Consider the following 288,358-nt stretch of genomic DNA (forward strand, 5'->3'; position numbering starts at 1 on the left):
CCAAGTCCCGCTGTAGCCCAGTTTGGGCTGATTTGTTATCAGAGGAGTTATGAATAGAGGTGAACATTGTGGAATTGTTGGTGAACAGCTTCACTCTTGACCTTATGATGGTGGGAAGGTCATCATTGTAGCAGCTGAAGAAGGTTCCATAGTGGTAATTTTATACATGTATAGAGGAAGTGAGAGACCTTGGAGTGCATGTGCACAGGTCCCTGAAGGTGGCATTGCAGGTAGATAAGGTTGTGAAGAAGGCATACGGAATGCTCTCCGTTATTAGTCGAGGTATAGAATACAAAAGCAGGGATGTAATGATGGAACTGTATAAAATGCTGGTAAGGCCACAGCTGGAGTATTGTGTGCAGTTTTGGTCACCACATTACAGGAAGGACGTAATTGCTCTGGAGAGAGTGCAAAGAAGACTTACAAGAATGTTGCCAGGGCTTGAAAATTGCAACTACGAGGAGAGATTGGATAGGCTGGGGTTGTTTTCCTTGGAGCAGAGGAGGCTGACGGGAGACTTGATTGAGGTGTACAAAATTATGAGGGGCCCAGATAGAGTAGACAGGAAGTACCTGTTTCCCATAGCAGAGAGTTCAAGAACTAGAGGACATAGGTTTAAGTTGATTGGCGGAAGGATTAGAGGGGACATGAGGAAAAACTTTTTTACCCAGAGGGTGGTGGGTGTATGGAATTCGCTGCCTGAATTGGTGGTAGAGGCAGGGACCCTCAACTCTTTTAAAAAGTACCTGGACCTGCACCTAAAGTGCTGTAAGCTACAGGGCTATGGACCGGGTGCTGGAAGGTGGGATTAGAATGGGCACCTGGTTGTTCTTCGGGCCGGCGCGGACACGATGGGCTGAATGGCCCCCTTCTGTGCTGTATCTTTGCTATGGTTCTATGGTATGGTACTGGACTAGCAATCCAGAGGTCTGAGTTCAAATACCACCATGATAAATGGTGAGATTAAATTCAATAAATGTGGTAATTTGTGGGCTGGCACCAAAAGAAAAAGATGACCATGAAATTTGCCATTTTGTTGCAAAAACCCAACTGATTCATTAATGTTCTTCAAAGAAGAGAGACAGTAAGCTTACCTTGCCTGGCCGATACATGACTACAGTCCCACACTATCTGGCTGACTCTCAATGCCTTCTGAAATGGTGTTCAAGCCACTCAGTTGCAAACGATTGTTACGAAGTTCAGTAACAATTGTTATGTCATTTTATAAAATAAAGCAATGTAAATGACAATTTTACAATATAAAGATATATATTGATAAGGAGACTGAAAACAGTACCTAGAAATTTGTTGAGGCCAGTTTTCAAGCGCCAACTGTGAACGATCCCTGCACCCAAAGACAGGGGCCCGAGGGTCACGAGTTTTTGACATGCCTTTTCTGATTGGTTGGTGGAGCTCTGTCACATCTTGAACCTCATTGGTTGACAGTCAGGTTGGTGAAGACGTCAAACACAATGTTCACTATAGCTGCAAAACGTTTGCTTAGATTATTGGTATACTTATAATGGGAATATGTATTTATAACATCAGACCACATGGAAATTGTTCACTTACCAGCTTCCTCAGCAGCCTCAGTAGAGGAGCTACAGGCATTATTGCACCACAGGTTGAATATCTGCACAATTATTTCCTCTGCTCTTGTCCACAATTTTCTTGGTGGCCTTTCACATCCAAAACGTATACTTTTGATTTTCTGTTGTGCTCAGATTTGCCCTTTGCAGTCTTTTAAGGCCTAGAATCATAGAAACATAGAAACATAGAAAATAGGAGCAAGAGTAGGCCATTCGGCCCTTCGGGCCTGCTCCGCCATCCAAAATTATCATGGCTGATCGTCTAACCCAGTACCCTATTCCCGCTTTTTCCCCCTATCCCTTGATCCCTTTAGCATTAAGAAATATATCTATCTCCTTCTTGAATATATTTAATGACTTGGCCTCCACTGCCTTCTGTGGTAGAGAATTCCACAGGTTCACCACCCTCTGAGTGAAGAAATTTCTCCTCATCTCGGTTCTAAATGGCATACTCCGTATCCTAAGACTGTGACCCTTGGTTATGGGTTCCCCATCAATCGGGAACACCTTCCCTGCATCTAGTCTGTCTAGTCCTGTTAGAATTTTATATGTTTTGATGAGATCACCTCTCATTCTTCTAAACTCCAGTGAATATAGGCCTAGTCAACCCAATCTCTCCTCATACGTCAGCCTGCCATCCCAGGAATCGGTCTGGTAAACTTTCGTTGTACTCCCTCCATGGCAAGGACATCCTTCTTCAGATAAGGAGACCAAAACTGCACACAATACTCCAGATGTGGTCTCACCAAGGCCCTGTATAACTGCAGTAAGACATCCCTGTTCCTGTACTCAAATCCTCTTGTAATGAACGCCAACATACCATTCGCCTTCCTAACTGCTTGCTGCACCTGAATGCTCGCTTTCAGCGATTGGTGTACAAGGACACCCAGGTCTCGTTGCACCTCCCCTTTTCCCAATCTATCACCATGCAGATAATAATCTGTCTTTCTGTTTTTACAATCAAAGTGGATAACCTCACATTTATCCACGTTATACTGCATCTGCCATGTTCTTGCCCACTCACCCAACTTGTCTAAATCACATTGGAGCCTCTTTGCATCCTCCTCACAGCTCACATTCGACCCCAGCTTTGTGTCATCTGCAAACTTGGAAATGTTACATTCCGTTCCCTCATCCAAATCATTGATATATATTGTGAATAGCTGGGGCCCAAGCACTGATCCCTGCGGTACCCCACTAGTCACTGCCGGCCACCCGGAAAAAGACTCGTTTATTCCTACTCTCTGTTTCTTGTCTGTCAACCAATCCTCAATCCATGCCAGTATATTCCCCCCAATCCCATGTGCTTTAATTTTGCACACTAACCTCTTGTGTGGGATCTTATCAAAGCCTTCTGAAAATCCAAGTACACCACATCCACTGGTTCTCCCCTATCTATTCTACTAGTTACATCCTCAAACAACTCCAGTAGATTTGTTAAGCATGATTTCCCTTTCATAAACCCATGCTGACTTTGTCCATTCCCATTAATGCCTTCCAAGTGTTCTGTTATCACATCCTTTATAATAGACTCTAGCATTTTCCCCACTAATTATGTTAGGCTAACTGGTCTGTAATTCCCTGTTTTTTCTCTCCCTCCTTTTTTAAATAGTGGGGTTACATTTGCCACCCTCCAATCTGTAGGAACTGTTCCAGAGTCTATAGAATTTTGGAAGATGACCACCAATGGTCATCACCACTATTTCCAGGGCAACTTCCTTTAGGACTCTGGGATGTAGATTATCAGGCCCTGGGGATTTGTCAGCCTTTAGCCCCATTAATTTCCCGAGCACTATTTTTTTACTAATACTGATTTCCTTCAGTTCCTCCCTCACACTAGACCCTTGGTTCCCTAACATTTCCGAGAGGTTATTTGTATCCTCCTTTGTGAAGACAGAACCAAAGTATGTGTTTAATTGTTCTGCCATTTCTTTGTTCCCCATTATAATTTCCCCCATTTCTAACTGTAAGAGACCTACATTTGTCTTCACTAATCTTTTTCTCTTGACATATTTATAGAAGCTTTTACAGTCAGTTCTTATGTTCCCTACTAGTTTACTCTCATACTCTATTTTTCCCCTCTTAATCAATCTCTTTGTTCTCCTTTGCTGAATTCTAAACTGTTCCCAATACTCAGGCTTGCCGCTTTTTCTGGCAACTTTATATGTCTCCTCTTTGGATCTAATACTAATTTCTTTTGTAAGCCACGGTTGAGCCACCTTTCCTGTTTTATTTTTGCGCCAGACAGGAATGAATAATTGTTGTAATTCCTGCACACGTTCTTTAAATATTAGCCACTGCCTATCCACCATCATCCCTTTTAGTAAAGTTCCCCAATCTATCCTAGCCATCTCACACCTCATACTTTCGTAATTTCCTTTATTTAGATTCAGGACCCTAGTTTCGGATTCAACTACTTCACTATCCATCTTAATGAGGAATTCTATCATGTTATGGTCGCACTTCCCTAAGGGACACCGCACAACAAGATTGTTAATTTAATCCTTTCTCATTGCACAATACCCAGTCTAGGATCGCATGTTCTCTAGTTGGTTCCTCAACATATTGGTCTAGAAATCCATCATGTACACACTCCAGAAATTCCTCCCCCCCAGTATTATTGCTAATTTGGTTTGACCAATCTATATGTAAATTAAAGTCATCCATGATTATAGTTGTACCCTTCTTGCATGTGTCTCTAATTTCCTGTTTAATGCCCTCCCCTATATCTCCACTACTGATTGGGGGCCTATTGACAACCCCCACAAACGTTTTCTGCCCCTTGGTGTTTCTTAGCTCCACCCATACAGATTCCACATTGTGATTTTCCGAGCCAATATCCTTCCTCACTGTTGCATTGATTTCCTCCTTTACTAACAACTCTACCCCACCTCCTTTCCCTTTTTGCCTCTCCTTCCTAAATATTGAATACCCTTGGATGTTCAGTTCCCATCCTTGGTCACCCTGCAGCCATGTCTTCGTAATCGCAACTATATCGTACCAGATAATATCTATCTGCGCTGTTAATTCATCTACCTTATTGCGAATGCTCCGCGCGTTAAGACACGATGCCTTTAGACTTGTCTTTTTAAGATTGCTAGTTATCTTAGTATTATTTTGCACTATGGCCCTATTTGTTTTTTGCCCTTGTTTTCTCTGCCTTCCACTATTGCTTCTTCCCTTTCTGTCTTTTCCTTGTTTCCCCCTCCTCTGTCTCCCTGCTCAGGTTCCCATCCCCCTGCCATTCTCTTGTGACAATTGTGAGCATTTTGTGGACTTTGTACCCTCTTCTATTAATGATGGCCCTTGCATGGTATCTGGCATGGATAGATTAGACTTGTTAGCTGGAAAAGATTACTTTCTTTCTCTATATTTGATGACAAGTGCATAAAGTTCCATCTTGTTGTAATTTCTTGCCCACTATTTTCTGCATTTATTGGCAACAGCATGAAAATATCATGCCATTTGTGTAGGTCAGTAGGCTTATTTGGGGAATTTACGCAATGTCAATTAAGACTGATAGTTTGACATAATTGTGTCCCAAGAGCATGAATACAATCAGAGGTATAAAATTTCAGCTTTCTTCAGTTATGTAGGTTCTGATGATCCCTTGATTATAAAAAATGTTGCCTTGTTCTAAGCAATGTAAATTCACCTCGTTCGGTAAATAAAATGTTGAAGCATTCCTAGTTCTAATTAACTACTGTCTGTCTAGTTCAAAGCGAGAATTTTGATGTGGCTACTCCAACCTCACCTTTTCCTTTGCATCTATGTAAATAAATGCTCTTTCTTTCTTTCTCTCTTCCTTCCTTTCTTTCTTTCTTTCTTTCTTTCTTTCTATTCACAAGCCTTACAGTATCACCTCCAAAGAGTCTGATCCTTCATTATCCCAAAAGACGAGTTTTAAATCTTCTATTTTTATCTAAATGACATAACTTTGGCAGCAGATTGTTCATTTTCCTTCTTGAAAACTCTTTAATCTTGTCCATGAATCTGAATCTTCTTGTAATGAATGTGATTGATGTGATAATTGATTCTGCTTATGAGTGGGAAGCTACTCTAATGATCACTGGGAGCCTAAGAAACAAACATTTCTAGTACAAGTATCATGAAAAGATTTTCTTGAGGATATGTAAAGGCCCAGCTCAACAATAAGGACCTTATATAAGAACACCCTGGTATCATCTGCCTTCTTTGTTACCTGTGCCTGTCTAACAAGGGGTTGAAGACCAGTATGAAATCTCCACCCAGAAGAAATCATGGAGCTCTCCATTAGCCTTCATAATCATTAGGCTAGATCCATGTTAGGATTTGGCATGCTTGGATCTACATTGAAAGGTCCATAACATTAAGTAATGAGAATAAAAACAAAGAAGAAATACCTCAATACTATCCAGTGATGAGAAAAAAATATTTTCCCCTCATCCTTTCCTTAGAAAGTTATTTAAAACCTATTTTTTTCTTACCAACGACCACTGCCAAATTATAATTGTCTAAATTCATCAGATTTACTCTTCTCTCTGCTCTGTTTTTCAAGTATTTATTCTCAAAGGGGCAACTAGTCCCTAATGAATGAAAACTCCACTGAGAAATACACTTGATAGTATTCTCTCAGGATGAAAAAATACAGTTGCTGGAAGTACCAAGCCTCCTCTCTTACCTTCCACCACAAGAAGAGTGGCAAAAAAAAAATCCTGATCTCACTAGCACTCAATTCGGAAAGCCTGCCTTCCAGCTATACTCGAGACTTGGACACAACAGCTAACGTTATACTCTGTATAAATCACACTTTCGTTGGCTTAAATCAATGCAACATTATCAGAAACCACAAACCTGAAGATGCAATTGCTGTCACTTTTGGAAATATGAATTGAGGAGGGAAGTCTCTTAATATAGATGCTTTAATGAAACCTTAGAAATTCCTTCAGTAATGATTCAATCAGGGTATTCCGTTATATTCAGTGCGGTTTTGAACAAACTGGGGTAGTCCTCTCCATTTTCTCTCATATCCACTTTCTATGTGGATATGAGAGAATGCCTGATTGCAAATGCCTGATTGCAAAGCATCTTGACTTAGTTATATTGAGCACTGCATTTCTGCAGCTCGGCTGAGATATATTCAGGAAAAAATAATCATACGGTTATTAGCCAACTGAAGTTCTTTATTTCAAATATTCTCCATTATCTGCACTTTTTGTTTACCAGAATCAGAATATCTTAAATGTTATTGCCCGCAGCAACTACCCTGGCTTTGTAATTTTAACATTTGACGTGCCCTGTTCATTGTGTGCTTAGGTACCTCTGGGGTCCCCAGCAGTTTAGGTAAAAGCTTCTGAAAGAATGAGGTGGTGTTCCTCCTCTCTTACTTTTTTTGTCAAGCCAGTCAAACAGGGTTTGCAAAATCTTTCAGTGTAGTTTCCAGAGGATTATCTCTGCGTGGACTCCCTCTTCTTCAGCTCTGCAATTCTGCCCATTAGTTTCTATGTGAACATCCCCATGTCTTCATTTGCTTCATCCGCTGTCTAAGTTACGCAAGATTTGATAGCAATACAACAGTCCAGTTTAGAGCAAAGGCTGTTAACAGATGATAAGGCTCTGTGGCCATAGAATGCTTGCTCTGTTTTGCTTCCCCAGTTCTCGTGTATTTTGCCCTTAAACATCAGCAAACGTTTAAAAAAAGCAATATTCCAAAAGCATATTTTGTGATTCAAATGGTTAACTTTGTTAAACACTATCAGGACTCTCACAGTCTGCATCCATCGTCCTACAGTGCATCATGTGATCTCCTATTAGAGCGGTTTTAATGTAATGTTTGTTATTCTTCTACCTGACAAACATTAGGAAAGACCATTTGACTAATGGTAAGGAAATCACCGTTATTTATGTGCAAATCGCACAGCAACTTCAGGCGAGGGCAGATTCACGGTTAAATGCCGAAATCCAAAAGGTGCTGTCCAAGATGTGCCGTTCCGCTGTTAACTTTGCGAGAACGGTATCTCACTGTCTGCCTCACCATTGAAATACACTGAACGGTGTGCAGTTCCTAATTTGCATGGTAGCTACGGACTAAATTCGACACAGAAAGTTAGGGCTTGTCCATTTTAGTCTAAATATCCTTTTAACGACGTGATGTGTTAATTACTGCCGAACAACCTCTCTGGCACTGAAAATGAACAATTACAAGTGTGGAGTCTCATTCCTTTGGGTTTTAATTGTTGTTGGAGATTTTTAAAATTAAGTTTTCTTTTACTTTTTCTTTCTAGCTCTTTTCCCTCTCTCTTTTAATCCAATCTTTCTTTCCCTCTCTCTATTTCTCTTTCTGTACCTGATTTGACATGGAAATCACCCATTCTAATTTACACTTCCTTCTCAGTCCTTGTGCTGGTGATTTCACATCCCTCAATCTGATTGGCTAAGGAGATACACAGTTGCTTGCCCTGTTCACACAGATCCCGGATGCCCTGTAGGGGGCTCCGCGTCGTTTCCATCTCCCACTTCCAGCAACTTGTGGGGCAAAATATCAGGGAGATTAGAAGGGCAAGGGCAAGCCTAACTAACAGCGGGCACCGTTCGTTGACCGGTTACAGCAATTTCTGGGCCATAAGTGCTAGACCGTGTCATAAGTTAAAGAAAGAACTTTAAATCACCAATTACACAGACATGCATTTATATAGTACCTTTCACAACCTCAAGATGTCCCAAAATGCTTTTCACCCAATGAAGTACTTTTGAAGTGTAGTCACTGTTGTAATGTAGGGAAACGCAGCAGCCAATTTACGCACAGCAAGATCCCACAAACAGCAATAAGACAATCTGTTTTAGTGATAAATATTGGCCAGGTCACCAGGAGAATGCCACCGCTCTTCAGATAGTACTATGAGATACTTTACATCCACCTGAGAGGGCAGATAGGGCCTTGGTTTAATATCTCATTTGAAAGATAGTACCTCCCAGAGTGCAGCATTCCTTCATCAGAGTATCAGCCTAGATTTTGTGTTTCTCAACTGGGATTTGAACCCATAACCCTCTGACTGAGAGGCAAAAGTGCTACCACTGAGCCACAGCTGATATACATACAATACAGTCTGGTCTCTGCATTATAACTAGCTCTTGATTAGTTCTATACCCTTTCATGCAAAAATAACACTATAGGCCACATAAACAGCCAGTATGTGTACACGATGTGGTTCACAACACTCTAGTTAAAAGTATCCGTGTTCTGTGGTAGGTTTGGCTCAGTTCCCAAGTCTTCCAACGTGGTTGAAAGAATCCTGACACAGATAAAATACAGGTATCAAAAATTATTTAAATATTTATTTATTAATTCTGAAGTATCTTTTTCCAAAGGGACATTTCTTTCAGTTTCATAAATTGAAAATCATCCAAGCAGAGTTCTTTCAACACTTCTGTTGTTTTAGATGTTTTGTCAATAAAACACTGGTTAATTAATTTTATATTAACAAAAAGGGATACGGCATTTCCAGCTAAAAGAAATGTTTTTGAGGCCAAAAACACCATTAAGTGGCAACATACAAGAGCAAATAGTAGAATGCTTATGAGGAGACCTCAAAAATACTTGTGACAAAGTCATGAGTGAGTTTTAAGGGTCTTTTTCATGGTGAAAACATTGGATACAGTTTGCTCTTGTTGTCCTGTGAGATACATGTCTCAGCAAACACAGTTCAAAGTGTATATTTTAGGATTAAAAATGTTTTTTTTTTCACAAACTATTAAGTAAACAAGGGAATTTAGATATTTTTCAGATGTTATGTGGCATGTCTTTCCATTGACCAGAGGGGTCTCTTGATTCTCAGTGTCTCACTGCCCTGGAGGAAAAACTGCACCGAAACAAAATGTGGTATTTAAAATATACATGTTTATATTACTTGTGATTAGGATCATCTTTTTTAAAACCCAATCTTTTACTCTTAGTGATGTCCTGCATTGTGGGCCTTGGCCTTTCACCTAAGTTTCTCAGTAAGGCAAAAAAAAAGCTTATTTTATTTCAAATGGAATTTGATTAAATCAAAAGAGAAGTATACATGGTTGTGTTTCTATTTTAATGTTAAGAAGTGTAAATGCAAAGATTTAAGTTTGTGTGCTTCTGATTTACACTTTTTCTTTTTTGGCCCTCTTTCTCCAATCCATCAAATCCAATCTCTGATACAGAGAATTTTTGACTGAAGTCCATAAGACCATAAGACCATAAGAGATAGGAGCAGGAGTAGGAGTAGGCCATTCGGCCCCTCGAGCCTGCTCCACCATTTAATGAGATCATGGTTGATCTGATTTTTACCTCAACTCTACTTTCCCGCCCTTTCCCCGTATCCTTTGACTCCCTTAAAGGGAGAGTCAGAGACCCAGAGAGATTTATAGAGTGACCCAGGGAGAGAGTGGGAGAGACCTAGAGACAGAGACCCAGGCAGGGTAAGAAAGAAAGAGAGAGAGAGAGAGAGTGTCCCAGTGAGATAGAGACCTAGACAGAGAGCAAGACACAGAGAGAGAGAAAGAGATGCAGAGAGAGAGAGAGAGACGGAGAGAAAGAGAGACAGAGACAGAGACAGAGACAGAGAGAGAGTCCCAGAGGGAGGGAGAAAGAGTTAGTCCCAGAGAGAGAGGGAGAGTGAGACACCTAGACCTAGAGAGACACAGAGAGAGAGAGCGAGACTGAGAGACTTAGAGATAGAGAGAGACAGAGAGAGAGAGAGAGATAGAGACCCAGAGAGAGAGGGAGAGACCGAGAGAAAGAGGGAGAACCAGAGAGAGAAGGAGAGAGAGAGACAGAGAGATAGAGCGACCCAGAGAGAGAAGGGGAGAGACCCAGCGATAGAGAGGCCCAGAGAGAAAGAGAGAAAGAACCAGAGAGAGAGAGAGAGAAAGAGAAGGAGAAGGAGACCCAGAGGGTGAGACAGAACCAGGGAGAGAGAGACATAGAGATGGAGGGACCCAGGGAGAGAATGAGAGAGAGACCCGGAGAGAGAGAAACCCAGACAGAGATAGGGAGAGACCCAGAGAAAGGGAGACACCCAGAGAGACCCAGGGAGAGAGACCCAGACGGAGAGAGTGAGAGACCCAGAGGGAGAGAGAGAGAGAGAGAGACCCAGAGAGTGAGAGTGACCCAGAGAGAGAGAGAGACCGAGACATTCAGAGAGAGACCCAGAGAGAGAGAGAGAGGGACGGAGACCCAGAGAATGAAAGAGACAGAGAGAGACATCCAGAGAAAGAGAGAGAGAGAGAGAGAGAGCCCCAGAGTGAGAGACCCAGACTGAAAGAGAGAGAACCAGAGAGAGAGAGACCGACCCAGAGAGAGAGAGAGAGATACCAAGAAAGAGAGAGATACCCAGAAAGGGAGAGAGAGGAGCAGATAGAGAGGGAGAGAGAGTCACAGAGAGAGAAAAAGAGAGAATCACAGAGAGAGAGAGAGAGAGAGACCCAGAGAGAGAATCCCAGAGAAACCCAGAGAGAAGCCCAGAGAGAGACAGAGAGAGAGAGACCCAGAGAGAGAGAGAGAGAATCCCAGAGAGAGAGAGAGAGAACTAGAGAGAGAGAAGGAGATAGAGAGTGAGACCCAGATAGAGAGAGAGAGAGAGAAGGAGAGAGAGACTGAGACCCAGATAGAGAGAGAGAGAGAGAGAGTAAGAGAGCGAGACCTAGCTGGAGAGATAGAGAGAGAGAGAGAGAGAGAGAGCGAGATCCAGAGAGAGAATTATTGCAAATTGTGACCAGCACTTAAAATAAAAGAGTAAGAAAAAGAATGGGATTATTTTTCTTAAAATACGTACAACTTTACGTCCAGACATTGCCTGTTTCTTTCAAAACTAAGACAAATGTAAGACTCCATTTGGCAGTCTAGTCTGTGAAGAATCTCAGCTAACTTAAACACCAAGGGCTCGAATTTAGCAGGCCTGCGGGTTCCCAGCGGGTGGTCCTCCGGGAGCGTGGTCAACACGCTCGGCGAAATTAGTGGGTTGGCCACGCGATCGTAGCAGGCAACACACTAATAGGAATCAATTACCTGCTCCTCCGGGGTCCACGGCGCTGGCCTGCGCGTCGGTCGGGCTGCGCATGCGCGGTACGATCTGTCAGCTGGAGACTCTCTAGTTAAAGGGGCAGTCCTCCACTGACAGATGCTGCAACCAATGGAACAAATTGCAGCATGGAGCAGCCCAGGGGGAAGGCTGCTCCCAGTTTAATGATGCCTCACCCCAGGTATCATCAGATGGGGTGAGGAGGAGGGGGAGGACACAGATCTTCCCCCCGGCGGGCGGGAGGAAGCGGTCTGCCTCTGCCACCAAGAAGGCCTGGCTCGAGGTGGCAGAGGGGGTCACCTGCGCCACCAACATATCGCCCACCTGCATACAGTGCAGGAGGCGCTGCAATGACCGCAGTAGGTCAGCCGCAGTGAGAACACGAAGTCTTTCCCCTACACTCCGTCTGCCACAACACTGCCCCCACCCCACATCTCCTTCGGCACCGCCAACACTATTCTGTCACATCACCCTTCATACCCACTCACACCCCATCCTCATCTTACCTCCACCTACTCACCTCGCCAGTACTCACCCTGCCACTAACACGCAACCCAATCCTCATACAATCTCATTGCTCCATCCCATACTCACCCTCTCGTGCATCTCCCTCACGGCCAGCCTCACTCAACCTGCCACCACCTGTGCTGCAGCCACAGGGCATGCATCACATATGTGCAGTAGGCAGCGTAAGGCAAACGTCTCGTCAGCATGAAGGGGGTGCACAAGGGTGTCTGAGGGTTTGTCATGGGTGTTACCCATATTGAATTTCAGAGCAACAAACAGCATACATTATATTGACACCACCACTGCCATGTCTCCGCGAATCCTGTCCGTTATGTCCAATAATGCCCGCTCCTGGGTATCACTATGAGGACCCACCACTGATGCCACCCATCGTGTTACTGCAGAGTAGGTGCATGTGTATTTGCAGGGCTCGTCCGCGCAGACGACTGAGAGACATCGGCGGTGTAGCCGGCTGCACCCTGGAAGGATGCGGAGGAGAAGGTGTGGAGGGCAGTGGTGACTTTGACAGCGACAGGTAAGCAGTTGGTGCTGGGGCCAGCCAGGAGCAGCTCGGCATGAAAGAGGCTGCAGATCTCCACGACTACATGTCGAGCGAATCTGCGCCTCCCTGTGCATTGCTGCTCGGAGAGGTCCGGGGAGCTGCGCCTCGGTCTGTGGACCCTGTGGCGAGGGTAGTGCCCTCTGCGACGCGTCTCTCTCTGCGGTAGCCCTCCCTCCTGCTGTGCAGGTGGGCGTGCAACAACACCGTGTTGGGGGGATCCACGTCTCTGCGGCGGACGGCGTGGACTGCGAGGCTGCTGGTGCTGGTCATGCTCTTCGTCCTCCGAGGGTCTCCACACACCACCCAACTGGCAGGTGTTGGTCTGAGGGGTTGTGCAGGGTAGGTGTGTGGTTCCTCGGACTGGGGCTGCGGTTTCGTGTCGGTCTGTCCTCTGGCTTGGCGGGGGGTGGTGGAGGGCAGGGGTTGCCCTATGTGACGCGGTGGCCTCCTGCGTGGGTGAGGGCTCTCCCCCGTGGAGCGCACCTTGGCAGCTGCCACAGGCTGCTGGCTGCAACACGCCTGGTTGGAGGGAGACTGTTTCCCCCAGTGTGGGAAACTCACTGCCTTGAACCGAAAATCCCACACTTCCTCTTTTGACAGCTGCTTCAGCTCATTAACTGACCACAACAAGCAAGGTAAGTACTCTCAAGTGGAACCCCGCTGGCTTTAATTGCCTGCGGGATTCCCACCAGCGGGGCTTGCGCGCGCAGCCCCGCACGTCAGCGTGGTACCCGGAAGTGGCCGGGATTTCGTCGCGATCCGGTCACGTGACCGGATATCGGGATTTTCGGGGCCACCCCGCTGGGAACCCGCCGGAAACACGATCCTAAAATCGAGCCCCAACAAACATTTCTAATTGTTCTAAATGCGAATCACCAGCATTAGCAGAATCAATTTCCCTTTATTATGGGGGGCATTAGAAAGAAGGAAAGATTTACATAGCACCTTTCTTGATCTCAGGACATCCCAAAGTACTTTACAGCCAATGAAGTACTTTTGAGCTTAGGTCTATTGGAGTGGGACTTGAACCCACAACCTTCTGACTCTGAGGTGGAAGTACTACCATTGAACAAAGGCTGACATCTAAGAAAGGGTGACTACAACAGTCCCTAGAACAGTGTCTCTTTACAATGAAAGTTAAGCCTGGTGCAATTAATAAGTGATTCTGAACATAACGAGAATGAAATTGAGTTAGGTGAGAATGAGAAGCTAATAAGTATAGGCCCAACAGAACAGAAAGACCCGATTCTACCTTGCCAGAATCGTGTTAGGATAAAGAGACTTTCTGCATGCCTGAAGGATTATGTGGTAAACAAAACGATTAAGAAATGGGACTATATAGTATAATGTATCTGATATATGATATTTTGACTCGAATATAGTTCACATCACGTGTGTCAGTACAGTCTTCGTATATTCTCATCATAGAGCTCAGCAGTGGGATTGACTGCAGTAATGTGCACTAGAGTTAAAATCATACTATTCTTATTGTTTATTGTTGCAATTTATTCTTCAAGTTTGTGTTTTAAGAAGATGTATATATGAGTCTGCTGCCTATTTTGTTAACAATCTCAAAGTCAGTTGCGATCCATCGAATACTAGACAGCAGTTACATTTTGTCAACTTTAGACATTTAACTCTTGAAAGAAAGAAGGGATGTAGTTCCTTTGGTAATTCCATATGTATTAAGCAGAGGGAACTGGTAATGTTAGCTTTTGTTTGGTAAGTTCCTGGCTGAAAATAAGTGGACTGCAAGTTGGAACATGTACTGGTAAAATAAAGACAGAGACACTGACCTTGTAAAAGGAATTGGTTTCTATTCAATTTTGTTCAAAATTCAGTTCCACGCATATATGGGAATGAATTAATATACTAAGTATGCCCTTTTCACCCACAACCAACACTAACATTGCAGACTAAATATCTCATCAGCAGTACGATGCATCATTAATAAATGTGATTATGTTTAAATTTGCATTGATTTCTTTGAATTGATAACTAAACTGTTGCTTTTCCCTAAAAGCAGCTATATATAGTTTTGTGGGAAATCAGCCTGCAAGAGCCAATATAGTCTGCAATTGTGACAGGAGTCTCTACACACATTTCTTTCACAGATAGGCCATCAACCACGTGTCAACTGTTATAACTGGGCTCTTTTACTTTGCATTCTACCATGAAGTATAGTTTATTTCTATAATTCTATTAGGTACAAATAATCACGGCTTCAAACTTTGTTTGCATCACATAGCAATTGCATTATTATACAATTCTAATTACAATTTCCTGTTAATCTAGATCTGCACCTCCTCAGAAGATGCATAATTGGGGTGTATGGGCGCAGTCAGTGAATCCTATTACACGGGAAATGTCAGCAATCAATGCCTTTCTTTTCTATTGTTACCATGGGAACATTGGGAAGCATATCAATGACATGAAAAATAATTGGTGGTGGGCTAATTGACTGGCTGCTCTGGTAAGAGGCTGAAAAGTGAAGATGACATAAAACTCAGCAGAGCCATGACATTCATGACACAGAATTCGTCCCCATGACATCCTGTAGAATGCTGTAGTTAGTGTGAACTCAAAATCTTTTACCTAACACATTAGGTCATTTATGTACCATTCACTTATTAAATCTGAAGTTTCAAAAGCAGTAATTATACGACCAATAAGTAAAATGTTTGTAAATCTTAAGATTGCATTTCATACCTAAAATTTTGAAACTGTCAATACAATCAGCTTTAGCACCCATTTCGTACTCCATCTTATCAATTGCTCCACTAAAGAGTTAAGTAAAATTAAACAGAGACTTTAGAACTATTTTTCTATGAATAGAATTTCAGCTTCTATTGATGTAATTTGCATGGATGCAAAATGTATTCACATAACAAGAAAACAGAACGTTGCATTCACATCTCAGAATGACGCAGGATGAAAATTGCCTCGAGGCACAGAGTTTAGCTTAATAGTTTGTAAAATGAAAAGGAAGGAACTTTGCAAGAGCAAAGGTTAAAAGGACATGGATGCCTTATTAGGGAGTTTTCAGGCACGTACAGTTGCAGGAACAGGCAAGTACAGACTTCTCCAAAAACACTATCTTTTACAACGTTTCGATCTTACATTAGTTTTAACCCTTCAACCATTGCAGGCGGGTTCAGTCATCTGGATGTCATCAATCTGAGACGGCTGCCACTGAGTATAATTGTAGGCAGAGCCTCTTCCTAGTCTGATGCATAAAGATATTTTATAGATTGACCTTATCATGTCTACCTTCCAAGCCTGGACTTCCAATTGGCTGAAAGCCCGGCCTATCATGCTAGTTCTCTACCAAATGAAACTCCAGTTCTCCCAGGATTAATAAAATTAAGCTTAAAAATAATAAATCTGTTTCAGTGGATGTAATTGATGGTGCCAGTGTGGGGAAGATTGCAACACCAGACTTTAATTTTTATTAACAAGGTAAAGTGCAAAACATTGACAACCTAACCTATGTAGAGAAAAGGACTGCTACAAAATCGTTATAATCTGAATCCTAGTACAGTTACAATTGCAAATTTGAATAGTTGGTGCAACATGCATTTAACAAGCTGAGCTATTAGACTGAAGCAGTTAGTTTAGATATTAACAGAGTGCAGAGCCATCTAACTGATCAGTCACCTGTGACTGCATACATATGTAGCATTAGCCATTGTGGAGCAGTGGGGAGCAGTAAGTCCGTTAGTTCGAAATATGGCCTATGACTTCTCCACATCTATTCAAGGAAACAGAGGGGCATAATAATGTATTCAGAGGAAGAAGAAGGAATATTGAGACCAGGACTTTCAATGGCTCGGTGGGTGAATGTAATGCATGATGTGTGACTCAGCCACACAGACCCAGAAGATCCTAGGTCCTATCCCTGGTGTGTGATAAGCTAACCAATCTCAGCAAGGGCACTAGTGGAGGTGTGACATTTGATCTCATTGTCCCCAAACTAGGGAATAAGTCTGTCAGCATTGTTGCTCCTGATCGCTATTCAGGAGCCCTAACTGGCAAGGCATATGTTCACAGTGAGGGAAGACAAGATCTGACTTGCCTGTGATCCCCCTACAATCATATAGACTACTGTCTAGGCTCACACACGCAATCACCAATTGCATAAAATACTGGAGAGTTGTTAGCATCTATGGACCCAGGCGAAGAAACACAAGTGGAGACAACTGAGGAGGAAAAATAGGCTAAAATTCTTAAATGCGAAAAAGATTGAATCATATTGAGAATGGCATGAGTTAATATTAAAACATTTCAATGAATAACAAGAGTTTGCACAGTTTAAGATTTTACCTCAATCTCATTTACATCCTGCTGGGTTATAGAAATTGAAAATGATGGAAACAGATATGAACAGAAGATGTAATTTCATGTAGTGACTATCATGCCAATGTGCTATATGACTGTTCCATTCTGGGGGGAGGTGGAAGACAGGCTATCATTATGGCATTTGTCACTGAATCCTAAAAATGCTGCCCTTAATAATATTAGTATAGCAATGGAATAAACAAAGAATGCACAGTGACAATTTTACTGAATATATTCTTTCATGCAATGAGTGCCACAGTATACTCAATATTAATATTTGCATGAGTACCTTGATTCATGCAACTGAAGTGTAAGAAATATATTTAAACTCAAAGACCAGCTATCCAAATTCAAGCATTACAACATGGGCATGGTAAATTAGTTCAGTGAATGTAGTGGTGATAATACCTTCTCTCTCTAATACATAGAGAATACTTTTAACTCATTACCCAAATCAGGGAAAATAAGCCTGGATGCAAAAATGAAGAAAAATAACTTTTAATTTAAAGAAATCTACTATAAAAAAGCAAATAAAGGCTATTAATGTCCTTATGTGGTACAAAAAAACTTGGTTGGGAATATAAAAGGAGCCAGTAACCTTCCTGTTAGAAAGTTTATTCTTTCTGGAGACCTTCATCATTCAAAGATGTTTCTGTGACAGATTGCTGTATAAGTCATTGAATTATCTCCTTGTTTACAAACCTTTATAAAATGAGAAATGGACAACGAATATTATATATGATGATGCTGATTTCAGTATCTTGGTGTAAGTGAGTTCTAAATGCTTAAGAACTGGTACAAATCTTGCCTGAAAGGTAATATGGCAATAGCAATCAATATTCAGGGGACAACCATTTGAATAATTGTTCACAGCTGCTGGCTTGGAAGTGTGCAGGGAGCATACTAGTTATGGGAGGGGAAAATTATAGAGGGAATTTTAACTCCTGGGCAGAAAGCTGGCAGGACACATGGGTGCTGCACTGGGAGGCCTGGCCCATTTTAACGACAGGGCCCCACTAATCGGTCAGCTGCCCTCCCGAAAAGGGAGTCCAGAAAAAGCTCACCAGCTTTGGGCCTGCAAAGATTGGACGACCCAGAAGTCACCAGGTCAGGTAAGTCGTGGGGTCAGTTAAGTCTATGTACCCCGAGAACTTCATATACATGCAGAAGGGTCAAACTCTCAGTTTTTGAGTCGTTATGCATTTTATATAGGTCCTGACTTACAGAGAGGAAGGGGGTGGAAAAAGTTGATTGGTAACTTTGGATTCCTCAAATCTCTCCTCACTGGCCTCCGCATTCCCATTCTTCACAAACTTCAGCTTAATGCAGAATACCTGTGGTCCGAGTCCTTTCCTGCGCACAAAGACCCACACACCTATCGCTCCGTCCTTGTCAACCTCCACCGGCTCCCTGTGTCCGAGTGAATCAACATCAAGATTCTTGTCCTCATTTTCAAATCTCTCCAAGGCCTATATTTGCAATGTTCTCCAGTTGGATGTCCCAGCTTTTACCCTATACCGTTTATTCACCTGCCCTTCCGTCCAACTATTGGAGGCCACTCTTTCAGTTATGGCCTAGGCTCTGCAGCTTCCTCCCACCAGTTTTCTAGTAGAGCTAGGCAGATGGACCTGGAAATGTACTTGGGGATGGGGTCTGTTTCATTCCCATGTCCCAGCCCTTTCTGGAAGGCAGGCCAAGTGGTATAAAATGCGCCCAGCCATGTTTGGGCGGGCACATGCAAATCCGATTACAATGAGGGAAACATGGCTTCCCATCATTTGCCCTGATTGAATGCTGGGCATCAATGCCACCTGTTAGGCATTGGCATCCAGAGTTCATGGGCTGACAGAGGGGGCCTCAGTTTTTCTTTCCCTCAGAGGGGCTTGTGCATTTACTCTCAGAATATGGCTCTGCACAGGCCTCAGGAGCAGCATTAAACATATTGCACAAACAATTGGACAACTTGTCTAAGCTGCCTTCTTCCCCCTTACTGCAGCCGCAGCCAGTTTCCAGTCTTAATTTGGTGCGACTCCCTGGCAGATGCCGGGGCGCCTGCCTCCAACAAGGAAATGATCTTACTGCTGGAAAGTTGGCCAAGGTCAGGGGGGGAGCATCTTCTGCCTCGCTGGTGAGGTGGCCCAATCAGAAAGCGTATGTCCCTGCCCTCCGGACTTCTCTGAGAAAACCGTTTGGTTTTTGCTACCTCTTGAAGGTTCCTTCAAAAACCTTTTGGCCCTGAAGTTCTGCAGAGGTTCTTCCAGTCGGGTCTCCGCCATTTGTTTGAGGGGCTCCGCTGGTCTTCCATCAGAGCTGCAGAGACGAGGAGACTCCCCACATAATTTCAGGGCCCCTTTCCCTTCAACTGTACATTTGGTCTTCCCACTTAGTTTCTCCTTTCCTGCTCAGTGTCTGCCTCTCCCCTCGGAAAGTAGCCTCAGATGTGAAAGTGTTACATGAATGTCAACTGTTGCAAAATAATGCTAACGATGAAGAAAAATGAACTCTACAGCAAATAGGACATGATGCTGAAATAAATGCCAATGGCTGTGGGGAAAAAAAGAATATATTCAGGCCCCTGGTAGTCTATGGAAATTTAAATGCTGCCTTTGGGATTAAGATTCTACATTCTGCTTCACAAGGAAACATGGCAGCAATGCAAATCCCTAAATCCTACGACAAACAATGAGCTTTAGACACCAAAGTTTCAGGATTTGAAGGAAACCGTTCTATGTGTGACTGCTGTGACTGTGTTGACGCTACATTTGTCATTCATTTTGGTGAAGTGAATGCCTTAGAGCCATGTCATGGCTTTATCTAGAAATCTGTATTGAAGAGTATAAATTCCCACGATGTTCTCGTTTAATCTAACGCGATTCTTACCTCTAGCGTTCCATTGCCCAATGATGTATGTTTGAACTGAAGACAGACTCCAGTGATGTTTTGTTATAATGTATTCTAAAAGCCAGTGTGACAGAATAGATCACAATGTAATGTACAGTAAAAGCTGTTTAAGAGGGCATGCATATAAAAAGGTCACCTGTCTGTAAGTGGCACTGTGCCCTAGTCTCAAGTGACATTATTATAAATGAAGTACAAAATTACTTAAAAGAACGATCTATCTGCCCAGTCTTTTCAGTTTCTGTATAAACAGATTTTGTTTTCTCTCTGATTCAGAGATTGCTGCTGTGAAACACTTATCTCATAATCTGTTTCAAAGGCAGCACCACTTCCACATAAATAAATGCGCTTGCTTATGTGGAATCGAGTGGACTGGTCTGCTCGGGAACGTCACAATTAATAGTCATCAAGCAATAAAGAAATTCAAGCCTGCCATATTTCAGCCAGAAACTTCAATCCTTACAAGAGATGTTGCTGTGTTTTGTTCAGAGGCAGATACACATCCATCAATGTGCTCACCAGCTGCATTAACCTTTCAGAAACAAGTGGGCCAATTACTTCATCGCTGCATTTCTCTGAACCACCCTACATTAATATTACAGATAAAATATGAATCAGATTGAGAGGAGAATAGTGGAAGTTGCAAATGTAGCAGAGAACTGAACTTCAACTGGCCAATATTGATCCCTCAACCAACACCCACAACAAATTATCTAGTCATTATCACATTGCTGTTTGTGGGACCTTGCTGAGTGCAAATTGGCTGCCACATTTCCTACATTACAACAGTGACTACACTTCAAATGCAATTCTTTCTTTCCTTCCTTCCTTTCTTTCTTTCTTTCTTTCTTTCCAGAAAAAGACACAGTAAAAACTATCATGTAGGGACTCATGAGCATTCAAGGTGGTTGTTTATATTCTGACTTTAGAATATGGCAATGGAGTATTTGTGCCAGTTTATACTTGGCTAGATGCCACCTGTCTTTGAGTTGACATCAGTTTGATGTTAGTTTTTCAGATAGACCCCATTTAAGAATAGATTATTTATTTGTAACTTCTGCTGAGGCACTATTCCATTGGTATTAAGTGCCCTCCTGTATTTTGTTTAAGTAGCTATTCTTCACGTATAAGCCTGCGCTCTGAATGCTAGTAGGATTTTTTTTTACATGGGGGGAGGCATCACAGCTGATTCCAATCCTGTTCTTTCCCCAACGTCTGCAAATGCAAACTTTCCAACAGGGGCTCATTATTATAGTGATCAGGATCAGAACCCATGCTGGTGTTGTGCCCCCTAAGCCTGGGGACCCTCCCCATTGCCGTGTCAGGTGGAATCAGTTAACTTAGTACAAACTGGAAAATTGCTGGCTTTATCTGAGCATTTGAGAAAATAGATCTTTTATAGTGGCAAACAGATGTCAAATTTTAGGCAGATTGGGGGTTAAATTTGATAACCCCTGAATCCGGGCGCGGGGTGCACGTGATTAACTCGCACGTGAGATTCGTGCTGCCTGCTCATTTACCTGATTCCAGTACGAGCAGCCAGGCTGTGTTGTTCAGTGGCTTCTCACCAGCAGGGGGGCCCGATAGCGCATGAATGGCTAGCACCTCTTAAAGGCAGTCTGCACCTCTTATGTGCAAAAAATAAATTATGGGTCTGCACAGAGTCGGAACGGAGATCAAACATCTCAAGTGTAAAACACAGATGGAGGTCCTGTCCCTATGTTTACAAACTGATGAGTTATGTTAAATCATTGAATAAAGGTTGTGCACCACTAAATCCCACATCCTCTAATCTCCATGTCAGACCTCACCAATCTGCCGATCTGATTTTGTACCAGGACTGCAAGAGAGCATGCACTAAGGTTCTCTGATAATGCACTAGAGACCTTGGTGCAAGAGGTGGACAGAAGGAGGGACATCCTATATCCGCAAGAGGTCCTCCAGATATATGCTCAAGAGGCAGTGGGAGGCAGTAGGGGACGAAGTCAATGCCAGGTGCATAGCACCACGAACATGGATGCAATGCAGGAAGAAGCTTTGATATGAGTGGTCAAGGTGAGTGAGGTCAACTGTCAAGTGGCATCTCCTACCTACTGCACCACTAGTCGCATTCACGGCTCCATGCACTACACCCCCATCACCCACCTACCAATAAACTCTTTCAATCAATAATCAACTCTTCCAATCAGATGCTTCCTCTCATCCTCACACATTGCCACTGTTGCAAGCCGCACACCCACAACTGACAGGTCACACACACTGGCAGCTATTCAACCATTATAGGTACATCACCCAAACATCCTGCAGGACACTCACCGACACACGTCCCGCTTTCTTGCAGGAGAAGGTGACGCATAATAGGAGGCAGCAAGTGGCACTGGCATTTAGCCCCTCGAACCTGTTCCGCCATTCAATGAGACCATGGTAGATCTGTGGCCTTAGCCCCATATCCCTTATTACCCTTGGTTAACAAAAATCTATCAATCTCAGACTTTAAAACTCACAATTTAGCTAGCATCAACTGCCATTTGCAGAAGAGCGTTCCATACTTCTACCACCCTTTGTATGTAGAAGCGTTTTCTAACTTCACTCCTGCAAGTCCTGGCTCTAAATCTTAGGCTATGTCCCTGCGTCTTAGTATTCAAGTATAGGACACCTCCAAAAACAGGTACAAATGTATCAGCAACCAGATGCAATAATCCATTAAGTAACTTGTAAATCCTGCATGGTCCCTTTAAATAGCACTGATGGGGGCTCCTCCAGGCCACCTACGACATGTTCAGCTGTTCGTGGTTAAGACAGTGCATTGGCTGGAGCGTTGAGTGCCAAAATGGTACCTATTCCTTTAAATCAGTGTTGCACACTGATCTAATGCATATCCTCCTTGCTTTAGATGATACCAGCATTCGTTATCTGCGCGAGCGCAAACGCCTTTACCAAGATGGCGTCCGGCGCATGTCACACTAGAAGCGTGCGCAGGCATTCCGGACGCCATTTTGGGACCATAGGAGGCCGTGTAGCACCTAAAAAATGGATGCTATGCAGCCCAATTTATAACCCATTCAGTTTCCATTCCCCATTATAAACAGAATATAAAATTCCCTTAAATTTATCTCACTATCTTTTGCTCTCTTTCTCAATCTCCCTCCACATATTTGTGTTCCCATGGCTACCTAACTCTACAGCTAGGTGTGTTTATTTCTGTCTTGGTATGTTTGTCTCTCTCACTAATCTCCCTTTCTGCTGTATTTCTCTCTTTTTGTTTGTCTCTTCCTCAATCTTGTTTTATCTCATTCTATCACTTTTTGTCTTTGACTCTATATTTATCTTCATCTCCCTCTCCTTCTCTCTCTTTCTCTCTCTCTGACTCTTGTATGTGGTCTCCAAAGATATCAACTTTGGGCAAATTCTAGGTGTGAATTTACAGTGGTGGGTCATTTGCACACCTGAAATATAAACATTGTTAAAATGCGACAACTTGCGCCCCTCACGTGGATTGCGGGAGACAACCAGTCCATACTTTCATCTTAGTGGGGAGCCTTGCAAAAAAAGGTAATCTTTGGTAACCTGCTGTACACCTTAGCAGAGGGGTCAGTGACCAGGGGGCATAGATTTAAAGTAATTGATAGAAGGATTAGAGGGGAGCTGAGGAGAATTTTTTTCACCCAGAGGGTGGTGGAGGTCTGGAATTCACTACCTGAAAGGGTGGTAGAGGCAGGAACCCTCATCGCATTTAAAAAGTACTTGGACATGCACTTGATGTGCCATAACCTACAAGGCTACAGACCAAAAGCTGGAAAGTGGGATTAGGCTGGATAGCTCTTTTTTGGCCGGCAGAGACACGATGGGCCGAATGGCCTCCTTCTGTGCTGTAAATTTCTGTGATTCTATAATGTATTTTGCATGCAGCTAAATTCATGATACGTGTTCTCAGTCATTGAAACTCCCTGCTGGGAGTGCAAATTTATATAATTATCTTTCTTGTCTACACTTCCCATCTTCAACACGTCAAGATAGGGAATGGTACATTTCCCGAAGTCAGGTCCATCAGGAATGAGCATGACTTGCGTTCTGGGCATTTTCCATTCTGCTGATGAAAATTTATTGAAAATCTTTGAGGACTTAACCCCTCCAATATCATCAAACTCGGAACTGAATGACCATACGCCAGGATCTTAAAGCACTTGGCTGTGTTATCTTAATAAAACAGGTTGTTTCTGAGGGTAATTTTTCTCATTTGCCAAAATGATCCCATGTCTCTGAACAGGCATGGAGTATATTACCTAAAATAACATTCCTTCTTTAAATGCGACTTTGTATATCATGAACAGATTATGAATACATACATTAATGGATGTACTGGTACTCCGTTCATGTTATAAAAGGACCACTAAGACTGCTTAATCATTGGAACATAGGAATATAGGATCAGTGGTAAGCCATTCAGTCCCTCGAGCCTGCTCTGCCATTCAATTAGATCAGCGCTGATCCGTGCCTAAACTCCATTTACCCACCTTAGCTCCATAACCCTTGATACCCTTACTTAACTTGTCCCCTCGTTCTTGATTTCAGCACCAGAGGAAATAGTTTCTCTGTATCCACCCTATCGAATCCTTTTGACATTTTAAACGCCTCGATCAGATCACCCCTCAATCTTCTATGCTCAAGGGAATACAAGCCAAGTTTATGCAATGAATATTAGTTAAACAGACACGGTGGTCCTTTTTTTCATAAATAAAGTGTGTTCTCAGTAAGGCCCACAGTGCGCTTCTCCTGACAACCTCAATTGTTGCAGTGGTGTTCTTCCTCTGCCCAACATGTTGGGGCAGATGTTCAAATTGCCACCCAGGTGTAAAGCTGGCGTGCGGATCAGCCACTCGTCACAGAAACCGCACAATTTTCAGTTCCGCTGAACGGGCGAGCGATCCACAACTTTAGGTTTACGACCGGACGGCAAATTGAAAATCTAGCCTCTTCTGTTAATCACCAGATCGAGTAACTCTACTAAGAGATTTTGAAAGTGTGCAGCTTGAAAGAACGTGGCCCCATGAAAAGCATATCAGGTTCCCTGCAGAGACCAGAGAGCCACTGTCATCTGTGTTAGCGCGGAATCTCCACTACACCATTGGGAACATGCGCGCCTATTTGGTGAGGTAGCGGATGATCTAAGGACCTTATATTAGTCAATATAATAGTCAATAGTGCCTCTGTTAGTTGACTCTGTCTAAGATATAACTTGATATGAGTTCTTGAGCACAAAAAAGAAATCCGTGGTCCAATTTACACAGTCATTGAGATGACATTTACTTGCATAAATGGGGTTTCAGCCGAAGTTACGATGGTGCAGCGGGGAAGCCCCATGGAAATTCACCTCCATTGTGTTTGGATAAATTGCTTATTGGTAAATATCATTCGTTAATTTCATGCGATCCCATAATGGGTAAAGGTACTAGGACTGGAATTCTGTTGGCTGGGCAGGTTGGAGGGCGGGCAGATGGCCTGTCGAGGAGTGGGAGGGGGTGTGGAATTCAAGGCAGAACCCAGATCCGTCAGGTTTCTTTGGCCTGTTTAAATTCCAGCCCAAATTCTGGTTGGGAGGGAGCGGGCTTGTCTCCCGTCCATCCCCTACATCTTCGAGACATGTCTGGGGGCATTTTCAGGCTACCTTAGGAATTCCGTTCATTACTCCCTCGTTAGGCTCCAATGGAACTCTCACTAGTTGGGAGCTGCCATGAATTCTGTTGAGGGCTCAGAAAAGGCCCCAGGACTGCATTACAGCAAGGGGATCGATTACCATCTCATTCTATCCATCTAATCCCTGCAAAGAAAGAACAATGTAAATAAGTTTGATTTTTCGGGGGCCTCTTCCTCCCCCATCAGAGTGGCAGTGTGCAGCTCTAATTTTCCAGACTGCAGTCGGGCGGGCACCTCTGATGCACCTGTACAGGTGCTAGCTGCCAGTTCCCCGCCGTGATAATAATGACCCTGTACCTGCGGAGCAGGACCCCTGGAATTTTAGGCCTTTTGCATTAACTAGGCCACGCGAGCCAGAAGGTCTTAGGGTTTGATCATCCGGTCTGTGCTAAATTAAATCAGTTATCTAATATTGCTGGCCTCAGTGTCCCTGGGCAAAGGAGAAGATTAATCGGCTAATGCTCCTGCTTCCAATCGCTATCCAGTGACCCTCCCGGAAAGTTCCATGTGTTAACCTAGAATGAGAGCTGGATGAGGCTCAGCTATGATCAAATAGTCCATCCATGGTCAAATAGCTGCTGACACTCACGGTAAATAGATAAAAAAGGTGCATATGAAAAATAGCAAAACAATTAAAATAAGATAATGGGGATGAAATTCCTCTTAACACACAGGCAGTGTGTTAAATTAGAGCTAAAATTCTTGCCCTTTTTTATTTCAAGAGGCTAATCATTATAAAGAAACAAATTACAAATCCAAATTGGAAAACATCAAACATTTAACAGTTAAGATAAACATTTTTCTTTTTAATTTTTCAAAAGAGTAAAGAACAGATTTTTGATCACTGAACAGAAAGTTCTGCCAAAGTTCTCCCTGATTCCCAAATATGGTTGAGCAAAACTCTACAATACCTTCATTTTTACAGGTTTTTGTTGCCAAGCAACACAGAAACTCTCATATTTCATGGGTGGTTTAACCATCTCAGTCTGTACTAATCCTTATAGCATTTCATTCATTCCTAACCAGGTATTTATCCAGCTTTTTTTCCAGTTATCCTATACCAACAAACTACCTCTGCGTGCTCGGCAGTTCTGGGCTGAGTTTGGAATGAAGTTGGAGGCTGTTTTGCAATGAATGTTCTGTACAGTAGTCAAAGATTAATAAGCTTTGATGACTGCATCACCCTTATTCTGATACTGTTCTCACTAATGCAACATTAGGAATGGCAAGCCCAGTTCCCATTCACCTCCCTCCCTCCCTCTCTTTCTTATTCTAATGCTGGAAAGACCCAAATAACAAAATTCAGAAGGGAAATGTATTGAATTAAAGACAGATTCCAGTGAGATCATCTAACACTTAGTTAATATTATAGTTAAGTAACAAGATGTGAGATCCTACATTTATCTTTGATCCATTTAATAAATGTATAATGGACATATGTGGAACATACATCCAGCATGAACAATTATGCTTTGCCAGTTAGTTCCTTCAGCCAAGAGCTGGATCAATATATGGTTAGGAATAGGAATTAAAGTTCCGGCAATATACACAGAGATGGTACTCCATGTTCGAGAACTTTGTACAAAAGAAAATGCCAAAGCTTACCTCAGTCTTAACATGTCTCCACTGTATTATAACAGGACTGAAGTTTGGGAAATGATAGTCCTGATTAATGAGTAGAACTAGGAATCAAAGTGCAACACAATTGTCATAAAGCTTTATTTTCTATTTCAGTAAGGGTGGCTCCTTCATATTATCCACAGAAAAGGATCCACCTATTTCTAAAACGTGCTCTATCTACAACATCTATAAATTAAAGTCATGACATGTAGTGGCATGGTATATCATATCATATATGGTGTCTTCTGTTCTGCATGGAATTCCTTTTCTTTACTTCTTTAAATCCTCTTCTGTGAAGTTGTTAGGTTTTCCTCCTTTGTGTGCATGCCACAGATTCATGCCTGTACTCAGTATTATCCCAGTTAGAGGCAGAGTGCAATATCTGCACGTTTATCTTTTAAACGAGTAATTAACCATTATGTTTACTTATCAGTCTAATGCTCATGCATAATATCCCTATCTCCATCGGTAAATGATGTGGCTTTAACCCAATAACAACTTTCAGCTCAACACGGAGAATATCTCACCAGTACAGCGCCAAATATGAGAACAACTCCATCATTGCCCAGTTCTACCCAACTGAAACCAGCAATTATTCTTGTTAGGCTGAATACTTCTTATGTAGTCAATTCTTGTTGAGTGAATGATTGGCTATCTACAATGCTTATTAGGAATTCACAGCAAAACGTGTGAATTGCAGGAATTAATCGTCTGCAAAGTTTACACATGAACGGTTATCCGCCCTTTACTGAATCTGCTCTGCAGCATAATGGGGCAGAGTCGACATCAGGAGAACGAGGTTAAATTACAGAACCACTTCCGTCAGCCTACGCTTTCATCCCAAGGAGCCAGCCTACAGCAGTTCTTGTCTAGGGGGTTTTGTACAGGATAAAATGTTTTCAAAGATGCTCTCTGTTGAGTGGGGTAAGTTGGCAGGAATTGCGTTACTATTGACAATACAGTGCTTTGCCAGCAATCTAATGGTCCGGAATTTGCTCTGAGCGGCGAACGAACGGCAGCCACTGCTTATTAGATTTAAACTTGCCCGTAAATGATCCATGGGTTTTAGTGCGAGAACTTCCTCTAATGGTGAGCTGCAAAAAGTGCAGTGTCCTCTCCCGGGCATCTGTGAGCTGTGTGAACAGGAAAAGGATCTCTCTGTCCCCTCAACCAATCAGACTGAAGCATCCTTGACAAGCCGCATAGGGTCAGAATTAGGAAGTGCAAGCTACAGCAGTTAATTCAATGTAAAATCAGTTAGAGAAAGCAAAATAAAGAGAGGGTAAGAAATATTGAATTAGAAGACAGATAAAAGAGACAGAAAAAAAAGTTTAAAAAAATCTTTTTTTAAATCTCCAACAATTAAAATCGGAAGGAATGAGACTACATTTTTAAAAGCTAATTTTCAGTGCCAGAGGTGTTGTTTAGCAGTCATTAAGACTTACCACACCATTAAAAGTTAGTTTAGACCTAAAAAACCCAGCGTATCTTCTCATGTGTAGATTAGATTGTTTCCAGCTGGGCAGTGCAGCAACTTTGCACTGGTCCATTCATTTCACCGGCGAGATCTCCTTCCCGCGCAACTTTCAAACGAGCAGGGAATCTCATAGAGCAACTTCCGGATTTGAGTTTGATTGCGCATGCCCGCTCGCCAGAAGTTGCTCTTTCATTTGCCCTTAAATAATAGTGAGCACTGTTTGGCTCACCTTTATTTCTGGAGCAAATTCCGGGCCATTGTCATTGCGCTTTTCAGCAGAATAAAATAAATTAGTTGTGCTACCAAGGTCGGAGACCAATTAGATCCCATCCAGATTTTATTCAGTACTTGGCAGAGGTAGAAAGGGGTGTAAGGTATTTTAAAAAGGGAACAAAATATATTGTGGCCACCTAATTTATGTTTTGCTTTAAATTATTTTGGCAGTTGCAGAGAAGCATACAGTTTCATATTTCTGAAAGATTTCCTTTTCTGACTCAGACAAGTTATTTTTTTAAGGGTTCTATGAAGATCGAAACTACATGAAAAAAATAAAGGGATCATCAGTCTTTCAGTTCCCCAATAATATCACATCAGTACCCAAACTCCTTAAATAGTCTCCCCTTGTTATAAATAACCTCACTCCAGCAAAGAATTGCCTTTCTAAACCCATTAAAATCGAAGGAGAATAAACATTTTATATCAGAAGCAGATTAAACAAGGAATAAATTAGGAGTGTTTAATATTCTTTGACACAATAACCTATCTAAACGCTATTGGTTTCACCTATACTAACATAAAAAGCTACAGCATTAAGACCTATACACGGCTGAACTGAGCTACACCATTAAGGAAACAACAATATTATTAAATATACAGTGGTGCAAGTTGCACATTAAGTTATTTACAGTTTGGCACCTTGAGATACATATGAAACAAAGCAACAGAACCCTTTAAAGCTGGTGCACGGCTTCCTAAAAAGTCAAATAAAAAAATTAAAAGTGTATGCAATCTGAGTATATGCCTGCAAATAAATCACACAACATGAAACATCATTTTAATACCTCAGTTCAACGATTAATGTTTTTTTTTCCTGAAGTGCGAAAAATATTAAAATGTTCTACTAGAATATCAAAGTATATGATTTTTTTCATATATATATGTAGAAAGAATTTTTCAAAGCACAAAATGACTCTGGTGAACCCCTAACATCTATGTGGTCATGGAATGTAGCTCAGTTGGACATTGTTTTGATATAAAGGCAGTGATTTCTTGTAAAATTTTGGTCCGCTCTTGATTCATTGGACTGGAACCATTGTAAACATACCAATCTTTGAAAAAATGTGTGATCTTGTTTCCGTTGCATATCCATAAAAACTACCACTCCTTAAAAATACGAAACAACTGGATACTTGCATTCTTCTCCTAGACCCTTTCTTCCCCTTCCCTCCCCCTCAAAGCCCTGCCCTCCAACATGGTACACTGGGTTAATTTACCTCAGTCTGCCATAACTGGCATGGGTAAGTTAACAGGGGAATAATATCAGCCAAGGGTAGACACTGGAAGAACATGTCCCAAAAGACAACGCAGTACGATACGGCCTTATTTCATGTCCTCATAGCTTTGCATTCTATTGCTGGCCCAACAGAATGCAAACATTCAGCCTTCCTTCAATCTGGGTTAGTCACTCAGTGAGAAACAGTCAGCAAACAACAAAGACAACTTAGCATAACTTGGTCACGAGCAGTTCAGGCAAAGACAGGCCTTCTGGTTGGGACGTTGCCTACTGCTGATGGATATCTTCGTGTCGTATAATTTTGTACGTAATCCAGTAAAAGATGTTAAAAATGAGGAATGCTAGAGGGAAGGCAGCTCGGGATAGCATGTCAATCCTTTTTGCTCTGTCGACGAATTTCTTTCTGATAACCTCTGCATCCTTGGGCTGCGGTGGCGGAGGATTTGGAGCGACTGTTTTGACAGCTGTGCCATCCTTGACTTGAAGGCAATGACCCATCCCATAGCCACTGAAGTTAAAGCGACTCTCCCGAACCAATTCTTCATCCTGTGAGAGAAAAGGGGTGATAAAGCAGGGCAGCCGAGAATACCGCAGAGGCAAATCTGACAAAACCTGATTTAGATATATTCACATTATTTGTACCCTGGGGAAGTTATCTAAGCAAATCATCTAATTGTATTTTTCTCTTTTATTGCTGAGAGTATTTCATCTCATGCTTGAAGTTGCTTTGAGAAACTGAAGCTTCATGTTACATCCTGGGATCAACATTTTTATATCTCGAAGCTATTTCCCTTCTGTAAAAGAATCTGTCTTCTTACTGGAGATTGGGATGTGAGTAATTGTGTTAACAGCTTAGAACACTGCAAACTGTTATCGGTACTGAAGCCAGCATCCAACATGGTGGCAAACTGTAGGCTCCCATAATCTTTTCAATAAGGTTCTGAACAGACTGAACATTTTGCTCAGATGCTCTGATGGATAATTGGATAAATGCATCATTTGGTTTGCTACTGTGCAAAGTTGGGCCCAGGTTCAACACCAGGTCTGTGCTGATTTAGCTGATCTTAGCTGGGGCTTCATGACAAGTGGTACAATTAATTGGCCTCAATATTACTGTGGGATAGAAGACTATAGAAGTTGCTGAATTCCTTATGCAATCTACTAGTTTTCTGTTTTCTCAAATGAGATCTCAACAGCAAATGATTGTTTCCAAGATTGAAAATCCTCATGTAAACAACTAAATTGCTTAGATAAATCACAAACAAAATGGTGGACTGAACTCCTGATCATTATTCAGCGATAGCAGCTGCAAAGTGTGAATGTGTGGACATCAGGTGCGGACAGGATCAAGTCTAGTTGCAATGTCCCCAATGTTGAATAGCCTCCTAACATTTGGTCCTTGAATCATGCAGACAGAATGGCCATTTTGGATGAGATGGTGAAGGACTGCACTCATGGAAGCTTACCACACCATCTGTGAGCACCGTTGGGAGAAAGAGAATTTCTTTGAATTCACTGTTTGAACACCTGAAAAATATCAGAATCGGAAAGATTGATTCTATCCCAGCCAATTATTTGAGCTAAGCAGTTTGATTCTTTACATGAGGATTTTCTGTCTTGGAAAGAATAATTTCCTGATGACAACTCACTTGAGAAATCAGGAAGCTAATGAATGTAAAAGGAATTCAGCAACTTTCATAGCATTCGATAATGCATTCACGATTCAGTTTAGATTGTACATTAGCTAATACTGCTTGTTCCTCTTGCATTTCCATATTTATTCTATTTTTCCATCATGGTTTAACAAATTAACTTAGTGATAAGGAATGGGATGGAGAAGCGGGTCCTCAAAAGCCACATGAATTCATTGACACTTAGGCTAATTGTGGTTTTTGAGATGACCATTAGATTAAATCTGAGTCAACTGTTCGATTTAAAAAACAAAGAAACAACCAGTTTGAATGAATTTCAAGACTCCAACACAGTTTGAGCAGGGACCAACAATCTTGAGATTGTTTGAGGTTCCAGTTATGAAATGAATGTAAAATAAATTGAATTCAAATCAATTAAAAATAATAAATATTGTTTACGTTAAAATAAATCAAAATTTCAAACAGCAAAGTAACTTTCAGTGAAAGTTATTACATTTGGGGTTGAACATATTTATGACCAGTAACTCAGTTTGTGTTTTCCCCATGATATCAATACTGTATTGAAATGACTGCCCAAGGGTATTACCTTTGGGCAATTACCACTAATCTCCTTAAACATTTCACCCTTGCATCATCTGCACTGCAGGGTATTCCAATTATTTGAGCAAACAGTCAGATCCAAACAACGCTAGAACCAGTAAGCTTCTGTTGGTCGACATCTTGCAAATCAGGCCACTATTCAAATTTTATAATGAGCCAGTAATTGTTTTTCTTCCAGAGAGGAGATACTTGGTATACATAATAGGCTTGTAAATTGGTTTGTTCGCTAATAAAGAACTCATAAAATCCTTACAGTGCACTGAAGGTGGGAAATGTACTGTAACCGATCTGTTGAGAATTATAAGATAGGCTCCAATTTGAATCCACAGCTCAATAACAGCAGGTGTTGCAGTGGGAGAAATTCTTGCCATCTGGAGACTGCAATTCCAAACAAGTCATTTCGCTACCATTGATTTGCTCATGCTACTCGGAGTATGTTAGAAGCAGTGGTGCAAATATAACAATGCCTTATTGATTCACACAGCTCGAGACTGGAGCTGTTCAAGGCATTTGGGGGATAATGCTCTGGCTTTCAAAAAATATATATGTTCTTTCCACAGAAAAAAAATGTACTGGATAAGAAAAATTCAACCACCTTTCCAGTTGGCTCTGTTAGTAGCAATCTCAGGGCACAGGAGATTATAATAGATACAACCACCACCTGCAGAAATAAGTTGCTCCCTTAAAGCTGAACTGAATTCCATATCTGACACTAATCTCTGTACACTCAAATCCTGCTCAGTTTAGATCATTTCAGATTGTTCTTTTATCAAGTTGTAGAGCGAATAGGCAGAGGACCACAGAGCGTTGTTGTCCAACAGGCACTGGTCTCAAACCTGATTTATGCTGCTGGCCGGATGGTCATGCACAGAACTCTGCCCATCTGTGTCTGAGTGCTGGTTACATTGTAATATTAACAAACAGACGACTGATCGATTGACTTTCTGCTTACATTATAAGACATTGAGTTTCTAAAAGTTCCCTCACGGTCCATGTGGGAAGTTTTTTTGAGGTTAATTTCGCATCAGCTGCAGTTATTCTATGGGGGGGGGGGCGTGGGTGTGTGTGTTTGTGAAGTTGAAGCAGAGTAGGGGTAGTTACAGAGAAACTATTTCCTCCAGAGAAGGGATCAAGAACAAGGGGACATAATCTTAAAATGAGAGTGAGGTCATTCAGGAATTAAATCAGGAAGCAGTTTCTCAGACAAAGGGTAGTAGAAAGCTAGAATTCTTCCTCCCCCCCAAAAAAAATAAAGGCTGTGGATGCAGGGACAATTGTAGCTTTCAAGACTGTCATCAATAGATTTTTGTTAGGTAAGGGCATCAAGGGATATGGAATGAAGGCAGGTAAATGGGGTTGAGGTACAGATAAGCCATGATCTAAATGAATGGCCGAGCAGGCTCGAGGAGCTGAATGACCTACTCCTGTACCTAATGTTTCTGAAGTGAAACCGCCTCCTAGAAGCAGCCTCACAGCACTTGTCTAACCGCAATGTAAGTGATGTCAGACCTGAACTACATTGCATAGTATGGGAAGATTTTCCAATGAGTTCTCAAGACGATCCCACCAAATTCCTGCCAGTGTTATTTTAAAATATTTGAAATAAAGGGGTTCATACCTGCTATAAAATAATGCCTTGCGCACTCAACAACAACTTGCATTTCTATAGCGCCTTTAATGTAGCAAAACGACCTGAGGCGCTTCACAGGAGCGTTATCAGACAAAATTTGACACCCAGCCGCATAAGGAGATAATCGGACAAGTGACCAAAAGCTTGGTCAAAGAGGTAGGTTTTAAGGAGCGTCTTAAAATTCATACCAAATGATCACCCATCAGAGGATTTCCCCTAGTTTGCCCCAAGGCAAAACCAAAATTGTTTTGTGAAGCAGCAAACTACATAGTATAACAACATCTTGCCTGTATTCAGCACCTTTAATGTAGGAAAACATCCCAAGGAGCTTAATCAGAAAAAACACTGACACAGAACCAAAGGAGGAAATATTTGGGGGGGGGGGCGTGGTGATGATTAAAAGAGGTAGGTTTTAAGGAGGGTCTTAAAGGAGGAGAGAAATGTGAAGAGGTTTAGGGAGGGATTTCCAGAGCTTAGGGCCTACAAGGCTGAAAGCATGGCCGCCAATGCTTGAGCAAAGAAAATCGGGGATGCGCAGGAGGCCAGAATTGGAGGAGCGCAGAGATCTTGGAGGGTTGTAGGGTTGGAGGAGTTTATAGAGATAGGGAGAGGCGAGACCATGGAGGGATTTGAGCACAAGGATGAGAATTTTAAAATGGAGGCGTTGTTGGACCAGGAGCCATAGTAGGTCAGTGAGCACAGGGATGATGGGTGAACGGGGCTTGGTGCAAGTCAGCACCAAGGGCAGCAGACTTTTGGATGAGTTCAAATTTATGGAGGGTGGAAGATGGGAGGCCAGCCAGGAGAGTATTGGCATGGTTAAGTCTGGAGGCAACAAAAGCATGGATGAGGGTTTCAGCAGCAGATGATCTGCGGCAGGGGCGGAGACGGGCGATGTTATGGTGGTGGAAGTAGGCAGTCTTTGTGATGGAGAAAATATGGGGTCGGAAGCTCAGCTCAGGACCAAATAGGACACCAAGGTTGCAAACAGTCAGGTTCAACCTGAGACAGTGGTCGGGGAGAGGGATGGAATCATTGGCGAGGGAACGGAATTTGTGGCAGGGGCCAAAGACAATGGCTTTGGTCTTCTTTATGTTTAGTTGAAGGAAATTGTGGCCCATCCAGGACTGACCGTCGGACAAGCAGTCTGACAACACAGGGGCAGTGGAGAGGTCAAGAAAGGTGGAGGTGAGGTAGAGCTGGGTGTTGTCAGCATACACGTGGAACCTGGCGTTATGTCTTCGGATGACGTTGCTGAAGGGCAGCATATAAATGAGGAATAGGAGGGCATCAAAGATAGATGCCTGTGGGATTCCAGGGGTAACGATGAAGGTGTGGGAAGAGAAGCCAATGAAGGAGATTCTCTGGTTACGACTAAATAGGTAAAAGTATAACTGAAATATCAGTCGCTCCTCACATGTGTATCACCACTTGTGTCCTATCATTGACACACAGATGACTACTGCAGTGAGCTTGTAGCTGCTGCTTGTAGTTACAGTGACAAATTTTTAAAATACTCTAGCTGATGATCAACTGAAGAGCAAATGCAATCCCTGACAGTCAAAGACGCAGGCAAACACCTTACGATCTAATTGAGAGGGGGAGCATATTATCCGTGGCACTGTAATTAGGGGAGTGTAATCCCTACTGGTCAAATGGGAGGGAAGGATGCATCTTTGCATCTCTTGCTGCCTAGGGAGGCCCATGTGCTTGGCTTTTAGGATCACTTTTGTACATTAGGGGCAATTTTAACCCCTAAGAATGGGTGGTTTGTTCCAGGTGGGAAGGTAAAAATTCTAAAAAATGTAAAATCCGTCTCCAACCCACCCACTTCCGGTTTTAATGGAGGCGGGTCGAGGGGCGGGCGACCAACCTGCTCTCAGGGGGTGGGTCATTCAGTGAAATCTTTTAAGGAGGCTGTGGGCCTCCATTTCAATTGCTTTTTTATTTTTAACTCCTGGGGACCAGGATTCCTGGGCCTTCTGATTCTCGTAAGAGGAGACGACAAGGGCTGGATCAGCAGGTAAGTGACTTTATTGCACTGCTTGTGGGTCAGGAGGAGCAGGAGTGTTTCCTCCAGGAGTATTACCTGCCGCAATCCAACACACGCGATCAGTCAACACCCCCCCATGTCCGAGCCCCCTCGCTGTCTCCGAGCCCCCCCCGGTGTGTGACCCCCCCTGATGTCCGACCCCCCCCCCCCCGCCCCCAGATGTCCGCCCCCACCCCAAAGATGTCCGGCTCCCATCCCCCAAAGACCCACCCCCCTCCTCGATGTCCGGCCCCAAGTCCCAATCTCAGACTTATCTACTGGCATCATTCCCCTGCTGCTTTCCCATCCGACAGACAAGCAGCCTGTCAATCTGACTGGCTGTCGTGCAGGAAGCCTGCCGAAAAAATTTAAAAGATGTCCTTACGTTAAAATTGTAAGGACGTCTGAGAAACCCATACTTCCGGGTTTCTCATCTGGAAATGCTCCTGCCCCCCACTCTCCACAGCTCAGTGTGAAAATCCAGGCCATTGTCTTCAGGAATACCCACATTTTTGAAGCCATGCTGATAAATGTTTAACCCTAACACTAACCTTTCCCTGTGTTAGGGCATATTATATTAATAGAGACACTATCTGGTAATGTTAATCCTTTAATATGTACCCTATCAAAATGGATCAACCAATGTAAATCCCACAGTGTAAAGGGGGTGGGTTTCACAGGATTGGGAGCCAAGCGTGTTGGAGAATTGCTAAAAATGATTGTGTAAGTTAAACACAAGGCCCCCGATTTTAACAACCCCCACCTGGCGGAAACCAGGCAGTTAAAATAACGGGTGCCAGTTACCATTACTGATCCCACATCCATCCTGGTGTGTCCCCATAGTAACCTGTTCTTTTCAGCAGGCGAGCAGGACACTGCAGGAAGGAAGCGGGGTCCTGTTTTAAACATGCAGATCAGGTCCCAAGGAGTGATCAGGGCCGATCTGCGATATCAACCTGAGGACTGAGCGAGCGAGCGAGGGAGGGGGATGTGTTGGCGCCCCCCCCCCCCCCCAAGGCAAAACCTACCAGGAGACCGGATCCTGGACCAGAAGAGGCCCAGTAGGTAAGTTGAAAATTTATTTTTCAGGTTTTTTTCTGGGTCAGGAGGGGCAGGAGTGCTCCTTTGGGCCACACAAGGAAGTGTTGGGCCTCCCTTGATCAGGGCGAGCCCTCTCCCCCCAATCATGGCAACGCCTCCCTTTCCACCCCATCACTGCCCGGAGCCATACCCCCTCCCCCATCACTGCCCGGAGCCTCTCCCCCCCCATCACTGCCCAGAGGCATACCCCCTCCCCCATCACTGCCCAGAGCCATACCCCCTCCCCCATCACTGCCCGGAGCCATACCCCTCCCCCATCACTGCCCAGAGGCATACCCCCTCCCCCATCACTGCCCAGAGCCTCTACCCCCCATCACTGCCCAGAGCCATACCCCCTTCCCCATCACTGCCTGGAGCCATACCCCTCCCCCATCACTGCCCAGAGCCATACCCCTCCCCCATCACTGCCCAGAGCCATACCCCCTCCCCCATCACTGCCCGGAGCCTCTCCCCCCCATCACTGCCCAGAGCCATACCCCCTTCCCCATCACTGCCTGGAGCCATACCCCTCCCCCATCACTGCCCAGAGCCATACCCCCTCCCCCATCACTGCCCGGAGCCATACCCCCTCCCCCATCACTGCCCGGAGCCATACCCCTCCCCCATCACTGCCCAGAGCCATACCCCCTCCCCCATCACTGCCCGGAGCCTCTCCCCACCCATCACTGCCCAGAGCCATACCCCCTCCCCCATCACTGCCCAGAGCCATACCCCCTCCCCCATCACTGCCCGGAGCCTCTCCCCCCCACCACTGCCCAGAGCCATACCCCCTCCCCCATCACTGCCCAGAGCCATACCCCCTCCCCCATCACTGCCCAGAGCCATACCCCCTCCCCCATCACTGCCCAGAGCCATACCCCCTCCCCCATCACTGCCCGGAGCCATACCCCTCCCCCATCACTGCCCGGAGCCTCTCCCCCCCATCACTGCCCAGAGCCATACCCCCTCCCCCATCACTGCCCGGAGCCTCTCCCCCCCATCACTGCCCAGAGCCATACCCTCTCCCCCATCACTGCCCAGAGCCATACCCCCTCCCCCATCACTGCCCAGAGCCATACCCCCTCCCCCATCACTGCCCGGAACCTTACCCCCCCCACCCAATCACTGCCCGGAGCCTCTACCGCACCCCCCCCACCGCCACGATCACTGCCCGGAACCTCTCCCACATCCCCCCCTCCACCCAATCCGATCGCTGCCCGGAACGTCTCCCACATCCCCCCCCCAACACAATCCGATCACTGCCCGGAACCTCTCCCACATCCCCCCCCCAACACAATCCAATCACTGCCCAGAACCTCTCCCACATCCCCCCCCCAATCCGATCACTGCCCGGAACCTCTCCCACATCCCCCCCCCCCAATCCGATCACTGCCCGGAACCTCTCCCACATCCCCCCCCCCCCCAATCCGATCACTGCCCGGAACCTCTCCCACATCCCCCTCCCCCCAATCCGATCACTGCCCGGAACCTCTCCCACATCCCCCCCCCCAATCCGATCACTGCCCGGAACCTCTCCCACATCCCCCCCCCCAATCCGATCACTGCCCGGAACCTCTCCCACATCCCCCCCCCAATCCGATCACTGCCCGGAACCTCTCCCACATCCCCCTCCCCCCAATCCGATCACTGCCCGGAACCTCTCCCACATCCCCCTCCCCCCAATCCGATCACTACCCGGAACCTCTCCCACATCCCCCCCCCCCAATCCGATCACTGCCCGGAACCTCTCCCACATCCCCCCCCCCCCCAATCCGATCACTGCCCGGAACCTCTCCCACATCCCCCCCCCCAATCCGATCACTGCCCGGAACCTCTCCCACATCCCCCCCCCAATCCGATCACTGCCCGGAACCTCTCCCACATCCCCCCCCCCCCAATCCAATCACTGCCCGGAACCTCTCCCACATCCCCCCCCAACACAATCCGATCACTGCCCGGAACCTCTCCCACATCCCCCCCCCAATCCGATCACTGCCCGGAACCTCTCCCACATCCCCCCCCCCCCAATCCGATCACTGCCCGGAACCTCTCCCACATCCCCCCCCCAATCCGATCACTGCCCGGAACCTGTCCCACATCCCCCCCCGCCCAATCCAATCACTGCCCGGAACCTCTCCCACATCCCCCCCCCAATCCAATCACTGCCCGGAACCTCTCCCACATCCCCCCCCCCCCAATCCGATCACTGCCCGGAACCTCTCCCACATCCCCCCCCCCAATCCGATCACTGCCCGGAACCTCTCCCACATTCCCCCCCCCCAATCCGATCACTGCCCGGAACCTCTCCCACATCCCCCCCCCCCCAATCCAATCACTGCCCAGAACCTCTCCCACATCCCCCCCCCAACACAATCCAATCACTGCCCAGAACCTCTCCCACATCCCCCTCCCCCCAATCCGATCACTGCCCGGAACCTCTCCCACATCCCCCCCCCCCAATCCGATCACTGCCCGGAACCTCTCCCACATCCCCCCCCCCCAATCCGATCACTGCCCGGAACCTCTCCCACATCCCCCTCCCCCCAATCCGATCACTGCCCGGAACCTCTCCCACATCCCCCCCCCCCAATCCGATCACTGCCCGGAACCTCTCCCACATCCCCCCCCCCGAATCCGATCACTGCCCGGAACCTCTCCCACATCCCCCCCCCAATCCGATCACTGCCCGGAACCTCTCCCACATCCCCCCCCCAATCCGATCACTGCCCGGAACCTCTCCCACATCCCCCTCCCCCCAATCCGATCACTGCCCGGAACCTCTCCCACATCGCCCCCCCCCCAATCCGATCACTGCCCGGAACCTCTCCCACATCCCCCCCCCCCCCAATCCGATCACTGCCCGGAACCTCTCCCACATCCCCCCCCCAATCCGATCACTGCCCGGAACCTCTCCCACATCCCCCCCCCCCCCAATCCAATCACTGCCCGGAACCTCTCCCACATCCCCCTCCCCCCAATCCGATCACTGCCCGGAACCTCTCCCACATCCCCCTCCCCCCAATCCGATCACTACCCGGAACCTCTCCCACATCCCCCCCCCAATCCGATCACTGCCCGGAACCTCTCCCACATCCCCCCCCCCCCCAATCCAATCACTGCCCGGAACCTCTCCCACATCCCCCCCCCCCCAATCCAATCACTGCCCGGAACCTCTCCCACATCCCCCCCCAACACAATCCGATCACTGCCCGGAACCTCTCCCACATCCCCCCCCCAATCCGATCACTGCCCGGAACCTCTCCCACATCCCCCCCCCAATCCGATCACTGCCCGGAACCTCTCCCACATCCCCCCCCCCCCCAATCCGATCACTGCCCGGAACCTCTCCCACATCCCCCCCCCCCCAATCCGATCACTGCCCGGAACCTCTCCCACATCCCCCCCCCCCCCAATCCAATCACTGCCCGGAACCTCTCCCACATCCCCCCCCAACACAATCCGATCACTGCCCGGAACCTCTCCCACATCCCCCCCCCAATCCGATCACTGCCCGGAACCTCTCCCACATCCCCCCCCCCCCAATCCGATCACTGCCCGGAACCTCTCCCACATCCCCCCCCCCCCAATCCGATCACTGCCCGGAACCTCTCCCACATCCCCCCCCCAATCCGATCACTGCCCGGAACCTCTCCCACATTCCCCCCCCCCAATCCGATCACTGCCCGGAACCTCTCCCACATTCCCCCCCAATCCGATCACTGCCCGGAACCTCTCCCACATCCCCCCCCCCCCAATCCGATCACTGCCCAGAGCCTCTCCCTACCCCAACCCCTCGATCACTGTGAGACCACCCCACCCTGGCCCCAATCGCAGTTCCGTTCACAACCCTCCCCCCCACCCACCCCGGTCATTTATTTTATTGCTCTTTGTGGGACCTTGCTTTGCGCAAAATGGCTGCCGCGTTTCCTACATTACAACAGTGACTACACTTGAAAAGTACTTCATTGGCTGTAAAGTGCTTTGAGTTACGAAAGGCGCTACATAAATGCAAGTCTTTCTTTTCTCTTTATATGATTGCCTGCATCAATGCAGCTATTCACACGAGTGCTTGGAGATTTTCAATTTCCAGTTTACTGCTCATCGATTATAAATAAGAGGAATAACCGAAGCATTCCAGCTCCCAGTCCTATAACGGTATTGATTATCATCCCATGACCGCTAACTAGGTGAGAGCCTGAAGTTGCTTTGCAGTTCCTCCATTCTCTGATTACAATCGGTTCACTTGGAAAGAGTCACAAGGCTGGAACACAATCAATCACCATGAACCGGGAAAGATTTATTCTCACCAAACCCCCAAAAACCCCCGTGAGACCTGATTTCCGGCCTATAAGAATCTACCACTGCAGGAGATCGGGCAGCCGGAACGTAAAGTCATAAATCACGAGCAGGACGACTGCATAAGTTATGTTCCGTTACTGTTACATGGGATTCCAGGATTTTCCTGGCGTTTGGAGATTACATTCCCTGCTCCCGTCCATTTATTATTTCCCCCCCACTGGCTTACGGTTATTGTATAAGTCAAAGTCCATTTTTATCAATATGAGATTACAAGATTTTACAGGTGCTTGAGGAACAGCACCTCATCTTTCGTTTAGGCGCTTTACAACCATCCGGACTCAACACTGATTTCAATAACTTCAGATCATAACCACTGCTTCCATTTTTTTTTGGACTGCAGCTGCTGGTAATAGTTCTGCTGTTGCCATTTACAGCTCCTCTAGACCGATCTTTTGTTTCTTAACTTGTCCCATTACCACCCTCATTGCCTTTGCACCATCATCCCTCGTGCCCTCTAATCTTTCAGACCTTCCCTTTTGTTCTTTCCTCCCTTCCATCCCCTCCTTTCCCTGGCTCTGTACTTGCTTAAAAACTTTAACTCTTTAACATCTTACAGTTCTGACAAAAGGTCTTCGACCTGAAACGTTGGGCCCGATATTACCAGGGCGGCGGGTTCGCTGGGAGGGCGGGGGGGGGGGGCGATTGGGCGCGTGGGTAACGCACCCGGTGAAATCAGTCTGCCCTGCGCGCAATCGCAGGCTGATTGGATCCACTTACCTCTTGTTCCGGGTTCCCCACTGCTGAGCTGTGCGTCGGGCGGACTGCGCATGCGCAGCAAGGTCTGTCAGCTGGAGGAGCTCTATTTAAAGGGGCAGTCCTCCACTGACAGATGCTGCAACAAATAGGAAAAATTACAGCATGGAGCAGCCCAGGGGGAAGGCTGCTCCCAGGTTTAATGATGCCTCACTCCAGGTATCATTAGATGGGGTGAGGAGGAGGGGGAGGACAGAGATCTTCCCCCCGGCAGGCGGGAGGAAGTGGCCTGCCTCTGCCACCAAGAAGGCCTGGCTCGAGGTGGCAGAGGAGGTCACCTGCACCACCAACATATCGCGCACCTGCATACAGTGCAGGAGGCGCTGCAATGACCTCAGTAGGTCAGCCAAAGTGAGTACACTTACTCATTCCCCTACACTCTGTCTGCCACATCACCGCCCCCACCCCACATCTCTTTCTGCACTGCCAACACTACTCTGTCACATCAGCCCTCACACCCACTCAAACCTCATCCTCATCTTACCTGCACTTACTCACCTCGCCAGTACTCATCCCGCCACTACCACTCAACCCAATCCTCATACAATCTCATGGCTCTATCTCATACTCACCCTCTCGTGCATCTCTTTCACGGCCAGCCTCACTCAACCTGCCACTATCTGTGCTGCAGCCACAGGGCATGCATCACATATGTGCAGTAGGCAGCGTAAGGCAAATGTGTCGTGAGCATGAAGGGGATGCACAAGGGTGTTTGAGGGTTTGTCATGGTTTTTGCTTATATTTAATTTCTGATCAACTCACATCACATATTATATTGGCACCACTACTGTCACGTCTTTGTGAATCTTGTCTGGTTTGTGCAATAATGCACTTTCCTGAGGATCACAATGAAGACCCACAACTGATGCCACCCATTGTGTCACTGCAGAGTGGGTGTAGGTGTATTTGCAGGGCTCTTTTGTGCAGACGACTGAGAGACGTTGGCGATGTCCCCGGTGGCACCCTGGAAGGATGCGGAGGAGAAGTTATTGAGGGCAGTGGTGACTTTGACAGTGACAGGTAAGAAGATGGTGCTTGGGCCAGCTGGGAGCAGCTCGGCATGAAGGAGGCTGCAGATGTCCACGACTACATGTCGAGTGACTCTGAGCCTCCGTGTGCACTGCTGCTCAGAGAGGTCCAGGAAGCTGAGCCTCGGTCTGTTGACCCTGTGGCGAGGGTAGTGCCCTCTGCGACGCATCTCTCTCTGCCATTGCCCTCCCTCCTGTTGTGCAAGTGGATGTGTCACAGCACTGTGTTGTGGAGCTCCACGTGTCAGAGGTGGACGGCGTGGCTGGCGAGGCTGGTGATTCTGTTTGCCCTCCGAGGAGATCATGACTGCAGCTACGGCGGCCCCCATCCGGAAGATGTACATCTGAGGGGGTCCACAAGGTAGGTACATGTGTCTGGACACCGGGGCAAGTGTGCAAGTTCGTGAATTTTGTTGTTAGGAGGAGGGTGGTGGAGGCCAAACTTTGTCCAAAGTGACAGAGTGGCCTCCTGCAATGAGTGAGGGTCTCCTCCCCCCACCTGTCAAATGGACCTTTGCAGCTGCCACAGGCTGATGGTTGCAACACGTCCATTTGAACTGGGAGTGTTTCCCCCAGTACGGGAAACAGTCCCAGTTGTTTGTAAAATCCCAACCCTCCTAAAATATCTCGTTAATCAGGTCTGTAAACGACCTGAAATACCAAAATAAATACCTTAAGTGGCACCCCGCTGGTGTTAATTGCCTGCGGGAGTCCCACATGCGGGGGCTGCGCGCGCATGTCGGCGCGTCTGTGGGAAACCCGAAAGCGGGCGGGTTGGAGCCGGGCTCCCGACCCACCCCGGGAATCCCCGATTTTCGGAACCCCCCGCCAGGAACGCACCCGATAGCGGGTGCTAAAATAGAGCCCGTTAACTCTGTTTCCTTCTCCACAGTCGCTGCCTCACTTGCTGAGCTTTTCCAGCATTTTCTGTTTCTATTTGCATTTCACAATTCATTTTATAGGTTTTCATCGGTTGATATATTCATCTTCATGATTTAAATGATAAAAGTCCCTAATGGGCCATCATACTGTTCCCTCAATTGCCAGCCTCACAGATATTTTAGAAGAATGCTTAAAAACATCAGTAGCCATTTTCATGCAGGCCTGTGATTTGAAGGAAGACAAAAACAATTCTGAAAACCTTGAGATGTGACCAACTGCTGATAAATTGCCTATAGAATCGCAGAAATAAAATGCTGCACCTTTTATTCCCTGAAAACTTCACAATTCCAAAAACTACTTGAAATAGGAGGGTTATGACTCAAATCACACGTGAGAAAATGAGAGGATAGAACTGCAGTCATGGGAAATTGCAGAGAGCAAACAAAAATACAGAGACAATAGAAAAACTGAGGCCTGCGAAGACAGGCTTCACTTTGAACTGATGTTACACCTGCTTATTTATAATTATTTTTATTGCTTATAAAACATGTAAGGGGCTAAATTGGGCCGGTAGTGCCCATTGTGTAGGTGCTACGTGGACTCCTAAGGACTCCTATACATGAAGCCTAAAAACTAGAGCCAGGACTTGCAGGAGTGAAGTAAACCCTTTCACACGCAAAGGGTGGTAGAAGTTTGGAACGCTGTTCCGCAAACGACAGTCGATGCCATCTCAATTGTTAATTTTAAATCTGAGATTGATAAGTTTTTGTTAACCAAGGATATTAAGGGATATGGGGTTAAGGCGGGTATATGGAGTTAGGTCACAGATCAACCATGATCTCACTGAATGGCGGAACAGGCTGGAGGGGCTAAATAGCCTACTCCTGTTCCTATTTTCCTATGTTCCTATAATAAAGTTTCAATACTCTACAGGGAGCGGGCAGGCCAGCTGACAGGCAACAGCAAGGGCACTGGCAGATTGGCAGGGGTGAGACAGGAATGCTGTCATCCTGAGAGAGGACAGCAGGTTCATGTTCCATGGAATCATTGCCACTTGCTCCTGTTATGCGCCACCTTCTCCTGCAAGAAAGCGGGACATGTGTCAGTGTGTGTCCTGCGAGATGTTTGGGTGATATGGCTGTCATGATTGAATAGCTGCCAGTGTGTGTGACCTGTGAGTTGTGGGTGTGGGGCTTGCAACAGTGGTAATGGGTGAGATGAAACATCTGATTTAAAGAGTTGAGTACTGATTGAAAGAGTTTGTTGGTATGTGGGTGATGGGGGGGGGTGTAGTGCTTGGAGCAGTGGATGCGGTTAGTAATGCAATTGGTAGGAGATGCCACTTGACAGTTTAGTAGTGCGCAACCTTTATTCAATGTTTTAAAATAACTCAACAATTTGTAAACATAGGGAGGGGCCCTGCATCTGTGTTTTACGATGTCTGATCTCCATTCAGACTCCGTGCGGACCCCTATCTTATATTTTGCAAATATCAGAGTCCCGCAAACGTTGAGCAGCCCAGTTGTTGCCCGTTAAAAATTCCAGAGGTCTCATCATCACCGTGCTGCACCATATTGCAGCACAGATTCACTTCACAATTGACGTGCACCAATTCTGCAGCCACAAGGCACCTTCCCTTTAAGAAGTGCAGACTGCCTTTAAGTGGTGCGAGCCACTCGCGATATCTGGGCCCCCTGCTGGTGAGCAGCCACTCAAAAGCGCAGGTAGGGCTGGCTGGACGCAGCAATCAGGTAAATCACCAGGCAGCACGAATGTTACGTGCTGCCTGCATCTCAACGGTGATTAACCCGTGCCCATAAAATCTCTAACAGGATTTGAACCTGTGACTGTGCACAGCAAGCTTTTCATGACCACTTTACAGATCCGCTGCTGAGGCCAGTTCTAGCATCAGTTCCAGTGCTGTAATAGAAATGAGGGAATTTAGCTTTTTTGAAAGTGCTGAGATTCACGAAAGGCAATACTGTTCCCAATAGTGAATATATATATATATATATATATATATATAGACATAATATATATATATTTTAAGAATGCGATTCACCAAAATAGGTGGCACCTTAAAAGCAAAATGATACACTCCAAAATGATATAGCAGCAGCTTAGGAGGCTAGTAAATTGCATTCCCTTCATGTGCTTGTTTGAAACTGTATGGAGCTTTATCACTATTCCCACAGCGGTACAAAGAGCCAGTTCAAAGGGTGCTCCTCACTCAGTGCTGCGCAGGTGATAAGCATTGCCGATATAACAGGAGTATTAATAATTACAAAGTGAAGATTAACTCGGGAATTAGAATTCCCTCTTCTTCAGTTGCTCAGAGCTATTAATTACATTAACTAAGCAAATAAATCTTAAGGTAAGCCAAATTTAGATTTTAAAATGGTTCAATTTGAGGAGCAATGATTTTTCCTGAAGAATCTAGGGCAGAAAGGCACACATCCTTACTGAATGGACTCCAAAATGACAGGCCATTGATGGGGAGGAGTATGAGGTCAAACATATTTCTGTATTTATATATATTCATGGCATGTATATAGATATATAATTTTAAGCAGCAGAATCATACAATTGGCCTTATCTGTGATTGATACGATGGGAGCAGAGAGACCACGTGAGATAGCAACGTCAAGGGGGTGGCCGTGAATGTAGGTAGGGGAGTTTATATGGAGGGAGAGGTTAAGGGAGGATAGGAGGGCAGTGAACTCAGAGGAGAGAGAGGATGATGAGCTGAGATGGAGGTTGAAATCACTGAGGATGAGAAGTCAGTCGGTGCAGAGGCTGAGGGAGGAAAGCAGTGAAGATATCTCGGTGAGAAACTAGGCGTGGTACTTGGATGGGCGGTGGAGAACGAGGATTTTAAAGGAGATGAGAAGGTGAGATGCTTAAAGGAGGAGAAGGTGCCAGAGGAATAGGGGGACAGACCAAAATGTGATTTGGAGATAAGGGCCACACCACCACTGCAGCGGTCTGGGCAGGGCAAGTGGTGGAAGATATAGCCAGGCGGGGAGGCTTCATTAAGGGGGAAGGTATCATCACCCATCAGCCAGGTTTCCATCAAGGCCATGATGTCGATGCAATTATCCACAATCATCTCATGGATGGCAAGGGCCTTGTTCACAAGTGAACGGACATTCTGGAGGGAGATGCGGAGAGGGCAGTGATAGCTGATCTGCTGGCAGAGTCCACAGAGTCAGCACTGAGAGGGGTGAGTGGGACGGGATGGAGATTGGCAAGATTAGCCCCCAGAGGGCGCGCTGGGCGGGAAAGTTGGTGAGAGAGTAGGATGGGGCAGTTGGGGTTGCTGCTTGTAAGGAGGCAGCGACGACTGCCTTCAGAGGATGCCAAGAGAGGCACAGAGGGAAGCTGTAGGCTTGTCTAAAAGGGAATCAAGCCTGGGACGGTGGCAGGAGAGTAGGAAGGTCGAGGAGTGCTGAAGGGTTGAGGTAGAGATTTTTGGGGGACAGAGTGCCCGAGAGGGGAGAATTGATAGGAGGCATGGTGACAGGAAAGAAGGGCCTAGGAGGGGTAAAGAGAAAAGAAGAAAAAAGATGAAAAAAGGGTAAATAGAAGCGATGGGCTCGGGTCCGGAGCAGCAGTCAAAATGCACACGAATGGACACAGGGAAAGTCAAGTTACAGAGGCGTGGTTAGAGAGCAAGATTGGGATAGATATGTCCTGGTAATAAACAGGGAATAGAGAGGAGACAATAGGAGAGAGTCCAAGGTTAAAGTCAGTGGTCCCGTGGTGGGATAAAGTTGACGTGAATAGGGTGGAGTGAGCTTGGAGCATCAATGAACTGATGTCCAGGTGACAAGTGTGAAGGGCGAGTGAGTCCAGAAGCTATTTGAAGGGTAGAGTATCGGAGGATGCACTACTGGAGGTATTTCTGTGGGAATAAAGAGCCACTGTTTTTCTGCCCATCGATCGTGGGGCAGAAAAACAGTGGCGAAATTAGAGGTCACTATAAGATCCAGAAGCGGTGGAGAAACGGACTACAGCCCAGCAGAGTGAATTTTGGCCAGGAACCAGACTGTAGCAAAATAAAGCTGAAAAACCAGTCGGACAGTCGTAAGCTCAGCAGGTAACAGCAGTGGTGGGGGATGGGCTGTAGGCTAGACAAAGTTGCCTTAAAACTTAAGCAATTGAATAGCAGATTAGAGTCACAGCAGCTGAGACGTACAGTGTAGTCCAATGGAGTAGTGAAGTCTTGATGGCAGAGAAGTCGAGGAATTTGAAGGCCAAATTTGAGCAAAGATCCAGTGCTCACTGATGAAAACAGAGAGCAGGCATGGTCGGGAGTTGGGCAGTGGGCCCAGGTAACTTTAAATTTGTAGTTAAGGCTAAAATGTACCCACTGTTTGAGCCAGGGGAACTTAAACAGTGGAAGAGAGGAGATTGGGGGAGAAAGGCCAAAGGATGGCAACGGACGGCCAAGGATAGAGTTCACAGCAAGAGCTTCCAAGGGAGCAGCCAACCCAGAGCCATCTTGGAATGCAACACCGCTCTCTAAGGCCATCTCTGATCACTTCCTTGTATCCCTCTCCACCCACATCCCCTTCCCCCTCCCAACCCCATTTCCTTCTGTGTCTGCCCCTGGAAAAAACTCTCCCCCAAGTCACTTACACCTGCACTTTCAAATTCCCAACTGTCTAGCCTTTGGCCCTCCATTCACCATGACATTTCTGCAGCTACCGATCTGCTCAATCACACCCTCACCTCCACCTTGATGCCCTTGTCCCAATTAAAACCATCACTCGCTCTCACCCTGGTCATTCCTCCTGGCATGGCCCTCATCTCCGCTCCCTTAAGTCCAAGAGACGCAGACTTTAACTTTTATGGCAGACAACTGGTTTAGCCATTCATTGCCAGATCTGGCTGGACCACATAAAGGACTATCAGGTCTTGCTCTCCTCCTGCCAAGTATTCCAGGATCATCCTGGAATGCAAAGATAACCCCCGGTTACTCTTCTCCACTACAAACCAACTTCTTAAACCCCTCTCCCCTGCCCCCTACGCCCTCACCTTCAACGAAAAGTGCAAGGAGCTCATGGGCTTCTTTATCACTAAGATTGAGACCATCCGTTCAGCTGCCTCTGCTGTTTCCCTCTCTTCCCCAGCCCACCAAGCCAAACTTCACCTAAGGTTCCCCCTGCCCTAGCCCTGTACTCGCATCTTTTCTAATTTCTCTCCTATCTCCACTCATGCCCTCTTCAAGCTCATCTTGACCATGAGACCCACCTCCTGCTCCTTTGACCCTATTCCCAATAAACTGCGGACCACCCAACTTCCCTTCCTAGCCCCCATGTTAGCTGATATTGTTGACGGTTCCCTCTGCTCAGGTATTGTCCCCCTCCCCTTCAAATCTGCCATCATCACACCCCTCCTCAAAAAACACATCCTAGACCCCTCTGCCCTTGCAAACTACCACCGCATCTCCAACCTCCCTTTCCTCTCCAAAATCCTTGAATGTGTTGTCGCCTCCCAAATCCATGCCCATCTTTCCATGTTTGAATCCCTCCAATCAGGTTTCCACACCTGCCATAGTACTGAAACGGCCCTTATCAAAATCACAAATGACATCCTATGTGACTGTGACGATAGTAAACTATCCTTCCACATCCTTCTCGACCTGTCTGCAGCCTTTGACACAGTTGACCACACCATCCTTCTCTAACACCTCTCCTCCGTCATTCAGCTGGGTGGGACTGCGCTCGCCTGGTTCCATTCTTATCTATCCAGTCGTAATCAGAGAATCACCTGCAATGGCTTCTCTTCCCACTCCCGCACCTTTACCTCTGGAGTCCCCCAAGGATCTATCCTTGGCCCCCTCTTATTTCTCATTTACATGCTGCCCCTACACCATCCGAAAACATGATGTCAGATTCCACATGTACACTGACGACACCCAACTCTACCTCAACACCACCTCCCTCGGCCCCTCCACTGTCTCTCATTTATCACATTGCTTGTCTGACATCCAGTACTGGACGAGCAAAAATTTCCTCCAACTAAATATTGGGAAGACCGAAGCCATTGTCTTTGGTCCCCACCGCAAACTCCGTTCTCTAGCCATCGACTCCATCCCTCTCTCTGGCCACTGTCTGAGGCTGAACCAGACCATTCGCAACCTTGGCGTCCTATTTGACCCTGAGATGAGTTTCCGACCTCATACCCGAACCATCACCAAGACCGCCTACTTCCACCTTCGTAACATCGCGTGTCTCTGCCCTTGCCTCAGCTCATCTGCTGCTGAAACCCTCATCCATGCCTTTGTTACCTCCAGATTGGACTATTCCAATGGTCTCCTGGCTGGCCTCCCATCTTCCACCCTCCATAAACTTGAGCACATCCAAAACTCTGCTGCCCGTATCTTAACTCGCACCAAGTTCCATCACCCATGTGCTCGTTGACCTACATTGGCTCCTGGTCCGGGAACACCTTGATTTTAAAATTCTCATCCTTGTTTTCAATTCCCTCCATGCCTCGCCCCTCCCTATCTCTACAACCTCTTCCAGCCCTCCAACCCTCTGAGATTTCAGCACTCCTCCAATTCTTGCCTCTTGTGCATCCCCCATTTTAATCATTGACGGCCGTGCCTTCAGCTGCCTAGGCCCTAAGCTCTGGAATTCCCTCCCTAAACCTCTCTGCCTCTCTCTCCTCCTTTAAGTCGCTCCTTAAAACCTACCTCTTTGACCAAGCTTTTGGTCACCTGTCCTAATACCTCCTTTTGTGGCTCAGTGTCAAATTTTGTCTGATTACGCTCCTGTGAAGTGCCTTGAGACGTTTTACTACATTAAAGGCGCTATATAAATGCAAGTTGTTGTTGTTGTTTACTTATAGTTATTTGTATCACAAATGGTGTTTTGGATTAACTTCTGATAAAAGAATACATATTACTGTATTAGGAAAGCAGGTTATCAAATGTGAACCTTTAACAGTGAAATCTTGTTTGTACAACAAAATTTCACCATATCGGGAGTCATCTAATAGACCTGGTTCCAGGGACTGTTGCAGTAAAGAGTCAACTCAACTTGAAATTCTTATTTTTAATTTATACCATTCCACTTTTCCAAGGCTGAATCAGAGTGTTTGCCAGTTGCTGGATCGGAGGGGAGTGGAGCCATGGCCCAAGAAAATAGAGTCAATGTTTACCGTCGCCAAACAGAAAACAGCAGAGGAGCTTATATTTCTTGGGCTTCACCTGCACACGGAATTCCTCTTGCTTTTGTAGTTCCGGATGAAAAGGACATCGCTGTCCTGCTAAATCTTTATGTCATTTTACTGGGTCTGTACAGCACAAGTAGATACTAATGGAATTGAAGGAATCATGACAGAGGCATCCGAAGACAGACACTGAATCAATCTTTTGTTAACAAATCATTGCAAATGGCAAAAGCAAGTGAATATCAATTTCTGTTGAATGCTGTTGAAGGGAGAGGCAACCCTGCAGGTAAGTAGCATCACCGATGAATAGTTTTCCACAGAGCACCTCGCTGCCCTTTATTCATTCCCTTTAAACTTGGTTTTTAACTAAATATCTTCCTTAGATGCATTTCCTCATAGAGCCCTGCACACATCCAGTTGCCACAGCACTGAATGGAGTGGCCACAGTGGAGTGACATCAGGCGAGCAGATCCTCATGTCTACTCCACAGTATTGGTATCCATAGTTCCTGGTGCCAGTGGGCCAGCGCACTCTGCATTCCACCATTGCAACGCACCAGGTGCTGATCTTTCAGTGCACTGTCAGTGCTGAAGATTTTCTCCTTGTGGCCAGTTCAAAACCAAACAGGCAGCAGGACAGGGATGAGAGGCAGCTTGCTTTCCTTATAGAGTTGAAGTGGGTGGATAACATCATAGTCAATCTTCCTTGACAGAATTATTGATTTAGTCTAATCAGTATGGTAGGTAATGCATCATTTGTCCGCCCACAGTGAAATCTATCTTCATCTAAAAGCAGCTAGTTGCTTGGCTTCTAAATGGGGAATTATGCCCACTCCAACACCTCATTTCTGATATATTGCATGCAAGACAAAGTGCATTTTTCTATTTCTGTCACTAGACTAGAGCCCCACTTGGACGTCCAGTTATTGAGTAGCCATGGGTTAGACCATTTGAATAATGCATCTGTATTGACTTTGAGATTATTCCGACCTCAGGAAATTACAAAAAACCCACAGCACGTGAGTCTACGTCAACATTATGCAATGTGGTCTGAGCTTGAACAGGGATCTCACACGAGGCCCAGGCCATTTTACAGCACGGTCCTCATTTAAATAATGCAGGATAGTCTCCCTCCTGAAACCGGCAGGACTGACGTCAGGATTGGCGGGTCGGGGGCCTTAGGACGCCGGAGACCCAAGGGATTGGTCCTCAGCATAAAGTTAGCGCTGAGCAGCCGATGCCAACGAGGAGGGGGAGAGGCAAGGCCGGGGCTAGGGAGGAGCAAGGACTACTTGTGGGGCCTAGCTGGGGGGAGCACTCCTGCTTCTCCAGGCTCACTAGGATTTCACACAAAAGTAATTTTTCTAAACTTACCTTGGCCTCTTCTGGCCAGTCGGTGCCTCCTGCCTCCTGACAGGTTTCTCCGGCAGGTTTGACACCAGATGGGCCTGCCCCCGATTACACCGCAGCACCAATGATGTCATCGGGCCACGACTTTTAATTGAAATTCGGCCCTTGCTTGTTTCCAGCAGGAGTTTCGACCCACTTCAAAGTCAGTGAAGTTACAATGTCGCAGGCAGGTAAGGTGTGGGGGTGCAGCCTCAGGCTGGTAAGTGGACTAGGCCTGATCTTAACCCCTCCTGCACACCATTCTCGTTGGACGAGGGGGGTTAAAATCGAGGCCGCTAATGGTTTAATAGTGGTATATGGGTCTGACCTGTGACAGTCTAGCAGTTGTATATGTGTCTGACCCCTGAGAGTCCAGTAGTGGAATATGGGTCTGACCCCTGTCAGTCTAGTAGTTGTATATGGGTCTGACCCCTGATAATCTAGTAGTTGTATATGGGTCTGACCCCTGTCAGTCTAGTAGTTGTATATGGGTCTGACCCCTGATAATCTAGTAGTTGTATATGGGTCTGACCCCTGATAATCTAGTAGTTGTATATTGGTCTGACCCATGACAGTCTGGTAATGGTATATGGGTCCGACCCCTGGCAGTCTAGTAGTTGTATATGGGTCTGACCCCTGACGGTCTGGTAGTTGTATATGGGTCTGACCCCTGACGGTCTGGTAGTTGTATATGGGTCTGACCCCTGACAGTCTAGTAGTTGTATATGGGTCTGACCCCTGACGGTCTGGTAGTTGTATATGGGTCTGACCCCTGACAATCTAGTCGTTGTATATGGGTCTGACCCCTGACAGTCTAGAAATTTTGTCACAATATGTCTTTGTCTTAAGCTTAAACTTTGTAAAGGGCAAAATTTAAAAAATATGAATAATTGTCATTGTCATTGAGAACGTGTAACCTAAAACACTGTCCTTTCTGGGATGAAGCTAGACACATCATTAAATTTATCATGTTGACAATTTCCAACACCAGTTGATATGAAAATACATGGGTTTCAATTTGAGTTCTGAATTTGGCCTTTGGATCCTGGGCCATCCAATGTTCAGACTACATTGACTTGAAAACACTTGGTGCCAGGGCTTCCATTAATGGTGTAACTGTAATGGGGTATGTTGTCTTGATAAAGAATCTTGCAGCTTAACTAACGGTGCAATTACAATACTTTGTCACTGATTATGTTTCCCCATACAAAGAAAAGCCGTTTTGATTGGAATTAGCCTTTAGTCTCAGCTCCATTATTTCTTTTAATTGTTATCAAGAATATAAGACATGCACACCAAAAATTCTGTAGGCAATTATTAACCAATTGTCGAGAACTATCAAAGATACCAGCCGACAAACGAGTGGGACAATTTTTACTGTGGAAGGTTTTTTAGCCCATATTACAGCTCAACGCCTGGAATTTCCGTGAGGATTCTCCCAATCGCCTAACGTAACTTTAGCGGAAGATTGATGGAATCCCCCGGAGAAACGGCATAGAGGGGAACACCTATGGAAATTCTACCTCCACATCTTCATAGACAAGCTTTATTTCAAGAGCATACCTTTGAAACTATTCAAAGACATTTGTAAGCAGGACAGCAGGCGTGCACATCCACCGCCACCTTTTACCCTGTTCACACTGTGAGCACCGTATGACTGCATTCAATTTGGGTCATGATGAGATGAACTGAAGGCAATACCTTACTGTTAACACTGAAGGCAGCCCCGGAATCAGTTGGTGCAATCAGAGAGATCACATTTATCTGCTGTTATCGGTGTTATGCGCTGACTGCCTTCCTTAATTAAATCCAGTCAGAATCGCATCAGGCTGGTTGTACCCACCTAATGAAAATCTCCAGCCCAGTGCTCATATTTAAACTAAGTGAAAGATACCGGAGGTTTTCTTCAACGTGCAACTGGAGTCAGTAACTGTTGACTGTACTGAAATTCCTCAAACCTTTTACCTGTAAATTTTAAACAAAAGTGCACACTTGCAACTATAATATCAATGAGACTCAAACCAGCTACACAGGAATTCCTGGTTGAAAGTGCAACAATCTTGTCAATAATGACCCTTGAAGTCTCCCTTGGGAGAACAAAACTTTTCATTTCCAATTCGATGATAAAATCATTAATAGCTTCTGACTGCAGCTAGTAATATTACAATTTCTCCTCCTTATTAGGGAAACAATTACTTTAACTGACTCCCTGGGGAGAATAATATTTGCCCTCCCTCACTTGACAGCAGGATTGATTGCTTTAACTGGCTAACCAGTTCAAAAGTGAGTTAACACACTCTCTCTCTACCTTAACCAAAAACACACTGACAGGAGTTAATAGGAAGAGATAAACGAGTCCCTGAAGAGTAAGCTAGATTACTTTCATATTTATTGCGACCAGAGAACAAATCTGAAGCTAATTAAAGCTTATCTGAATAAATTAGAACGAAGAAACCATGAAAAGAAGCTTTCTAACTGAGCGTAAAAAGCAATAGAAAATTTCATGAGGAGGATGTGGAAGAATCTGGAACTATGTTGCTGTCGCTCTTTCGAGACAAGTGGGGATGATTTTTTCTGGTCATTATGTGTAGCGATGTTGTAAACAAATGCTTCAAGATTTCCTCGTTGCTATTTTTAGTGAAATCATAAATGGGCTCAAAAGAAATACAGACCTGCTATGCATAGCAACAGGAGGAAATCTTCCTGCTACGCATAGCAACAGGAGGAAATCTTCCTGCTACGCATAGCAACAGGAGGAAATCTTCCTGCTACACATAGCAACAGGAGGAAATCATCCTGCTACACATAGCAACAGGAGGAAATCTTCCTGCTACACATAGCAACAGGAGGAAATCATCTCCACTGGCATGAAAATCTGGGTTAATTTGGCTTCAGGTTCTGCTTTGGATGGTCTGAAATTTAAGTGTTATAAAACCTAAAGCTAATTTTGATAATTTAATAGACTGTTCAGGAAGCCCAATACAAAATATCAAGTTAAAATTATGAGGCAATATCATCTATTTCAAGGATCAGAAGCAACAAGTAGCATCATTTTAACCTCCACACATGGGATCCATTATATTTGCAAGGGTGGACCATTACTACAAGTGATTTGCTTTCCCCACCTCAACTAGAATACCAGCAACTGACCAGCAACTATAGTGATGCCATATTCCACCACCTCCTGCTGTGCTATCATAAATCAGTAGACACACCAATGGTGCAATGCCACCCAATAATCCAACTCATAAAATCAGGAGCTTGTCAATGGCCTCTCCCTTTTGGTCTTGTGGCCTTTTCCTGATATAACAAAAAATAATTGTGTTTCTCGCTAAAGTGAGCATGAAGTGGAGCATTTTGAGCCAACTAGGCTCGTCTGTTTGCTCTGATCCACTTCATTATATGCTTCTGATTTATACACATGTGCAACCAAGCTCCAGTCTCAACACTCTTTCTCAGGTGGCTCATTTTCGGCCGGCGCAGACACGATGGGCCGAATGGCCACCTTCTTTGCCGTAAATTTTCTATGATTCCATGATTTCTATGATTCTGCCAGTTTTTTCTCCTCTCCTGAGGGCACTGACTCCTCACTGGGGTTTGATCTCACAGGTTCCTGCCCTGTAGCTTGCCCCAAGTGAACATTCTTTATGTGTGAGCCTAGGCAGTGAGGGTTACTAGGCTGTCCGATCTCAGGGGGTGTTACAGCCAAACCTGCTCCTGTCTTTCTCAACATCCACACACACAGTTCTAGCATGGCTTGCGATAGCAATCAAGAACAGGAAAGCTGGCTGATTTCATCTCCCCAATCCTGTAGAAAATGTGCTTCCTAGTATACACGTTTGAAACTTTAACAAAAAAAATCAACTAAAACGGTTTAATCTAAAACCAGGGGTGAGGGACTTCAGTTATGTGGAGAGAATGGAGAAGCTGGAATTGTTCTCCTTAGAGCAGAGAAGGTTAAGGGGAGGTTTGATAGAGGTGTTCAAAATTATGAGGGGTTTAAAATTAGCAATTGATGCTAGCTCAATTGCTAATTTTAAATCTGAGATAGATAGCTTTTTGCCAACCAAAGGTATTAAGAGATATGGGCCAAAGGCAGGTATATTGAGTTAGATCACAGATCAGCCATGATCTTATCAAATAGCGGAGCAGGCTCGAGGGGCTGAATGGCCTACTCCTGTTCCTATGTTCCTGTTTTGATAGAGTAAATAAGGAGAAATCCTTTCCACTGGCAGGAGGGTCGGTAATCAGAGGTCACAGATTTAAAGTAATTGGCAAAAGAACCAGAGGGAAAATGAGGAGAATTTTTTTTATGCAGCGAGTTGTAATGATCTGGAATGCACTGCCTGAAAGGGTGGTGGAAGCAGATTCAATAATAACTTTCAAAAGGGAATTGGATAAATATTTGAAGTGGAAAAATTTACAGGGCTACAGGGAAAGAGCAGGGGAGTGGGACTAACTGGCTAGCTCTTTCAAAGAGGACAGGCACAGGCACGATGGGCCAAACGGTCTCCTTCTATGCTGTATCATTCTGTGATTCTAATTTACAGCGCTGGAGAAATAAGGGGGTGGGATCGATTCTGATGAGGGGAGGGGGCTTAAGAGCGGTGAACAGGGCATCCGCTCTGCCCATCCCATGACGCTTGCCAGGGTCCAGAACCATTTTCACGGTTGGGCCTCATTAGAATAAAATCGGCGAGCTGCCAGCAGCAAACAAGAGAGGGGGGAAATCTGGCAGCCCATACGTGGAGCCGAGCCCAGCAGATGACCCTTAAAGGGTCAGTGACAAGCCAATTTTTGGGAAGGTGGCGGCAGGTCCGGCAGCGGTCAGGAGGATTTTTGTGGGGGGTGCAGGAAGAACATTCATGCCCCCTCCAAAAATCCACCCCTCCCCTGAATTCTGGCCTGTTCTGAGCAGCCTTCAGCGATCCATTTAATGGATCTGGTTTGGCTACTTACCACACGGTGTAAGTGGGCAGAACTATCGCAGCGTGGGAGCCATACTTTTTAACTTTAAACTTGTCTCTGGTCCTATGTGTATCATGCGATCCCAATCTGCATACAGTAACGAGGCCAACCTGTTTCTCCCTTGCTCTTGCTGTATGCCTCGCACATATTTTCTCTGTATCTCCCACTCACTAATTATTATTGGTGTTCATCACTCCACCATTGGCGGCAGGGCTTTTAGCTACCTAAGCCCTAAGCTCCGGAATTCCCTCCCTAATCCTCTCCGCTACTCCATCTTCCTTTAAGACGCTCTTAAAATCTACCTCTTTGACCAAGCCTTTGGCCACGTGTCCTAATGGCTCCGATTTTCAAAGGAATTTGCAGGTGCGTTGGGGGCGGGGCGGGGGGGGGGGGATGGTGGGGGCTGCGAAAATCAGGGAAATCCCGAGCGGGTGAGGAAGCCGGCTCCAACCTGCCGACTTCCGGGTTCCCCACTGACGCGTCTATGTGCGGGCGGGCCTCACGAATGAGGAAGTCCCGCCTGGTAGTTAAAGAAACAAATGTACCTCATTGAGGTACTTAAGGTACTTTATTTCTGACACAGTAGATAGTTAAAACGATTTTAAACTTACCTGGGCGGCTTTCCCACGGCTTCCGATTCACGCCTGGTGAAGGGCTGGATCAGGCAAAAATAAACTAAATAAATTAAATAAAAAACCATTGCACAACGTTAAAAAAAAACTATCTTTCCACCCTGCTCCGATGTCCGATGTCTCCCTCTCCAATCTCCCCCTCCCCCCTCTCTGATGTTCCCCTCTTCCCTCGGTCTTCCACTCTCCCCCCCGATCTTCCCCTCTCCCTCCCCCGGATCTTCAGCGCCCTCCACTCTCTGTTCCAACGCTGGATGACGTCTCTCTCTCTTTCTCTCCCCCCCAACCCCGGCGTTGCAGCTCCTATCGGCAGCCAGCCTGTCATTCAGGCTGGCTGCCGGGTGTGAAACCCGGTAACAACTTTAATCATCATCAATTAGATCGCGATCGTGTCGGAAAAGGTAAGTTATTTTTTATTCGGGTTTGCCACGCGCACCTTCGCCCCCCCCCTCCCCCTTTATCTTTTTATGCATCAAAATGTCAGCCACCTTGTAACAGGTTATAGATTGGATAGGGATAGGCCAGGGCGGGAGGAGGCAAGTAGGCTTAATCCAGGAGCTGCTGCTGCTGCATGTGAAGGTGAAGCAGAAATTTAGGGCCAGGCCTGAGCTGGCATAGTGGGCGAGGGGAGTGGGGGGGGCGATGAGGGGGATAGTGGCCACTGGCTGACGTGATAGAGTGTCAGCTAAGGCTTAGTCTGGGATGGAGTGGGAGACTAGAGACTGGGGCTTGGAGGAAGTGGAAGGCCAAGGGCTGAGGAAGAAGGTAACTTTCCTCTGGCAGAGAAGAGCAGGGGAGGTGCTTGCGAACTCTATGCCCGTCAAGGCAAAGGACGACACTATTTCTCAGAGTTTATTCAGGTTAGGAAACAGTATAATTTTTACACTTTTAGGGGAGGAACAAGAAGATTAGCTAATAACAGAGTGGATGGAATTGAAGGCTTTCTTAAACTGGAGGGCTGCTTTTATGAACACGGGCTCTCGGCAGGGAGTCTCAAATGCTGTGAACACATAGCGGGAAATCACAGGCAAGGACCCCGAGGAAAAAAAATGGGCAAAGAAATCGATAAACAATTGGGGTCTTTTAGAACCCTGCTGGGTAGGTAAAGGAAGATGACATCATCTTGTATGATGGTTAAATGGGTTTGTATGAATATTATTAGTATTGCAACAATCAGCTACTTCAACCAACTCAATATTAACTGGGAAAATGGGTATGTGGTGACAGAATCTGAACTAGTAAATGCAGTGCAAGCCATTTATTAGAGGTAAATAGGAACTCACATCTAGAAAAGCTTCTTGCAAGCTATCAGGATAACGTCTTCAATTTAGACATAATGGAACCTCTGGGGTTGAGTGGCCATAATATGACTAAATTTGAAACAAATTCAACACCACCAAGAAGTACATAAAAGCAAAGTCAGTAGAATGAAGGATGAACTAAAATAAATTAATTGGGGTTAACTTGTGATGGAAAGATCACGATAATGGAAATAATGGGAAGTGTTAAATATGCAATGAGAAATAAAATGGAGATAGGGAAAAAAACATACTATACAGAGAAAAGATGGGATGAAGAATTTTGCAATGACTTCAAACCATGTAAAAATGGGGTAAAAAAGTTATTCGGAGTGTAAGAAAAAAGACACTAGAGAAGAATATAGCAAAGAGTATTAAGCATATTAAGACTTTTTCATGATCATAATTGTAAGAGTGCTTAGGGAGAAAGTTAATCTTTAAAAGATAAATATAGTGAATTAATTGAAGATGAAGAGAAAATAGTTGAATTACTAATGATTATTTTCTAGACGTGTTCATCAACGAAGAAAATATGTTCACTATCCAATTACCGCGGTACAACTAATATCGTACATTAAATGCAAAATACAGCGGATGCTGGAAATCTGAAATAAAAACAGAAAATGCTGGAGAAGCTCAGCAAGTGAGGCAGCATCTGTGGAGAAAGAAAGAGAGTTAACGTTTCAGGACCAGTTCTGACGAAAGGTCAACCTGAAACGTTAACTCTGTTTCTTTCTCCACAGATGCTGCCCGACTTGCTGAGCTTTTCCAGCATTTTCTGTTTTTAATATCATACATTACATTGAAACTAGTGAAGAGGAGATACGTGATATGTTAAAAAGACAGAAAATCCCTTGGGCCAGTTGGATACATCCTAGGAATGTGAAGGATTGCTTTAGCAAAGAGCTGGCACAGACATGGTGGGCAAAATGGCCTCTTCCTGTCCTGTAACCTGAAGCAAATTAATGTTTATTGCTGAGAAAGGCAAAATATTGCATATTGGAAGAAAGAATGAACAACATAGGTGTACAATGGAGGGAACACGAAGGGTTTCAAAGGGATGCAAGAATGATAATAGACTCATTACTTTCAATGTCAAGGCATCGTGGAGAAACAGTTAAAGTGCCAAAAGAACATTGGGGTATATAGCCAGAAAAGTGGATTGTAAATTTACGGAGGTACTGATGAGGCTTTAGAATGCACTGGTCAGACCTTGCTTGGAATTCTGGGGTAGAATTTGCACAAGGGGCTTTGCAATCTCCCTCCACTCTAATGGCCTTTCAGAACAAGACTATAAAAGGCCAACTTGACACTCAACTTTGGTAGAAAGCTGTCAGAAACTATGGAGAAACATTATAAATATCTAGATATGCAACTTGATCTTTGCCCTCTTTTGCTTCTTCGCTATCTCTCTTCACTCAGCTTTGCTGACTCTCTCTCTTCCTTTGTCTCCCTCATTCTAGGTGCACAGGTAGTAAAACTGTAAAGTAATTATACAAACTGTAAGAATATAGGGGGGAAAAAATGCGATAAGGGTCTGTTTTGGGCGGTGGTAGCTCGCTACCACCCCGCACCCGACGGGCCCTACGCAGGCAGGACGCAAGTTTGGACCCACCAGAGCACTTACCAACAATCAGCCTTCCTTTTCAGGCCTTGCACGTGGAATTAATGCAATTCGCACTTTCCATCACCAGAGGGAGCTCAATCTCTTAAAGGGAGGATGTTTCTTCGAAATCTCTTGAAGGTAGCTGGTACCTGTTACTTGCTGAAAATAACGATGCTACTGTCTACTGCCTGCACATCGCATACGTAAAACACAGATGCAAGTCCCATCCCTATGTTTACACACTGATGAGTTATGTTAAAACATTGAATAAAGGTTGCGCACTACTAAATCCCACATCCTCCAATCTGCCGATCTGAGTTGGTACCAGGCCTGCGAATGCAAGCACCAAGGGTCTCTGCTGATGCACTAGAGACCTTGGGTGCAAGAGGTGGATAGAAGGAGGGACATCCTATATCCGCAGGGGTGGGGGGGGCAAGAGGCCCTCCACACATACACTCAAAAGACAGTGGGAGGCAGTGGGGGATGAAGTCAATGCCAGGCACATGGCATTATGAACATGGATGCAGTGCAGAAAGAAGTTCAATGCTTTGACGAGTGGTCAAGGTGAGTGAGGTCAACTGTCAAGAGGTGCCCCTACCAACTGCACCATGCACTAACCCCCCCCATCCCCCACATACCAATAAACTCTTTCCATCAGTACTCAACTCTTCCAATCAGATGCTTCCTCTCACCCTTACACATTACCACTGTTTCAAGCCACACACCCGCAACTCACAGGCCACACACACTGGCAGCTATTCAACCATGACAGGCACATCACCCAGACACACGTCCCACTTTCTTGCAGGAGAAGGTGGCGCATATCAAGAGCAGCAAGTGGCCGAGGCATTTAGCCCCACGAGCCTGTTCCAGCATTCAATGAGATCATAGAGGACCTGTGACCTCACTCCGTATACCCGTCTTAGCCCCATATCCCTTAATACCCTTGGTTCACAGAAATCTATCAACCTCAGATTTAACATTCACAATTGAGCTAGCATCAACTGCCGTCTGCAGAAGAGATTTCCAACCATCTCCCACCCTTTGCGTATAGAAGCATTTCCTAACTTCACTCCTGCATGTCCCAGCTCTAATTTTTAGGCTATGTCCCTGCGTCCTTGTATTCAAGTCTAGGAGACCTCCAAAAACAGTTACAAATGTCTCGGCAGCCAGAAGCAATAATTCAGCCACTAACCTGTGAATCCTACATGGTCCCTTTAAATAGCGCCGGTGGGGGGTCCTCCAGGCACTCTAAGACACGTTCAGATGGTCGTGGTTAAGACTGTGCATTAAGTTGAGCGTTAAGTCCCAAAATAGTGTCTATCACTTTAAATCAGCGTTGCACAGTGATTGAAGCCATTTTCTCCCTACTTTACATGATTCCAGCGTTCGTTATCTGCGCCTGCGCTAACTCCTATACCAAGATGGCATCTAGTGCACATCACGCTGGAAACGTGCATGCGCATCCAAGACGCCATCTTTGATGTCAGAGAGGCCGTGTAGCACCGAAACAATGGGCGCTACACGGCCCAATTTAGCGCCCATATTGTTTGAAATGTTTGCCTATAATGTGGTTGAACAATTCGATTTTGGTTAATGTACTGAATAAGCTCTGCTCTGCTCTGTCTGCCAAATAGAGTCATCACGCTGTGTTGTGTTATTTTTGCTTTGCTATAATAAATATCTTTCCTTTTACAATACCATGTCCAACCCTCCATACCAAGATAAGAAATATGATTAAGCGGGTCCGGGTGTGTTCTGAGAGGGAGGAACTCAAGGTTTCTTAGCCCCAGTAGACATAAATGTATTTCAAATTAATCTGGAGAGTCTTCCACGTCTCCATTTTAATGGCCTTTCAGAACAAGACTATAAAATAATGGCCCAATTTGACACCCAAGTTAGGTAACTTCTGCCTGTACAACTTGTATGCATTGGGAATGGGGCTGAGATGGAATTAATTTCACTTGTATCCATTAAGAAGTATTATATATTGTTAGGTCATTTCTAACTAAGAAAATGGGCTCAATTTTAAAAGCAAAGTCCGGGTGCGTTGGGGGCAGGGAGGGCAAAGAAAATTGGAGAAATCCAGAGCGGGCAGGATTCCCGGCTCCAACCCACTGAACAACGCACATGGCCCTACATCATCTGGGTGCACACACTGTTCCTGAACCAGGAAGTCCCGCCGGCAATTAAAGCCAGCGGAACGATATTTAAACAAGCAAATGTACCCTTACGGTAGTCTATTTTTGGCATATTGGCCACTTAAAAAGATTTTGACCTTACCTCGGTGGCATTCCCAGGGCTTCCGATTCACGCCTGGTGGCGTGAAGGGTTGGATTAGTGAAAAATAAACTAAATAAATTAAATATAATTATATTTCCCATTGTATAAAAAATAAACATACCTTACAAACAATGTCACCTGCACCCCCCCATCCCCCCGATATCCAATGTCTCTCCCCCCCCTCTGGTGCCCGATGTCTCTCTCCTCCCCACCGACGATATCCAATATCTACTCCCCCACTCCGATCTTTGTCTACTCCCCCAATCCCTCTCTCGCAACGGCCGATGAGGGCTCTCTCTCTCTCTCTCTCTTTCTCCCCCACCCCTCCTCGGATGTGCAGCTCCTGTCGGCAGCCGACCTCTAAATCAGGCTGGCTGCCGGGCTCAAAACCCGGATGAGGATTTAATTGTCCTCAATAGGGTTGCAATCGCAACCCTTCTACCTCCCTTCCAGGCTTGCCGCCCACAAATCACCCCCCCTGCTGCCACCCTGCCGCCCTTTTAAAATTGAGCCCACGTCTCTGTGGATACCACAAAGCAGAGCTACAGCTCCAAACAAATCCTTCCACACCAGTAATTCTGCACAGAGTACAATCTAACATTGTATTTCAATGCACTCCAACCATCTTCCGCACATTGCCTCAGACTATTTTTGAAGCACAGTTTTCAAAAGTCATTAATAACTATAATGCAAAATGTTTTGAAGCAACAAAAATGTCACATTTGAAAATCTGGGACCAATTACATGATTTTTGATGGCAATAAATTGCTTTGAACCACATACGGGGGCATAAATTCATCACATGCTGTTCGTCAAAAAAAACATAGTAGTTATTTTGGAAGTCATTTTCACAGCAGCACTGGGATGCGGAACTCAGACACTTTGGGAAGGAGGTGATTACTGCACACTTTGGACTGCTGTATTTTTTTAAAATGCACTTAAGGAGCATGATCTGTGAGCTACATTGCAGTGGTATGCCACCAATAGGATGAAAGGTAGTTAAAGGCACTTGAGCCATTTTTCTTCACAATTCGAGATTTTTTTTTCAACAAAAGAATCATCAGGGGAAATGACCAATGGACGTAGTTGTGTTGCATAGTCATTCCTCCTGTATAATTAAAAAGAGTCAAGATGTATAGATGGGGAAATTGGATCTCGTCGTGCCCAGTTTCCAGGCAGAAAACGGGCGCAAAAAGGACCAATTTCGCAGGGCTATAGGCCATGCTCCCATGGCTGCCTGAAAGACGTATGACCCCCATATTGGGTCATATGATTTTTCAGGTGTCCCTGCTGCCTAAAACAGGCACTGGGCCCTATGCATATGTTAATATCCTTTTTGCTTAAAGGGAGTTTGAGGTGTAGAGTTGTCATGTCATCTCCATCCAGTGCTCCCTTTGAACGTAGCTCCCTGCTGGGATCACTAGCTCACTGAATTTACCCTATCCTCATAGCCTTCTAATTGGGGGGTTTACCACTTGAGTTTGTGAAACATTCAGCTAGTGACACCTTTCAAAACAAAGATAACAATCAATCATAAGAAAAAAACTCAAAATAAATGGAACCAAAAATGAAGAAACAGCATACAGTACATGGGAAAACAAATTTCACAGACTCACAGAATGTTCTGTGGGTTATATTAATAAGGTGCAAAAGTACAATACAGATATAATCTTAATATTTTAAGTTTGGATTTTTAAATAGTTATAGTGAAAATGCATAGGTCTATTTGAGGTAAGAAAGAAAGAGAAAAAATTTGGACTTATTTAGGAAGAAATTCTACAATTCAGCACTCCCTGCGCAGAACTTCGTGTGGTTGATGCACATTACAGGAATCAAGGTGTAGGGCTCAGCATGCCCAATTCATGATCCACACAATTCACTACCCATTTCCACATAAGATTCGGAACCAGGAATGTTAAATCATAACAGTTACCACCTAATGCCTTATCACGTGTCTCAAAAATGTCCCAGAAGTGTGTTACATACAATGAGTTACCTTGAAATGCAGTGACTGTTATGTAGGTTAAAGGCAGAAGAGCAATATCTTTTGACTATGGTATATTTATTCTAAAGATGAAATGCTCATGCGGGAATGTCCGTCCCATTTTACACTGCTCTTCCTTTACCTTATTTTGTCTTCTCTGTCTTCTTCTCAGGCGCAAAAACTCTTTGTGCTGGCGTGATACGAAGTTTACAGCAGCATACTCCAACAAGGCAGAAAACACGAAGAGGAGACACACTGCCATCCAAATATCGATAGCTTTGACATATGAAACCTAGACGAAACATAATAATAGCAATTGGTAATATCATTAATTAAGTTGACAATTTTTTTAACTTAATCTACCAATCCCAATTCTAGACATTGTCATCACTACTAGACATCCTGTTCAAATGAGGCAATTTGTTATGTGTTTTGAAATGAAAAGGGAGAGCAGCCAGCAATTGATGTCATTAATTATTTACTATTAGTTTTGGTCTGTGTGGGAATTGAGCCACACATAGAATCATTGCAAGGTTTCTCAGATCACTGAAAATCGGTACATCCAGTAGTTGGAGCTGAAAATGGTCCTAACAAGAGATAGTGATAGGCAGGGCTTTCAATGCTGGGGTAAAATGGGGCCTAAATTCATCAGCGCCCAAAACCCGCCATGATCATTGATGCGCCAAAACGGCGAGGTCTGTGAACCATCCTAAATTTGTCCTCAGCCCTCATCATCATAATTGCGACGAGTGCGGGTGCCAATCGCAGGCCAGCAGTGGCCGCAGTATTAATGTAGAGGCAGAGAGATCATTCCTGCTCCTCTTAGCTCCACATTAAGGTAAGTTAAAATGACATAGCTGTGCCTTTTTCCACGGTCTCCAGTGGTTTCTTTAAGGGTCACTGGTTAAGCTGCTGCATAGCCTGAAAAAGTAGTCTACGGTAACGGGTCTGGAAATGGCACAGGAGCCTCATTTCAAGCATCCAGCATGGCCACTTAAAAAAAGGCCCTTCTCAATTTAGCAGTGGCCCGGGCACATGCCCAAATCAGGATCGGGCTTTCCCACTGCTAAATCTGTCACCGTTGCACTCGTTCTACACTTATAAAATGGGCACAGCGATGTTGAAAACAAATGTATCAGCAGGGTGTTCAAATAATCTCAATTTTCAACAGACATAAATCATTCCAAATTTAAATTCTTTTGATAAAGACTAGAAGATTGTGTGCATGTGAATCAGGTAAATGGCTGAATTCCCATAAGGGATCATTCCGTGATCCGGCCGGAGTGGAATCACTCCTGATATGCACTCCTGGCGTGCATAGCTCTGCACCAGGAGCACTAAAGGTAAAACCATACCACAATATTTTCACCATTAGCATTATATAATTGGACTTTTTCTTTCCACGTTAAAAATATTCAGTACCATTAATACATGTATATCTCCTGCTTGATTAATACATATTTTTTTGTGGTGTTTGATTAACCTGGATATTTAAAGAAAACCCAAAGTATTTATTGGTTTTGTAGTTACAGAGGAAATGAAATATAGCAGCTGATGGATATGTTGGGGAGTTGCCATATTACAGTTCCATAGATTATATATCGGATAACACAATTCAATCTGTTTACCAATGTCTGAGATATGTTATTGTCTGTTGTATATTCTAGAGTGAGTGGTATTCATTATAATCCACAGTAATATAGCTTTCTGTACCTGTGGCATTTTGTTTTCTTTTGCCAATGGCAGACAGTAATGAATGGCTGTCTTTTCCTAGTGTACTGTGTGATTAGTCAGAAACGGTATTGCACTGTACACATTCATTAGTAGCTGAAATTCTTGAGACTAAGGCATTCTGCATTAAAAATGAAATCCTAAGAGAGACTTTTCAAGGCTGGGTCTGCTAAGTACAATTCACAGTTTTAGCCTGGCATAGGGGTCAGAGGTCAACAGTTGGATTCCTGTGAATTAGTAAAATTTACCATTACAAATTGCCTTAATGAGAGGCCAAAGAATGATCGATCCTTAAGCATTACAAATATGTAATTCTACATATATTCAAAGCTTTCAGTTTTACAGAACCTCATATGATTAATATAATGAGAAGGAGGTGTGCACAGCAAGATACAGAAGAATTAAGTGCAAATGGCTCAAAGGGGGTTTGACCAACACTAGTAATCTGATTATATTGTGTGATTTGTGCTCCAATAACGTTTGGAACATCCTGAAGTATTTGCATACATGCCAGCAAAACTGAGCTATGGTAACCAGCTATTTCATATATATACTCCAGCAGAGGGAGAAAATATAAAGAAGGAAGAGATTCAATAAGAACTTAAGAAATGGAGGAAAGATAGAAGCAGAGATTGGCCTGAAGTGCTGAGTGGACAGTAGTTGCTGGTCATTCCAAACAAGAGGACGATATTTGAGGTAAAGGTCTAAAAATGTAACATTAGCCTTACAGCAAGCAGAGCAGATAAAATACTGAATTTTACCCAAGACCTCGGAGGGTTTTCGTCTTCACCAGCAGGGCAGTAATCTAGTGGAGTAGATTGCCCACTCTAAATAGAACCCGCCTAACTTTTAGTCCATTGATTTCAGGCAGCGAAGACGGAAATCTACTGCCAGGTGTTTTTTCAACTTTCAAAAACTGAGCCGCAAAACATCAGAAACAAAAAATATATTGCCTAACTCTGTGTTCTGCATCCAAAATTGAACTCCCAAAAGTTTAATTCTCGTAAATGAAACTCTTTGTGTCATTTTTCTGTTGTGTAAAAATATACAGCTTGTATCACCAACAATTGCAATCCATAGGCCCTGAATGTTTTGAAATCCAGTTTATTTCTGACTCCTCCTCCCAAGAAATGAGCATGAATGCCCTCTGACAGACATTCTGCTTAGGTGACAAGGATGCATTACAAATTTTATGCAAAGTCCCAATTGAATGTAATTCACTTGATAAATTAAGAACATAAGAAATAGGAGCAGGTGTCGGCCAAACGACCCCTCGAGCCTGCTCCACCATTCAATAAGATCATGGCTGATCTTCAACCTCAACTCTACTTTCCCGCCCAATCCCCATATCCCTTGATTCCCTTAGAGCCCAAAAATCTATCGATCTAATTCTTGAAAATACTCAACGACTGAGCATCCACAGCCCTCTGGGCACACTGAGTGAAGAAATTCCTCCTCATTTCAGTCCTAAATATCTGACTCCTTATCCTGAGACTATGCCCCCAGTTCTAAACTCTCTAGCTAGGGGAAACAGCCTCTCAGCATCTACCCTGTCAAGCCCTCTCAGGATCTTATATGTTTCAATGAGATCATCTCTCATTCTTCTAAACTCCAGAGAGTAGAGGCCCATTTTACTCAATCTCTATTCATAGGACAACCCTCTCATCCCAGGAATTAATCTAGTGAACCTTTGTTGCACTGCCTCTAAGACAAGTATATCCTTCCTTAGGTAAAGAGAGCAAACTGTGCACAGTACTCTAGGTGCGGTCTCATCAAAATGCTGTATAATTGCAGCAAGACTTCCTTACTCTTGTACTCCAACCCTCTTGCAGTGAAGGCCAACATACCATTTACCTTCCTAATTGCTTGCTGTACCTACATGTTAACTTTCTGTTTTTCATGTACAAAGACACCCAAATCCCTCTGAACACCAAAATTTAATAGTTTCTCACCATTTAAAAAATATTCTGTATCTCTATTCTTCCTACCAAAGTGAATAACCTCACATCTGCATCTGCCACCTTCTTGCCCACTCACCTAGCTTTGTATCATCAGCAAACTTGGTTACAATACACTCAGTCCCTTCATCTAAGTCATTAATATATATTGTAAACAGCTGAGGTCCAAGCACCGATCCTCGCGGCACCCCACTAGTTACAGCCTTCCAACCTGAGAATGACCCATTTATTCCTACTCTCTGTTTTCTGTCCGTTAACCAATCTTCTATCCATGCTAATATATTGCCCCCAATCCCTTGAGCCGTAATCTTGTGTAAAAGCCTCTTGTGTGGCACCTTATCGAATGCCTTTTGAAAATCCAAATATAATACATCCACTGGTTCTCCTTTATCTACCTTGCTGGTTACATCCTCAAAAATTCCGGTAGATTTGTCAAACACAATTTCCCTTTCATAAAACTATGTTGACTCTGCCTAATAATATTATGATTTCTTAAGTGTCCCGTTACCATGTCCTCAATAATAGATTCTAGCATTATCCCGACAACTGATGTCAGGCTAACTGGCCTGTAGTTCCCTGTTTTCTCTCTCCCTCCTTTCTTGAATAGCAGGGTTACATTTGCTACCTTCCAATCCATGGGGACCATTCTAGAATCTAGGGAATTTTGGAAGATCAAAACCAATGCATCCACTATCTCTGCAGCCCCCTCTTTTAAAACCCTAGGATGTAGGCCATCTGGTCCAAGGGATTTGTCGGCTTTTAGTCCCATTAATTTCTCCAGTACTTTTTCTTTACTAATATTAATTACTTTAAGTTCCTCACTCTCATTAGATCCTTGGTTCCCCACCAATTCTGGCATGTTTTTTGTGTCTTCTACTGTGAAGACAGATACAAAATATTTGTTTAATGTCTCTGCCATTTCCTTATTCCTTATTATAATTTCTCCTGTCTCAGCCTCTAAGGGACCCACATTTATTTTCGCTACTCTCTTCCTTTTTACATACTTGTAGAAGCTCTTACATTCTGCTTTTATATTTCTTGCTAATTTACTCTCATATTCTATTTTCTCCCTCTTTAGCAATTTTTTGGTCATCCTTTGCTGGTTTCTAAAACTCTCCCAATCCTCAGGCTCACTACTCTTCTTGGCAACATTATAAGCCCCTTCTTTTAATCTAATACTATCCTTAACTTCTTTAATAAATATAGTATAAATCAAATCACAGTCATGAAGCACAGTGTCATTATTTTGGGTTTTTTATGGTAGATATGTTATTAGGTTCAGCATCACTCCTGTAAGTGGACTTCACGTACCCTATGATCTGGAGTCCACTTGTTTCTGTCCAATACCTAGATGAATGATATCATGATACTGGAATTGTAACAGTGAACCCTTACTCTATATGCCAGATACTAGAAGGTATGATGTGTTTCCACATGAATTCTCCTCTCGTTACAGAAAGGTGGACTGAATAAGCACTCTACCAAATTGAGACAAAGGCTTAGAACTAAAAGTGGTTAATTTACATAAGTTATATGAATGAAAGATTCACAGGTTTCACAGTGAGATATGTTTACCCTACTTTGCTCGATATGTAAAACAACAAGGATGCAATTCACTTTCTCTAGCCATTAACTTACTTACTATAAGCTCAAATAAACCTAGTTCCATTTCTTTGAGATTTCTCTTAGGTCCATGATGAAGTCCCTGCCCACTGACTTCTCAATCACAAAGGCTCCAGCTCCTTCTTCAAAGTACTCAGAAAAAACTATCAATCAAAATCACTACCCCTGGGTTGAGGGCCTACCCTTTGATGTGAGACCAGGAGATTGCCAGGAATCTGCCCGGCTATGCACCGGCTATGCAAATTGAACAGGAAGACAACTCAACCAACCAGACATCACAAAGGTACTCTAGCAGATCAGTGGAGCCATCCCTAACCAGGTTATGAGATGTTTGGATGATTAGCTGGTAATACTACAATCTTAAATCTGAAACTCTCTCCTCCAAAAAGCTGTTGAGGCTGGGGGTCAATTGATAATTTCAAAACTGAGATTGATAGATTTTTGTTAGGCAAGGATATTAAGGGTTACGGAACCAAGGTAGGTAGATGGAGTTAAGATACAGATCAGCCATGATCTAACTGAAAGGCAGAACAGGCTCGAGGGGCTGAATGGCCTACTCCTGTTCCTATGTTCCTAAGTTCCGACTACAAATCACTATGCGCCTAAACAAACTTATATCTCGTGCAAAATCTAATATACAAACAGACTGTTTCAGGTTGATGGCTTCATATTAAAAAGAATACTTTGTGGAGCCTTGGGAGTTAGTCGCTTACACACTGAATCTGAGATTACAAGAATACGTGTTAAAAAATCCAACAGAAGCAATAATTCTTTATTTTTTCTACAATTATCAACAAGGTGGAAGGAAATAGCAGTGGTGGAAGAGTTTGTCTATACATCGTCTCCTTTGCTATTATTAATAATGAACCCTTACACTATGCAACAACATGTATTTAGCACAATAAAGGCCATGATTAGCATAGTAAATCTTAATTAAAAAGAATATCACAGTAATTGGTCCATCTATAAAGGAATCAAGCTGCCAGCTAAATGTGTCTTCCCAGTATTAATGAAAGGCACTGCTCTGATGTGCAAGCCAGCACAGTCCCTCCACGTCTTATTAATTTAGGCAGTTCTGACACTGTGAGCAGATAGCTAGTACCAAAAAATCACTTTATATTGGCACAAGAGAGCTCCACTCCCAAAGCCTTGGGAATAGCTTGTAGCTTCAGAGATCAAGTAAAATAAGTGGGGGAGTAGAAAATTTAAAAAGTTTAATAGCTCTAGGAAATTTGTTAAAGTGCAGAATAGACAGAAGTAATTTTAAAGAAAGAGCAGGTAAAAGAACTGAAATTTAAAGGGGAGCTGGGGAGAGGAACTAAGGTCAAAGGGAACACCTGTGAGAATTGGATGACAAAGGAGCCATCTGAAACAAGCCATAATAAAAAAATCCTGAGAGTTGCAAAAATTACAAGGGGGCACCACATAGAAGCCCCTGAGATTTTGTCCACTCACTTACTCATCAATCTCTCTTTGTAATTTTATGCTCCCATCTACACTACTTACTATGCCACCAATCTTTGTGTCATTGGCGAACTTGGATATATGGCTCTATATTGTGTCATCTAAGTCATTCATAAATATAGTGAATAGTTGAGGGCCCAGCACAGATCCTTGTCGGACGTCGCTAGTCACTTCCTTCCAATTCGAGTACATACCTATTTTCCGTACTCTCTGTCTTCTACCGCCTAACCAATTTCCTAACCAGGTCAATAATTTGCCTTCAATTCCATGAGCTTTAATTTTAGCTAACAGTCTCTTACGTGGAACCTTATCAAATGCCTTCTGGAAGTCCATATAAACTACTTCCATAGACATTCCCCTGTCTACTACTTTACTTACTTCCTCAAAAAATTCAATTAAGTTCGTTAGACATGTCCCACCCTATACAAATCCATGTTGGCTCTCTCTAATCAGCTCAAATTTCTCTAAGTGCTCAGTCACACTGTCTTTAATTATAGATTCCAATAACTTCCCCACAACAGATGTTAGACTGACAGGTCTATAATTTCCTGGTTATTCTCTCTTACCTTTCTTAAATAATGGAGTTACATTTGCAATTTTCCAATTTAAAGGGACAAGAAAGGGGAAAGCTGAGAGAAGTGTAACTAAGATAGAGGCAACGTGGCATTTTAGTGCCAGGCACTGTCCAGCAGTGCAGAAGAAGAGGCAGTTAAGAAACTAGAGAGAACAGCCTGGACAAAGATGCAGTTTGCAGGTCACATAGAGATTGTCATGGTAGGGGATTATGACATCAATGTAAATGAAAATCGGGCGGAGTGTAAAACAAGGAGACGGATTCGCTATCGTCTATTTTCCGCCAGGCGGTAAAGATGAAAATTCACCCCGATGACTTCAATATAAATTAAATGGAAATCTTAAAAAGGCTAAGAGGGCTGAAAATAAATGATGGTATTTATTCCAAGAGAGACTAAGGAGGAAATTTGTGAGGCACTGACAATCATTATGAAGGATTCAATAGACACTGGGAAAGTGCCAATAGATTGGAAACAAGCTAACATGGTGCCCATATTCAAAAAGGATTAAAAAAACAATGCATTTGTCTTATTTCCATTCCATGTAAACTAATGGAGTAAACTTGAGGATTATCTCTACAATAATATCAACATAGATTCAAAAGGGGGAGATCCTGCCTGGCCAATCTCCTCGACCTCTTTGAGGAAGAGACAACCCTTTTGGACTGTGGAAAGCCCCATGACACATTGCGCCTAGACTTCTAAGAGGCTTTTGACAACAGTTCCACAGGAATGGCTATTAGTTAAGCATAAAGCTGGCAAGATTCAAGGTAAACCTTGCGAATGGATAAGACATTGGTGAAGGGCAGAAAACAATGAGTACTCATTATAGGAGTTATGTTGGATTGAGGGGAAGTGCTGAGTGGGTTAGACCAGGGCTTGCTGTTGGGACCACAATTGTTTCTAATTTGCATAAATGAACTTAATTCAGAAGTTCAATGCAAAGTGGTCAAATTTGCAGATGTTACCAAACTAGAAGGGGTGGTGGAATCAGCAGGGCAGCTTAGCGATCACGAATAAGTTGGACAAAACATATAAGTCGTCAGATGAATGGCATTTAAAATTTAATGCAAACAATTGTAAAGTACTACACATAGGAAGGAAAAATAAGCAGCACACACTTCATGTTGAAATAGCTCAGGATGAAACAAAGAGAGCTAAAATGTTGAACCACATAGCCAAAACAGTATAAGTCAGAGAACGTTGTGATTAAACTTTAAAATGGTCTGGCAGAAGGAAATTATATAAGTGCTAGAGGCAGTGCAGAGATTTGAGTTATGAGGAAAGACTGGAGAAACTTGGGCTTTGCAGCCTTGAAAGGATACATCTGAGAGGTGATCTGTTAGAGATATTTAATGTAGTTAAGGGAATGAAAAAAAGTAAACCTGGAACTTTACTTTAAATTAAATTGCGAGACTAGGACAAGGGGTCGCAGATTCAAACTAGTAAAAGATACATTTAGGGCTCATATCAGGAAACTCGGCTTCACACAAAGAGTGATCAATGTGTGGAATAAATTTCCTCACAGAATAGTGGAGGCAAAAATCCCTGGAATCATTTAATAAAGAATTAAATTGCACAATGGAGTGACTTCAGGATCTTTCCGAATGAATGAAGATGGGCTGAATGGCCTTCATCATCCATAACTATCTTATGTCATATTTTATGTCATATCATGGGATGTGGGCGTCGCTGGCAAGGCCGGCATTTATTGCCCATCCCTAATTTATGAAAAGTATTGTAAGGAGGCGATGTCACACATATATATATTGCATCATGCTGGACCTTCAATGTATACTATTTATACAAGTGATAATCCTGAGAAATTAGTCTTTTCATTGTAGTAAAGACATTTTTGTCAACTGTAACTTTTTAACTTACATTTTAGTGTGAATGCTCAATTCCACAGAGATGGATCAGTGCCAAACACTGTCCCATGTTAGGACTGATGCTATGGTGCCTTGCTGAGATTCTTTCTGCCTCTGTGAAATGTGATATCACGTTAGTCACAGAGCCATTTCCATTGTTTACAAGGGGCCAGATTTTGCTTTGAAAATAACGATGAGCCTAACCGCGCTCATCGTTATTTCTATGCAAATGGTACAGCAACTTCCGGCGACCACTCACGCACAGTTAAACACGGAAACCAGAAACGCTGAAGTTGCTGCACCAGATGCCCTGCTCCTCTGCAAGCTTTGCGGGAAGGAGATTTCACTGGCTGACTCACCGTTCAAGTGAATGGAACGGTGTGAAGTTCCTGCACTGACCTGATGGATTTAAAGTAATCTCTTCAAAAAAAGGTACGTCAAGTTTTTAAAGTCCAAGCACCCTTTTAACGGTGTGGTGAGTCTTAATTACTGCCAAACAACCACTGGCACTGAAAATGAACTTTTACAAGTGTGGAGTCTCATTCCTTAATATTTTAATTGGACAATTTTTAAAAAACTCTTCATAAGAAGTGTTCATTTTATTTTTTTGACTTTTTCTTTCTATCTCTTTTATCACTGTCATTAATTCATTCTTTCTTTCCCTCGCTTTGTTTCTCTTTCTGCACCTGATTTGACGTTGAATTCACTATTCTAACTTACACTTCCTGGTTCTGACTCTGCGTGGCTTATTAACAAGCTTCAATCTGATTAGTTAAGGGGACATACAGTTGCTTGCCCCGTTCACACAGGTCCCAGATGCCCGGGAAAGGGGGCCGTGCTGGATTGAGGGACCCATGAGAGGACCTGCAGTGCAAAAGCCCATGAAAAGTCTATGAGCAAGTGTAAGTCTAACAAACGGCAAAATCCGGCCACTTGTACCCATATCATCAGCTAGTCACTATGGATAGCCTTCTGATTGTATTCTGCCCAATACAGTGCTCTTTACAATGCAAAAAATATGCTTTATGGTATATTAGTAAGATTAGATTCTTCATAAAAATCTGGAAAGAACATTAAAATGCTGGGAGCAAATGTAGCTGCAGAATTCATTTAATGTAATGAAAAAATATGATGGTTCCAACATTTTAATTGCCTATCTCCTCGAATGACTTGATTATGTTCAATAATTCTATCATTTAAAGCAACTCATTATGTCATTTCTCAATAACCCAAGATGGCCGGGGAACTGGAAATCAGCTGCAATGTTTTCCATAATACTTCTTTTGAAGAGTTTAAATGAAATACTCAGGGGAACATTCAGCAATATGAATTTCTCTGAGTGTTCACTCAGTTATTTCACAGTTCCTAAGTCAAAACTTAAATTACCCGGAGACTGGTAGTACAATGAGGCAGTACACTGCCCTTTCAGCTCTGGGACCTGTGTTCAAATCTAGCCAAAATTTATGGAATGAAAATCTTCATTTTCTGTATGCAATGCACTTAGAAATTATAACCCAGTATCTTGTAGCCCGGTCTGCACTAGCATTAAGTTGGCAATCACATTTAGAAAGATCGTAAAATGGCTGATCTGAGACTAGTGCAGTAGTGGATATCGTTCTGAGGTTATTACTAAGATATTTTTGCTGGGAGAGTGTAGTGGGGGCTTGATGCTGACATTGTGTGACAAAACTGAAAAACTGTTCCACTTCCAACACTGACATTATTTATATGGACTTCCAGAAGGCATTTGATAAAATCCCTCATAAGAGACTGTTAGCTAAAGTTGAAGCTCATGGAATTGATGGCAAATTATTGACCTGGTTAGGAAATTGGCTGAGCAGCAGGAGATGGAGAGTAGGGATAATAGGCAGGTACTCAAACTGGCAGGATGTGACTAGTGGCGTCCCACAGGGATCTGTGTTGGGGCCTCAACTATTCACTGTATTTATTAACGACTTAGATGATGGGATAGAGAGTCACATATCTAAGTTGGCCGATGACACAAAGATAGGTAGCATTGTAAGCAGTGTAGATGGAAGCAAAAAATTACAGCGAGATATTAATAGATTAAGTGAATGGGCAAAACTGTGGCAAATGGATTTCAATGTAGGCAAGTGAGGTCACCTCCTTTGGACCTAAAAAGGATAGATCTGAGTACTTTCTGAATGGTGAAAAGCTCAAAACAGTGGAGGTCCAAAGAGACTAATGGGTCTATGTACGTAGATCATTAAAATGTCATGGACAGGTACAAAAAATAATCAAAAAGCCTAATGGAATGCTGACCTTTATATCTAGAGAACTAGAATACAATGGGGTAGAAGTTATGCTACAGCTACACAAAGCCCTGGTTAGACCACACCTGGAGTACTGTGTTCAGTTCTGGGCACTGCAACTTAGGAAGGATATATTTTCCTTGGAGAGAGTGCAGCTTAGATTTACTAGAATGATACCTGGACTCCAAGGGTTAAATTACGAGGAGAGATTACACAAACTAAGGAATTTAGAAGATTAAGGGGCGCTTTGATTGAAGTTTTCAAGATATTAAGGAGAACTGATAGGGTAGATATAGAGAAACCATTTCCGCTGGCTGGGGAGTCTAGGACTAGGGGACACAGTCTAAAAATTAGAGCCAGGACTTTCAGGAGTGAAGTTAGGAAACACTTCTACACACAAAGGGTGGTAGAGGTTTGGAACTCTCGATCCCAAACGGCAGTTAATGCTAGCTCAATTGTTAATTTTAAATCTGAGATTGGTAGATTTTTGTTAACCAAAGATATTAAGGGATATGGGGCTAAAGCGGGTAAATGGATTTAGATCCCAAACAGCCATGATCTCCTTGAATGGCGGAACAGGCTCGAGGGGCTAAATGGCCTACTCCTGTTCCTCTGGTTTCTATGACATCCTTCATCTTGATGAATATGAGAAAAATCTCAAAAAAGTTAGCTCCATACGTTTATTCAGTTATTTAATCTAACTCCAGTTGACCCATGCATCTGCGTATTTGTGGCCATCAACAACCTATATCCAGTGATTCTCCAGCTTCTAAACTATGTACTGACTGCAAATACAATTTATTATGAGGGTATATAGTCCTCACAACAGCAATCTTCTACACTCTTCATGAAAGCACCTCTGAACACTTCCATATCATCTCACATCACTTTTGGGTGCTTTGAAATGAATATGAGCAGCATTTGGTGATATGATGGAACAGTTGCTGGAAAATGAAAAAGAAATCACTTAATGTAGATTGGTTTCAATTACATTTTTGATCTTGGGTACCACCAGAAATTAAGGCAGTGTTCATAAAAATGGATTTTGTTGAGTCTTCCCTGGAGTATTCATTAACAGTCCGATCTTTATCTGTAGATATCTGCATGAAAATTATATTGTCCAAACTCTTGAAAACACCAAATAATTCTGTACGCCTACAATTGAAATGTGTTGCTACTGGTAACAATATAGACTGATTGAAGCTGTTACAGCAATTGCTCAGCTACTTATCCTTCCCAGGAATATGACATGATCTCTATGAATTATTAAAAATTGCTTTGCATTTGACTGTTTGAAGCTGCTCAGTTTTTATCTTACAGCAAAAACAGCCCTGTGAAGAGGAGGACGAATGGACTTAATGCGATCATATCAACAGAATAGACATTCGTATGTTTCCGAAGTGTACAGAAGGTGATTGTGGAGATTTTATGGTTTGGCCCCATTCTATTTAAAGTTCAAATAGCAAAAGGGTTGCTATCAGGAGCCAAGTTTTCCACAAGACTGCTATATTATTGATAAGAGAGACAAAAGTGAAGTGTTTGGAGAGATCAGAATCTGTTGCCTAGTAACCTGCTACAGACCTGAACAGCCCATGGAAATATGCGTCAGAATGCCTCATAAAGTTTTTTTTAGATAATCTGGTAAGGCTAGCCACAGAAGAATGGGAGGAGGTGATCGAGACAGTAGCGTTTTACTCAGTTACTAGAAATGGGTTTAAGTTCTCCCACTGATATCCTCGTAACTGGAGACATCTTGAAAGCTAAGTGATAAGCTTATTGATCACCTAATTTGCAACCACTCTGAAATCTCTTCTGCCCCAGTTAGTCTCCAGTTTACACTGAACTGCTGCCATTTGTTGAATATTTCAGAATTGCTCTTGAAAATAAAGACGATAGAATTATCACTGTTTATGACAGGTTAAAAAAAAACATTGCATTCTGTGCTGAGCATCTTTAGAAGAGCAGAACAGTGGATTCTGTATAAACAGTGACAACCTCTCTCACCTACCCATGTTGAGCTGAGTTTAACCAGAAACTCTTATTTGTGAGGAATGCCAGCAAGATAATACTTTACCCCAATGTTTACAGCTAAGGGTATGTATGGGCTGATAACTTTCATACTCATCAGGATTCTTGTTATTTGAGAAAAAGAAAAAGAAAGAAAGCAGCAAGCAGTAGTGGGAGTGTGAATGGCTTTTTTTTTCAAATTCGTGACAGGAAAACCAACCATTGTGAGAGTGGGATGGGACTGTCTCCTGTTGCTTGCTTGTAATGAAGCTCCAGGTAGTTAAATGCCATTTATCCACAGCTTCACTCCACATCACAAGAAAGAACAGATGTAGCAGTTTATTCTAAATGTGTAATGTTCAATTGTAAAACCGTTTGAGTCAAGTGCTTTATTGCGAGTGATCCCAGGAAATGCTTGTACAACCTTCATTTGTCTCACTGACCTTTTCTTTACTTTTCCCAACTTTTCTCCCCTCGTCTCCTGAAGATGCTGGCTGATTCTTCCCCCTCCCCACTCCATGGTAAATCGGGCTTCCCACAAGCACCTGATTTCACCTTGGCTGAACCCAGCCGGATTTATGGGTTCAGCTATATTCAGTATATTGGATGAGCAACAGGAAGAAGTACCATCTGGGAATCAGTACTCGCTCCATATTAGAGTGAGGGAAGATGTGCACTTCTTTAAGAGTGAAACATGCACTTCTTTCGGATGAGACATTAAACCGAGACCCTGTCTGCCCTCTCAGGTGGGCGTAAAAGATCCCATGACATTATTTCGAAGAAGAGCAGGGGAGTTCTCCCTGATGTCCTGGCCATATTTACCCCTCAACCAACACCACAAAAACAGATTATCTGGTCATTATCACATTGCTGTTTGTGAGAGCTTGCTGTGTGCACATTGGCTGCTATGTTTCCTACATTACAACAGTGACCACACTTCAAAAAAAAATTCATTGATTGCAAAGCGCTTTGGGATGTCCTGAGGTCGTGAAAGGTGCTATTATAAATGCGAGTCTTTCTTTCTTTAGTGCAAATTTCAGGCATTTCTTTTTTGTCTTACTGGCTGCTGCTTCAAACAATAACTAAACGGCCTCTAACCCAGCAGTGTAGGCTCACTGCACCAAACAATAAAAGCAAAATACTTACCAGATATACGTGGAAGTTATCGACTGCCCCTTTACAGATCCTCCAGTCTGAAGGGGCAGCCCCACAATTGGTTCAAGCTGGAGCTTTCCATCCATTCCATATATGTCCCAGGAAATGCCTGTCAAGTGCAAACTGGTATGGAGAGCCAGTGTAATGGGTCTTCACTCCTGCTTCCTCTCCCTAATGCCCTGTTGTACACAGAGCATTCGAAAGAGCAACAATGGAGGGAATTCCTGAACTCAGGGCCTAGGCAACTGAAGGCACGGTCACCAATGGTGGTGCGATGAAAATTGGGGATGCACAAGAGGCCAGAATTGAAGAAGCGTAAAGATCTTGGAGGGTTGTAGGGCTGGAGGAGGTTACAGAGATAGGGAGGGACGAGACCATGGAGGGATTTGAAAACAAAGCTGACAATTTTAAAATTGAGGCATTGATGGACCAGGAGCCAATGTAGGACAGGGAGCACAGGGGTGATGGGTGAACGGGACTTGGTACGAGTTAGCATATGGGTAGCAGAGTTTTAGATGAGCTCAAGTTTACAGGTGCAAGGTGGGAGGCTGGCCAGGAGAGTCTAGAGGCATGGATGAGGGAATCAGCAGCAGATGAGCTGAGGCTGAGGCAGAGTCAGGTGATGTTATGGCCCAATTCAATCCTTTCCTCAACTAATGGCCACACATTTTCACTTTCCATCAGGGTAATTAAATGGAAATCAGGAGTGGGAACCTTTCCCTAATTTTCCTCCTCCCTTTCCCAGAGCCTCTGACGTTTACTACAGTGCTCCCACCGCCTCCTGACTGACATTGGCCAACTTAGCGTAGATTAGAAATCAAATCTAGGACCTTTCTGTACTGTATGGGGATAATTTTCAGAGATACTATCCTTCAGATAAGACATTAAATTGAGGCTCCATCTGCCTGTTCCTGTGATTCACTTTGGTAACATCCCATTGCAGAATTGGAAGAACAGCAGAGAATTCTCCCAGTATCCTGGCCAACATTCTTCCCTTAACTAATACCACCAAGAATGGATTTGCTGACCATTCATCCAATTGCTATTTGTGTGAACTTGGCCCTCATAAATTGGCTGCTTCATGTTCCTGCATAACAAGAACATAATTTATTGTACGTGAAGTGCTTTGGCATGTTTCTGACAGATGTGATAAGGCACTAGTATAAATGCAAGTCTTTCTTTATTTTCTTACCTTTTCCACTTTGCAGCATTGACTTTTAATGGGGATGAAAGTTTTATTGCCAATATAATACTGCTCTATATGTAATATTAGAAGTCTTGCATCTAGTGCATACTTCCTGTGTGTGAGTTTTGAGTCACGCTTTTTATGTCAACATTTTATATTGAAACTACCTATAAATATTTATAATGGAATTTCATGAGTAACATTTATAATGACAATTTGTATATAAACTGTTGCCTGTCACAAAGTAGTTGCTGGCTCCAGCTACTAGGTGACATTGTGGTACGAGTCTCTCCAAGTCTCTCAACTGTGCCTCCTAATTCTGACCGCCATTTTGTTTTCATCCCATTTTGCCTTCTCTTCAGGTCGAGCTTTATTTTTATCTTATTACCTATTTCTTTTAAGTTTTAAAAACTGATGTACTAATTTTAATCTTTTTAAACCTCTTCTCCCCCATCTTTCTACGACCATCGCTGCCCCACCATCTCCAAAACCTCTGCTTCCCATTCCAACCTGCTTACATCCCAGGCCTCTCGTGTTATTTATTCCCTGTTGGGTGGCTGCATGTCAACTTCAGCCTATGGCCCTGACCCCACTCCTCAGTGGCTGGCTGAAAAAAAATAGTAACACTTCAGGCCTGCGGCCGATCTCTGCTGGTTGGATCCCCCTAAAAATATTTGGACATCAGGCCTGTGGCTCTGTCCTGATGGCTGGCTGAAAATAAAAGAAACCTTTGGCCTGCAGCCCTGCTCCCCACTGGCTAACTGGCCCCTAAATAAGATAAAATTTCAGGCCAGTGACCCTGTTCCCACTCCCTGCTGGCTAAGGTAAAATAATAATGTCTTTGGGTCTTCAGTCCAGATCCCTGCTGGCTGCGCAATGCCTGGGGGAAGAAAATTAAATTTGGGGCCTACATCCCCAATCTCCACTCTGTATTGCCTCAAAAATGTAAAACTTAAGGCCTGTGGCCACAATTGCCTCTCACTGCTGATTCTCAGAATTTAAAAGAAAAAATCATAGGGTAAATTTTAACAGCGAGCCGGGAAGGGAGAGGGGGGGAAGATTTCCAGCCTTCGCGCCCGGCAGCCAGCCTGATTGACAAGCTGGCTGGCTGTGAGGCAGGAAGGGTTGCTGCAGCACGCTGCAGCCGGGAATCAGAAGGAGGGTGGGAGGGATCATGGGCTGGGGAGAAGATCGGGGGTCAAGGAAGAAATTGGGGGGCAGAGGAACAGATCGGGGGGGGTCAAGGAAGAAATGGTGGGGGGGGCGGAGGAATATATCGGGGGGGGGCAGAGGAACAGATCGGGGGGGCAGAGGAACAGATCGGGGGGGGGCAGAGGAACAGATCGGGGGAGGCAGAGGAACAGATCGGGGGGGCAGAGGAACAGATCGGGGGGGGGCAGAGGAACAGATCGGGGGAGGCAGAGGAACAGATCGGGGGGGCAGAGGAACAGATCGGGGGGGGGCAGAGGAACAGATCGGGGGGGGCAGAGGAACAGATCGGGGGGGGGCAGAGGAACAGATCGGGGGGGGGCAGAGGAACAGATCGGGGGGGGGCAGAGGAATAGATCAGGGGGGGCAGAGGAACAGATCGGGGGGGGCAGAGGAACAGATCGGGGGGGGCAGAGGAACAGATCGGGGTGGCAGAGGAACAGATCGGGGGGGCAGAGGAACAGATCGGGGGGGGCAGAGGAACAGATCGGGGGGAGCAGAGGAATAGATCGGGGGGGCAGAGGAATAGATCGGGGGGGGCAGAGGAATAGATCGGGGGGGGCAGAGGAATAGATCGGGGGGGGGCAGAGGAACAGATCGGGGGGGCAGAGGAACAGATCGGGGGGGGGCAGAGGAACAGATCGGGGGGGCAGAGGAACAGATCGGGGGGGGGCAGAGGAACAGATCGGGGGGGCAGAGGAACAGATCGGGGGGGCAGAGGAACAGATCGGGGGGGCAGAGGAACAGATCGGGGGGGCAGAGGAATAGATCGGGGGGGGGCAGAGGAATAGATCGGGGGGGCAGAGGAACAGATCGGGGGGGGGGCAGAGGAATAGATCGGGGGGGGGCAGAGGAATAGATCGGGGGGGGGCAGAGGAACAGATCGGGGGGGGGCAGAGGAATAGATCAGGGGGGGCAGAGGAATAGATCGGGGGGGGGCAGAGGAACAGATCGGGGGGGGGCAGAGGAATAGATCGGAGGTCGCTGGAGGTGGGCTGAAGAGTTGGAGGTAAGTGGGGGTCCACCATGGGGGGGACGATTCCACCATCGGGGGGTGGTGGTGGGTAGTCAGCCGATCGTGGTGGTCGTGTCGGCCAAGTGAGCCTGGAGTTGGGCCTGGATGAAGCATTCCTGCTCCTCCGGGCCCACCAGCAGTGCAATAACGGCTCTCACCTCCTGGATCTGGACCGTCCTGCCTGCTTTCACCTGACATGAATAGGAAGCGATGGGAAACCCGAACAGGTAAGATTAAAGTTGTTTTATTGTTACAATACACTAAATATTAAGTACCTCAAGTATCTCAATGAGGTATGTTGCCCTTTTAAGTATCAGCCCACCGGATTTAAGTGGGGGCGGGACTTCTTGGAGTCTGCTGTCCACACGCAGACAAATCTGCCTGGGTTAAACCCAGAAGTAGGCATGTTGGAGCCGGGACGCTCTGAAAACGGAGGACTTTTACTCCCCACCTGCCCCCAACCCACCCGTTCTTGGGGGTTAAAATTTACCCCATTGTCTTTGGACCCAACTAAGCCCACTGCCTGGCACTCGTTCCCTGTTCCCTCTGAATTTTGATTTAATATTCAGCCCTGGTCCCCACCATTTGGCCTGATGCCCTGGTACCAGCTGTCCCAGCTCTATTGGAGCTTGCCTTGGCTTGCACACCTCATACAGCTCTGCAGTATAACCCTTAAAGATAAAACTATGGTTCCACTCTCAGATGTGCTGCCAACAGTAAAAAAAGCCCCACAATTTTAAAACTTTGTTCCCATTCCCTGCTCCTCGCACCTCAGTAATGTGGCTCCCTTAATTGTAAAAACTGTTCCAAACTGTTTAAAAATAAAATTCTGGCCTTGCTCCCCACTCTTGCTGGCTCTGCAATACAGCCTCATTAATTATATAAAGAAACACTATTATCCGGCTCCAAGTTGTTTAAAAATAAATCTGTGGCCCTCTTCCCAGCTGCTTTTCCTGCCAGAAGAAAATTGGCACAATAACCCTACTGTTCTAAAACAGTACATCCTCTGACTCATGATGAGCAACATCACGGGAGGTCCACTAGTGTCCTATACAGTGAATGGAATAGAATCAGCACTGTGGGACTTAGAAAGGGCCCTGAACTAATAGCAGTCTTGTCACTTTCAATGTCTAGACAGTGTGGTGAAACAATTAAAAATGCAAATCGAATGTTGGAATATGTAGTCAGAACAGTACAGTATAAGCATACAGAATTATGCTAAGCCTTTACAATGCACTTGTCCATAACAGCAACAATTCACATTTAAATAGTGCCTTTAACATAGTAAACTGTCCCAAGGTGCTTCACAGGAGCATATTCAGAGTGCTGTGTTTAATACTAGTTACCATGCTAAAAAAGGACATAGACTGGGTAATTCCATTATCCCTCACTTTTGATGGGGACCCATGTTCACAGGGAGGATAAGTCAGAGATCAGGCTATCACACTCTACTCCCTGTGAGCATGCCCTGCACTGGGAGCACAGGATCTCAGAACTACAAGTTCTGGAAAAGGAACACAAGTGATCACAAGTGTGAAGGGGACATGAGGAAGGATGAGAGAATGTTTTTTTTTGTATAATCACAGTTGGAAAGAGTATTTTATCGCTGGCTGAAAATCCAGGGGTAGAAATCCGTCTTCAGTGGTAGCGCAAAGCGGGCAGCGTCCCATGGGCCGCCGGGTATACGTCCCACCTCATATTCAGATCCACTGAAGTCAATGGACCCCAGATGGTGTCTCAGGGGCCACCTGGTATATGCTCCCCCTCATATTCAGATCCACTGACTCAATGGACCAGCTCATGCCCCACCACCAGGTTTGTGCTATTGCCCAAGGCGAATTTCTACTCTGGTGTCTTTTACTAGATAAGCAGAAAACGTTCAGGGTCATTCAATAGTGAATTTTTGAATTCCGATCAATCATTGTAAAACTTGTCAGGGTAGGAAAGTGTTAGTGAAGCATGATAAGATGTAATAACCCGCTCGATAGAGTCATATGATATTCAACTGACAGCATCTGGGGAAACATGAAACCAGTCAATAATGAGAATACGATGAATGAAATTGCTGCGTCACAAAAGCAGTCCCTTGTCCCAAGGCTGTAGAATTCTCCAGTATGAGACAGGCCCTTTTTACTGTACAATCCCAGCAATCTTTGCTATAGTTTGCTTCCTGGAGAGCCTAGATCTATCAAGATGCTAATTGAAGCTCCAATTGAAAATCTCCTTCCAGACGTCTGGCATCCAGTGAGGCGAATCAATAAGGGAAAATATTTTACCACATATCAAGAAATACTTGGTGCTTCAGCCAATTCATGCACAATGGCCAGAATCATCTCGTCAATCACCTATCCATATAAATAGTAGGACTGACTATTAATGAAGCTAAAACTGAAAGCAAAATCTGATCAAAGGAAAAACAAACCTTCCATTTTGACAACCAATTTCAATTAATTTAATTTCTATAATCTTCCACAGAGGGTGGGAGAGGGCAAAACCATAGGCTTGCCCCAGTTTAAGGACCAGTACTATCCTCTTGTTATGCTGTCGAACTGATCTATGACGGTGTTTAGTCTCCACATGAGCCCCCTCCCACCCCTCTTCATCTTTTACCCTATCACCATAACCTTCTATTCCTTTCTCCCTCATGTGTTTATCTAGCATTCCCTTAAATGCATCTATGCTATTTGCTTCAACTACTCCATGTGGCAGCGAGTTCCACATTCTAACCACTCTCCGGGTAAAGAAGTTTCTCCTGAATTCCCTGTTGGATTTATTATATTTATGGCCCCTAGTATTGGTCTCCCCCACAAGTGGAAACATTTCCTCTATGTCTACCCTGTCAAACCCTCTTATAATCTTAAAGACCTCCATCAGGTCACCCCTCAGTCTTCTCAGGTAGCAAACCTACAACTGCAGGCTAATACACATTCTTCCTTCGATGAATTTGTTACACACTCAGGCATTCTATCAACAGGAAGCTTACCAGGCCCCACAACATCAAGGCAGGGGGCTTATCTTGCAGATTGCTTCTTCCCATTGAGCTTCCATAGGCACAGCTGAGGAGCAGCAGCTCACAGAGCTTGAGGCTATAGGGCTATCCACCTCGCAGCCTGTCACTCACATCATCTGCAGCGAGCATCAGCCCAGGAGTTATCCACTCTGGTGTAGAGGTAGAATTAGAGCAGGCAGCTCTAAGGGAAACTCAAAGTACGAATAAGGAAGAACAAAAGCAGGGGAGCAGGAGCAGTTGGATGAAGGGGCAGCTCCAAACCACCCTCAGATGCTGAGGTCCTGGGCTGGTGCAAACTAAAGAATGTTGTTTTCTGAGCACCGTCAATTTGTGCGTCATTTGATACTGTGTAAAGCACACTGCAAAGTGTGATGGCTAATATGTCCACTGCCCATATTTGTACAATATTCTTTATCTGCTTCATGGAACTAACTGTAGTCCACCCTAGAGTGCACAACACCTCGAGGGGCAACTACAGCTGAGCTTCCCTTAATGGAGTTTCTAAGCACAGTTGTTAGTTTTGTCAGGAAGGGGATTCTCCTGCTCCTCCCGGCCCTTACTTACCTTGGAGGGTCTCCACTTCTCGCCCGACAGCTTCTGCTCAGCAGAGCATCCAGTGTGGGCGCTTCGCCCAGTAGGCCGCAAAAATAGCTTTGGGATCCTATCCACGTAATCGGACCTCGATTAGCATAAATTCACGAGGCTCCAACCTGAGTTGGGCAGGTGCCTCAGCCACCTGGCTTAGGGATAGTCGTGGGATGGAAAAAGAGCAGTAAGTGGACTGCCGTACAGAGTTAAAATCCCCCCTAAAATCAGCTAAGTTTCAGATCAAACCAATACAGTACAGTAAGTGTAAACTTAAAGCACATTTCTCTTTATAAAATCATCTGTCAGTGTCATTGCTGAGAATTTGACTTTGTACACAAAATTCAATAGAGTAAGACAAAATGCACGCTTTCAAAAATAAGATTGCATGTGCTTTCCATTTTTTTTTGCTGAATTTAAAGATTATTTTCACATTCTTACCTTTTAATAGTTTGCAACAGCCCCTTTCAAAAGCAGTATTTAACGGAGTAGATATTCCGGGGTGCCAATTTTTGGGCGCGCAGAGGGGACGCAGGGTGCCATGCCTGTGACTGAATGGTGAGGGCTGAGGCACCACTGATAATGGGCCTCGAGCCTCATTAACACCAAGCCGGTGTGACGTGAACAGCCAGCCGGCAAAGAGTCAATGAAGATCGGGCCACTTCTAGCGTCGCAACGGCCCTCAAATAAGTGAGGACCAGGGGTCGGGAGATTAGAGGCCGGTGAGGGGGATCGGAGGCCAGGGGGTCGAGTGATAGGAGGCCAGGGGGTAGGGGGAGGATCGGAGGCCGGGGATCAGGGGGAGCAGCGGCCCACATTCTCTAAATGTGGGATCGGGAGGTGTACTCCTGCTCCTCCCGGTTCCACATTCAGGTAAGTAAATTTCAAAAACTTACCTTTTTGGTAGCAGGCAGTCCCACGGTCTGGTTTTACTGAGTGCCGACTACCTCAGAGCGAACCAATCTTGCAGTGGGGTCTCAAACAGGCGTTAGGTCCCTTATTTGCATTTGCCTGCTTTAGGCGCTGATGATGCACGACAATTTTTTCCTTTCCCAATATGGCGGGCAGCGCACTTGCAGCCAGAAATGTGCACGTGTTTTCTGCCCGCCATACTGGGGGATTAGTAGGCCGGTTAACGATCATAAAATGGGTGCTTTAATGGAGGTTTACACTTATAAAGGGTTTTGATAGAGTGGATAAGAACAAGATTATTTTCTCAGGGGAATCAGTGACCAGGGGCCATCAATTTAAAATTGTCAACAAGAAAATGAGGAGAGTGGGTGGGCCAACTTTCTTTATGTAGCGGGTTGGTAAAGCACGGAATGCTTTTTCACAGGGAATAGTTGAAGGCAGAGAACATTGAATCTTTTAAGGGAAAATTAAATGAATATTTGAAGCAGAGCATGAAGCTAAGGCTAAGGGGAGTCAGCAGGATAGTGGCATCAATTTTGAATTGCTCAAGCTAAAAGCTGGCACAGACATAATGTGCTAATGGACTTCTGTGCTGTAAATGTCTATGGTTCCATGGTTATCTAAGGAATTCCTGGCAAGTGAAAGGCCCTGGGATAAAGTGTAAAAATGAGCACACCGCAGGAAACAAGGGGGTAGAAATTGGTGTGTGCTGCGCCCGTTTTTCATGTGTATACCAGGCGCGGCCTACTGCTGAAATCGTCAGGCCCAATTTTTAGGAATCCAGGGCAGCCACCTAAAACAAGCGATAGGCCACTTGCGTGTGTTAATTGGGGGCCTAATGCCTGTTGCGAAATTTGATTCCCGCTCAGGATTTTTCAGCACCCCGGTAACTAACTAAAGGGAAGTTCTTTTTAACAATTTTTATTAAAAACAACTTTCCTGTGGAGCCAGGAAGAGCAGGAGTTCTCCCCTGACTTGACGTTCATTGCAATCGCTCCTACCATAGCCCGCTCCTCCCGGGACTTACCATTGAACAGCTGCTGGCGAGGCAAACAGCTTGACATTTGTGACCAGCAATGAGCGAGCTGCCTGTGGGGGTGCAACAGGCGCTAACAGCTTGTGCATCAATTGCTATTGAGGCCTGAGGCCCAATTTCAGGCTGGCTTCAGGCCCTCTTGATTCAGGCGCAAGCTGCCTCCACAGCGCCGAGTCTCAGGCCCAAACGGAATCCAACCCCGAGGGACAGTGTGCAATGACAGTCATTCTAATGGGAAAACTGTGATCAGCAGAAAACCCACAAAATAGTCCTGGGATTCAGCTGTTCATTCACAGTATGGTTGCTTTAACTGTCACAATCTTGGCATCCTATTTGACCCTGAGATGAGCTTATATCCGCTCCATCACCAAGTTCACATACTCCCACCTCCGTTAAATCGCACATCTCCATCCTGCCTCAGCTCATCTGCTCCTGAAACCCCACATCCATGCCTTTGTTACCTTTAGACTTGCCTAAATACTCTCCTGGCCGGCCTCCCTTTTCCACCCTCCATGAACTTGAGCTCATCCAAAACTCTGCTGTCCGTATCCTAACCCGCACCAAGTCCCGTTCACCCATCACTCCTGTGCTCGCTGACCTTCCATTATCTCGCGGTCCGGGAACACCTCGATTTTAAAATTCTCATCCTTGTTTTCAAATCCCTTCATGGCCTCTCCCCTTCCTATCTCTGTAACCTCCTCTAGCCCTACAACCATCCGAGATCTCTGCACTTCTCCAATTCTTGCCTCTTGCGTATCTCCGATTTTAATCACTCCACCATTGGCGGCTGTGACTTCAGCTGCCTAGGCCCTCCTAAGCTCTGGAATTCCCCCCCTAAACCTCTCTGCCTCTCTACCTCTCCTCCTTTAAGACACTCCTTAAAACCTACCTCTTTGACCAAGCTTTTGGTCACCTGTCCTAATACCTCTGTACCTCCGTACCTCACGGACTGCAGCAGTTCAAGAAGGCGGCTCACCACCACCTTCTCAAGGGCAATTATGGATGGGCAATAAATGCTGGCCTTGCCAGTGATGCCTACATCCCATGAACAAATAATAAAAAAAAACCTAAATGTACGGTAGCATAGTGTTTATGTTACTGGGCTAGTAATCCAGAGACATGAGTTCAAATCACTGCCATAGCAGCTGGGGAATTCAAATTTAGTTAATTAAATAAAATCTGGAATAAAAAGCTAGTACCAATAATGGTGACCCTGTCCTTTAGGGAAGGCAACCTGCCATCTTTACCCGGTCTGGCCTATATTTGACTGCAAACACACAGCAATGTGATTGATTCTTAACTGCCCTCTGAAATTGCCTTGTAAGCCACTCAGCTGTACAGTCCTGCTACAAAAAGACATAATAAGAATAAAACTGGATGGACCACTAGGCACTGGACACGACAAAAGGCAACCAAGCCCAGTCGACCCTGCAAAGACCATCTCACTAACATCTGGGGACTGAGTACCAAAATTAGGAGAGCTGTACCACAGACTAGTCAAGCAACAGCCTGACATAGCCATACTCACAGAATCATACCTTTCAGCCAAAGTCCCAGACTCTTCCATCACCATCCCTGGGTATAGCCCTGTCCCACAGGCAGGACAGACCCACCAGAGGTGGCGGTACAGTGATATACAGTCAGAAGGGAGAGGCCCTGAGAGTCCTCAACATTGACTCCAGACCCCATGAAGTCTTATGGCATCAGCTCAAACATGGGCAAGGAAACCTCCTGCTGTTTACCACCTACCGCCCTCCCTCAGCTGATGAATCAGTACTCCTCCACGTTGAGCACCAATTGGAGGAAGCACTGAGGGTAGCAAGGGCACAGAATGTGGTCAAACTCTGGCTTGGGGGACTTCAATGTCCATCACCAAGAGTGGCTCGATTGCACCACTATTGACAGAGCTGGCCGAGTCCTGAAGGACATAGCTGCCAGATTGGGCCTGCGGCAGGTGGTGAGCGAACTAACATGAGAGAAAAACTTACTTAACCTCGTCCTCATCAATCTACTTGTCGCAGATGCATCTATCCATGACAGTATTGGTAGGAGTGACCACTGCACAGGCCTTGTGGAGATGAAGTCCCATCGTCACACTGAGAACACCATCCATTGTGTTGTGTGGCACTTTCACCGTACTAAATGGGATAGATTCAGAACAGATCTAGCAGCTCAAAACTGGGCATCCATGAGGTGCTGTGGGCCATCAGAGGCAGCATAACTGTATTCCACCACAATCTGTAACCTCATGGTCCGGCATATCCCTCACTCTACCATTACCATCAAGCCAGGGGATCAACCCTGGTTCAATGGGGAGTGTAGAAGAGCATGCCAGGAGCAGCACCAGGCGTAACTAAAAATGAAGTCCCAACCTGGTGAAGCTACAACTCAGGACTACATGCAAGTTAAATGGTGGAAACAGCATGCTATAGACAGAAGAAAGCAATCCCACAACCAACGGATCAGATCAAAGCTCTGCAGTCCTGCCACATCCAGTCATAAATGGTGGTGGACAATTAAACAACTAATGGGAGGAGGGGGCTCCATGAACATCCCCATCCTCAATGATAGCAGAGCCCAACACGTGAGTGCAAAAGACGAGGCTGAAGCGTTTGCAACCATCTTCAGCCAGAAGTGCCGAGTGGATGATCCATCTCGGCCTCCTCCCAATATCCTCACCATCACAGAAGCTAGTCTTCAGCCAATTCGATTTACTCCATGTGATTTCAAGAAACAGCTGAGTGCACTGGACACAGCAAAGGATATGGGCCCCGACAACATCCCGGCTTTAGTGCTGAAGACTTGTGATCTAGGACTAGCCGCACCTGTAGCCAAGCTGTTTCAGTACAGTTACAAACAGCACTGGCATCTACCCGACAATGTGGAAAATTGCCCAGGTATGTCCTGTCCACAAAAAGCAGGACAAATCCAATCCGGCCAATTACCACCCCATCAGTCTACTCTCAATCATCAGCAAAGTGATGGAAGGTGTTGTCGACAGTGCTATCAAGCGATACTTACTCACCAATAACCTGCTCACCGATGCTCAGTTTGGGTTCTGCCAAGACCACTCGGCTCCAGACCTCATTACAGCCTTGGTCCAAACATGGACAAAAGAGCTGAATTCCAGAGGTGAGGTGAGAGTGACTGCCCTTGACATCAAGGCAGCATTTGACTGAATGTAAAATCAAGGAGTCCTAGTAAAATTGAAGTCAATGGGAATCAGGGGGAAAACTCTCCAGTGGCTGGAATCATACCTAGCACAAAGGAAGATGGTAGTGGTTGTTGGAGGCCAATCATCTCAGCCCCAGGGCATTGCTGCAGGAGTTCCTCAGGGCAGTGTCCTAGGCCCAACCATCTTCAGCTCTTTCATCAATGACCTTCCCTCCACCATAAGGACAGAAATGGGGATGTTCGCTGATGATTGCACAGTGTTCAGTTCCATTCGCAAACCCTCAGATAATGAAGCAGTCCGTGCCCGCATGCAGCAAGACCTGGACAACATCCAGGCTTGGGCTGATAAGTGGCAAGTAACATTCACACCAAACAAGTGCCAGGCAATGACCATCTCCAACAAGAGACAGTCTAAACATCTCACCTTGACATTTAACAGCATTACCATTGCTGAATCCCCCACTACCAACATCCTGGGGGTCACCATTGACCAGAAACTTAACTAGACCAGCCATATAAATACTGTGGCTACAAGAGCAGGTCAGAGGCTGGGTATTCTGCAGCGAGTGACTCATCTCCTGACTCCCCAAAGCCTTTCCAACATCTACAAGGCACAAGTCAGGAGTGTGATGGAATACTCTCCACTTGCCTGGATGAGTGCAGCTCCAACAACACTCAAGAAACTCGACACCATCCAGGACAAAGCAGCCCGCTTGATTGGCATCCCATCCACCACCTTAAAAATTCACTCCCTCCACCACCAGCACACCATGGCGACAGTGTACCATCTACAAGATGCACTGCAGCAACTCGCTAAGGCTTCTTTTACAGCACCTCCCAAAGTCGCAACCTCTCCCACCTAGAAGGACAAAGGCATTAGGTGCAAGGAAACACCACCACCTGCACGTTCCCCTCCAAGTCACACACCATCCTGACTTGGAAATATATCGTCGTTCCTTCATCGTCACTGGGTCAAAATCCTGGAACTCCCTTCCTAACAACACTGTGGGAGTACCTTCACCGCACGGACTGCAGCGGTTCAAGAAGGCGGCTCACCACCACCTTCTCAAGGGCAATTAGGGATGGGCAATAAATGCTGGCCTTGCCAGTGATGCCCACATCCCGTGAATGAATAAAAAAAAAACTTGGCTTGGTGTCAAATTTTGTTTGATAACACTCCTGTGAATCGCCTTGGGACGTTTTAGTACATTAAAGGAGTTATATAAATGAAAGTTGTTCTTGTTGAGTGTGATCTACATGATTCGTGGGCAGAAAACTGAGTTGGGCCTTTGACCTCCTCTCTGCACCAGGAGTGCTAATTCATAAAATCTACTAATACATACAAATCATTTTGAGAAGGCTATTGAAAGTATAATGTCAACATTTGCAAATGATACCAAGTTGGTTAGGAAAATAGGATGTTCATAAGAATGAGTAGATGGATCATAAATGGCATTTACTGCTAAGAAATTAAAAATAAAATATATTATTACTAGAAATAAACGTGATTAAAAAATGTTGGGCTCATTTTTTATAAGTTGAGTCAGGAAAAAGATCCAGTTGTAAGATTTGACAAAATACAAAGTGATGTACAGCAGCAGTTGCAAAGGCAAATAGAACATTGAAATGGATAATCAGATCATTAGAATGGAAAACGTCAATAGTTACACTGATGTATAAAGCAATAGTGAGACTGCCATTGTTGTCTTTGTGGCCACCAAATCGAGGACAAGATGTAGGCTGGGATTCTCCGTTTTTGTGGAATCCCAGTGCATCTTTGACAGGATGGGTCTTCTCCCCACTGTAAGGATGTGCTCCCAACCCGTCTCCCCTTGAGAATCCATCATGGGGCAGGGGAAGGGAGGAGTGGAGATTGGCTGTGATAGGCCTCAGAGTCTGCCATGGCATAGCACCCTCTGTGCTGCCTTTTAAAGTGGGAAAAAGAACTCAACATTTTGAAAAATGGTGATTAAGCTTTGTGATCAATTGCCTTAGTTTATTGGCCAATTCAATTTTAGAGGGGGTTCCTGTTCCGCCCATAACAACACTGAACACCAGAGATGAACAGGTATTTCTTGTCTGGTGTTGCTATGATGCAAACGATGGAAAATAGGTTGGATGCTGTATTTCTGTATTTCCAAGCATTAGAATGTGCCCACCCTTGTATGGTCAGACATATTGTACATATCATGCCACTCCTGTTGGGAAATTCTGAATGTGGTGGGGGAGAGTGGGGACCAGGTCCTGCTGGGATGTGGTGGGTGGGATGGAGGATTTGGAGCGATGTAACAAGTATGATGCCTGGCCTTACATCTCTGAACTAGAAAAAGAAGGCATATGAATCTAAATATATTTTTAACGGGAAAAGAACAGTAATGGTGGACAGGATCCAAACTTTTTAAAGAAAGAAAGGCATTGATAAGGTAGATACAAAGACTTTATGATAAGCTAGAGAAGTTACAAGGTAAACTTAATACAAGTAATAACATCTTCACGCTTAGGGTTATTGACTTGTGGAATAAAATGTCATCTAGTGCAATAAACAGCAATTCATTTAATGCAGTTCGAGGGGAATGGGATCAATTTCTGATTTAAGAAAGATAAGGGATTGGGGTTTAAAGTAAGTACAAAATGGTCAAATTAAGTCCCCAAACAGGATATAGACTATAGAACAGGTATGGTGAACTAAATGACCTTTCCATTTCCTACCTTTTCTTATTATCATAAAATCAAACTCCCAGTATTTCTTTTTATGAACAGAGGGAAGACCTTAGATGAGGGATTATGTTGCTACTGAGCTGGATGGTAAGAGCAAGGACATCTGTCAAGAGAATATAGAATGGGTAGAAGAAACATGAGCCCATTTTCCTAAAAGGATTTGAAAGAGAACTAGATTCAGCAATGAGGGCCAGGTTGATAACAAGCATCACAGACAAGGAAGTTTGTCAACCTGCAGTAACAAAGGGGTCAGATTTATCCTGTTGATAATTTTAATGAATCATTTGGTAGGAGTACAAATCAGGAATGCTGGGTAGATCATGTGAGATTAATGGCTGCAATCATACTGGAAGGTTTAAATGAACAAGAACTTGTGACATGTTTCATTTTTGCAAATGTAAGTAGTATTAATTATTAAAAGCCTTTTATTAATTGATATGATCTATACAGTTAATCAGACTGTACTGATTAGTATGGTTATAGCATATTAGACAGTTCAGTTTGGGGCAAAAGAGTCTGCTCCAATTATGTGTGGAAAAAACAGAAGTAAACAGATTTGTAATTTTCACTCTATATTATCACAAATCTTAAAGAGTTTGCACCTTTGTTAGGGAGAGGAAACTCACCAAATGAGATTGGATTAAGTCATTACATGGAGAAAATGGATGAGTACGGATACATGTCCAAAATGCAAGTTCACCTGAATTTTTGGTTGAATTCAATTAAGCTGAGTTGTTGTAAGCTCAACACAGAACTGAATTCATTCCCATCTGTGGGTTTTGACCTATTTTACTATTTTTGTTGTGCCAGCCTACAGTCAAATCTGGGACCTTGGGTCAAACATTCAGATGTGTGTGTATTTTTAAAAAATTTATTCTTGGGGTGTGGGCGTCACTGGGAAGTCCGGCATTTATTGCCCATCCCTAGCTGCTCTGAGAAGGTGGTGGTGGGCCTTCTCCTTGAACTGCTGCAGTCCTTGTAGTGAAGGTGCTCCCACAATGTTGCTGGGTAGGAAATTCTAGGAGTCTGACCCAGCGACGATGAAGGAATGGCGATCTATGTCTAAGTTAGGATGGTGTTTGATTTTGAGGGGTACCTGGAGGTGATGGTGTTCCCATGCACCTGGTGCCCTTGTCTGTTTAGAGGGTGGAAGTCATGGGTTTGGGAGGTGCTGCCAAAGAAGCCTTTATGAGTGCTCCAGTGCATCCCATACGTAATACAGACTGCAGCTGCAGTACACCGTTGGTGGAGAGGGTGGATGTTTAGGGTAGTGGATGAGATGTTTTTTCCTGATTGGTGTCGAGCTTCTTGAATGTTGTTGCAGCTGCACCCATCCAGGTAAGTGGAGAGTTTTCCCTGATCCCCATTGACTCCAGTTTTACTAGGGCTCCTTGGTGCCACTCTAGGTTGAAGGCTACCTTGATATCAAGGACTGTCACTCTCACTTCACCTGAGGAATTCAGCTCTTGTGTCTATGTTTGAACCAAGGCTGTAATGAGATCTGGAGCCAAATGGTCCTGGCAGAATCAAAACTGAGCATCATTGAGTAGATTATTGGTGAGTAAATGCCATTTGATAGCTGACGACTCCTTCCTTCATTTGCTGATGATTGAGAGCAGACTGATAGGATGCTAATTGGCCGGGTTGGATCCGTCCTGCTTTTTGTGGATAAGATATAATTGGCCAATTTTCCACATTGTTGGGTAGATGCCAGTGTTGTAGCTGTACTGTAGCAACTTGGCTATTGGTTCAGCTAGTTCTAGAGCACAGGTCTTCAGCACTATGGCCGGGATGTTGTCAGGACCTGTACCCTTTGTTGTGTCCAGTGCATTCAGCCTTTTCTTGATGTCACGTGGAGTGAATCAAATTGGCTGAAGACTGGCATCTGTGATGGTGGGGCCCTCAGGAGGAGGTTGAGATGGATCATCCACTCGGCACTTCTGGCTGAAGATGGTTACAAACACTTCAGCTTTGTCTTTTGCACTCATGTGCTGGGCTCCACCATTGTTGAGGATGGGGATGCTCTTGGAGTCTCCTCCTCCAGTTAGTTGCTTAATTGTCCACCACCATTCACGATGTGGCAGGGTTGCAGAGCTTTAACCTGATCCATTGGTTGTGAGATCGTTTCGCTCTCACTGCTTTCACTGTTTAGTCCTGTGTTGTAGTTTCACGAGGTTGCCACCAGTATCAAGCACACCCAAGTCTCACATAGTACAGTCAGAATGCAGAGTAAAGCCATGTGCCAATAACTGTCTAAAACTTCCTCCATGTAATACATCTTTGAGCAAGCTTCTGGTTACCTGTCCTAATATCTCTTTATGTGGCTTGGTGTCAAATCTTTGTCTGATTATGCTTTTGTGAAGCGTCTTGGCATGTTTTATTACATTAAAGATGCTATATAAATGCAAGTTGTTGTTGCATGGTGGAAATTTTGGCCAAATGTGCCCCAACCCAAGCCCAAAAGAACACCTATTTAGCCACACTGTCAGGCCAATGAAGGAAACAGAAGTTAAGCTTTTCCCCATAGGAAAAGAGGGAAGAATCATCAGATGAAACACCCAAGCACCTCTTATTCAAGTGAATCAAGTTGGCTAAAGTGTGGCATCATGAGAGGCCTGAGAGAAAGCTGCTTGCCACAGTCTCAGCAAGTGGAATGCTATGACTGTGGGATGGGAGGGGGTGGATGGAAAAATATATCTACATAATGCTTACTTTTTCTGGGTACACTAAATGGTATCTGTCATTCAGTACTATAACTATCAAACAGGAAATAATGAGCAGATATTCTTCATGAATAGAAAATTTGGTGGTGAACTTAATGTTAAAATCAATAGTTTCATAATGGAGCCAAAAATAATGTCATCTGGAATCCATTTGTTCAGGATTCAGCCTCGTACCCTGCAGTGTGACACGGGTCTTTAAGTAGGTAATCCGCAACATGCAGGACCTTCATCAGTGCTGTACAATTGAAACATATGCCTTGAGCAAGGTTTCAAACCTTACTGTAGCTCCATTTACTACAATTAGTAAAACAATACTGTCTCAATACTGTGAAAAAAGCAACATTAGCATTGTCAGCTCATTATAATTCTAGGATCTGCAAATGAGTTCTGTAGCATGTTAACTGTTTCAAGATTGTTTATCTGATTTTCGTTAAGAAAAGATTCCTGAGCTGTGTTTGATTAATGCGTTTAATATTTATTGAATATTGTTACCATGGGAGAGCTGAATCATTGCTTCACTGAGAACAATAATAACTGCAGGAATACAATTTTTAAAAGATTTTTAAAATTACATTTCTCCTGTTGGCTGTAATGTATGTCTCACATGTGTAATAATCCTATTTTATGGATGTAATTACTTTGAGTACAATGTAAGCACAATTACATGTCCATGCTTAATCCATTGATAATGATATATCGGTGTGGGCTGAATTGGTTTGAATCCAAACTGGGCTCATTCGGTAGAAACAATTTTAAGGTCTGAATCTTCGTCAGGACCTTAAAAACAATGGAACTACTTATATATCTAAGTCTTCCCTTCTTCCTACAATCTGCGCACTTTTAAACCCCAAGTTTGGTGCCACCTAGCCACTAATTCTTGATTTAGCTCTCATCTTCTCCTCAACCTTGATGATGTCCTGCAGTATGGTCCTTGGTTTAGGTATCTCAATTTTTTTTAAATGGAAAACGTAATTCTTTAGTTGTTATTAGGGAGGTAAGTATGAACTGGCTGAACATGGATTAATGGACTGAGTCAAGAGAAGGTGATTAAATGCTCCTTTTCTATTGTTGCTAAAACTTGATAAAATTCCTGATTATGGAGGTGAGTTTGTTGTTGCTGGAAGCTCTTAAATATTCACAAGCACTAAGCATGCAGAAGATCCTATATGACCTTCCTCTCTAAAATGAAATCTGTTATCATAATTTAACAATATCTTATCCAACCAGTCAATTTCAATTAATAAAATATCTAATCCACACAACCAACACTAATTAATAAAATATCTAATCCAAACAACCAACACCAATTAATAAAATATCTAATCCAAACAACCAACACTAATTAATAAAATATCTAATCCAAACAACCAACACCAATTAATAAAATATCTAATCCAAACAACCAACACCAATTAATAAAATATCTAATCCAAACAACCAACACCAATTAATAAAATATCTAATCCAAACAACAAAATTCAATTCACACCATATCTGATCTAAATAGTAAATTGCAAGGAAAAGAACCTATGATACAACATCCAACAGTGTAACATGTACCAATTCATGTGCCTGTCATTGCCATTACAGAAAAATTCTGAAGCTGCATCAAAGTTAAATATTTAGGTAGAAAATGTTGCTAGTTAATCAAGTGTACAGACCACAGCACACCAATTAATAACAACCCAGCACATGTTCATTATCACAGACACACCAAAAACTATTTCTGAAGATTACATTCTGTATAAATTATTTTACATTATACTCAGGTACAGCATGAGTCATACAATGAGCTAATAGATTATTGTAAATTGATTAACAGTAACAGACATCAGAATTCTTTTTCCAAGAACAATCGTGATCCAGACCTAAAATTTACTGACAAATTAGTAACATGTTAATGAGAATTCAACAGTCTACGATTGCCTGGCAATGTCTCACCTTAGGAAGTGAAGCTCGAGAGCCAGAACTCTGTGTAGTCATTGTCAGCACTGTTGTGATGCCTAGAGCTACTCTCGCTGGAGCAGCATCCATGTTAATCCAGAACGATACCCAGGACAGAATGACAATCAGCAGACTCGGAATGTACATCTGGATTAAATAATAACCCATCTGTCTTTCCAAATGGAACTTCACTTCAATGCAGGTAAACTTCCCTGTTAAAGGAAAAAATGGCATTAATAAGGTAGACTTGGTACACTTCATTAAAGCTGTGGTACATTTGTAGCAACATCCTATACTGTCCTTGGTATCCCAGCTTATTCATGTTTCATTGATAATTGTATTGTCAAGTGTATTTAGTAAGTTAGTATTGCCTCAGTGGATATTTGGATATCAAGCTCAAGTGCAGACAGTGGAAATGGCAAATATTCTTTTATTAGTAGTAGTCCAACTGAGGATGAAAAGTAAAGTAAGTCATTGTAATCTCAACCCAGTCCTTTATTGAGAAAAATCCACAACACAAATTGCTCATGACTCATCACTGAATATCATCAATAGATATTTGAGCAAATCCAAGATTAGTTGGCTAGTTATCTCTGACACACACTGGAGAGCAGCATTGTGTTGCAACCCAAAATAACTACATAGATACACTTTTCCATTCAGCATATAGGATACAGTGATAATAGTAGTTATGTTACTGGACTAGTAATCCAGAGAGTGTGAGTTCAAATCCCACCATGGCAGTTTGAGAATTTGAATTCAGATCAAAAAATCTGGAATTGAAAAGCTGGTATCATTAAAGTGACCATGAAGCTGTCATATGTTTCACTAGGTCCTACTCTTAATTAAAGTGACCACCATAGTTACAATGGTTACCTATAATTTACTGTCAGTACCACAGGCCCAGGCTGACCACTTCCTGCTGTGTTAATATTGATGTCCTGAGTACCATGGCAGAATTATTAAAAGACGCTGACCCCACCATGACCCTATGACCTCTAGTTGGGCCAGGGGCATAGGTCACTGGTGCATTATGGTTTCCACTGTACGCACTTATGGTGTCAGAGCGGGATCCAGGAATTTCAGGGTCTCAACAACAAAAGATATTTTAAAAATCAGTTACAGTGAATTAAGATTAACATTCATAAACGCACTTATGGGTTTCACCAGTTTTTTTGGAACATCACAATATTTCTCAACCTCTATTATGTTCAGAACTGTTGGAATATTTTATAGACTATGGAGCTTCCCTGGTGGTGAGCATGGATCAGGAATTTGGGTGCGCATCATATAAAGCGATCCTCTGCTGCTGCCTCACTGTCATTTTACAGTTATGTTGATATTGTCCCAACATTAATATTCACTTTATTCTGACAAGCTGCCTCGCTAACATTTCCTACACCCACATAAACATCGACAAAAGAGCTGAATTCCAGAGGTGAGGTGAGAGTGACTGCCCTTGACATCAACACAGCATTTGACCAAGTGTGGCAACAAGGAGCCTTGGAAAAATTGAAGTCAATGGGAATCGGGGGGAAAACTCTCCAGTGGTTGGAGTCATACCTAGTACAAAGGAAGATGGTAGTGGTTGTTGAAGGCCAATCATCTCAGCCCCGGGACATCGCTGCAGGAGTTCCTCAGGGCAGTGTCCTAGGCCCAACCATCTTCAGCTGCTTCATCCATGATCTTCCCTCCAACATAAGGTGAGAAGTGGGGATGTTCGCTGATGATTGCACAGTGTTCAGTTCCATTCGCAAACCCTCAGATAATGAAGCAGTCCGTGCCCGCATGCAGTAAGACCTGGACAACAGCCAGGCTTGGGCTGATAAGTGGCAAGTAACATTCGTGCCAAACAAGTGCCAGGCAATGACCATCTCCAACAAGAGAGAGTCTAACCACCTTGACATTCAATGGCATTACCATCGCCAAATTCCCTACCATCAACATCCTGGGAGTCACCATTGACCAAAAACTTAACTGGACCAACCACATAAATACTGTGGCTACAAGAGCAGTTCAGATGCTGGGTATTCAGCAGCGAGTGATTCACCTTCTGGCTCCCCAAAGCTTTTCCACCATCTACAAGGCACAAGTTAGGAGTGCGATGGAATACTCTCCACTTGCCTGAATGAATGCAGCACCAACAACACTCAAGAAGCTTGACACCATCCAGGTCATAGCAGCCCGCTTGACTGGCACCCCATCCACCACCCTAAACATTCACTCCCTCCACCACCGCCGCACTGTGGCTGCAGTGTGCACCATCCACAGGATGCACTGCAGCAACTTGCCAAGGCTTCTTCGATAGCATTTCCCAAACTCACGACCTCTACTGCCTAGAAAGACAAGGGCAACAGGCACATGGGAACATCACCGTCTGCACGTTCCCCTCCAAGTCACACACCATCTTGACTTGGAAATATATTGCTGTTCCTTCATCATCGCTGAGTCAAAATCCTGGAACTCCCTTCCTAACAACACTGTGGGAGAACCTTCACCACACGGACTGCAGCGGTTTAAGAAGGCGGCTCACCACCACCTTCTCAAGGGCAATTAGGGATGGGCAATAAATGCTTGCCTTGCTAGCAACGCCCACATCCCATGAATGAATAAAAAATAAATAAAATGGGCAAGATACCAATCCATTGACAAGGTCTGCTTAAGTTGGATTCTTATTCGATGTAACTCGATGATGATGTAAAGCTAGCTTTCAGTTCTGAACAGCCTGGCGCTCTTTTCTCTGGAAAGGAGAAGGCGGAGGGGGTGACCTAATAGCGGTCTTGAAAATTATGAACGGGTTTGATAAGGCAGACGTAGAGAAGATGTTTCCATTTGTGGGGGAGTCCAAAACTAAAGAATTCAGAAGAAACTTTTTTACCCAGAGAGTGGTTAGAACGTGGAACTCGATACCACATGGAGTAGTTAAAGCAAATAGCATAGATACAGTTAAGGGGAAGCTAGACTAGTACATGCGGCAGAAAGGAACAGAAAGAAATGCTGATAGGGCTAGATAAAGCAGGGTGGCAGAAGGCTCGTGTGGAGCGTCCATAGTGTCCATAGAACAGTTGGACCTGTTTCTGTGTTGTAAATTTTATGTAATTCTCAAAGTTAATCCCAAACTTGCACTTTTTTTGCTGGAAGCATGAATATATAATTTCACTTTTCTCCCTGCATTTGTTTCGATTGCTGTGGGAAGGTGCCATTTTTGCCAAACGTTCCTGCAGCGTTGGTAATTCCTGCTACAAGGGAACTTGCAACAAATTAACTGCTGAGGATGGGAATTCTTTTGAGATTCCTTTTTAGATTTACCTAGGTGCTTTTTCTGATACCAGAAAATCTCTTGTTCATTTGCTTCGAGATACAGTAGACCTGGGAGACAGCCTACTCTCTGAGCCGCCTCAGCTTCGACAGGATGGTGGCCTTCCAATCCAGGATGGGCTACCCTCGTTTGCTGCACCTCCTGCAACAGGATGTCCAAGGGGGTCTCTCTTGTCACAGTGGGTGGGCGAAGTGTCTCCCGTGATTTGGAGGCCCGGCCTCATTTGCATTTGCTGTGTGAGCTGCAGGGCACCAAACAGGCATCCTGTCGCAACTCGCCAGATGAAACCGAGCCGGAGCTGCCACCATAGGATAAGTCCAATTGCTAAAAAAACAATTAACAAAGTCTTAAGAACATAAGAAATAGGAGAAGGAATAGGCCATATGGCCCCTTGAGCCTGCTCTGCCATTCAATAAGATCATGGCTGAACTTCTACCTCATCTCCACCTGCCCGGCCGATCCCCATATCCCTTGATTCCCTTAGTGTCCAAAAATCCATCAATCTCAATCTTGAATATATTCAATGACTGAGCATCCACAGCCCCCTGGGGTAGAGAATTCCAAAGATTCAAACTCTCTGAGTGAAGAAATCTTTCCTCATCTCAGTCCTAAATGGTCGACGACTTATCTTGAGACTATGACCTCTATTTCTAAACTTTCCAGCAAGGGGAAACATCCTCTCAGCATCTTCCCTGTCAAACCCTCTAAGAATTTTAAAGGTTTCAATCATCCCAGGTACATTACTGAAAGCTTAAGTAGATACTCTTGAAGGTACGGGGGGTTGGGACTTAACCATGCGAGTGACCAAAAATATGAGAGTCAAAATAATCTAGAATAAGAAGAATGGAAAAGACTCAAAAACTTATCTTCCCTCTTTAAAGGTGACTGGTGGCACTTGAAGAGTTTCTGCCTCATTGGATTTCCTGTCTTCCAGTTAATTGAACTGGTGGCTGGGCTCCTTTTGTGCAAGTTTTTCATGCAGTGGGAGCCTATTGAATTTAGAAGAATGCACTAGTCTCACAAAATGTGATGAGGCCAATCCTCTCAGATAGTGGAGATGCAGTGAGTTATCACGTGAGGTCTTGATTAGAATCCAGCTCATACTGCTAGCTATGGGGCCCAATGCGAAATGAATTTCAGTTGTCCTAACAAAGTTCCCACTGGGCCAGGATCTCCAGCAGATAATTGGCCATTGACAGTAAATTGTGAATCACACTTAGGGAGGCCATAAGGATGGTGTATTTCTAAAGTTCCTTACAAAACCATCATTGGCCAGAGTAGAGAGATCTTTACTTTTCATCGAGATGTACTGAGGATACTTGACATTGACATTGGGAGGTGAAAATTACAATTAATGGGTTAATGCCTCTATTAAAGTAGCAGAGAAATTTTGAAAGGAACACTGGAAGCATTTCTACAATAATATCACTGACAGTAATTTCCACCTTTAAGTGGCAAAAAGCAGAAATATGTTCCATTTCTAGCAAACACATTCTTCACTTGATAAGCATGAAAGAAATGAAAACTTTTTTATTGGAATACAGTATTTTGGTTCAGGTAATGATATTGGAGGAATTGTCTTGGAAGAGTTGCTGTGTCAAACAGCATAACGGAGTAGTTCTGACACCAGTACATATGGCCATTAACCCTGGGAGCCTGGGTAACCATGTCATTTCGACAGGCTATGCTAACCGACTTCCCTCGTAGTGCCAAGTAGAGTAATTTTTCCAAGCCAATTCCTCTGATGATGATATTCACTAGAGTAGAGGTGCACTGAACTAATGTCACAGTATCAGTTCTGTCAGACTCAATGAGCGACGACAAATGGAGAGGACTCCTGGTGCAGCACTGAGCATTCTTCTCAAGCTTGGTTGAGCTTTGTTCTCCAGGCGTTTTAGGAGCAGCTCACTTGCTCTACATAAAGAAAAGTGCTTAAAGCGATGTGAAAGGAATTTCATTCACACCTGAGTAAACAGCTGGAAGGTGGAGTCACTCCAATTTTGATCCAGTATCCTGCAGCTTGACTGAGGACACCCAAGGTACCACTGTGATGCAGTAATTGTTTCTGATGCAGGCAGTTGAAAGGCATTATAACAACTATTTGTATTTATATAGCACCTTTAAAGTAGGAAAACATCCCAAGACACTTCACAGGAGTTTAATCAGATAGAAATTGACATCAAGCCAAAGAGGGAGTTATTAGTTCGAATGACCAAAAACTCGGTCAAAGAGGTAGCTTTAAGGAGCGTCTAAAAGGAGAGAGATGGAGAAACTGAGAGGTTTAGGTAGGGAATTCCAGAGTGTAGGACCTAGATAGCTGAAGGCATGGCCGCCAATGGTGGGGCGAAGGAAGTGGGGAATGCACAAAAGGCCACAGTTGGAGGAACGCAGAGTTCTTGGAGAGTTATAGGGCTGGGTGAGGTTATAGGGACAGGGAGGGGTGAGGCCACGAAGGGATTTGAACAGGAGGATGAGAATTTTAAAATCAAGGTGTTGGTGAATCGGGAGCCAATGTGGGTCAGTGAGCACAGGGATGAACAGGATTTGGTGCATGTAAGGATATGGGCAGCAGAGTTTTGGATAAGTTCAGGGTGGAAGGTGGGTGGCCGGCCAAAAGAGCATTTGAATAGTCGAGTCCGGAGACAACAAAAGCATGGATGATGGTTTCAGCAGCAGATGAGCTGAGGCAGTGGGGAAGACGGGCAATGTTACAGAGGTGGAAATAATCGGTCTTTGTGACAGAGAGAATATACAGGCCAGTATTTGGTAGGCAAATTATAAAAGAAAAGGGAAACTACTGAATAGAATTTTTTTTAAAAATCAGGGTTACATTTTTATAAATTTTACAGGAATCATTACAAAATGCCAAGTGAAAACACGTTACTAGGGGATTTTTGTCGTATGTTTCCTAGCAACACCCTTGATAATAGTACAATGCAATATGTTTTAGTAACACAATATAATAAGCTGTAGTAAAACCAATTGTGTATCTGAATACAGAACAAGTCAAAAATCAATTCTCAACTACTGTGTACTACTGCAGATGGTTAATCATTCAGGTGTATGACCAATTGTTTTGATTTTTGTTTTGATTGCACGATCCATTCTGCAGGCAGGTAAATTATCAATCACAACCGCAGAACACAATTGTAATGTTTACATGTGTCCCAGAGAATAGGCTGGCAGACTCACAGAAGTTTTTGTAACCTGGATAGCCAACTCGTTTAATTTGCAATTAAGCTGCAAATACATAACACTGAAACTGTTCAGAACGTTAGACTTGAAATTCCCGTTGATGCATTATTCGATGGTTAACAGAGGGTTGCTGAAAGTTTTTGGGGTTTTTTCAAAGCCTGCTTGTTAACCCTTGATTTGCAGCAGGAGTAAATTGCCCACTATAATGGCCATACAGTAGGCTGAGCAATGGAGCAGCACTAATAGCGAGGTCTGAGAGCTGTTAATTGTACTAAAAATGCATTGAATTCCCTGCGTAAGAGCACTCAGTAACATCACTGTACATTGCCGGCATTCACGTCACCGCTAAACGGATATGATGGCCAGAAGCAGTAATCCAGGAAGTCTAGGAGAGAAAAGAACGACTTTATGGAACAGGTAGAAAGCTTCCCTAGCAGCACTTAGTGCAATGGGATCCAATTTCAGACAGAGGGATTACTGTTTCCATAACCTAGAGACACGAGGAAGAAGATGGCTGACCTCCAGAAAGCAGTTCAGGTCAACATAAAGTACTGTTTGCAATGTCTGGTACCTGCCACCGGTAGCCATGCCACAACATGTAACCTCAAAAACCTGTGAATCATTTTCTGCTGAACCAGGTTAACCAGAAATAAAAGGTTAGCCAGTACAGTAATGCTATGAGAGAAAAAAGGTAATGAATGCTTATTCTGAATGGCATCCAAGTACAAGGACTCAACGGGACAAATGTACAAGGATTACAGCTACTATAAGTACTTGTCCTCCTGAGTAATAAGTGCAAGTGCTTCACAGGATATATATATAAATATTACAAGTATAAGTACTCCATAGGACACAAAATACAAGTAGTAGTATCCACAGGACAAATTTGCAAGAGTGCCTCTCAGTCTGCAAGGTACAGGTACAAGTACTTCACTGGATGCAAGATACAAATACTACCACTTGGTAGGACACATACACAAGTACAAGTACTCCACAGGACAAATAAACAAGTACTCCAAGTAGAATAATTCAACATAACAAATATTGAAGTATTACAAGTACAAGTACTCCAAAAGGCACAAGGTTCAAGTATTATAAGTACAAGTACTCTATGTGGCACAAGGTACAAGTATTATAAGTACAATACTCTATGTGGCACAAGGTACAAGTATTATAAGTACAAGTACTCTATGTGGCACAAGGTACAAGTATTATAAGTACAATACTCTATGAGGCACAAGGTACAAGTATTATAAGTACAAGTACTCTACTAGGCACAAGGTACAAGTATTATAACTACAAGTACTCTGTGTGGCACAAGGTACAAGTATTATAAGTACAGGTACTCTATGAGGCACAAGGTACAAGTATTATAAATACAAGTTCTCGATGAGGCACAAGGTACAAGTATTATAAATACAGGTACTCTATGAGGCACAAGGTACAAGTATTATAAATACAGGTACTCTATGAGGCACAAGGTACAAGTATTATAAATACAAGTTCTCTATGAGGCACAAGGTACAAGTATTATAAATACAGGTACTCTATGAGGCACAAGGTACAAGTATTATAAATACAGGTCCTCTATGAGGCACAAAGTTCAAGTATTATAAATACAAGTTCTCTATGAGGCACAAGGTAGAAGTGCTCCACAGGAAGCAAAGTACAGAATTGCATGTACAAGTACTTCACCCAACAAATGGATAGGCACTGCAAGTAAAAATACTCGAGAGAGCATAAAGTATACATACTAAAAGTGCAAGTACTCTGCAGGATGCAAAGTACAAATACTTATACCTAGCTTAAGGCATCTGAGCTATGAGCATAAGTTGAAGAGCTGGGATTATTTACTCTGGAGAAAAGAAAATTTGTGGGAGTTATTATCCAAGTATTCAAGATCCTTAAGGAAACAGATAAATTGAACACCGATAATATGTTCAAGATTGTGACAAACTCTAGAAGCAAGGGACATGGCTCAAGCTTAGAATCTGGGAGGTGCTCAGGCAGTTTTACATTTAACTGCTTTACACAGAGGTGCTGAACGTACGTGATGGACGACCCAGGGACACAGCAGAGGCTGAGAATGCGGACGAAAGAACTTGTATTTCTATAGTGCCTTTCACGACCTCAGGACGTCCCAAAGCGCTTTACAGCCAATTAAGTACTTTTGAAGTATAGTCATTGTTGTAATGTAGGAAACGCGTAGGCCAATTTCTGCACAGCAAAAGCCCACAAACAGCAATAAGGTAATGACCAGATATTCTATTTAATGATGCTGGTTGAGGGCTAAATATTGGCTAGGACACCGGGGAGAATTTCGGGCTAAAAGTGCATTGACCACCATGTTGGTTAAGGACAAAACAAGAGGCGTTCTTTGCTCATGCCTGAAGCAGGTGTTAGGCCTTTTGCACATGCAAATAAGGGGCCTAATGCCTGCTTGAGGACCCTGCTCCAACACTTGTTTGTCCTGAGGCAGCCAGCGTCTTCACAGGCTGCACTCAGGGAAACCAGCCCTATGGAATACTTGCAACATAGGAAAGTAAATTACCTGAAAATGGAGCCCTGCTCTTCCTGACCCCACATTAAAGGTCCTGATCGCTGCTCCTGACCCCTACCCCCCATTGCCGCCGCCACCGACCCCTGATGCGACCGCCCCTCCTGGCCCCAACCCGATTGTGAACTCCAGACCCCCGACCCCCGATCGCGGACTCCAGGCCCCCAACCCCGAACACTCTTCCCCCCGATCACCCTTACCCTCCGACCCCGACCCCCGATCACAGACTCCAGGCCCCCTACCCCCGATCACAGACTCCAGGCCCCCTACCCCCGATCACAGACTCCAGGTCCCCGATGGCCCTCTCCCCCCGTCCCCCACCCCACCCCCCCCCCGGCCCCGACTCCCAATCTCCCTTCTCCTCCTGACCCCAAAAAATAAATCTCATGCCTTTAGCACTCACAATTCCTTTCAGGAAGTTTTAAATCCACCGATGCTGCAAATTATGCTTTTGTGTATTTTAGATATTATCTCTTGCAATAAAAACGATGGAATATCGGGTATACCTGCAGTTTGTGATATACCACGCCCGCATCCCACTGCATTTTCAGTCTAAATCCTCGTTTTCACATTGAACAAGGCCTATATTAGGGTTGTTTTTGGACTGTCAACTTTTTGAAGGCTGATTCGGCTTTTTTAAAGCTCTCAATCAATTTTTGTCCTTTTTTTTAAGGTTATTCATAACCCACTCTCCCCTTTTGTGATAATTGGAAAATAAAACTTCACGCTGTCACTGCAGGAGTAGTTCTACACAAAATGACTGCTCGCCTCTAACCAGCAATTTTAAAACATGAAAGACTCCAGTCAAGGTACAGCAAATTCTTTCATAACATTTAGGTGCATGTAGTATTCATATATTGTTGTGATAGATCTGACAATGTATGGGCGAGCAAACTTGAAGAATCAGCTAGCAGGCTAACTGAAGGGCAAATATAAATGCTTTGAATAATGGAAACAGTAGAAGCTATGAAGTGCGCCTGATTTTGAATGATATTGTTAACTTACACAATATTCAACAGGTTTTTGATACAAGCCAATAAAATGTGCTGCTCACATAATTATTTTTCATAGCCAGAAAAGAGTAGGTGCATTTATGACATGTCCACTAGTGCCATTTTCTGGCTATGAAAAGTCATAAAATACAAGTCCTGATTGTATAGTAATGACATTGAGCATACCAGTTTGTTCCTGACTTAGTATAGAAAATAGATGTCAGATTCAGCTAAATTTGCACATAAATCTGACGTGTAATTTTTTTTTCACGCAATCACTCCATTTGTACTGTGCCAGTTAGCAGGATAAAAAGTGTCACTATTGAGGCTGGCAGCCCATCCTCTTGCAGCCTGTGGAGCACATATAGCAGAAAAGGTTTCCACTTGAAACGTCTCCCATGCATAGGTCCATACACAGGTCCTCCTAGTTAGCAGGAGGAAAACTACCGTGGGCCCGGACTCAGCAAATCTGTCAATTTGTCCGGGTCTCAGACCAAGAGCTGAAGTGGATTCGGACCAATTTGGTGGTTGGGAGTTCAGATGATTTACTGAACTAAACAGGTGACAGATTTTTACATACAATTGACATTTTTATATACTGAGCACAGTATTAGATATAGGTTTAAACATTTTTAATTCACCATGAAGGCTGCATTGGAAAATAAGATTTATACCCTGCTATAGCTGACTTCACCGGACAATGATCTAAGTGAATACACACACACATGTACATAGGTAGCACGTGCACATCAAAAACAACATTCTTATGGTGCATTGGTAATGTGGAACTCATTCCACTGCAATAAGATGAAGTTGCTAATTTTCGACATTCATCCTTGTTTATGTTGCACCAGCAGCAATGTTGTGCAATTGTAACTTTAAAGTGCAGGAGCCATCTTGACCGTGTACATTCTCAGAAGATGCACTGTTTGTGACCAGGCATTTGGCTATGGATCTTTCCTGCTGTTGGGAAAAGGTCCATACAGGCCATCGGTGTGAAACCTGTTTAACATAACCTGGGTAGAAAAAATGGCGGGCACCAGCATCCAGTACTGTTGGAGGCACCTGTTCACATTTGCCTCTGGCACTGCTTTGCTTTCAGAGGCTCCTTGGAGACTCACCTCCTTCTGGAGGCATCTGTGCTGCCTTGTATTTATTACAATTCTGCCTCCAAAGACAGGCCTATCTCCAGATATAGCACTATAATATAAGGACCACCTTAGCTACTTTCAATAAGCAATGTTTTATAGAATGTTATTGCATACCTCATTGCTAGCTAAACTTACTGTTCAGCAACATTAATAAAAAAGAAAGAACTTGCATTGATGTAGCGCCTTATCACATTCTTAGGGCGTTCCATAACACTTTACAACCAATGGATTATTTTTGAAGTGTAGTCACTGTTGTTATGTACTCAAATGTGCCAGCCAATTTGGACATTGCAGGGTCCCATGAATAGCAAGTGAATGAATGACCTGGTTACCAGAATTACCAGATCATTAGAGGTATAATTACCCTGCATCCATTAACAAACAGACTGATCTACAGCTGAACGGGAAAATAGTTATAAACTGAGGGGCAGGCTGAACATTGTGCTGTCCAGTTTGGGAGATATGGGGCTGGATTTTACACAGAATGGCGGTGTTCCAGTGGGATGGGCTATCCCCCTATGCCTCTGACACCACCACAGCTCAGACCCATTTTCCTGAGTCAGGGTTCAGTACCCATGCACAGGGGGATCCCGACAGGATTTCCGCCACCAAAAGGAAGCCCGTCAGTCTAACTGAGGAAACTCCAGTGGTGCTGCAGCATCACAAGAGGCGGTGAGGCACCTTAAAAGAGCAGAGCAGCCCCAAAGATGGCACCAGCTGTAGCTGGACAGACTTTAGTAGAGACTGAGGCCTACGCAGTTAAGTGTTTAGGGGGTCAGATTGGAGGGAGAGGAGCCTCTACTAGGCCCTCCTTACCCATTGCTGCACTTTAGGGGCATTACCTCCATTACCCCAGACAGATAGTCCTGGGGAGCAGCAGTAACAAGACCTGACAGGAGAAAAATTCCCAGAGGGCTGTGGATGCTGAGTCATTGAATATATTCAACGCTGAGATGGATCGATTTCTGGACTCTAGGGGAATCAAGGGGTATAGCAATCAGGCAGGAAAGTTGAGTTGAGGTCGAAGATCAGCCACGATCTGATTGAATGATGCAGCAAGCTCGAGGGACTGTATGGCCTTCTCCTGCTCCTATTTCTTATGTTCTTATGTTCTTATGAAATGGGACGGGAGATAAGACTTCGCCCCCCCACCCCACCCCACCCCACCCCAGCTATATACATGCAGCAGGCAGTGAAGGAGCAGCCAGCAGTGTCCCCACGGGGTTGGAGGGGAGGAAATGCAAGGTCAGGATGGGGAAGGTGGCAGTAGGCCTCACCCCCTCACTTTCCTGCCATTTGGGGTGAGATAGCACAGGGAAATTCAGCCCACGGAGTGATAACTAGCAGCACAACAATAAACGAATAGTTTAACCACAACTGTTGAAGGAAAAGGAGGTAGATTTTATGATTCATTGCTCTCATGCGACAAAAGTACGTATCAGGAATTCATACATGGAGGTCATGATTTTCTGCCCATTCATTTTAATGGATGGGAAATTGTGCAGTGCATGCATCTAAGCCCAAATATCTGATACTTAGTCGCATCATGTGCTAAGAATGTTAATTCACAAAATCCACTCCAGTGTACCTAGTTTTAATGGGGGCTGCTCAATTGTACAACAGGAAATATTGAAATCCCCCGGTCATCATGAGCAACAGCATTATGAATGCATGATGAAGAGTTCCTCCGTTTGATATTTCCAGCAATATCATTCTAAAAGAATGGATTTTTAATTTCGCTGTAATTACCAAACAGAAGAGACCTTCGCGGTAGTGTTATTTATGATTTCATTAGACATGCCGACTAGATTAATTCTTATCCTCACATGGTGAGTTCCCTTCAAATGATTCTACTGTTCCAATGATGATTGAGACCTACCTGTATTATAATGTTTTGTGCAATATCCTAGCTCCTTCTCGTCTTTTAGAAGAAACTGTGGAAGGGTCAGCCCATCAGCAACCTGTACCGCTGCTTTTTCCAACCATTCAAATATCAGGTCATTCATTGTGTATCCAACTGCAGGCCAGTAACAAAAGGTACCAATGAACTCAAAGAGATTTGTTTAAATCAACAAAATACATTATTAACCAGATGGACGAGGCATGTTAAAAAATGTCATGCGAAGCAATGGAATGAAGACTGGCTTATTGAATCTTTACCTTCGATGTCCAATGATGATATGTTTTCATGGATCTGGAGCATGGAAGATGTTCAGGATGTTGGGGATGGTCAAGGATACAGTGGAAATGGTCGGAGACAGGAGTAGGCCAAATATGCCAGTAGTCTAATGGAGATGAAGAGAAGCAGACTGTATCGACATTGAATTGAAATGTGGTATTAATAGTGAAGTAATGGACAATCCCAGACTATTCCCTCTGCTTGGAGGTTGTTTGTATGATGTAGAATTAAGGTGGCTGAACATTAAAGAGCACATTTATTTGGCTGTGAAGTTTTGGTCATTTGTTGCTGACAGATATGTAAAAACAATCACTACAAGGATTGGATGAAGCAGTAATGTCTTGGAGCTCATGTACCAGCAGATTTACAGTTTTCAAACTAAATATGAAAACAAAATATAGTAGCTGGCTTTGGTGCATAACACATGACTTATGAAATGGAATGGGATAGATGCCACTACACGATTAGCAAAATTTATGAATGTGTTTATTATTCAATGTTGTTATTAGACATGGTTCAACAGAGGCTGAAATGAGTCTTGTGTACATGCACATCTAATCAAGTTACTTACAGCTCTCTAACTGCATTGCACATGTTTGTACATCCATTGGAAAATTTTTCAAGTCCATTGGGCAGGATAACGTTAGTGTCAGCCTGAGAAAAATAGGCAACATATTAGGGAATATTTTTCAATACAGGAGACTGGATAGTAGACCTGGAATTATCATGTATCTTGACTTTGAATGGTGGGTCCAGAAATATCAAATATTAAAACCAGACACCAAAAAGTTAATTTTGCAAGGTTTCTCTATCAGTGTGGACTTAAGAAATGTGACCGCTTATCAAAGATAAACCTATAACATCATAGGCCCGATTTGCTGATTCATTCTTGCCACTAGCGAGACCCCATGCTGGCAGTGGAGCCCTGTCCCTTATGGTGTGGAGGCATTAATCATTAAGGTTTTCAATTAATTTTCATCATCACCGATATTCAGCAATAAGACCATGATCTTAATCCATATCTGGTTTTGTGACAATCCTATTGATACCACTGTTCTTTCATCTCCGTGAGCTGGATCCAAATTCTAGTCCAGGTAGATGGGGTATGGGGTGGGGGAAGGGAGAGAAATAGCCTTTGTCTGCTGGCTGTTCTGGGTCCTAGGTGGAACGCATTTGATTTAATTTCAACCCAGTCCTTTAAGGAGACGAGATCATGGTACAGAATTACTTATTATTTAAAGAAGAACTTTGTTGGTCTCTGGGGAAGGAAAGGCTGAGCATCATTTTCACTGTGATGACAGCACACACAGGCAAATAACACTTTTGTGACTCATTAACACATTTCAGTGCAATTTCCATTAGATTTGCTAAACATGGAAAATCAGTTTGCCACACACAGTTATTTTTTTATGAAGACAGTGCTCTTTTAATGCTAGTGGCTATTGATTGATAGAAGTGATAGGGTGGTCACTATGAGAAAAGACAATGTTATGCCAGTGATGATGGCAATAGGGTCAATTTTAACTGTCGGTGGAGAACGGGCAGGCAGCAAGCCGAGCGCGCCAACCTGTTCTTGCCGGCAGGAGACCCAAGCCATTTGGAAGCCTGAGCCTCTTTGTCATTCCACTGGTGAGCTGCACACTCCGAATGGGCATCCCGCTAACGCAATAATGACCAGTTCAGACGCCAGCAGGTGGGGCGGGATCAGGGGGGAGTGAACACGAAGATGGGCAAGCCTGAGCTGGGAGTGATCTGCGGTATTCTTGTGGAGCTGGGAGGAGCAGGAGTGTTCCTCCTGGTTCTACAAAAATATAACACACAGAAAAAAAATTCTGGGCCATTCTTGGAATGCCATCAGTGGTCCCTTTAAGGATGGCTGCTTTGGCCACTCACCACCCAGTAAAACTGGGAAGAGCGTGCATGGCGCATGCTCCGCCCATATGTACCAACAAATTTGCATAAGGGTCCTATGTACGTCACAGGAAACCAATTTGCATATTTCAATGAGCCTCCAGCCTAATTCAGGCAGATGCCTGGCCCATCCTTAGAAGACCCTGGGAAAAATGTCGTTGGCGGGATGGGAACAGGAACGGAGTAGTAAGTGCAGCACTCCGATTTTAGGGCTGCCACCGCTCCATTGCTGCCTGGTGGACTGAGTTAAATTTGGCCCTAATGTTCTTTTGGAGGCCAGGGTTAAAGGGACATTATTGGGGCAGTGTGAGAAAGCTCCTAACTACTAAGTTCTGTTTAATTGCTGGGAAGGAGGAGAAAGTGTAAGTCCTTGGGGCTTAAATTAAGAGGATAAATATCCCTGAAATTTGAAAAAAATATATATCGGAAGACTCCCAGCATCTGAAAATAGAAAATGTGATCATTTTTCCCATTGCAGATCCATAATCCAGAACACTTCTAACAAAGGCTCTACACTCAAAATACTATCCCATTCTTTTGGAAGCTGATGGATCCCTATTGCATATATCCAGCATTTTCTGTTTTTATTTGGGATATATTGATGTCCCATTCCTCAGCATTGTTATCTTTATCACAATAAGTAGAAAATTCACTTAAATTTTTTTTACAGTTTAAACATTTTCATTAACATTTAGTGGAATTTACTAGGAAACATAACAAACTGGAAACAAAACAAAGAAAAGGCATGTTCAAAGGTGGTAATTATTCAATGAAAACATTGGCTCTTTTTCTGGTATTTACTGTCACACTCTTGTTATACTGTATTGTAGCCTAAAAAGACTCAAACAAAACCTTGTCATTTTCTGCTTTTAAGGAAGCAGATGTTGGCCCTACAGCCTTATGTTGTTCCCAGCGTTAAGTATTTTGTATTGATATTCATTAAAAGCAAAGCACAATAAGTAGAGCTTATCCAAAATTCTGCTGCCCGTATCCCAACTCGCACCAAGTCCCATTCACCCATTCCTCGCTGACCTACACTGGTTCCCGGTCTGGCAACGCCTCGATTTTAAAATTCTCACCCTCACGTTCAAATCTCTCCATGGCCTCGCCCCTCTATATCTCTGCAACTTTCTCCAGCCCTACATTCCTCGTCCTCCAACTCTGCGCTCCTCCAACTCTGGACTCTTGTCCACTTCCTTCATTCCACCATTGGCAGCCGTGCCTTCAGCTGTCTAGGCCCTAAACCTCTCCACCTCTCTCTCTCTCTCCTCCTTTAAGATCCTCCTTAAAAACCTACCTTTTTGAACAAGTTTTTGGTCACCTGTCCTAATGTCTACTTCTTTGGCTCGGTGTCAATTTTTGTCTGATTACGCTCCTGTGAAGCACCTTGATTTTACTACAGCCTTTGTGAAATACAAATAAAAAAGTTACTGCGTGAAAGATCTTTAATTAAGAAAATCATTTCTAGCATTTTTTTTACTTTCTTCCTCCTCTCCGCTGCAGTGACTCATGTCCCAATAAAAGTCAACAGGTGCCAGGAGCTCTTCGGCACTTCAGCCGTGCCTCACATATGAAATTAGAGTGAGGATCAGTCAGCTATGTGGTCACGAAGGGCATTGCCCAATTCTGTCTTCATCTGACAGAGCTAATTTGCCACAGATCAGGAAAAGAATCTGGGACCCTCCTGACCTGCATAGGTCAGCACTGTAGCATGCAATATATTTACCCACTAAGCCTTTGGGGGAAGCTGTATGAAAAGCAATCCAAAAGATATTTAAGTGTAAAATAAGCACGACATAGGCTATATTGAATGTATTCAGATCCAGTATTTATTTAAAAATCAGTCATAAACCAATTCCTTGTAACTGTTTCTTCATATTAATCTGTCAACGCATATAACAAATCTAAAATTGCACTATTAGAGGAGAATTATCAACTGGTTTGCTATACTATCAGTACTAGTTTGAGGCCAGTACCTGTTTGGAGAGATATGGAGCTCTTAGATCCAAATTATATTGCTGGCTCTCTTACCAACAAAATGATGTTTTGTGCATCCAAATATCTGTTAAATATTAATGTTAACAGTTGGCTCTGCTAACATTAAAACGATTCAAAATTCAAGTCTAAAGTTGTTCCCGGAGGTCTCCTTGTACAATTTGTTTAAGTTCAATTTGGGCAACTGCACACCCCAGGTCTAACACAAATTTTACATTGATGTGAATTGAAATCCCTTCACACGGACAAACAATGTGTAGCATAACAGACCCACAATGCAAACTGCGGCTGTAGATACAGTGAATGAACTAATAATGCACACCTTCCGGACATATATATCTCTGGCCTGACAATAGCATTATATAAGAGAGTTCACAAAGGCAGTAATATATTTCATAAACACAACATAAGAGCAGGATTGCTTTTTGCTCCGGTGGTTCTCAGTGAGATGAGAAGCTGAGCAATGTTGGACTGAATACCAATGAATGCAAAAACAACACAGAATGTCTTCGAACCTCAGTTACACCTTATGCAACAGAATCCAATCACTAAGTAATCTCTATAAATGGAAAGTATCTAATGACAAGTGCTGATTAGTAGATAAACATGAGTAACCTAGATACTGACATGCTTTATGATGGAGTGCAGGTATGTCACTGGGAAATGTTATGTTTGGGATTTGGGGCTAGGTTTGTTTTATGGTCACTGGTTTTGAAATAAAAAGCATGCCTATAAAGAGCAGATGTGTATTCTGGCAATACTCCAAAATGTAGTGAGATATTTATTACTAGGCAGATGCCTCCATTATATATTAACCAAGTAACAACAATGCGAGTTGTCAATGTCACCCAGATAAGACTTTAATTCATTATAAATGGTTGCAGCCTTCAATTTTAGAGATGATTTGACAAACACAGATCTGAATGTAATGACCACAAGAGAAAATGGTCACTAATGCAAGGTTTTTTAAGAGACTTGTTAATGTCACCGTCATTAATTTAAGGTAAATGGTAGTAAAATGGAGGCGACCAAACGGTTTTATGAAAATAATGACCTTTCTATATTCCGGGACTCATTTACCACTGTGACATTTAGCAACTTGACAGTGGTAGGACTCTAACAAAAAAGTAACATTCAAAGACATCATGGCTTCTACGCAGCTACTCTCTGGATGCATCATTTTGTGATAATTTGGAACAAAAGAAACAGATTTAACAAAATATACTGATGCTGGCGGAAATACGATTTTGGAGCCAGGAATAATGAGATAATCCACTGTTAGGATAATTATGCCATTAATGATGCTACAACAGTAAGGCAATAATGAATGCAAGGATATGCATTAATTAGTCATTAGTGTTCTCCTAGAAGTTTACTATTGATGTTCTGTGACTCACAACATCCAGGTTATGCTTCGGAAGACTTATGGAGGTTGATGAGGTGAGATTAGGTTGCCCATCAGTACACATCCTTTGAACCAATTCTCCTGCAGGGGTTTTTCCACTGCGTTGCATGATCCTATAGCTCTTACTCCTATGAATTATTCAGTAAAGTACAAATGAGTGAAGAGAGTGGTGGGAAGACATTCTCGGGATGCTTTTTGTCTCACTGCTGCCCTCCTTTTAGGTGTAAACAAAGTGGTAATGGGACAAACGTCTTAGTAAAACATCTCTGACATACTGCTGGAGATCCGCCCATTTGGATTTTTGAGGCGGGCCTCGATTAAAGCGGCCAGCACTCCCACCTGAAACAAGCTGGTGCCTGATAAATGTATGTGAATCAGGGTCAGATTACATTCTCAGTATCCTGACACCATTTTTGTCTCTACCCACTTTGCTATTGTCACTTCCTCAACCTGCCCACAAATCATGGGTGGTACAATTCGGGAGATGGAAGCTGCTGGAGATGGCCATTTCCAGCAGCATCTTGAGGGACCCTCAGCTACTCTCAGGTAAAACATTAAAAAGTTTTGGGAGACATTTTGCTTCTATTGCATGGTGATTTTTGGTTACTTAGACAGTTTCATAGCGTCTGTAGTGCCTGTAGCCATTCTGAACTCTTAAGAGGCTTCTGCCAACACACTTTTTTCATCATAGGGGTCCTTTTAGCAATTCCATTCTGGCAAGAGTCGGAAGAGGAGAAAGAGGAGCATCAGACGGAAGGAGCACATGGGGCTGCAGCAACAGGGAGAGCAAATACAAGGAAGCATGTTTGCAGGAATCCTTACCCTCCCAACAGTGTGTATAGGCTTAGGACAACATACCTGTACTTTTATGAGGAGCAGTGTGTAAGGAAGCTGCAACAAGACTTGCAGAGAAATACCACAGCTAGCACAGCACTGTCTGTTGCAGTCAAGGCCACTGCATCCTTCAACTTCTTTGCCTCCGGCTCTATCCAGGATGCCACAGGGGATATCAGTAATGTTAGTCGGCCTGCAGTTTATGCTTGCAGTGATGCCAGGTTTGCTAAAGAAAATGCTTTCTTCATGTTTTCCTAAGACATCTGGAAACAGCAGGATAGAAGTCTGAGGTTTGCTCAGATTGCAGGGTTCCCCCATGTCCAAATCCTCTTTGACTGCAGCCGCATCACCCAACAGGCTCCATCAAATGAACCCACTGCCTTCATAAAGTACAAGGGCTTCAACTCCATTAATGTGCAACTGGTGTGTGATCACCAGCAACTCATCATGCAGACCTCTGTGCCTGCTTTCCTGGTAGCTGCCATGATGTTTTTATATTGTGCCAATCCTTCATCCTCCCAACCCTTGCTACTATACAGCAAATAAGAGGATGGCTGCTTGGATACAAGGGCTAGCCCTTGACACTTGGCTCACGACTCCTCTCAGAAAGCCACACTCAGCGGCTGAACTGTGGTACAATCAGATCCACGATTCAACTAGAGTCCTCATCGAACAGATCATTGGAGTTCTTGAGCAATGATTCCCCTACCTGGACAGATCTGGTGTCTTCCTGCAATACTGCCCACAAAGATTGTTCCATGTGGTAATACGTATGCTGCACAATTTGGCACTGCAATGGGGACAACACATTCAGACACAATTGGACGAGCATGATGAGTGAGAGGACACTGATGATAGAAGATGGCAAGGAAACTGGAGAGGTCCAACACCTACCTGTAGCCAAAGCTCTTCAACAGCAGCTCAATGAAGAGCACTTCAGCTGAACAATCCCTGCTCTCCTAGATTAACAGTCATGTCCAACATTTCTCCCAGTCCTTCCACGCTCAGATAAACTGTATCCAACTAAAGGTCAGCATTATTATTCATGTCAGCTAATATGTTCCCTTCCCATTGCAAGACTGCCCCCAATATCAGGCTGTGACTTAACTCTCCCACTGATCTGCGGGACAGCAGGCTGCAGGAGATCTGTGGCCAATTGAAGCCCCTATCCATTCAGCCTCCCATCTTGTCCAAGGTGAAGGAGCTAGTGGGGCCCAGAGCCTGCTTGGCCCCAGTATGAGAGATGCTATTACCGGTACCAGAGGCTGGGCCCAGCTGCAGCATGCACTGAGGTGACCACACCCTCCGTGGATAACAGAAGAGTGTTGATGCCTTGCAGCAGAACCTCACACAAGCTGATAGTGAACTCCTTCACACTCTGACATGCTGCAGCATCTCCCTGACAGGAGCAATTGGTGGTGCACAGAAAGCAGCCTCCTTTCAAAGGCTAGGGCCCTGAAATCTGCATCTGTCAGCAGAGCTAGTGCGTGAGCTTGCCCTCCGGTGAGCTGTTTCCAGGGCTGTCATTTCCACCTCCACTTGCTCCTGCTCACTTATACTCAATGAATCATCCAGTGCAGACCCATCTAACTCACTTGTCGGAAATTTCCTCAAGAGCTTCTACTGCTCTGCTGTCATAACTTTGGCGGAAATTCAATGGAAACCCGTTTACATGCTAAAATGGGGGAACCCTCCACCAAAGTTACAACAGCAGCGTCGGAAAAACTCTGAGGAAATTCCTGACAACTATATAAGGCATGCGGTGTTGCTGATTTCTGTGCCGTGCTAGGAAGAAGAGTGAGTGACAGTGCTTCTTCAGGAGTGTTCTCCACCTCAGCATTTGCTGCAGCAAATGCAAGATGTCTAATGGACCAAGAAAGAAGGGACAGAGACAAGGGTTAACATATAGCAGCAGGAGCGGCAGCTCCACCAGGTTAACATGTTGAGTGTGTGACTGAGAAAGTTAAGTACAAAGAGAGCAGGAAGGTAAGATGCCCATGCACCCTGCTATTCCTGGCCTCCAGCCTTACCATCGCCAATGCCGTGTGCCCTTTCTCTGCCAATTATGTTGATGGCGGCCTCCTCCATTGGTGTGTGCACGTGCACCAAGGCAAGACTGTTCTTGCACTCTCCCTTCTGTCGTATGCGAGCTTCTCCTGCAAGAAGACTGGAAGTGGGTTAGTGTGTGCCCTGTTGGAGGGTTTTCATGATGTGTGAGGCAGCTTAGCTGAGTCGCAGCCCGATATTAGCGGCAATCTTGCAATGGGAAGGGAACATGTCAGTTGACATGAATAACAATGTTGGCCTTTGCTTAAATGCAGTTTATTTGAGGGTGCATATCTTAAGAGGAAGAAGCAGCAAGTGTGAGAAGGGAGAAGTAGTTGTGAGGGCAATAGCAGATCTTGAGTATGCAAGTGGAAGCAGAAGAAGGTGCAGTGCAATGTCCCATTGCAATTGGAGGAGAACCATGAGAAGCAGGGGAGGGAAGGATTGCTAATGTTGGGGCTAAAGCGAGGCAATGCAGGGCTAAGCAGAGACTAAGAGAGAGATGAGAATTACCTTGGCCGTCCTGGTGAGGTCATCAAATTGCTTCCTTCACAATTGCTTGGCCCTGGTACAATGCTAGTGGCACAGATGTGCTTTGCCACCTCTTTATATTGTTGTTGGCAGGATTGTTTGGCCGCCCAGTGCCCATCAAGAGGGAACGAGGGAACCATCAGAAAATCTGGGGGCCCTGAACGAAGTCATTTTACCAGCAGATTCATAAAATCAGTTGCCACTAAGCAGAATTTGAAAGTGCACTTCCCCTTTAAGAGATGCAGGCCTCCCTTAAGTAATGGCAGTCTGGTCGATTTCCAGCCCTCCCAATCAGTGAGCTACCTATAGGAAGTGCAATTAACAGTGACAGCTCGCAGATTGAAATCAGGCCCGACCACGAGAATGTATTGGGGCTCCTGCCAACATCATCAGGTGGGTGGCATGGCTCCCCACCCACTGCCCACCCAATTTCCACTCCACACTAAATTTGACCTCTCTGTGCTGCTGTGAAAATGGGAAAAATGTTAACTAAACAACGTGGGAGAAGATTTCCTCTACGCACCAGGCACTGCAAAATTATAAAACCATTTTTTTTAATCCCTATTAGATTCAGCCATTTAAAATCTAAGCTTGATTTTATCTAATTACTACTTCCTGATTTACCTCGTTGTCTCTTTCACTCCCTTCGACCTTCTGTTCTACACCTTGCGCCAAACCACTTCACATGAATAAAGACAAGACTGTTTTCTCAATGACCTCACTAGTAGGACTAATTTCTAAATAACTTTATTTTTGTGGTAATGTAAAAAAAATCCTAGTGACATACAATGGGCAAAAATTATACACAAAACAAAAAACTCGTACTTCACAATAAAAAAATGCAAACTTTTTCAAGATCATTACAAAATTATGGACAATTTAATTTGTTTGATCATCTGTTCAATGATAAACAGCTTTCCTTATTAGGATAAGCACTTTGATCTATAGCTTTAGCACTTAGTCTATGTGACACCATTCATTACCAAACAGACTCAAAACAAGTGTTAGCACTTAAATTTATCGGGGGAGACTTTCGGGTTGGGCATTAAGCAGGTGCACCCAGCACAGAAGTCGGGAGGCCTGAATCACTTTCACGTTCAAGCCTTGATAACATTTCGCCAGCAAGCTGCGGACACGCCAAATGCAGTCGCCCTAATGCTTCTCTCCAGTTTCCTGTGGCAGAAGGTCAGCCAGCTACCCTACGCAGCTGGCCAGCAGGAAAGACTTCTTGTGTTAGGGGAGACAATGCCCGGGGGACAGGCGAGAATGTGTTGGCAGCAGGCTGGAAGATTTTTATTCAGTCCAAAGGAGGCACTCCTGCTTCTCCTGGTCCCACAAAAATCTTTAAAAACCCCCCAAAGAAACATACCTTTTTGGAGAGTCCTCCAGCAGACCCTCTAAGGACTGCCAATTAGGCCCCTCAATAGCTGCAGAAATATGACTGGCACCCACCATGCATGCTTCGCCCATTTTTCCTTGAAAGTTGGAACTGGGGTCCTACCCAGACGCAAGACCCCTAATTTGCATATCTAACCAGCCACCCATCTGTTATGGGTGGGAGTGTTTGGCACCCATTTAAAGGCTTGAAAGTCGATTTAGACTGACAAATGGGTGCAAAGGTCCCCACCAGACTTTCAACTACCAACCGGCCATTTTTCAGAGAAGCCAGCAGTTGAAAGTCTCTCCCACTGTCCCATTTTTTTGTATAATTAAGAACAATGAAGCAGTTTATGAAGCTGGCACCATCTGAGACAACCTCGGTCAAAGGACTTCATCCAGTGCTACAACCTACAACCATATAAAAGGAAATAAGATAAGCTGTTATGGGAAAACAAATCTTACCTTATACTGTACAAAACATTTCCATTTTTAAAAATACGAAGCAGTTTGTTGTCCGTTGTCACTTCATGAAAGTTGGCGCCCTTTTCATTAGCAAAGAACAAATCAGGCTTCCAGATGGAATCCAACATGGAAGGGTCCAAATCTAAGGAATCGTCTGGGTATTCACTGTAGGCTAATCGTGGATCATTCCACTTTTGGCGCAGGAATATATTCACTCTGTAGTCCTAAACAAATATGAAATTATTTTATAAAGTTTGTTCATTGAACAGGTTTGTGTTTCCATTTACAGATAAATTATATGGGAATCCAAGTTTAATTAAAGATATAAGCACAGAATAACCTAGGTCCCACAACAATGGAATCAGTAATGATCCTTATTATACGCCCTCTTTCTTTTTCCCACTTTTCTTTTCAATTCCTTTTCATTTTTGGTACAAAACCATACTAAGAACTTCTGGATACACACTTGAGATAGTTTAGCTCTATAGTGCATTATTTTAGCTAAAATAAGAAAAAGAACATATTCTGCATTCTAGAACCAATTAAAACACTAAACAAAATTTGATTTGTTTAATCAGTTTGAGGTTTCTTTTCAATTCAGAACAAGGGCATCATGCACGGTGATGATTTAGTCGCAGTGTGCAATGCATAGGGTGTAGCTGAATGCAAACTGTGTAATAAGAATGTAAAGCTATACCAGGATTTAGGGTCCTCTCACTCACCAATTAAGTTTTTAATGTTTCATTGATGATCTACTAATGTAGCTAAGCTGCATGTGTTTGTCAAATGAGAAATAGAGACTCCACCATAACACACAAGCTTATATTGAATGCCAAGTGTGCGGAGGGGATCTTGTTCAAACAATGCTCCTCCTCTTCAAACATAATTGAATTAATTCCAGGGCAACCCCATCTTCACCATTTACCAGCTGTAATGAGCTCTATTTTAGATCAGGGCCCTGGTTACCATGGTCCTCTTGGATGTTTAATAGCATTGCTAACATACCAAGTACCTGTATTCCTGCAGCAGTATAAGCATCATGCATGCGATTCACTGTTTTAATGCATTGCAATGTATAGCCATTTCTATTAAAAGTCACAACTGTATTGACATTAACATTTCAGGAGTTGATTCACAAACGTGACGAACAAAATCTCCAGTCACATTTATACAGTGTAGTACTGTACACTTCTGTTTCCAAATAGATTATCTACAGCTCTTGATAAATTAGGTTCTTATGTTACATTAGTTCATAAACTAACAATAAGATAAGGTGGCTGATAAGATTTGCCTACATAATAATAGTCACTGCAATTCAAAAAGGATTCATTGTATAGACATTTTGAGACATTTCGATATGAACATACAATATAAATGGAAGTGTTCTTTAAGAATTATTGTTAATATATGGAGATTAATTAAATGATAATTATAAAACATAACATACTTGTAGGTTCGTGCCAGTGCTGTGAACCTCAAGACAATAGCTTATTTATAGTGGTTTTATTTTTATTTGATAGCACTTTTCCAATGTACTTGGCTCCAGCAGTGGCAAGCCGCCATATCACTTAACTACTCTGAGACTACAGTGCCAACAAATGGAAGACCTTTGGGTAAGCAGTATCCCACATGAATTTTGTTGGACAGTGCCAAATGCGTTCTGCATATTTAATCACAATCCAAGCAAGTGGGTGATATGACTCAGATAAACATCTTGTGGATGGGTGGTTATAGAACAAATGTCATCTTTTGATAACAGACATCATAACCTGCTCGCCATTTAATCTCAGGAGTTCTGCTAAACATTGTCAACTGAAGGTCTATTTTTGTATAAACTATTGCTCCCTACTCCATCCATTTAACACTTAGGGTGCAATGATTACAAATAGGTTAAGACAATAACCAGTAAAGTTTAGTGAAACTATGAATATAGATTTTTAAAATGTTTTTGCTGTATTTTCAAGCATTCACTTTCACATATATATTTCATAAATCCATTGTACATTTTGATTGCACGGTGCTTGAGGGAGGAGTACATTGATACACTAAGGCTTCTTGGCTTGATTCGGTTTGCATTAGACTGATTCAGGTTTAAGGATTGAAGAAATTTGTTTGTTCTTGGTCCCTGTTGGGTCAGGGAACACCTTGAACCCTTTAAAAAATCCTAAGCAAATACAGAGTTTTAATATTTTCCCTGCTGTATAATTATCATTATTGACCAAATAGGACTTCTTATTCCATTGTTCTAATATTCATGTATACTGTATGCAAAATACTGTTCCCTGTTGTATTCTACACTGCCTAAATCCTAATAAAACCTAAACTAATATAATGAAATGGTAATATCATGCACATTTGGAGATGCTTTACTGTTTTTATGTTTTTAATTAGATTTGATTAGGTTGGATTATTCAAGATATGATCATTTTAAGGTTGATTAAATAGTTGGTTTTAGTCACATCTACAATCATATTGTATAATTCCCCCTACACCACCAAAGAACACACACATTGTCTGCATGATGATATGCGCATAACGATATAACTAATGGGGAGGAAGCAAATCGGTTACAGTACAAAACTTTGACCAAGTCATTAGTTCTTCATAAAATCAGACAACTTCTTGCTTTTATAATTTCTTTATCCCCTCCAATTTTATTCCCACTCCCCTCTCTACTCAAAGGTGACAACTCACATTAAGATATGGATTCATGGGCAGTGTTGGGCCCTCTGGTACCATTTATCACACCACAGTGCAGAAAACAAGTAAGTCAAATGTTTAAAACTTTATCTAAACAAAGAAAATTGGATGCTGCAGCGGGTTGGACACAGGTCTTTCATCTTCTTATTACATAACCACCTTATTACATAAGACCCCTAAGTATTATCACAAATGGCTGTTTTTTAACAGGGCCAAATAGCTTTGAACCCAACTACATTAAATCCAACCCAGTCTGATAGCTTCCACTGACCAAAAGGTTACTATATCAAATGCATTTGTGTTGTCTCAATGCATGCGCTCACAGCTTAAAACGACCGCTGATTTAACACTAAATTGGCTCTCTCAATCAAGAGACCACAGGATAACTGATGTGGTAAATGAATAAAAGTCATAGTGGTGCTCTTCTGAAGTAGGGGTTGAGGCACTCGTTAAACACAGTAGTTGCAGACCTGACCTGGGAGTGCTTAAAGTGGATAGTGGGTGCCCAAAATGAACACACAAAAAAAAGGAATTAAAAATGAACTTCTTTAAACAAAAAAGGTATAGAACATTTAAAGTAAGTTAAATTAGATAGAAGAAAGTAAAGTTAAAATAATAAAAAAGAGAGAAAATGGAGAAGATAAGAGCGGAGGAAAAGCAGACCACAGGGCAGGCGAAGCATTTTTTAATTTAAATTGTTTTGTAAGTTTTTTTTGTATAGGGTTAATATATTACAATAATAATGATATTGTTGACACTTAAGTTGCTTCACTACCATAATATCAACCCTACACGTTAAGCCTCAAATTTCTCAGGAACTGCCAGCAGTCTTGGGGTTAATAATTGCACTGATGCTAATTGCAACCTTTGGATAAGGAGAAACAACATTGCCAGGGTGAAAAAGTGCAATGCTGCAATCGGAGTTTTTTTCCAGAATATGACAGCCCATTGAAGTATGTGTATATCTATTTCCATACGTGTGTAAAACAAGAATGATTGTACATTTTTCGGCATCCATGATCAAGTAGCAGTGTGCATAATTTATGCTCCGCTGTTGTGTTTGGGAGTTTATCTGCGCACTGAGCTTTTTTGTTGAATTTCAGGTTTTTTCTTCCCCCGAGTCTTTAACATATATTATGTTTCTGGATCATTCTGTTCAGTAACATCTTCCTCTATCAGCTGCAACTAAGTTCAAATTCCAAGATTGTAAAAGTCCCCATTTGTATTCCAGTAAGCCCCTGAGAGTCTGAATTGATCCCTTGATTGGCAATCAAAGCAGCTTGACCTGTCTTACCAGGTGTTTGTTCAAGGTATTACTCTCCGGTATTAGTCTGATTCAGGATTAGGCACGTTTAGTACTGCATGTCCCATCTGCCTTGTGTATGCTGTTAATGGACTGCTTGTACAGGCACATATGTGGCATAAGCAAATTTTACAGAGAGATCTAATTTCAAATAAGACGCCTTACACAAAAACAATAAAACACCTTCAGCTGGCACTCAAAGGATTAGCAACTCTCACGTATAAAAGAATAAATAGATATTATTACCAACTTTGAATTTGTTTATGGTTTTCATAAATTTGAACTGATTTGTGCAACTCCATTGTTATGTTCTCTGTAAATCAGGCAATTTGCTATTTTATGCAGGCAGGCATATTATATGAATATATTATTCTGCTAAAGTGGAACTATGTCCCTTTCAGACCACAAAGTCTAATTGTTGTTCTATAAACACAGGCTGAGGTCACTCAGAGTTTTATAGTTGTGTGATGAGGGAACTTTGCATGTTGTAATGTGCTTGTCCGTTGCGGGTTACGGCTACATTTGTACCAAAATGTGATGTCAGGAGTGTGACATCTGGACATGCAGACATGCTGTCTTTAATATATTACACTATTATGTACAATACTTTACGACTTGTTGGACAGGGAGATTAAATCAATGATTTAAACTAACCCTTCATTTGGTGGGTTGTGGGCTGAGTGGTGCATAACTATCCTTTTACTTCTGGGACCTGGGTTTGAATCCACCCCAGACTGATGTGACAAGAATCACTCCCCTCAACTGACCAGAAGGGATTACTTGAAATGTGTTCAGACAGTCTCATCCGAATATCCAGTGGGCATCAGACTACAATGTGAAATCCTCACAATTCAGCATTAATTGGATACTAAACCGAGAAACTCTCTCAGATAAGCCATAATGAAAGCTGAAGCACAAGGTGAAAAAGTGTTCACAGCAATAAACTTCTGAGATTGAGACTAAGTGTACTAACGGGGGAAAGTAGAGTTGGCTTAATTCTGCATTCTGGTGTTCTTATATCTGACCAGGGAGTGCTTGATGCTGACACTGGTGTGGAAAATGGAAAATGTTCCCTTCTTCAGTATTCAGTTACCCTTAGAAAATCCAGCAAGTGCACTGCACTTAGGGAGCCAGCAGCACTAACTCAGCATGAAACCAAGAAAGGTTGAAATTAAAATAAAAACTTTAATCAAATGAACCCCAAGGACGCTAAATTGGACCGTGTAGCGCCCGTTGTTTTGGCGCTACGTGGGCTCGCTGATATCCAAGGTGGCGTCTTGGATGCGCACGCACGTTTCCAGCGTGACGTGCGCCGGACGCCATCTTGGTATAGGAGTTAGCGCATGTGCAAATACCGAACATTGGAAGCATGTAAAGTAGGGAGAAAATGGCTTCAATCAGTGTGCAACGCTAATTTAAAGTGATAAACACCATTTTGGGACTTAACGCTCAACTCAACACACAGTCTTAACCCCAACCACCTGAACGTGACTTAGAGTGCCTGGAGGACCCCCTCCCAGTACTATTTAAAGGGACCATGCAGGATTTACAGGTAAGTGGCTGGATTATTGCTTCTGGCTGCCCAGACATTTACAATTGTTTTTGGAGGTCTCCTACACTTGAATACTAGGACGTGGGGACAAGCCTAACAATTAGAGCCAGTACATGCAGGAGTGAAGTTAGGAAATGCTTCTACACGCAAAGGATGAGAGACATTTGGAACGCTCTTCTACAAACGGCAGTTGATGCTAGCTCACTTGTGAATGTTAAATCTGAGATTAACAGATTTCTGTGAACCAAGGGTATTAAGGGATATGGGGCTAAGGTGGGTATATGGAGTGAGGTCACAGGTCCACCATGATCTCATTGAATGGCGGAACAGGCTCGATGGGCTAAATGCCAGTGCCACTTGCTGCCTCCTGAAATGCGTCACCTTCTCCTGCAAGAAAGCGGGACGTGTGTCTGGGTGATGTGCCTATCATGGTTGAATACCTGCCAGTCTCTGCGGCCTGTGAGTTGTGGGTGGGCGGCTTGCAACAGTGGTAAAGCGTAAGGGTGAGAGGGAGCATTTGGTTGGAAGAGTTGAGTACTGATGGAAAGAGTTTGTTGGTATGTGGGTGATGGGTGTAGTGCATGGTGCAGTTGGTAGGAGACACCACTTGACAGTTGACCTCACTCACCTTGGCCACTCATGTCAAAGCATTGAACTTCTTCCTGCTCTGCATCCATGTTCATGATGCTGTGTGTCTGGCATTGACTTTGTCCCCCGCTGCCCCCGACTGCCTTTCGGATATATGTCTGGAGGGCCTCTTGCCGCCCCCCCACCCCACCTCCCGGATATAGGATGTCCCTCCTTCTGTCCACCTCTTGCACCAAGGTCTCTAGTGCATCAGCCGAGAACCGTGGTGCACGCACTCTCGCAGGCCTGGTACCAACTCAGATCGGCAGATATAAACTGCAGTTGAAATTAAAATTCCACTGAATGTCTTTCGTGTATTCATGGCAGCAGGAGGTAAAAATGTCTGTTAGTGTCAATTGAGTTTGTACGGTTTGTATTGATGCCAGAATAAAGTTTTACATAGAAATTACAGCAGAGGAACAGGTCATTCAGCCCAACTGGTTTATGCCGGTGTTTATGCATCACACGAGCCTCGTGATCAAAGGCTTGACTGCTGGCTAAAGCCACTCTGAGATTTGACTGTCAGTTAATGACAGTGTGAGGTTTGACTGTCAGTTAATGGTAGTGTGAGGTTTGATTATCAGTTAATGGTAGTGTGAGGTTTGACTGTCAGTTAATGGTAGTGTGAGGTTTGACTGTCAGTTAATGGTAGTGTGAGGTTTGACTGTCAGTTAATGGTAGTGTGAGGTTTGAATATCAGTTAATGGTAGTGTGAGGTTTGACTGTTAGTTATTGGTGGTATGAAGTTTGACTATCAGTTAATGGTAGTGAGAGATTTGACTGTTAGTTATTGGTGGTATGAAGTTTGATTATCAGTTCATGGTAGTGAAAGATTTGACTGTCAGTTAATGGTGGTGTGAGGTTTGAGGTCAGTTAATGGTAGTGTGAGGTTTGACTGTTAGTTAATGGCAGTGTGAGGTTTGACTGTCAATTAATGGTAGTGTGAGATTTGACTGTCAGCTAATGGTAGTGTGAGGTTTGACTGTTAGTTATTGGTGGTATGAAGTTTGACTATCAGTTAATGGTAGTGAGAGATTTGACTGTTCAGTTAATGGTAGTGTGAGGTTTGATTGTCAGTTAATGGCAGTGTGAGGTTTGACTGTCAATTAATGGTAGTGTGAGATTTGACTGTCAGCTAATGGTAGTGTGAGGTTTGACTGTTAGTTATTGGTAGTATGAAGTTTGACTATCAGTTAATGGTAGTGAGAGATTTGACTGTTCAGTTAATGGTAGTGTGAGGTTTGACTGTTAGTTATTGGTAGTATGAAGTTTGACTATCAGTTAATGGTAGTGTGAGGTTTGACTGTCAGTTAATGGTAGTGTGACATTTGACTGTCAGTTAATGGTAGTGAGAGATTTGACTGTCAGTTAATGGTAGTGTGAGGTTTCACTGTCAGTTAATGGTATTCTGAGGTTTGACTGTCAGTTAATGGTAGGGAGAGATTTGACTGTCAGTTAATGGTAGTGAGAGATTTGACTATCAGTTAATGGTAGTGGGAGATTTGACTATCAGTTAATGGTAGTGGGAGATTTGACTGTCAGTTAATGGTAGTGAGAGATTTGACTGTCAGTTAATGGTAGTGTGAGGTTTGACTGTCAGTTAATGGTAGTGACAGATTTGACTGTCAGTTAATGGCAGTGTTGGTTTGACTGTTGGTTAATGGTAGTGTGAGGTTTGACTGTCAATTAATGGCAGTGTGAGGTTTGACTGTCAGTTAATGGTAGTGTGAGGTTTGATTATCAGTTAATGGTAGTGTGAGGTTTGACTGTCAGTTAAAGGGAGTGTGAGGTTTGACTGTCAGTTAATGGTAGTGTGAGATTTGACTGTACACTAACGTCAGAATGAGGTCAGATATTCACGAATGGCTATGTGAAATTTGACTTTTCGTTATGGGTACTTTGAGATCTGAGTCTTAGTTAATAGCCATGTGAAATTTGACTATATGTTAATGACAGTGTGGGATTTGACTGTTTATTAACAGCATGTGATAACTGACAGTTAACAGCAGTATGAATGTTAACAGCAGTAGTTAATGGCAGCGTCAGTTTTGACTGTTCATTAATGGCAGTATGGGTTCAGACTATCAGTTAATAGTGCTGTAAGATGTGATTGCTTATAGCAGTGTGAGATATGATTTTAAGGTAATGACAGGGTAATCTTTGACTATAAGTTGATAGCTGTGTGAAATCTGATTTAGTTAATAGCTGTGTGAGATCTGGTTTAGTTAATGGCACTGTGAGGTCTGATAGTGTGAGATCTGATAGTTAATGGTAACATGGCATTTGATTGGTAGTTAGTAGCAATAGTGAGATTTGACTGCTAGTTAATGATAGTGTGAGATCTGAGTGCTAGTTAAGAGCAGTGTGTGATTTGACTGTTCTTTAATTGCATTTTGAGAGCTGACTGTTAGTTATTGGCAGTACAGTCCCTACCGTTTATAGCGAGCATGTTGGTGTGAATGCGATTTGCCCGTTATAGGAGGTGGAGGGTGAAACCCTAATAGGTTGCTTCACACGGGGGGGTTGATTAACACACTCAAATGTAAGTAGCCAAGGTAATCGTATCCTAATGAGAGGCATGGAGCTTATTGAACAGCTGTTGGGAGACCTGAGTTTGCCTGAAATCAGTGGAGCTTTTAAATCGGTAAGTAAAGCGGATTGAGTAATTAACAAGGTGCTTATTGAACAGCTGAATCTGTGCGAGATAGCCAGTGCGCTTAATATGTTGTAAGTGGCGCCTTTGAAATTTACTTCTATGGTGACCGAAAATGGTTAGCGTCAATTGACGGAAAATGGTATTCACAGTCACCCACCATAAGTGTGGGTGGTATAAGTGGTGGGTCTGTCTAAGTTTTTACTGTCCATTATAACAGTATGAGATTTGATTGTTAGTGGCAGTGGGAGATCAGACTGGTAGTTAATGACTGTCTGATTTTACTGTTAGTTAATAGCAATGTGAGATTTGACTTAGTGAAAAGCACTGTGATTTTTGATTGACTTATGATAATATGTCATTTGCCTGACTAGTGATAAGTTGAGGTTGGAGTGTCATGGCAGGGCAAGACATTTGGCCACACAGCGCTCAGTGGCCTCCTAAGTCTCCAATATGGCGTACAGGAAGTGCACGTTCACTATAAGCTCGAAGTGTGCCACCCACCATACAGGTAAAGGCTAAAAGATCGGGGTGCAGTGCCCATACCTGAAACAGGTGTTAGACCCTTTGCATATGCAAATAAGGGGCCTAATGCCTGTTTGAGGCCCCCCCACTACAAGACTGGTTTGCCCTGAGGCAGCCAGTGCCAGGTCTATGTCCGTCCTAACAAGGGGTCCAAAAATGGGCGCGTCAGAATTTCTAAGTCTTGATGTTTTGTTAATGGCAGTGTGAGTATTTGATTTCACTCTGCTAATGAAAATGCAAGGTTAGTATGTCTGTTAATAGCAGTATGAGGCTCAAATGTCTGTTATTGGCAGGAGGATAGTTACTAGTTAGCCATGAAATAATTGCTGCTACCAGATGTTCTTGGTTCCCCAAGTATAACGTTAAACATATTTGACCCTGCAGTGAGTGGAAACAGCCTACATGGCATTTTCATCTCTTAATAGAAGATGGAGCATTGCGTCTGTGCAGTAGCTACAAATGGTAACTCAAATCATTCTAGGATATAAGCTTGGAAAAGGTTCAAAACTATCTTTCAGGCATGAAACCTTGCTCAGTGAGAACGTCTGGAAAAAGAAAGCAAATGAAAAAGGATCAGTTTCCTCTTCAACGTTTTCACTGGTTCTAATTTCTATTCCAAAATTGCGTTTCCAAATTTGTTCAGTGGTATTCCAGAACCATTAGTTTACCCTCTCTGAGTGTATAAATATGGACTATGTACATATAAAATGCCAGGAAGTCAGTATTCTATACCTGCAATAATGTTGCAGGTACAATTAATAAGTTTATAGAACATAGGAACAAGAGTAGGCCATTCAAAACCATGGAGACTGCTCCATGCTTTTGTTAATCATGGAAGCCTTATCTTATATTTCCAGTTTCCTGCCCTTTCATCTTATCCTTTAATAGCCTTATTTCCTTTATCTGCTGTTTATACAACTCAATTGATTCTGCATTGATGGTACTCTGGCACATTGCATTTCACATTCTCACAAATAATTGTCTGATTGACTTTTAACTAGCCAAGTTCAAATTTGAAGATAATGTCCCTTTGTTCTGGGCTCCCCGGGGTTCCCCTGCCAGAAAGTAGAGTGTACTTTATCTACTCTCAATTATTGTCAAACCATTTAATCAGTTCACCCCTTAACCTCCTCATCTCTAAGGAATATATCTCAAGTTTATGCAGTCTCATCATAGGTAAGTCTTTTCATCCTTGTAAATTGTTGTTGGATTTTCTCCAAAGCCAATATATCCTTCCTAGAGTGGTGTCCAAAACTCAACACAATACTCCAAGTGACATCAGACTAAAGCTCTACACAGCTGTGGTAGGATTTCTTTTCTTTTCTATAACTCTTATGATGAAGTGTAGCAGTCCACCAGCCTTTTTCATCATTCTTTGCACCTGCGAGCAAGCTTTCAATGACTATGCACCTGGACACCAGTTTGATAGGCCGATAAAGCCAAGAGAACTGTCAGTAATAAACAATGGAGGAGTTGATTATGAAATCTACTCTCGCCTGTTGGTTAACAGATCATATAAATGCTGAAAATAGAATGAATTTGTGGAACAATGTATTGTAGTCCAATTGCAAACAGTGAACTTTGTGAGATACAAATTTTCAGCACACTGTGTATTAATATAATTAGGTGCTGGCATTTCCTTTGTCTCGCAGGAGTCTGGAGACACCAAGGGATCACTGGAAAGCATTAAGTCCAATCTTTATAGCATGGACACATCTCATAGATTCACTGGACTTCTCTGACATCTCTTTTTGCTGCCAATAGCAGGTTTATATTTTGCTTTCTACACTTCAAGCTCCACTACATTAACAGGCATTCTAAATTCTTTAACATAAATTATTTCTGGCGGCTAGCTGTGAAAATTACTGGAACGCTATTGTTTTTTAAAAATTGTAAAAACAAAAGCATAGTGAGCGTTTCCTCATCGCTGACGGTTAGGTGTCAATATTATTGCAGAAACAATTATTATAAGCTAAAATAATCAACTGAACATTTTGGCAGCTTCTTGAAACCTTCAGGAAAAAAAAGTGACCATATTTGTGAAAAGCTTTGAGTTTTGAACTGGGATTTTTTCACTTGTCTGCTCACTATCTCCTGATTTTCCCCCCATTCACTTTAATGGACAGGAATATCAGGAGTAGGCAAGCACAGAAGCAGAATACCCCAGCCCCCCATGTGTTAAAAGGAAAGTTTGAGTTACCATTTGTAGGTAATATGAATAGAATACCTCATAATATCCAGATATTGCTATCCAACTTTTTAAAAAATAAAATAGGATTATCGTACAGAAATGTAGATATTTCTGAATGCGTAACTTTGAAGAATATGTATATATAATCAGTACAGTTTGCATAATTATGGAATAATTTCACTATGTTTGAAAAACCCGTGTTGTTATTTCTGACATGTAAAGAGCCACTTGCATGCTATGATTTAGCAACAAATGGAATAACAAAAATAGTTTAATGAAAACTCTGACTTTCTACACTATTTGACCATATTGAATTTATTCCAATAAATAACTTGAATTTACACAAAAGGAACATGATTCCTGGATAGATGGCGCTTTCAATCTTTCACTTACAGGTGACTTCAACGGAAATAAAAATCAGGAGAGATGTAAAACGGGCTGGCGACTCGCTATCACCCGTTTTACGCTATCACACAAAGCCAAGATCTACCCTATAGAATCGTACAGCACAGAAGGAGGCCATTCAGCCCACTGTGCCTGTGCCAGCTCTTTGAAAGAACCATCCATATTAGTTTCACTCCCCTGCTCTTTCCCAAAGCCCACCAATTTTTCCTTTGAAGTATATATCCAATTCCCTTTTGAAAGTTATAAAAGCATATTAATTGTCTTCCAGCACAAAACAAAATTAATCTAGATTTTTTTTACTATGACATTATCTGGTGACTTCATATTGTTCAACTGCAAATATTTTAAATTGCTGTAACAGAATGGTGAACATAATCACTGAATGTCAATTACTGAACTTGTTTTCTATTAGCTACCTGCTATTCCTTTTATGAATTCTTATTGAAACGCTAAATTTGTCTATTGTATAAACTACATGCGACTTCAGATGTGCATTTTGATTTGCTGACAATAATTACTTTGGGAACAAAGTATGAATTTCTGCTGATTAACCTGGCATTTATTGTTACAGTTCCTTGCCTCTTGAGCTTCCCAAATCAGTTATGAATTCGAACTAAAAATAACCCATTTTCCAAAAGATATGGACTGATGAGGAACAGTCAGCACAGATTTATAAAGTACAGATCATGCTTGACTAATTAAATTGAATTCTGTAAGTGAATTAATAAGTGTATAAACAAAGTGCATGCAATGGATTGTCATATTCGGACTTTCAAAATGCACTTGATAAAATGCCATATAAGAGACTTCTTACTAAAATTAAAGCACATTGTATTAAAGATAAAGTGGCAGCATAGATACAGGAATGGCTGAAGAATGGAAGGCAGCATATTCTTCAGGTAGGCAAGACATAGCTAGTCTCATGCCAAAGGATCTGAATTGGGACAGCTCTTTTTTTCCTCTAAGTACATAAATGATTTTCACAAGGGCATAGAGGAATATCAAAATGTTCTGATGAAACCAAATTAAGGGGTATGACAAACTATGAAGAAGAATGTATCAAACAACAGAAGGATTTAGACGTGTTAGAGAAGTGAGTGGGAATGGGACAAATGCAGTTCAACATAGACAACTGTGAAGTAGTCCACTTTGAGGAAAATGACATAGAATTGAAATATATCCCAAATGGCAAAACTCTTAATGGGTATGATCTCGCGGCCATTACAGAGATGTGGTTGCAAGGTGACCAAGGTTGGGAGCTAAATATTCAGGGTTATTTAAAATTTCGGAAGGATAGGAAAAAAGGTAAAGGTGGTGGAGTAGCTCTGTTAATAAAGGATTAAATTGGTATAATAGTGAGAAATGATCTTGGCTCAGAAGATCAAGATGTCAAATCAATTTTGGTGGAGGTTAGAAATAGCAAGGGAAAGAAATCACTGGTGGGAGTAGTATATAGGCGCCCTAACTGTAGCTACAATGTAGGACAAAATATAAATCAGGAAATAAGGGAACTTGTAAAAAAGGTAATGCAATAATCATGGGCAATTTTAATTTTCACATAGATTGGACAAATCAAATAGGCAAAAGTAGCCTGGGAGAGGAGTTCATAGAGTGTATTTGGGACTATTTCTTAGACCAATACGTCGGGGAACCAACCAGGGAATTGGCCATTTTGGATCTGGTAATGGGTAACGAAACAGGATTAATTAATGATCTCAAAGTAAAGGATCCCTTGGGAAGCAGTGATCATAACATGATAGAATTTCACATCCAGTTTGAGAGTGAGGATCTTGGGTCTGAAACTACTGTATTAAACTTAAATAAGGGCAATCACAAAGGAATGAGGGCGGAATTGGCTAAAGTGGACTGGGTAAACAGATTAGATGGTATGATGGTGGATAAGCAGTGGCAAACATTTAAAAAGATATTTTATGACTCGCAACAAAAATATATCCCTGTGAGGAGGAAAGACTCCACAAAAAGGGTGAACCAATTATGGCTAACTAAGGAAGTCAAGGATGGTATCAGGTTAAAAGAAAAAGCATACAACATGGCAAAGATTACTGGTAAGCCCGAAGATTGGGAAAACTTTAAAAAACCAGCAAAGGATGACTAAAAGAATAACAAAGAGGGAGAAAATAAATTATGAGAGTAAACTAGCAAGAAATATAAAAACTGACAGTAAAAGCTTCTACAAGTATATAAAAAGGAAGAGGGTAGCTAAAGTAAACATTGGTCCCTTAGAGGATGAGACTGGGGAAATAATAATGGAAAATAAGGAAACGGCAGAGGAATTGAACAAATATTTTGTATCTGTCTTCACAGTAGAAGACACTAATAACATACCAATAATAGTAGAAAATCAAAGGGGCAAAGGGGAGGGAGGAACTAAAAACAATCACTATCACTAGAGAAAAAGTACTTGGTAAGCTAATGGGTCTAAAGGCTGACAAGTCCCCTGGACCTGATGGCTTGCATCCGAGGGTCTTAAGGGAAGTGGCTACAGAGATAGAGGATGCATTGGTTGTAATCTTCCAGAATTCACTAGATTCTGGAAAGGTCCCAGCGGATTGGAAAACTGCAAACGTAACGCCCCTATTCAAGAAGGGAGTGAGACAGAAAGCAGGTAACTATAGACCAGTTAGCCTAACATCTGTCATTGGGAAAATGCTAGAATCCATTATTAGGAAGTAGTAGCAGGACATTTGGAGACTCATAATACAATCAAGGAGAGTCAACATGGTTTTATGAAGGGGAAATCGTGTCTGACAAATGTATTAGAGTTCTTTGAGGAAGTAACGGGCAGGGTGGATAAAGGGGAAGCAATGGATGCAGTATATTTGGATTTCCAAAAGGCATTTGATAAGGTGCCACAAAAAAGTTTACTGCACAAGATAAGAGCTCATGGTGTTGGGGGTAATATACTGGCATGGATAGAGGATTGGCTAACTAACAGAAAACAAAGAGTCGGGATAAAAGGGTCATTTTCAAAATGGCAATCCGTAACTAGTGGGGTGCTGTAGGGATCAGTGCCGGGGCCTCAACTATTTACAATCTATATCAATGACTTGGATGAAGGAACAGAGTGTCTTGTGGCCAAATTTGCTGATGATACAAAGATAGGTGGAAAAGTAAGTTGCGAGGAGGACACAAAGGGCTCGATTTTACAATAGTGGTGGATTGGCAGTGGGTGGGGGCGGGGGTGAAGGTACGCGTGGCTAACCTGCATGAACAAAACTTACTGTTTCCGATGCGATCGCATGGTGATTGATGATGATTAACGTCCGCTCTGGGTTTCGCGCCTGGCAGCCAGCCTGATTGACAGGCCGGCTGCCATCAGGTGCTGCAACGTGGAGGGCGGGGGGTGGCGAGAGAGAGAACGAGATGTCATCCAGTGCTGGGATGGAAGGCCGGGGCGGGGGAGAATGGAAGATCCGTACTGGGCTGAAACTTCGGGGTGGGGGGAGAGTGGAAGACCAGGAGGAGAGGGGAAGATTGGGGGGCAGAGGGGAAGACTGGGGGGCAGAGGGGAAGACTGGGGGGCAGAGGGGAAGACTGGGGGGCAGAGGGGGAGACTGGGGGGCAGAGGGGAAGACTGGGGGGCAGAGGGGAAGACTGGGGGGCAGAGGGGAAGACTGGGGGGCAGAGGGGAAGACTGGGGGGCAGAGGGGAAGACTGGGGGGGCAGAGGGGAAGACTGGGGGGCAGAGGGGAAGACTGGGGGGCAGAGGGGAAGATCGGGGGGACATCGGGTGGAAGATCGGGGGAGACATCGGGGGGGACATCGGGGGAAGATCGGGGGGGTGAAGAGGGGGGACATCGGGGGGGGGTGAAGAGGGGGGACATCGGGGGGGGTGAAGAGGGAGACATCGGGGGAAGATCGGAGGGGTGAAGAGGGGAACATCGGAGCGGGAGACATCGGACATCGGAGCAGATTTCAAAGGTAGGTTCATTTAGTGCTTTCGCTTCCTTGCATGGTTTTTAATTTAATTTATTTCGTTTCTTTTTGCCTAATCCGGCCCTTCACGCCTATTTTCACCAGGCATGATTCAGAGGCGGTGGGCAAGCCACCCAGGTAAGTTAAAAATCTTTCCAAGTATTTAATCTGTCACAGGTAAAGTGCCTTAAGTACCTCAATGATGTACATTTGGCTCTTTAACTGTCATCCAGCCAGTTTTAATTGCCGGTGGGACTTCCGTTTTCGGGTTGCCCATGTGCACACAGGTGGGTCCCTGGGAAACCCGGAAATCGGCGGGTTGGAGCTGGCTTCCAAACCCAAATGGGATTTCTGCAATTTTCGGAGCCCCCGCGCCCCTAACGCACCCGCAGCTGCCTCCTAAAATCACCCCCAAAGTGTCTGCAAAGGGATATTGACAGGTTAAGAGAATGGGCAAAAATTTGGCAGATGGAATGTAACGTGGGAAAAAGTGAAGTCATCCACTTTGGGAGGAAAAATAAAAAAGCAAAATATTATTTGAATGGAGAAATACTACAAAATGCTGCGGTACAGAGGGATCTGGGTGTCCTCGTACACAAAACACAAAAAGTCAATATACAGGTGCAGCAGGTAATCCAGAAGGCAAACGGAATATTGGCCTTTATTTCTAGTGGGATGGAGTATAAAAGCAGGGAAGTCATGCTACAACTGTACAGGGTGCTGGTGAGACCACACCTGGAGCACTGCGTACAGTTCTGGTACCCTTATTTAAGGAAGGACATACTTGCATTGGAGGATGTTCAGAGAAGGTTCACTAGGTTGATTCCGGGTACGGAAGGGTTGTCTTATGAGGAAAGATTGAACAGGTTGGGTCTATACTCATTGGAGTTTAGAAGAATGAGAGGAGATCTTATTGAAACATATAAGATTCAGAGGGGACTCGATAGGAAAGATGCTGAGAGGATGTTACCCCTCATGGGGGAATCTAAAACTAGGGGGCATAGTCTCAGAATAAGGGGCCACCCATTTAAGACGGAAATGAGGAGGAATTTCTTCTCCCAGAGAGTCGTAAATCTTTGAAATTCTTTACCCCAAAAGCTGTGGAGGCTGAGTCATTGAATACATTCAAGGCTGAGTTAGACAAATTTTTGATCAGTAAGGGAGTCAAAGGATACGGGGAAAGGGCGGGAAAGTGGAGTTGAGGTAAAAATCAGATCAGCCTTGATCTCATTAAATGGCAGAGCAGGCTCGAGGGGCAGAATGGCCTACTCCTGCTCCTATCTCTTATGGTCTTATAGTCTTAGTGGAGCGAAGGAACAGAAAGATTTAAGGGTGCAGACACACAAGTCTTTAAAAACGGGATTGCAGGTAGAAACAGCCATAAAAAGGTCAAATAATATTCGGGGTCTAAAATATTAGTACAAAAATAAGAGAATGCTAATGCGTCTGTACAGGACATTGGCTAGACTATAGTAGGAATTCTTTGTGCAGTTCTGGTTATCCCAATATAGAAAGGAATTGAAACCATGAGAAAGGGGCAATGTAGATTCAGTGGGATGATATCAGAGTTGAGAGGATATGGTTACGATGAAACACTTGAAAAGTTAGGGCCGTATTCACTGGAACAGAGAAGATTACGGGGCGGGAGGGAGGGACATCTAATAGAATATTACGGGGCGGGAGGAGGGACATCTAATAGAAGATTACAGGGCAGGTGGGGAGGGACATCTAATAGAAGATTACAGGGCTGGGGGAGGGACATCTAATAGAAGATTACAGGGCAGGGGAGGGACATCTAATAGAAGATTACAGGGCTGGGGGAGGGACATCTAATAGAAGATTACAGGGCTGGGGGGAGGGACATCTAATAGAAGATTACGGGGCAGGGGAGGGAGGGACATCTAATAGAAGATTACAGGGCGGGGGGGGAGGGACATCTAATAGAAGATTACAGGGCGGGGGGGGGAGGGACATCTAATAGAAGATTACAGGGCTGGGGGAGGGACATCTAATAGAAGATTACAGGGCTGGGGGGAGGGACATCTAATAGAAGATTACAGGGCGGGAGGGAGGGACATCTAATAGAAGATTACAGGGCGGGGGGGGAGGGACATCTAATAGAAGATTACAGGGCGGGGGGGGGGACATCTAATAGAAGATTACAGGGCTGGGGGGAGGGACATCTAATAGAAGATTACAGGGCGGGGGGGGGGAGGGACATCTAATAGAAGATTACAGGGCGGGGGGGGAGGGACATCTAATAGAAGATTACAGGGCGGGGGGGGGGACATCTAATAGAAGATTACAGGGCGGGAGGGAGGGACATCTAATAGAAGATTACAGGGCGGGGGGGGAGGGACATCTAATAGAAGATTACAGGGCGGGGGGGGGGACATCTAATAGAAGATTACAGGGCTGGGGGGAGGGACATCTAATAGAAGATTACAGGGCGGGGGGGGGGAGGGACATCTAATAGAAGATTACAGGGCGGGGGGGGAGGGACATCTAATAGAAGATTACGGGGCAGGGGAGGGACATCTAATAGAAGATTACAGGGCTGGGGGGAGGGACATCTAATAGAAGATTACAGGGCTGGGGGGAGGGACATCTAATAGAAGATTACAGGGCGGGGGGGGGGAGGGACATCTAATAGAAGATTACAGGGCAGGGGAGGGACATCTAATAGAAGATTACAGGGTGGGGGGGGAGGGACATCTAATAGAAGATTACGGGGCAGGGGAGGGACATCTAATAGAAGATTACAGGGCGGGGGGGGGGAGGGACATCTAATAGAAGATTACAGGGCGGGGGGGAGGGACATCTAATAGAAGATTACAGGGCGGGGGGGGGGAGGGACATCTAATAGAAGATTACAGGGCGGGGGGGGAGGGACATCTAATAGAAGATTACGGGGCAGGGGAGGGACATCTAATAGAAGATTACAGGGTGGGGGGGGAGGGACATCTAATAGAAGATTACGGGGCAGAGGAGGGACATCTAATAGAAGATTACAGGGCGGGGGAGGGACATCTAATAGAAGATTACAGGGTGGGGGGGGACATCTAATAGAAGATTACGGGGCAGGGGAGGGACATCTAATAGAAGATTACGGGGCAGGGGAGGGACATCGAATAGAAGATTACAGGGTGGGGAGGGACATCTAATAGAAGATTACGGGACAGGGGAGGGACATCGAATAGAAGATTACGGGGCAGGGGAGGGACATCTAATAGAAGATTACGGGGCAGGGGAGGGACATCTAATAGAAGATTACGGGGCAGGGGAGGGACATCTAATAGAAGATTACTGGGCGGGGGCAGGGACATCTAATAGAAGTGTTCAAAGTTTTGAACGGGTTAGAGAGTTTAAATAGTGAAAGATTATTTCCATTGGTTGATGAATCAGGAACAAGGAGACATAACTCAGGGTTAGTATTAGAAGCATAATGGTAGAGGTTGGAAGAAATATTTTCATACAGTGGCTTACCAGAATGAAAAATGCATTGCTACCAGTGGCTATTGAAGATGTCAGTGACAAAACTGAACATAGAATTCAATGAAGATTTGAAGAAGAAAAATATTAGAGAAGTGGAAAAAATAGGGAAATAGGATTAGAGTAGATAAGTCCAGTGGGGGAACTGACAACATCCAGGCTTGGGCTGATAAGTGGCAAGTAACAATCACGTCAGACAAGTGCCAGGCAATGACCATCTCCAACGAGAGAGTCTAACCACCTCCCCTTGACATTCAATGGCATTACCATCGCCGAATCCCCCACCATCAACATCCTGGGGGTCACCATTGACCAGAAACTTAACTGGACCAGCCACATAAATACTGTGGCTACAAGAGCAGGTTAGAGGCTGGGTATTCTGCAGCGAGTGACTCACCTCCTGACTCCCCAAAGCCTTTCCACTATCTACAAGGCGCAAGTCGGGAGTGTGAAGGAATACTCTCCACTTGCCTGGATGAGTGCAGCTCCAACTACACTCAAGAAGCTCGACACCATCCAGGACAAAGCAGCCCGCTTGATTGGCACCCCATCCACCACCCTAAATATTCACTCCCTTCACCACCGGCGCACTGTGGCTGCAGTGTGTACCATCCACAGGATGCCCTGCAGCAACTTGCCAAGGCTTCTTCGACAGCACCTCACAAACCTGCGACCTCTACCACCTAGAAGGACAAGGGCAGCAGGCACATGGGAACAACACCACCCTCCAAGTCTCACACAATCCTGACTTGGAAATGTATCGCCGTTCCTTCATCGTCGCTGGGTCAAAATCCTGGAACTCCCTTCCTAACAGCACTGTGAGAGAACCTTCACCAAAAGGACTGCAGAGGTTTAAAAAGGCGGCTCACCACCACCTTTTCAAGGACAATTAGGAATGGGCAATAAATGCTGATCTTGCCAGTGACACCCACATCCCATGATCGAATAAAAAAAGTAGTACCAGTACAGACATGATGAACCAAATGGCCTCTTTCTGCCCTGATACTTCGATGACTCTAGTATATATTTAATTCCATCCATAAAAACTATATTTGAGACTGACTTTAAGATCCTTCTGTTTTCCTGTCTCTGGGGATGGGGTTTGATTTCCGCCCAAAACAGGCATGAAAGCAGTGGAGTGGTCACAACATCGGAAGGCTCGAACTAATTTTTAGGTGTGGGCTTCATTTAAATGCCGCCGTGAGTCAAAAAGATGCCCCATTGCAGCTCGCTGGTTGTGGGAGGGCACAGCGCATGGTCCACCCATTTATACCTGAAAATTGCAATTGTGCTGCCACAACCAGAGAAGGACCGCAATTTACATATTTAAGCAGCGTTATGCCCGAAACAGGTGGGCATACTGTTCATTTACAGGTGGCACTGGTGTGGATCATTTACACTACACAGAATCATGGAATCAGCCCAATTCCCTTTTGAAAGTTACTACTGAATCTGCTCCCACTACCCTTTCAAGCAGTGCATTCCAGATCATAACAACTCGCTGTGTAAAAAAAATTCTCTTCATCTCCCCTCTGGTTCTTTTGCCAATTACCTTAAATCTGTGTCCTCTGGTTACTGACCCTCCAGCCAGTGGAAACAGTTCCTCCCTATTTACTCTTTCAAAACCGTTCTGATAGCATTGGTGTGGAATATTTACACTACATGGCTGCCTCTGATGTCACCAATGTGGATCATTTAGACTATGTGACTCCCTCTGATGTCACTCTTGTCATCAGAAGCAGCCATGTTGTGTAAAAAGGCAAAAGGGTTAAAAAATAAACAAATCACCAAATAGTCTGGTCACCATTAATGAGGTAAAATGACAACTTTTAAACTTCTCACTTATCTGAGATATTTCATAACCTGTTCTTTATTTAATTAAAAAATGAGTGGATGAAAATTTCCTTTCCGTGTTTAAGCCACCTATTTTTTTAATTGTGTTTTAAAAGAAATATTCACCTTGGTATATATAGTAACATGAGACTGGATTTCTCAATTTCATTATTCAGTAATAATGCACTTTAATTGCTGGAAAGCCCATTGAGAACCAACCCCATCAGAAAATGACATGCAGCAAGTAAAACATCATGAAAAAATAACTTTAATCCAATTCGCTTTTGACTGCCATCAAATTAAATATTGCAGCCTCTTTGCATGAGACATTCAATGAATGCTTTGTTAAAGTGCTCCCGAAAGCAGTTAGCACACAGTAAAAATGCATCTGGTACATAGCTAGCATCCGTGCACAGACAACCATTGAGAGCCATCTTGTAATTTAAGTGTTAAGGCAGAGTTTCCCAGGTACCATGTGATCCATCCGCCATTTTGTGCCATTTATAGAAGTGAACTCTGTGGCAAACCACAGTATTGAAAGGCAAATGATTATAATTGGTTTTGTTCTGACAGTGAAGCACTGTTCAATTAATGTTCTAAGGGTGTGAAATAACTGAGCTATCATCTTCAACCATTGTACAAATCCATAAATGCCAACCGTCCATGTCCTGTGGGGACAATCAGCATTTCTGTGGTGCTATCTGCATGTCAGCATTTGCTGGCGAAAATCCATTCACTTTTGTTGCTCCCAGCAGCACCTTGGGCTGAGTCACCCCAAATGCCCCAGAGAAAGCAGTAAGAAAATGGGGGGTAATGGCTTGGAGCAGGATCATTACCTGGAAGGAACTACTAGAACTACTACGCCAACTATCAGGGTCAAGCGTTTTGAGCCCACTGTCCCTCGACAGTGTTTGCTGACAAAAATCAGCATGGGGTTTAAACTTCCCGCACTATGCTGAGATTGCTCATAATCCACCTGGGCAAAGCTCTTCTAGCCACACAGGACCGTGTCAGGGGCTTGCTCGCACTGCAGCTGATTTAAGGCTGGAGAAGGTAAGCAGCCCCTGTTGATTATGACAATACCACAGCATCTTAGAACATGACGATTGATTGTATAGTCTACTCCTCAATTCAAAGTCACAAAATACATATCTGATAATTTAACTTTTTTAGCACTAAATTCCCACTTTGTTCTAATGCACAACATTATGACAGCAGAAATCGCAGTAGGGCCTTGATTTCATACCTTTAATGCGCTTAACACAGGGGAATGTTTTTAACCAGTAAAAGATCAATATTTGGGCTGCTGCACATTACAATGTGAAGAGCCACTAACAGAATGGAAAATGAGCTTCTTGGTGTTATGTGGAATGTATTGGCCCCTCTGAAGTGAACAGGTAAGGTCAGTGCAGGACTGAAGTAGCGGAGGGGTAGTACACCTGGGTAGGACTAGCACAGTTTAGGGGTGAGGGTGGCTGGATGGCTCTATTGTGAGTTTGTGGGGGGCGGGGTCTGGGTGCAAAGTGTAAGGGGGAGTCATCTGGGTGCAGCTGACACTCAGTGAATACATGAAAGGATTACATATGGGATTCAGCTGGCTCTGTCAGCTTTTATGATCACGGGAGCAGCAGGTGGGTCTCAAAGAAGAGTTAAGTTTGGAAAGAGCAAGGGGGGAGATGAGGAGAGGCTGCAGAGTGATGTGGGTTGAGGATTTGAGTGCTTGGGAGACTGGAGAAAGATTGGGAGGCAGAGGGGGAGAGAAAGGGGACATTCTGCGTCGGTTTTATTGATTTGTCAGCTTTTTCAAAGCTGTTCATCAGCTGTCTTAAGTTTTGTAGGTCAAATGTATGCAAATCACATACTCTCCCCGTGAAGGTACAGTGTGTTTAACAGCAGTTCAAGATAGCCTGATCGCCTCCATGCAACTGATAGGTGTAAATTCAACTTTGCACTCATTCAGACTCCATCAAAACGATGCAATTGAAGTCTACTGCTGACAATTCTAAATCATTTTTTGCACAAAAACATTTCTAGTATTCAGTCATTTGAATTAACAGTAGCACAACAAAGTGGGAATTTAGTGTTAAAATAGATAATATAAATTTAGTGACTTTGAATTGAGGAGTAGACTATACAAATAGTCCTCATGCTCTAAGATTTTATGGTAATCAGTCTCCATTTTGAGGCTGGTGGAGCGACCTGCTCTGAAATAGGGAACTAGTCATGTTGATTTTTGTTATTCTTGGCTGTGCATCATTTTTGGTCAGGGAAAGTGAAATTTTGCCCAAAGGCAGAGCTTTATTCTCTAGCATTTAAAGTTTTAAAATAAAGTTTAAACAGTTCCCAGAAGTACAACTTTTTAACACGTACTTTGCACTGTTTTACTACTGTGAGACTAGTTCCTCTGTTAACACAGTTTCTGTTAAACTGAGGCCAGTGCTGTTATAGTGTGCACTTCACATTGCTGTAAGGCCAAAACTGCTTTGTAGCAATATACAATGTGCAGTACAACTGCCCTGTAAGATTTGAGAATTATTAGTTGATATTATTGTGTGATTCCCTGGCCAGCAAGTGAAATGTTATTTATGAAGCAGAGCATTTGATTTTACAACTAACTATGATGCCTAAAATAAAATTAAAATGTTTTATCAACAGATTTTAAATCTGTGTAATTTACTGATATTTCTCTGTCTTAACAATTGTCACCTGGTTTGGTGTATAAAACATTAAGGGGTTTCCGCTTTGGGCGCAATCGGGAAATTGTGCCCAAAATGCACTTGAAATTGCGCTGGTTAGATTACAATTCAAGCTTCCTCTAAAATTAATGAATTAATTAAAATAATCACAAACATAAAATCTTCCATGAACCAACACAATCGGGCAGCGTAATAGAACATAATCATTCTTTTCTTTCCATCAAAAAGTATTCATTGTGTATTTAAGAGTAGTAACCTGGTGCAGTTTTATTAATACAGCTGAAAATGGGTTTATCAGCAGAAATAAGATTTTTTAATAGATAGATTTCTAGACACAAAAGGCATCGAGGGGTATGGGGAGAGAGCAGGAATACGGTATTGAGATAGAGGATCAGCCATGATCATATTGAATGGTGGAGCAGGCTCGAATGGCCTACTCCTGCTCCTATTTTCTATGTTTCTATGTTAATAATGGTGACCAGTCCTCCACTTGTGAGTAACCTGATTTAAAATCACTGAACATGACTTATAAAAACTATACTGAACCAGTTAATAGTTTGATTGGTGCACACTAGCCAGTTTCTTAATAAATGCAATATTTTTTGATATGAAAAAACTTTGAAAACGTGCCTACTGGTGCCTGTGCACCTCTGAAAATGAATGCAATTTGAAGAGCCTTCCCTAATCAGCACAATCGGCGGAATCAGGCAATTTTGTGGGCAGGGTCTAATCCGGCAAATTCAATCTTGAACCAGCACAAAAGGTCACGGAAATCACAAACGTAAGTGGTTTTGGCCGCAACTTACTTACGTTTAAAATTGCCTGATCTTTTGCACTAGTTCGGCTGATTCTGCCCACATTGTGCTAATATTACTGGCGTAGAAAATCGGAATCTCAACCCTAATTATTTGACGTACCAGGGTATATTTTCTTGTTGGTGAAGTTTAGGCACAAGTATTTAATATATTCATACTACGTTCCTTTGTGTGTTACTTTTAGGCAGGTGTTAACCCACTTACTTTAAATAGATAGTTTTCTTAAAATAAATGGATTAAAGTCTGCTTAAAAATAGCACACAAAGAATTAAGTGCAAGCTTGTTAAGTGTTTGTACATAAACTCTGCTGATAGGAAAATACATCTGTTATGTAAGTGCTTTACCTCAACATAGTTAATAATTTTATAATATATTTTTATTAATTCTCGGGATATGGATCTTGCTGGCAAGACCGGCATTTTATTGCCAATCCCTAGATGCCCTTGAGAAGGTGGTGGTGCGCCTCGTTCTTGAACCGTTGCAGTGTATAAAAGCTGAGAGGCTATGTTACAGCAACAGTCTGTTCCCCCTCTCTAATCTAAACTCCTACATGAAACTTAGGCCTTGAATTTACATTGCATGGAAATTAGCATACGGCTGCTTAATGTGTTTCCGTAGAATCCCTTGGTCTGCTATTTTAATGGGGGTGTTAATGTATTTAAAATAAATCAGTGAAAACCTACATTAAAATATTGCACAAAGGAATTTAATTAACAAAATTATGCTGTGTGAGGATTAGTATGCATACAAGTTAAGTGTCCATACATTAATCTTTACACAGTATGATTTCAAGGCCCCAGAAACACATCTACCTTTACAATAATGGCCTGGAATTTCCTGAAAACTTTCGGCGTAACAACAGCGTAAGTAGGGCGTAATGCCAATTTTCAGTGTGAAAGATCGAGGAAATTTGGCCATAAGTGACTTATGCCTGTTTTTACTCTACACCCGAATTTCCTCGATCTTTTACACCGATTCCGCGAAACCTCACAAAACCCTTTGCCACTCATTAACACAGCTCCACGGTCATGCAAAAGACTGGATTGAGCGAGTTTCCTGTATTTATGCCAGTTTTGAATGGGCTGGACCCAAATTCATATTCCTGGTGTTATATGCTGTTTGAAGGGATTTTTAAATTTCTCCTCACTGAGACCGGTAGTGTATTTTATGTACCTATGAATGCAGTTTTACAGTATCAGAATGAGCTACATTAAAAATTGAAAATGCATTTTCTGAACCTGCTGTGCCTGGTTTCATAAAGAATGTTTTGATGGCTTCAAACTTTAACTTTCATACAAAAAGAGGGATTTAAAGAAGGAATATGGCATAAGTTGCACGCTTTCCTCAGGTCCCAATTGTTTATGCTGATTTCTGCTTGTTTTATGCAGGTTTTTACATTCTGTAGGAAATTTCAGCGTAAAGTTTGATGCAACTTTCCGGTAACGCCGTTTGATGTTTTTAGATTTTCATTAGGAACAGGAAAAAGTAATTAGCCCGAACAAGGCACTTATCAACGGAATGGCCTACCTACTCACCTTACTTTCTCAATAATGTGAATGCTTCATTTTACAAAGACTGTAATGGGGTTTTATGTTTTTTTTAAATGTTTCATGCTGGTATTAACTCTTAGGACAGATCATCCATAACCACTGCTTGGATACCCAATGATTCACAAAATTGGAAATATCATTTGACACACGTAATTTGGAGCAGTATAGCTTGGTTCTGCTCACCTGGTTGGTAAAGGCCCTGGTGGTAGGCTGACAAACTAAGCAATATATTACAAGATGGCCTCAATGCTCAGTCCCACTCACCATTGTCGTTTCTGCTATTGAACCAAAGCTGTTGATAAATATGTTGCATGTAACATTAACAGGAGGACCTGCAATTTGAATGATAAACAAAAGGAAGAAAATTGACAAGCTGCTACTGTACAAGACATCAAGTTATTTGACAGTGGCCATCAGCACTTACCATTGTGTTCTCCGTGACAGAGCCGAAACTGTTGATAAAAATATTGCATGTAACGTTTACTGCAGGACCTGCGAAATGCAAGGACAATGTTGCAATACAAGTTGGAGCAGTGAAAGTACTGGAAGATGGGAGATGCCATGATGACATACTTTGATAAGTGATGAAACATAACCAGACATTCCAAATTTACGTGGTAAAAATTCGCATCGGGCGATAGTGCGTAAGAAGCGATATCGAATACGTTATACTTCCCGCCTGATATTCAGTCTCATTGACTTCAATAGAACGGAATATCAGGCGAGTGTATAAAGGGCGGTCAATGGGATACGGCCCCTTTAACACCACTGCCCGAGACCAATTTCTATCCCTGTATGTGGTGCATTTTTTCTTACTTCTCTCCATATTGCTTCATTACCCATTTGTTTTCCTTTCCTACCCCACCCTCCTCAATTTTCTCCTCCTTCTTTCTTGAAAGTATTTTATCATTTTGGGGCACAGTTCTGTGGGTCCTTGTCACCCCCCTGTACCACTCTATATAAGTGAGTCGAAAGATTGAGCGTCAGCGGAGCGTTCAAACATGGGGAGTGGGAAAGGGGGGTGTCGCAGCTGAGCCCAATTCTGTGCTCAGGTGCACTTTCCAGCAAGGAAATCACTGGTCAGCAATCACAAGTGGAACCCTGTGGGATTTTTTTCCCTCCCCAAGCCAGGGGTGCTGAGGTCAATTACAATACTCCCACTGCTGCCCTGGCCTGAGGAAAACCAAACTCAGCACAGATTGATAACAAAGCCTGGAGCTTTCCTGACCTGTGTGATGTAGTTTTACAATGGGCAAAGCCCTTACCAATTGGCCCATCAAGGAAAACCCACTCTTTTGTTTTGCTTATTGAAATCATTTGTCCTGTTGGTGATGTCAGAGATGTAAACATCTCCAAACTAGAACAATCAAATGAGGACACACACAAGGCAGAATACTGGACAATGCTGGACACTAACATAAAGCAGTATTGGAGGTAAAGTTAGGAAAACTGTAACATACATTTCATAACTTGTAGTTATAGCAGCTTCCAGCAGGTTATGTGCTGGAATATGGGACACAGAACTAATGAATGCAACTCTAGGAACCCTATTCCAGAACACAAGCTGTTTCTAACTGCAGTACAGCCATCAGCAAAGCTTCAGTCTCATATTTAAGTAGCATTCATCAGATAGCCTTCTTACAATGCATGAGTATTTGGTACATTAATGGCTAGATAATTAGTCTATGAAACATGCATAAGCCTCTTATGTTTTAACAATGAATATTATCCACTGTACTCTCTATTATGTGTGCAAGTGCAATGAATGATTCAAATGTTGTAATATTGCAAGAAGCACTTTACTCCAAACTGTCTATGAATAATGTGAACAGCACGAACCCCAGATACAGTGTTGGAAATTAATAACATAAAGCAGTACTTTGTGCAGTGGTCTCTAGTCTCATTTATGACATACTACTAAAGCAATAATGTAATGAATTTCCTCTGTGCACTATGTTTAACAAAATTGGGAAACCGTTCATAAAGAACGGGTTCGTGATAATCTTCTCCTATTGAGCCACCTATAATTACTGCAGTGAAATCATATAATGCTCAGTGATATTGCTATAAATAGTTTGTATCTGGTCAGTGCAAATAATCTATTGTGAATATAACCTGTTCAATGTATAAATTTGCCAATTATGAATGTGCCTCAAGGTGACCAAAATGTATTGTAAAAAATTAATATATTTATTAGATAAATATTAGTTGTCAAAACTGAATCTCATTTTCAAAGATAACAATATTTCATTTCACAAAAACTTTTAATTGTCCATGTTCAACAAGATAAAAATGGCAATATTCTTCATTAGTAAGGTGGCAAGAGAGGTTTTAAGCCAACAATCTAAGGGTAAGCATTTCTAGGGATGTTTGACTGTTCTGAGTTTTGCTCCCACCGTAAAATGTGTGACAGTAAATGAAGGACTCTTAATACTTATGTTAAAGGCCAATCAAGAGAAACTGTTGGCAGAATTGAGCGGGGAGGGATATGAACAGACAGGGAGTTAACTCAAACCTGCTATTAGTTATATAAAAGATGGGCAAGATTTTAAAGTACCAGCACAGCTATTGCTCATTGTTTAAAGGGGATCTAAAAATAGTGACACCTTATAACAATACAATGAATAGTTCAAATGTGTTTTACAAAATATTATATAACCAAAAGAATCCAATAACAACAATTTATTAGGCAAGCAATGTTTATTTACCTGATATATTGTGAAGGAACAATTGTAGCTTTGTTTGTCTTTTCAAGGGCTGATACATTGTGCCAGAGCAACATAATTGATGGCCTTGGCATCAATGATAACAATTGACCTAGACACCCACAAGCCATCAAGTATTGTCTGTGCAGAAAAAAATATGAAAGAATGAATTCAAAAATGACACTGGCCCAGAAACTGGTTAAAAAAAGAACGGTGAGCTCAACAGCGCTCACCATAGTTAGTGGTGAAATTGAAGAGCAAGTTCTGGCATTCGCACATGCGCAGTGAAACGCAGAAATCCGGAACTTGCTTCTCCTGGTTCACCAGTGATATGTCAGCTCACGTTAAAGGGATATCGCCAGCTGCAATCAGTGGAAACAAGGGACCAGCATCAACTTGCTCATCTGCCCAGCTGAAACGTAACTAATATCATCACAAAACAGGTATACTTAAAAATACCAGGTCTAAACTACGTTTTAACAGCACAGTAAGTCTTAATGACTGTCAAACTACTAAAATTAACTTTTAAAAATGTGGAGTCTCATTATTCCTTATTTTAATAGTTTTTAGTCATTAAACATTTTTTTTTAAATTATAATTTTTTTAGCTTTTCCCCTCTGTCTCTTTTATTTAATTTGATTATTTCATACCCTCTCTTTTTCGCTGGTCTATAACTGTTTTTAAAAATGATTTTAATGTTGTATCTCTCACTTCCTGGATTTTACATTCCAGCTTGCAGAAACTCTTTGCAGCTTGTCAAAAATGCTGCAACCTGATCAGTCGAGGGGAGAGTGTGCTCCTTTTGCTTCTCCTATAGGTCCTGGCTTCACTGAAGCCAACGCTGGGCTCTTCTCCGCTTCCTATTAGAGGAATTGCCCGCAGTAAAGCCCGCTGTAAATTACTGGGTTAGTATAAATCTATGGAGCGGTGAGCACTGTTGGTTAACCGCTCCGAGCAATTTCTGGGCCAATAATACTCTTTGAAAGTAAATTCCTTTATTAATAAACCTGGTTTTAGCTTAATGGTGATTATCATTGATTATTATCTGCAATATCAATTTTGTTGATTTCTTCAATATGATCCTTTATGCGAATAATTTCGTTTAAACAGTCAGTGCTTCTAACATGGCTGGAAGTACTGGCTTAGAAGAGTTATGGAATCCATAGATGTGAGGGTGTTGAAATGACCCTTGTAGTGAGTTAAATCATCAACCGAAAAACAATTCAGCTTCAACTGTGTATGAAAATTCACCTCCCTCCCATCAGCAGGTCTTATAATCCTTCCAGCCATTACCCTTCATCATCACTCACTGATTAAATAAAAAGGACATTTATTTTTTAAATAGAAAGATAAATTTTAAAAATGATAATGACATTAATAAGAATTCTGTGCTCTGTCAGATTCTAGAAAGAATACCAATGATTACACCAATTTTTAAAGGTTCATTTATAAGCTTCTTAGCATAGTCAGACCACTACGTATCAAGTATTTTGTATCCCCATTTCTATAGTAAAGGTTACGACCTCCAGAAGACAAAAACACTTAAGAAATACGCCGAGAAAAGTCCATCCAGCCCATCCAAGTACATTATTATACAAGATTATAAAAATTATTTAATTTCCTGAGGGAAAGTTTTGCATAAGTATTCCCGGACTACCGAAAGTGATCAAGCGAAACTTCACAATATTCATCCACGCCTGTACCTTCACTGTTTAACCTTAGCCTGCTGCCCTACACAGACATTTCCCTGCACCAGATGACAATCTGCATGTGAAATAGGAATGGTGACCTGACATGGAGGAAGAAAGAAGACACTGAACCAGGAAATCAAATTATTAGATCGATACTAAAGCAAACAAAGTCATACTTTTTGATCTTCTGGACTTGTATACATGACAGTGTAATAGTTTTCACTACATATTTTGGTAAATAGAAATAAAAGGAATGAAAAATATACAGCATTTCATTTGAATGGGTATCATTGGCATCATGGGCTCGATTTTCACACCCTTGAGCGGGTGCGTTCGTGACAGGGTGACTGTGAAAATCGAGGATTCCCGGGGGGGGTCTGGAGCCCGGCTCCAACCCGCCCACTTCCAGGTTCCTCAGTGACGCGCTGACATGCGCGCGCAGCCCCCGCATGTGGGACTCCCGCCAGCAATTAAAGCCGGCGGGATCCCACTTAAGGTAATTATTTAGGTACTTCAGGTCGCTTACAGACCTGATTAACATGGTATTTTAGGAGGGGTGGGATTTTCCAAACAACTGGGACTGTTTCCCGTACTGGAGAAAACACTCCCAGTTGAAATGGACGTGTTGCAGCCATCAGCCTGTGGCAGCTGCAAAGGTCCATTTGACAGGTGTGGGGGGGAAGACCCTCATTCATTGCAGGAGGCCGCTCTGTCACTCTGGACAAAGTTTGGCCTCCACCACCCTCCTCCTAACAATAAAATTCACCAACTTGCACACTTACCCCAGTGTGCAGACACATTTACCTACCTTCACTTACCCCGGTGTCCAGACACATGTACCTACCTTGTGGACCCCCTCAGATGTACATCTTCCGGATGAGGGCCACCGTAGCTGCAGTCATGACCTCCTCAGAGGACGAACAGCATCGCCAGCCTCGCCGGCCATGCCGTCCACCTCTGACACGTGGAGCTCCACAACACAGTGCTGTGACACATCCACCTGCACAGCAGGAGGGAGGGCAACGGCAGAGAGAGATACGTCGCAGAAGGCACTACCCTCAACACAGGGTCTATAGACCGAGGCTCAGCTTCCTGGACCTCTATGAGCAGCAGTGCACACGGAGGCTCAGAGTCACTCGACATGTAGTCGTGGACATCTGCAGCCTCCTTCATGCCGAGCAGCTCCCGGCTGGCCCGAGCACCATCTTCTTACCTGTCGCTGTCAACGTCACCACTGCCCTCAACAACTTCTCCTCCGCATCCTTCCAGGGTGCCACCGGGGACTTCGCCGACGTCTCTCAGTCGTCTGCACAAAAGAGCCCTGCAAATACACCTATACCCACTCTGCAGTGACACAATGGGTGTCATCAGTTGTGGGTCTTCACAGTGATCCTCAAGAAAGGGCATTATTGCACAAACCAGACAAGATTCGCAAAGATGTGGCAGTAGTGGTGACAATATAATATGTAATGTGAGTTGATCAGAAATTAAATATAAGTAAAAACCATGACAAACCCTCAAACACCCTTGTGCATCCCCTTCATGCTCACGACACGTTTGCCTTACGCATCCTATTGCACATATGTGATGCATGCCCTGTGGCTGCAGCACAGGTAGTGGCAGGTTGAGTGAGGCTGACCGTGAAAGAGATGCATGAAAGGGTGAGTATGAGATAGAGCCATGAGATTGTATGAGGATTGGGTTGAGTGGTAGTGGTGGGATGAGTACTGGCAAGGTGAGTAAGTGCAGGTAAAATGAGGATGAGCTTTGAGTGGGTATGAGGAGTGATGTGATGGAGTAGTGTTGGCAGTGCAGAAGGAGATGTGGGGTGGGGGCAGTGATGTGGCAGACGGAGTGTAGGGGAATGAGTAAGTGTACTCACTTTGGCTGACCTACTGAGGTCATTGCAGCGCCTCCTGCACTTTATGCAGGTGCGCGATATGTTGGTGGTGCAGATGACCTCCTCTGCCACCTCGATCCAGGCCTTCTTGGTGGCAGAGGCAGGCCACTTCCTCCCGCCCGCCGGGGGAAGACCTCTGTCCTCCCCCTCCTCCTCACCCCATCCAATAATACCTGGAGTGAGGCATCATTAAACCTGGGAGCAGCCTTCCCCCTGGGCTGCTCCATGCTGTAATTTTTCCTAGTCAGTGGAGGACTGCCCCTTTAAATAGGGCTCCTCCAGCTGATAGCCTATGCTGCCCGCCCATTGCGCAGCTTTCCAGCGCGAAACCCGGAATCACAGGTAAGTGGCTGCAATTAGCCTGCGATTGCATGCGTAACACCACGATTTCAGTGGGCGCGTTACCCACGCGCCCAGTTGACCCCCCGCTGCGAACCCACCGCCCTCCTAATATCGGGCCCAATATCATTAACATTCATAAAAATAAATACAAAAATGAACAGAGAAAAAGGTAAGCAATTGAATTTTCTCAATGTTGTTGAATGTCGTTCACATCGTTCACCTGACGAAGGGGGAAGCCTCCGAAAGCTTGTGAATTTAAAATAAAATTGCTGGACTATAACTTGGTGTTGTAAAATTGTTTACAATTGTCAACCCCAGTCCATCACCGGCATCTCCACATCTTGAATGTATTTACATGAATGTATATGAACTCCAGGAGGTGTGGAGTTCAAAACCCCTTTAACAAAAGATATTTGAAGGAAAGGGTTAACAGTACCCCTTTTAAATAAAGACATTTAAAAACCTGCAAACACAGTAATGTGGCAAACTGTGTTCTCGCAAATCCTGTTTTTCCCTCATTGACGCTGATGGCATTGGAGAAGTATGAGTTTCAGGATCGAAGACATTGTACTGCAGATAGATATCTAAATCATTAAATAAATAAGCTAGATAGATAATATTGAGCTTATAGCATTGTCAGGCTTTCGAAACACATAGACTTTTGGAAGCACAAGCTTTTCAACACAGCAAGGTGTTATGTAAGAAAAGGCAACAAAGACTTACATCAAAGACTTCAGATCAGGAAAGCAATAATAGGTGTAAAAAAAGCATGGGCTTCTCATTCCTATCTGGTCATCTGTTCAAAAGAACTGGGATTTGTAAAACATCAAATAGTATTGCACCCAGCATATGGTCAAATGGTATAAGGAATGGATTTGTAGCCATTGAAGTAATCAAAATTGGAGACGTCAGGACCATTAAGAATGTCTGTGCGTAGAAATGAAAGGGGCTGTCTCTACATGAAAGACCATAAACAGAGACAGTAAAGGGGCCTTTTACAACCCATCGTTCGAGCACATGGTCTTTTCTACATCAAAGGGTATCCAGTCACATGATCAAAGCCTAAACTGTCAATCATTGAAGTATGTTATTGGTTGAGGCATAGCAACAGGGAGCGATTGGACAAAAAGAATGACCCTCCCCAATCCTATGTCCTATTGGTAAAAACAATACAATAAGAAGATTTTGAGAGAAGAACAGTCTCTTCTTCACCACCCGGCAGTTACAAGGAACGCACACTGCAGTTGAACATCATGCAAGAAGAAGAGGACCTCGAGTTCTGAAGAGTTGATCAATCTTCAGGCCCGATGAGCAAAATCCTTGGTTTAAAGACTGTATATGTATTAATGATTTGCCTGATGTATGTATGAATTGTTAAGCCATTACATAATAATGTGGTGAATTATTAAATATATAGCGGAATTTTATAAAGGAAAGTCCTTTGTATGGTTTGATTTTGCTTCATGGAATGCTCGTATGAATGATAACATCATTAAATAATTACTTTTGATTAACAAAACTACTGAGTGAGGGTGACTTTCTTTGCTTGACTATTTGTCCAGGGTCCAAGAATCACACAAAATAAGGAATTCCCTACAGGGGCTAACTCTGAGATGACTTATTTCAAGCTTCCCTGTGCTACAGATGATTTATCTTGTCCATGGTGCAGAGAAATGTAAGAAATATTTTGGGAGGATATGCAAAGAATGGAGTGTACACCCAGTGGAAAGAGACTGATGGGGCTGGATGAACAGGGAGACCCAGGAGTTCAAATACATATTTCTCTAAAGTTGCGAGTGCAGGTAGATGAAGCGGTAAAAAAGACCACTAACATTTTGGGATGTATAAATAGTGGCATAGAGTACAAGAGTAAAGAGGCAACGATAAACTTGTATGAGACAATAATTAGACCACAGTTGGAGCACTGTGCACAGTTTTAGATGCCTCATTATAGAAAGGGCATTAAAGCCATACAGAATGTACAATGTAGATTCATCAAATAGATGCCAGGAATGAGAAAGTATAGTTATGATGAGAGATCTGAGATACAGGGGCAATTTCCACTGCAGCAGAGAAGGACAAGAGGAGATATAATAAAAGTTTTTAAAATTATGAAGAGTTTTGAATAGGCAAAGACTATTTCCTCTGAGTGGAGAGTCAGTGATAAGTGATCATCAATTTAAAATTCTCACTAAGAGAGTGAGGAGATAAGTTAGGAGAGATTTCTTTACGCAGAGGGTTGTTGGAGCCCGGAGTGCTTTCCAACATTGACTGGTTCAGGCAGATGCCATTGTGCCTTTTAAAGGAAAAGTGGATGATCTTCTATTATAGATTCTCTGGATTGTAAGACACAAGCCACAGGAGACCTCATGGTGCAGGTCTGCTACACATATCATGTTCTCCTGTCACCCATATAGACTCTTGATTCGGGATTGTGCAAGACTGGTAAGAAGCAAATCCTCTGAATTATAGATGAGTGCTAGGAAAAACATTGTTGTCGTGAATATGGTGGATTCATCTGTGGAGACATTAGAGACAGTATTTAATACTGGACGACCCATGAACTGCATAACATTGTTGCAGGAAGTGAGAACTATTTATTAATTAACTTACTGCAGGCACAGCAAATAATGATAATTGTAAACAATTTTACAACACCAAGTTATAGTCCAGCAATTTTATTTTAAATTCACAAGCTTTCGGAGGCTTCCTCCTTCGTCAGGTGAACGATGTGAACCTCATCACAAATAATGATAGACATAGGATGGTCACACCAGAGGATTTACAAGGCTTATTTATTTCTAGATAAATCAGGTAAGCATAGATTGTTTATGTCACTTACCAGATTCTGCAATGGACTCCAATGTTGCTGCGGTCACCATTTTGGGGCATGGGCAGTTAGAGCGTCATTTTCTCAGATGGTGAAATGTCCTCCTGTCCCGATCAGTTGACTTCTATTTCTTATCAATCTGTAGTTTAGATCTTCCAACCATTTCCAAGTCATTATTTTAATTTTGACTGTCTTCTGGATTTCTTAACATTTTGGTGCATTTATTACATTAACAGTGATGATCCAGGCCTTTCAGTAGTCCACTGTGATAAGCATTGTAAGAATGGTGTACTTCCATTTCTGTACTGTGCAACCAACAGATAAAGTCTCACTTCACCCAAATGAAGGAGCTGAACGCTCGACAAGTGCAGCATATCTGAGGTGCACTACTCCTGTGAGGGGAGGTGTCCGTCCAAATTTGCATGGCCTGGTGGAGGCCTGCTCCCTGGCAGGGCCTGATCTGAGATTTGGAGGCAAAAACAGGAGGGTAGCTGCACGCCCAAGAGACATACAACTGAGCTCCTGGTTGCTGGCATCAGGCCTTTCTGTCCATTGCTGGAGGTTAGCAGCCAGAAGGCCCCGAAGCCCCAAGAGAGGGCCTCATCTGCAGTGTTATTGGTCTGTGCCTTCTCCATTGAAGAAACCCCTGGAAATCTCAGGGTAGCATAGTGGAGCAGAGATCAAACACAATGGGTTGGATTTTCCTCCTCCCACTAGAGGAAGTTTGGCATGAGACTTCCACTGATCCCCTTGTGACCCTACCCCACCTTCCTGGGTCAGGGCTCATTACCAATGAAGGATTTTGGACTTTTCACGGTGTCAGCTGTGGCTCAGTTGGTAGCACTCTTGTCTCTGAATCAGGAAGGCTGTGGATTCAATTTCCACTCCAGTGACTTGAGCACAAAATCTAGCCTGACACTCCAGTGCAGTACTGAGGGGGTGCTGCACTCTCGGAGGTGCTGTCTTTCAGATGAGATGTTAAACCGAGGCCCCATCTGCACTCTCAGGTGGATGTAAAAGACTTCTTGGCACTATCTTGAAGAAGAGCACGGAGATCTCCCCAGTGTCCTGGCCAATGTTTATCCCTCAACCAACATCACTAAAACAGATTATCTGGTCATATGCAGGACCTTGTGTTGCGTAAATTGGCTGTCGCGTTTCCTACATCACAACAGTGACTACACTGCAAAAGCTGGCTGTAAAGCGCCTTGGGACGCTCTGAGGAGGTGAAAGGCGCTATATAAATGCAATTCTTTCTTTCTTTCAATATAAAACCAAAAGATCAGCTTTAAGGAAATTGAAAGGTTTGGCTAGAAACCTGGATTAATTACCTGCTAAAGGAGTTGAGTTTGCTTAAAAGTATTAATTCCACAAAGGAACTGTTAAACTGACTGTTCAAGGCAGCATGCTGGAAAGGTTGGCCACATTTGAAAAATCTTATTCAGCAGACTGTCTAGAAGATTAAAGATAAGATATAGCTGCGAGGCCTTGAAAGTCTGTGAGAAGCTGTTGTAAATATTAGATACTGTAGTATCAACATGTTTTAAACCATGGGAAACAGAGAGAGTGTGGAAGGTACTGGAAGCTTGTTTTGCACCAGCAAGAAGGGACTAAAATCAGCCATTTTAGTATGTTTGCAGAGACAGTCCACAAGACCAATTGGAGATAGTCCAGAGGCAGTCCAGAAGAACACAACGTAGGATATCAATGGACTATTAACCTCTTAGTCTCCTGAAGCAGAAGAATAGGCCTTGTTGACTTTTGCGTTGTACTACTGATTTAATGGTTGTATGAATCTCTATCTGTAAAACTTGTTGTATTTTAATGTTAATAAAACCAATAGTTACAAAAGTAATACACCTTGGTTGAATCTTACCTCTGATTACCCTAAAGAGTTAAGAGAGTAAAACAAATACCTTATACCAATGCTGGGCGGGCTCCCCATGAGAGAGCCCACTGCTACCAGGGACAGAAAATCCAGTAGTACTGCAGTGGGATGGCTGCTGCACCACTAGGAGAGCAGGAGACCATTTAAAGGGAGCAGAAGAGCTCCAAAGATCCACATTTTGATTTTTTTTAGGCTTTAGATGGGGCCAAAGCCTAAGAAGTGAATTAGACCTGAGGAGAGGGAGAGGTGCCCACTACTGGGCCCTCCCTCTCCAAAAAGAGCATCAACATGCCTTCTGGCGCTATGCCATGGAGTACTGCTACCCTTCTCCTGGCAGTCCTTGTGGTTGGCAAGATCAGCAGTAGGTGGCAGGGGAATTTGGCAGGTTGCCAGGTCCCGTCTCTCTATCGTCATTTGCAGGCGGGGGGGGTGGGGGGGGGCAGGGGGGGGTAGGTGAAGGGGGCGCCTGGCGGCCTCCCCGGCAGGATAGTGAGGGAGGAAAATAGAGATAGGGAAAGGAATGCAGTGATAGACTTCACCACCTGATTTTCCCCACTGTTTCCATCTCTGTACCACCCAGTCGGGAGCAATATGACGGAAGCAAATCCAGTGCAATACGCTAATCAGTAATTGTATGTTATTACTGTTGTAAGTCGATGCCTAGAAGTACCTATTGTGTTCAATGCTCAGAAAATAGGACCCCAAACCATTTCTTGTTCATAATTTGTGAAATAGTCCGACGTAATTCTTTTCTAGGTTAAAGTAACTCAACCAGCAAACACTAGCATGAATTTATTATTCAACGAACAACAAAATCTTTTTGCACCTAGCCTTGACTCAGTTGGTAGCACTCTCGCCTCTGAGACAAAAGATCGTGAGTTCAACAACAACAACAACAATTTGCACTTATAAAACACCTTTAATGTCGTAAAACGTCTCAAGGCACTTCACAGGAGCGATTATCAAACAATATTTGACACTGAGTCATATAAGGCAATATTAGGAGCTTGGCCAAAGAGGTATGTTTTAAGGAGCATCTTAAAAGAGGAGAGAGGGGTAGAGAGGTTTAGGGAGGGAATTCCAGAGCTTAGGGCCTAGGCACAGCGGCCAATGGTAGAGTGAAGAAAATCGGGGATGCGCAAGAGGCCAGAACTGGAGGACTGCAGAGATCACGGAGTGTTGTAGGACTGGAGGAGTTAACAGAAATAGGAAGGGGTGAGGCCGTGGAGGGATTTGAAAACAATGATGAGAATTTTAAAATCGAGGTGTTGCCGGACCGGGAGCCAGCGTAGGTCAGCGAGCACAGGAGTGATGGATGAATGGGACTTGGTGCGAGTTAGGAAACGGGCAGCAGAGTTTTGGATGAGCTCCTATTTACCAAGGGTGCAAGGTTGGAGGCCGGCCAGGAAAGCATTGGAATATTCTAGATGTAACCAAGACATGGATGAGAATTTCAGCAGCAGATGAGCTGAGGCGGGGGCGGAGACTGGTGATGTTACGAAGATGGAAGTAGGTAGTCTTGGAGAGGATATGGGGTCGGATGCTCTGCTCAGGGTCAAATAGTTCAAGTCCTACTCCAGGGACTTGAGCACATAATCTAGGCTGACACTCCAGAACAGTACTAAGGGAGTGCTGCACTTTCGGAGGTGCCGACTTTCAGATGAGACGTTGAACTGAAGCCTCAATTGAATCAGCTTCCATGAGCTGGATCCCTGAGTTTACATTGCTGTTCTTATCCTGGTGCCAAAATTGTAGACCCAATTTTTTTTGTGCAACGGCAAGATCCACAAATAGCAGTGAGATGAATAACCAGCTAATCTATTTTTTATTGGTAGTGTTGACTGAGGGGAGAGTGCTGGCCAGGACAACTGGTATGCTCTTCTTCAAATAGTGCCATGGGATTCTTAATGTTGATCTGCCCGTGAACAAGTAGGCAGGGCCTCAGTTTAACATTTCATCCAAACGGTGACGCCTCCAACAATGGAGCACTTCCTCAGTACCGCATTGTAGCATCAACATAGCCTATGTACTCCAGTCCTCAAGTAGTGCTTGAACCCACAAGCCTGTGACTCAGGCTTACTAACTGAGCTGGCAGTGGTAATGTATGTAAGAACTACAACCATGCTGTGCTATTCACATATTTTTCGATTGCTTACTTTTTATGTAAAATGTTTTCGTATGCGTAACACGCCTAATATTATCAAATTGAATATGATCATACCTCTCGAGAGTCCTGAATAATTCAGAGTGACCCAATTTTAATGCAGGAATATAGGTAAAGTCCATCTCCAGTAGTCTGAAACTAACTACACAAACTATAGCGAGACTGATAGAGTTATGGGGATAGTCGGGAAGCCGAATTAAAACTAAGGCAGCAAGACATCACACAAACAGTAGGTGGGAGCAAAAGTTACAGAAAAAGTAGGAGGCAAACAAAGAAAGTAGGAGAGAAATTTAAAGGGCAAGAAGAGGGGAAAAGCAAATTTATCAAATATAAGACAGTCAAGCAGAAAGAACAGAAAATGGGGAAAAAGTTAAAAAGTGAAAGGAACAGAGCAAAAGGAAGATAAAACAAGAAAGAAAAATGAGGCAGAAGAGAAGTGAAACATTAAAGTAGCCGAGGAATTCAGCTTGAATCCAGTCACAGCCCTCCTTACGATGCATCTAATATCTGTCACCACACTAGCTGTCACCTTTCAATATCTCTGAGGCATCAATATGTTAGAGGTAGCTAAAAATTGTTTTCATAGATCTTATAGTTTTATAAGAAAAAGCAAGATGCCTAGAAAATTAGCTTCTTCTTCCAAATCAGAGCCCTGATAAAAAGGACAAAGGTGCCTCTCTGTCTCTAGACTTTCAACCAGATGACAAGATCTTCTAATGTCTTAGAGAAATCATTTTTGGACTTCTAGCTGTCATCTTTATATATTTTTATGTGTTTGCGCTGGGAATTTCCTGGGAGGTTCTCCCAATCAGCCACCGTAACTTCTCCAGAGGTTTATGCAGTGTATCCGGGGTTTCCTTTAACCTTCCTCCGAAGTTAAGGTAACTGATGAGGCGAATAAATTCTACAGCATTTAGAATTCAGTGAATATATTTGAGTTTTGCTGAACAATTGACTGACTTTAGTTCATTGGATTTATTATAGATTTCCATCCACCTCTAGATCCCGAACTATCTGGGAGCAATGCCACGAGAGATCCAATCGTAAAATTAAAAATTAGCCAGTCATGGAACAGAGATCCATTAATGCATCCAAACATACATGTGTACAGCTCCTTTCTCATTGAACTCAATGCAAAGTACTGTTGTGTGATTCAAGTCTACAGATCAGTAGCTATAAAATAACTGCACCCTTATATTTGAGTTTATAGTTCATGACAATTCTATAGAAAGTAGTTTGGTTGTAAGACCCATCTCTAATCAGTTAAGAGATTTTTGTGGTTATTTATACACTACCTCACCACCACCTCTCTCAACCACTCCCACTGTCTCTGATTTGTCACACTGCTTGTCCGACATCCAGTACTGGATGGGCAGAAATTTCCTCCAACTAAATATTGGGAAGATGTCCTTTGTCCCCACTACAAACTCTGTTCCCTAGCCACCGACTCTATCTCTCTCCCTGGCTACTGTCTGAGGCTGAACCAGACCGTTCGCAACCTTGGCATCCTATTTGACCCTGAGATGAGCTTCCAACCACATATCCACTCCATCGTCAAGACTGCCTACTTCTACCTCCATAGCATCACCCGTCTCCGCCCCGTCTCAGCTCTTCTGCTGCTGAAACCCTCATTCATGCCTTTGTTACCTCTAGACTTGACTATTCCATTGCTCTCCTGGCCGGCCTCCCATCTTCCACTCTCCATACACTTAAGCTCGTTCAAAACTCTGCTGCCCGTATCCTAACTTGCAGCAAATACCATTCATGGGTGATGGAATAGAGAAGGACAAAGGAGACATGAGCACTTCCCCAATGTTCTCAGTTTATAGAGTCCTCAGTTGGGCATCTCAGACAATTGGCATATTTAGAGAGTGATAACCCTTCCTGTTGATAAAAGTGACAGGTTTCTCAAGTAGAGCCTTCAGTGGCACGTGGGTCCCATCGATAGCCCCCTGCACCTTGGGGAAGCTAGCAATCTTGTGGAAGTCGATGGCCCTGTCTCTTTGCTGTGCTGGGGTCATATCATATTTGATGAGGTTGGATGCCCTGCAGAATAGAGCATTCATGGCCTGTTGAATGCAGGTCCTCACAGCTCCTTGCCTTATGGTACAGAAGTCCCCACTGCCTGACTGGAAGGAATCAGTGCCGCAGAAATAGAGGACTGTCGTCACCTTCATTGTCACTGACAAAGCCCCGCATGAGATGAACCGCAGCTTTGGGTTTTCATGGATCATCTCACATAGGTGGCCAATTGCTTCATTGCTGAAGCACAATCTGAGCACGCAGAGCTCTCCAACAGTGCCTCAAATTACATCCATTCCCTGTACGCTCTCTGTGGGGGATAGTAGCGAGATCGGTTCAGTCTCTGACACTGATGCCTCAAGCGATGAGCCTGCTCCCACTGCTCCAACTCCAGGTCGTCCATAATAATCAGGAACAGGAGAATGCCCAGTCAATAGGACATTACAATGCTTTCCCCTTCCTTACACGTAGAAATAGGTGGGGGGCCTGAAAATAATTGCCTACAGACACTAACAGGACATTGGATGGCAAAGCTGACAAGAATAAACTGACAAAAATGAGAGATTTAGGAAAAAGAAGACTCAAAGCAATTTCTAAACTGCTGGGAAGAGGCTCCATTGTTTTAATGGTCCCTTTGTTGGTCTCTCAGGCTGAGTCATGTGTTTGCCATAAATCACATCATTACCAGGTCACCCACGCCATTACTTTTCAGACAAACTGACTGTGGCACGAATAATGGCGTAAATCCAGCAAATTGATGATCGGCATTGACTACAATGGTAACCTGAACGGCGAGAATGGACATTTATCGGCTTTGATGAGGCTAACAGTGGAGCAAATGTGCCAACAAACTATGGTGCATTGCAACTCATTTACCTATTAATAATGGCGCACAACATTCTTACAACATTACTATGATGCAAGTTCTCAGCAAATTCAGGCTAATTGTCTTTTTTGCATACTGCATTTCTGTCTCAGCCTGATGTAGCAAAATAACACATTAAACCACACAGTATCCTGCCTGAAAGTTGATTAATTTCACCCATTATGGGCATTAGGTGAAGTCAGGAACTGAACCTGGAGTTACCCAGCTGCAATTGCAAGAAGATTACTTTGGTTTGCATATTGCATCTTTCCCAGTTGCCTGTTTGAAATGAAGTCGTAGTTACAATCAAGATTTTAACATGTTTCTTTTCAATTCCCGTGCACTTTGGTGATCTGTTGTGACTTATCACTCTTTTCTCCCATAGCCTGCCTCATTATTCAACTGCTAATAACCTATAGTCACATAACAAACACTTCAGGTTGTGTAAATGGATGTTTCCTTCATTTAAGTCACTTCTTAATACAAATCTGCAAAATAACTATTGTGAAGGAACATGTGGATCTTGGTCCAGTCCCCACCACGTACACTGGCCACACTGATCACGGGCAGCCTCCTATATCGGGCAAATGACGTTAACCATTCACCATTTCCATTACAGTCAATTACAAAAGTATAGCTTAGAACAGATTACACGATCCGGCTATTTTGGGTGATGTGGGAGGTGGAAGCTTTGTCATGTTAATGTTCACAAGTTGCCACCAACCCTTTTTTAATGCATTTCAATTGATGAACTCTATAACGAAGACATGCAAGACTTCTTGAATTACTCCAGTATATTGTAGGGCAAATCAAATCTGCAGGGGACTCCGGACCAAGGGGAATCACAGTGATCTAGCGATCCGGAGACAATCCACAATTTTGCTTCTTCTATACATCGCGCAGCGGTTTTACCGTCCAATCCTTATAGCGGGTGAATCGCATTAATGCCAATGCGCTGATGTAAGTGGTGGGGACTGTACTTCTGAGGCTCAGTTGGTAGCACTCTCGCCTCTGAGTCAGAGGTTATGGGTTCAAGCCCCACTACAGAGACTTGAGCACAAAATCTAGTCTAACACTCCAGTGCAGTACTGAGGGAGTGCTGCACTGTCAGAGGTGCCGTCTTTTGGATGAAACGCTAAACTGTGGCTCCGTCTGCCCTTTTAGGTGGATGTAAAAGATCCCATGGCACTATTTCAAAGAAGAGCAGGAGCATTTTCCCTGATGTCTTGGCCAATATTTATCCCTCAACCAACATAACTAAAAACAGGTGATCTGGTCATTTACTTCATTGCTGTTTGTGGGACCTAATCTGCCGCGTTTTCTTCATTAGGACAGTGACTACACTTCAAAATTACTTCTTGGCTAAAAAGCGCTTTGGGACGTCCTGAGGTCATGAAAGGTGCTGTATAAATGCAAGTTTTTCTTTCTTTTCTTACTATGCAAATCCACATTGGTGACACAGTGCACCTCGGTGTTTGCACTGCTGGCTGTTCAGCAACACGGCTTCATGACTATAATTTATTAGTTCCTTTGTAGGTGCTACAAATGTGCATATAAGTGCCAATAAAAATGTTTTCCTCCAGTGACTACAGTGATTAGTGCCAGAAAAAGAAACCAGCAAAGCCAAACGTGGTTACAGCCAGTGAAGAGCACTGCTGGGAAGGTACAAGACTGTTGCACTGAGGGAGTGCTGCACTGTTGGAGGTTGGTGTTAAACCGAGGCTCCGTCTGCCCTCTTCGGTGGACATAAAATATCCCACGCCATTATTCAAAGAAAAGCAGGAGTTCTCCTGGTGTTCTGGCCAATATTTATTTCTCAACCAACACCTAAAACATATGATCTGGTCATTTATTTCATTGCTGTTTGTGGGTCCTTGCTGTGTGCAGATTGGCTGCCATGTTTCCTACATTACAACAGCGACTACACTTCAAAAGTACTTAATTAGCTGTTAAGCGCATTAGGACGTCCTGAGGTCGAGAAAGGCTCTGTATAAATGCCTGTCTGTCTGTCTTTCTTTCCCATCACTGAAGACTAAAATTTCTAGTGTTTGAGAGATTACCTGCAGAGCTGGATCGCCATTAAGCACACCATTTCTCTGTGGTTTCCGTGAATCTTTCGCCAAAGTTGCAGCGATCGATTGGGAGAATCCCCATGAAAATTAATGGCGCAAATGCCTACTGGGTGCAGAGTTGATGCTCATTTCCATTGCCAGACAGCCATGAAACACTGTAACAATTTGGCAAGCCTTGCTCAGGCCCTGCATTCTCCTGCTTTCTCCCCATGTCCTAAGATGTAGTGCCTGTGTTATCTCCCACAGAAAGATTAAAGGCGGAGTGGAGACCTGCTGGAAAACCAAGATCTTCCTCGAGTGTAACCATCTGAACCACCTGATCATCTGCTGCTTAATAAGAACAGCAAGTGCCACCAGTGAAGATCAGCTTCGACAGCACCTCTGAAACCCAAGACCTCCACCCTAGGCAGCAGATGCATGGGAACACCATCACCTCCAAGTTCCCCTCCAGGTTACACACCATCCCGACTTGCACATATATCGCCGTTCCTTCATTGTCGCTGGGTCAAAATCCTGGAACTCCCTGCCTAACTGCAGGAGTACTTTCATCACATAGACTGCAGCGGTTCAAGGCGGCGGCTCACCACCACCTTCTCACGGGCAACTAGGGAGGGGCAATAAATACCGGACTTGCTACCGACGCCCATATCCCAAGAATTAATTCAAAAACAGCTTAATTACCAGTAAAGGTGAGCATTATCATCATCAGTTACTATCAGTTTAGACACAACCAGGAAAGCTTGGCATAGTTACCGCATGTTGCTTTGCTTTTTCTTAAACAGGCACTGAAAATTGCTCTGTAATGTATAAGATTATAAAGATACGGTAGGAATTCTTGTCTGTTTAAAGTGCATGTAACTGAGGGCATGGTCAGTTGTTGAACTTCCCAACACTTGCTCAGTTTCAGATCACGAGCTCAATCTCACTCATTGAAAACAGACAAGCTCTTTCATATAGTGATGCTATATAGTACATACTACACATAGAATTATCCTGGTGATCAACTGCAGACTATTTCTCTATAAACCTGCAATAATGACTAAATCCCCTGTGTAGTGTCAGTACACATAGAGAATATGGTGCTGTACAAACTCTAACGAATGAAGCACACAAGTAAAATTGAAATTTATAAATAACAGATAACAGCAAGTAGTTTCTAGCCAGTAATCTTATTTTAGGGCTCAAATAATGGTTCAGATGATGCTTCTGAACATAACAAGGGTCTTACAAAGCAGCAACAATAACTTGCACTTATATAGCAGCTCCAATATTACAGAAAAAACCTCAAAGTTCCCAAAATGGGAAGATGGACAAAAAGAAAGCAATAAAAGATTGCTTTGTATTTTTTAATAAGTGAATGTATTGTTTCATACAAACGATTCAAATGGAAAACAAGTCATTTGAGCAGCGTGTGCGCCAACATCCTCATTTTGTGGAGTCCACTGATAGATTTAGATCAATAAAGTTTCCTATTCAAACCATTCTAATTCCTGACAATTTAAGGGGAAAGTTTCACCATCACTTTTATGTGGCTGCAAAGTGGTTTCCAATTCACATAGTACAAAAGTGAGATTATAGGGGTATCGTCTCATGGCTCTGCAGCCAGTGTTATGCCTCACTAGATACAAAGGTAGGAGATGGGGTCTAACACTATAGCCCTGATTTTCCAACTCTTCACTATCGAGGTTCTGCACTGGCAGTGGAGCCTCATATAATTTCCCCTTATAACTCTGGAATCAGGTCCCCATCTGATTCTGGAACACAATGAGGTAAGATGTTGCAGGGAGGCTTTCTTACACTGCTCGAGTTTGACACTGTGTGGAGTACCACTCCAGTGCTCTGTCTAGACAGGTTTAAAAAGCATTTAGGGGGGTCTGTTCAAACTCCTGGACACTTCATAAACTGAAGCACAGTTTGATAATGTTTTTGAGAATGTGAACATTCCAGTCCATGCTCTTAAAATATTTAAAATTGACTCACTGGACGTAGGCACAAAATTCTCTCCTGGTGGCCAGGGTACAATTCGCAGCCAGAGCAAGCCATAGTATAACACGGCTGTTTCTGGCTGTAAATTATACTCTGGAGACTGCTAGTACAGGATAACAGCAGTGTTAAACATCATGGCTACTTCTGTAAGAGGGAATCCTGACTTTTTTTTAATTCGTTCACGGGATGTGGGCGTCGCTGGCAAGGCCGGCTTTTATTGCCCATCCCTAGCGAGATTTTTTACAACTGAGTGGCTTGTTAGGCCATTTCAGAGGGCAATTAAGAATCAACCACATTGCTGTGGGTCTGGAGTCACATATAGGCCAGACCAGGTAAGGACGGCAGGTTTCCTTCCCTAAAGGACATTAGTGAACCAGATGGGTTTTTACGACAATCTGGTAGTTTCATGGCTATCATTACTGATACTAGTATTTTAATTCCAGATTTTTATTTAATTAATTGAATTTAAATTCGCCAGCCGCCGTGGCGGGACTTGAACTCGTGACTCTGGATTTTAGTCTAGGCCTCTGGATTACTAGCCCAGTAACATAACCACTACACTACCGTACCCTACGAAATCAATGATGTTGGAACATACTAGTCAGGATCTAATTCCTTGCTTGCCTCCCACTTGTTAATCAAACCATTGCGTGGCATAATGATCTTCATGGCCAAGAGCCAAATATTTAATGTTTCCAGATAGCTAATATGAATAAAAGAAATAAAATATCATTGTCTGTTACTTTAGAATGGCAAAAGTATCAAAGGCATTACTAGTCAGTATGCTATTTACAAGTTTTTAATAGTCCAGTACACTTTTACTGCCACTAGATGTCTACAGCACATATAGCATTTGCTCTACAGTGCAGTATGTGCTAATTCAGGGTGTCCAAGCTTATATGGAGGCAACACATAAAGGTTCAATCCACGTTCCCATTAATTTGCATATATCTCAATTTGCTGATACTAACAGATCTTGGTGTTCTGAATCCACCAATGACGCACAACATTAAAATAGTCCTTTCCAAACCTCCAGATCCACAAACTTGAAACAGGACAAACCAATGAATAGGAAATATTAGCATGAATGGGACTGAATTTCCTGGATTTTGAGCGTCGGTTTGTCAGGGAGTGGGGGCCACATCTGGCCCTAGAGGCGCAGTTTGGAACTCCTGTACTAATGAACCAATAGTATGTAGTCTTAGAATATAACCTCTGCACTAATTTCTTACTGATTTTCATTGCTATAAATATCTGAGCAGAATTGTTAATATCAACTCCTGCCTAATCTTAGTCTTTATGTAGGAATGAAGAACAGACCTGAAACAGGCTCTGTGGTAGTGTAGGAACATGGGAACAGGAGTAGGCCATTCAGCCCGTCGAGCCTGTTCCGCCATTCAATTATATCATGGCTGATGGGTATCTTAACTCCATCTACCCGCCTTGATTCCGTAACCCTTAATACTCTTGCCTAACAAAAATATATGTAGAGGTAGACTAATGATAAGTGCAAGTAAATGACTGCACAACAGTTTTCATTGTGGTATCTCTTTCTGGCTCTTCCCTCATATTGCTTTGTTTGTTGTTTTTTTTCTTGCTTCATAGTTCACACCAGGGAGTCAAGGAGAGAATCAGAATGGGAGGTGGGCGGTGTTGCTGCTGCAGTTTTAGTTACGGTTCTTCAAGTCCATTGGGTAATTCAGGCACTGTCAGCATGGGACAAGCTGCCCACGTTTCTTGATCAGTGACACATGCAGCTAGAGCTAAAAAGAAAAGCTATAAAAAAATGTTGGAGATCTGAAATGAAAACAGAAGATGTCAGAAATGCATAAGAGGTCAGCCAGTATCTGAGCGAGATATACAGCTTTTAGTGTAAACCTGCCTCAGGATTTCATTGCGAAGAGTCACACCCAAAATGTTGTGTATTTACTGCAATGAAGTAAATTTTCCATGACATATTCTTACTGACATCTTCGATGGAAACAACTGTCGTTCAATGAGCCTTGTACAAAGGAACACTGATTGATAAATGTTTTGCAGCCACAGACTGATTGGATGTGAGCAGAGTATCAAGTATTTGCCCACAGGAAGAGAGGGAAAATAGAGCATACTGCTCTCATGCACATCATGTAGGTCGGCCAACAGCAGATTAAAGAAGACATGGAGCAGGTCTAAACTCTTTGCTTTAGCCAGGGATAATTACCAGAATTACCACTAGTGATGTTTATCATAGTTACGATCAGTGAAAAGAGGCAAAAAAGTACATAAATAACGACTCAAAAATGGGTTTAATGTGCACATTTTTAGCCTTCAATGGCAGATCATTTGTCCTGGTACTGGGTGTGATGCTATTTGTAACATTTAATTCCGAGTCATTCAATGGGCATCAGACAAGGATTTTTGACTTCAGTAAATATTGTGATATCAAGATACTTTTCTGATTTATATCTTAGTGAGCCTGACTTCATGTAGGCAGTTTTTGATTAAACATTGCACTGTAACCTTCAGGAGATAAATGACATCAATAAGCAATATATGAAGCTGTGACAATCAAAAGCTCACCTACAAGTGTATTATAGTTTGATGAAAGATTACCAACCTAACTCCAGATTAAATATATGTAGCATCATGGAACTTTTATAAAATTAAAAATATACTACTGAGTGAGGCTAGACACATCTCTCGCAAGCCTGAAGGAAGTACTTGATTTATGTAGGCCTTGTTCTGTAGTTTAATTTGTGGTATGCCTCGGACTCCCATCATGAATGTTGTTTATTACCACGTTTTAGGCTACCAGTCCGGCAACACCGCGATTTTAAAATTCTCATCCTTGTTTTCAAATTCCTCTATGGCCTCACCCCTCCCAGCCCTACAACCCTCCGAGATCTCTGTGCTCCTCCAATTCTGGCCTCTTGCGCATCTCCGATTTTCATCACTCCACCATTGGCGGCCGTGCCTTCAGCTGCCGAGGTCCTAAACTCTGGAATTCCCTCCCTAAGCCTCTCTGCTTCTCTATCCTGCTACCTCTCTCTTCTTCTTTAAGACGCTCCTCAAAACCAACCTCTTTGACCAAGCTTTTGGTCACCTGTCCTAATACCTCCTTCTGTGGCTCAGAGTCAAATTTTGTTTGATAACGCTCCTGTGAAGCACCTTGGAATGTTTTACTACATTAAAAGTGCTATATAAATGCAAGTTGTTGTCGTAAGTAGTGTCAAATGAATTGAAGAAGTAGAATGTTTTTAAAAATTGGTCTTTGCAATGGACAGCCCATCACCAAAGACTGCTCCATGAGCTGTGATACACGGTTGTCACTGTTAGAATTCAGGCACATGGGAACTGTTGCTTAAGTGTATTATGGTGATGGTGAGCAGCTCAGGGTTGATACAGTTATGCTGATTGATCACGAGGAAGGGGTTGAAAAATGGCATCAGCTGATACATCACAAGACTTCTGCAGTCAAAAGGCAGTGATGGTTTAAAAATAATATTAGCCTAGAGCCCAAATGTAAATAGAGCCCAATTATTAATATCCAGCTACCTGTATTTTTTAAAAAGCAAATCCACTATAACAAGCTTGTGTTTTATATTCGGTGGCCTAGTGCTATGCCTCAGACATCATCCAGGAGCACAGCACATATATGCTGATAACACTCAGCTCTAGCTCACCATCCCCTCCACTGATTCCAGGATTGTAACCACTCTTTTCCATTGCCTGTCCAGCATAAAGACTTGGATGAGTTGAAACTTCTTCCAGTTAAATGTCAGCAAAAGTGAAACCATCATCATCAGCTCCCACTAGCACCCATGCACCTCCTGCCTCTGCTCCCTGACTGCTCGAAGGTGCAGAACCTTGTTGTACCGCTCAATCCTGAGCTCAATATCCTCCTCTAGATCCAAACCGTTATCAAGACCTCTTTCTTTCATCTCCGAAAGATCATCCACCTCTGCCTCGACCTCTCCCCTTACTTTGAAGCCCAATTTCTTCAATGTTCTCTTTGTCGCATTCCATGCCTCCAGCCTCCACAAACCAGAACTCATTCAAAACACCTCCTATCCTCACACTTCCCATCACCCCATTACACCTGTCCCCACAAAGTCCCACTGGCTCTCAATGCTCCACTGAATTGAACCTGATCTTTCTCCTCACCCTCAAATCCCGCTATGGCCTTGCCCCACCCCACCTGAGCTATCTCCGTCAGTTGTAGATCGTTGCATGCGCCCTCCACTCCTCTGTGACTGCTCCTTCCTCTCCACGCACAGTGCCACTCTTCGAACAACTATGCCCCTGTCCTCTGGAACTCACGACCCCAGCACATTCTCCTTGTGTATTTCCCTCCCTGTCTTCAAAAGACTCCTTAAGACGCGTCTCTTTAACTCCCCTTTCACCCTCCTGCTCAGTGTTGACTCTTTGTCCATCACTCTGTAAAGCACTCTGAGAGATCCCTGTACAGAAGGAGGACTTTAGAAACTGCTAAGGGCTTTTTTCTTCTTACCTTGACTGAGCTGAGCCACTGCCAGCCCTCGCCCCCACCACAACCACAATGCTCTTTACAAACCGTTCCATTTTTTGTGAATCACTTGGTTTTAATATGTGCCTTGATTTCAAAAGCAGATGTTGTTTTATTGCTAATTTTAAGGCCCTTCACATGACATCACCACATCCTCTCAGTAAATCCTTACTGAAATGAGCCAAAAGAAACCCCGACTCTTAAAAAGTAATGTTTTACTAATGATGCATATTGTGTTAATAAAGTGTAGATGGAGGCCTGTTAATTTATACCGAATATATTATTTGTGGCCATTAGAACTCATTTGCATCAATTATCTGGTGGCACCACTTGGTGGCTATGTTGCTTCAGCTACCTGACATTTCTCATCTATTTAATTAATTTATTAATTAGCTAATCTCCTTTAGTAGCCTTTAGATTATTGGAAGCATCTAACTGAATTATAGTTAAAAAAATGCTTTAGTAGCAGATTACAGTCCCCTAAGATATTAACTGTGGTTATTAGGCATTTTTTACAAATTTTTGGCAGGGGGTGGCACATTTCTCCCTTCCTGACGGCATTGGCCCTTCCTGGGAAACAGTTCCCTGGGCATTCTCAGGCCAAATATCTCACGAAAGTGGGGCTTCTTTATGGGTGAGCTTAGGCATGGGTGAGTGCCAGCAAGGCCATTCAATAATGGAGGATAAAATCAATCATGTCCTCACCCAACCTTTGCACAGAAGGGGCTTAGAGAATTAAAAAGGGACAGGTTGCATAAACTTGGCTTGTATTCCCTTGAGGATAGCAGTTTGAGGGGTCATCTGATCAAAGCATTTAAAATGTTAAAATAATTCGATAAGGTAGATACAAAGAGGCTATTTCCTCTGATGGGGGAATTAAGAACAAGGAAACATGACCTTAAAATTAGAGCTAAGCCATTTAGGAGGGAAATCAGGAAGCACTTTTTCACACAAAGAGTAGCAGAAATTTGGAATTCTCTCCTCCAAAAGGCTGTGGATGCTGAGACTATTGGAGCTTTCAAGACTGAGATAGATCGATTTTTGTTACCTAAGGGCATCATGGGATATGGAGCCATGGCGGGTAAATGGAGTTTAGGTACAGATCAGCCATGATCTAATTGAATGGCAGTGCAGGCTCGAGGGGCTGAATGGCCTACTCCTGTTCCTATGCTCCTATTGCTAGTGCTGCCCCAATTGATGCCAGCAAACTCAGGATGGACTGGGAATTGAACCTGGCAGCTTCCTGGTCTGTATGGCTCAGCTACCCACTGGGTAAACTCATTGAGCAGAAAAGGAAACCTTGAGCTTTGTCTGTTGAGAGCATGCAGAATTTTATAATTTATATTTTCAACCTTATAGAGGAGTTGCACTACTAACGGCAGCCACATTGGGAAAGGCAGGAAAGAAAGTATTCAAATTCATTTATTGTAACACCTCAATTAGATCATCTTCTATGCTCAAGGGAACACAAGTCTACACTATGCAACTTGTTTAACCCTTTTAGCCCCAGTAGCATTCTGATGAATCTGCGCTGCACCCCCTTCAAGGTCAATATATCCTTCCTGAGGTGTGCTGCCCAGCACCGAATGCATTGGGGGAGCTTCTAGTTGCCTCAGCGCCCGCATGTTAGGAAGGGAACAATCAGCTAGGATTCCCATTCTTGACTGCTATCTAGTGATCTCCAGCTAGGAGTGGATGTGTGGACGTTGGGTGAGGACAGGGTCAGGCTTGCCTAGGATGCCACTGATAGCCGATCAAATGCGAGCTTGACGCTGAGTTTTAGCAGAAGAAAAATAGACTCATGGGTAAGGTGCTGGAAGCACTCATGGAACTAAATCCCACCAAGACTTCAATGCTGCTGCCATATGTGGGGAGGCTCTTTTGGATATTCTGGTCAGCATACAAGGAAAAGCAGGTTGTCTGACAGATCTTCCTTCTTTGGTATTGGGCTGAACTTTCCTTAGACTTCTGCCCGCCTTTCCTACCTTGCCACAACCCTGCCCTGTTATCCTGGGTTGAGGTTCACAACACATGCAAAGTGCGCTCCTGGAACTCCCTACCTAACAACATTGTACGAGCACCTTCACTTCATGGACAGCAGCGGTTCAAGAAGGCCCGCCACCACCTTCTCAAGGGCATCTAGGGGTGGACAATAAATACTGGCCTTCCCAGCGATGCCCATATCCTGAGAATGAATATTTTAAAAAGGGAGGGTGCCAATGCCACTGACAAAATTCCAATGATGCTGCAATGGGTGAGCAAGAGGGGGTGAGGCACTTAAAGGGGCAGAACAGCCCAAAGACAGCAGGAATAGCAGTCTTTGGAAGTGAATATTGAACTCAAAACTCCTCACTGAGATTCATACTCTAACTCACTCTTTCTCAGGATCTGAAAACCAGTTACGTGCCAGCAAACACTGACCAACATCTTGAAAAAAACTGACATACCCCTCAAATGATGAAAATGTAAGAATGACTCTGACATGTGAAAACAGATCACCTGCATTACAACTTGAGCTGTAGGTATAGAAAGCTTGTATTAGAGAACAAAAGCACATGAAAGCCGAAAGGGAAAATCCAAATGTTGAATCATTAAATTGGTGGTGCACTTCTAGAGGGGTCCTGAGTTATGCTCCCGCAAAATGTTTACCTTTAGATTAAAAATTATGCACTTTGATTCATTTTCAGCACTTTTATACTTCACAATTAATAATTTTTTTAAAGAAAAAACAAAGATATTTGAATTTTCAACAAACCAATCAGAGCATAATTTATCTAAAAGTTACCCCAAAGTCACGCTCCCACACCCAAAGCCCCATTGCCCCAGTTCACAAAAACAGTTTACACCTCGGGAACCAGCTCACAGAGACACTGTGCCCCATCCTGCTCTCCAACCTTCCACAGAGACATGGGGCTCGATTTTTGGACGTCTGAGCCTGCGGGTTCGTGGCAGGGGGGCTGCGAAAATCGGAGAGTCCCGGGGCAGGTCCGGAGCCCAGCTCCAACGTGCCTACTTCCGGGTTCCCCAGTGACGCGCGTACATGCGCACGCAGCCCCCGCGTGCGTGCGGGACTCCCACCAGCAATTAAAGCCGGCGGGATCCCATTTAAACCAATTAATTAGATAGTTCAGGTCGTTTGCATACCTGATTTGTTGGATATTTTAGGAGGGGTGGGATTTTCACCTCAACTGAGCGTGTTTCCCCTACTGGGGGAAACACTCCCAGTTGAAATGGACGTGTTGCAGCCACCAGCGTGTGGGAGCTGCAAAGGTCCATTTGACAGGTGGGGGGGGGGGAGACCCTCACTCATTGCAGGAGGCCACTCTGTCACTTTGGACAAAGTTTGGCCTCCACCACCCTCCTCCTAACAATAAAATTCACCAACTTGGAACCTCAACCCCGGTGTCCAGACACATTTACCTACCTTGCGGACCCCCTCAAATGTACATCATCCGGATGGGGGCCGCCATAGCTGCAGTCATGACCTCCTCGGAGGGCGAACAGCATCACCAGCCTCACCGGCCACGCCGTCCACCTCTGACACGTGGAGCCCCACAACCCAGTGCTGTGACACATCCACCTGCACAGCCTCCTTCATGCCGAGCTGCTCCCGGCTGGCCCGAGCACCATCTTCTTACCTGTCACTGTCAAAGCCATCACTGCCCTCAACAACTTCTCCTCCACATCCTTACAGGGTGCTACCAGGGAAATCGCCGACGTCTCTCAGTCGTCTGCACAAAAGAGCCCTGCAAATACACCTACACCCACTCTGCAGTGACACAATGGCTGGCATCAGTTGTGGGTCTTCATGGTGATCCTCAGGAAAGGGCATTATTGCACAAACCAGACAAGATTTGCAAAGATGTGGCAGTAGTGGTGACAATATAATATGTAATGTGAGTTGATCAGAAATCAAATATAAGTAAAAACCATGACAAACCCTCAAACACCCTTGTGCATTCTCTCCATGCTCACGGCACGTTTGCCTTACGCTGCCTACTACACATACATGATGCATGCCCTGTGGCTGCAGCACAGGTAGTGGCAGGTTGGGTAAGGCTGACCGTGAAAGAGATACATGAGAGGGTGAGTATGAGATAGAGCCATAAGATTTTATGAGGATTGGGTTGAGTGGTAGTGGCGGGATGAGCACTGGCGAGGTGAGTAAGTGCAGGTAAAATGAGGATGAGCTTTGAGTGGGTGTGAGGAGTGACATGATAGAGTAGTGTTGGCAGTGCAGAAGGAGATGTGGGGTGGGGGCGATGATGTGGCAGACGGAGTGTAGGGGAATGAGTAAGTGTACTCACTTCAGCTGACCTACTTAGGTCATTGAAGTGCCTCCTGCACTGTATGCAGGTGCGTGATATGTTGGTGGTGCTGGTGACCTGCTCTGCCACCTCAAGCCAAGCCTTCTCGGTGGCAGAGGCAGGCCACTTCCTCCCGCCTGTCGAGGAGAAGATCTCTGTCCTCCCCCTCCTCCTCACCCCATCCAGTAGGACCTGGAGTAAGGCATCATTAAACCTGGGAGCAGTCTTCCCCCTGGACTGCTCCATGCTGTAATTTTGGCTCCTTTCTGCAGCATCAGTCAGTGGAGGACTGCCCCTTTAAATAGGGCTCCTCCAGCTGACAGACTATGATGCGGCTGCGCAGTCCGCCCACTGCGCAGCTTTCCAGCGTGAAACCCGGAAGCCAAGGTAAGTGCCTTCAATTAGGCTGCGATCACGTGCGGAGCACCCCAAATTCACTGGGCGTGTTACCCACGTGCCCAGTCGACCCCCCGCTGCGAACCTGCCTCCCTCCTAATATCGAGCCAATGCTGTTCTCTGCCAACCTCACGGGTCTTCTCCCTCTCCACCTCCATTCAACCTGGCACTCTTCTCCCCCTCCAATGCCAGATAAACCAGTACCCTTCTTGAACTCTTCCTCCAGTTCAAACTAGCACTCTTTCCATTGATTGCATTGGCTGGAAAAGTGGAGGCAGCCTGATTTTCCATTTTACACTTGCTGTGATGAGAGGGTCCTGCTGGTGGGGTGGGATCTCAGTACTAATTAAAGCTTCCTCGTCAATAAGCATCTCTGTAAAAATACATTATTCATGGATCCCTCGTTTATCAAGTAACCGTGCAAAACTATTTCTCAGTCAGTAGTTTTTCTTTCCTTTTTTTTTCTTGACATTGTAGTTGTTGTTAAGCTAACTTAAGGGTTAAGTCATGGCAGGAGATCCCAGACCCGTGTCATGTTCCTCTTGTGGGATGTGGGAATTCAGGGATCCTTCCTGTGTCCCTGGTTCCTTCACCTGCGGGAAGTGTGTCCAGCTGCAGCTATTGTTTGACCGCTTGACGGCTCTGGAGCTGCGGATGGACTCACTTTGGAGCATCCGCGATGCTGAGGAAGTCGTGGATAGCACGTTCAGTGAGTTGGTCACACCACAGATAAAAATTATTGAGGGAGATAGTGAATGGGTGACCAACAGACAGAGGAAGAGTAGGAAGGCAGTGCAGGGGTCCCCTGCGGTCATCTCCCTCCAAAACAGGTATACCGTTATGGATACTGTTGGGGGAGATGGCTCACCAGGGGAAGGTGACAGCGGCCAGGTTCATGGCACCGTGGCTGGCTCTGCTGCACAGGAGGGCAGGAAAAAGAGTGGCAGAGCTATAGTGATAGGGGACTCGATTGTAAGGGGAATAGACAGGTGTTTCTGCGGACGCAACCGAGACTCCAGGATGGTATGTTGCCTCCCTGGTGCAAGGGTCAGGGAAGTCTCGGAGCGGCTGCAGGACATTCTGGAGGGGGAGGGTGAACAGCCAGATGTCGTGGTGCATATAGGCACCAACGATATAGGTAAAAAACGGGATGAGGTCCTACAAGCTGAATTTAGGGAGTTAGGAGTTAAACTAAAAAGTAGGACCTCAAAGGTAGTAATCTCAGGATTGCTACCAGTGCCACGGGCTAGTCAGAGTAGGAATGACAGGATAGCTAGGATGAATACGTGGCTTGAGAGATGGTGCAAGAGGGAGGGATTCAAATTCCTGGGCCATTGGAACCGGTTCTGGGGGAGTTGGGACCAGTACAAATTGGACGGTCTGCATCTGGGCAGGACTGGAACCAATGTCCTAGGGGGAGTGTTTGCCAGTGCTGTTGGGGAGGGTTTAAACAAATGTGGCAGGGGGATGGGAACCGATGCAGGAAGTCAGTGGGAAGTAAAGTGGTGACAGAAACAAAAGGCAGTCAGGGAGAGTGTACAAAACATGACCGGACAGATGGTCGGAGAAAGCAGGGCAAAGACCAAGGGAAGTCTAGATTAAACTGCATTTATTTCAATGCAAGAAGTCTGATGGGCAAGGCAGATGAACTCAGGGCATGGATGGGTACATGGGACTGGGATGTTATAACTATTACTGAAACATGGTTAAGGGAGGGGCAGGACTGGCAGCTCAATGTTCCAGGGTACAGATGCTATAGGAAAGATAGAGCAGGGGGTAAGAGAGGAGGGGGAGTTGCGTTCTTGATTAGGGAGAACATCACGGCAGTAGTGAGAGGGCATATATCCGAGGGTTCGCCCACTGAGTCAATATGGGTAGAACTGAAAAATAAGAAGGGAGAGATCACTTTGATAGGATTGTACTACAGACCCCCAAATAGTCAACGGGAAATTGAGGAGCAAATATGTAAGGAGATTACAGACAGCTGCAAGAAAAATAGGGTGGTAATAGTAGGGGACTTTAACTTTCCCAACATTGACTGGGACAGCCATAGCATTAGGGGCTTGGATGGAGAGAAATTTGTTGAGTGTATTCAGGAGGAATTTCTCATTCAGTATGTGGATGGCCCGACTAGAGAGGGGGCAAAACTTGACCTCCTCTTGGGAAATAAGGAAGGGCAGGTGACAGAAGTGTTAGTGAGGGATCACTTTGGGACCAGTGATCATAATTCCATTAGTTTTAAGATAGCTATGGAGAACGATAGGTCTGGCCCAAAAGTTAAAATTCTAAATTGGGGAAAGGCCAATTTTGATGGTATTAGACAGGAACTTTCAGAAGCTGATTGGGAGAGTCTGTTGGCAGGCAAAGGGACGTCTGGTAAGTGGGAGGCTTTCAAAAGTGTGTTAACCAGGGTTCAGGGTAAGCACATTCCTTATAAAGTGAAGGGCAAGGCTGGTAGAAGTAGGGAACCTTGGATGACTCGGGAGATTGAGGCCCTAGTCAAAAAGAAGAAGGAGGCATATGACATGCATAGGCAGCTGGGATCAAGTGGATCCCTTGAAGAGTATAGAGATTGCCGGAGTAGAGTTAAGAGAGAAATCAGGAGGGCAAAAAGGGGACATGAGATTGCTTTGGCAGATAAGGCAAAGGAGAATCCAAAGAGCTTCTACAAATACATAAAGGGCAAAAGAGTAACTAGGGAGAGAGTTGGGCCTCTTAAGGATCAACAAGGTCATCTATGTGCAGAACCACAAGAGATGGGTGAGATCCTGAATGAATATTTCACATCGGTATTTACGGTTGAGAAAGGCATGGATGTTAGGGAACTTGGGGAAATAAATAGTGATGTCTTGAGGAGGTGCTGGAAGTCTTAACGCGCATCAAGGTAGATAAATCTCCGGGACCTGATGAAATGTATCCCAGGACGTTATGGGAGGTTAGGGAGGAAATTGCGGGTCCCCTAGCAGAGATATTTGAATCATCGACAACTACAGGTGAGGTGCCTGAAGATTGGAGGGTAGCAAATGTTGTGCCTTTGTTTAAGAAGGGCGGCAGGGAAAAGCCTGGGAACTACAGACCGGTGAGCCTGACATCTGTAGTGGGTAAGTTGTTGGAGGGTATTCTGAGAGACAGGATCTACAGGCATTTGGAGAGGCAGGGACTGATTAGGAACAGTCAGCATGGTTTTGTGAGGGGAAAATCATGTCTCACGAATTTGATTGAGTTTTTTGAAGGGATAACCAAGAAGATAGATGAGGGCTGTGCAGTAGACATGGTCTACATGGACTTTAGCAAAGCCTTTGACAAGGTACCGCATGGTAGGTTGTTACATAAGGTTAAATCTCACGGGATCCAAGGTGAGGTAGCCAATTGGATACAAAATTGGATTGACGACAGAAGACAGAGGGTGGTTGTAGAGGGTTGTTTTTCAAACTGGAGGCCTGTGACCAGCGGTGTGCCTCAGGGATCAGTGCTGGGTCCGCTGTTATTTGTTATTTATATTAATGATTTGGATGAGAATTTAGGAGGCATGGTTAGTAAGTTTGCAGATGACACCAAGACTGGACAGTGAAGAAGGTTATCTAGGATTGCAACGGGATCTTGATAATTGGGCCAGTGGGCCGATGAATGGCAGATGGAGTTTAATTTAGATAAATGTGAGGTGATGCATTTTGGTAGATCGAATCGGGCCAGGACCTACTCCGTTAATGGTAGGGCGTTGGGGAGAGTTATAGAACAAAGAGATCTAGGAGTACAGGTTCATAGCTCCTTGAAAGTGGAGTCACAGGTGGATAGGGTGGTGAAGAAGGCATTCAGCATGCTTGGTTTCATTGGTCAGAACATTGAATACAGGAGTTGGGATGTCTTGTTGAAGTTGTACAAGACATTAGTAAGGCCACACTTGGAATACTGTGTACAGTTCTGGTCACCCTATTATAGAAAGGATATTATTAAACTAGAAAGAGTGCAGAAAAGATTTACTAGGATGCTACCGGGACTTGATGGTTTGACTTATAAGGAGAGGTTGGATAGACTGAGACTTTTTTCCCTGGAGATTAGGAGGTTTAGGGGTGATCTTATAGAAGTCTATACAATAATGAGGGGCATAGATAGGTAGATAGTCAAAATCTTTTCCCAAAAGTAGGGGAGTCTATAACATGGGGGCATAGATTTAAGGTGAGAGGGGAGAGAAACAAAAAGGTCCAGAGGGGCAATATTTTCACTCAAAGGGTGGTGAGTGTCTGGAACGAGCTGCCAGAGGCAGTAGTGGAGACGGGTACAATTTTGTCTTTTAAAAAGCATTTGGACAGTTACATGGGTAAGATGGGTATAGAGGGATATGGGCCAAGTGCAGGCAATTGGGACTAGCTTAGTGGTATAAACTGGGCGACATGGACACATTGGGCCGAAGGGCCTGTTTCCGTGTTGTAAATTTCTATGATTCTATGATTCTATAGTCATTAGAAACTAAGGAGCCTGACTCTCCTCTCAACTGGCAGCTGCATTTCACAGAAGGAACATTGCCAAATACTGGAAGAATTGCTAAGAATTTCTTCCTAGCATTGCTCCAGTGTGCATCCAAACAAGCTGATCAAGGAATAGCACTGATAAGATCCATGGTAATGTTTGCTTTGCACTTGCCCAGGGAATGCACTGATAAAGCATATATAAAAATTGATCCATGCCTTATTGGCTCAGTAATGGATAAGGTTGGAACTGGGCTATTATCATGCTCTACCCATTTCTAATCACTTATTTCTCTCTAATATCCTTGCGGAAAAATAGAAAGTAATTTTTCCCCTGCATCATAAATCCCCTACCAGCCTGCTGCCCAAAGCCACTGAGCCAGTGCAGGACTGACCCATGTATTCTCCAAACTCCCAACTTGTCCAACTTGGCTGAATTATACTTTCATGTGCAATAAAATTCTGGGGCATGGCTGAAAAATGATGATTTCTGAGACCTGTCACTGATATGCTGACAAGCCTGAAGAAATGTTGACTGTTGGCTTGAAACACCGATGGTTGAAGTATGAAACTTTGGAACTCCTTACTATCTTCGGTATTTTCTTCCTCCGACAATCTCTGCAGGCTTCTAAAACCCAAGTCTGACATCACCTAATCACTATTTTCTGATTTACCTCATCTCTTTTACCATTTTCATTCTTTGTGATGTCCTACACTGAAGACCTACAAATTGTAGTGGGTAAGAGCTAAATGATCTCATCCACATTAGATAAATTTGGATGAACATCTAGACTGATAAGATCAGAGGTGAGTTTGAATTCCAAAGAGTTCTGAATACAGTAGCAATTTTGCTTTGGCTTGTATTGGTTTCCTGCATGCAAAGGGGATTAATAAATACATCATTTATGACATTATTATAGCAACATAAATTGCTCTGATACAATCAGCTTAGTAATGGGACTCATTGTAGGCTGGCAGTGTACCAATTTGTTGGATCTCTACTATTTTCAGCAAGGCCTTTACTCTAATGTTCCTCTTTACCTATGTATCTCCCTAATTGACACTGATGGCGGCTGTAATTACAGAGTAAAATAAATGAAACCTCGTCAGCACATCAAAATAGTGTACTTCTTAGTGAACTTTACACTATATTGATCTGGTAACACACAGAATTAACAAAATGGTGTCACTGAAAATAGCAATAATGTGCGTTGGCCAGTCATTAAATGTAATGAGGAATAAGTGTACATGCCACACTGCCCTGCTCTCTCAGCTGAAGTTGCAAGCATGGAATTGTAGATCAGAAATGTAGACTTAAAGCAAAGAATAACAAAAGAGTCTACCATTGCAGGAGAGCAGTTTCCCATCCATCAAACCTGGCATAATGCAGCCTTAAGTTTCAGCTAAAGTAGGTGTCAATCTATTATAAGATACCAATAGGCTGAATTCTGTCTTCTCAATCCCCAGTGTAGAGTATTGGTAACCTAAGAATGTAGGAGTCTTAGTAGACTTAATGGTAAACATGTCCAACCAATGCAGAGCAGCAATCAATAAAGCTAACAGTATGTTGAACAGTAGACTATAAGTCACAGGAGGCATAGTGCTCCGGTCAGATCAGATCTTGAATATTAGGTCCAGTTCTGGTCACCAAGAAACATGGGAGAAATTCATGCACTGGAAGCAGTGCAGAGAAGATCCATGAGGCAGATCCTCCAGAGGCCCGAGTTATGAGGAAAGACTGGAGAGGCTTTGGCTTTTCATCCTGGAAAGGAGCTGTCTGGGAGCTCATCTGGGATATAGAAGATTGTTAAGGGTATCGAAAAAGTTAACCCAGAATACTACTTTAAATTAAACTGCAGGAGTAGAACCAGGGAACACAGGTTCAAACTAGTGAAAGGTAATTTTAGGACTGATGCCAGGAAATTCTTCTTCACACAAGAGTGATCAATGTGTGGAACAAACCTCCAGAAAGCTTAGTGGAGGCAAAAAACCTGGACTAATTTACAAAACAATTGGATGCTACATTGGTGGACAATAGGATTTCTCTGGATGGATGGATTAAGATGTGCAGAACGGTCTTCCTCATCTGTAATGATCTTGTGATCTTGTGAACTGACAAACACTTGGTGAGGGGTAAACTGTATCATCACCAGCCCGTTTACATAGTCTAATGCCTTGTTTGTAGTAACAACTGGAATTTTTTTTATCACTATTTGCCTTATCAAAAGCGATTACAATTTTGATTACTTCTATCAGATCTTCTCTTAATCTTCGCTGTTCTAATAAAAAAGAGTCTAAATGAGTAATTTTAACCCTGCACCCTCGGCAGAAGTTGGGTGGGTGGGCAGTTACAACTGGTCATAGGAATCATCCGCAAATGTCCTACACTGGTCCAGCAGGCTACAATTTTAACCTGCTTTTTTGAGCGTACAAGAGAGACGCCAGCAGGGTCCTTCTTTAAATATGCAAATCAGGCTCCGATTATATCATCGGTGCCCGACTGCTATTTTAACTGTGTGCCTGAGCAGGAAATTGGTTGTGGCTTTCCTGCCAGGTCCACCTAGAGGGAAGAGGAATCTGGGCCAGTAAAGGCCCAAAAAGGTAAGTCTTTTTACTTTGTTTGACTTTCCTTATGGAGCCAGGAGGAGCAGGGCTCCCATCCTCCCAATTGCAAGGCGCTTCCAAAGCCCCCTCCCCATGACTTAGCTGAGTGACGGACCCCAGCGGCATCCGGTCAACCGACATTCTGCTCCTGCACACCGGCCAGCTGCCACTCCTTCCAGTTTATAGCGGGAAACTGACCAAGGGCATGTAGATGAGGCCTGGGGGTTAAAGACCCCCGGGTGTCATGCTGCTGAAGCCAGGACAGTTTGCCATTTGCCTCGGCACCCGCCTGATTCCCACCCCAAGTTAAAACAGGGGCTTCAAGTTTCTCTAGTCTCTCCTCAGAACAAAAGCCTCTCACCCCTGTTATCATCTTAGTAAATCTCTTAGTAGCCTCTCTATGGCCTTGACATCCTTCCTAAAATAGGGCGACCAAAACTGGACACAGAAAAGGAGATTTTCTGTTTTGGTTCTTCCAGCACATGATAGGAGCACACCTTGGGAAATTGTGTACCCCCATCCATTAATTTTAATATGTGAAAAATCATTGGCTGGATGTGTACAATTTCCTGATATACCAGGAGCTCCAAAACAAAATATCTCCCCTAATATTTGAGCTATGGGCTAACTAATGATTTGTTCAGGTTTAGCAATGCCTCTTTACATTTATACTCTAAGCCCCAATTTATAAAAACCTAGGCTCCCATATATGGTTTTCAAATTTTTATCAACTTTTCCTCCCACTTTTGAAGATTTATGTATCTGAACCACCAAGTCTCCTGCCCGTCTACTCCTTTTAATGCTTTACTATTTGGAGAATATTTCTGGTTCTTAGTCTTCCTCCCAAAATGTATCACCTCACATTTCTCTACATTAGATTTCATCTAACATCTATCTGCCCAATCTACTAACCCATGTCCTCCTGAAGTCGCTTACAGCCGTCTTCAACTTGACTATGCTCCTTATTTTTGTGTTGTCTTCAAATTTTGATATTGATATTCTGCTCCTATACTCAAGTCCAGGTCATATAAAATAAGCGCAAAGTTTCCCAATGTTTGCCCATGGTCTTTCCTGCATTTTTTTTCAGTGTATCTGAGCTCAGTCCCTCTTTACCCCATTGGAATTTGCTTTCTTCCAGTCGGGTCCATTTATCTTTGACCATTCCCTCTCTTTTTCAATTTCATATTTTGAACCTAATTATGTTATAGTTTCTATTCCCTAGATGTTCCCCAATTATTACATTACCTACTTGTCCAACTTCATTTCCTGTAACTAGATCCAAAACTGCCCCCTTCCTTTATGGGGTAAAAACATACTGATCTAAGAAGCAATCCTTAGCACAATGAAAAATCCCCTCTCCTTCTTTGCCACTTACATCACTTTTACCTGAGTCTATCTTTAGAAAATTAAAGTCACACATTAATATACATGTTATTTTTGCATACTTCTCTGCTCATCCTGTCTCCTACCTTATTCCCACTGATTCGTGGTCTATAATAAATTTGAAATAGTGTAACAGTTGTCTTCTAATGCTTTAATTTTAACCAAATAAATTCATAATTTGCAGTTTGCTTATATCTATGTATTTTATAATCAAAGCTCTGTTACACAACCACTGTCCCTAGCCCCCCCCAACTTTTTCATGTAACCTTACATGCTATATTATTGGACATTCACAACACTACATAATCCATTACAACACCTAGAATGCAAGTCATCCAAAGACTGTGGTATTAATATGGATCATCGACTGGCTCCAGCAAATTTTGAATACTAGAGTCCATCTTTGGTATACAATGTGGGTATCTATATGTAATGAGTTCCTAGGGAGTAGCATGCAGACACACTAACCATTCTTGCTGGACAGCTTTACTGGCATGTATTTTTATTATGAGCATTGGTATTGTAAACCGAACTTTAAATCTAAAGATCAGAAAGAAAGCGCAGTCATATGAAGCAATCTCTTCTTTTTCAGTGAATGAAAGCACTACCCTCCACCATAAGATAGAGTCTGAATGGCTCTGCCATTATTTTGACACTTCACTTGTTAACAGTGATCATTTTTGATTGTGTTATTATTCCCACAACTATTCTTTTCATTTTTTGGTCCCAATACAATATTACTTATATAGTTAAGTTGTTAGAATTAATAACAACAAAACTATTAAATCAACCATTTCATATTTGGAAAAACATGAAGAACAATTGCGAAACAACCACAGAAAATATCAACAACCATTTCCAGAAGAATCTTTCTGAAACTCTTCCCCTCTAACATAAATCATGCAACAAAGTATAATAAGGACTCAACTACCTGATGTTGAAGACACCTTGCATTATGCTTCTTAAACAGCAGATTATTTCTCCTTGCATTCTAATAGAAGCTTTAAAGTGAACAAATAAAATGCTTCACATCTACTGCACCTCATCAGCTGGCTTTCCCTGCCATGTCTCTGAAGCTATTCACCCCCTACCTCTGCAACCTGCATGCCCACTTAATCTGAATACAAAATCATTCAGCGGTTTCTTTACATACTCAATGAGCTGCCATTGGGGCAAGGGACAGATGAGAGAACGTTTCCAATAACTCAGCCCGCTTTGGCAAATAAAGTAAATCTCATACAGAAGGTATGTGTGCCACTGTGGCTGTTAATTCCTTTCAGGCACTTTATACAACAGCTTTATTATCTTTCTGATCTCCAATTTCGCTGCCACATTGGAAAATGGAAATATCTTCTTTTTAAAAAACATTTGATAAAACTGCCATACTAAATGCAAAAAAGAGCTGGAATAATGAACATGGCAAAAAGAATGTTTCTTTATAAATCTTTGAATAAAGTAGTACAGCATCTCAGAAGGGATAAGGAATTGGAAATGTAATACAGTATGATTACAATGAAAGTCATTTCCCCCACAAAATGGCAAAAGACCGCTGTGTAATATCTGGAACGATTAGGATCTAATGCAAATATTCATCGAGAAAAAAGCATAGCTCAAGTGTGAATATTCTATTAGAGCTACATATTGGCCTTGTTAATGGATTACCAAAGTATTCTGTGAAAATATTTGATGATTTATTTTGCACTATACTACTGTCATTTAAATCCATTGCACACACATGCCACAAACACCGTTCAGTGTTGGTGCATTTATAGCAGCCTTTGGACAATGTTCTTTAACTTATAACCAGGCAAGTAATAAATATATGGTTAATTGGCATTGGTTAGGAGTCTTTAGGTATTCTTAGTACTAATTATGTTTTGTTTCTGTGATAAAAATCATCAGAACCATTCTTGTGGTTTAATGATGACTTTAATGAACAAAGGAAGATGTATATTCAAATGATGGGGTACAGAAAATGTTCTACAAATGACAAAACCTGTCAAAGAAATAGGTTGACCATGTCAGAATTCAAATAGTTTGCATAACCCTCATGTGCTGCTGTAATTATTAGATGATATTCAGCATATATTGAGACAATTCTTCATGTACCACTATTTATTCCAACCACAGATTCCGAAAATGAACAAACTTCTAATTCCTTCCTCCCTATTTATTAATAAACAGTGAATGACTGACCAACTGGATTATGTGTTCAACCTATTTTCTCACTTGTACAGTTACACAAATCTACCATTAACTTTGGTAACATTGTACAAATAACAGATAATCATTGAGGAAAATTCTATGCATCAATTTAAGGCAGCACTTCTGTCCCTTAAGCAAACTTCAGGTAAATGATTGGGAGGAAATTAATCTGAAAACATGGCAACATGAGGTTGCTTCTAAGTATAAACTACCACCCCCACCCCCTTCCCTTCCAAAAGCAGTTACCCTTAATGCCACAGATCGATATTGGGGCAGTATTGGTGTCCTTTAAGATGCTGGAAACAAGCAAATAAAACAGCAAAAGGAAAAGCACCCCAGAAATCTCAATGTAATCAGATATATAAAATTAACAAGTAACACAGATCTTGAAAGAGAAAAACAGTCAAAAGATAGAATATGTATCTTGTGCTAATATTTGGACCAAATACTGAAATGAACATACACATGTGGACATAAGTATGGACTCCAACAGCAACCAGAGATAAAGTATCTACCTTTCAGCTTCTGCCTTCAATGGGAAGTGCCATAAATCACTACTAGTCTTCATTGATTAAGATGTTATTCACAATCACGAGCCCTACTCCTCTGCAAAAAATACTGAAATATAAAATATTGTTGCCACATGCCTATTATTCCTGAGTTACCATCTCCACACGCTCTATCCCACAAACACATTGAAATCAGACATCATTTGTTGTGACCCCCTCCCCTCTCCCACCATAACCACTCTTTCTGGTAAGTGAGAATGAACAATGTGGTTCAAGGATATGCTGATAGGGTTAGTTGAAGAGGGGTGGGAGAGGCTCATGTGCAGCATAAACACCAGTATAGACCAGTTGAGCTGAATGGCCTATTTCTGTGCTGTGGACTCCATGTGATGTCAAGTTATTACAAAACTAATGTATCAGACATAATCAAAAAAATCTGCATCAATTCAGTGTGAAGCAGTATAGGTCGCAAGAATCTTCACAACAGCATCATCTTTTTACTAGATATCAAATCTTGCTTTTGTGTGCACATGTCGGGTGGGGGGGACTATAGGAGAATAAATTATCTGAAGAACGCTTTCACACCAATAATACATTATTGAATGCTTGGTATCCAGATTTAATTACATCAATGTTTTCCCAGAGGTATTAAACCCTTTGGCTATCAGTTGTCTGAATATAGATTGATCCATGGGATGGTACGACACTCTGATTAGACAGACCGATAGAGCTGACTTGCAGCACTTACTGGACACTGTTGAGTATGCATAAATATTCTAAAAGCATATCAATGTTCATCAGGTGGAACATTAACTGTAAACGTTCATATGTACATCGCAATGCCTGCATTATAAATGAATCGTCTGCAAAATAAGCAATCACCATATCCCCCGTGCAAAATGTTGCCCTTAACCCAAACATACTTTAACGATTGCTTTTAGCATTGGGAATAATAAGGCGGAGGGTTAATATAAACCTACTTTAGCTTTACCACGGGTTATATAACTCGGAGAAAATGGTTGCATTATTAAAGGAAAACGGGTGTCAATATTCCTAGCAGACCTCAGAACAGTTACATTCCTTGGGTAAGTTAGACTGGAATGGCATGTGATTTCTTTTAGCGTTTGCCTCAATGATCCTGACTCTGGGCATTCCATTTGATGGAAGGATAGAGCAAACGAAAATAGCCTCAAAGTGCTTGGAGATCGGGCGTTGCCTTTTAATTGACAGTTTTATATCTTGAGCACATTAAGGGTTGAATCCGGCTCGTTGTGCAGCTTGTGTGTGTAAATGTTACTGACGTTGCTACACTCCAACCAAAGTTGGCGATATGGGTCTATCAAAGTCAGTCAAACAACTGTTATGTTAAATCCTCTCTTACACATCTAATCCCTTACTAAATTCAGAGGCACGCTAATTATCAGAATCGATCTAGATACAGAATCGTCAGACTATTTCTGCATCGATATTGGCCTATCACTTCTTTACCTTTAAAATTTGGTCTGATTCTGGCATCGTATCCTGATGTCTTCCCCATCAGTTTGTCCAGGAAATCTGAGGGGGACATGGTCTGCGAGGCCGGCTTGGTTGAAGATCTAGAATCATGTTCCTTGGAGAGAGCTAACCTGAAGAAAATACAACCCGGCGTTAGGAAGAGCTGCGCTGAAAATGTGCTCAAATACAAAGACTTAGCGCTGAATTGCATGGAGACTACAAGGCAGTGAGTTTGAATGTAAATAGTATGGGCGCTCTCAAAATCTAGCAAAGGGTCAAAGTGTCGTGCAAAAGTGCCACTTATTGGTGCCCAGTCTGATTCTCTTTTCAACTACAGTACACACATTTTTCCAATGACTACTTTAAAAAATGTCAGAGTCTGGCTTCAGGGGACGATACATATCAAACAGATTTCAATCTAAACACGTTTCATTCCGCCGAAAGCCAGTTATTTCCAAAGCTATTGGATGCAACAGGGATCCACAAAAAGTAGTCCACTAACAGAGATCAGCCATCAAACCTCCCCCCAATTTAAGGCGAGCAATCTTTATTTATTGTAGGAGATGTAACAGATTCGTTGGGGAACCGTCTATTGTTTATACATGATGGATCCTATTAACAGGTTAAGCCAATCTCAACATCAAACGTCAAGGAAAAATTGGAATCGCGAGGTTGCATTACCAAATATTTACGATTATCTGAAATCACGAATGCTCCACATAGCTTCACGTTCACAAGAATGAGATGGAATTTCAAGAACTTCCGCCACCACCTCGGTAAGAACTGTGTGTTGGCAATTCAAGGGGATAGTTTTCGCCTTCCGCTTAAAAGGCAGCAAATTAGGGGGAACACGTTGAAGTTTTCTCACGTTTAACGCATCAACTACTAGTATGTTTACAATATCGGGCTTCGATCCGACACAACAACCTCTCCCATAGGCTGGGGTTGCTTTGCTACTACAATACAACGCTGAGAAGACCAAGACACATTGGAAGTAATGCAATACGTGCTGTGCAATTCCCTATTGTTCCAGTCGCCGACCTGGTTATGCTAATAACCTGCAAAAATGGCAAAGGGAACGAACACAAGACAATTCGTGCACTGTTTCCCCCAATAAATACCTGAAGTTGCTTGTTTCTAAGATGCACGCAAACAACGTTGTCAGGATTTTCACAACTGGTCGATTCATTCCGCCAAACTCTTATCTCTCTGGTATCGCGGGCAATGTTCTAGAAATAAAGTCCCTCCCCGCCCTCCCCCCTCCAAAAAAAATAATAATCGGTAAATCGTGCAAGAAACTCAGATCCAACGCGTCTCCCCCAAACTGGCAGAAAGTAGAACTGGGTTGATGCAGGCGGAGAAAGAACAATAAAGGACATCAGTCCTCAGTATCATTGTTTAGGAGAAGACTTGGAGATCGAGCTGCTGCTGCTGGGAGTAAAGAGCGTCAGAATGGCATATTTTCCCAAAGCACCTCTGTAAACACGACGTCAGGGAACGGGAGGAATAAAACTTCATGTTACGGTAAACGGGTGAGCGTCGGCTTTCCTCCCGTGAAGCAGCAGCATCATCATATTCGGTGTTGTAAAGGATGAGAGGGGTGGGGATGCTGGAGGACGAGTTTATTCAGTGGAGAGCGGCACAGACAGTGGAGGAATGAGAGCTTTAACGCCGCTGGTCCATTTCAGCACTTGGACAGCTCCCGGGGCTCCCCACTTCAACACTGCGCATGTTCCACAGGACCCCTTTAAAGGGACGTGACCAAGATATAAAGGAGGTTTTAAGGTTGGGATGGAGAAGTCAAATATACGTCCAAACTGATCAATGGTTAGCATTTGAAAATGATATAGATCGGATTTTTTTTTTTGCTTTCCCCCCCCCCACGAAGAAGAAAGCAGCGTGTCTACTAATTTTAAATGACTGATGCCATGTTGGATAAGGACAGACTTGTGGAGCATCGGCCGTGCCAGCAACTGCAAGCTACCAAAGCCATTATGTGAATTCAGTAGCTGCTAGTTGACTTGTTAGCTGGGTACTTTTCTAAAACGGCTTTCCCGTCCACCTGCTAATGCTTAAATTGTCCCCCTCTGATTCTTACACGCCACCTGTACGATTTGTTGCCCAATTTGTTTGTTCAGTTCTAATAGGACGTGAGTAAGGGTATGGCTTTTGTTCGAACAGCCGATTTGCCACCGGAGTTAGGACTATTAAGAAACGGCAGTTTTGTGTTGGAGTAAGGTGGCCATGTCTATTAACACATTCTGCTCCACCATTTGAAATAGTAAGCATATCTTACACTTCTTAAGGTTGCAAATTTATACAAATATCAATCAGTTTATCTAATGATCTTAAAGAATGCAGCTACTCCGAGCTTTAAGTTTCCGACCATCATTTGCTATTAATTTAATAGCTATAGTATCTGTAATTGTTCTATTTACCAATCGATGTTTGATCAATTGCCCCGATGGAGGTGTCCCATGGTAGTTTCAAAGTGTAGTTTCTATTTAATCCAACTGCCTCAATCTTTGAGGTTTTTTTGTGACTCATTACTTTCACTTCCCAATTTTCAACATATGACCAAATATTTGTTGCAAAGACTGTTAGTTGTTTTTCTTGTCTGACAATTTTCTCCACGATAACCTAAAATATCTCACAATAGCATGTTGCAAACTACATGTACATGTGACTATGCTGAAGAAACTCAAGATTAAGGAGATAATACTGTGAAGTCTAAGTTACTTTAGTTATGAGCCAGTAAATAACTGCCCAAATAGGAGTGCAGCAAGTTCACAAGAAAGGCTAATGGATTTACCACAAATGGTAAGTCAAAGCATCAAATCAAAGGTAATTTGAATTATTGAAATCTTCCAACTCAATTATTCATTTTACATATTCTAATAAAATCTAACAAATGGCATGTGTGACATCATATGCTGGTGATGGCAACAAAGATCACAAAATAGAACTGATAAATGGATCAAGGAGATCACATTGGGATTTTTTATTCTCATAGAACAGTTTATAAAATAAGAGTTATGTTCTACAGGATCTGTCCTTCCACATGTATGCCTAGAACACCTGGTTCTATTTACTTTCTCCTCCTTTGATCCCAATGCTACACTTTGCAATTGTTTGTCAGACAACAAGATGAGCCAATATTACTTCCAGCTTAATATTGACAAAACCAAAACCATCCTGTCTGGCCCCCACCAGCACTTACGTGCCTCTGGCCTCCACTCCATCAGAATTCCCAACTGTCAACTTAGGCTAATTCCAGAGCTGCGGAACTTTGGCATACAGCTCAGCCTTGAGCTTGGCTTCCTTATTCCCATCTGGCTTTGATTGAAGTTTTTAGGATCTTGAAAGGAATTGATAGGGTAGATAGAGAGAAATGTTTTGCACTGGTGGGGGAGTCTAGGGGAGACAAGGGGACATATCCTTAAAATCAGAGCCAGGCCATTCAGGAGAGAAGTTGGTAGAAGTGTGGAACTCTCTCCCACAAAAAGAAATAGATATTAGAAAGGCTGCTTTCTTTCACTCTCTGAAATATCACCTGCCTCTGCTCTTACCTCTCCCCACACTGCTGCCAAGACCCTATTCCATGCTGTTATGACTTAGAGGCTCAGTTTCTACATTGATTTCCTTGCATCCTCCCAGCCTCCACCTTCCATAAATTACAGCTGATTCAGCATGCTGCAGTCCATATCCTCACCCATGCTTTTATCAAAAAGGCAAACGGAATGTTAACCTTTAAATCTAGAGGGCTAGAATATAAAGGGGAGGAAGCTTTACTACAGCTCTACAAAGCACTGGTTAGATCACATCTGGAGTACTGTGTACAGTTCTGGGCACCACACCTTAGAAAAGATATATTGGCCTTGGAAGGAGTGCAGCACAGATTCACCAGAATGTTAACAGGGCTCCAAGGGTTGAATTATGAGGAGAGATTATATCAACTAGGCTTGTATTCCCTGGAATATAGAATGTTAAGGGGTGATTTGATTGAAGTTTTTAGGATCTTGAAAGGAATTGATAAGGTAGATAGAGAGAAACGTTTTGCACTGGTAGGAGAGTCAAGGACAAGGGGACCTAACCTTAAAATCAGAGCCAGGCCATTCAGGAGAGAAGTTGGTAGGTGTGTGGAACTCTCTCCCACAAAAAGAAATAGATACTAGCTCAATTCATAATTTTAAACCTGAGATTGATGGATTTTTGCTGGCCAATGGTGTTAAGGGATATAGAGCCAAGGCAGGTAAATGGAGTTAGGTTACAGATCAGCCATGATCTCATTGAAAGGCAGAACAGGTTCGAGGGGCTGAATGGCCTACTCCTTTCCCTATGTTCCTATGTCTACCTTTGCCAAACTTCACTGGCTCCCATATACCAGTTAATTTCAAGAACTTCCTTGCCTTCATATCCCTCAATGCAAGGACCCAACCTTACCTCAGCGCTTTCCTTTAGCTACATATCTGCACATACGCTCCTCTGACTGTTGCCTTTTCCAGCCACCTGCCCTTTGGAGCTCTTTTACTAAACCCTTCTACCTTGCTGCCCTCCTCCCTGCTGTCACAAGCCTCCTAAAGACCCTTTTCTTTCTGCGTTCGGCACCCAAGCTTTCTGTTTTCCTTTCTCCCTCTGGTACAGTGTTCACTTTCTCCTCCACCTTGTAAAGCCCGCTGAAACATATCTCTGTACATGAAGAGTGCTGAAGAAATTTAAATTGTTGTTGTAAATGCTGCCAAGTCATAAATGGGCTAATGTATTCATGTGCCATGATCTCTGAAAAATTTAAAATATATCGAAAATTCAATAAATGCCACAGAGATGCAAGTAAAAGGAAGCAAGGAAAAAAGTTGACTTTATTTCTCAAAGATTCTAAGCATATTGAAAACGTTTAGATACACATGAGAAAGCATCCATATGCTCTAAGGAACCAATATGGAGAAGTTACTGAAGTACAGTATTTTTATTTAAGTTAGTTGGGAAAATGCCTTGCACAACATTTGCCTTAATCTGCTCATTCATACCATTCTGTAAAGTGACCAATTGACAATCAGAAATAAGTATCGTGCAGTGCTCTACAATGGTGTGATAAACTTTGAATGGAGCATATTGTAGGGAGCCCCCACATGCATTCACACTCATGAACCTTTGCTTCAATAGCCCAGTGGTGTGCTCAGTGATGTTCCTGGTGGTCTCATGGCAGTGGTTATATCTAAGCTGTTCAGGTGTGGTGGGGTTGCAGAGTGGTGTCATCAGCCTTGTGTGCAGGGGGTGGCCCTTGTCCCCAAGCAGCTATACTCTTACATTCCTGGAAGGGTAGATTAGTGGGGAATGGATGTGTGTCGCAGGATGCAAGCATCATGACTGCCGCCTGCCAAATTGGCACAGGCTCGCATGATCCTTCTGCAGTGATCACACACCAGCGAGTGGTAAATCTATGGAACAGGCTCCCTAGGAAGATAAGGGAAGCAGACAGTGTTGATTCATTCAAATGCAAATTCAAAATATTTCTTTAGAAAATTACATTTTGAGATACAGTAGATGAGTAATTTGAGATATGACATATGGTAATTGTAGCATGTAGGAGGAAAAGGTGACTTTAAGTCTATGGTTCCCAAAGCTTTCCACCACTGGGGGTTTTCTTCGCCTCATATCTGGATTTGTTGTGGACTAATTGATAGGGATTGATTGCTATTGATCAAAAACTCCACTATTGTTGTATCATGTGACTACCAGGATGGTAGAAGGCGAACAAGATGGACCTTGATCTGTTTTTGTCTAACAATTTCTAAGTTCCTACCACATTAATCGAGTGATATGCCTTCTTGTTGATGAAAGCTTATGGCTAGTCTTCTGGTGCCTTGATGCTACATGAATGCAGCCTATAATGCCCTGAACACAAGGGAAGCTGGCCACTGCTGCAAATCCCAGAGCTCTCTCATTTTGAGTGTTGGCATCCATGGGAAAGGTGATGTATTCATTGGCCCTGGCAAATACGGCATTGTTGACTTGCTTGATGCAGCTGTGCACTGCAGACTGGGAGATACGCCTGTAACAGCCTGGAAGGTGCCTGAGGCAAAATAAGTTAAGGGTGGTGGTAACTTTGACAGCAACTGGCAAAGGAAGGCCACCTGGGTCAGCAGGCAGCAGATCCTATTTTGTAGAACATCAACAGCCTGCCTTGTGAAGTGCAGGCTCCTGATGCCAGTCATATCCAGGAAAGTGACGCTTGGCCTGTGTGCCCTGTGGCTAAGTGAGGTCATCCAAGAGCAGCTCTCCTCACCTGTTGTCTTCCAACAGGCTCACCTGCTGCTCATCCTGATTGCTGAGGCTGCTGCTTCTTCTTCTGCCACTCCTCTTCCTCCATCCAAAGCAATGAAGCTTAATCAGGGTAACTAAGGCAAAAAAAACTAACAAGCACTTTGCAAGCTGAAATAATCCTTGGAAATCCACTAAGAACAATAGCACACAGATTCCCAAGATCTAAATACCTGCAGCCGAGCGTCCCTTTCAGTAGTGCTTCCTGTCAGTCAGTCAGTGCCTGAAGCCACGAGGTTTTACTCAGTAGGTTGGCCGCTAGTTGGGGCTTCTGTCCCACCCAGTTAAAATCAGGCTAGGGCCCTAATTACACCATAAGGCCACAATTTGCATGTATTCATGGGGCACCCACCTGCTTCCAGCCATCACCGCAACCACCTAAAGTCAGAGTTAAAATGGCGACCAGCGCGATTCAGCGAGAGCAGGGTGATGGCGAATCAATCGATTTTAACAGCCTTCCGCCCCATTCCCGTGGGGCGGGGTGAGTTAAAATTGACCTCAAAGTTTGGGATAGGTTAAATGTGATCCAGATCAAAAATCCAAATAATTCTCACTGAGGCCTGACAAGATCTTGAACTGAGCTTTCCCTTGAAAAGCTCAATTTGTCTTTATTTTAGCGAAATATCTAAATGCCACAAAAGTTCTTAACTGGTGAGATATATTTATATGCTGCCTAGTGGTGTTTGTAGCAAGAATTTGCATCTGTATGTGGTCTAGAATGGTAATTTCACAATCAGTGGAGAAAGTAGTAGGAACAAGTAAACTTGTTTTTCTCTGTACCTTTTATTGAGGATGATCTTAAATTAGTTTCCAAATCAATTTGAATTTTATTAGTTCAGAGTTGTTCAAAAAGATCAAAATTGGATCCTGTTTCCAATATGCATGTCCCTTTAAGAAAATTGCTCTGCTCCCCCAGTGTCCTTGCGGATAAGGGCACTTCAAGGTGTAGTACAAAGCCATAAAGATCAGAATGTTACAGGTTCAATTCCTGAACTGTGCTGAGTGAGCTGATCTCAGCTGAGCTACAATTACTACACCCGAGCGAGGAAAGGAAAAATCAGCCAGAGCGTCTGCCCCTGTTATTTATCCAGAGGGTCCCATTGGGAAGTGCGACTTTGAGCATGTATCTATGTACATTGCTGAAAACGGGCTCAGATATAATGGACCGGATTTTACTGTGAGCGGCAAACAAATGGCGCTAGCCGTTCATTAGACCTGCACTTACCCATGGACTTCCCATGAGTTTTTGCACAGCAATTTACTGTCAACAAGACAGCCAAACAACATGGCAACCTCTACAGGGCATCTGGGACCTGTGTGACCAGGACAAGCAACTGTATATCTCCTTAACCAATCAGTTTGAAGCATCGTTAATAATAGCGCAGAGTCAGAACCAGGAAGTGTAAGTTAGAATAGTGAATTCAATGTCAAATCTGGTACAGAAAGAGAAATAAAGAGAGGAAAGAAAGATTGAATTAAGAGACAGAGATAAGTGAGACAAAGAGAAAGTAAAAAAAATGTATTTACATTTTTTTTTAAATGTCCAACAATAATTAAAATCTGAACGAATGAGACTCCAGGCTTGTAAAAGTTAATTTTCAGTGCCAGGGAGTCATTAAGACTTACCACACTGTTAAAAGGGTACTTAGACTCGAAATGACTTGACTTAACTTTTTTTGGCAAGTTTAGTCCGTATCAATGAGGTAACTTCATGCTGTTCAATACATTTGAATGGTGAGTCAGACAGCGGGATGCTGTCTTCACACAGCTTTTGAAGGAGCAGCGCATCTCGAATAGAAACTTCCCGATTTCCGCATTTAATTGGGCATGCGCGGTCACCGGAAGTTGCTGTTCAATTTGCACATAAATATCGGTGAACACTGTTAGCATCACCATTACTTGTACAGCAAAATACGGCCTATTGCAATAATGCCCTCCGCCATCAAATAGCCTCCCGACACTTGGGGATTACAATTCTGTTGCACTACATCAGGAACGCATATCACCAGTTGTGTGAGCCCTCTATCAACCCGGAGACATGACCCACTTTTTTGAAGATACGCTTGTATATGTGGACAAAAGGAATCCAGTGGCAGCCCTGAGATGGTGTTTATAAAAAATACTGTAAAATGCATTAATTAAAGGATAGATCTTTATTGCTAGGAACATCTCCATCCTGAGTGCTAATCAATCAATGGTTGCAAACTATGCATTAAGCATATTTGAATATTTTTAAATCGTGTCATAAATACTGATTAATGCACATGATGTACAAATTGAACCTTTGCATATAGTTCCACATTTATACCTGTGATTGTACTCCTCCAAGCCCTAAGAGAACAAAACACAAGGCCACCTTGTTAGCACCAAGACGACCCACTGGAAAGATAAATGCTCTCGACCTCCATCTGTGCTTTCCCAATTTATCAGCGGGGTGAAGCTGGCTGTACACTGATGACAGACCGAGTTAATAGCTTCCTGAACAAAATGTTATTGCTTTGTGAATAATGTTGCCATGTAAAGACATTTGCACTCGGCAATGGACAAAAAAATAAGTAAAAAGGTACTTATGCATTCACTGCAATCTGTGTGAATACAACAGTGACTATAAGAAAAGGGTGGAGTTAAAATTTTGATTCCAATTTTCTGTCTATTTAGGGAATAACGAATGATCATGCATTGTAATAAATTTTTGTATAAGTGACTCATAGTCAGCCATGTTCCTGCCATTTATTATTCCATTCCATATATTACAATACTTTTTCATGTTATGTTGTATAAATATAATCCACAGCCAAAATAATGCCATCTTTGATCATGACTCAATATAATGAACTGGTTAAAATGCACATTCAAGTTAACAATGAGTTATTGTAAGGAAGTAAAATCCATGTACCAATTGGTAGCAATCCATACAACAGGCCTCCAAGTGTGGGGTTTTCTTCAGTATGGTGATAGAAGTCCACATAATACACTCAGTGACTCACCGTCAAAATAAATAGTTATTAGAGGTAAGCTAGTAGGAGGATCAGTTGAGGGTTTTTTGCTTTTGGAGATTAAGGGAAGTGTAGTTATTGGAGAAGATTTGACTTACTGTCACATTTTGGAATTTTCTGACAATTTTTCCACAGAAACCGATTTGGTAAAGAGTTATATTTAAATGTTGGGATTTTAAAGCAAAGTGTATTCATGCCAGTTTAAGAAAAAACATTGCGATGACTGGTGATTAACATGCTAATGTATTCGGCATTGAAGTTATCTCCCAATGATTGAAAACAATAAGCAATTTGTTAGCCTGTCTTGGGAATCGATAAACATCTCACTGATTCCAGGTGCTCAGCAGGGATTGTTTCGCTCAAGCCCAAGTTTGTAAAAATAGGAACAGGAACAGGCACTGAAGGGGGAATTTTAACTGACGGTGGATTTTGAGCAGGTGTGTGGGCCAGGCTGAATGGTAAGCCTTTCCAACATCAACAGTGTGAGGCCCGGTTGAATTTAACTGTCGGGCCTCATTTACATCTGATTGGCGGGTGGCCCACCTGATTGTGTCGGGAACAGGCAGCCTGCCTACTTGCTTGCCAGGGTTTCTGGCAGGCCTCCAGAGACCTATTTAAAGTGCGAATGCACCTCTTAAAGTGAGGTTGCATTCACTTCTTGGAGATTGCTGTGTTATACTGCTGCAAAGCAATGATTGTGAGAAAAGAGTCAGAAACAAGCCCCCAAGTTCTCTGTGCCTCTCAGGAAGTCCTCGTAGAAGAGGTCAGGGCAAGGAGAGACATTTTCTTTGCAACAAATGGGAAGTAGATTCCGATGTCAATGTTCAACAGGCCTGGAGACAGATGGCGGAGCTTGTCAATTCAAAGAGCAACACCCTCAGGACCTGGATTCAATGCAGAAAAAAGTTCAATGACCCAGCCAGAGTAGCAAGGGTAAGTACACGATCTTCATTTCTCTACCTCTCTGCATAACACCTGGAAACAGCCATGTCCACCCATTTTCCAGCACTCTGAACACTTCCCTTCCCTGTATCACGCTCCTACTCCACCAATCACAATGAGACACTGCACCATCTCTCCTTTTCATTCCAAACACACAATCACCTCTTGCTTATTGCCTTCACAGCAGCCATTAACAGCATTCTGTTCTCACATGGTAGCAATTGCAAAACAAGGAACTCCTTTGATGACTCCTCTCTCATTTTACACTCCAGACAATCAACACCTCCCCATCCTGTTTGCAACTTGCTTCTTCTCACTGTCAGCATATCCACTACATGAAGAAGCCCCACACATGTGCATATTACTTGTCAATAGCCATTCAGTAACTCTCTCCCTCTCTTTCTGCAGGAAAAAATGGCTCACAACACTAGAGAGAGTAACAAGACTAGGGGAGGTCCAACCAACATCCAGGCCCTAACCAAAATGGAGCAGGCAGCCATGAGATCAGTGGCTGTGTGGGAGTGCAAAGCTTCAGAGATGGGGAGGCTGGGAGCTTAATTGAACAGAGTGTTTGCCTATTACTTGTATCCTTTCCTTTACCTAAAGCAATGTTATATTCAACCGGCTTGACAATGTCATCTTCTACCGTCTAACCTATCAGTGCCATTCTAACTCTTGTCCCTTTCTTCTTCCACTAAGTCCTTCTCAGCACCTGGACCTTGTCAATAAGGATTCAGAGAAGGACTATAAAATGGTACAATTTTAAAGGGGGTGCAAAAAGAGAGAGACCTGGGGATGTACATACACAAATCTTTGAAGGTGGTGGGACAAGTTGAGAAGGCTATTAAAAAAGCACATGGGATCCTTGGCTTTATAAACAGATTGTAAACAATTTTACAACACCAAGTTATAGTCCAGCAATTTTATTTTAAATTCACAAGCTTTCGGAGGCTACCTCCTTCCTCAGGTGAACGATGTGGAAATGAAGTCCTCGAAATGAAGTCGCATTTATAATTCACAGAACAATGCTGGTGATAACAGACAGTTTTTTCAACTGCCCGTTGCCAAGGCAATCAGTGTGCAGACAGACAGGTGTTATCTGCCAGGTCTCAGAATATACAAATCACCAAAAAAAACAACAAACAAAAAAAAAACAGAGATAGAGAGGTAGAAACATAGAAAAGACAGCAACTGACCCGTTATATTAAAAACAGATAACATTTGTTCGCTGGTGGGGTAACGTGTAGCGTGACATGAACCCAAGATCCCGGTTGAGGCCGTCCTCATGGGTGCGGAACTTGGCTATCAATTTCTGCTCGACGATTTTGCGTTGTCGTGTGTCTCGAAGGCCGCCTTGGAGTACGCTTACCCGAAGGTCGGTGGCTGAATGTCCTTGACTGCTGAAGTGTTCCCCGACTGGGAGGGAACCCTCCTGTTTGGCGATTGTTGCGCGGTGTCCGTTCATCCGTTGTCGCAGTGTCTGCATGGTCTCGCCAATGTACCATGCTCTGGGGCATCCTTTCCTGCAACGTATGAGGTAGACAACGTTGGCCGAGTCACAGGAGTATGAACCATGCACCTGGTGGGTGGTGTCCTCTCGTGTGATGGTGGTATCTGTGTCGATGATCTGGCATGTCTTGCAGAGGTTACCGCGGCAGGGTTGTGTGGTGTCGTGGACGCTGTTCTCTTGAAAGCTGGGTAATTTGCTGCGAACGATGGTCTGTTTGAGGTTGGGTGGCTGTTTAAAGGCGAGTAGTGGAGGTGTGGAGATGGCCATAGCGAGGTGTTCGTCGTCATTGATGACATGTTGAAGGCTGCGGAGAACATGGCGTAGTTTCTCCGCTCCGGGGAAGTACTGGACGACAAAGGGTACTCTGTTGGTTGCGTCCCGTGTTAGTCTCCTGAGGAGGTCTATGCGATTTTTTGCTGTGGCCCGTCGGAACTGTCGATCGATGAGTCGAGCGTCATATCCCGTTCTTACTAGGGCGTCTTTCAGCGTCTGTAGGTGTCCATCGCGTTCCTCCTCGTCTGAGCAGACCCTGTGTATTCGCAGGGCCTGTCCATAGGGGATGGCCTCTTTGACGTGGTTAGGGTGGAAGCTGGAAAAGTGGAGCATCGTGAGGTTGTCCGTGGGCTTGCGGTAGAGTGAGGTGCTGAGGTGCCCGTCTTTGATGAACAGAGGCATAGAGTACAAAAGCAAGGAAGTTATACTAAACTTTTATAAAACACTAGTTAGGCCCCCGCTGGAGTATTGTGTTCAATTCTGGGCACCACACTTTAGGAAGGATGTCAAGGCTTTAGAGAGGGTGCAGAAGAAATTTACTAGAATGGTACCAGGGATGAGGGACTTCAGTTATGTGGAGAGACTAGAAAAGCTGGGGTTGTTCTCCTTCAAGCAGATAAGGTTAATGGGAGATTTGATAGAGGTGTTCAAAATCATGAAGGGTTTTGACAGAGTAAATAAGGAGAAACTGTCTCCAGTGTCAGAAGGATTGGTAACCAGAGAAGACAGATTTAAGATAATTGACAAACGAACCAGAGGGGAGATGAGGAGAATTTGTTTTATGCAGCAAGTTGTTATGATCTGGAATGCACAGCCTGAAAGGGCGGTGGAAGCAGATTCAATAACATTCAAACTGGAATTGGATAAATACTTGAAGGAGAAAAATTTGCAGGGGCATGGGACTAATCAGATAGCTCTCTCAAAGAGCCGGCACAGGCACGATGGGCCAAATAGCCTCCTTCTGTGCCACATCACTCGTGTTTCTATGATTCTATGACGGTGCATCTTCCGGAGGACAATCATGTGCTCCATCCTTCCCAGCACAGAGAATGGCACCCTGGGTGGGTAAGAGAGGTCTGCACTTGGTGAAGCACCCGGCATGAGTGAGCAAGTATAGGGACTAGTGGAAAGGACAGCCCAGAAGACAGCTCGTCGAAGGTCAAACTTCGCTCCAAGCTCTGCTGAGGAGCACAGACATACTGACTTCAGGGACCCAGCCTTCAAAAGAAAACTCCTTTCAGCACACCTGCAATTATATAATGCAATGGAAAGCCTGCCAAGGAGCTGCCATACAATGTCTGAACATTCGGAGGAGTCTACCTCTATCTTGTGTGGTGTCCTGTCGCAGGGCATCAGCATTGTGCAGTCTTCCATGGAGCATGTGGCCACCTCCATGAATGCTGCAGCAAAGGCCCTCAAATCAGAAGTCTGTGTCAGCAGCTTTTGCCGATTTGTTGGAAGCTCAAACTTCTGCCATTCAGACTCTGGGATCAAACATCTGCTCCACCTTGGGGAGACTGGTGGATCACATCGATAGGTGCTTTAAAGGCGTCACTGAGCTCCTCAAGTCTGCGATTCTGCAGATCAGTGGGAGTGACGAGGTGCAGCCCCATGGGAGTGGTACTAGCACAATGTTGTCCTTTCTTGGGTGTCAGCACGTCTGCCACCCCCTCAACCAATACAAGCCATTGTGCCAGAAAGCAAGCTGAGTCACACTGCCCCGACAATAGGCCTGAGTTTCCTGAGGTGGCCGAGCTCAAGTATCTCAAGGGTCCTCATTTGAGCAACATCAACTTTCCACCAGCTATGCTGAAGCCACTGGGGGAGCACCTCATAGGAATAGTTGGAATATTAAACAAATTGAAGGAAGACACTATGGGTTCAGGGCATTCATTATTTTTGCCTTTACAGAATTACCCTTTTTACATTTGGCACTTTTGTCTGCAGTGTGGTTCCTTATGGCTTCAGAATCTGTTACAATTAAAAAAGAAAAGCTTCCGTGATTACATTTTTTTAATCATACTGTGCTAAAATGCATAGATGATGGCCTTCAAACTTTAATTTTTATGACATCAGTAAGATAAAGTGGGACTTCAATGGCATATCTTCTGCACTTTCCTCGGGCCCCGATTGTTTATACAGATTTCCACTTGTGGCATGGTGGGCAAGCAGGATTTGGTGTGGGTTAGGATATAAACAGTTGAGGTTTGGATGATCTGAAGTTTACGGAGGCTGGGGAGCAGGAGACTGGCGAGGAGAGCATTGGAATAGTCAAGTTTGGAGGTGCCAAAGAATGATTGAGGTTTTCAGTGGTAGATGGGCTGAGGTAGGAGCTGAGACAGACAATGTTACGGAGGTGGAAATAGGCAGTGTTTGTGATGGAGAGTATTTGGAGTTGGAAGCTCAAATCACAATTGAATAGGTTGCAAGCAGTCTGGTTCAGCCTGAGACAGTGGTGTGATGGCAAGGATAGAGAGTTTATGGCAGGGGCTGAAGATAATGGCTTTGGTCTTTCCAACATTTAGCTGGAGAATATTGAGGTTCATCAAAGACTGGATGTCAGTAAAACAGTCTGATCACATAGAAGCAATGAAGGGGTCAAGAGGGATGGTGGAGAGATAGAGCTGGATGTCATTAGCGTACATATGGAAGCTGATCTGATGTTTGCAGATGATGGTGCCAAGGGCAAACATGTAGATGATAAAGAGGTGGAAGCCAAGGATGTATATTTGGGGGACTCCCAAAGTGATGGCATGGGGGTAGGGAGAGAAGCCACTGGTAGAAATGCTCTGCCTACGATAGGATGGGTAAGAGAGTGAGGAGATATTAGGATAAATTTCTTCACACAGGTGGTTGTTGGAGTGTGGAATGTTTTGTCACAGGGAGTGGTTGATATAGAGACCACTGCATCTTTTAAGTGAATTAATATTTGAAGCACATGGAGATACAGGGCTTACAGGGAGAGAGAAGCAGGCGAATTAGTTTAGGATTGTTCTAGCCGGCAAGACACAATGGGCCGAATGGTTTCCTTCTGTACTATAAACCTCTATGGTTCGAATAGCTCCCCATTAAAGGTATCAATTGATTCCAAATTAACAACCTACACTGAGTGTCTGCTCCACATATCCACAATTGTATAAGGAAAAGCTTTTTCTAATCTCTACCCTTGATCTAGCCTTGTGAATTTTGTATCAAACCTGATAGAGTATACGATTCACAGCATGCAACACAGTTAGAATGTCAAACCCAGAGGAACCTCATGGAGTACAAGAAATACAATGATAGAAGGGCAGTGGGGGTCATTTGAGTTACATACTGACAACTTTACATGAATATATCCATTACTCTTTTCAGTAACAAATTGATAAGTATGTAGAACAAACACATAAGTTACAATACGGTGTAATTCAATTCACTAGACATGCAGGGCCAAAGATGTGAGACTTTTCCATCAGATTCCCACCTTAACTTCAGCGGGAGTCCAACGGGGCAAAGTTTCCAGTATGCCCTTGTGGGGATGGGAGTCTCCACGTACCCCAGAAGGCATCGACGTAAATGGGGGAGGGGAAAGATGGGGGAATTCCCTAAGCCAAGAGTCCCTGCAGCCTCGCCTAAGTTGGGGCCCGCTGTAGGTGGGCCCGGTTTCACCAGGCATACCTCATTTGACTAGGCATTCCTCACCAACAGGGTTGGGTTTGGGGCCCACCCACTATGGCAGGGGGGTCCCACCCAGCATCAGGGCCTGGACCCCTGAAGATGAGGAGCGGATTTTGTTTTTCTTATTAAGAGTGGTCCCCTGAGATGAGGGGGCAGCCACTTCCACTTTCCAGCCCGGCAAGCGTCGGTTAACGTTTCTGACCCTCTTGATGGGGAGCGCTCAGGTGCGCACCCTGACAGCCAAAGACCCACTGCTCGTGGCCCCTCCACTTCACCTTGTGAACTTTGGCCATGGGCAGATACATCCCAACACTTATGCTGGAATGCACCCCATCCCTCACGGTTTTTCTAGGCCTCATGAAGTCATGTCTGACAAGGAACCTCAATTGGATATTAAGGAACTTAAGATATTTTTGAGTAACATCAATTCAAATATAGTAATACAAGCCCAAAGTTCCTGAGTCAAATGGAATAGCTAAAGAGTAGTGAAAAGAGCTAAAATATTGAAGTAAGGAAAGAAATAGTGGAACTTAAGAGTTTGTTTGTTTGCCTATCATAACACACCCACTGATGACACAAGACAACAGCTCAACTACGAATGAATAGATCTAAAAAATATTACTGTATGCAGCTGTCAAACTTAGTGATGTGAGGGAACAGAGACAATATTGCCAGGCAGCCACATCATTTGCCCACATTGAAAGAAGAAAACAGTAAGAAAGGACAAGTAGAACCAACGCCCTACTTCAGAGCAGAGGGTGCATACAGACGATGTGAATACAAGAGAGAACAATTTACACAAGAGTCTGATGAGTTTTTTGAGATACATCCTGTATTCAACTCTCAAGAAAAAGACTGCAGAAAAATGACAGACAAAATAATATATTTATTGCAGATTGCTAAGCGTGAAGTATTGTATTAGAAATGAATAACTAAAACATATTGAAATAAAAAATGTAGTGCTACTTTTAGATGTGCTGTGATTTTAATAACTTGGGAGGGGGACTTCCACTGGTTTTGATATGTTAGCAGCACTTTAAATATAGTGGGAAGATTTCCTCTGGTTGCTATTTCTGATAAAATTATAAAAGAGAGAATGGGGGTCACAACAGCAATGCAAACAGAACGGGAGGGCCAGAATTTGGGGTGGGATTCTATTTCTTCATGGAGCAAAATTCTGCTGGAAGTGAGGGTAGGTGCCTCTTGCATTCACTGACACCACCTCACCCCCCCACCCCCTGCCCCGGCACACACCCTGCGGATGTTGGCAGAAGAGGTGGGGCCAGCAAGTCAATGACACCTGCCAGAAATCTTGCCAGTTCTGCCTCCTTTACCCCCAGTGCTAAGTATGCCTAGATGGTGGAGGTGCACTTACATCTCAGGATGAGATCTTGGCAGAAGTGCATCTAAACGCAACTAACACCGGTTCCCAAATGGAAATTAATCCATTGATATTGGGAAAAGGGAGACTTTAAATCTGTAAATCTTAATAATAACTTTAAATTGTTGGAAAGACATGTCCTGAGACACAGCAGCAAGATTCTACTGCCGTCTCCAATCCAATCCAGCAACGCCGGAAATGGTAAGGATGCTCGCACCCCATATGTAAATTACCTCAACCCTGGGATTTAGGACAAGATCAGGCTTGCAGCAGACGGGCAGCCAGAGGTCTCAACCTGCCACACCATCTGACAGTGGAGCAAGGCTCCAAGTACTTTGGGCCTAATGCGTTTGATTTTGCTTGAGATAGTGATTAGAGGAAATTTTCTCCCTTAATTTGGGTTTATTTTTAGAAGAGGGGGTAGTTTTGACTTTGGGCGACAGTATATAATGGGCGATGTTGGATCAGCCGCCGGTTATACATTTCTCCCCATTTTCATTTCCATTCAATTCAATGATTATTGTTATGTATTCTTATGAGAGGCATATTAACATAATGTTGGATGGGAATGGTATTATAAGCAACACACTGTACTGTGAGCAATGAAATAATGTTAAGATTGGAACAGAAAGCAGGTGGAGTTTCACTGACTGAATACTACAACTACATTCAGAATCTGGTGCAGCGAACACTCCTTGTTAAGTGGAAGCACCTCAACATTTCAGTATTATTAATTATAGTTAGACAAATATATTAAGGACCTTGAGATTTGCAGGAAGCAAGGATGAAATAAAATGACTACTAAGAGTTTGAATAAATTTATATATTTTTTACTTTGTCACAAATGTACAGGAAGATATATTAAACTGAAATATGCTGAGAGCTTTAAGCAAACTCACAATTAGTTTCAGCCCTGTATTGATGGAAGTAGCAAACAGCACAGTTAGCATTATGGATGATTGAAAGTGAGTAAAATGATTGAACTTTAATCAAATTAATCAAATGTTGTCACAAACCATAAGAACAAACCGTGAATGGTTTATGGAAGTCATTTTAAGCATGAGATTAAATGACAACCCTACTCTCACAGCAATCCATTATTTCTTATAACATGGAATATGGTTTTAACAAAATTAAACCACACTAATAAGAGTTAAAAGTAGTACCAGTTACATTGATTGAAGATTGTGGGATGCCATGACTAAAAATAATGATTCCATCATGTAATACACAAAAATAAAATTCACAGTAAAGAAGAATTGGTAAATTATTTTGGAGTTGGAAATTGCAACCATAAGAATACCGAGACTACAAGAAATATTATATAGTTCTACCTCTTAAATGATGTTATGGGGTGAATTTCTTCATCTAGAATTTATTCTAGAGCATGCTAGAACATTTTGTGCGCAAGGAAAGTCAGTTGGAAGCTGTTTCTGTCCAACTTCTGCATATACAATGGCTTCCACCAAGTTTCCTGGCAGTTCTGCTGCTCGTCTGTGATCTCCCCACTGACCTGCCACTGGCCTCATTTGACTACGTCAAAGTGAGTGCCCGCGGTGAACCAACTCCAAATTTCCTGGCATTGGACCGCTGCTGCACCCTGGGTAAGTTAGACACAGCTTAGTGAGGAACTGCAGCGGTCAGGATCAGCTGTTCAAAGCAGAAGTGAGGAGTTCCTGAAACAAAAGAGTCTGGAAGTCTTTCAATTCAGATTTCTACAGGTAGAAAATGATTTTTGTAACAGTTATTTTTCCTGCCAATCTGACAACAGACACCTTCATTTGCTTCAGATTGCTTCTCAATGGGTCGGACAACCAGCAGATTTTCAGACCCCCCCCGCTCCCTACTCACCATCAAGCAGTCTCAAGGACATGTATAGCATTCACTAAAGATACCTATTCTCATGCTTCTTCTAGGTGCCACCTGAAGGCCGGGATCGCTGGAGGTGGTTGGCTGCTTGTGCTCTACAAAGACTCATGGGACTGAGGTGGCCCTGGTCTCAGGCCGGCTTGCAACGTGGTGTTGCCTCCAATGTTCCACTGATGTAGTGCTATGAGGGGGACGGCCAGAGGCTTGACATGTGCTCCAGTCCCAAGAGACTGCAGCATCATGCAGCTGTGACTCCCGTGTGGCATGGTCCTCATCATCCTCTTCACTGCCATCATCATCTTCCTCCCCCTGTGCCACCTGTTGCTGTGCTGGATCTGCAGGAAAGGAGTGGAGAAGCTAAGAATCGTGAACAGCACAACACCCCGCCCCCGCCTTGTGATGGGGAACTTGGAGCTGATGGTGTTCCCATGCACCTGCTGCCCTTGTCCTTCTAGGTGCTGGAACAGAAGATCGGGTGGGGGGGGGTGAGAGAATGGGAGATCGGTGGGGGGAGAGGGGAAAATCGGGGGGGGGGAGAGGGGAAGATCAGGGGGGGAGATGGGAAGATCGGGGGGAGAGGGGAAGATCGGGGGGGGGAGATGGGAAGATCGGGGGGAGAGGGGAAAATCGGGGGAGAGAGGGGAAGATCGGGGGGGAGAGGGGAAGATTGGGGGGGAGAGGGGAAGATCAGGGGGAGAGGGGAAGATCGGGGGGGAGAGGGGAAGATTGGGGGGGAGAGGGGAAGATCGGGGGGAATCAGAAGCCATGGAAAAGTCGTCCAGGTAAGTTAAAAATTGTTCTAGCTACCTAATATGTCACAAGTAAAGTGCCTTAAGTACCTCAATGAGGTACATTTGGCTCTTTAACTATCATCCCGCCGGACTTCCGGATTCGGGATGCCCGCGCACACACAAGTGCGTCCGTGGAGAACTCGGAAGTCAGTGGGTTGGAGCCGACTTCCGAACCCGAATGGGATTTCCCCGATTTTCGGAGCCCCCCTGTCCCCAACGCACCCGCAATTTCCCGGGAAAATCGAGCCCAAAAGGTCCCATGGCAATATTCAAAAAATTGCAAAGAGTTCTCCCTTGGTGTCCTGGTCAACACTCCTCTCACAACCAACACCACCAAAAACTGATTAACTGGTCATTCACCTCCTTTGCTGTTTGTGAGATTTTGTTGTGAACAAATTGGCTGCCTCATTTACCTACAATACAGTGACTACATTTCAAAAGTTATTTATTGGCTATAATGTGCTTTGATACAACCTGAGGATGTGAGAGGCACTATATAAATAGAAGTCTTTTCTTTCTTTTATATAAATGTTTGTCTCTCTTTCTCCAGTGAAGGCTCTTTGCTGTGGTAGGGTTCCCTGGGTGGGGTGACTATTATTCATGTGAGGGTCTTGACAGTGCATGCCACCTGGCTTTTGATCACAATCAAGCTCAATCGTGCCCTCACTTGATGTGCACAATAGCACATGCAGCAGGAATGGCAGGATAGCGGTCAGGAGTAGAAACAGAACCCTGCTCGATTTTGACCTCCCTATCCAAAGTCACTCAGGCCAACTATGCTGTATCAGTAGCTAAGATCAGCTGACTCAGCAGAGACCAGACATCAAACCTGGAATCTTCCTGATTAGTAAGGCTCAGCTACTCATTGGTAAACTTACTGATCCATCTGTGAGAGTTTATAGGGGTATTTCCACAATCCTACTCTCCCAGTGAGAAGCCGTTCTCACAGGAGCACAGGTCAGGGTACCAGGGCAACAATGTTGTAGCCCTGTCTCTGACCTCCACTCACTTTGAGCAGAGTATAATTTGCAGAGAACGTGGGATCGTAAAATTACCCGTTATATTTTGTTACTAAAGCCATGCACTGAACTTTTTAATATTGTTTTTTCCCCACATTTTGTATTAATTCTCCTATTATTTCTCTATAAAGTTATGTGGAGATAATCACATTGCAAAACACAAATATGGCGTAACACATCATTAGCCTGTGACATTAAATCATTTGGCGAGTGACATTTGCACGTCCCTGGAGCCCAGTCGTTGAGTATTAATGCATATTTTGATTTGCCATGCTCTATCGTGAAACAAGGGTGCCAAAGGGAGTGATGCCTGACTAAACATGCCTGATGATGTGACCTACTAATAGCATAATGTGAAATGAGACCTGACATATCCACTGGCACACTAGCTTTTACTAGTAAATTAATATTATCATTCCGTAATGGAGCAGAGTTTGTAGCAAATTGTTAAGTATTAAAATGAAAATTGGGTTTAAATAAGGTAAAATTGAAATATCTAAACCAATTGTTACTGACAATGTTAACCCACCTGTTCAGCAATAGGATCATAAACTAGAGGTGAGAATGTTTATCAGGTCACTGTTTTGAACCAACAGAAAAGGAAGGAGTGCACCTGATGATTGTCATGACGACTCACACATGGTCCTCGCCTGACAATCAATAATATTTTCTTGACAGGTTCTCTTGCAGGACCAGAGAACAGGTTTAACACTGTTGCAGTTACAGTGACATTTCTCTTCATGATTGAGCTCAAAACTTGCATTTCTAAATACCTATGGGTTGAAATCGCACAATGCACATTAGCACACTGACGCCTTCTTATGAAATTCCTCTGGCCCATCATTTTACCAAAGGTTTCAATTTAGTTAAAATCATTGGGCCTGTACCTTTTATGAAAATACTGGCTGAGGAATTTGATTTAAACACCTTAGTGTGTTGGCATGTTAATATCATATTGTTCACCCAGCTGGAGATTAAAGGCTGTGTCAACTAAATTCTTAAGACTTGACTTCAGCTAAATGAAAAGGATGTAGGATATCTAGTCAACAAAAGAACTGCATCTAAACTGAAAAGGACAGAAATCGGGAGATGGGGTTTAAGGCAGGTCAGGACACAAACTGAGATCTAAGCTCATCATTTGTATTAAGGTATATCACTGTTAAGCTCATGGTTTACCTGGATCTTTGTTTTATCCCCATTGCCAAATGACAAGGTGCGCTGGAGGCAGGAATAGCAGCGATAGGTTATCTATGTATGTTTGACTGAAATTTGCATTATGACCACTATGGCAATAGTATGGAAGTTAATTTACTGGCATGTACTGTGACTATAGTATGGAGGTAGATTTTTGGTTTGTCACTGTCTTAAAGGATACCAAGGTTGATGTCATCAATAGCTAGAATCAAAATAAAGGAAATGACCTCAGGAAAGAAATCACACCTATTACGTCTCCCCGACGGCTCAGTGTGTTTATCCAGTGAGTTGCTGAGCTTTACTAACCAGAAAGATCCCAGGTTTGATACCATCTTTCAACAGTTTAACACAGAAGTTTCAGCTGCACCTGAAGAGGAAATAAAGTTAATCTTGTCTAACTGTAAAGTCTCAAAAGAGAAAGATGAATGTGAACTATGGAAAAGATGGTGGAGCTCAAAAAAAGGTTCAGCTGTGATAAACACCCATAGGAGGCCAGAAGCTGAGTTGACTTTCCCACTATTGAAGTTGTTTTCTTCCCATATTGGAATTTATTATCTTTTCCATTATGATTCCAGAGGCCCGGTGGGAAGTTACATTACTTTACAAACAAGGGGGTAGAACCTTCGCTGAGATTTCCTGATTCCCACCACAACTTTCGGCAGATCGGTGGAAACTCTGGGCTTTCCCCCAGTCATCTGCCAAAGTTACGGCAGGAGATCAGGAGAACCCCCATAAATTCCACTCCAAGATTCAGGCATTCACCAAAGATCATTTCAGCTACCTGCAGTGGAATATAGTTCAGAATCTTTCTGATAAGTAGATAGGGAACACCCTAATTTAGCAGCCATAACCTTGGGCAAATAATATAAGAAACAAATCAAATATGTTTTTCATTTGTGGTGGAGCCAACTATGCTGACCTTTGGTTTTTCCCAAAATATTTCTTTTTGAAAAGAAAGTATTTTTGGTTCCAATGCCCTTGAAAACTTTGAGAAGTGCATCCATTTGGCCACTTTTCATCTTGGAAATGTATCTGGTGAAGACTAAACCTTAACTTGTGGCATTTGTTTTATACGACTGGAAGACTTGTGCTCCTGTCCATATAAATTACTTTCTCACTCTGTTGTTGTTATCATGAGACAAATATTTCGATATGTTGTTCAGCTGCCTTTGGGAGCTATGTAAACTGTTTTTATATATGGCACATTTATGCACAGCCTGAATTTGTCAAAAATGCTACAACACCTTGACTAGCCCCTCCTCTATCACTGCCCACAATATAGATTGGAGGTATTGATCGCTAGGTAATTTTTGTGAAGTACTTTCCGGCTCCAAATCAATGGCTTCTATCAGCTGGAATTGCTTTTAGAACCGAAGGTCACTGATAGATAAGCACTTGCAATCTTTCCTTATTTTCCCAACACTCCAGAGATATCTGAGAAGGCATATTAATCACTTGAGATATAATAGTTTCCATTCTTCACCATGTGTATTCCATGTACCATGGGTAATGTATCTAGGCAGAAAATCACAGGGCAAAGTTTTAGGACACATGCCCCCATTAGCCAGTTGCAACATCCATCCAGTTGACTTCCCCATAGTGCTGTCTTTCAATCACATTGTTAATTCTCTTCTTCTGATGGAGGTTGATGAACCAAGATTTGCAATTACTACTAATCAAAAAAAATCATTCCTCATTTCTATTCACAGACATTAAAATGTTGCTGTTCTCTCATCTCTCTTTAATTTGCAATGTAAAATTATTTTTACTCCAGAGCATTTTGTTTTTACAGGAAGTGGCCTCAGCTGTGTTGTTCTTTTCTTTACCATGTTCACAGTTGAGAAATCTTATGAGCTCATAAGCGCCAGAGGGGAGTCTACGGTCGGCAGCACACATCAGGAATTCGGGCATACATTGCCCATGTTGTTACGACCATTTATGTTAATGGTTGGAAAATCATGGGCATCGCTCCCAAGCTTTTCATCTCCGTTGCTGGTCAGCGAGACTCTCTACAGACAGAACAGTCTTCTAAAATATGCCTACATATCTAGAAATAAAATAAGGAAAGAGATGGAAAGGTATAAGGATGGCAGCACAAGCTTTTTTAAACAAATTCAAATTTAGGCAGATAATTGTATATAAAGACTATCAGATCTTCTCTGGTGTTGCTCATGGTGAGTTGGAGGATATGCTGTTTCATAAAAATAGGAGTTTTTATGCTCTGTTAGGGAGAACATTCAAGGTCATTGATTTATAGGGAAAAGGTCAAATTCCCTTTTTAATGAATGGTATTCTGCCACTTTTACTGGTGCTTTGTGGATTCAATCATGATTCTGTCCATTATTCTGTGAAAGCTGTAAAATGAGTGGCCTTTACTTTATATATATTAATTTACTTATATATTTAATTTTTTCTCCCTTACCAGTTTTAAACTTAAAAATACACACAAGACGATATCCAAGTTAGAATTAAATACCTGAGTCCCAATCTCCTTGGGCCTGGGTTGCAATGCTAGGGTAAAGGGGACAGAGAAGGTGCGGAAGGGGCAGAAAGTCGGGTGGCACCCAGTAATATCGGGTCTCCGGCCAGAAGAGGGCGCTAATGGTTCCTTCCAATGCTTGAACAATAATATTCATTCAAGCATTTTTAACAAAATGGGGCAGATTATCTTCTTTAGTGCTTGGGTGTAAAACATAGCCTGGAGTGCATAGAAAAAGATCCAGTCGGACGATCTGCACACCCACAATGGTGAATACCCAATTATCCACCCATTCCTTTAAATGGATGGAGAATCAGGCCAGCTCCAATGTAGTTGTGAGATCCTTGCCACCTGATTTTCCTCAATGTGTTCACCCTAGGCAACGCGTTATGCCCAAGAGTAAAGATGAAAATTTGCATGCTGGCAGTAAAGCCTGAATAATTTTACACAAATCTATTTAACTGCTGCTAAACGAGCCCTTAATAAGCAAAAGTTATAACCATGCATTAGGATGTATTAAACCTATTTATGCCCAAGATCATCTTGTTGAGCATAGTCAACAGTTACCAACAACTTTGTTGATGCACAAATTACTCCAACTTAACATGCAATTAAGGTGTGCTAACTTTAATGCACAGATTGATTTTATCCCTGACGTAGAAATTAGGGGTAGGTGTACTTATTATGAATGCTCACAACAGTCTTTCCTATCTATTATTGGTTGAGGCTCCTTTAACTTATACTAATTATTTAAGGAAGACTGAGGAGAAATATTTTTTTAAATACTGGATATATAAATACAACTACTATAGAAGGTTAACATACTGAAATGCAACATAGATTGTTTCTGTTTTCTTGAAACCACTGCCTTTATTACAGCATTACGCAGCAGTATGAAAGGGTTACTAATTTACAAAAGACTGTTTCAAAAACTGATCAAAGCTATTTGGTGCTTAAACTGAAAGGGGTTAGATCTTGGCTTTGTACGATAGTGTAAAACGAGTGATAGCGATTCGACCATTTTATATCTCTCCCGACTTTTATGAATGGAAACAAAAATCAGGAAACGTAAAATGGGCTGTCGACTCGCTATCACTCATTTTACACTATCACACAAAGTCAAAATGACCCCCAAAAGACTCAAAAGTAATCCCATTAATTGCATTCCAAGTTTCATGTTAATCACCGGTTAGTGCCATCCCTTTAAAAATCTGGCACATTATGAAGTGCAACAAGCATCTGCTTGCCTCTTTAATGAATACATGCAGATCATCTAATAGTGGAGGGAAAGAGGACCCTGGTTTGTTGATACATCTGTATATTTGCACATTACGCTATCCTCTTCTGTTAAATTAGTAAATAATAAGTACAGAGAACTATATCAAGCCTGCCCTGAAGTAAATGATCTGCTAAACAATAATGCAAAGGAACAATCATCTAATTTTCAACCACTTTAAAGGTTTGGTGGAGATTTAGCCCCTGGAGACATAGCCCGATAAAAGTGCAAGAATCAGTGGGGGCTGCAGAACAGACATATTCATTTATCGAATGTTGAAAAGAGCTAACAACTACCAATATGCTCTGTAGGGTGTGAAATCACATTTCCCTTTTTTTCCTTGGATGATTGCCAAAAAGTGACACAAAAGCAGTAAACAAGGAAAGGATGTGGCAATGTGACAAAATAATAAAAATACCCTGTTGCAATAATGAAAAGTGGAAGCATAGTTTTACGCACATAAAAACATAAAAGAATTTAATGAGGTGCAGTGGAGCCTTATTAGGTTTCAGAGGCAAGCCTGGTACATAAAAAAAAATCCATTTTAATGGCAAGAGCTTCGTTAGAGTTCTGTAGCTTTATGCTCGGGCAAACAATTTCATTATTGCAATAAATTCCTATTTAAGTGAAAGAATCAGAACTATTCCAGCAGTAGTGATTTATAGTCCTACATTATGATGTCCAGGGATTAGACAAGACAGATTCATTTCAAAATAGATTCAAGCAAAATTCTTAAATCTTAGCATTTACACTTTAAATCTAATATGAACATAGGAACACGAGTAGGCAATTCAGCCTCTTGAGCCTGCTCCGCCATTCAATTAGATCATGGCTGATCTGTACCTCAACTCCATTTACCCATCTTTGCTCCATATCCCTTGATACCTCTACCTAATAAAAGTCTAATAGGAACAGAGGAACACAATATTACATTTTTAAAAATACTACACTATATTCTTGCTGAAGGTTACTAACTCAGAAACCATCTGGTTGTAAAGAAACCAGTTACAAGTATCTTTTTTCTGTTACTCTGGTCCTTCTTCTTACTGTTAAAGGCAGTAATGTTCTTTTCTTGCCAAAAATTAATAGCATGTTATAGAATTAAGAAGGAAATTGATCATACTTAGAATTGTCGACCAGCCAAACATGTGTATAATGTTACAGGATTCAGCATCTGGATAGAAATAGACCGCTTGTGTTTTAGAAGACCTGTCCAAAGATAACGAGATAATGAGTTCAAGTATCCTACAGCAACAGGTAAAATCAAATTATAGATGATTTTTGAATTTGTTTATTGCATCCATAACTTTAATAAATCACTAAATAAAACTGTTTAGCTTACCCCAGTGGTAATGTTAAATTCAGAGTGCTTCAAGTACACTCAATTTGAGGGAGTGAATTCCCTCTTTTAATGAAAAACAAGAGAATGTTTGATTTTCTGCATAACTGGTCCCGTCACAAAATCATATTGTCAGAAATTGCATGTTTCAAAGTCTTGCAGTCCCCAATTTCATTGGTTTGGTCATCAGCTACGGAGGAAATAGACATTGTTAATTTTGTTAAAAGAGGAACTTCATCTCATCATTGCTTATTCTGCAGTTTCATTGATGTTCATAGAACAATATCTGTGACACCAGCTGGATAGATGCAAGCCTGGTGATGTCTCTTACCGAGAGTGTCTTAGCAGCTAAAGAGGTCAGCTCTCCTTCAGGCCCTCACTATTTGTGGTTTTTCCTATAAATCCCTCTCATTCTGGGTCCCGTTTGAATTTACCTAATTTCTTCCCTGTAGATTTCAACAGTCCTGTTTGTCTTTTAAACCTGTGAATTCAATGTTATTTAGTGAATAAAATGTTGCCAAACTAGCAACCAAAGATCAATGCAGACAGCTACCTTGATCCACATGTCCAAAATAGGCTTGCAGATATAAATGATTTCCACTTTCTAAATAAATCTTTTAAGTCGCAGAAGACAACTATAATCTTCAACTAAAACAAGATCAGTTTCCAGTGCTATATGTTTTACTATAAAGTTGTGTAGCAGAGGCCAGCAACTAATCAGCTGAAAAGAATCATTGACTTAAAGTGATGAAGGTAACAGCAAAGAATATAACCATCATATTTCATTTAAAAAAATAGAAACTAATATGTCTATCCAAGACCATGTTACAATCAAACATAATTCTTATTTGGCATACTAATATGTATTGGCTTTTATATTTACGATGAATAAAAGTAAACCATCTTCCTAGGCTAGTAATCGTCAAGCAATCCTGGAGTTAGGAAACTGTAATAAGTGTACTCTCCTGTATGGCATGTTACAATTTATAATGGATTATCAAGTGACACTGCTCAGAGATCTGATGAAAGTGGCATTGCGGTCCAAGAGGCGTCATTGTACCCCGATTGGAATGGAATAATGAGGCTTCCATCTGTTTCCAGCTGGCTGCCTAAATTGAGGCCCACTCGATAATCACATCAGGTAGGAAGTCGCCAGTAAACTTAAGTTTACTATTTTCATCTCACTACCGCCCTGTTCATGCTGAAAAATGGGGCAGTAGAGTGATGAAAATTGCCTTCTAGGTATCAACCTTGTGGCTCTTCTGTGCACAGCTTCTATTGTTCGTATATCTCCCTTGTGTCCTAGAGACCAGAACTGGACTTGGTACCCAAGATGTAGTCTAACCAGAGCACTATATGGTTTGGTCACTACTTCCTCTGACTTGTACTGTACTGTTCTTCCTATGTAGTTCAATATTCTATTGGTTTTATTGATCGCTGCTTTGGATTGGTTGGATAGCATACAACAACAACAACTTGCATTTATATAGCACCTTTAGCATAGTAAAACGTCCCAAGGCACTTCACAGGAGTGTAATCAGACAAAAAATTGACACCAAGCCAAAGAAGGAGACATTAGCAGCTTGGCCAAAGAGGTAGGTTTTAAGGACTGTCTTAAAATAAGAGAGGGAGGTGGAGATGCGGAGAGGTTTAGGGAGGGAATTTTACGCTTAACTAATAGTCTTTCATGTGGAACTTTGTCAAATGCCTTTTGAAAGTCTAGATACACCAAGTTGTAGGGTTTTCCATAGTCCGCTCGGGGTGTCAATTCATCAAAGAATGTTCAAGGATTGTCCCAGTTGATTGATTTATAAAAGTAAGCGCCCTGATCAAGCATTCCCATTCTCATTGGGAGAGAAGGCCAGGCAATCACTGCCAAAGGGTTGTAGCCCTATCTCCAGCCCATGCTTCCTTCAAGCGTGCTCCTCCCTGTGACTGTGGAATGCAGAATTTAACCTATTGTGCCAAGCAAATTGGTTCACAGAATATAATTTGTTGCAAGAGAAGGTGTTCTGCAAGAGGTATATATGAGACATGGGTCGGAAGAGCCCACTAATGAGAAGACCGTATAAAAGTTAGGACCGGAGGTGAGGAAAAGAACATAAGGTGAAATATTAGGGAAAAAAATCAGTGATATGGGCGATCCGATTGATGAGTTGTTGAAGGCCACCGAAGATAGTAAAGGACTTCTCCTGCCTGCATTATAGAGTAAATTCAGCATCAGTAGAAGAGAAATGGAGTCATTGCTGATGATAAACATTGACATTGTCAAGATAGTGTCATCAGGGGGAAGTTAGAGTTGACAGATTTGATTTGGCTTGACAAAACGTTGAAAATTAACAGAGTGCTATAAAGGGTAGGATAGCAATAGAGACATCAGATGGATTTAGCGAGGGAGAGCTATCTTTAGTTACAGGACATCAAATTTAAGTAATTCAGATGAGAGTGGGGAAGCTGGACGGATATGAGAATTTTAAAAAGCGTATATTCTTTGTATCAGAAGTTGGAGTAGGAAGTGTAGGAGCAGAATCGGAATGGAAAGGATGCCCCGGAGCATGGTACATTGGCGAGACCATGCAGACACTGCGACAACGGATAAACGGACACCACGCAACAATCGCCAGACAGGAGGGTTCCCTCCCAGTCGGGGAACACTTTAGCAGTCAAGGACATTCAGCCACTGATCTTCGGGTAAGCGTTCTCCAAGGCGGCCTTCGAGACACACGACAACGCAAAATCGTCGAGCAGAAGTTGATAGCCAAGTTCCGCACCCATGAGGACGGCCTCAACCGGGATCTTGGGTTCATGTCACGCTACACGTAACCCCACCAGCAAAAAGGGGAAAAAAAGTTATGTGTTTTAATATTCTCTCTCTCTCTCTCTCTCTGCCATTTGGGTCTCTTTCTTTCTGTCTGTGTAATTGACACAATGTATATCCAGTGTACTGGGACGTGCTGATCTCCGTGACTGGCCTGTTTGAACAACGACGACACCTTTTGATTGGTGTGATGCTGTCCCAGCCTAATATAAGATATGCGACTTGAGAATCTTTCACTCATTCACCTGACGAAGGGGATAATCTCCGAAAGCTTGTGATTTTAAAATAAAATTGTTGGACTATAACCTGGTGTTGTAAGGTTCCTTACATTTGTCCACCCCAGTCCATCACTGGCATCTCCACAATCTGTCATTATACACAGCAGATTAATTTTCTCCTTTTATAGCGAATTTTATTTTTAAATGGCTATGAATGGTTGATTTAAAAACATGATCAAGTACTAAACTTAAATGGAGCTGAACAATTTACTTCCATCTCCAAGGTGTGAGAAGTTTGAGCTAACTGAAAAGGGTCCCACCATGGTAAAACAGCACAAATCAGCACAACAGAATGGCATTCATTTATCACTGCAAAGTTCATACCTGCCAGTTAGTTGGTACACCAGAAATACAGTGATTTTTTTTGTATATTAAAGGCAAATTCCATACCGTGATGGATGCATAATTTGATAGGGGTTTCCTGTACTTCAGTGGGATATTAAGGCTTCCTTACTGCTGTACCTGGTGTTGATGTTGTATCACCAACTCATTTTGATTCAGGCTTTATTAGTCCTCAGTGAATATTGACTACAAAGGCAATGATCTTCAGAAGGACAAATCGTACACGCCTACCCATTTGTGTTGAACATGTTTACGTCAACATCATACTGATATTGACCAGTCCCAGTCCCTTCTCTGTACATTAATACTAAACATGTACCTTTTATGTCGACATCAACAGAAACTCTGACAGGCTTAAGTCGACAATTTTTTTAAGTCCCAAACAGTATTAATGGGCTTCTTTTATCACGGCTTATGTTGACATGTGTAACACGTGGGCGAGTGTGGCGCATGGGGGAGTGTGGCATGTGGGTGAGTGTGGGTGAGTGGCACGTGGGTGAGTTTGGCACATGCTTGAGTGTGGCACGTACAGATACGGGCCTGCATTGCGAGTGCTGATAATAGTCTGTCTCCGTTCACTTAAGATGGATACCCAGACAGGAATCAAACGTAAACTTCCCTTGAAAACACTCGAGGATAAATATTGTGCAATCAAAGCAAGTGAGAGTGGAAGGATAGGAAAAGGAGGTGGGAAAAGTTGCTCCGTGAAGCACAACAGCCTATGTGGCTGGCTGAAATTTATTGAGTTCATAAAGGCCAGGTACAATGAAGGAACGTACAGGTCGAAGATTTTTTAAAAAGCCGCAAATATATGAAGATGTTGATGATGCATCAGTTTAATGAAAAAATCGCCGAAAATCCCACCATTGCAATTGATCGTGAAATATTTCTTGAGAACGCCAAGGCTTTTGCCCATCAGGTAGGAGTGACAAATGCTACCTCCAGCAATGGGCGGTTCCACTGATTTAAGGCTCGGCATGGTCTTGTGTACAAAAAAAACTAGCTGTGAGGATAGATCTGCCGACTTGTCTCGCCTCGACGAGTGGAAGATTCGTCTGCAGGAAATCCTGCGGGACTATAACTCAGACCATTTTTTACAAAACCGACAAGACAGCCTTGTTTTTAAAGTGCACCCTGGAGAAAACTTACTGCATCAAGGGACAACCGTATACTGGTGGTAAACAAAATCAAGACTGTGTTTCAATGCTGGTCACTGCCAACACCACTGGAATAGATAAGCTAGAGCTTCTCGTAAAAGTCCGCCAGACGATTTTGAGGACAACGCCAAAGCCTGGACAACATCTGATATTTTTACAAGATGAATCCAAAAACTCGATCAAATGATGGCAATGCTAAATCGGGAAATAGTGTTATTAACTGCTCTGCCCACCCTCATGTCAATGGATTACAGATATCACACTTCGACTGCAGGTGATTGAACAACAAGCCCCTTTAGTCGTTGAAAAAACGTCAGGGTAAATTTTCCGCTTAGAGTATAATTGTCACAATTTTGAAAAAAAAACACACATTCTGGGTCTGAACCAAACTTTTTATGGATGCCTATTTTAATAATATTAATGTTTCTGATCCAAAATGCATTGATATACATGGGTTCTAATGTGATTCCAGTCCACTAGATTTCAATCAGCTTACATCAGAAGCAGGTCTGAGTTTGTACTGACCTCCCTTTATAAATTAAAATCTGCAATGTACAGTGAAACTAAAAACACAGAATCCAAATTATAGTGTCAGTCCATTTATGTAAAAAAAGTCATTAATGATGTAACACAGAAAGGATCCTAGCTTTGTGTGGAATTTATTTTTAATCAACCTATGCTGATTAAGTTGTTCATTGCTAACCCACAATTGTTTTTTTATGATTAAGATAAACTGCAATTGAAAGTGTTTTTGGCAGATCACTTCACTTACAGAACGTGACATTGCACAAATCAGTTTGAAAGTTCAGCTTGAATAATTCTTTGGTATTTAAAACAATTGAAATGAATTGATTATGTTAATTTTTGTTTTATTGTCTTTTGCCTCACGGATTTTGTTTTATTGATAAATGTATCCCAGGTACGTCAATTAGACCTGCAGTTAGGTTAAAATGAATGTAAGGAGTCTTACAACACCAGGTTATAGTCCAACAGCTTTATTTGAAATCACAAGCTTTCAGAGCTTTGCTCCTTCGTCAGGTGAGTGCAGGGTTCCATAAAGGCACAGCGTGTATAGTCAGAGAACAATGCCTGGTGATTGCAGATAATCTTTCCAACTGCCCGTTATCACACCTCGGCAGAGAGATAATCACTGCAATCAAAGGAGTGGATGGTGTTCAGACAGGTTAGTCAGGGAAACCTTACATCCAAGAATACTGAATACACAAGGGGTCAGATCACAAAGACAGAGAGAGAGAGAGGGAGAGAACCGAAAGGCAGAGAGAGAGAGAGAATGACCAGTTGTATTAAAAACAGATAACTTTTTTTCGCTGGTGGGGTTACGTGTAGCGTGACATGAACCCAAGATCCCAGCTGAGGCCATCCTCATGGGTGCGGAACTTGGCTATCAATTTCTGCTCGACGATTTTGCGTTGTCGTGTGTCTCAAAGGCCGCCTTGGAGAACGCTTACCCGAAGGTCGGTGGCTGAATGTCCTTGACTGCTGAAGTGTTCCCCGACTGGGAGGGAACCCTCCTGTCTGGCAATTTGTTGTGCGGTGTCCGTTCATCCGTTGTCGCAGTGTCTGCATGGTCTCGCCGATGTACCATGCTCCGGTGCATCCTTTCCTGCAACGTATGAGGTAGACAATGTTGGCCGAGTCACAGGAGTATGAACCATGTACCTGGTGGGTGGTGTCCTGTCGTGTGATGGTGGTATCTGTGTCGATGATCTGGCATGTCTTGCAGAGGTTGCCTTGGCAGGGTTGTGTGGTGTTGTGGACGCTGTTCTCCTGAAAGCTGGGTAATTTGCTGCGAACGATGGTCTGTTTGCCATTGGGTGGCTGTTTGAAGGCGAGTAGTGGAGGTGTGGGGATGGCCTTAGCGAGGTGTTCGTCGTCATCGATGACATGTTGAAGGCTGCGAAGAACATGGCGTCGTTTCTCCGCTCTGGGGAAGCACTGGATGACGAAGGGTAATCGCCAGGCATTGTTCTCTGACTATATATGCTGTGCCTTTATGGAACCCTGCACTCACCTGACGAAGGAGAAAAGCTCCGAAAGCTTGTGATTTAAAATAAAACAGTTGGACTATAACCTGGTGTTGTACGACTCCTTACATTTGTCCACCCCAGTCCATCACCGGCATCTCCACATCAAGGTTAAAATGAGGCCTTTTGGACAAGATGAAGAAACACTATAAAGGGAAAGTATTAATTTTTACCCTGGAGATTGGTATGAATGCTTTTCCGCTATTTTGAATTGTTGCGCCCAGGGTTTTCGGCTTTTGCACTTTCCGACCTGTTATTTTCCGCCGATTCACGTTAATGTGCAGATAGCCCCAGCCTGTATTTCTTAGTGTTAAAATTTCTTTTTTCTCGAAACCATTACTTGGAAGTTACTGTATGAGTATTTAGCCCATTTAACACCGCCATTAAAATATCAGTGGGAGGAACTTCAGATATATGTGTTAAGTGTGTGCACACTCATTTCCCATCACTTTACTTCAGGACCTCTATTCCTTACTATTTTACAAATAGCTTTTTTTCCTAAACCATTCCATCACTTCTTTTGCATCACCATAAACCAATAAACCAGTAAGCCAGAGATAACATTGATTAACAACAGCCTCTCTCTTCCCAGAAAGTAAATCTGAACATTTGAGCACAATACCACTTTAAGTCTCCTATATCTCAAAATCTTTACATTTATCACCCCCCCTCCCCCTACCACCGCCCCGCCCCCCCCATCCCCACCACCAAAGTATGTGCTACTAACAATAGCACTGCCACATGTGATTGAACTGGTTAATCTCTGCACACGACTATAAGTCAATCTTCCAGGCTGGTGTTCCTCAGGAGAATTTCTTTCATTGTTCCCCTGTGGAGATCTGTAAGTATCTATTTCAGAAAGTAGTGTGGACTGGAGGTGCCAAGCTGGTTAAACAGGAGGTTTCAGCAAGCCTACTCCACAGAACATGGAGTAGAGATTTCCTTTATTGGTGAGATTTCCTTTATTTTTCCTTTAAGTTTCCAATGCGCTTAAGCCCCCTGCTCACATCATTAACATTGAGCCCACACCACACCTCCTTCTTGAAGTGGATGTCGACAGGGCTCAACTAAAGATTATTAATATAAAAACTTTATAATAATTAGCATAAGGGAGAAGATTTAATTAAGTACCTAACAGTGACTAGAACTGCTCCAGGACAAAATAATATCAAAGCCCAAAGTAACCAAAACTTAAAAACAGACAGGTATATTTTACTTGTGTGTAACGTCGTAGAAATACTACCTTTGCGAAGCTGTAGTTATTAAACAGTAACACAGAGAGGAAAATATATCCAGCTCTGGCAGTAATGCTTCCAAATCACACAAATAACTCTTCTCAATTAATTACAGAGCTCCAATTCCCAGTTCTTGTACCTTCAGGAACAGGAAATATAGATCTCCGACCCTCCTTCTCTAACCTCTCGCAGCCCAGGGAACCCATCCCCACATAAACACTCCTATCGTTACCAACTTTTTAAAAAAATTCATTCATAGAATGTGGGAATCGCTGGCGAGGCCGGCATTAATTGCCCATCCCTAATTGCCCTTGAGAAGGTGGTGGTGAGCCGCCTTCTTGAACCGCTGCAGTCCATGTGGTGAAGGTTCTCCCACAGTGCTTTTAGGTAGGGAATTCCAGGATTTTGACTCAGTCACGATGAAGTAACAGTGATATATTTCCAAGTCGGGATGATGTGTGACTTGGGGGGAAAGTGCAGGTGGTGTTGTTTCCATGTGCCTGCTGCCCTTGTCCTTCTAGGTGGTAGAGGTCGCGGGTTTGGGAGGTGCTGTTGAAGAAGCCTTGGCGAGTTGCTGCAGTGCATCTTGTAGATGGTACACACTGCAGTCACGGTGTGCCAGTAGTGAAGGGAGTGAATGTTTATGGTGGTGGATGGGGTGCCAGTAAAGCAGGCTGCTTTGTCCAGGATGTGTCGAGCTTCTTGAGTGTTGTTGGAGCTGCACTCATCCAGGCAAGTGGAGAGTATTCCATCACACTCCTGACTGTGCCTTATAGATGGTGGAAAGGGTTTGGGGAGTTAAGAGGTGAGTCACTTGATACAGAATACCCAGCCTCTGACCTGTTCTTGTAGCCACAGTATTTATGTGGCTGGTCCAGTTAAGTTTCTGGTCAATGGTGACCCCCAGGATGTTGATGGTGGGGGATTCGGTGATGGTAATGCCATTGAATGTCAAAGGGAAGTGGTTAGACTCTGTCTTGTTGGAGATGGTCATTGCCTGGCACTTGCTTGGTGCGAATGTTACTTGCCACTTATTAGTGGGTATGGTAGCATAGTGGTTATGTTACTGGGCTAGTAATCCAGAGGCCTGGACTAAAATCACAGAGTCATGAGTTCAAATCCCGCCACAGCAGCTGGTGAATTTAAATTCAATTAATTAAAAAAAAATTTAAAAATCTGGAATTAAAGTATTAGTATCAGTAATGATGGCCATGAAACTACCGGATTGTTGTAAAAACCCATCTGGTTCACTAATGTCCTTTAGGGAAGGAAGCCTGCCGTCCTTACCTGGTCTGGCCGATATGTGACTCCAGACCCACAGCAATGTGGTTGATTCTTAATTGCCCTCTGAAATGGCCTAGCAAGCCACTCAGTTGTAAAATCTCGCTACGAAAAGTCATAATAAGAATAAAACCGGACGGACCACCCGGCATCGGACCACTAGGCACCGGACACGACAACGGCAAAACACCAAGCCCAGTCGACCCTGCAAGGTCCTCCTTACTAACATCTGGGAACTTGTGCCAAAATTGGGAGAGCTGTCCCACAGACCAGTCAAGCAACATACTCACAGAATCATATCTTTCAGCCAACGTCCCAGACTCTTCCATCACCATCCCTGGGTATGTCCTGTCCCACCGGCAGGACAGACCCACCAGAGGTGGTGGGACAGTGATATACAGTCAGGAGGGAGTAGCCCTGGGAGACCTCAACATTGACTCTGGACCCCATGAAATCTCATGGCATCAGGTCAAACATGGGCAAGGAAACCTCCTGCTGATTACCACCTACCGTCCTCCCTCAGCTGATGAATCAGTCCTCCTCCATGTTGAACACCACTTGGAGGAAGCACTGAGGGTAGCAAGGGCACAAAATGTACTCTGGGTGGGGGACTTCAATGTCCATCACCAAGAGTGGCTCGGTAGCACCACTACTGGCCGAGTCCTGAAGGACACAGCTGCTAGACTGGGCCTGAGGCAGGTGGTGAGCGAACCAACATGAGGGAAAAACTTACTTGACCTCGTCCTCACCAATCTACCTGTCGCAAATGCATCTGTCCATGACAGTATTGGTAGGAGTGACCACCGCACAGTCCTTGTGGAGATGAAGTCCCGTCTTGGCACTGAGGACACCATCCAACGTGTTGTGTGGCACTACCACCGTGCTAAATGGGATAGATTTAGAACAGATCTAGCAGCTCAAAACTGGGCATCCATGAGGCGCTGTGGGCCATCAGCAGCAGCAGAATTGTATTCCAGCACAATCTGTAACCTCATGGCCCGGCATATTCCTCACTCTACCATTACCAACAAGCCAGGGGATCAACCCTGGTTCAATGAGGAGTGGAGAAGAGCATGCCAGGTAGCAGCACCAGGCGTACCTAAAAATGAGGTGCCAACCTGGTGAAGCTACAACTCAGGACTAAATGCATGCTAAACAGCGGAAGCAACATGCTATAGACAGAGCTAAGCGATTCCACAACCAACGGATCAGAGCAAAGCTCTGCAGTCCTGCCACATCCAGTCGTGAATGGTGGTGGACAATTAAACAACTAACGGGAGGAGGAGGCTCTGCAAACATCCCCATTCTCAATGATGGCGGAGTCTAGCACGTGAGTGCAAAAGACAAGGCTGAAGCATTTGCAACCATCTTCAGCCAGAAGGGCCGAGTGGATGATCCGTCTCAGCCTCCTCCCGATATCCCCACCATCACAGAAGCCAGTCTTCGGCCAATTCAATTCACTCCACGTGATATCAAGAAACGGCTGAGTGCACTGGATACAGCAAAGCTATGGGCCCCGACAACATCCCAGCTGTAGTGCTGAAGACTTGTGCTCCAGAACTAGCTGCGCCTCTAGCCAAGCTGTTCCAGTACAGCTACAACACTGGCATTTACCCGACAACGTGGAAAATTGCCCAGGTATGTCCTGTCCACAAAAAGCAGGACAAATCCAATCCGGCCAATTACCGCCCCATCAGTCTACTCTCAATCATCAGCAAAGTGATGGAAGGTGTCGTCGACAGTGCTATCAAGCGGCACTTACTCACCAATAACCTGCTCACTGATGCTCAGTTTGGGATCTGCCAGGACCACTCGGCTCCAGACCTCATTACAGCCTTGGTCCAAACATGGACAAAAGAGCTGAATTCCAGAGGTGAGGTGAGAGTGACTGCCCTTGACATCAAGGCAGCATTTGACCGAGTGTGGCACCAAGGAGCCCTAGTAAAATTGAAATCAATGGGAATCAGGGGGAAAACTCTCCAGTGGCTAGAGTCATACCTAGCACAAAGGAAGATGGTAGTGGTTGTTGGAGGCCAATCATCTCAGCCCCAGGGCATTGCTGCAGGAGTTCCTCAGGGCAGTGTCCTAGGCCCAACCATCTTCAGCTGCTTCATCAATGACCTTCCCTCCATCATAAGGTCAGAAATGGGGATGTTCGCTGATGACTGCACAGTGTTCAGTTCCATTCGCAACCCCTCAGATAATGAAGCAGTCCGAGCCTGCATGCAGCAAGACCTGGACAACATCCAGGCTTGGGCTCATAAGTGGCAAGTAACATTCGTGCCAGATAAGTGCCAGGCAATGACCATCTCCAACAATGATGTGGAGATGCCGGTGATGGACTGGGGTTGACAATTGTAAACAATTTTACAACACCAAGTTATAGTCCAACAATTTTATTTTTAATCCCACAAGCTTTCGGGGGCTTTCCCCTTCCTCAGGCGGTGTGGAAATGAGATTTTCGAATCCTTCGCATTTTAAGATCACATAACAATGCCTGGTGATTACTGCCCGTTGCCAAGGCAATCACAGTGAGCAGACAGAAAGGTGACAAGAGCAGCAGGCGCATGGGAACAACACCACCTGCACGTTCCCCTCCAAGTCACACACCATCCCAACTTGGAAATATATCGCCGTTCCTTCATTGTCGCTGGGTCAAAATCCTGGAACTCCCTTCCTAACAGCACTGTGGGAGAACCATCACCACACGAACTGCAGCGGTTCAAGAAGGCGGCTCACCACCACCTTCTCGAGGGCAATTAGGGATGGGATGGTGGTTAGACTCTCTCCAACAAGAGAGAGTCTAACCACCTCCCCTTGACATTCAACGGCATTACCATCGCCGAATCCCCCACCATCAACATCCTGGGGGTCACCATTGACCAGAAACTTAACTGGACCAGCCATATAAATACTGTGGCTACGAGAGCAGGTCAGAGGCTGGGTATTCTGCGGCGAGTGACTCACCTCCTGACTCCCCAAAGCCTTTCCACCATCTACAAGGCACAAGTCAGGAGTGTGATGGAATATTCTCCACTTGCCTGGATGAGTGCAGCTCCAACAACACTCATGAAGCTCGACACCATCCAAGATAAAGCAGCCCGCTTGATTGGCACCCCATCCACCACCCTAAACATTCACTCCCTTCACCACCGGCGCACTGTGGCTGCAGTGTGCACCATCCACAGGATGCACTGCAGCAACTCGCCAAGGCTTCTTCGACAGCACCTCCCAAACCCGCGACCTCTACCACCTAGAAGGCCAAGAGCAGCAGGCGCATGGGAACAACACCACCTGCACGTTCCCCTCAAAGTCACACACCATCCCAACTTGGAAATATATCGCCGTTCCTTCATTGTCGCTGGGTCAAAATCCTGGAACTCCCTTCCTAACAGCACTGTGGGAGAACCATCACTACACGGACTGCAGCGGTTCAAGAAGGCGGCTCACCACCACCTTCTCGAGGGCAATTAGGGATGGGCAATAAATGCCGGCCTTGCCAGCGACGCCCACATCCCGTGAACGAATTTTAAAAAAGTCCAAGCCTGGATGTTGTCCAGGTCTTGCTGCACGCTGACACGGACTGCTTCATTATCTGAGGGATTGCGAATGGAACTGAACACAGTTCAATCATCAGCGAACATCCCCATTTCTGACCTTATGATGGAGGGAAGGTCATTGATGAAGCAGTTGAAGATGGTTGGGCCTAGGACAATGCCCTGAGGAAGTCCTGCAGCAACGTCCTGGGGCTGAGGGATGATTGGCCTTCAACAACCACTACCATCTTCCTTTGTGCTAGGTATGACTCCAGCCACTGGAAAGTTTTCCCCTTGATTCCCATTGACTTCAATTTTACTAAGGCTCCTTGATGCCACACTCGGTCAAATGCAGCCTTGATGTCAAGGGCAGTCACTCTCACCTCACCTCTGGAATTCAGCTCTTTTGACAATGTTTGGACCAAAGCTGTAATGAGGTCTGGAGCCGAGTGGTCCTGGCGGAACTGAAACTGTGCGTCAGTGAGTAGGTTTTTGGTGAGTTAGTGCCCCTTGACAGCACTGTCAACAACACCTTCCATCACTTTGCTGATGATTGAGAGTAGACTGATGGGGCAGTAATTGGCCAGATTGGATTTTTCCTGCTTTTTGTAGACAGGACATACCTGGGCAATACCTGGGTAATTTTCCACTTGGTCGGGTAGATGCCAGCATTATAGCTGTACTGGAACAGCTTAGCTAGAGGCGCGGCTAGTTCTGGAGCTTATTGTTAATAAGAGGATCATTCTCATAACCTCATAACAGATCATCATAATTCAGATTGCAATTGTACCGCAACCAAGGTTTATTCCCCGCCCCATACTTATCCTGTGTCTGTGTACTAACCCAATTGTGTATGATAGCAGACCACTCCAGAAAGGGGGTTAAAAACAAATTTCCTTCTACAGCTGCTAAATTAGGTATAAATTGAAAGACCTTTTTTACTATGTCCAGCCTTTCTACACCTTTTGCTAAATGTTCAGTTTAAAGGGACACTGTTCGCCTGAAAAGGTGTTTAGAGGGAGAGAACAAGAAAAGCCATGTCTCACTCTGATGTGTTCATGATATCACGTCCAATTGATGTATTTCACTGCAATTCCCATTACACAATGCATTTGTAAGCAAACAAAAAAGATTTGTAAGCAAAAAAAAGATTTGTCACATTTTGAAGACAGTTCCCATACTCTAACTATTTAGCCTTTTTTTAAAAATGGACACCCTCCTTCCCAGTTTTCTCCACTTAATTTGTTCTGCCTCAGAAAGTTACCTTTTGACCTGGAGTGAGATTATTACTCTTAACCTTCAGCCATAAACATTAAAAATGGACTTACTGCTTTGCATTTCATGACTGCCTGCTAGCCTCCATGTGGTACTAATTGGAAAACTTGTCTCCGTATAAAATAAAAACTTCAAAACTGAAAGGATTTTTTTTCTCCCCACCAACATAAAGGAATCAAACAAGTAAGCAAGCAACTCACCAGTTTGGATCATTAGTCCCCTAACAGGCGTAGCCAAGTGAAGCCAAAGATCTGAAACAAAACCACTAACAACATGCCTGTTAATAAGAGCCCCCTTAAGGTAAACTACAAGCTACCTTTAAAACTGAGCTAATTATAGCTAATCCAGCCACATAAAACTGTCAGAATCTTTCAGTTAGCTCGTTTCCTCATCAGATCAATGAATTCCAGAAAGCCTTCCAACAAGTTTCTCTCCCCTTTCTTGAACTTCTTAAGTGAATAGAATAGATTGGGTGGAGGTGGGGGTGGATGTGGGGGTCACAGGATGCTGGAGTGGATCTCCATCCCAAAAGTCTAATTGACTGGGAGTCCAGATTTGCTTGTTTGTGCTGGATTTTGGGGAAGGGCATAAACTTATTGATGTCTAGGATTAGATTTCCTTCTTTAAACCCTCACTATTGCCAACAGCCTAAGTTTAATTTTTTGAGGAAATTCAGCAATTTCTTTCTGGGGTATTCATTTCCCAGTGGTTTGTAAAGTACTCCTGTGTGATCTTTCGATTTAAAATACAGGAGCCAAATATGCTCAGCGGCAGGAAGAAAGCTATGTCCAAATTCTCCGTGGAGCATGGAAAGCCCAAGGTTAGCTGAAGATTGTTCCTACTAGAACATTTTTCCAGGTCATAATGAAAAGAAAAGATTTGCATTTATGTAGCACCTTTCATGACCTCAGGACATCCCAAACAGCTTTATAGCTAATAAAGTACTTCTGAAGTGTAGTCACTGTTGTAATGTAGGAAATGCAGCAGCCAATTTGCACCCAGCTAGGCCCCACAAACAGCAATGAGGTAATGATCAGATAATCTGTTTTAGTGAAGTTGCTTGAGGGATAAATATTGGCTAGGACACAGGAGAACTCCCCTGCTCTTCTTCAAATAATGCCTTGGGATCTTTTGCATTCACCTGAGACGGTTTAACATCTCATCTAAATGACGGCACCTCCGACAATGCAGCACTCCCTCAGTACTGCACTAAAGTGTCAGCCTAGATTATGCGCTCAAGTCTCTGGAGTGGGGCTTAGAACCCACAACCTTCTAACTCAGAGGCAAGAGTGCCACCACTGATCCATGGGCTGTGCTTTACGATAACCTTGATAGACTTCAGTGCTGCTATGCCTTTTATTTTGTGAGGCTCCACTCCCAGCATGGATTCTTGCTCAAGAGTGATCAGAGAGTCAGATGTAGAGGACAGCATGTCCGATTTGTGGTGCTCCCGATTTGCTGGTGATCCATTTTAATGACCGAAAAATCAGAGCTCTGTAAATCAGGCATGTTGACCTTCGCGCATGATTCTCTGATCTGCGCTTCTGTCGAGCAAACTCCATGTCGGGAACAGAGATTTACAAAATTTACTCTTTTAGCATCCTCCAGTGGGGACTGTCAGATTTCTAGCTCTGTGATCTTTACTTTCTTTAAGCTTTTGTCAGAAAACTTCCAGCATTTTCTTTATTCTCATCCGCACCCTTATTCATGCAGAACAGGATATTTTTAAGCTCCTGTATCAGTGTTTGGCAGCAGGCCGAATATCAGCTTATTGACGGCGAGGCTGCTGGTGATGGATATCCTTTCTTAACTTCACTGTGGTATTTTGTTTACCCATGGCAGCAATGAAACACCTTCAGAACATTCAAATCTGAGAGAGGTAAGATTCCTGTGCTATCACTTGATGAAAAGTATAGTTAGCAAGCATAAATTTAATCGGATTAGAGCAAAGGATTAGGATTATCACACTGTACTTCTTGCACCAGTGTTTCATATGAATCCTGTTAAGATTGATTTTAATCACCAGGCATTCAACATAAGTCTGAACAAGTAAAGGGTGACACTAGGGAAAAGAACATTTGTATTGAAAGTTTTATTATGGTCAGTGATTAAGAGTTTTTGATCTCAATGTTTGTTTCTGCTTAGATTTATCTATTACTTTACATAGTGCTCCACCTAATTTCATTTCTCTTTATTTATTTTTCATTGTCATCAATTTGTTCACTGTTCAATATAATTAACTCTTTTCAAATTCTGTCCTCATAGTAGCCTTTAATTTTATTTAGAAGGCTAGATATCAAAAAGTTGGAGCAAACGGTATTAACTGACATACAGACCATACACTCAAAGCAAAACATCATTTCAATTGGGATCAATTTACATGCATTTTTTTTTCTGGAGGGGAAAATTCAAGTTTGGATTATAGCCTATTTTTAAAGAAGCCTATAACCATGTCAATATAATATTATCCCCTGGATGTAACATGAAACAAAAAATTAGGCAAGTAAAGAAGTGGGTAAAACCAGTAGTAAACAACAACAACTTGGATTTATATGGCGCCTTTAATGTACAGAAACAATCCGCAGAAGGACCAAAACGCATTAATGACAATGACAGAAAAGCTTCTTAGGAACTGTGAAGGCCTTGTTAAAGGCCATCTGATGAAACTGTGCAACCTCGCACAAAGGGAATGGAAACAAAACTTGAGTTCAGAACTTCCACTCAGAACGGATGTTAGTCAAATAAAAGAAACTTAATGTATTAGTCTAGGTAGCATTTACTGTAGAAAAATAGTCAGTGGTAAATTTAGGGGAGCTGTCGTGGATGCTTTCCACTTGTATGGGTATTGAAAGAAAAGTGCCAAAAGGTTTCTACCTAGAGGTGGGATTGTACAGAATAACAGGTAGGTGACTTTAACTTTGACCATGGAGGATCTGCAAGCAACAGTTCATTGAGCTCAAGTAAAAGTAAGAGAAAGTAATGGCTGCTACTTGGGCACATCTTTGGCACTTCCCAGATCCAATCACACTTACTCAAATACTCACATGAAAACACCTCCACCACCTAGACGGACAAGAGCAGCAGTTGCATGGAAACACCATCACCTCCAAGTTTCTCTCCAAGTCACACACTATTCTGATTTGGACATATATCACCGTTCCGTCATTATCGCTGGGTCAAAATCCTGGAACTCTCTAACTAACAGTATTGTGAGAGTACTTTCACCACACGGACTGCAGCGCTTTAAAAAGAAGGACCATCACTACCTTCTCAATGGCAACTATGGATAAGTAATAAATGCCGGCCTTACCAACGACACCCATATCCCTACAGGTCTACTCTTGTTCTTATGTTCCAAATGACCACATGGATGGATAGACACACTTACAAACACATAGACAGGTGCACACATGATGAAACATTTGAACTTAAACACATACATATATGCATAAGCATGCTCACACATGAAAACAAGCAGATGCATATTTGTTAGTTACATCTTGCATGTATTTGTGAAGTGTCTGTCGTACAAAAAAATCCTGATTCACTTAAATTCTCCAGGAAACAATCAAAACATTATTTCACTATCTCAGAGCACATCTTTCCAAATCCTTTAGCCATTCAGAAAACTCAGCACCTCCACCCCCACCCTCAACAGCGTACCCATCAGCTCCTACAGATATGCTGGTATATAAATAAAATCAGGCTGAGGCGCCAACAAACAAATAGAAGACCTAAAAACATTCAAATAGAACTAAAGATGTTTGTTATACATTAGTAAATTGCCTTGGCATTGCCCAGGGCGAGTTGATGAATATAAGTTTTTTTATGTACAAGATGGTGAACAAAGTTAAGAAAGTCTTTCCACAGTACCTCCTACTATCTCCTGCTGGCTGGAGCCTGTTACTACATAGTTACAGGCAACTGTTTACATATGGGATTTCCATTTGAGCTGTTCACATAGGCAGTTTCAGTATTAAATGTTGATGAGAAAATGTGACCAAAAATTGTGACAACAGGAAGTTGTACAGGAAGTTTGTGCAGACAGAAGAATTTTAATCATATATAGTTAAATAGAAGCCCATGGAATCGAGGGAAAAGTACGGACTTGGTTAGGAAGTTGGCTGAGTGAAAGGCGACAGAGAGTAGGGATAATAGGTAGGTACTCACATTGGCAGGATGTGACTAGTGGAGTCCCGCAGGGATCTGTCTTGGGGCCTCAATTATTCACAATATTTATTAACGACTTAGATGAAGGCATAGAAAGTCTCATATCTAAGTTTGCCGATGACACAAAGATTGGTGGCATTGTGAGCAGTGTAGATGAAAACATAAAATTACAAAGCGATATTGATAGATTAGGTGAATGGGCAAAACTGTGGCAAATGGAATTCAATGTAGATAAATGTGAGGTCATCCACTTTGGATCAAAAAAGGATAGAACAGGGTACTTTCTAAATGGTAAAATGTTAAAAACAGTGGATGTCCAAAGGGACTTAAGGGTTCAGGTACATAGATCATGAACAGGTGCAGAAAATAATCAATAAGGCTAATGGAATGCTGGCTTTTATATCTAGAGGACTGGAGTACAAGGGGGCAGAAGTTATGCTGCAGCTATACAAAACCCTGGTTAGACCGCACCTGGAGTATTGTGAGCAGTTCTGGGCACCGCACCTTCAGAAGGACATATTTGCTTTGGAGGGAGTGCAGCGTAGGTTTACTAGAATGATACCCGGACTTCAAGGGTTAAGTTACGAGGAGAGATTACACAAATTGGGGTTGTATTCTCTGGAGTTTCGAAGGTTAAGGGGTGATCTGATCGAAGTTTATAAGATATTAAGGGGAACGGATAGGGTGGATAGAGAGAAACTATTTCCGCTGGTTGGGGATTCTAGGAGTAGGGGGCACAGTCTAAAAATTAGAGCCAGACCTTTCAGGAGCGAGATTAGAAAACATTTCTACACACAAAGGGTGGTAGAAGTTTGGAACTCTCTTCCACAAATGGCAATTGATACTAGCTCAATTGCTAAATTTAAATCTGAGAGAGATAGCTTTTTGGCAACCAAAGGTATTAAGGGATATGGGCCAAAGGCGGGTATATGGAGTTAGATCACAGATCAGCCATGATCTTATCAAATGGCGGAGCAGGTACGAGGGGCTGAATGGCCTACTCCTGTTCCTATGTTCCTAGGTTGAGTACATTGGAACTCTACTCATTGGAGTTCAGAAGAATGAGAGGCGATCTTATTGAAACATATAAGATTGTGAAGGGGCTTGATCGGGTGGATGCGGTGAGGATGTTCCCAAGGATGGGTGAAACTAGAACTAGGGGGCATAATCTTAGAATAAGGGGCTGCTCTTTCAAAACTGAGATGAGGGGAAACTTCTTCACTCAGAGGGTAGTAGGTCTGTGGAATTTGCTGCCCCAGGAAGCTGTGGAAGCTACATCATTGAATAAATTTAAAACAGAAATAGACAGTTTCCTAGAAGTGATGGGAATTAGGGGTTATGGGGAGCGGGCAGGAAATTGGACATGAATTTAGATTTGAGGTTGGGATCAGATCAGCCATGATCTTATTGAATGGCGGAGCAGGCTCGAAGGGCCGATTGGCCTACTCCTGCTCTTATTTCTTATGTTCTTATGTAAATGATATTTCAAAAGGAAACAATGTCGCAAGTTGTTGTTTAAAAGAATAGAGCAATAAAACTAAATTAACACATCCAGACATAGACTAACACAAGCACAAACATTTCAAAACAGTGAAAAGCTGTCTATACACACACAAAATGCTAAACAAATGCACAGAAGGATTTTATTGTTTAAAGCTTTTATATACATCCCACAACCTTCTATCTTTTGAGTCAGAAGCTTGTGGGTTCAAGCCCCACTGTGGCATTTGAGCATATAATCTAGGTTTACATTCGAGTGCAGTATTTAGGAAGTGCTTCATTGTTGGATGGGATGTTAAACTGAGACTCTTGTTTGCCTGTTCAGGTGGATGTAAAAGATGCCATGGCGGTATTCAAACAATGGTCGACATTAATCCCTCAACCAAACACCACCAAAACAGATTATCTGGTCATTTATTTAATTGCTGTTTGTGGGATCTTGCTGTGCGCAAATTGGCTGCTGTGTTTCCCTGCAGTTCAACAATGAATACACTTTAAAAGTATTTCATAGGCTATCTGTGGGATGTTGCTGTGTGCAAATTGTCTCCTGCAATCACCTACATAAAAACAGTGACTACACTTCAAAAGTAAAGTCATGTGATGTCCCAAGAATGCAAACACAATTTCTTTCTTTGCATGCCTGGAGACAAAACAAAAATGATCCAATAATACACACAAATAATAAATATAAAAAAAGTGGAGCAGCCACAAAATATCTTTATAATAATAAATGTCTGAACACAGCCTCTGTTGATTGAGTATCTGAATGCAGCTTCTGATTATTCTGAGTTTGTGAGCACAGAACTTCCCACTGTGAGTATCTGAACACAGCTATGTTCATTTGAGGTCTCTAAACACAACCCTCTCCATTATGGGTGTCTGAACACAGGTCCATTCATTGCAAGTATCTGAATGCAGCTCGCTCCATTGTGAGTGCCTGAATACATTGTTGTTTGAGTGCAGCTTTTTTATTATTTCTCTGAAGTTAAATGGATGACATATCCGCACTGCCAGTCTCTTACCTATGAATTTACACCATTGTGACCAAATCCCACACTTTCCCACCTTGAATTACTTTAAGTATGTTAGCATTTTCATTCATGCCAGGGGCGTGTTGGTAAACATACTGTAGGGATAAGCTTGGAGCTGTTGCCTGTATGGCAGGAATGAAAGTTCTAGACACAGTTTTATGCTTCCAGATTCATTAGAGGAAATAATACTCACAGACAACACACACGGCGATGTGAAGACTGCAGAAGACCTCATGTTACAGTTGCTGTGCTCAGTAGCAGGATGGCTAACCCTTGATCGTCCTAACTTCCCATGACAATGGTACAATATTATACACTCAGCTAAAAGTTATTACCTCATACCTCTTCCATGACCTTTACTCTTGATTGCATCAACTACCATTAGCTCATCATTCCACTGAGTTGTTGGGTGTAATTTTAAACCCCAAGAAAGGGTGGGTTGGGGGCGGGGGTGCAGTAAAAAAAGTTGATTTTTGGAGTGGGACCGCATCCTGGCTCCAAAGCGCCCACTTCTGGGTTTAACCCAGGCGCGTGCGTAACAGAAACCCAGAAGTCCTGTCCCCACTTAAAGCTGGCGGGCCGATACTTAAAGGGTCAATGTACCTCCGATGCTGGATCCCCCTCACCCTGATGCTGCCCCCACCCCGATCTGAACCCCCCTCCACCACCGGTGCTGGACTCTCCCCGGTGGTGGACCCCCGATCTTCCCCAAGACCTACCCCTTGTTGCCCACATCCCCCCACCCCTCTGTTTCCTTCCACGGCCCACGATCTCTCTCCTTCCCTCCCCCCTCTCCGATTCGTGGCTCCTTTCCCTTCCGACAGGCAGACAGCCTGTCAATCTGGCTGCCTGGCGCGTGGGAAACCCAGAAGCACAAATACCTTCAACTCAGTTGCGATCGCAGATTGCGACGCACTCACTTGACTTCTGGGTTCCTCCCATGAATATCTACACACGCCCTGGATTCCCGGCTCTGAGCTAAAATCATGCCCCATATCTCAGTAAGTAACTTCACTCACTTAAGTTTCAAAAGAATTCCATGAACTTGTATTTGATTTTATATTCATGCCATTGGCAAGCCAAGCACTGCACTTTCACTGACAACTTTAAAGAATATTTTAAAACTCATAATAGCTTTTTGTAACATCCTTAGCATGAAGGCAATATAATATATAATTCAGTGCTTCACAGCAGTGCTGTCACTGCTGTCTGCAGATGCAGAGTTCAGCTCTAACTGTGGTCATTATGAGTGACAATGATGTTGCAGATTCCAGTCAGTCACAATGATCCATCTGTTCAATGACAAATCCTTGTTAAAGAAAGACTTGCATCTATATAGCGCTGTTCACAACCTCGGAATGTCCCAAAGCGCTTTACAGCCAATTAAATACTTTTGTAATGTAGGAAACGCAGCGGCCAATTTGTGCATAGCACGCTCCCACAAACAGCAATGAAATAAATGACCAGATAACCTGTTTTTAGGTGTTGGTTAACTCCATTTTGAGGGGACAACCCTGAACATCAAGCTAGTCAGCAAGTTGCAGGCCTCCACCAGTTCATGTCTTATTCCATTATGCTTTTATGTTTTGTCGCTTTTTCCCTCACTCACTTCCTCAATCACACACAACCACTAAAAGTATCACACACAGTATCTTGCAATGGAAGCTCTGTTTGCAGATTCCCTCTCACCATTGTAGGTCTAGAACGGCCCGCTAGCACTGGCCAGTTTTTTGGGACAAAACAGCACTTCACAACACCTTGGATCCCTCTCCCCAACTTTTGCAAGCACCAGAAAAGCAACAAACACTACAGAGGATGCAGTTTGTGAACCTGAGAAGGTAGCACCAGGTGAGTAACGCTGCACAGGTGAAGTGGAGCAAGTGGTGATGCAAGAGTAGAAGTAGGAATCTGGGGCATGATTTTAGCTGGGAGCCAGGAACCCAGCGCGCGTGTAGATATTCACGTGGGGAACCCGGCAGTCAAGTGAGCGCATCGCAATCTGTGATCGCAACTCAATTGAAGGTAAGTATTTGTGCTTCCGGGTTTCCCACACGCCAGGCAGCCAGATTGATAGGCTGGCTGCCTATTGGAAGGGAAAGGAGCGGCGAATCGGAGAGGAGGGAAGGAGGGAGAGTTTGTGGGCCGTGAGAGAAGTCGTGGGGGGGGGGGGGGCAGGTGGCGGAAGTGGGGGGACATGGATGACATCTTTGAGAAGATCAGGGTGGGGGTTCACCATCGGGTTGAGGGGGTCCAGTATTGTGTGGGGGGGTCTAGCATCGGGGTGGGGGGGGTTCATCCGATCGCAGGGGTCCGATCATGCCAGGTGAGCTTGGTCCTGGATGAAGCACTCTTGCTCCTCCAGGCCCACAAACAGTGCAATAAAGGCACTCACCTCATGGATCCGGCCCTTCTTGCCAGCTTTCACTTGATGTGAATCAGAAGCGATGGGAAGCCAGAACAGGTAAAGTTAAATTTGTTTGACAATTCTAATACATAAAAAAATTAAGTTCCTCAACTATTGCAATGAGGTACATTGTGCTTTAAATATCAGCCAGCCGGCTTTAAGTGGGGACAGACTACTGTGTTTCTGTTGCGCGCACTTGGGCTAAACCTGGAAGTGGGCAAATTGGAGCCAGGATGCAGTCCCCCTCCAAACACAAACTATTTTTACTGCCCACTCGACCCCAACCCACCTGTTCTTGGGGGTTAACATTACCATCCTGATGTTCAGGTGGCTGCATTTGTGACCTCCTGTCCTTTGGGAAATCCTGCAGTGTAGTGAAACTGTGCAACTATGTTAGACTCCTGTTGCTATTCAATGAGAAAGATAGTGGATGTCTTGGCCTTGATAGCCAATGCATCAGTCACTTGCTTGATACATCTGTGAGCAGCAGATTGGCTGATACTGCTATGCCCGCCTGAAAGGAACAAGAGTCGGAGAGTTGAGGGCAGTGGTGGGTCTGACTGTAACTGACTGTGCTCTCTCTATGTAGCAGTTTGGCTGCAGGTGTCCATGCAGAAATAGCATAGCTCTGTAATTACCCGTCTGCTGACTCGAAGTCTTGGACATCGGCAGATGGGTATGCCAGGGCATGCAGATACATTTGGTGGCATAATGGCAGGTACAGGCAGTCAGCACTTGTGCCAACTGATCTCCCCGGCATGTCTTCTTTCAGCTTAGAATCATACAATCATACAGCACAGAAGGAGGGCATTCGGTCCATCGTGCCAGTGCCGGCTCTTTGAAAGAGCTATCTAATTAGTCCTAATCTTGTACTACATCAATATGAAATATTATATTGGAGGAGCTTTAAAACCAATCTAATCATTAATTTTACATTGACTTGCCAACTGGCATGGAACCCTAAACCTCAGAGATTTAGATGTCTTTTCACTCCTTTAGCTGCAATAAAAGGGTTCTTTACAAGAGCTCCTTTTCATATATCGGTCATCTCAAATGGTCTTCCTGTTCTACTGAACTCTTGTAATACTGCCACAAATTATGGAAATCATGCAAGGGGTAATTTTAATACTAATTCAATCAATCATCACACTAAAATGATACGTAAGGCTGATTTTCCAGAAAATGTTGCAGTGTGGATTAGGCAGGGATCCAGCGAGGTGGATCTCCGCCTGATGTTCTGACCCTTGTACACCTGTTCGGTACCGGTGGGACCAATGCTACTGACTGTGAAATATACCATGTAATATATGGAAGGAACCAGAAACTCAGTTGCTTGTTCCCAGTGTGGGAAATACATATAATTCATTCTATTCATAACAGGAAGTCCAAATTCAAGAGAAAGATTGAAAAAAATCATAGTCATGGACATCATGGTTACAGATTTATTTGAAAGGGGGAGTTTTACTTTCTCCTCTTTTTATTCCTCCTGTCAAATAATCCTGTAACCTATAATATATTACTCATTTGAGATGTCTGCCTTGAACAATAACCCTTGCCAATGAACCTTTAAATGGCCTCTGGGGTCCAAAAATTTTAAATAGAATTCAAATATCTAACTCTCCTGACCGGGTCCTTAACATTCATTTATTTCTGACCTGATGAGGTTATTGTAACTGTTATAATACATGTTAATCAGAGTTACTTCTCTCAATATAAAAAATAATTCAGTACAGTCTATTACCTGTGTCCTGGATTTTCATAATTTGGAGAGTTTGGAGACAATTTTTTGGCCCCATGGTTTTTGTAGCATCACAAAATAAAATGATACATAAAATTATATCAAAACTACAACATAGAAACAGGCCATTCGGCCCAACTGGTCTATCCTGGCATTTATGCTCCGCATGAGCCTTCATATTGCAGGCCAAAGATTCCTTGCAGAATAAAAACAAAACATTTTACTTAAATCTTCAGCACTTTAAAGGTACAGCCCTCCCCAACATGTGTGCGGGCCAATCTCTTGGGATATACATCCTGGACTCAGTAAGAAGGGCTCTGACTATCTCCATAGATTTTGCCAATGTTCTTTGGTGGTTTGCTGCTGGAGGGTGCGGAACTGCAACCATTGCTGATTTTCTCCTCTTTCCTGTTGGCTCCATCCTTTGAATCTGTTACATAATTATCAACTCATCATCTGAAGAGAGTCCAGCTGTAAACACCATCCGAGGCTGAGATTGGAACACATGCCTCCACGTCCAGAATGCAGTGGAAATATGCACTGACCCACTGCCCTGTGAATTTTGTTTTGTAATTTATAACTCAGCTTTTATGTCAATGCTATGCTCATTTTCCATTGCACAAATGCAACATTTGTGATATAATTAGGCAGCAAGGTTACCAAAATGACATTGAAGTGGGCAAGTGGTGTGAGACCACCTTGGATAGGTAGTCTAACGCTGCTTTGGCTTCACAACCAGCTGCAGTATAACTGTGACTCAGTGCAAAATTAATTTGAAAAAGGTTGCCCTGCCCAGCTCCAAATTTCAAAATATATCTGGCCTTTAGATGTCAGTAAGGGGACCTATGCTCATGCATCTTTCTGACCAGAGAATGATGCAGTATAATTCAGCACTGCCGGCTCAGCAGCTCCCTAAGCAAGTACGAGACTAACTGATAGCTGCAATGCAACAACACCATATTGGAATATTACACATTCAGTTTGAGTGGTTCTGTGGTGCTCTAAAATCAGCTGGTATCTGATACAGTTAAACTTGATCTTACAAAGAATGCAAAATATTAATTTGTGTTTCTGAGGATAATCGTCAAATCAAAATTCAATGGGCTAGATATTCATGTTCCTGTGCCTACGAGTGTTGGAATGTCTGGGATCAGCAAATAGAAGAAAATTGGGCAGGACAGAAAATCAGTAGGGCTCCCTTACAGGCGTGCAATGTTCCCTGCTCAATTTATCTCTATTCACTGCACCCACACAATTCAATATATCCAGACACAGGAACAAGAAAATCTATTCCAATACATTGCTCCTGTGCCCTCTTTTTTGTTTTTCTATTGTCTTTCATCATCTTCCTTTTCTGCTTTTTCATTTATTTTGTTTTCCCTTTTCTGTATTTTCTTTCTTATTTTGTACTTCTATTACATTTTCTCTCAGTCATCCCCTCCTCTTTACTTCATTCTAGCTTTTCTTTTTCTATACTTTGTTCAATTTTCCACTTAGAACACATTTATAATATGCTGACCCAACCTTTATTTCTCTCACTTTTACATTTTAGCCTAGAAATTCTGCCCCCGCTCCCCTCTCTCCTAGAGGCAGGATGGAGTTGGATTTCAGGCAGATTTGCAGATGGGGGTCAGAATCTGGGACAAATTCTGGATAAACTGGGTTTCCATCCCATTAAACTTACCTTTTAAATTCTAACTTGGGGTCCTGGCCCTCTTGTATCCCAGCAGCACTTTAAGGGGGTATCCTGGGATTCCCCGGGAATTCCACCTGTTGCAACCTTGTCCCATTCTGTTGACTACAAATGGCCCAAAGATATATATCTGTGAAGGTAGGGGTTGATTATCTTCATAATGCAGGCCAAAGATTCCCTGCAGAATAAAAACAAACATTTTACTTTCATCTTCAGTCCGTTAAGGGCTTTGGTTCCGTTTCTCAGAGCAACATCTGACTGCTCCGAGGTTCCGGCGACAGGTGGGAGGACAACGGCCATGGACGTCTCACTTCAATACAATTCCACCACCAGAAACAAGTTTCTGAAAGTTCTAGCCTTAGTAGAATTACATAGAATTTACAGCACAGAAAGTTGTACCTGGTTGGCCGTGTCCTTTACCATGCTGCCTGATTCTCCTGGCCTCAACACGCTACCAACATCTTAGGAAAATTTCCAAAACAAAACCTTTGTAATAACTTTTTTTATAGGAAGAGCCATTTTTGATACTCTACAAAGACCAGGAATTGTAAGAATTACCTGGGGCATCTATTACCTATACCAAGTGTGGTAATACCAGTCTTTTCTGGTAAGGAGATTAGGTTGTTCTGTCAGAATCATTTTGACTCCTAGCCCAGTGGTGCAACAGAAGGATTTGCTGCTCAGGCCTATTATTTGAAACCTTTGGAAAGTAACAATGTCTTCTAAAAGGTACAGGAAATAGAGCACTACAGCTTTAAGGTGCATTAAGATCAGACTGCAGTAAGGTTATCAATATAGCTTCTTGAACTGATTTGTCAGTCACGAATTAACTGATTGTCAGTCACTAATTAATTTTTCATCTCTAATTATAATGGTTATTATAGTGAAAATACTAAAACTGCAGGGGCAGGCTTGTTACAAAAACATGCAGGCAATTCTGCAGTGCTGTGCCCTGGTAGAGTCGTTGTGCCACAGGCGCGGGGGGAGGGGGGGTCTCAGAATTGAGAGCAGGCCTTGCAAGCATTTACTTCTGGGCTGCATTTCTGCAGTCCGCTGCATTTTATCTGCTAAAGTGCTCATGCCAATTTCATGCCTTAGTCCAATTAAGGTCTCTGATTTGATGTAAAAAATATTTAAATGAACAACTCATACTGGCACAGGCACGATGGGCCGAATGGCCCCCTTTTGTGCTGTATCATTCTATGATTCTATGATTTGTACAGGATTTGCCCCTGGTTTGCTCTTCTTTCCTTCAGGAGACATTTGAAATGCTAGCTCCAAGGGCGATGGAGCTCATAAAAGAAATAGACCCTGGAAGATTTTTAAAAATTGTTTACAGAACCTTTTAGTATTGTATTGTTTTTGATAAGACGTTTTTTCCAAATTCTGAAATTTGTATTAATATTTTGAGCAGAAAATTTTGCAAGTTTTTATCTTTATGGTAAGTTTGCTTTTAAAACACCTCAAATAGTGAAGGGAGATCAGCAGGCACCAGACCATATCCATACCACACCATGGCACACCCACCTATAAAACAATATCAACAATAAAAATCAGGCATTCCTCCGATTTAAAAAATATAGGAATTTTGATACAAAGATGGTAAATGTGGGAATTAGAACAATGTCACAGTGGCACTTTTCTGGTTGAGGTTGAAGTACATTATTGAGGCAGGGTAGACAGAGCATTACTCTGCATCTCACCATGCTATATCTGAGTTATAAGTGCTTGAAATGGAAAGTGCTCCCTCGCCCAGAACCAAATATCCCTCACCTTGATGAGGAAACTATCTTCCATTTAATCTTTTTGAAAATAAAGTGTGCTGTGAGAGGTCACCACCATCGACTGAATAGAACAGGATAACCCATTTTTGCATGATTGACGTGGTTTTCTCCCTCAGTGTTTGATGTTCCTGTCACTTAGAGTGATATAAAATACCTTAAGATCAGAAGTTCTTTCATGTAAAATTTAACAAACTGTACTTCAAAGTATTTCTGTAAAGGAAATGAGACCATGATACAACTGGACTAGATAATATAGCGCTGAAGAAACTGCATTTGCATTCCCTCAGATAATGAAGCAGTCCGTGCCCGCATGCAGCAAGACCTGGACAACATCCAGGCTTGGGCTGATAAGTGGCAAGTAACATTCATGCCAGACAAGTGCCAGGCAATGACTATCTCCAATAAGAGAGAATCTAACCACCTCCCCTTGACATTCAACAGCATTACCATCGCCGAATCCCCCACCATCAACGTCCTGGAGGTCACCATTGACCAGAAACTTAACTGGACCAGCCACATAAATGCTGTGGCTACAAGAGCAGGTCAGAGGCTGGGTATTCTGCGGTGAGTGACTCACCTCCTGACTCCCCAAAGCCTTTCCACCATCTACAAGGCACCAGTCAGGAGTGTGATGGCATACTCTCCACTTTCCTGGATGAGTGCAGCTCCAACTACACTCAAGAAGCTCGACACCATCCAGGACAAGGCAGCCCGCTTGATTGGCACCCCATCCACCACCTTAAACATTCACTCCCTTCACCACCGACGCACTGTGGCTACAGTGCGTACCATCCACAGGATACACTGCAGCAACTCGCCAAGGCTTCTTCGACAGCACCTCCCAAACCCGCGACCTCTACCACCTAGAAAGACAAGAGCAGCAGGCACATTGGAACAACACCACCTGCATGTTCCCCTCCAAGTCACACACCATCCCGACCTGAAAATATATCGCCGTTCCTTCATCGTCGCTGGGTCAAAATCCTGGAACTCCCTTCCTGACTGCACTGTGGGAGAACCTTCAGCACACGGACTGCAGCGGTTCAAAAAGGTGGCTCACCACCACCGTCTCATGGGCAATTAGGGATGGGCAATAAATGCCGGCCTTGCCAGCGACGCCCACATCCCATGAATGAATAATAAAAAAAAACTTCCCACCCTCTCCTATATAGCAACATTTTATTAGTAATCACTTAATGAAGCTAAACTTAATAAAAAGTGAAAAAAAGGGGAAAAAAAAACCTTTCTATGAAGAGGATTAAAATTCAGTGTTTGTATGAAATTTATTTTCCATTTTTTAACAAAGACCTGTTTACTTCAACACCTTCATTACTACTTATGTCAGAACAGTGGACTGAGGAATTTCATAGGGTTTGTTACTAATATTGTATTATGTAATTTTAATCCCAATTGTGACTATTTTCAGGAGAAATAGTTACATGTATTACTGTTCATTTGGATCAACCAATTCTTTTTATGGTGAGGTAATTGAATTGGTTATTTTTATTCTAAAATGGAGGATTTTCTCTGCTTGCTTTATGATATGAAATTGTAAGCATGTACATATCGCAAACACAGAAAATTCTCCCTAATGTGATTTATTTTTCTTGTTTACTTTCTCCCCCCAACCCCTTTCCCTCCCAGAAGGTGTTGTCCTCTTCCTGGGGTACAATTCCATAGATGCTAACTGTCCTCTGGTACCTTGTACAAATGGCCATTATTCACGTGTGTGTCTTGGCAGTGAGTTTCAACAGCTGTTTGGACACCCGCGGCATCACAGCCAAATCTAATGTTGACACATATACATGTCCAGGACGGGCACTGTATATGATCAGCACCAGAAACCCAGGACGATTTTCCCCTTCCCAAACCAGAGGCACCCAAGTCAATACTGCCACCCAGACGAAGTTCAGTTAACTCATGACAGACCAGGTTTGAACCTGGGGCTCTCTTGGTTACTGTGTAAATCTCCTTAGGGTTAGGGTTAGGGATGGATCAACAACTGACGCATTATATAAACCTAATGAGACATCAGGGAACGACTTATAATGTGCTGATACTGACACGCCAACTACAGGAACATTTATAAATCATTACAGAATTCCTCACCAATTGTTAGTGCAATAGAAACACAAACAATATTATGTCACAGGATTACATTTTTTTTACCCCATAGCGCTTCCCTCAAGTTTGAAGAGAGTGCAGGATACAGTTGTGGGCTGTTAAAACAGCTCACTAACAAAGCATCTGGCCTAACACGTATTTCACTTTTCATACACTATGCACCACATGCTATTCTACAGGCAATTCACTGTCACACAAGACTTGATAGAATATCAATATACTTTCTTGGGCCAATCCCAAGGTTAGCACCTTGGGGCTGATGTTCTGATGGTCAGTACTCTATATACTGAGAAAGAGACAAATAAATAAAGACAGAGAGAGGCTGAGCCAGACCAAAGAGAGAAAGATCTGAACGAGAGAGTAATGCACATTGATTTACTCCTCTCATTGCCCAGCTGGTTTTTCATGAAGGCAGTGACCATCTGAAAACACGACAGATTGGAATTCATTGCCAGAGTGAGAATTCCATTTCCGTGGGTCATAATCAACTCTCAAAAAAATGAACCGATTCTCTACTCCTCGTCTCCATGGTAACCATTAGCCTGGACAAACATGGGGATGGCACCATCTGGTGCTGCGTAAGGCAGCAATTTTTTTATTCACCGGCTGATGTAACAATTGTGAGCACTATCGTGGATACCAGTGATCTTTGAATACTGGGGTTTCTGAGAATATCCCTTTATAAACGTACTCCTCTATTAACCGACTTCCATAATAAGCACAGTCCTCACAGACCTAGCCCTGTCATGTATATATACAATCTCGATATATAAATACCCTTCTCTGTCCTAAATATTCAATCAGCATCTTTCCATTAGGCCATCAGCAGAAGCTAGCAAGCAAAACTGAAAGAGTGATTACAATAAATTACAATAAATAAATAAAATTACAATAAATAAAGAGCTGATCACGTGAGCTCCTTCCTAGAGACGGGATAGATCATTTTTAACACAAGATGGATCCAGGTGAGGAAGGTCATTTGGCTCATTTTAGCTCAATGATGGAATGATAACATAGTTTTTCTATTTAACAAGTTAGATTGCTAGCTGACTGAAAGGTTTCAATAAAATTACATGGTGTTTTCACAGTTGTTCATTTCTCAAAAAACCCAATGAAAGTGTTTGGATGCATTAAATGAATAAATCATAAGGTCAATACAAAACAGAAAACAACTACAGTTGGATTTGTTCAGCATTACAATATGTTGGTAGCAAAGAGGTTGGTGGAGATAGACCTTTCCCTTATATACATTCTGCATGAGAAGCCTCTGTTGTTGACTTTCTGCAGGAGTAGCATCTTCGAAATGAAATTCTTTAAGCAGGTATTGTTGCTGTTGTGGAGCCTTGGGCAGACTCTCTTCTCCATTGCTACCATGTTGCATGCCTACTATGGGATGTTCATACTGCAGCAGATGTTACTTGGTGCAGTGTATGCAGTCACACATTTTTAGCCTAGTTTTTTATTCAGATTCTGAGAATTCTATATCAATAGATATAGTTAGTGACCCCACCACTGCACACTCCCCTGTATATAAATATATTTTGCAAGTCAATTTATTTTTAACTTTTTTCTTCCTCTTCCAATGAGCCCTCCAATTTTATCTTGCCCCCCCCCCTCCCCCGTGCCTCCTCTCTTGAAGGTGGTAAATCATGCTGGTCTACAGTTCCATGCATGTCAACAGGCCTCCAGTATTTCACCTAAGTGGTTATTCCCCATGCACAAAAAAATTGAACTTGTATTTATATAGTGCCTTTCACATCCTTAGGATGTCCCAAAGTGCTTTATAGCCAATGAACTACTTTTGAAATGTAGTCACTGTTGTAAGGTAGGAAAGCCAATGTGCACACAGCAAGATCCCAGCACTGAGATAATGACCAGATAATTTTTTTTTTAGTGATGTTGGTTGAGGGATAAATATTGGCCAGGACACCGGGGAGAAGTCCCCTGCTCTTAGAATCATAGAATCATAGAAAATTTACAGCACAGAAGGAGGCCATTCAGCCCATCGTGTCCGCTCCGGCCGAAAATGAGCCACCCAGCCTAATCCCACTTTCCAGCACTTGGTCCGTAGTCCTGTAGGTTATGGCACTTCAGGTGCACATCCAGGTACTTTTTAAATGAGTTGAGGGTTTCTGCCTCTACCACCCTTTCAGGCAGTGAGTTCCAGACCCCCACCACTCTCTGGGTGAAAAAAGTTTTCCTCAGCTCCCCTCTAATCCTTCTACCAATCACTTTAAATCTATGCCCCCTGGTTATTGACCTCTCTGCGAAGTGAAATAGGTCCTTCCTATCCACTCTATCTAGGCCCCTCATAATTTTGTACACCTCAATTAAATCACCACTCAGCCTCCTTTGTTCCAAGGATAACAACCCCAGCCTATCTAATCTTTCCTCATAGCTTAAATTCTCCATTCCTGGCAACATCCTCATAAATCTCCTCTGTACCCTCTCTAGTGCAATCACATCTTTCCTGTAATATGCTGACCAGAACTGTAGGCAGTACTCAAGCTGTGGCCTAACAAGTGTTTTATACAGTTCCAGAATAATCTCCCTGCTCTTATATTCTATGCCTCAGCTAATAAAGGAAAGTATTCCATATGCCTTCTTAACCACCTTATCTACCTGTCCTTCAGGGATCTGTGGACATGCACTCCAAGGTCCCTCACTTTCTCTACACCTCTCAGTATCCTCCCATTTATTGTGTACTCCCTTGCCTTGTTTGCCCTCCCCAAATGCATTACCTCACATTTCTCTGGATTAAATTCCATTTGCCACTTTTCTGCCCACCTGACCAGTCTATTGATATCTTCCTGCAATCTACAGCTTTCCTCCTCACTATAAACCACATGGCCAATTTTTGTATCATCTGCAAACTTCTTAATCATGACCCCTACATTTAAGTCCAAATCATTAACATATACTACAAAAAGCAAGGGACCTAGTACTGAGCCCTGCGGAACCCCACTGGAAACATCCTTCCAGTCACAAAAACACCTGTCGACCATTACCCTTTGCTTCCTGTCACTGAGCCAATTTTGGATCCAGCTTGTCACTTTCCCTTGGATCCCATGGGCTTGTACTTTTTTGACCAGTCTGCCACGTGGGACCTTGTCAAAAGCCTTGCTAAAATCCATGTACACTACATCAAACGCATTACCCTCATCGACCCTCCTTGTTACCTCCTCAAAAAATTCAATCAAGTTAGTCAGACATGACCTTCTCTTAACAAATCAATGCTGACTGTCCTTGATTACTCCATGTCTTTCTAAGTGACAGTTTATCCTGTCCTTCAGAATTGATTCCAATAATTTGGCCACCACCGATGTTAGGCTGACTGGCCTGTAATTATTTGGTCTATCCCCCTTGCTCCCTTTTTAAACAATGGTACAAAGTTAGCAGTCCTCCAATCCACCGGCACCATGCCTGTAGCTAGTGAAGGTTGGAAAATGATGCTCAGAGCCTCCGCTATTACCTCCCTTGCTTCTTTTAATAGCCTGGGATACATTTCATCTGGTGCGGATGATTTATCTACTTTCAAAGATGCTAATCCCTTTAATATTTCCTCTCTCTCTATGTTTACCCCATCCAATATTTCACACTCCTCCTTAACTACAATGTCTGCATCGTCCCCCTCTTTTGTGAAGACAGATGTAAAGTATTCATTAAGAACCATACCAACATCTTCCGCCTCCACACATAGTTTACCTTTTTGGTTTTTAATAGGCCCCACTCTTTCCTTTGTTATGCTCTTGCTCTTAATGTATTTCTAAAACATCTTTGGGTTTTCCTTGATTTTACTTGCCAACATTTTTCATGCCCTTTCTTTGCTTTCCTAATTTTCTTTTTTAATTACACCCCTGCACTTTCTATACTCCTCTGGGCTTTCTGCGGTATTGAGTTCTCGGTGTCTGACATAAGCATTCCTTTTCTGCCTCTTCTTTGAAATAGTGCCATGGGATCTTTTACATCCACCTGAGAGGACAGACGGAGCCCTGGTTTAATGCCTCATCCAAAAGATGACACCTCTGACAGCGCAGTGCTCCCTCAGTACTGCACTGGAGTGTCAGCCTAAATTCTGTGCACAAGCCTCTGGAGTGGGACAAGAAAAGTGAGTTAGTTGCCTATGAGGAATTAGAACGGAGCCTAATTCAATCCGTTCCCCATGTACACTTCTAGCAGGGCTCACTGGATAACAATCAGGAAATATTAAAAAGGTAAAATTAAAGGCACTTTATCTGAATGCACGCAGCATTCGCAACAAGGTAGATGAATTGATGGCACAAATAGAACTAAATGGGTATGATCTAATTGCCATTACGGAGACGTGGCTGCAGGGTGACCAAGGCTGAACTGAATATTCAAGGATATTCGACATTTAGGAAGGACAGGCAAAAAGGAAAAGGAGGTGGGGTAAAGGATGAGATCAGTACAATAGTGAGAAAGGATCTTGGCTCAGACGATCAAGATATAGAATCAGTCTGGGTGGAACTAAGAAACAGCAAGGGGTAGCAAACGTTGATGGGAGTTGTTATAGGCCACCTAACAGTAGTGGTAATGTAGGGCATGGTATAAAGCAAGAAATTAGAAGTGCATGTAACAAGGGTAATACAGTAATCATGGGGGGGAATTTAATGTACATATAGATTGGGCAAACCAAATTAGCACTAACACTGTGGAGGACGAATTCCTGGAATGTATATGAGATGGTTTTCAAGATCAGTATGTTGAGGAACCAACTGGGGAACAGGCTATTTTAGATCTAGTATTGTGCAGTGAGAAAGGGTTAATTCATAATTTTGTTGTAAAAAGAGCCCTTAGGGAAGAGTGACCATAATATGATACAATTCTACATTAAGCTTGAAAGTGATGTAGTTCAATCCGAAACTAGGGAATTAAATCTAAACAAAGGAAACTACGATGGTATGAGGCGTAAGTTGGCTGTGGTTGATTGGGGAACTACATTAAAAGGTATGATGGTGGACAGGCAATGGCTAGCATGAAAGAATTAATACATAATTTGCAACAAATATATATTCATTTAAGGCACAAAAACCCAACAGGAAAAGTGGTCCAACCGTGGCTAACAAGACAAATTAAAGATAATATTAAATCAAAGGAAGAGGCATATAAAGTTGCCAGAAAAAGCAGTGAGCCTGAGGATTGGGAGCATTTTAGAATTCAGCAAAGGAGGACCGAGAAATTGATGAAAAGAAAGAGAAAATAGAATATGAGAGTAAACGAGCGAGAAACATAAAAACAGACTGTAAAAGCTTCTATAGGTATGTAAAAAGGAAAAGACTGGCAAAGGCAAATGTGGGTCCCTTACAGACAGAGATGGGAGAATTTATAATAGAGAATAAGGAAATGGCAGAGAAATTAAACAAATACTTTGTGTCTGTCTTCACAGAAGAAGACACAAAAATCCTCCCAGAAATACTAGAGAACCAAGGGTCTGGAGAGAATGAGGAACTGAAAGAAATTAGTATTAGTGAAAAAATAGTACTAGAGAAATTAATGGGACTGAAAGTTGATAAATCCCAAGGACCTGATGATCCACATCCCAGGGTTTTGAAAGAGGTGGCGATAGAGATAGTGGATGCATTGGTAATCATCTTCGAAAATTCTATAGATTCTAGAACGGTTCCTGCAGATTGGAGGGTAGCAAATGTAACCCCACTATTTAATAAAGGAGGGAGAGAGAAAACAGGGAACTAGAGACCTGTTAGCCTGACATCAGTAGTAGGGAAAATGTGACAACAGGACACTTAGAAAATAATAATAGGATTTGGCAGAGTCAACATGGATTTATGAAAGGGAAATCATGTTTGACAAACCTATTGGAGTTCTTTGAGGATGTAACTAGTAGAATAGATAAGGGGGAACCAGTGGATGTGGTGTATTTGGATTTTCAGAAGGCTTTCAATAAGGTCCCGCACAGAAGGGTGGTGAACAAAGTTAGAGCACATAGAATTGGGGGTAATATACATGGATTGCGAATTGGTTAACAGACAGAAAACAGAGAGCAGGAATAAACAGGTCTTTTTCAGGTTGGCAGACTGTGACTAATGGGGTACCACAGGGATCGGTGCTTGGGCCCGAACTATTCACAATCTATATCAATGATTTGGATGAGGGGACCAAATGTAATATTTACAGGTTTGCTGATGACACAAAACTGGGTGGGTATGTGAGTTGTGAGGAGGATGCAAAGAGGCTTCAAGGGGATATAGAAAGGCTAAGTGAGTGGACAAGAACATGGCAGATGGAATATAATGTGGAAAAATGTGAAGTTATCCACTTTGGTAGGAAAAACAGAAATGCAGAGTATTTTTTAAATGGTGAGAGATTGGGAAATGTTGATGTTCAAAGGGACCTGGGTGTCCTTGTACATGAGTCACTGAAAGCTAACATGCAGGTGCAGCAAGCAATTAGGAAGGCAAATGGTATGTTGGCCTTTATTACAAGAGGCTTTGAGTAAAGGAGTAAAGATGTCTTACTGCAATTATATAGAGCCTTGGTGAGACTGCACCTGGAGTATTACGTACAGTTTTGGTCTCCTTACCTAAGAAAGGTTATGCTTGCCATAGAGGGAGTGCAACAAAGATTCACCAGACTGATTCCTGGGATGGCGGGATTGTCGTATGAGGAGAAACTGAGTAGACTAGGCCTGTATTCTCTAGAGTTTAGAAGAATGAGAGGTGACCTCATTGAAACATACAAAATTCTTACAGGGCTCGACAGGATAGATGTAAGGAGGATGTTTCCCCTGGCTGGGTAATCTAGAACCAGGGGTCACAGTCTCAGAATAAAGGGTCTGCCATTTAGGACTGAGATGAGGAGAAATTTCTTCACTCAGAGGGTGGTAAATCTTTGGAATTCTCTACCCCGTAGGTCATTGAGTACATTCAAAACAGAGATCGATAGGTTTCTAGATATTAAAGACATCAAGGGATATGGGAATGGTTCAGGAAAATGGCGTTGAGGTAGAAGATCAGCCATGAACTTGTTGAATGGCGGAGCAGGCTCAAGGGACTGGATGGCCTACTCCTGCTCCTATTTCTTACGTCCTTATGTTCTTATGTTGCTAAATGGCCGACCCCTTATCTTGAGACTATGACCCCTAGTTCTAGACTCTCCAGAATAAAACCGGACGGACCACCCGGCATCGGACCACTAGGCACCGGACACGACAAAGGCATACCAAGCCCAGTCGACCCTGCAAAGTCTTCCTCACGAACATAGAATCATAGAAGTTTACAACATGGAAATAGGCCCTTCGGCCCAAAATGTCCATGTCGCCCAGTTTATACCACTAAGCTAGTCCCAATTGCCTGCACTTGGCCCATATCCCTCTATACCCATCTTACCCGTGTAACTGTCCAAATGCTTTTTAAAAGACAAAATTGTACCCGCCTCTACTACTGCCTCTGGCAGCTCGTTCCAGACACTCACCACCCTGTGAGTGAAAAAATTGCCCCTCTGGACCCTTTTGTATCTCTCCCCTCTCACCTTAAATCTATGCCCCCTCGTTATAGACTCCCCTACCTTTGGGAAAAGATTTTGACTATCTACCTTATCTATGCCCCTCATTATTTTATAGACTTCTATAAGATCACCCCTAAACCTCCTACTCTCCAGGGAAAAAAGTCTCAGTCTATCCAACATCTGGGGACTTGTGCCAAAATTGGGAGAGCTGGCCCACAGACTAGTCAAGCAACAGCCTGACATAGCCATACTCACAGAATCATATCTTTCAGCCAACATCCCAGACTCTTCCATCACCATCCCTGGGTATGTCCTGTCCCACCGGTAGGACAGACCGACCAGAGGTGGTGGTACAGTGATATACAGTCAGGAGGGAGTGGCCCTGGGAGACCTCAACATTGACTCCGGACCCCATGAAATCTCATGGCATCAGGTCAAACATGGGCAAGGAAACCTCCTGATGATTAGGACCTACCGCCCTCCCTCAGCTGATGAATCAGTCCTCCTCCATGTTGAACATCACTTGGAGGAAGCACTGAGGGTAGCAAGGGCACAAAATGTACTCTGGGTGGGGGATTTCAATGTCCATCACCAAGAGTGGCTCGGTAGCACCACGACTGACCAAGCTGGCCGATTCCTGAAGGACATAGCTGCCAGACTGAGCCTGCGGCAGGTGGTGAGCGAACCAACACGAGGGAAAAACTTACTTGACCTCGTCCTCACCAATCTACCTGTCGCAGATGCATCTGTCCATGACAGTATTGGCAGGAGTGACCACCGCACAGTCCTCGTGGAGATGAAGTCCGGTCTTCGCACTGAGGACTCCATCCAACGTGTTGTGTGGCACTACCACCGTGCTAAATGGGATAGATTCAGAACAGATCTAGCAGCTCAAAACTGGGCATCCATGAGGCGCTGTGGACCATCAGCAGCAGCAGAATTGTACTCCAGCACAATCTGTAACCTCATGGCCTGGCATATTCCTCACTCTACCATTATCAACAAGCCAGGGGATCAACCCTGGTTCAATGAGGAGTGTAGAAGAGCATGCCAGGAGCAGCACCAGGCGTACCGAAAAATGAGGTGCCAACCTGGTGAAGCTACAACTCAGGACTACATGCATGCTAAACAGTGGAAGCAACATGCTATAGACAGAGCTAAGCGATTCCACAACCAACGGATCAGATCAAATCTCTGCAGTCCTGCCACATCCAGTCGTGAATGGTGGTGGACAATTAAACAACTAACGGGAGGAGAAGGCTCTGCAAACATCCCCATCCTCAATGATGGCGGAGTCCAGCACGTGAGTGCAAAAGATATGGCTGAAGCGTTTGCAACCATCTTCAGCCAGAAGTGCCGAGTGGATGATCCATCTCGGCCTCCTCCTGATAGCCTCACCATCCAGAAGCCAGTCTTCAGCCAATTCGATTCACTCCACGTGATATCAAGAAATGGCTGAGTGCACTGGATACAGCAAAGGCTATGGGCCCCGACAACATCCCGGCTGTAGTGATGAAGATTTGTGCTCCAGAACTAGCTGCGCCTCTAGCCAAGCTGTTTCAGTGCAGCTACAACACTGGCATCTACCCGACAATGTGGAAAATTGCCCAGGTATGTCCTGTCCACAAAAAGCAGGACAAATCCAATCCGGCCAATTACCGCCCCATCAGTCTACTCTCAATCATCAGCAAAGTGATGGAAGGTGTCGTCGACAGTGCTATCAAGCGGCACTTACTCACCAATAACCTGCTCACCGATGCTCAGTTTGGGTTCCGTCAGGACCACTCGGCTCCAGACCTCATTACAGCCTTGGTCCAAACATGGACAAAAGAGCTGAATTCCAGAGGTGAGGTGAGAGTGGCTGCCCTTGACATCAAGGCAGCATTTGACCGAGTGTGGCACCAAAGAGCCCTAGTAAAATTGAAGTCAATGGGAATCAGGGGGAAAACTCTCCAGTGGCTGAAGTCATACCTAGCACAAAGGAAGATGGTAGTGGTTGTTGGAGGCCAATCATCTCAGCCCCAGGGCATTGCTGCAGGAGTTCCTCAGGGCAGTGTCCTAGGCCCAACCATCTTCAGCTGCTTCATCAATGACCTCAAATAATGAAGTAGTCTGAGCCCGCATGCAGCAAGACTTGGACAACATCCAGGCTTGGGCTCATAAATGGCAAGTAACATTCGTGCCAGATAAGTTCCAGGCAATGACCATCTCCAACAAGAGAGAGTCTAACCACCTCCCCTTGACATTCAACGGCATTACCATCACTGAATCCCCCACCATCAACATCCTGGGGGTCACCATTGACCAGAAATTTAACTGGACCAGCCATATAAATACTGTGGCTACAAGAGCAGGTCAGAGGCTGGGTATTCTGCGGCGAGTGACTCACCTCCTGACTCCCCAAAGCCTTTCCACCATCTACAAGGCACAAGTCAGGAGTGTGATGGAATACTCTCCACTTGCCTGGATGAGTGCAGCTCCAACAACACTCAAGAAGCTCGACACCATCCAGGACAAAGCAGCCTGCTTGATTGGCACCCCATCCACCACCCTAAACATTCACTCCCTTCATCACCGGCGCACTGTGGCTGCAGTGTGTACCATCCACAGGATGCACTGCAGCAACTCGCCAAGGCTTCTTCGACAGCATCTCCCAAACCCGCGACCTCTACCACCTAGAAGGACAAGAGCAGCAGGTACATGGGAACAACACCACCCGCATGTTCTCCTCCAAGTCACACACCATCCTGACTTAGAAATATATCGCCGTTCCTTCATTGTCGCTGGATCAAAATCCTGGAACTCCCTTCCTAACAGCACTGTGGGAGAACCTTCACCACACGGACTGCAGCGGTTCAAGAAGGCGGCCCACCCACCACCTTCTCAAGGGCAATTAGGGATGGGCAATAAATGCCGGCCTTGCCAGCGACGCCCACATCCCATGAACGAATAAAAAAAAACAGCCTCTCAGTATCTATCCTATCAAGCCCTCTAAGAATTTTATATGTTTCACTGAGATCACCTCTCATTCTTCTAAACTCCAGAGAATATCGGTCCATTCTACTCAATCTCTCCTCATAGGACAGCCCACTGATCCCAAGAATCAATCTAGTGAACCTTTGTTGCACCCCCTCTAAGGCAAGTGTATCCTTATTTAGGTAAGCAGACCAAAACTATACACAGTGCTCCAGGTGTGGTCTCTTCCATATCTTAATCCTCCTCCTCTGCATAGCATATAGATAGAGGTATTCCCATTGGAAAATCCATGTCCCAAATGTAAAGGAATACTTGTAAAAGTAGCAGCAAAAGTCCTGACTGAACCTCCAAAGTATTAAAGAGAATCAACATGTTGGCAAAGTCGAACCAACTTTCAGTAACAGCACACAAAGTGGCCTCCTCAATATTATAATAACCTCAGGGGTACATTTCTGCAGTTCCTATTGCTATTTATGTCGTGGCTGCAATTATTTGGGGTGGTAGTTGGGAGGAATGGGTTGGAGGAGTTAGCCACACTCCCTTGATGGTCTACTCCTGCTCCTATTTCTTATGTTCTTATGTTCTTTTGAATGAGAACCATGAACAATTTCTTTACTCCTGAGCATGAGCACACCAAAGCTAATTGTAACATCGCCATTGCTGCTTCAGGTGAGACTGGCTAACTCAGCAAAGACCAGGAATGAAATCTGAAATCATCAGGCTCCATGTTACATGTTGCACTTACCTACTGAGCCATTGGGAAAACCCTGCTGAGACATTTTACAACAGTGAAACAAGTTACTTTCACCTTATATGGATCATTGGTTCGATCACATACAGAATATTGTTTGCAGTTTTGGGCATCCTGTTTTCAAAAGGATTTTGGAAAAAGATAAATGTAGATTGAGCTTTTTAAAATGTTGTAAAGAATGTTTAATATGGATGTAAAGGATATTGGCCTAGAATTTCCTCCACATGTTACACTGCTCTTGCTGCTTTAAAAAAAGTGCCCATCGGTGGCCTTTCAAGAGAGTTACATGTTGGCATCCCCACCTTTAAACCCTTCACCCCCTTTGAGGACAAAGCCATGGAGCTGGTGCACACTCAATTAGCTCTTGTTCTGGGAGATGATGAGGTCAGTGGCATCTTGCCAGTGCCAGTTTAGTAACTGAGCAGTTGCACTGTGGCTCTGGTAACTCTGTGAAGCATCACACAGACATTCCAACTCCTTTCTCACACAGGAGGAAGAAGCTGATAACGATGCTGAAGAGGAGGAGGAGCTGGGGAGATTATTTCTCTCTTATTGCATGTGAAAATGACGACGATCGGGAAGAGGAACATGAGAACTGGGCCCGGCACCTTCCCTGTGCAGCTGCTTCATCATGCCCCATTTTTCTCTGCCCTAGCCCCAGTTAAATCACCACCTGCGGCACTTGCTTCCTCCCTTCTAGGCGCCAGTTCATATTCTTTCACCCGGCGGAGAATTAGGTCGTGGCAGTGAGGATGTGGCATTAGGGATTCACAGAGCACAAATGAACCAGAGAAGTGGGAAGTGGGTGAGAACGTGCCACCTTCCCAGCAGAGCCTGAGGTAAAGTTGCCCATGTCTTCGACGTTGTAGGACCCAGAACGTATGGGACCTGGAGAGGGGTGAGGGGGGGAGACTGAAACTGGGATGGGGAGGGCGGAGACTGGGAGTGGATGGCAGTCAGGAGATTGAGACTGGGGATGCTGGGGAGATTGGGGCTCGAGGCAGGGGGAGAGAGGGAAATGGTAACAGGGCATTGGGCGTCAAGGAGAGGGGGACTAGGGGTCAGGAGAGAGGGTGACAGGGACTTGGAAGCGGGGGATGGGGGTTCAGGGAAGAAAGGGAGACTAGAGATTAGGGGTTTGGAGATGTTTTGCAGGGTTCGAGACTAGGAAATGGTGGTCGGTGAAAAGAGGGAGACTAGAGAAATGGGGGTTGGGGGATTGGGGCTCGGGCAGGGAAGAGAGGGAGACTCGGCAATAGAGTTGGGAGACAGAGGCTCGGGGGGGGGAGACGAAGGAATGGGGGTCGGGAGATTGGAGCTCGGGCAGAGAAGAGAGGGACACTTGGGAATAGGGTCGGGTGATTGAGGCTTGGGCGGGAGAGAGGGAAACTGGGGACTGGGATATTGGGACTTGGGTGGGGGAGGGAGAGGACTGGGGAATGGAGTGGGCTGGGTTTGGGGCCCAGCATTTCCTGCAGAACCAGGAGCAGCAGCAGCAATATGGTGAGTGGGAGCGGCATTGAGAGAGGAGCAGCCAGTAAAGGGGTGAGTCAAACCTGGGAACCTTACTGTGGGTAAATAGTGAAAGATTGTTTCCACTGTTGGGCAAATGGGAAACAAAGGTACGGAGACTGAGGATTCTCACTGAACACCCTGATTTTACACCTCAAGCTCCAATACACAAAGGAGATGCAGGAGGGCCAGGTGCGGGCTGACAGCAGTGCTGTCGAGCTGGTCACAGAGGTGAAACACGGCACGAGGAAGAATTTGTAAAACGTCACCTTATGTTCCAGAAGTGCAGTGGAAGTTTGTGCTTAGAAGCCTGTGGTACAGCTCAGTGCCGAAGACTCCTTTGTTTCTAATTGTTAATTAGGACCTTCTATTTTTAAATGGCTGATGTACTATAGCAGTTTCTTTACAATTAACAATATTGCAGATCAACATAGCTTTGAAGTGTTCAAAGTAACCATCATTTGTATAAATGTATTATTTATGTAATTTTTAATAAAACGTTAAAGTAGCATTTGGGTTTCAGTTCACTGACAATCATACAAAAAAGGAAGATGAATTGTCAAGTATTCGAGATTTGGTCCCATTAAGGACCACTGCCTTTGATGTTCCTACTTTGATATTTTCACAACAGAATTTTGATAAAACCAGCACTTCAACCTTAAGTACTCTTGTTTCTTGGTTTTTTTCTATATATGTACAATAAATTGTCCTAATATGAAGACAAAAGATTACATAATTGTGAAAAAGTTGAATTTTCACTTGGTTTAATTTCTACTTTGTTTTAACCCTTGAATTCTAGCAGGTCCAGAAATATCACTGTCAGTCTGAGCTGGCTGATCTTGTACATTTTTCACTCAGACACTTTAAGGGCATGATTTTTAACTGGAGCCGGGAAGCCAGCGGATGGGAAGATTTTCACATGGGAAACCCAGAAGTGAAGTGAGTGCATCGGAATCATCAATTGCAACTTAATTGAAGCCAATTATTTCTGCTTCCAGGTTTCGCGTCTATAAGCTGCGCAGCGGGCATTATGCGCAACCACCTGACGCAATCTGAAGTCCACTATTTAAAGGGACAATGCATAAATGGATTTTGGAGGAGAAAGGAGGAAATGATTCAATGGATTCAAAGAGAGGAAGGCCAGCACCCAGGTTCACAGATGGTTCCTTTGAAGTACTGCTGGGTGCAGTGGGGACCAGGAGGGAAACAATTTACCCCAGTGATGGAAGGAATAAACCTGGTTCTGTCACCAAGAAGGTGTAGCTTGACGTGGCTGAGGAGTTGAGCAGCAGCAGCATGGCTCCCAGGTCCTTGCTGCAGTGCAGGAAACGGTTTAATGACCTATTAGATGGATTCCTGGGATGAGAGGGTCATCCTATGAGGAGAGGTTGAGTAGAATGGGCCTATACGCTCTGGAGTTTAGAAGAATGAGAGGAGAGGTGATCTAATTGAAACATATAAGATTCTGAGAGGGCTTGACAGGGTAGATGCTGAAAGGTTGTTTCCCCTGGCTGGAGAGTCTAGAACTAGGGGGCATTGTCGCAGGATAAGGGGTTGGCCATTTAAGCCTGAGAAGAGGAGGAATTTCTTCACTCAGACGGTTGCGAATCAGGGCTGTGGATGCTCAGTCATTGAGTATATTCAAGGCTGAGATAGATAGATTTTGGATTCTGGGGAATCAAGGGATATGGGGATCAGGCGGGAAAGTGGAGTTGAGGCCAAAGATCAGCCATGATCTTATTGAATGGCAGAGCAGGCTCGAGGGGCTGTATGGCCTTCTCCTGTTCCTATTTCTTATGTTCTTATGTTCAAACCAGTTCCTGATTCACCTACATCCTGTGGTGTCCAGCACCCACCTCTCACTCTGTCTTGCCAAGCGTACTCCATCATACCACTCCTCACACCCACTTAAGTTTCAGCAGCACCCATCCTTCACTTTCTATGCACTTCTTCACCTCCCATTTATCCATTCACTGCTGCCACTCACCTCAATTCTTAGGCAATGTGATGCATCTATGTGATAGTTAACCTCATCCAATGTACATCATCCATCGGGTGAATACGTGACCTTCAATTACTCAGAGGTCTGTTCTTTCGCTCCTTATAGGAAAAGAGAGGGCAAAACACAAGGAAGAGAGTGAGGAGTGGAGGTGGCCCTCCACAAATAGTCCAGCTGACAGATGAAGAGGAGGACACCATGGAGATTAATGGCACATCTGCATGCCTCTCAATCAGAGATGGAGAGGCTAGAAACTCGCAGATACCTGGGACAGAACTTAAACATCTTTCACACACATGATGACTTTATTTCATCAATGACTGAAGTATGAGAAACCTGATTATGGTGATTGCCAAGACTGTTACTTTGGCATGACTAATTCATGTCGCTTTCTTTTGTCTTCCAGGGCCTTCACACGTACAAGAAGAATGTATGGAGATGCATGACATTGATTCCTTAGAAGACCGCATTCTTTCTGAGGGTGCACCATCACAGGATATACAGCCATGGACCAGTGCAGACACTGGCACTTCGGTGGATCCTGTTAGTCAGTTAGTTGGGTTTTCACCTGGTGATTCACAACTCACAAGTAGCACGAGCAGACACTGGTGGCAGCGGCAGCTGTGGGAAGTCCACGTCGGAGGGTGCACTCCTCTCCAAGCTCTGCTCAGCTGTGGGAAGTCCACGTCGGAGGGTGCACTCCTCTCCAAGCTCTGCTCAGCTGGAAGCAGGTGAATGATTGAGGTACAGCAGCAACTTTGCGAGGTACTGGTAGTCATGCCATGCACACTCTCCACAATAGCAGAGAGGATGGAGCAGTCCAAATCCAAAACTAATGGATTGTTGTCCAAGAGAATGTCTGCCATGGAGAGAGCAGCCACCTCCGTGGAGCTTCAAGCATGGCTCTCAAATGAGTCTATGCAGGTCGTGACCATAGCCGAGCAGGAGATGTCTGCTGCCTGCAACAGGATGACAGATACCGTATCCGTGGCCTTACAATGCGTCACAGATGTGCACCAAGCTGCTCTCCGGCAGAGTGGTAGGAGTGATGTGCTGCTGGCCCAGGAGACAGATGATGGCAAAAAGAGCGTGGAAGTGGGAACTCCATTCAAAGCACTCCCACATCTCACCCGTTGCCCCCCCCCCCCACTCAACCAGTACCCAAAATGCTGCCTCCTCTCCCAATGGCTGAGTCTGCCGCTGCACAGGTGCAGGTGGGTCATTCTTTGGCAGAACCCTCATAGGCTCCAAAACCCAGAGGCAGTAGGCCAAAAGCATCTCAGCAGTCAGAGCAGGGATCTGAGTAGCCTGCCTCTACCTCTGCTGAAGCCACAGGGGATGCACCATGTGGAAGTGGGAGGAAGTGTAAGTTCAAGAAATTGTAGTTTACCAAGGGTATGCACATGGGTGTTTGAAGAAATGTTATGTTGTGAAGTTTCCTTTTTTTATATCGGCATGTAAAATTCAGTGATTAGCACCAATTCCACGGCTTGACCATTATTGCCTCCCGAATGCCAACTCACCCTTTCATTTACATAATGATGAATGTCAAGACATGACGGTACCCATTGTGCAGATGTGCAATGGGTGTATGCGTAGTTGAAGAGCTGTTTTGTACAAAGAGCAGTGGAGTGGGCGGTTGTGACAGTGGAGGTGGTGGTGATTGTGGCAGCCGGCCTGAGTATTTTTGCCACTGTTACTAAGAGAACCTGTGAGATGTGAGGGCATCCCTGGCGTCAATGTGTGCGGATGGTCTGACGATGGGTGCACCATCATCATATTCGTCCACCTCCTCCTCCTCGTCTTCCTCCTCCTCCTCTTCTTCAATATCGTGATCAGAGGATGATTGACGAGCGCCTTCGTCCTCCTCCACTTCTAAATCTCTCTGCTGTGCTATGTTGTGCAGGACGCAGCACACCACGATGATTCTGGAGACCCTCGCTTGTGAGTACTGAAAGGAGCCTCCAGACCTACTCAGGCACCTGAAGTGCATCTTCAACATACTGATGGCTTTCTCAATGATGGTCATGTGGCTCTGGTTATAGCGCTGTTGCGCATCATTGTTGGGGTTTCTCACAGTGTCATTACTGTCATACTATCCTTAGACGATAAAAATAAACATTTATTTAATTAATTTAATTAACAATAACAAAAAGTTAAATACTTTGGGTCAGATTTTGCTGTAAAAATAATGGTGATGCTAACAGCACTTACCGTTATTTATGTGAAAATCGGACAGTAACTTCTGGCAACCGCACATGCGCAGTTATATGCGGAAATCCAAAAGTTGGTGTCCAAGATGCGCCGTCCCTCTGTAAGCTGTGCAAAAACAATATCTTGCCGTCTGGTTCCCCGTAATGACATGAAGTTCCTGTACTTACCAGATAGATAGTAACTAACGTCGCCAAAAAAAAGTTACGTCAAGTCATTTCAAGTTTAACGGCGTGGTAAATCTTAATTATTGCCAAACAACCTCTCTGGCACTGAAAATTAACTTAAACAAGTGTGGAGTCTCATTCCTTCAGATTTTAATTATTGTTGAACGTTAAAAAAATTTAAATACATTTTCTTTTACTTTTTCTTTCTTTCTCTTTTATCTCTGTCACATAATTCAATCTTTCTTACCCTCTCTTTATTTCACTTTCTGTACCTGATTTAACATTGAATTCACTATTCTAACTTACACTTCCTGGATCTGACTCTGCTCTGCTTATTAACAATGCTTCAATCTGATTGGTTAAGGGGATACACAGCTGCTTGCCCTGTTCGCACAGGTCCCAGATGCCCTGTAGAGGGCAGCGTGCTGAATGGATCTCTAATTTCCAGGAACTTGCAGTGCAAAAGCTCATAGAAAGTCTACAGGCAAGTGCAAGACTAACGAATGGCTGGCGCCTTTCATTCGCTGCTCACAGCAAAATCCGGTCCATTTAATTCTACTGACTTGGTAGTCCCTTTTTCCTTATTCTCATCTTTGTTATTGCCTCCCTCTCTATCCTATTTTGATCTGGTCAACTTTAATTTTACTTTTTGACTACCTAATCTATCTTTAAGGGCTACTGTTTAGACCAGGTAGACCAGGTAATCCTGAACACAATGGGCTCGACGCCTGTTGTGTTCAGCACATTGCAGTTTGGGTCCTAAAAGAGGCAATCAGCCCCTTATTAGCATACTTAAGGTGCGCCTCTACAGTGCCCGAACCAATATTGTGTCGGAACATGTTTTTGACGCTATTCAGGCGCAGGAGGTTGGCCTACTAAATTGGGCCTTTTTCCACCCAGTTTCCACTCGGAAAACAGGCACAATGAGGTCCAATTTACCCCCATAAACCTTTCTTTGTCCCAATGGTTCAAGCATATGGCTGTAAACCTGTGTGAACCCACTTTGATTTAAAACACACCACTTAACATGTAATTCATTTCCAAATCCCTTCTATGGAAAAACTGTAAAAAATCCTGAAACGTAACATTGACAAAGAGCCGCAAGACTTAAGACTTTTTTTTTCCTTACAGCTCAGTCCCTGGGCTGGCAAGGCTAAAATTGTGTCCCGGTTGCCATCAGCTCTACAGAGTCAAGTCGTTCATGTTCAGGAGTGCTGGCTACGCATCTGCACTTCAGCTCAGCACCAACATTTTTAAAACACCCATCCTGAGCCTTAGACTCCATAAAAAAGAGATTTCAGCTTATCAACAACCATTATCTCCATAACCAGACACTCATGTAGCATCGTTCGTGGGACTTCACCCCATTCTTCTTCCTCACCTACCTCCATTTCAGGCAGAATCATTTTGACATCATGCAAATCCAATTCTTAAGCTTATCAGTAACATAAAGCCAGACATAAATAAAACACTTAAAAAACAAATTTCCAACTAATGTCATGCCTTGCTAAAGCACCTACAATATGTACGAGCATGGACAAAATAACGTACATGTTAGCTGTGGGTGTTTGAGGAACAGACGTTCATGTAGTTACACATGAGGTACTATTTAAGAAAGCTTATGCACGTCTATTACCATCAATCACTTGAACACGTATTAATTAAGCGCTTGACCACACTTGCATGATTTATTAGATGTTCTTCCATCATGAAAGTGTTTGATCAGTATGGGTAATTAAATGGCACACTGAGGGAGGAATGCATACTTGATGTCAGTTTTTAAAAGCAAGTCTTGTAATTATTACAGACGTTCTCTGAACAATGTCAATACAGTTCCTCATCTAAAGCATTAACTAATCCTTTTCTCACTTGTTTAAAACCTTAGGGTAAACTTCTTCTATTTTCCTACCTATTTCCTCAGTTGCTTTCCAAGACCAAACATCAACTGTAGCCGGGGGTAGAGGTGACCAACTACTCCTGGGTCTCCGCCAACACTGCTCTGAACTGGTTGGAGAGGGGCCTTGGGATATTTTTCTCTATATATCTCTCTGTGTGGGAGACACCTGGCCTCGGCTCTGTGCCCATCCACAGCAATATGGTTGAGAACAGGATCTCAGAAACTTGAAGGATTGAGCCTACTTCCAATATATCACAATGCCAAACACTGGTCAAATAAACAGTGCCTCTGCACTGCCAAATAATCCATTCTATCAAAATGAGTCTTCTGAACCTCTAATAATGCAACTAAATGAATTTTCTGTCCAATTTCGTGGGACAGATTTGGAGCTGCTGTGTACGTCAGTGTCACTGTAGCCTATGAGTAAATCCTAAAGAAACTGAAACCTTTTAACAGATTGTAACAATAGCCACCTTTTATAGATTTTCTATTATTGCAGATAATACCAAATCAGGAGACAGGACAAAAAGTGGGGCACAATGTAATTTAGATCTTTTAGGTAATGGCATGAATGGGTGGCAGATGAAATCCAATGTGGTTAAATGTAAAATAACTAGAATGGAAGCACGGATCCAAAAGAGGGAACGTGTGTTTAGTAGTGTCACTGTAAAATGGAACAGTGGTACAGTGTGCTGATCAGGAAAGAAATCTGAGTTATAGTGGATGAATCTATGAAACTGTCAGCATAGTGCTCAGTTGCAATAAAAAAAAGGTAAACGAGGTCCTGGTTTGTATTAGCAGAGGGACACAGTACAAATCAAAAGTTGTATTGTTGTTGTATAAGGTGCTGCTCAAATTGGTCTACAGTATTACGTACAGCTCTAAACAGCTAATCATAGGTAGGAAACTATAGCCCTTGAAAAGATACAGAGGTGTGCAACAAAGGTGATTCCTGGTAGCAGGAGTTTAACTCCTGAGGAAAGGTTTATTTAATTTGGAAAAGATGGCACTTTGAGATGATCTTTTTGAAGTTTTCAAGGCGATGAAGGGAATTCACACAACTGAGTCAGGCAAATTGTGCACTATGGTGGATGGTTTAAACCACAGGGGACACAAAATTAGGAAGATAGGAGTAAGAAAAGAAGTCAGACCTGTGACTTACCGAGGAAGTCCATTGAGTCAGACACTTCAAGTGGATTCAAGAGATAATTAGATACGTTCCTGCAGAAAGCTGGGATTAAGAATATGGTAAGAAGGTTGGTAGTTGGGGTTGATCAATGGGAAAGAGGTGGCAAATGTCCTTTTCCTGTTCTTTAAAATTGTTATGTTTTCCATTACAGTAACCTGTCTTCCATGGCAACTAAATTAGGAAAAACTGGATCTGAAATTATGTTTTTGGACGGTGTGGTTGAGGAAAGCAGACTAGGACAGATTTGCAATCTATATCAGCCAGCTATGATATGCATTTGGCAAGCTCTTGTAATACTGCACAGTGACCTAAGTCTGATCAACACTCAAATGTGGAAGTAAGTGATCTATGTGCATGCATGCTTTTACGCATGTACAGAGATCAACTCCCATCAGCTAATTTTTAATGTTAGAAGAGTGCAGGTAACAGTATCTGTGCTGTCCTAATATTAGAATTATTCCACACAGACTTATAAAAGTTCCCAGTGTCCAAGGCACTTTTAAAATGTGGTTTTGCACTGACCTCTGGTTTTACTACAGATGGTGTGAACTTGAAGAGGTGTGAGGCAGTTCCTTGAAGGGATCTCGCAATATTTGGCTTTAGTACACTTAGGTGTCAGGCCACGAACTGACACCCAAGTTATGCTGCCATATTTTCACATCAATTAACACTTGAAATTGCTTTGCCTTGACACAGAATGGCAGCATAACAGCACCCTTTACAGGATTTTCATTGTGCACTCTGAAGGCAGAAGTTACTTACATATTTATTTACTTACATACTTAGGAAAGGAAAGGCAAGGATACAAAAGGACTTGCCATTATAAAGTGACTTTCATGACCTCAGTGCTTTCCCTAAGCACTGAAGGGCAGGGGTCAACAACCCTTGGACATCGTGAATTTAAAAATGCAAAGACAGCATTTTGCAGAAGCTTCGAGAAGCTTCAAACAAGCCTTTGGTTTTCAAAAACTGATAAGAACAAAATAGACCGATAACAACTTGGTAAGCAGTGCTGAGACAGTTAGAAATCCTTGTGAAAGACAACTAAAACTATTGGTTTCACATTGTCGAGAGGCTGCACCTGACTTCACACAATCTCGGAAAGTTGAGTGACATACAAGAACTAACAGCCTCATTGATACAACAGTGAGTGAGTGGCCAAAATGGGACTTCCCTTAAATTTGAGTGGCCAAAATGGAATTTCCCTTAACATTTACTCACACCCCAATTAGCAAAACCCATATAAAAATGAGACATTGTGACAGAATCTTTACTGCAGATGGAGGAGCCTTAAGAAGCTTTCCCTAGAGGAAGGACCTCCAACAACAAAAGAAGAAACTTCAAGAGCTACGAGAGAGCTGATCACTCGACTGCCGTGATGCTGATATCCTTGGTTTTAAGGTTGTATGTATTGCTTGATTTGCTTGGTGCTTGTGTAAATTGTTTAAATCATTACATAATCACTTTGATTAACAAATTTTCCATGTCAGTGTGACTTTCTTTGGCTGACTATTGTCCAGGTCCATGAATCACTGGGAAATCGAGTTTTCTCCATAAAGTGGCACCTGAACAGGGACCTGATGTAGTCAGACAAAGAACGGGTAAAAGTACTGTGTCCAATGTCTGAGCAGAAATAGGGTTTTCTGGGCAGAGACGTGTGGAACATGGAAGCGGAAATTCAAAAGTACATAGAAAGGGAGTTACCAAGGAGGGAGCAATGGTTCCCGTTAGAGGACCATCAGTCAGACCCCTTTGAAGCATATGATGATAGATGACTACGTATGTTAGAGGAACGGCCAAAACTAAAAAAACAGGCTAAAGCCGCATGGCTATTAGCCCTCAGCAAACAAAAAGAAAGTGATGAGAAGGAAAAGCAAGGGTTAGATACAGAGGTAACCTAAAGAGGGAACTGGAAGAGTTAAAGGAACAATTGGGGAAGACACTTGATAATTGGAAACAGGACGGACAGAATTGTGAAAAACATATCCAGACCCTAGAAGGCCACGTAGAGTACTTTCAAACCCAGGCAATAGTTAATGAAAATAATTTGATCCTAAATCAAGCAGCCCAACAAGAACTATTAGAGAAATTGAGAAAAGTAGTCATGGAACAGGATGATCTGAAAGCAGCCATATGAGTACAGATGACCGCCAATAAATAAAACCGGAAAGGATCAGAAATGTTTCATGCCCACTGTACCCGTAAGATTACCCAATTGGAAAAAGCCCTACAGATAAAACAAGGAATTATTTGTACAATGAAAGGTGATGATGGTGCTGGTGAATGAGATGAACAGGATTGGGATGATTTAAACAGGGCGGCTGCATGGGAAGAGTGTCTCCCCCCACCCCCCCACCCCCGCCATGGCACCATTGGAACTGGTCAAATATCATGTAAACGCCCAAGGCGTAAGGGGAGTTGTGGCCAGCAGATCCATGTCCCCTATACCCCACGGCAGCTATAAGAAATATCCAAACAAATTCCCAAATTTGATGGAAAGGGAGATGTGGTAAAACACTTTGCAGAGATAGAACCGGAGATTAGTGGGATGAACGAAGCTAAAATGGTCAGATTGTTGCTTTACACCCTAGGGCCAGTGGCATATGGAGAGCTCGCTTGAGATAGAAAACATGGTAAAGGAACATGGGCACAAACACAAGAATCCATACTTACTGCCATTGGATTTAACAGGAGGGATCTCAGCAAAATATTGACCAATTGTATGCAAGAATCCAATGAACATCCTGAGGTATATGCCAACCGCTTATGGCAATACTATAATAGAGTCTATGGGCCAGGACTAGAGTGGGGTAAACCGGAAGACTGTCCCTGTTCTCACATCTCCCTGGGTTAAATATTGGCCAGGTTAAGCTTTGCTGTCACCGTGAATTTACCTACTAGTAATGTTTAGCATTATTGTAAGCAATCTCTGTAAATCTATTCCCATGACGAGCATTACCATGGCTGTTTTCCTTATCAGAGTGACAGTAATCATCAGACAAGCCATTGTCTATTTAACTGTATTACCTTGGAGTGGATTTCAGATCAAGAACACTTTTGAGTTTGGAAACCTTTGAACAAACTTGATGTCATTTGCTTTGAAAGAAGGTCGTGATAATTAGATTTGACTACGTTTTACTTATGCGGCAACAAAATAATGTAATAAAATGCATCTGAATACCAGAAATCTTAGGGAATTCTGATACTAATGAAATGTTTTTAAGCATTATCTTCTAAAGGGAATCTTAGCCCTTGGGGGTAAAAGGACTATTTTTGACTTCTAAACTTGTCCTTCCAAAACCCTATTGTTCATTATGACAGATCAGCTCTAGTTTGTGACTCATCATATCTATTAGTGTGAGTAAGAGCCATTGCTATATGACCATGATTGTTACAACATCTGCAATGCAAGTGTGTATAAGCAGATCCTTAGAGTACAACTTCAAAGAAGTGATACTGACTCTATATAGCACATCACAAAACTAATTAGGAGTAATATAGACTAAATTCACCAATCTTGCATTCCCAGTGGGAGCCATGTTTGAAGGAAGCGTTGGTCAGAGAATTGTTGCAGCTTTATCTCCGACCCACATTCCCTTTAAGCACAGCTCCCTGCTGGGAGCACTAGATCTGTGAATTCATACTTATATTTAATACTGATCTATAAGAATGGTATAACCGCATTCCTAATTTATTGTCAGTAGTCACTTTGGTCACCTAATGGTAAACTACATAAAATTAAATACCAACAACAACAACCTGCCTTTATCCAGCGCCTTTAACATAGTAAAACATCCCAAGGTGCTTCACAGGAGCGATTATCAGACAAAATATGACACCTAGCCACATAAAGAGATATTAGGACAGGTGACCAAAAGCTTGATCAAAGAGGTGGTTTTAAGGAGTGACTTTTAAGGAGGAAAGAGAGGTAGAGAGATGGAGAGGTTAAGAGAGCGAATTCTAAACCTTTGGGCCCAGGCAGCTGAAGGCACGGCCGCCAATGGCTTAGCGATGGAAATCGGAGATGCGCAAGAGGCCAGAATTGGAGAAGCACAGAGATCTCGGTTGTAGGGCCAGAGAAGGTCACAGAGATAGGAAGGGGCGAGGCCATGGAGGGATTTGAAAACAAGGATGAGAATTTTAAAATTGAGGTGTTGATGGACTGGGAGCCAGTGTAGGTCAGCGAGCATAGGAGTGATGAGTGAATGGGACTTGGTGCGAGTTAGGATGTGGGCAGCAGAGTTTTGGATGAGCTCAAGCTTACGGAGGGTGGGAACTGGGAGGCCGGCCAGGAGGCCAATCAAGTCTGGAGGTAACAAAAACATGGATGAGGTTTTCAGCAGCATCAAACCAACCTAATAACCAGAAATAACTGACCCACGTTTAGTTTCTGTTGGCAGGAAAAACTATTAAATGAAGCCACAATTCTGTGAAAGCATTTTGAAAGCTTTTGCTTGAAGAATTCATCAAAAGAAAAGAGAAATTGAAATGCCTGGACTGAAAATAGCCAAAATAGTTCAGGAAGAAATATGCATTACTAAATATGATAAAATTGTTTTCATGCTCTTCAGTCTCTCTACCTCATCCCTGTTCACCCTGTTCCACGTTTTAAAACTGGTTGTTATGGGTATTTTGAGAGCAGACATTTTAACCGCGATTTTAACTCAGGTAGGAAATCAGGCAGGTGGGAGGTGGGGCAAGGAGTAAGCCCCCAAAATGTCATTAGCACATGGGCAATTTTAATTCCCAGGCCACATTGCAATATGATTGACAGGCTGCCCACCTGATTGTGTCAGGAAGCAGGCAGCCCGCCCATTTTCGTGAGGCAATTTTCGTTAGGGCTCCCAAGACCTATTTAAAGCAGAAATGCTCCTCTTAAAGCAAAGTCGCAATGCCTGATGCCAGATTTCTTTGCAACAGAGAGAATTATTTTCGCAATAATGAGTCACAGGGCTGCCCTCTGCTTTCTGGATGCCTCCCTGCAAGTCCTAGTGGATGAAGTCAGGGCAAGGCGGGAGATAGTAGGAGAATTTTTTTTATGCAGCAAGTTGTTATGATCTGGAATGCACTGCCCGAAAGGGTGATGGAAGCAAATTCAATAATAACTTTCAAAAGGAAATTAGATATATACTTATCAGGGCTATGGGGAAAGAGCAGGGGACTGGGACTAATTGAACAGCTCTTTCAAAGGGCCGGCACAGGCACGATGGACCGAATGGCCTCCTTCTGTGCTGTAAGAGTCTACAATTCTATGATTCTATGATTGAGAATTTGATTGTAGAGCATAGATTAAGAATTTAGGGATTGAATTTCCTTGAGGTTCTGCCGATCGCCGTAACTTTGACAGAAGGTCTGCAGAAACCCCAGAGAAATGGTATAAACATTTTACGCCGTTTCTGCCAGGTCCACCTCCATACCATTGCCTACCTCTGCTCCTGTCTCTGCCCATCTGTTACTGAATCTCTTATTCATGCCTTTGTCACCTCCAGACTCGACTATTTCAATGCTCTCCTAAGCATCATCCACGTTCGAAGTGTCAACTCATCTAAAACTATTCTACCCGTCTCCTATGCCAGACCAAGTCCAACTCATCCATCACTCCTATCCTTCTTGATGTACGTTGGCTCCTAGGCCCCCAACACCTCCAATTTGAAATTCTCATCTTCATGTTTAAACCCCTTCATGGCCTTGTACCTCCCTACCTCTGTAACCTTCCAGTCCTACAAGCCCCCCAGACCTCTCCATTCCTCTGACTCTGGCCTCTTGTGCATCCCCCCTCCCTTTGCCCCACCATTTGTGACTGTGCCTTCAGTTGTCTGGGCCCCACTCTCTGGAACCACTCTGCCTCTCCTCCTTTAAGTCTTTCTTAAAACCCAACTCTTTGCTGAAGCTTTTGGTCACCCCTCCTATCTCCTTCTTTGGCTTGGCGTCCACTTTTTTTGTCTGATTATGCCTCTGTGAAGCAATTTGGGATATACTTCTACGTTAAAGGCACTATATAAATGTAAGTTGTTGTTGTATAGTTTGGATGTGTTTGAGCTTACTTTGTGTGATGCAGCATGTCAGTTTGGCAATGGGTTGTAGATTTATGCCACTTATTATTGACGTTCAATAGTATTGTAGCTAAGGTTCACGCATAAGTATGGTTGGGCTACAAGAGTGATAAATTGTCAGTTACACAATAACAGTCGCTGCACTTCAAAGTAATTCATTTTATGTCAAGCACTTTGAGATGTTTCTGAAGAATATGATAAGGCGTTTTAGAAATGTAAATCTTTCTTTCCGGTATTTCGTGAATAATGAATTTAATTGGCACATTAAAAGGAACATGTACAAGTTAGCAAAAGTGAGAATGGATCCATTAATCTTCCTCTTTACTGCATTGAAAGTAGGGATAGAAAAAGTTAACTCCGCAGCCCCCAGAATTCCATGGAGCTATTTGCCCCAATATTGCTATGCTGAGTCGGAACTTCCACCCAACAATGCTGGCCACTAGTGATCTCACCATAAATCGTGAGGTCAGCACATTTAAATATCCATTGGTATTTCAGTAGTGAAACTCTTGTGTAACACAGGAGTAGTGAGCTGGGGAGTGGGAGGAAATTAGAAGTGAATCCTTTAAAAAGCCAAGGATGGCTGAAGATTGCAGCATCAGGCTGGGGGAGCAGCAGGTAAGCAGGAAAGTGTTTAGTGTGGTGAGTTGACTATCAGGTAGTGGTAAAGGATTGCTCAGGTAAGATTTTGTGGCACATTTAAAGCATGTCTTCAAGTGGAGGACCTGACAGAGGCACCTCAAGAAGGGAGCAGGGTATTGGAATAAGACAGAAAAGAAGAGCACACAATTTTAATCATAGGATCATAGAACCATAGAAAGTTACAGCACAGAAGGAGGCCATTCGGCCCATTGAATCCATGCTGGCCGAAAAAGAGCTATCCAGCTTAATCCCACTTTCCAGCACTTGGTCTGTAGCCCTGTAGGTTACGGCACTTCAAGTGCACACCCAAGTACTTTTTAAATGAGTTGAGGGTTTCTGCCTCTACCACCCTTTCAGGCGGTGAGTTCCAGACCCCTACCACCTCTAGGTGAAAAAATTTCTCCTCAGCTCCCCCCTAATCTTTCTACCAATTACTTTAAATCTGTGCCCCCCTGGTCACTGACCCCTTTGCTAAGGGAAATAGATCCTTCCTATCCACTCTATCCAGTCCCATCATAATTTTATATACCTCAATTAAATCTCCCCTCAGCTTCCTTTGTTCCAAACAAAACAACCCCAGCCTATCCAATTTTTTCTCATAGCTAAAATTCTCCAGCCCTAGCAACATCCTTGTAAATCTCCTCTGTACCCTCTCGAGTGCAATCACATCTTTCCTGTAATGTAGTGACCAGAACTATACGCAGTACTCAAGCTGTGGCCTAATCAATGTTTTGTACAGTTTTGGCATAATCTCCCTGCACTTATATTCTATGCCTCGGCCAATAAAGGAAAGCATCCCGTATACCTTTTTAACCACCTATCTACCTGTCCTGCTACCTTCAGGTATCTGTGGACATGCACTCCAAGGTCTCTTTGTTCCTCTATACCTCTCAGTATCCTCCCATTTATTATGTATTCTCTTGCCTTGTTTGCCCTCCCCAAATGCATGACCTCATACTTCTCTGGATTGAATTCCATTTGCCACTTTTCTGTCATTGATATCTTCCTGCAGTCTACAGCTTTCCTCCTCACTATCAACATGGCCAATTTTTGTATCATCTGCAAACTTCTTGATCAAGCCCCCACATTCAAGTCCAAATCATTAATATATACCACAAAAAGGAAGGGACCTAGTGCTGAGCCTTGCAGAACCCCACTGGAAACAGCCTTCCAGTCGCAAAAACACTCGTCGACCATTACCCTTTGTTTCCTGCCATTGAGCCAATTTTGGATCCAACAAGCCACTATTTGTCTTGTAACAGACTTTAGCCTTCAGGAAAATAAAATCTTGAAACTGGTTTTCATTTTTTTTTAAAAAATACAAAATAAATTAGCCCTGTTATGCCACTCATGTCAAATCCTTCTCAAATTTCTGGATGTTCAGGAAAATAGTGTCACATAGGTCACAAGCTGCTTCTTCCTCCATAAATATGTATATTTAAGATTAGAAATTATATTCTGTACTCATTTCACATTAATAAAGCTGCTCAAATGAAATAGAAACAAAAAAAGGTGTCTACTATTTCAGTTGCAATACAGCACTGGATTTCCCTTGAATCCAAAGGGCTTGTACTTTTTTGACCAGTCTGCCATGTGGGACCATGTCAAAAGCCTTGCGAAAATCCATGTAGACTACATCAAACACATCACCCTCATCGATCCTCCTTGTTACCTCCTCAAAAAATTCAATCAAGTTAGTCAGACACGACTTTCTCTTAACAAATCCATGCTGACTGTCCTTGATTACTCTGCCTTTCTAAGTGACGATTTATCCTGTCCCTCAGAATTGATTCCAATAATTTGCCCACCACTGAAGTTAGACTGACTGGCCCATAATTACTCGGTCTATCTCTTTCTCCCTTTTTAAACAACGGTATAACGTTAGCAGTCCTCCAATCCTCCGGCACCATGCCTGTAGCCAGGGAGGATCGGAAAATGATGCTCAGAGACTGTGCTATTTCCTCCCTGGCTTCTCTTAACAGCCTGGCATTTCATCCGGGCCTGGCGATTTATCTACTTTCAAAGATGCTAAACCCCTTAATACTTCCTCTCTCACTATGTTTATCCCATCCAATATTTCACACTGCTCCTCCTCAACTACAATCTCTGCATCGTCCCCCTCTTTTATGAAGACAGACGAAAGCATTCATTAAGAACCATACCCACATCTTCCGCCTCCACACATAATGAGACCAACTCCTCGATGAAATGCAGCAGAGGAGAAAAAGACTGCTTGGTGCCCATGGGAGGAAACCTCAGGAAAATGTTTTGCATGCCATACAGAAGGAGGCGGCAGCCACCTCTCTCATCCCCAAACCCAGAAGAAGTTCAATGACCTGACGAGGGCAGGCAAGGTAACAGACTGGCTGCCGTCCCTTTTCCTCCTTGGGGACAATGGGCACCAACACACTGTTCATCCTATAAAATTAGTAGCTGCACAATTACTCTTCACATTGCACTGTGGTTAATGGGGTCATTAACATGCAATCTTACATGTGTCGCCATCTCCTCTAATAATAATTACTTGCATACAGAACTTTAAAATCCTCTTCCTCCACTTTAACAAAATTTGCTGGTATTTGTAATACCACTAGTTCTATTGCATCAGCTGTGTGATGCCATTTAGGATATATTCGGCAATTGCTGGGCCTCACCTAATGCCCCCCAGTCTTGTTACAGGAGAAACTTGCACATAATGTTCATAGTGGAGAATTCCGGACATTGAAGAGCTGAACCACTATGAGGACCAGGTCACAGAGATGCTAGGGAGGCACACTGCTCTATAAGTGGGAGATGGTGAGATTGGTGGGAGAATGAAGATTAGTGTCTGCACACCTAGACTGTGACCATGACATCCCTTTGAAGCAGCAGACAGCCAGAAGCTTGCACACTCTTCTCTGTCTTCCAAGGGCATTATGCTCATCTATTCTTAGGTTATACCCTCCTTTACTGCAGATCATCACAGCAATGGAGGCGGAGGATGATGATAAGGAGGAAGGCGATAAGGACTGCAGCGGTTCAAGAAGGTGGCTCACCACCACCTTCTCAAGGGCAATTAGGAATGGGCAATAAATGCCGGCCTTGCCAGTGACGCCCACGTCCTATGAATGAATAAAAAAGGGAGGGAAGACAATCTTTTCTAGTGGACTATGATGGCGATGATGATGATGAGGAAAGAGATGTTGAGGACAGGGCCACACTTGGATCCCAGGAGCAAGATCCTGTCCTAAGTTTCTCTGCCCGGTCCTATCATATGTCACCTGCTTTCTCATTCCCATGCACCAGCTCAAATACTTTCACCCGAGCAAATTTAGACAATGTAAGTGTGGACATGACACTGGGTGATTCACAGAGTGTGAGGAAGTTGGCTGCGTGGGAAGTGCCACTTGCCCAGCGGAGGCCAAGGATAGTGTTGATAAGGGCTTTGGAGTCAATCTCATAGATATTCAGATGAAAAGTAGGATGCTCGAGAAACATCACATCTACATGTAGGCTTTGAAGTCAGCCTCCAAGGGTGTGTGGCAAGCAACATCTGTGACTCCGGAGTTCACAGCCCTCAAATGTGGTAACATTAGGGAAGATTTTTCTTCATTGCAGGCATTAACGGAGTGTCTGGTAACTTTATCCCAGAATCTCAGAAGCAGCCCAGCACCAAACGGTGCCTCATCCTCCATGGACACACAGACTCCAGTCCTGGTGTCAGTAGTGGACAGAATCAGCATTTCGGGCTTTCAGGCACTGGCAGCCAGGATGCAGGCTACTAACAATCAGGGCTTTCAGGATCTGATTATTGCCATTAGACTAGCCAGCCCATTGCACTGTGGACACACAGATCCAGGGCCCAGTAGAATGGTGACAGCTGGAGGGAACCTACTTGAGGGAACCTCCATTTCTCAGGACAGCAGCACATGCCAGGCATTTGGCCTTCCCCTCAGAGCATCATGCAAGTGGGACATAGAAGGCAATACCAGGCTGCCCAGGCACAAGCTCCAGAGTTACAGACAGCAGTGGCTCCCTTCCAGGAGCAAGCTGTGAGGAGAGGAAGGCCACTTCAGTCCCATGAGCCTTTTGTAGCAGAGGAGAAGCCAACCATTTCTCCTGCTACTGGCTGTCCAATTGCAACTAGGAGAGGAACTAGAATAGCAGAAAGAAAGGCACATTTAGACAACATAGGGAAACAAGGTGTGAGGATGGAGTAGATTGGGTTATGGTAACTTTTGAGTTCCTTCTATTTATTTTCTGCTCTCTTATTCATAAAGATTATACTCATACAGGAAAGGGTGAACTTATTCTGTGCCCACTGGCTCAATCAGACGATTAAGACATACATGGTTATATAAAGTCAGAAAAGTCTGATGTGATGTGATGTGGTTGGTGTTCCAGGGTGGGTCTGGTTTGAAGGATTTGACATTTATTTGTCAGCGGGGGAGAAGGAGTTATGGCAGTGTTGACAAAGGTAGATGCACTAAATTGATAAGTTGAGTTCTGATGCCCTTTCCAGTTGACACTAAGAACTCCTCCAGCAACAGTGCTCGTGATGCTCTCCTTCATGCTCCTCTGCCTTCAAAGAAGCTAGGGTCATCTCCCCGGGAATCTCCACGTCCAGGTCTTTTTGGAAGGCAAAGAAGGCACAGCACACTACAACTATACAGGATACACACCCTGGAGCATATTGAAGAGCCCCTCATGATCTATCAAAGCAGTCAAAAGACCCTGATGGTCCTCTCAGTGATCACTCCAGTAGACACATATGCCTCAATATAGTACTCCTCAACTCTGTTCTTGCAACTCTTAGAAGGGCCATCATCCACCCACTTTCATTTAAATACAATGAGGCAGTTACAGGGTGAACAGCCAAGATCCCAGCTTTGGGGCGGAGAAAACTTCCAAACAGCAATTTAAGGGATGGGCTAAGGCAGTAGGCCTCACCGCCCAATTTTCCCTGCTCCACTGCTACTGTGCCACCCGATTTCAGGCAGTATAGTGGATTAAAATTCAGGCTTTATCTCTTATTATAGAATTCATCTTCCAGGGGCTAATTGTCGGGTTTAACTCTGAAATCAGAAGGCTTAAAAATGTACAAATCATAAAAGAATATGAGACTCATTCTTTGAATAATGCCTTGAGCTATTAGCTTTCTGACTGCTGATATAAGTTATATTTGAACAGTGATTTAGTATTTATTTTACTTCAACAAATACCTCAGGGTTGGGTATACAGTAGGCATGGAAGAATTTATTTTTGTTTGCATAATTAAGACTTCATCTTACAACTCATTTAAAGCTTGGGAGGAAGTTTGTACATGATAACTTCACGTTCCTATGGTTTATTGGTTAATTATGTACCATTTCAAAAAGCACAAGGCAAGTAATGTCAGAAACTTGATCCATCTCTCTTGGAGACTTGATTACATTCAGTTTATGATTTATGATTTAATTATAGAGCTCGGTAGAAGGATGCAAGGTCATTCTGAGATTATGCTTCAGAGAAGAAGCCATCTTCTTTGTAACTGATTACTACCATTTCAAGTATTGGCAGAAATACTAAAATATTGGTTGATTAACAATAAGCCCCACCACATTTTCCTATCCTATTGTCCTGTGTTAATATGTGGCACACTGGCCAGGTGTCTTTTCAGATGACAGGTCTCATAGCACTGCAGAAATATAATTTTTCAACAGGATTTCAGCAATTGATTCGAAAGCAACCTAATCGTATAAAATTGCATTTAGAACTATTTGAAATGTCGGTGACATGAACTTTAGTACCACTTTAAATCAAGTAACAAGTGAACATTTTGTAGGTTTCAGGAATAATAGTAGAACATTAGTAAGTTGGGATAACTTGACATGAGCAGAAAGCATCGTGGGTTAATGAGCATAAAGAGTACAGCGTATGTTACAAACATCTGTTTGCAGAACAGAAAGCCTGAACTGAGCAAGATAAGACAGTTGTGTAGAAGTTTGATAAGTGTAGAAGTAGAAGTTTGAAATAGTTAAGATAGTTAAGGTGTTGGGGGTGGGGGGGTTACGATGGATATAGAAGTTTAATGGGAAAGTGCTAAACACAGAAACTTTGAAGAGCTAAGGGATGTGGCCTGATGTCTGTCTTACAGAAATGGACAAAACATTTGTTTTTCAGACAAAGAGAATGGTCCTGTGGCTACATCATATCCTGCAACCAAAGTAGGTGTGTTATGGAAGAGGTATAAAGGTTCATGTATTCTATTGGCCTGGGGTCAGCTTGAACTTTAAGACACCAGAGATCGATCTCAGGGCATCCAAGGTTTCATCCAACGGGCTGGCAAAATGTAAGTATGCAGCCATATATCACTTATTTGTTTACTATGATTGATGGATCAATAATAGGACAAGGCAAAGACTAAATTTGTATTTATTTAAAAAGTATTAAAGTTGCTGACCCTAAACTCTTGAACCTATTAATTAATAAGATAAGGCAGAAGCCAAAATCTTACAAATTTAGAAAACTAGCAACCACTAGGATCACTTATCAATCTACAAAAGCCAATCTTTTATGAATATTGTGGCCGAGATCCTTCTCTTTAGGGCAGAGTTGTGGTGGATGCGGGATTTCTGACCACCACTCTGAATCCACCCAACTCCGACCCATTTTTCTGGGTCAGGGATCATTTGTGACGCACTGGTGATCTCGCAGTAGAGCAGCCATCGAGGCAAAAGGAAGCTTGCTAGTGCCAGGGTGCAAAATCCCAGCTCTGCTGCAGTGGGGATGACGCTGGAGAAACAGAAAAGGTAATAATGGACATTAAAGGAGCAGAAGCATCCCAAAGATGATATTAAAGGTCACATTAAAGGCCTCAACTGAGATCAAAGCCTTCAGCAGGCAATTGCTGGGCCTGAATCAGTCCTCCTCCATGTTGAGCACCACTTGGAGGAAGCATTGAGGGTAGCAAGGGCACAAAATGTACTCTGGGTGGGGGACTTCAATGTCCATCACCAAGAGTGGCTCGGCAGCACAACTACTGACCTAGCTGGCCAAGTCCTGAAGGATATAGCTGCCAGACTGGGCCTGCGGCAGGTGGTGAGCGAACCAACACGAGGGAAAAACTTATTCGACCTCGTCCTCACCGATCTACCTGTCGCAAATGCATCTGTCCATGACAGTATTGGTAAGAGTGACCACCGCACAGTCCTCGTGGAGACGAAGTCCCATCTTCACACTGAGGACACCATCCAATGTGTTGTGTGGCACTACCACCGTGCTAAATGGGATAGATACAGAACAGATCTAGCAGCTCAAAACTGGGCATCCATGAGGCAGTGTGGGCCATCAGCAACAGCAGAATTGTATTCCAGAACAATCTGTAACCTCATGGCCCGGCATATTCCTCACTCTACCATTACCAACAAGCCAGGGGATCAACCCTGGTTCAATGAGGAGTGGAGAAGAGCATGCCAGGAGCAGCACCAGGCGTACCGAAAAATGAGGTGCCAACCTGGTGAAGCTACAACTCAGAACTACATGCTTGCTAAACAGCGGAAGCAACATGCTATAGACAGAGCTAAGTGATTCCACAACCAACGGATCAGATCAAAGCTCTGCAGTCCTGCCATATCCAGTCGTGAATGGTGGTGGACAATTAAACAACTAATAGGAGGAGGAGGCTCTGTAAACATCCCCATCCTCAATGATGGTGGAGTCCAGCACGTGAGTGCAAAAGACAAGTCTGAAGCGTTTGCAACCATCTTCAGCCAGAAGTGCCAAGTGGATGATCCATCTCGGCCTCCTCCCGATATCCCCACCGTCACAGAAGCCAGTCTTCAGCCAATTCGATTCACTCCACGTGATATCAAGAAACGGCTGAGTGCACTGGATACAGCAAAGGCTATGGGCCCCGACAACATCCCAGCTGTAGTGCTGAAGACTTGTGCTCCAGAACTAGCTGCGCCTCTAGCCAAGCTGTTCCAGTACAGCTACAATACTGGCATCTACCCGACAATGTGGAAAATTGCCCAGGTATGTCCTGTCCACAAAAAGCAGGACAAATCCAATCCAGCCAATTACCGCCCCATCAGTCTACTCTCAATCATCAGCAAAGTGATGGAAGGTGTCGTCAACAGTGCTATCAAGCGGCACTTACTCACCAATAACCTGCTCACTGATGCTTAGTTTGGGTTCCGCCAGGACCACTCGGCTCCAGACCTCATTACCGCCTTGGTCCAAACATGGACAAAAGAGCTGAATTCCAGAGGTGAGGTGAGAGTGACTGCCCTTGACATCAAGGCAGCATTTGACCAATTGTGCCACCAAGGAGCCCTAGTAAAATTGGAGTCAATGGGAATCAGGGGGAAAACTCTCCAGTGGCAGTAGTCATACCTAGCACAAAGGAAGATGGTAGTGGTTGTTGGAGGCCAATCATCTCAGCCCAGGACATTGCTGCAGGAGTTCCTCAGGGCAGTGTCCTTGGCCCAACCATCTTCAGCTGCTTCATCAATGACCTTCCCTCCATCATAAGGTCAGAAATGGGGATGTTCGCTGATGATTGCACAGTGTTCAGTTCCATTCGCAAGCCCTCAAATAATGAAACAGTCCGAGCCCGCATGCAGCAAGACCTGGACAACATCCAGGCTTGGGCTCATAAGTGGCAAGTAACATTCGCGCCAGATAAGTGCCAGGCAATGACCATCTCCAACAAGAGAGAGTCTAACCACCTCCCCTTGACATTCAATGGCATTACCATCGCCGAAACCCCCACCATCAACATCCTGGGGGTCACCATTGACCAGAAACTTAACTGGACCAGCCATATAAATACTGTGGCTACAAAAGCAGGTCAGAGGTTGGGTATTCTGCGGCGAGTGACTCACCTCCTGACTCCCAAAGCCTTTCCACCATCTACAAGGCACAAGTCAGGATTGTGATGGAATACTCTCCACTTGCCTGGATGAGTGCAGCTCTAACAACGCTCAAGAAGCTCGACACCATCCAAGATAAAGCAGCCCGCTGGATTGGCACCCCATCCACCATCCTAAACATTCACTCCCTTCACCACCGGCGCACAGTGGCTGCAGTGTGTACCATCCACGGGATGCACTGCAGCAACTCACCAAGGCTTCTTCGACAGCACCTCCCAAACCCGCGACCTCTACCACCTAGAAGGACAAGAGCAGCAGGCACATGGGAACAACACCACCTGCACGTTCCCCTCCAAGTCACACACCATCCCGACTTGGAAATATGTCGCCGTTCCTCCATCGTCGCTGGGTGAAAATCCTGGAACTCCCTTCCTAACAGCACTGTGGGAGAACCGTCACCACACGGACTGCAGCGGTTCAAGAAGACGGCTCACCATCACCTACTCAAGGGCAATTAGGGGTGGGCAATAAATGCCGGCCTCGCCAGCGACGCCCACATCCCATGAATGAAAAAAAAATGAATTAGAGAGAGAGTAGACCGTTACAAAGCTCCCTCCCTCCATTTGATGAACTTGCGGCCTTACTGTTGCTTTCGAGGGCCTATTGACACCTGCCACATAGCAGCCCCAGGAAGCAGTTGCAATTGAGATGGTGAGGAGATCCTCCAGAGACGCGGCCTCCAACCTTGCGACTATTTGCATGCGGTGGGCAGGGAAGGAGGGGCCGGCGGCAGTTCCAGTGGGGGTGGGGGGGCAGAGAAATCCTGGTTGGTGCAGTGAGATGGCAATAGGCCTCTCTACCCAAATTTTTCCTCACTGTCAATCGTGATCCTACCCAATTTCAGACAGGATCACAGAGAAGAATCTCAGCCCGTGTGCCTGGGGGAGGAAGGGGGAGTTTGGGGCACAGACTATATCTTCATCTGAACATTTCATTTTTCTTGGTCTCTTTGCAAATATGATTTTAGTTTAGATAGCATTAGCAAACACTGCAATGTGACAAAAATGAGGCATTTTCGGCTTTGTTCAGAATACTTATTGGATTCTTTATTACTGGTAACAGTTCACACAGGGTTCAGATCAGTTATTCAAGCTGTGTTCTGCAAGCTGGAGGGAATTTACATTACAGTCTGGCTAATATTCACACCTCAAGGCAAGGCAGAAAAATGCATACTTCTGGAGCTCTCTGGTATGCATGGTCTGATTGTTGTCATTGTATATAGATAAAGTAACTCAAAGTATGTGGCATAGTAAAAATGACCATCTTATTCAATTTCAAAATCTCCATCTGATAATGTGTATATTCAGTCTGCCTACTGAAGACAGGGAGAGTCATATGACAGCATGTGGTAGATTCTAGTAATAAGAACATAAGAAATAGGAGCAGCAGAAGGCTGAAAGTGGAGTTGAGGTAAAAATCAGATCAGCTATGGTCTCATTAAATGGCAGAGCAGGCTCAAGGGGCCAAATAGCCTACTCCTGCTCCTATCTCTTGTGGTCTTATGGGCTTATAGGCGATACAGTCCCTCGAGCCTGCTCCACCATTCAATAAGACCATGGCTGATCTTCGACCTCAACTGCACTTTCCCACCCGATCCCCATATCCCTTGAGTCCCCTAGAGTCCAAAAATCTATCTATCTCAGCCTTGAATATATTCAATGATGCAGCACCAGAGCCCTCTGAGGCAGAGAATTCCAAAGATTTACAACACTCTGAGTGAAGAAATTCCTCCTCATCTCAGTTCTAAATGGCTGACCCCCTTATTGTGCGACTATGCCCCCTAGTTCTAGACTCTCCAGCCAGGGGAAACAACCTCTCAGCATCTACCCTGTCAAGCCCCTTCAGAATCTTATATATTTCGATGAGATCACCTCTCATTCTTCTAAACTCCAGAGAGTATAGGCCCATTCTACTCATCCCCCTCTCCTCATAGGACAACCCTCTCATCCCAGGAATTAATCTGGTCAGCCTTGGTTGCACCCCCTCTAAGGCAAGTATGTCCTTCCTTACATAAGGAGACCAAAACTGTGCACAGTATTCCAGGTGAGGTCTCACCAAAGCCCTGTACAATTGTAGTAGGACTTCCTCACTCTTGTACTCCAACCCCCTTGCAATAAAGGCCAACATGCCATTTGCCTTCCTAATTGATTCCTGTACCTACATGCTAACTTTTTGTATTTCTTGTACAAGGGCACCCAAATCCCTCTGAACACCAACATTTAATAGTTTCTCACCATTTAAAAAATATTCTGTTGTTCTATTCTTCCTACCAAAGTGAATAACCTCACATTTCCCTACATTATACTCCATCTGCCACCTTCTTGCCCACTCACTTAACTTGTCTATATCCCTTTGCAGACTCTTTGTGTCCTCCTCACAGCTTACTTTCCCACCTAGCTTAGTATCATCAGCAAACTTGGATACATTACACTCGGTCTCTTCATCTAAGTTATTAATATAACTCGTCCTCATCAATCTACCTGTCGCAGATGCATCCGTCCATGACAGTATTGGTAGGAGTGACCACCACGCAGTCCTCGTGGAGACAAAGTCCCGTCTTCACACTGAGGACACCATCCAACGTGTTGTGTGGCACTACCACCGTGCTAAATGGGATAGATTCAGAACAGATCTAGCAGCTCGAAAGTGGGCATCCATGAGGCACTGTGGGCCATCAGCAGCAGCAGATTTGTATTCCAGCACAATCTGTAACCTCATGGCCTGACATATTCCTCACTCTACCATTACCAACAAGCCAGGGGATCAACCCTGGTTCAATGAGGAGTGGAGAAGAGCATGCCAGGAGCAGC

General features: G+C 43.5%; 1 protein-coding gene across 1 annotated transcript; it reads right to left on the reverse strand.

The window, feature by feature from the left end:
- Positions 1-29,435: 29,435 nt before the first annotated feature.
- glra2 (glycine receptor, alpha 2) lies at positions 29,436-193,503 on the reverse strand. The gene is made up of 9 exons (XM_067992687.1): positions 193,436-193,503; positions 192,309-192,445; positions 150,243-150,310; positions 123,701-123,924; positions 113,708-113,790; positions 112,837-112,974; positions 99,741-99,955; positions 65,723-65,872; positions 29,436-30,772 (listed from the first exon to the last, which is right to left on the reverse strand). Exons 1-9 carry the CDS (start codon positions 193,501-193,503, stop codon positions 30,494-30,496), a joined length of 1,362 nt encoding a protein of 453 aa, XP_067848788.1. The 3' UTR covers positions 29,436-30,493.
- Between the last annotated feature and the right edge of the window lie 94,855 nt (positions 193,504-288,358).

The sequence above is a fragment of the Heptranchias perlo genome, chromosome 11, assembly GCF_035084215.1.
Source record: "Heptranchias perlo isolate sHepPer1 chromosome 11, sHepPer1.hap1, whole genome shotgun sequence".
NCBI lineage: Eukaryota > Metazoa > Chordata > Chondrichthyes > Hexanchiformes > Hexanchidae > Heptranchias > Heptranchias perlo.

What these genes read in the sequence shown, in the direction of transcription:
- glra2 (XM_067992687.1), bottom strand. Translation starts at nt 193,503, where the DNA reads ATGAATCGACCAGTTGTGAAAATCCTGACAACGTTGTTTGCGTGCATC. An exon ending in TTAGAAACAAGCAACTTCAG is followed by an intron (nt 192,446 to 193,435) that starts GTATTTATTGGG and finishes TATTTTCTTCAG; the next exon opens with GTTAGCTCTCTCCAAGGAAC. An exon ending in GACAGAGAAGACAAAATAAG is followed by an intron (nt 30,773 to 65,722) that starts GTAAAGGAAGAG and finishes TTTCTCTCACAG; the next exon opens with GATGAAGAATTGGTTCGGGA.